The 288,358-nt window shown below is 29.7% G+C and overlaps 29 protein-coding genes across 63 annotated transcripts; 15 read left to right on the top strand and 14 right to left on the bottom strand.

Annotated features, from left to right (window-relative positions):
* Positions 1 to 20,910: 20,910 nt before the first annotated feature.
* GASA4 (GAST1 protein homolog 4) lies at positions 20,911 to 22,469 on the top strand. Its single transcript, XM_068629486.2, has 4 exons — positions 20,911 to 21,160; positions 21,280 to 21,324; positions 21,447 to 21,480; positions 22,011 to 22,469. Exons 1-4 carry the CDS (start codon positions 21,092 to 21,094, stop codon positions 22,190 to 22,192), a joined length of 330 nt encoding a protein of 109 aa, XP_068485587.1. The 5' UTR covers positions 20,911 to 21,091; the 3' UTR covers positions 22,193 to 22,469.
* A 16,972-nt stretch (positions 22,470 to 39,441) lies between these two features.
* LOC137823554 (aquaporin NIP2-1) lies at positions 39,442 to 43,538 on the bottom strand. Its single transcript, XM_068628740.2, has 5 exons — positions 43,138 to 43,538; positions 42,729 to 42,953; positions 40,469 to 40,663; positions 40,150 to 40,211; positions 39,442 to 39,954 (listed from the first exon to the last, which is right to left on the bottom strand). Exons 1-5 carry the CDS (start codon positions 43,372 to 43,374, stop codon positions 39,699 to 39,701), a joined length of 975 nt encoding a protein of 324 aa, XP_068484841.1. The 5' UTR covers positions 43,375 to 43,538; the 3' UTR covers positions 39,442 to 39,698.
* Positions 43,539 to 64,597: 21,059 nt separating this feature from the next.
* On the top strand, positions 64,598 to 74,700 carry LOC137825991 (amino acid transporter AVT1I). Of its 2 annotated transcripts, XM_068631819.2 has the most exons (4): positions 64,598 to 64,843; positions 73,096 to 73,261; positions 73,399 to 74,009; positions 74,123 to 74,700. In XM_068631819.2, exons 1-4 carry the CDS (start codon positions 64,748 to 64,750, stop codon positions 74,636 to 74,638), a joined length of 1,389 nt encoding a protein of 462 aa, XP_068487920.1. In that variant the 5' UTR covers positions 64,598 to 64,747; the 3' UTR covers positions 74,639 to 74,700. The 2 variants fall into 2 exon arrangements, with proteins under 2 accessions (XP_068487920.1, XP_068487921.1); XM_068631820.2 differs by lacking the exon at positions 73,096 to 73,261 and having other exon boundaries at positions 64,605 to 64,843.
* A 3,247-nt stretch (positions 74,701 to 77,947) lies between these two features.
* On the bottom strand, positions 77,948 to 81,511 carry FTSH6 (FTSH protease 6). The gene is made up of 5 exons (XM_068633044.2): positions 80,396 to 81,511; positions 79,324 to 79,864; positions 78,880 to 79,193; positions 78,504 to 78,744; positions 77,948 to 78,420 (listed from the first exon to the last, which is right to left on the bottom strand). Exons 1-5 carry the CDS (start codon positions 80,980 to 80,982, stop codon positions 78,079 to 78,081), a joined length of 2,025 nt encoding a protein of 674 aa, XP_068489145.2. The 5' UTR covers positions 80,983 to 81,511; the 3' UTR covers positions 77,948 to 78,078.
* A 2,709-nt stretch (positions 81,512 to 84,220) lies between these two features.
* On the top strand, positions 84,221 to 85,755 carry LOC137825944 (amino acid transporter AVT1I). The gene is given in 3 exon segments (XM_068631762.2): positions 84,221 to 84,394; positions 84,497 to 85,104; positions 85,192 to 85,755. Coding segments are annotated over 3 exon segments (1,284 nt in total). The 5' UTR covers positions 84,221 to 84,234; the 3' UTR covers positions 85,708 to 85,755.
* A 12,078-nt stretch (positions 85,756 to 97,833) lies between these two features.
* On the top strand, positions 97,834 to 103,081 carry LOC137825841 (protein NRT1/ PTR FAMILY 7.3). The gene is made up of 5 exons (XM_068631626.2): positions 97,834 to 97,979; positions 98,496 to 98,622; positions 99,673 to 99,890; positions 101,047 to 101,600; positions 102,035 to 103,081. The coding sequence occupies exons 1-5, from the start codon at positions 97,953 to 97,955 to the stop codon at positions 102,903 to 102,905; spliced, it is 1,797 nt and encodes a 598-aa protein (XP_068487727.1). The 5' UTR covers positions 97,834 to 97,952; the 3' UTR covers positions 102,906 to 103,081.
* Positions 103,082 to 111,495: 8,414 nt separating this feature from the next.
* Positions 111,496 to 115,614, top strand: LOC137825840 (protein NRT1/ PTR FAMILY 7.3). Its single transcript, XM_068631625.2, has 5 exons — positions 111,496 to 111,603; positions 112,862 to 112,988; positions 113,166 to 113,383; positions 113,692 to 114,248; positions 114,613 to 115,614. Exons 1-5 carry the CDS (start codon positions 111,577 to 111,579, stop codon positions 115,481 to 115,483), a joined length of 1,800 nt encoding a protein of 599 aa, XP_068487726.2. The 5' UTR covers positions 111,496 to 111,576; the 3' UTR covers positions 115,484 to 115,614.
* Positions 115,615 to 118,229: 2,615 nt separating this feature from the next.
* Positions 118,230 to 118,902, bottom strand: LOC137826670 (protein DMP9). Its single transcript, XM_068632737.2, is given in 2 exon segments — positions 118,230 to 118,558; positions 118,561 to 118,902. Coding segments are annotated over 2 exon segments (630 nt in total). The 5' UTR covers positions 118,862 to 118,902.
* A 1,489-nt stretch (positions 118,903 to 120,391) lies between these two features.
* On the bottom strand, positions 120,392 to 123,657 carry LOC137823893 (tRNA/rRNA methyltransferase (SpoU) family protein). 4 transcript variants are annotated; one of them, XM_068629209.2, is made up of 5 exons: positions 122,892 to 123,657; positions 122,031 to 122,169; positions 121,828 to 121,889; positions 121,426 to 121,564; positions 120,392 to 120,864 (listed from the first exon to the last, which is right to left on the bottom strand). In XM_068629209.2, exons 1-5 carry the CDS (start codon positions 123,401 to 123,403, stop codon positions 120,736 to 120,738), a joined length of 981 nt encoding a protein of 326 aa, XP_068485310.1. In that variant the 5' UTR covers positions 123,404 to 123,657; the 3' UTR covers positions 120,392 to 120,735. The 4 variants fall into 4 exon arrangements, with proteins under 4 accessions (XP_068485310.1, XP_068485311.1, XP_090149651.1 ...); XM_068629210.2 differs by having other exon boundaries at positions 120,392 to 120,891; positions 122,892 to 123,493; XM_090293525.1 differs by having other exon boundaries at positions 120,392 to 120,891; positions 122,872 to 123,482.
* LOC137823892 (isoliquiritigenin 2'-O-methyltransferase-like) lies at positions 123,641 to 126,024 on the top strand. 2 transcript variants are annotated; one of them, XR_016514615.1, is made up of 4 exons: positions 123,641 to 124,149; positions 125,016 to 125,316; positions 125,437 to 125,501; positions 125,617 to 126,024. XR_016514615.1 is itself a non-coding variant. In XM_090293524.1 (4 exons), exons 2-4 carry the CDS (start codon positions 125,235 to 125,237, stop codon positions 125,911 to 125,913), a joined length of 444 nt encoding a protein of 147 aa, XP_090149650.1. In that variant the 5' UTR covers positions 123,643 to 124,149; positions 125,016 to 125,234; the 3' UTR covers positions 125,914 to 126,024. The 2 variants fall into 2 exon arrangements, 1 of the variants encoding a protein (XP_090149650.1); XM_090293524.1 differs by having other exon boundaries at positions 123,643 to 124,149.
* Positions 126,025 to 126,125: 101 nt separating this feature from the next.
* LOC137823891 (Saccharopine dehydrogenase) lies at positions 126,126 to 128,781 on the bottom strand. The gene is made up of 2 exons (XM_068629208.1): positions 127,873 to 128,781; positions 126,126 to 126,955 (listed from the first exon to the last, which is right to left on the bottom strand). Exons 1-2 carry the CDS (start codon positions 128,536 to 128,538, stop codon positions 126,263 to 126,265), a joined length of 1,359 nt encoding a protein of 452 aa, XP_068485309.1. The 5' UTR covers positions 128,539 to 128,781; the 3' UTR covers positions 126,126 to 126,262.
* A 284-nt stretch (positions 128,782 to 129,065) lies between these two features.
* LOC137824127 (PPR containing protein (DUF179)) lies at positions 129,066 to 130,472 on the bottom strand. Its single transcript, XM_068629587.2, has 2 exons — positions 130,118 to 130,472; positions 129,066 to 129,878 (listed from the first exon to the last, which is right to left on the bottom strand). Exons 1-2 carry the CDS (start codon positions 130,263 to 130,265, stop codon positions 129,112 to 129,114), a joined length of 915 nt encoding a protein of 304 aa, XP_068485688.1. The 5' UTR covers positions 130,266 to 130,472; the 3' UTR covers positions 129,066 to 129,111.
* A 13,492-nt stretch (positions 130,473 to 143,964) lies between these two features.
* Positions 143,965 to 148,456, top strand: LOC137826695 (putative WRKY transcription factor 4). Its single transcript, XM_068632782.2, has 4 exons — positions 143,965 to 144,513; positions 145,491 to 146,218; positions 146,304 to 146,462; positions 147,901 to 148,456. Exons 1-4 carry the CDS (start codon positions 144,127 to 144,129, stop codon positions 148,181 to 148,183), a joined length of 1,557 nt encoding a protein of 518 aa, XP_068488883.1. The 5' UTR covers positions 143,965 to 144,126; the 3' UTR covers positions 148,184 to 148,456.
* A 2,372-nt stretch (positions 148,457 to 150,828) lies between these two features.
* On the top strand, positions 150,829 to 157,029 carry LOC137826690 (cyclin-dependent kinase C-2 C). 5 transcript variants are annotated; one of them, XM_068632762.2, is made up of 9 exons: positions 150,829 to 151,753; positions 152,601 to 152,885; positions 152,991 to 153,308; positions 153,615 to 153,842; positions 154,059 to 154,156; positions 154,524 to 154,632; positions 154,715 to 155,218; positions 155,804 to 155,936; positions 156,496 to 157,029. In XM_068632762.2, exons 1-9 carry the CDS (start codon positions 151,424 to 151,426, stop codon positions 156,501 to 156,503), a joined length of 2,013 nt encoding a protein of 670 aa, XP_068488863.1. In that variant the 5' UTR covers positions 150,829 to 151,423; the 3' UTR covers positions 156,504 to 157,029. The 5 variants fall into 5 exon arrangements, with proteins under 5 accessions (XP_068488863.1, XP_090149655.1, XP_068488865.1 ...); XM_068632764.2 differs by having other exon boundaries at positions 151,084 to 151,753; positions 155,804 to 155,870; XM_068632763.2 differs by having other exon boundaries at positions 151,084 to 151,753; positions 154,724 to 155,218; positions 156,496 to 156,919.
* A 1,754-nt stretch (positions 157,030 to 158,783) lies between these two features.
* Positions 158,784 to 161,270, bottom strand: LOC137826694 (Tetratricopeptide repeat (TPR)-like superfamily protein). Its single transcript, XM_068632781.2, has one exon. The coding sequence runs from the start codon at positions 161,131 to 161,133 to the stop codon at positions 159,319 to 159,321; it is 1,815 nt and encodes a 604-aa protein (XP_068488882.1). The 5' UTR covers positions 161,134 to 161,270; the 3' UTR covers positions 158,784 to 159,318.
* Positions 161,271 to 164,640: 3,370 nt separating this feature from the next.
* LOC137826691 (DUF1336 family protein (DUF1336)) lies at positions 164,641 to 170,835 on the bottom strand. 14 transcript variants are annotated; one of them, XM_068632779.2, is made up of 11 exons: positions 170,353 to 170,624; positions 168,476 to 168,687; positions 168,343 to 168,382; positions 168,181 to 168,264; positions 167,461 to 167,892; positions 167,059 to 167,194; positions 166,697 to 166,859; positions 166,416 to 166,544; positions 165,665 to 165,859; positions 165,289 to 165,411; positions 164,641 to 165,080 (listed from the first exon to the last, which is right to left on the bottom strand). In XM_068632779.2, the coding sequence occupies exons 2-11, from the start codon at positions 168,644 to 168,646 to the stop codon at positions 164,964 to 164,966; spliced, it is 1,590 nt and encodes a 529-aa protein (XP_068488880.1). In that variant the 5' UTR covers positions 168,647 to 168,687; positions 170,353 to 170,624; the 3' UTR covers positions 164,641 to 164,963. The 14 variants fall into 14 exon arrangements, with proteins under 14 accessions (XP_068488880.1, XP_068488879.1, XP_068488881.1 ...); XM_068632778.2 differs by having other exon boundaries at positions 168,476 to 168,683; positions 170,353 to 170,618; XM_068632780.2 differs by having other exon boundaries at positions 168,181 to 168,261; positions 168,476 to 168,683; positions 170,353 to 170,618.
* A 5,318-nt stretch (positions 170,836 to 176,153) lies between these two features.
* On the top strand, positions 176,154 to 180,592 carry LOC137826367 (SNF1-related protein kinase catalytic subunit alpha KIN10). Of its 4 annotated transcripts, none has more exons than XM_068632308.2 (6): positions 176,154 to 176,283; positions 176,552 to 176,771; positions 179,017 to 179,198; positions 179,328 to 179,510; positions 180,004 to 180,135; positions 180,296 to 180,592. In XM_068632308.2, exons 2-6 carry the CDS (start codon positions 176,561 to 176,563, stop codon positions 180,431 to 180,433), a joined length of 846 nt encoding a protein of 281 aa, XP_068488409.1. In that variant the 5' UTR covers positions 176,154 to 176,283; positions 176,552 to 176,560; the 3' UTR covers positions 180,434 to 180,592. The 4 variants fall into 4 exon arrangements, with proteins under 4 accessions (XP_068488409.1, XP_090150375.1, XP_068488410.1 ...); XM_068632309.2 differs by having other exon boundaries at positions 176,276 to 176,372; XM_090294249.1 differs by lacking the exons at positions 180,004 to 180,135; positions 180,296 to 180,592 and having other exon boundaries at positions 179,328 to 179,770.
* Positions 180,593 to 181,338: 746 nt separating this feature from the next.
* Positions 181,339 to 188,537, top strand: LOC137826660 (SNF1-related protein kinase catalytic subunit alpha KIN10). Of its 2 annotated transcripts, none has more exons than XM_068632729.1 (11): positions 181,339 to 181,797; positions 184,144 to 184,335; positions 184,635 to 184,819; positions 184,902 to 185,084; positions 185,220 to 185,351; positions 185,659 to 185,844; positions 186,122 to 186,211; positions 186,318 to 186,401; positions 187,066 to 187,206; positions 187,481 to 187,723; positions 188,069 to 188,537. In XM_068632729.1, the coding sequence occupies exons 2-11, from the start codon at positions 184,146 to 184,148 to the stop codon at positions 188,180 to 188,182; spliced, it is 1,548 nt and encodes a 515-aa protein (XP_068488830.1). In that variant the 5' UTR covers positions 181,339 to 181,797; positions 184,144 to 184,145; the 3' UTR covers positions 188,183 to 188,537. The 2 variants fall into 2 exon arrangements, with proteins under 2 accessions (XP_068488830.1, XP_068488829.1); XM_068632728.1 differs by having other exon boundaries at positions 181,566 to 181,797; positions 184,139 to 184,335.
* A 1,962-nt stretch (positions 188,538 to 190,499) lies between these two features.
* Positions 190,500 to 191,885, bottom strand: LOC137826662 (uncharacterized). The gene has a single exon (XM_068632730.2). The coding sequence runs from the start codon at positions 191,792 to 191,794 to the stop codon at positions 190,589 to 190,591; it is 1,206 nt and encodes a 401-aa protein (XP_068488831.2). The 5' UTR covers positions 191,795 to 191,885; the 3' UTR covers positions 190,500 to 190,588.
* A 1,512-nt stretch (positions 191,886 to 193,397) lies between these two features.
* LOC137826659 (hyperosmolality-gated Ca2+ permeable channel 2.3) lies at positions 193,398 to 204,461 on the bottom strand. 4 transcript variants are annotated; one of them, XM_090294248.1, is made up of 12 exons: positions 204,201 to 204,340; positions 202,820 to 203,169; positions 202,116 to 202,265; positions 200,857 to 200,920; positions 200,534 to 200,743; positions 199,603 to 199,788; positions 198,382 to 198,680; positions 197,680 to 197,956; positions 197,402 to 197,493; positions 194,480 to 194,684; positions 193,940 to 194,173; positions 193,398 to 193,697 (listed from the first exon to the last, which is right to left on the bottom strand). In XM_090294248.1, exons 2-12 carry the CDS (start codon positions 203,098 to 203,100, stop codon positions 193,533 to 193,535), a joined length of 2,163 nt encoding a protein of 720 aa, XP_090150374.1. In that variant the 5' UTR covers positions 203,101 to 203,169; positions 204,201 to 204,340; the 3' UTR covers positions 193,398 to 193,532. The 4 variants fall into 4 exon arrangements, with proteins under 4 accessions (XP_090150374.1, XP_090150373.1, XP_090150371.1 ...); XM_090294247.1 differs by lacking the exons at positions 194,480 to 194,684; positions 197,402 to 197,493 and having other exon boundaries at positions 204,328 to 204,461; XM_090294245.1 differs by lacking the exons at positions 194,480 to 194,684; positions 197,402 to 197,493.
* A 770-nt stretch (positions 204,462 to 205,231) lies between these two features.
* Positions 205,232 to 208,813, top strand: LOC137824346 (vesicle transport v-SNARE 11). Of its 3 annotated transcripts, none has more exons than XM_068629961.2 (6): positions 205,232 to 205,330; positions 205,480 to 205,586; positions 206,979 to 207,037; positions 207,134 to 207,322; positions 208,089 to 208,259; positions 208,536 to 208,813. In XM_068629961.2, exons 2-6 carry the CDS (start codon positions 205,493 to 205,495, stop codon positions 208,683 to 208,685), a joined length of 663 nt encoding a protein of 220 aa, XP_068486062.1. In that variant the 5' UTR covers positions 205,232 to 205,330; positions 205,480 to 205,492; the 3' UTR covers positions 208,686 to 208,813. The 3 variants fall into 3 exon arrangements, with proteins under 3 accessions (XP_068486062.1, XP_068486064.1, XP_068486063.1); XM_068629963.2 differs by having other exon boundaries at positions 208,488 to 208,613; XM_068629962.2 differs by having other exon boundaries at positions 205,276 to 205,330; positions 205,483 to 205,586.
* Positions 208,814 to 209,185: 372 nt separating this feature from the next.
* On the bottom strand, positions 209,186 to 212,966 carry PME31 (pectin methylesterase 31). Its single transcript, XM_068629959.1, has 6 exons — positions 212,483 to 212,966; positions 212,136 to 212,240; positions 211,657 to 211,734; positions 211,151 to 211,338; positions 209,946 to 210,119; positions 209,186 to 209,661 (listed from the first exon to the last, which is right to left on the bottom strand). The coding sequence occupies exons 1-6, from the start codon at positions 212,723 to 212,725 to the stop codon at positions 209,499 to 209,501; spliced, it is 951 nt and encodes a 316-aa protein (XP_068486060.1). The 5' UTR covers positions 212,726 to 212,966; the 3' UTR covers positions 209,186 to 209,498.
* Positions 212,967 to 213,876: 910 nt separating this feature from the next.
* Positions 213,877 to 218,147, top strand: LOC137825754 (Pentatricopeptide repeat (PPR) superfamily protein). 3 transcript variants are annotated; one of them, XM_068631517.2, is made up of 4 exons: positions 213,877 to 216,532; positions 216,634 to 216,692; positions 216,919 to 217,072; positions 217,552 to 218,147. In XM_068631517.2, exon 1 carries the CDS (start codon positions 214,052 to 214,054, stop codon positions 216,461 to 216,463), a length of 2,412 nt encoding a protein of 803 aa, XP_068487618.1. In that variant the 5' UTR covers positions 213,877 to 214,051; the 3' UTR covers positions 216,464 to 216,532; positions 216,634 to 216,692; positions 216,919 to 217,072; positions 217,552 to 218,147. The 3 variants fall into 3 exon arrangements, with proteins under 3 accessions (XP_068487618.1, XP_068487616.1, XP_068487615.1); XM_068631515.2 differs by having other exon boundaries at positions 213,917 to 216,532; positions 216,634 to 216,688; XM_068631514.2 differs by having other exon boundaries at positions 213,917 to 216,532; positions 216,925 to 217,072.
* Positions 218,148 to 220,912: 2,765 nt separating this feature from the next.
* On the bottom strand, positions 220,913 to 223,557 carry LOC137826836 (pentatricopeptide repeat-containing protein At5g06540). The gene has a single exon (XM_068632983.2). It carries the CDS (start codon positions 223,434 to 223,436, stop codon positions 221,970 to 221,972), a length of 1,467 nt encoding a protein of 488 aa, XP_068489084.1. The 5' UTR covers positions 223,437 to 223,557; the 3' UTR covers positions 220,913 to 221,969.
* An 846-nt stretch (positions 223,558 to 224,403) lies between these two features.
* On the bottom strand, positions 224,404 to 227,834 carry LOC137824503 (transmembrane emp24 domain-containing protein p24delta7). The gene is made up of 4 exons (XM_068630171.2): positions 227,496 to 227,834; positions 227,113 to 227,319; positions 225,125 to 225,201; positions 224,404 to 224,661 (listed from the first exon to the last, which is right to left on the bottom strand). The coding sequence occupies exons 1-4, from the start codon at positions 227,715 to 227,717 to the stop codon at positions 224,517 to 224,519; spliced, it is 651 nt and encodes a 216-aa protein (XP_068486272.1). The 5' UTR covers positions 227,718 to 227,834; the 3' UTR covers positions 224,404 to 224,516.
* Positions 227,835 to 231,273: 3,439 nt separating this feature from the next.
* Positions 231,274 to 232,536, bottom strand: LOC137824502 (transcription repressor MYB6). Its single transcript, XM_068630170.2, is given in 4 exon segments — positions 231,274 to 231,970; positions 232,110 to 232,183; positions 232,185 to 232,240; positions 232,392 to 232,536. Coding segments are annotated over 4 exon segments (780 nt in total). The 3' UTR covers positions 231,274 to 231,465.
* A 17,931-nt stretch (positions 232,537 to 250,467) lies between these two features.
* On the top strand, positions 250,468 to 252,759 carry LOC137823538 (transcription factor MYB1-like). Its single transcript, XM_090293596.1, has 2 exons — positions 250,468 to 250,623; positions 252,330 to 252,759. Exons 1-2 carry the CDS (start codon positions 250,592 to 250,594, stop codon positions 252,757 to 252,759), a joined length of 462 nt encoding a protein of 153 aa, XP_090149722.1. The 5' UTR covers positions 250,468 to 250,591.
* Positions 252,760 to 254,453: 1,694 nt separating this feature from the next.
* On the top strand, positions 254,454 to 259,886 carry LOC137826187 (phosphate transporter PHO1 homolog 9). Its single transcript, XM_068632072.2, has 13 exons — positions 254,454 to 255,221; positions 255,380 to 255,704; positions 255,806 to 255,854; positions 255,940 to 256,011; positions 256,095 to 256,224; positions 256,494 to 256,614; positions 256,796 to 257,054; positions 257,218 to 257,322; positions 257,407 to 257,451; positions 257,882 to 258,031; positions 258,541 to 258,819; positions 258,916 to 259,055; positions 259,561 to 259,886. Exons 1-13 carry the CDS (start codon positions 254,669 to 254,671, stop codon positions 259,655 to 259,657), a joined length of 2,325 nt encoding a protein of 774 aa, XP_068488173.1. The 5' UTR covers positions 254,454 to 254,668; the 3' UTR covers positions 259,658 to 259,886.
* An 8,096-nt stretch (positions 259,887 to 267,982) lies between these two features.
* Positions 267,983 to 269,096, top strand: LOC137826769 (transcription factor MYB114). Of its 2 annotated transcripts, none has more exons than XM_090294300.1 (3): positions 267,983 to 268,293; positions 268,446 to 268,575; positions 268,656 to 269,096. In XM_090294300.1, the coding sequence occupies exons 1-3, from the start codon at positions 268,056 to 268,058 to the stop codon at positions 269,056 to 269,058; spliced, it is 771 nt and encodes a 256-aa protein (XP_090150426.1). In that variant the 5' UTR covers positions 267,983 to 268,055; the 3' UTR covers positions 269,059 to 269,096. The 2 variants fall into 2 exon arrangements, with proteins under 2 accessions (XP_090150426.1, XP_090150427.1); XM_090294301.1 differs by having other exon boundaries at positions 268,032 to 268,293; positions 268,446 to 268,580; positions 268,656 to 269,034.
* The last annotated feature ends 19,262 nt before the right edge of the window (positions 269,097 to 288,358 follow it).

The following is a 288,358-nucleotide window of genomic DNA, read 5'->3' as shown; positions in this document are numbered from 1 at the left end:
TAAATGTTAATGTTTGTATTGGAATTGTATTATTAGAAAATAATTTTATTATGTTTTGTATATTTGTCTTTTCTCATTGTAATGTGTATTTTGATTTTCTATTAAGAGAAAGTTTATTTTTAAAAATTTAGATTGGTAAATGTAAATTTTATATATATGTATATATATATATAATTGAAAATGTTCCAACTTATATACCATTAAAATATATTTTTTTCGAAAATTCTTTCCGCATATACTGCATAAATTTTGTATATATGTAATATAAAATGTAAAGGACTTTTAAAAATGCTTAAAAATTCCTCTTCTTTCGAAAAAAAAAGTGTATGTACAAACTAAACTCAAATAATGTGTGTTTAAATTAATTATTGTGTACATTAAATACATTTCTAAGTATAGTTTTATTAAGAGAGTTTTGAAAGAAAAAAAATAAATAAAAGATGTTTTCTACCAAGACCTGTGCTTAGAAAAAAATTCAATTAAAATTATGTCGACAAAATAGTTAAGTAATTCTTTTTATAAAAAACTAAATCTCTGAAAAAAAAATGTTTTAATAATTTTATATTATAAAAATATTGTCTTAAAGTTTATCCTAATACAATCTAATCTATGTCACTACAAGAAAAAAAGTTTTAATAGAGGTTATTTAGTGGAGGTTAATATAACCTTAGGAATTGATTTAATTAATGGAGGTTTTTTCTAAAACCTCAACAAAATAACGGAGGTTTTTAAACCTTAGCTAAATTTCAAAGGTTTATTCTAAAACCTCAGTAAAATAACAGAGGTTTTTGTAACCTTTATTAATTTCCAAAGGTTTATTTTAAAACCTCCACAAAATAACGAAGGTTTTTTTTAACCTTCGTTAATTTCCAAAGGTTTATTTTAAAACCTCCACAAAATAACGAAGGTTTTTTTTAACCTTTGTTAATTTACAAAGGTTTATTTTAAAACCTCCATAAAATAACAAAGATTTTTTTAACCTTCGTTAATTTCCAAAAATTTATTTTAAAACCTTCGTTAAATTCTAAATATTTATTCTAAAATCTCATCAAAATAATAGAGTTTTTTAATTTTTTTTAAGTGTCAAAAGTTTATTGTAAAACATCAAAAAAATATTTTATATTTTCTCAATTCTTAATAAATAGATATAATTAAATTTTTTAGTGAGTTTAGCCTAAACTGATATACATATTTAAATATGCTTTGAACTTAGGTCTTAGAGGTTGATTCATTAATTGAAGTTAGAAGGCACTTCATTAATTGAAATTATTATTCAATTCTTAAAGAATGTTTTTTTGAATTTCAATAAGTAAAAATAAGTTGTGTGTGAAGTGACATTAACTTATCACATATATACATCATCATAATTTATTTTTTGGTTACATTTGCAGTATCAAATTTTGAAGAATCAGACACTGGAAACTATTCATTATAATAATATTAATAATAATATTTATAATAATATTAATAAAAATATTAATAATAATAATATTAATAATAATATTAATAATAATATTTATAATAATATTTATAATAATATTTATAATAATATTAATAATTATAACATCCCTAACTTTTACTTTTTTTTAAAAAATAAAAAATAAAAAATATGCGTACAATATCTAATTAACGTACAATATCTAATTAACCTATGTTTCTCATATTTGTATCTCAAAATATATCCCTCTTCATAAGGATTTAATATATACATCCAAAAAGATTAAAAACAAAACAAAACAAAGCATTTAATTTAAATCTATCTATCCTGCAATCTCATCTGCTCCCGTGTAAATACACGATCATCACAGTTAGAGAAACAAACACAGGTAAGCTATCTATATAAAATGTTTTGATATAATTTAAATTTCAAATTAATAAGCATAATTCATCAATTCTCATATGATTTCTCAAACCATCTCTATTACATTCATAAAATTCATTTTTCATATGTCAAACTTTTACTGATTCACAACACATAGACACTTGACTCTACTTCCGGAAGACTCGTCTATTGAAATTAGCATCCAGAGACCTGCAGCTGTGATACTACTGCTGTGAAACCCGCACATAATTATCTCAATATCTCATCATCTCATCATCTTCATATGATATGCTCTGATCAGTTCTTTCAAACCTCAGAATCAGCCAAATGGACCTCCTTCGACTCTCACAACTGAATAACTTCATCTATTTGATTCCATTATATCAGTAGAGTCAGGATCGTCTCATTCACAGGACACTCACAAATCAATACACCCTAATAACAATCTCAACATGGTATTTCCTAATACTACGTCTTGATCACACTTTAACCTCATTACATACATCATTTAACATATCAATGCACCACTCAATCACTTCATATATAAACTTTCTAAACAATCCAAATATATCTCAACTTTACTTAAAACACATAATTAATTCCAAATATATGCTCTTTAAATCAATCATCATCTGAAATCACAACTTAAGTAATTCAATCAAAATATTCAAAAAGAATAGCTCAACTCATTTATATTATCATTCAAACACTTTCAATTCTCAATCACAAACAGTTTCAACAAATTATTCATCTTAAAATCAATATAAAAGATTCAAAATCAACCATTCCAGTCAATATATTACTTTACTCAAAATCAGACAATCCTGCAAGCAAAAATAATTGGAATTGGTGACCACGTCACCTCCACATCCAGAATCTTCTAAACTAGGGTTTTATTGAAAATAATAAGACTAGCTTCCCTTACCTGAACTTTAGCTTATGCTCACCTGCACCACAAAGTCCTAATCAAAATCTAACTAACCCGTACAAAATCTAATAAGATCAAAATTAACTCAAAAGAAAAAGGAGCCAAGAAGGAACTTACTCTATCTGAGATTTTGATCTGGCAAACTTATAGGGTTCATTACCACAAGTCCAACGGCAGACTCCGATCGCCAAACTGATAAGCGAGGTAGTCAGAATCTTAAAGAAAAAGAGAGAAAAGGAAAAGAGGATCAACTTATTCTGATCGGGTAGACTTGTAGTCTTCGCTGCCAGGAGTCTAACGGTATATTCTGATAGTCAAACTGATGAGCGAAGAGATCAGAATCTTAGAGAGAAAGAAGAGAAAGGAAAAGGAAACTTTTAGAGAGATGGTGGTTATTTTAAAATGAAACCTGAATAACTGAATTTTCTATTTATATGTCAATTTCATTTTAATAATAAAATATTCAGGTATCATTTAAAATATACCACTTATACTCTAAGGTTATTTTCTAGATCCTTACAATAATAATATTTATAATAATATTAATAATAATATTTATAATAATATTAATAATAATATTTATAATAATATTTATAATAATATTAATAATAATATTTATAATAATATTAATAATAATATTTATAATAATATTTATAATAATATTTATAATAATATTTATAATAATATTAATAATAATATTTATAATAATAATAATAATTATTATAATAATATTAATAATAATATTTATACTAATATTAATAATATTTATAATAATATTAATAATAATAGTAATAATATTAATAATATGAATAATATTAATAAATATTAATAATATGAATAATATTAATAAATATTAATAATATGAATAATATTAATAATATGAATATAATATTAATTATAATAATAATATTAATAATAATGTTAATATAATATTAATATGTATAAATTATGTTAATAATAATAAGTATAATAAAAATGATAATATGACTAAAGAACTTCTGATCTACTGGTTAACCCATCCTTGATTACTGAAAGTTTTAACCTTTGGTAATATAAAAATAAACTCTCGTTACTGATGCAAATTTAGTTCTGACTTTTAATATTAGTCGAGCACATAATTTGGATTAAGGTGACCAACCTCCATCTAACCGCTACGCACTACCCTTTGAGAGCAAGGCTGCGTCTGTTTTAAACGATTTAATCTGAAAATAAAATAAAATCTTCTAATTCTAAAATGTTTCGTAAACTTATGTTCCGACATAATATATTTACGAGATAATATCATGAACAATATTAATTAATTTAGTTAAATATGTTTTTTTTGTTTTTAATCCAAATTTTATATCTTTTACCTAATATCTTTATGAGACCATATTTATTAATTTGATTAAATATATTTTTCGTTGTTAGTGACCTCCTAAATATTTATTTGAGGTGAGAAATAAGTTTTCAATTTACACTCTAGAATGTTAAAATAGTACATGTTGGACACACACAAAAACACACTTGTAAATGATTCAACAATTCTTCTTGTAAATGATGATTGTACTGTTAAATAAACTTGTTTTAGACTCAGGGGTCATTATATGAGTACATAAGGTTTTAAAAGTTGAAAAATGAAGAATTAAAGAAATAAAGAAAAAGTGGAGTTTGGGGAGAGAGAGAGAGAGGGAGAAGTTTTGTGCTGTGGTATGCAAGAATAGAAGATAATGACCCATTGAATTGGACATTGGTTATATTATAACACTTTTGGTCTCCCACAAGAGTAATTGTCAAGCAACAACCAACATATACAATCTTTATATGTACATCAGTTGTGTGATCTTTCCCTCCACGTTGCTATGCCCTACTAGCACCAGTACCACCCTATATCTATCTTGGGCTCTTTATCTTGGACAATCTCAAACTCCATCTCAATGCAATTTCAACTGTGGGTCATCCATCTTTCAACAAACAATGATTTTCAACCTTCTATGGCCCAAACACCACCACTGCAATGCCCTCTCATCAACAAACTCTCTTCTTCTTTCAATCATTTCTTCACTTCCCTTTCCTACAATATCACTTTTAGGCCTTTTCTTTTTTAAACATACAAGGACCATTTCCTTCTCTTTATATTTTCTCTCTTCCATTTTCAACTACAAAATCTTTTCTACATTTTATCTACAAACATCTGCTAAATATCTACCCAATTGTTTTTCTGTGTGCTCCCATAATCCCATGCTGTGATTTATTCGGTTTAATACAATCCAAAGAATGTTTTCCAATGTTGTACTACTAGGAATGTCAAACAAACTTTGAACTTGTTCCTTATCAAGGTTATATGAAATGAAATTCCCCATTTAAGGTGAAGAATTTGAGAAAGGAACTAAACCATTGTATTCGGATCGAAAATGGTTTGTCCTTGCTATATTATTTACACTATATGACAAAATAATAATAATTTTTTTTTCTTTTTTGCGTTCACTCTAAGTGATTTTGGTTGCTTTACTCTTTTGGAAACACTAATTAAGTTGAGGCATGAAGCAAAAAGCCAGCGAATATATATGAATGAATGTCTGTGGAAAATATGCTATGTAGGTGAATTGAAAGGAAAAGAAAAAGGGGTTCGAAAGCGAAGTGTCACGCCAAGTTTCATAAAAGCCAGCTTTGCAACTTAAGAACCAAAAACTATTACCCTTTACAAGATAAGGTTTTATGAGGCCTGTTTTAATTGCTGTACATAGCAAGATGATTCCAATCATCATCATCACTGCATTTTCATAGGATTCAATTACGGAAAAGTTTCTCATAACAAGTGCTTCACACTCATAATGGTGCACGTTTCATGCACATGGGAGAAACCTCTCGATGCCTTTCTCAACCATTTTCTTCCATACCCTTCATTCTTAGCTACTTCAACAACACACAATCTCTTCAAATTTAGCTTTCCAAATACGTTGTGTCAAGTTCACAATTATGTATTTTCAAATATGTTCAATTCATCATGTGCTAAATATGGTAGCGGTTGGAGATCTCACATTGACTAGAGATTGAGATAATTCATTCTTTATAAGTGGGTGCAAACCTTACTTCATAAGTCAGTTGTATGAGGTTGAATTAGGCTTAAAGTCCACTTCATAATATGGTATCAGTCATTTTCGAACATATCCTAACGAGTGTTTGTTGCTCTATTGAACTGTTATCAAACCATTCATAATATGATGTCCCACAACATAAGGGTGAAGGTATGTGTTGGAAATCCCACATCGACTAGAGACATTGGGATAATTCATTCTTTATAAAAATGAAAACCTTACTTTATAAGTTGATTTTATAAGGTTGAATCAAGTTTAAAATCCATTTTTTATAATAACACTAGTTATTCTTTATACTGATTTCTACAGAAATTTTTTATTTTAATTTCAAAATCATCATGCAAACCATACCAAAAAACTTTGAAAACTATTAACATAAAATTGGTGACATTAATTTATAAAAACAATTTTTTTAATGTGTTGAATGATTGTGAATTTGCTACAAGGTGATTGGGCACATGTGGTAAACTGATATGCAAGGAATGGGTTGATTTTGCAGAGGGAAGCTTTAAATGGTTGACTAAGAGAAAGAGAGAAGAATTTGAATGATAAGGTTTGATATTGCATGCATAGTGGAAAATAGACAGTACCCAGAAGAAGCCAATTAATTATGGTCAGTGAATGGTCATTCTCTGAGCATATTAATAGATTAGGAGAGTGTTGATGAACCAAAATAGAGAACAGTATTGGTAAAAAGAATCCAAAGTGAGGGGTAATTTATTCTTCCCATTAGAGGTGGAATGCTCAATAAATTATTAACAGAAAGTGGTTGTCACACTTTACTGAAAATAATAGGGTTAAAAAAAATGTTGATGTTATCCTTTTGCAAGTTGAATCGAAATTGGATTGGAATGGATTAGAATAGAAGTTTAGTTTAGGTTGGACATTATGATCATGTGCAATGTCCCACGCTCTTACAAGGTCATTAAGGAGCACCCCATATGCCTACCCCACTACTCCATTTCGGTGTAGGCATTTTCTAGTTCTTAGAACCATATGCCTACCATCTAACCTTTGCTAACGTTAACCCAACCAACACCAACATTCTAATTTCTGTTCATAATTAATGTCCTTACACTCTAACGTTAGCTTTTGGGCCCTCCCACAATCATCCAAATATTCGGTAACTTCATACAAAATTCAAACAAGTTTTCACAATTATTCTCTTCACTTTTCTTTTTATCAACTATTATACTTTTTTTTATCATTTTTTCTCCTATTCTGCTGTCATATTTATTCTTCTAAAAAACACAATCCAATAAAAAAATAATAGACAAAAGGCACAGTTAGTATTACCAGAGAAACAATTCATAAAAAAATAACAACCTCTTTTCCTCACTTAGAATATTGTTAGATAAATTTTTCAATAAGAAATTTACACTACAATATATTGATTAAATTAGAAATTAATTTAAAGATTAAAAAATATTTATATTTAAAATAGTTTTTATTATTAATAAAAAAATTAAAATAATTTTTAAATTGGTATCTAAATTACCCAAATTTTAATTATCAATATTTTAAATTTTAAACTAATCTCTTAAAAAGTTAATAAAGACTAATTTAAAATATAAAGTAGTAAGTTAGCTACAATTTTGGTAGCTAATAGTTGGATATTAATTTAAAGACCATTTTACTACTTTAAATATTAATAATATTTTTTTAGTTTATAAAATGATATTTAATTTAATCAAATAATAATTAATTATTTTAAAATTTAAAATTAATTTTTTTAATATTATCTAAAGATTAGCATATATAGAATGTTGTGAAAAGATATAAAACGATTATAAAGAAAACAAACAAATAAAAACATACCCACTGTCTAATTTTTTTGGATGAACAAAGACATTTGTTGATGACTAATGTTATTAGATAGTGAGATTTACTAAAGGAGTTGACAGATCTTAGAAGATATGTTTTCAGGCATTGGAAGGCTGAACTATAAAACAAAAATGATCTACCAACCAGTGAAATCACAGAGATTACCCAATTTAATTAGGTGAAGTGTAATTTGTGATGCAACAGTGATGAAATTAGTGGTAAAAGTGATGAGGTAAATTGGGGTGTAGCAGCTTGTAACACTTAACCAATAGCCTTATTATGGTCTCTGACATTTCTACCTAATTGTCACTTTCAACTGCACAAGTTTCAGAAAGTTGGAGTAAAAACCAGCTGAATATGAAAGTTGTGCTTTGGAGATCACAGCTATTTGTGACAAACAATTGCATTAACAACTCCCCTTCTGGTCCTACATGCCTCTTTCTCCCACTGCACACCATAGTGAAACACAAAACAAATGCCACATGATCAAAGGTTAGAGAGCTTTTCAAACAACAAAGCAAGTACACAACTTAATCAATATTAGCAAATTAGCATAATATTCACAATGTTATGTCACTTCACAACTGGCAATTTTGTTCTCCTGCTTCCAATCAATAATACAAAGCACTGGAATGGTTGCTTATTAAAAGATGCTACACTTATGATTGTTGTGCCTTAACCACCTGAATTATTTTCCCCCTTGCAAAATTATCAATCAAGATCCTGCTGAAAGAGAATATACAATGGAGAAAAAAACATTTCATCTTCAAATTGTACCATGAACCAAATCTTTTCACTTGTACTCCCTCTTTATCCCCTCCACATAATGCGTGTCCCTTTATGGATCATACTTACACCACTAACAATTTTCAACTTCTTTTTTTTAATCAAAAAACATCTTATCTATTAGTAAGCTTCATAATTATACATGGATATCTTATCTCCATTCATAAATCTAATACCTATGATTCCGTATTCATAAATTGTTCGACCTTTATTTCTCAAAAAACACAATCATCAACCCGATTCACAATTTTTGGCTTAAGGTTATCATTTCCAAGGATTAACTTTTATCTTCTACAATAAAAATTCATCATATAAAAGTATCAAAACAAGTTAAATAACTCTTTTATAAGCTTCGCCTACAAATTTATCAAAATAAGCTAATACTAACTCACACTAATAATGTCATAATTAAATAGCCTGTATTTATCGACTTAAATATTTTTAACAAATTTCACCAAATTACGTTTATTTATAACGATGATATGATAAAATAATTCATTAAATATATAAGGTGTGAGTGCAAAAAGTTATTGAGCATTACGTTGTCAAAACCAAACTGGTTTTACCTTCGACCTTTCTAAGTGAGAAAATATAAGTCCTAAACATGATAATACTACCATAGAGGAATTTTTTATGCTATTGGATTTTTGGATGGTTTTAGTGAAACTAAGGATTCTATAAATCTTTCTTATTACTTTTGATTTGGTTTGTGTTTAAGGAAGTGATTTTAGTAATTTATTATATTTATAACCAATGTAATATTATATATATATATATATATATATATATATTATGCTATTAATAAAATAACATATTATATTCATATTTAAATAAGGGAGAAAAGTATGATTTTTTTAAAATATAAGAAATGTGAATATATTTCATTAAAAATATAAAAAAATAAGAATTCTAATTTAAAAACTAGAAAAAATGAATGTTTATTATTAAAAATATAAAGAGATAATTTTTTTTTTAAAAATTAGAGGAAGTATAAGTATAATTTAGGCATATCCGGAGAAATAAGTATAATTTTACCTAAAATGATTACTAAATAAATTGAATCAAACCAAAATTAATTTTTAGCAATGTTTTTTATATTCTGGTTGAACTCAAATATATTTAGTGGCCGAAAGATTAAATTTTCTTGTCTTCTATAGTTGGTTAATCCTTCCTAATACACACCAGGCTTCTACTTTTGTTATTTTAAGGCCCATTCCCTTCTACTTATAATTGGACTTCAAATTTGAACCCACATTTTGAGTAGCCTTGTTCCTAGCCCATGTACAGGCCCGGGTTTTAGAACTCTCAAGTTACTATTTAAACCTCCCATCAAAAGTGTATTTATTTAGTATAAAATACATCCAAAGAACACAGGTTTGATGTATTTTGCTACGTTATTTTATCTAAAAAATTAAAACATCAAAAAGTTGTTTCTATTGCATATACGTTTAAAAAAAAAATACAACAAAAGATATTTTCACTGTATTATTATTTTTATATAAATTTACACGCACAAATTTATTTACATCAAAACATGGGCAACACCTGTTTTTCTCCAAAATACCTCTACTTTTTTAAGTAGTGATTTTATGGACATGATATCCTGAATTTATTTTCACACAATTTCAATTAGTTTAATTAAAATTTATTTGATTAATATAAAAATATAAAAGATGAATAAATAGTTTTATTTTTAAAATTTATAACAAAATATACAAGGTTAACGATTTCTTTATAAGAAACAAATTCTCACTAAACTACTACAAGAAAATCATTAAATAAAAATCAATTTTAGACACAAAAAATAATTAGTTGCTATAATGACTAAATTAGATACCCCAAACAAAATTTTGGTTTCTAAATTAGTTTCTATTATTGTTAAATAATTTTTAAATTGATATCTAATTAGCTACTAATGTTTTTGCTACCAAATTTAGAATCTAATAATTGGTAGTTAAAACTTTGGTAGTTAATTAAATACCAATTTAAAAATTATTTAACAATAATAGAAACTAATTTAAAAATCATAAATTATTTTAGTCTCTAAAATTATCTCTAATTTAATCACTTTAGCAACTAATTGATTTTTGTTTCTATTTAATGATTTTTTTTATATTGTTATTGTAAAATAATTTCACTGATATCTGCTAAAACGATAATAAAAAGAAGTGGTATTCCAGCTCTCAAGTCATTAAGGTACATTTGAAAAAGTTTCTTTATGAACTTCTTTAAGAGGGAAAAAGAAATGAAATTAAAATTATATTTTTCATAAGCTAAGTTTAACTTAATCATAGGTACTAATATTCTGGATACAGTATCTGAGTTTTGTTCCTTGAATATGTAAGTAGTTGAATAATTATGATATGAGATCCAAAATGGGTGATATTTTGGAGCAATGAGTGATCATTAGAGAGTGTGTAGTTCAAATAAATTGGGTAGCATGTGGATATTTAGGCAACCCACATGTAAGAACATGAGTACATTTCACTACAATCTTATACTTTAAACATTCAAGTTTATACAACTATACTTACTTTTCATGCTTAGAATAACTGCTTTCAAAATTACTGCAACACTGCATGAAACCTGTTCTGATGTGAACTTGCTCTAATTCGTGGAGACATTTGCGACCACAGTTCTATCTTCTATGATTAGTTGCATGTGCACTGCACATGTCTTTGCTAATTATTGCTTCTCATGTTCATCCTCATTCATATTCATGTGTTGGAATCATGCAAAAAAATCAACTTGGAACCTCTTCTACTCTTTTTTTTCTTCATCCATGGCCCACACCTTTGGTGGAACACACACCATGTCACAAAGTTTAAAGCCACACCCCAATTATAGCTCATCTCTCTCACTTTCTACGCGTAAGAAATTTGCTAGTTTTTGTTTACATTTTATATTTCTATTGCACTTTCTTATGGAATTTTTCATATTTGATATCACAAAAATATTAATTTCATAACTGTATAGTTAAAAATACTTGTTTATAATTTTTTAAAGGTTCTTATTTTCGTTAAAAAATTATTTTTATTTTGATAATAGTAATCCATATCATATGTTGGCAGGACATAGAATGTTTTTATTTTATGTCTTTATAAGAGAATTTATCTAATTGGATCACCGACACTAAATTCAGTTAGGCCAATGAGATTTAAACGAATCAAGGACGAAGCTAAGACATCATAAACTCACATGATAACCAAAATTCAAAAGGATACACTTTAAAAATATTAAGATATTCACTTTTAGTTTTTCTTTTTTTTTCTTATTATTTATTTCTTTTCTTGGTATCTCAATATTTAGATCCAAACCCAAATTTAACAAAGGACGACCAGCCAATTAGCGTAAAGGAAGAAAAAGTCAATGACAGGATTCAAATTGTTAGAAAAATGGTTCATTCATAGGGAATTTGTGCAGGAATCTAGGTGACGTGAATGAAATTAATTTTAATTTTGAGATATAGATACTTGATATGTAAATTATGAGATAAACACATATTCCAAAATAACTTTTTTTTTAAATATAATTACTATTTTCAACAGACAGTACCAAATAAAATAATGAAGGTCAAAATTTATTAACATGTATATTATATTTTAGATTTATGGTATACAAATTATGTTTCGATAGATCTTTTTCTTTGACATTCCTTCAAAACTATCGGAGGAAGAGACCAAAATTCAAATGGAGTAGAGTGATACATCATAGACTAGTGTGGAAATTATGTTTGGAATACAAATTATATTGAGTGTTTATCAAATAAAAGAAAAAGAGTTTCATATCGAGAAAAAATGAAAAAGTTAAATTCGTTTAAAATTTTAGATTGAATGCAATGTCAATCTCTTATATGAGTTCTGAGTCAATATTTTCTAACGGAATATGAGTCCAAGTTTCACATGAGTAGAAAAGAAAAAGTCCTATATCATATAAGTTGTTTGAGTTATTATTAGGAAACATCTTATTTTAAAGTATATTTTCTAATATTATAATTTATAATCGAGCTTATTTTAAATAATCCTACTAGGAGTAATTTAGTTTTTTAAAATTAAATTAATACAGTAATTTGGTATATTTTTTTCAAAAGATAATTTAGTTTTTATGCAATTCTACTAAGTTCACTTCAAATATTTTAAGCAAACTCTAGTGTTGATATTTGTTAGCTTACCACTACAAGAAAATCATAAAATAGAAATCAAATTTTAGAGACCAAAATAATTAGTTACAATAGGAACTAAAATAGAAAAACCATTTTAAAAACAAAAAAAAAATCTTTCTAAATTAATTTATATTATTGTTAAATAGTTTTTAAATTGGTATCTAATTAACAACTAAGGTTTTAACTACCAATTTGTTTTTAAATTTGGTAGTTAAAACCTTTAGCTAATTAGATACCAATTTAGAAATTATCTAACAATAATAAAAATTAATTTAAAAACCAAAATTTAGTTTATAAAATATCTCTAATTTAGTCACTGTAGCGACTAATTATTTTTTATGTCTAAAATTAATTTCTATCCAATAATTTTTATTTTTCTTTTTCTCCGTTTGACATAAGATTATGTGTACATTAAAAATAATTAAAAATTTATCGTTTTATAGTGAAAATAGTTAGTCTCTTTAAACCTTTCTGCACACTAATTATTCTTCGACCAAAACATAGAATCAAGCTCAAATAACTTCTTCTTTAGATATATTACATCCATTTTAATTAGTTATTATTAAGTAGTAAGTTCAACATCAATAGATACCCCAAATTCATTAAATATTTTTTACAATGTTTCAATTCCATTATGTCACCCTCGCGTATAACTTGTAGTTGTTAAAAAAACACACAAATCACAATTAAAAATATTATTAAATGATTGTCAAACAATAATACAACCAAATTAAATAATAAGTGAAAAATTATTTTACCTCACTACATAGAGATATTAAAAGTTAGAATCATTTTATTTGTACAAAGGAAAGGATATGATGTAAATAACCGTTTATGTGTTCTAATGAAAAGTGTGAGATATATTGAAATAAATTAATTGATTTTTTTTCTGTTGAAGCTTTCATTTATTTGATGGTATATATGTTCTATTTGAAGATACGCGTGGAGGAGTTATCTTAATATATATTGAATACCACATAAATCAAATTAGGACCAGAAAAAAAAATCCTGTGAATAATTAAAAGATCATTTATAGATAAAAAGGAAAAAAAAAGAAGAAATTAGACCACCTTCAATTATTTTATATATGACTTTATTTTCTACATAGTTTCCTATGCACTTTATAATTTTAATGATTATATGCACTAGAGATTTGTAGTAGATTCCTATATTACAGGAACAGATGTATGAATGTGTTTGAGTTTGGGAAAAAAATCACTTCTTAAAATAAAACAGACACACACATAGTTACATTTTGGATGTTACACCAAATGATGCTTTCTATTAGCTGCAATTACTTCTCTTATGCTAGCCAAATCATTTTTCCATTATGAAACTTCACCACTTTATAGCCTTGTCGGGTGAATTATATGCACACTCTTTTTCTCCATCAAAGTATCTAGTAAAGCAGGGCAACATGAAAAGTTGAACAATAGCACTTGTGATAAAAGTTCACACTATTTCTAAAAAATCTCAATGCTTTTGTTTATTGTTATTCAACTAAATGCATTTGTTTGCTTACTTTTGTCTATTAAATAAAAACTTTACAATTAACATAAAGTTATTTTGTTAAATGTAAATTGTAACAAGATAATGTGGACTATAGTACTAATGTACAATACAAGAATATGTGAACACAAGTTAATATTTATGGAGATGTTTAGTCAGATATTGACTGAAATTATTCTTTATTGTAGTTATACAAATTATAGGAAGAAGAAATCATACAAATCATAAGGATCTCTGTTTACACAAGCTGAGAAAAGTCAGTTTTGTATTTAATGTATTTCAAATAAGTAAAAAGTAAAATAAAATTAAGGAACGTGTTCAGGTTTTTTTTTTTCTCCTATTCGAAAAAATAAATAAATCAGGGGATATAAAGTATTATCATATGTTTTTTTATTCTTATGTTTGATATATAAAAGTAAAATTATGATAATTATAAAAGTAAACCAAACTTAGAGTAAATGAACTCAAACAAAAACAATGCTGGTGCACTGAGGATGGAAAAGGTTATCCTTAAATTGCTATTTTAAGAGCACTATTTATCATTGTTAATAGTTTCTTATCATTCTTAACCTTCAGGGAATTCATTTTTAATATATTTTTCATCTGATTCATTCTTACTTATGCTGAATAAGATTATTATAAAGAATTTTTTTTAGCAACATATATATATATATATAATATTTTAATATAACATTTCTTAAAAAAACTAGAACATTCCTCTCTTAATTTTTAATAATTTATACGGAATAATTATAAAAAAGTGTGCAAGAAGAAGGTTATTGTTTTTATTCGTGATAAAATTACAGATTACTGACTGAAAATAAAATAAAAAAGTATTTGTTTAAAAATAAAGAAAAATGAGAAAGAAAAGACACTAAAATAAGTAAAAAAAAGTACAATAAATGCATTGAGCGCACAATAGTGAATTGGGCGCAGGTGGTATCACGTGGGCACATGCAAAACTGTCAGACTGGGAAGGGAAAGAGCAGATTTCATTTATTGGGAAAAGAATGATTTTATTTTATTTTTTCAGAATAAAAAAATAAAAGAAAAATGAATTTGAAACACTTTATGAAGCTTGACTTTCACAGTCTATGTGGGCCCCTTTATCCATTCCATTCGTAACTTTCCCATTCTCACCATTTCCTTCTTCAATGCTCCTTATCTCTCTATAATAACTCTCATCAACATTTTTCCATTTCAGTTACAATTTATAAATATTTTTTCAACTACCTTTTCAATATTTAACTGCAAATTCACCTTTGAACCAGAAGAAAAAAGACAACATCAATCAGTTCTATTCAAATGTTAGGTTTGTTGTTAGACCAAAAAAAATCCTTTTCTTCACTTTTTATTTGAATTTAGACATTTTAAATTAATATGAAATAAAACTACATAGCACATGCTATCTACTTTTTTAACACTTGCTTCCACAATTAAGATAAAGTATGGCCATATTGGGGGATATATTTCTATTTCTTTTTCCCAACTAATCATCTTAAGGATTTTTTTTTAAGGATTTTTTTTTAAGGGTGTGTTTAGATCGGGGAGAGAATTTGAAGAAGTGGATTTGTAGTGATTTGAGAGAAAAATGTGAAGAAAGAGATGTTCTTTGGATTAAGGTATGTTAAAGTGGATTTCTGAAAAAATTTTATTGAAGTTGGTGAATGATATGATAGTTACAAGGATATTTTTAATTTTTTAAAAATGTGTAAAGTGTAAATTTACAAATTTACCCATATCTTTAGAAATATTTAAATAATAAAATATGAGATATTTTTTTTATAAATTTAAATTAATTTTTGGTAATATATTAGAATTAATTTAGAAAAAAATACAAAATAAATTTAATTTGATAAAAATAATATTTAAATAAATATTTAATAAAAAATTATTTTTATATTAAATAACATTATTATCTTTAACTTTATTTTTTATAATTAGTATAATTATTATATAAATTTATTTCTTTATTATTATAAAATATATTTATTTATATTTATAATTTATTGTATATATATAATATGATTAATTATTTTATTTATATTTGTAATTCTATTTTAAATGAAAATAAAAATATTTTGAGTTTAAAATAAAAAGGATAACAAAGTAATTTTCAAGTAATTAATTATGTAAATATTTATATAGTAACTTTTTTTAGATAATCTTCTCTAAACTGCGAAGAAATTTAGAAACTATATATATCTTCGTTTTTAACATTTTTAACTTTCAGTGCCTTGATTATCGTGTTTTATCCGTGTGCTTTGCATTTCTTTTCCTAGAAACAAACACAACACAAATATCACAATTTTCAAAAAAAATATTTCTAAATTTTAAGATTATATTATCTCTGCTATAAAATAACTGTCATTTTCAAAATCACTTATATTTTCACTTTCTAATAACATATATATATATATATATATATATATATATATACTCAAGTTATTTTTTTAATGAAAGCAAGTATCTATGAAAAATAATAAGATTATTTGTTAGAAAGAAACCATATCAACGTTTTTATTAAATATTAAATTTTAAGTTACTAAATTAACAAGATTTATATAATTAAAATAATAATTAATTTAATTTATAAATAATAGAAAAGGAAGTATGTTATTCTCATAACCAGTAAAGTCATAACCAGTAAAGTTAAGGGGACAAAGACTTCAACTACAATCTGAAAAGAAAAACAAATAAAATAATATTTTTTACAAATTCTAGCAACACAATTCAAGAGAATTTTTAGTATTTTTCTTTCTTCCAATAATATATATATATATATTATTTTTCTTAAAATCTAAACTTATTATATCATAAATGGACTTTGATTTATCATCTAAAAATTAAAATGGGAGAAACTGAGCCCAAACTTCTGTAGCCAATGTACATTTGTTTACGAATTTATATCAGTTTTGAAAATAAAACCATGTCTGATTAAAAAAATAGTATGAATTTGTTATATATAAATTGTAAAATTTTGCTCAAACAGTTTGTGGTGTAGACCAATTTAAAAGTTTAAGCTATCAAAAGCCATTATTTTATTAAAATTGTGTTTCATCTGAGGAATACTTATTCCTAATTTAACTCACATTACACACAATCTTCTTTGTATCCCGCGTAAAGAGAAAATAGGTGTTACGAGACCTATTAAAATGATAAATTTATTCATTAACTTTTTTATTCTTAATACACTACAATAAAATTATAAAATAAAAATTAATTTTAAAAATAAAATATAATTAATTGTTAAACTAAATTAAAAACTATTTTAAAAACTAAAAAAATTTTGATTTTTAAATTAATTTATATTATTACATAATTTTTAAATTGATATTTAACTAGCTATCAATATTTTTACTACCAATTACCAATTATTTAGTTTCTAAATTTGGTAACAAAAACTTTGGTAGCTAATTAGATACCAATTTAAAAATTATGTAATAATAAAAAATAATTAATTGTTAGTTAATATAATAATTAATTTTTTTTAAAATTGATTTCTACTTTATATTTTTTTAGTGGTTCTAAAAGTATTTTTTAAAAATAATTTAAACACTCAATTGAAACATGATCCATCCCAATTAACATTAAATTAAAAAAAAAAACTTAACTTATATTGATGGGAAAGTAGTTTCATTAACATTAGTAAAGCAATAAAGATAGCATCAATCAATCCAAAGAAAAAACTTTGATAACATCAATAAAAAAAACTTAACGCTAATTGAAAAATAATCCATGCTATATAGTAAATAATAAGTATGCCTAATGTGAAATGAAAAGTAATTATATCTAATATCAGTTAAAAATAGTTCTAATTGATGTAAATTAAAACAAAAAATAACAATGCTCTAAAAAATCATCAGTAATAAAAAGTTATTGACTTATATTTGTAAAAAAAACAATACTAAAAATGTTGACAAAAATAATAATCATGACTTAATTGTGAGAATTTGTTTATCTAGATTAAATTAATAATTAGGATAAACTCATTCTTTTGGATATTATTAGAACTCATTTCAATTTTTATGAAAAATCTTCATATTAACTAGGTGTGGTACAATTATAAATAATATTTAGTTTTTTAAATTAAGTGTGAGAACATGTTCCTCATGTCCATGTTTTTTTTCTCATGCCCATCATAATACTTATTTATGTTCTCATATTCGTTTCTACTTTAAATCATTAAAACATTCATAATTTATTATATAATCTAAAAAAAAAATATTTTTGTTAGAACAAAGTTCAATATACTCTTTTTTTGGCTTTGATTATGTGTTTAATAACAAACTATAAAACAATATTTTATTAGCATAAGATCTTGATAAAGTGTTACAAACACACAACATTTTGCTTATATACTTTCTCATAAGTTTTTTCTCCATGAGATAATAAGCACACATTGTTTGAAGTATTTAATGCATTACAAGAAAATCTTGAAATAGAAACTCATTTTTAGATACCAAAATAATTAGTTGCAATAGTAACTAAATTAGAGACCATTTTAAAAACTAAAAAAAAATAGTTTATAGATTAGTTTATATTATTGTTAAATAGTTTCTAAAATTGTATCTAATTAGCAACCAAGATTTTAACTACCAATTATTTAGTTTCTAAATTTGGTCTCTAAAACCTTGGTTGTTAATTAGATACCAATTTAGAAACTATTTAACAATAATAGAAACTAATTTAAAAATCAAAATTTTGTTTAGTTTCTAAAATGGTCTCTAATTTAGTTACTATTGTAAATAATTATTTTGGTCTCTAAAAATTGGTTTCTATTTCATGATTTTCTTGTAGTGATGATATACATTTTATAGTTATAAATTCTCATTTTATGTATGCTGAGAATATTTGTTTCTTCATTTAATACAAGAGAATCTTACAATCAAGTGTCTACATCAAAGAACATGTGTAAAGTTGTTCCACGTGAATAATTTTTTTCAAAAGAAAAAAAGACAATTATACAAAGACATTTAATCTTGTTTGGTTTTATGTTTGGCTCTAGTTTGGGGAAAAACTATCTAACCTAAGCTTGATAAGTCATGTTGTTTATCGAAGGTTTATGTTAAGAGAATATACACATTTATTGTTGCATGAAGAACATTTAATGCATCTTTAAGTTTGAATGTGGATAGACACAGGATGAAGAATAAGAACTTCACAAGATCTCACAACAGCACAAACAAGATTTACAACAACATTTTTTTTCTCAACATCTATATATAGAAGACCTATTGAAGAAGAAATATTGTCGATGATATAAAAGAAAAAAAAAAGAATATTGAAGCTCTACTTATTTTTACCAAATATCAAGTCTTGTTTGTTAACAATCTAAATTAGTTTTCTCAATATTGTATTTGTCTTAGGATGCTAACATCTTTTAGCTAACAAACCTAAGATCGTATAGATTAGACCCTTTGTGTGAACAAAGTATTTAGTTAGGATTGAATGGGACAAAAAATACTCAACTTTTAGTTAGGGAGTGATTGTATGTTCAAATAATACTCCATGTTTCATCACGAGTTGATAGATTTCGAAAAATACTCATCTTGTATCTTGTAATGTTAGTTCGATTGTGAAACTTGTTTGCATTGATCAAGAACTAAATGTGATTTGAGATTTTGGATGAACCATTATAAAAAGACCTTTTATAAATCTATATGCACTCTTATCTTTTCAAATTGCATGTTATTAATTTGAAACTAACCAAAGAATAAAAGCTTGATAAAAAAGAGTTTTTAAAGATTTTTTTAAATATTATATTTTATCATCTTGATGTTGCGTCTAATCTAATAATCTTTATTAGACACTACTCTTATAAAAACTTATTGACAATGCATCTCTTAAGTTAAAATTTAAGTTTAGGGTTTAAGTTAAAATTTAAGTTGATCACTTTTATCAAACTTTGATTTGTGATTTTTTTTAATGTTTTAAATAAATAATTTATCAAATCAAATTGTTTCTAAAACACACACTTTATCATTTTTACTTTTTATATATAATTATTTGACTTTTCTTAGATTATTGTTATTTCATACTCAAATTTAATGTTTATGTAATTATAACTTTTTTATATTTTATATTAAAAATATTTAATTTTGATAATATCATATTTACTTTGTTGTGATTTTTATTTTTATAAAAAATATTTAATTAATATTTAAAATGGGAAAAGTATAAATATAAATATTATTCAATAGTATTGAGACACAAAACATAAAAATGAAGAAGAAGACAAAGTTTGACTTAAATATGAAAAACCCACACCACAACACCCTATCACATAATGTTTAGCTAGAGGTGAAACTAATTAATAACGAGATTGAGAGGTATAAAGATTACATATATAAGTAAGAGAGAAAAATAGTATATTTTTAAATTGTTAATTTTGTCTATAAAATTTAAAATTTTATATTAAATAATTGAATAATTTTCATAAATTTTAAAATATATCTGTTATTAATACACTTTATTTATTATAAAATATTTGAAGTTCTGCATAAAAAAAACTTATCATCTAAAAGTTCACATTAGGTATTATTTTGTTTTCTTGTTTTTCCAATCCCTCCATATGAATTATTGATTGAGCGTGCATGTTTTTTAAGACAGGTAGTTTTTAGGAGCAGCAAACATGCGGCTATGTTCCAACTTGCTTAGCTTTTCCTAATTAAATTAATGTATTTTGTAGACCGTACGATCCGATCTAATGTAATTTGCATCACCGTCATGATATTGTGCTGACACACGTGTCAGACGTTGGTTCTCCAAATTAAGGACAACTTTCTACTTCTAAATGCACCCAATAAATGTTCCATCCAATCCCCACCCTTCAATGTTTCTATAAATACCCCACCATGATTTACTTCAGGATCCCAGCATCTCCTCAAACATCCCTCTTGTTTCTTGGTCTTGATTTGTGAATCAGACAGAAGGGTCTGCCAAATCAAGAGGGGCTTTGTGATCATATTGTGTGTGCAACAATGGCTATGGCTAAGTTCTTTGCAGCTATGATCTTGGCACTCATTGCCATTTCCATGCTTCAGACAGTGGTTGGTCTTTAACAATGTCCAAGAACTACACACATAATGTTTTCATTTTTTGGTACCACTAGTGTGCTAGTGTTGAGAATCTGAAGGGTTCTAACATTTTCAATGGCTTGATTTTTCAGGTTATGGCTGCAAATGGGCATGGAGACCACCTGAATGATAACAAGGTATGCATCTCTTCTTCACTCTCTCTTTCTTTGTGGGTTTGTGAAGAATGAAAAATGGGGTCTTGGGATTTTGCTTTCTAAGGAGGTGAATCAGTGCTGATTTATGCTGTTTGTATTCCCAGAGCAAATATGGAAGTGGGAGTGTCAAGAGTTACCGTAAGTAAAGTTCTTCTCTTCTTCAACTTGTCTTTTTATGGCATGAAGCAATGTTTGTCAAGAGATTTCTCCAAACTTTGGACATTAAAAATGGTGGCAACACTGAGAATGGAAGAAGGAAATTTTTTTAGAACATTCCCCAAAAGCTTGCAGAGCAGATCTTGGATTGTTGTTTTGCTATTATTTTCTTAGTTAAGACAAACTATGCTCACATTACTCTGTACTCTCTTTTCAAAGGTGATAACTAACCAAACCACGACATGTAATATCATTTGCACTTTTTTATAAATTATTGAAAAAAAAGTTCTAAATTTTTATTAATGGTTACATTACATCTCTCTTCACTGTCAATTTTAGTTTGACTGTGGTCAATTTTTTCCCATAAAAGCTATTTTTTTAGTGTTTTTGACTGATGTGTGAAAAGAGGCGAGTCAAATGACTATTGATTATTGTACTGACCATAATGCTTGCTTGTTTTGTTTGTTACCAATGCTCACAATATGTCTCTTGTGGGAATGTGATATGACCAGAATGCCCATCACAATGCTCGAGGAGATGTAGCAGGACCCAATACCACAAACCCTGCATGTTTTTCTGTCAGAAGTGCTGCAGGAAATGCCTGTGTGTGCCACCGGGGTATTATGGTAATAAGGCTGTGTGCCCTTGCTACAACAACTGGAAGACCAAGGAAGGAGGACCCAAGTGCCCTTGAGCTTCAACTTCAACATCACTTGTTGTTCTCTTAATACTTATCATTTCCTTCATTGTTCCATTTAAGACACTAGCTTACTTCCCTACTATTTTACATGTCCTAACTAAATGGTATAGCCCCTGGTGGTGGCACTATGATATATGTTTTCTTATGCATTTTGGGATGTCCTCCCTTTAAGGACCACATATGTACTATCACTCCTTAGGACTTGGTTTCCTTCAATGTGAGTGGCTTACTTATATCAATATATCATCTGTGGAACTTCTTGCTAGCTTAATATCTTGTCTTGCCCAGTTAACTATCATACACTTCTAATTTGGAATAAATGAGGCTTCAATGATGCATTGAATCTGAATAGCAAATTGGGTTACTTTACCGTTATTACAAGGGCATTTTTTCTTTCTGTTAGTGTAGTTTCCTCTTTATAAGGTCCCTATTTATTATCAGATAGGCTTTGCATGTGATAAGGCAAAGTGATGCTCTTGCTCTGTCATGCACCCTTCTCTCAAAGTTTGTTGGCCCATTTTAGTCAAGCCGTGTACTTTTGTTTTACTTTTCTTTTTACAAAGTAAAGATGCCACAAAAGTAAAAGGTAGTGACGGTGACCATGTACCATGCATAGTTGGAAAGAGCTGAAGGGATCATTAACATGTAGATTAAAATATTAAAGATTGATCCAGCTGTTTCATCACACAAGGAAGAAAAAATCAATACCAAAACCAAGGAAAGCATGTACATTTTGCTAGTGTCAATTGGAAATGCTCAGTGGGATGTGGCCTTTGTCATGAAGGTTTAGAATTGCATATCAGTTTCTTAAGATTTTGGATGTGTTGAATTTTGATTATAAGGGCAAGAAACATTGTATTCATTATTAAAATTTGAACTAATCAAAGTAAAAATAACAGAAATGATCATAACCGAGAAGACTTTGAAACTTAATTTTATATCTACAAATTACACAGAATAAAGATTCAACTAACGCACTAAAATAAATAAACCAGAATATCAGATAATATCCACTCAAATTGGGCTCTGAAGATCATAGACTCTGGACTTGGCATAAAAGAAGTAAAGTGACTCAAATTGGGTTGTAAAGATTATAAATTCTCAACTTGGTTTGAAAGAGTAAAAGAAGTAGAATGAATGAAGAGGCTTAGTGAACACATTTCTCAGTTATTGAGAAGAATAATGAAAATCTTCTCTTTTATGACGTAAAAATCGATTAATGTATTTGTTGATAAAGTATTTTCCCAGTAAACAGAAACAGAAGCTGGATTATATATGCGTATAAGAAAATCTTGCAGTAAATATTAAGCCATGTTTCACATTTGAGACTAGGCATTGTCCTGTATTCAACTTCTGAAGAAGTCCTAAAGATTGTATTTTGCTTCTTGGATTTCTTTGAAATGAGGAAAGAAATAAGAAACACACAATAACATATACTAGATCTGTGGCTATCAAGGCAGGTCCAGTCTGAGTCGGCAAAACCATATCTGAACAAGCGGGGAAGAAAAGTTCCTTCAAATATTTTAAAACTCTGGTTTGCTGCATTAACTGAGTACAGAGCCTTATAATTATATAATATTCCATAATATATATATATATATATATATATATATAATTATAAAATTTATATTATAAATTGTAATATGATTTATACTTAGAGTTCATTCCTTAAAATATTATTAAATTTATTTTAAAATAATTTGTTAATTTTATTAGATATCTACTATCTACTATTAGCTGCTGTGGAACCATGATATATAACCACAAACACAATGAATTATACTTCTTGAAAGAATAAGAAATATTAGAATTTGTTGATTTGATCAAATTATATACTCAGAAAGAGAGTTACTCTTCTTGAAAGAATAAGAAATATTAGGTCTACATGTACTAGTGATGCTGTATCAGAAAAAGGGAAAGGAGTAACTTGATCATCTTGCAATTTAGTGGAAGGATCAAAAGTTGTAGTGACAGGTATAAGCAATGATCACACTGTCTTCATATTTCCTTTGATTAAGGACTATACTACCTTTAAACAGAGAAATCTCAAAACCCAAGAAAAATCTAAAAGGACAAAAATATCTTGAAGCTATATTATGCAGAAACTGTTTGACATGATTAATTTATGTGAAACAATTTGGATGATTGTGAGTTGGCCTAAGAAGCTGGGTGAAAAGAATGAAAAAGGGAAAAGGAGAAATGTTGTAGCCTTATGAAGTCAATGAAACATTTATAAAGATAGTATGGTGAAAAGCTAACATGATGTGAAGTTAAAGAAACACGATTCAAACTTGCTTTTTCCCGAAATCCTTCTCTGTTTAGTGACAAAACAAAAGGATGCTAAATTTCTTCACCAAAATTAAATGTAGAAATGAGTTTGTGTTTTTGGTTCGTGAGTTAATATTTATTTAAAATAAGCTTCACAATTTTTTTTTATCTAAGTATGTAAAATATGAGCCAAATATTTTTATCTTATCTTATCTTATCTAAGTATGTAAAATATGAGCCAAATATTTTTATCATTAAAAATGTATAGTTAGAAATCATAGTTATTATAAACATAAAACCTTTTTTGTTTTGCATATATAATTTTTTTTGGGTTTTTGGTGTCCATCTATGTGTTATAGGTTACGTTTATATTTATTGGGCCTTTTTAGAAATGTTTTCGTCCAAAAGCATAACATAGGTCTTAGATGAAAAACTATAGTCCTTTTTGGTAGTTGGCTTGACTTTGGCATATTTTTCTTTGGGCTGCTTCTTCCTGCCCTTTCATATATTCTCATCCTCATACTAAATAATTTTTTTCTTCTATAAAAAATAAATTAACTTTTAAAATCTCACATTTTTTATATTTCGGATTACATACCAGAGAAGATATTTTCAGATATGAAAATCTAAATTTATAAAATCTAGAAACAATTTCAACAAAAAAAAAAAATTCTGAATTATATAATATGAAAGTTAATCTTAGATCTGAAAATAACTTCCAAATTTGAAAGTAGTTTATTGATTATGTAATCTAGATATATTCCTGATTACCTAATCCAGAAGCTAATCTCATATCCAATAAAGATTTTCAGACTATGTAATCCAAGAACTAATCACGAATCTAGAAAAAGGTTTTTGAATTACATAATCCAGAAGATAATTACAAATATGAAAAAAAACTTCCGAATTATGTAATTCAAAAAAACTACACTAACTTTTTTACAAAAGCATATTTTTAAAATACAAAAATTTATAGGAGTGATACAAGAACGTGTGGAGGTGCAGGAAGAAGTAGTCTTTTCTTTGTCCTCTTAATTTCAAGGCCCAAGTTTCACAATTTCAAGGCCAAGTTTCTGTACTGACGAAAATAAAGGGCGAAAGACATACTATTTGTTTATCGTTCCTTCCTGTACCTATCATTTTCTCTATTTTTTGTTCTTGTTTATTTTAAAAAAATAAAAAAATATTTTCACTTAAAAAAAATATTTATAACATTTCCTATTTTATCTTTCTCATCTTTACATTATAATTATATATGTAAATTAATTAAAAATTAAGTGAAAGATAAATATATTAATAATAAAAGAGTAATTAATATTGTCTTGAACAATGAAAATGTGTGTTTCAAGTATTTAATTGAAATTATACAAAAGAATACTTCATAATTCACTATTAAAAATTATTAAATAAAAATTAATTTTAAAGAGAAAAAATTAGTTTCTATATTAACTAAATTAGATATTATTTTAGAGATCAAAACAATTATTGGTATCTAAATTAGTTTCTATTATTAATAAATAATTTTTAAATTAGTATCTAATTAGCTACCTATGTTTTGGCTACCAATATTTAGATTCTAAAGTTGGTAGCTAAAATCTTGATAGCTAATTAGATATCAATTTAGAAACTATTTATCAATAATATAAACTAATTTAGATACCAATTTTTTAGTCTCTAAAATAGTATATAATTTAGTCAATATAATAACTAATTATATTTTATCTTTAAAATTGATTTCTATCTAATATTTTTTTTAGTGATTAGTCCTAAAAAAACTTGTTTAGATGTCAGAACAAAATTTATTTGGTGAAAGATTGTAGATCTAAGAGGGGAGTCACCTTTTTTGTTAATGTGTAGTAGACCACAATGAACTCTAAGCAAAGACTTAAAGTAGTTAGTAGAGTGTTTATCATAAGGGAAATAAAACTTTACATTCTAATAGTGTTTCAAAGTATGTTTTCTCTTCAAGATTCAAAATTGAAAGTATTGTATGATAATGAAACATTACACTCTTTTGTGTCCGACATGTGTTGAAAGATTGCAATTACCTTTATAAAAGTTGAACTTTTGATTTGCTATCGTAATCACTTATTTTGTTGTTTGAAGTGACAAATGGTGCAATAATTTTCACTGATAGAGTCAATTATTTTGTATCTCCAAAATGTTATATGATTATCGATGGACATAAGTTCAGAGTTAATTTGATTTGTATGACCTTGAAGGATTTAAATGTGATAATAAGAATGAATGGTCAATCAATTTAAGATAGTTTATGATATAAGAAATTGATGTTCCTTAATTCCAAGAGAATGAAACTAGTTAGGTTAGCAATTCTTAGAGCAGATGCATGAAGGATCATGGTATTTTGTGTTGCTTGCCCGTGCATAGATCAATGATGATGAGAAGACAAGAAGTATGCACGTGGTTAAATATTATATGAATTGTTTTGGTGATGAAATTCCAAGATTACCACCATAGAGAAAGAAGTTTTCATTGATTTGGTTCCAGGTGTAGGTTTTTATGTCAATTACTCCTTATAGAATGACACCAATTGAGTTAATGGTGTTAAATAAACAAGTTAAAGATACATTATGAAAAAAAAATTGTATTTGACCAAGTGTTTCTCCTTAGGTGAGGAAGAATGGGGGTTAATTTCATCTATTTATTAATTATAGTCAATTGAACAATTTGATTATTAAAAATAAATATGTTTTGCCTGAGATTAGAGATTTTTTAATTCAACATCATGATGCAATGCTATTTTTAAATATTGACTTGAAGTGGGGTTATAGTCAGATTTGTGTAAAAACTAAAGATGTGCATAAGACAACTTTTTTATCTAGGTAATTATTATGAATACATGGTTATGTTGTTTGAAGTGACAAATGTTGCAATAATGTTCATCAATTATATGAATATGATCTTTTGTGCTTTCTTATACCAATTTTTTTTTTTGGTATTCACAAATGACAAACTAATTTACTTTTTCACTCATGAGAAGCGTGCAAAACATTTAAGGAGTATAGGGTGTTCTAAGGAGAAGCAATTATATGCCAAACTATTTAAATGTGAGTTTTGAATGTTAGAGGTTAAGTTCTTTGGATAATTTATCTTATCTCAAAGGATTTAAGTTGATACTTCTAAAGTTAAGGTAAGTCTCTAATAGGTAAGCTGCATATTACTAAATATTCTTTGAGGATTTTCTAAGATAGTAGCTCATTTAGCACAATTGAACCAAAAAGGTCAATCTTTTGCTTGGAGAGATAGATGTGAGTAGAGTTTTATAAAGATAAAGTGAAGGTTGATTGGTGCCTTCATGTTGATGATTTCTTATCCATGTAAGTCCTTTAAGGTTTATTGGGATACATCACATCAGGGTATTGAGTGTGTTTTGATGTAGATCTTTATAATGTCAAATTTGATGTATTTAGTGAGTATAAGTGTTTGAAGCATATGTTTTATGAAAATAAATTGAATGAGTTATAAATAATAGTTAAAGTTCTTAAAATATTATGATTTTTAGTTGATTTATCATCTTGAAAAGAAAAATGTAGTTGCTAAGACATTGAGTAGAGAGACAATTCATCTATATATTATGATCATTATAGAGTTAAAGTTGATTGAAGAATTCATAAATTTGAATAAATATGTGACGATATCATTTAATAACATTAGTTGTAATGTGCTTGTTGTAAGTAATGATTTTCTTAGCATGATAGGGACACATAATTAGGTGATCCTAGCTTGACATGTACAATAGAATTATTAAGAATCAATCAAACTTAAAACTTCTCTTTAGGATATGATGGTGTTTTAAGATTTATAGAAAGAGTATACGTGTCTTATGACGATGAGTTGAAAAAGATGACTATTAAAATGGACCATAAAAGCAAGTTGAGTATTCCCCTTGATATGAATAAAATGCATTAGTTTATAACAATATTTATGGTGGTTAAGTTTGAAGGTAGATGTAGCTAGGTATGTATTGACCTTTTTTAATTGTTTGAACATCATAGATTAGGTGATATGTCATAACACTTGAATATACTAGTGTGGAAATGTGGTAACATTTTCATAAAATGTTTTTACCCATTTGTCACATAAAGGGAGGAGACAAGAGTTGTGTGGATTATTATGATGAAAAGTACTCATTTCTTACTAGTAGGTTTGGGGATATCCATGTAGAAGTAGCCATAATTTTATATGAGAGAGATTTTCAGATTATGTATAGTTCTTGCTAAAACAGTTTCTGATAGAGATCCTAGGTTCAATTCTAAGTTTTAATAAACTCTACAAGAGACTTTGAGAACTAAATTAAGACTCAAATTAGCTTATAACGAAAATGGTCAGTTAGAGAGGATAATTTAGTTCTTTGAGGATTTACTAAGAACTTGAGTTTTAGATCATTAAGGTAATTGGGATGAAATGTGACCTTTAGTGAAGTTTACTTATAATAGTTATTAAGCTAGCATCAAGATGACACCATATGAGACATTATATGGAGGAAAATGTAGGACTCCTCTTTATTGGCACGGAGACGAGGATAATATCCTAGTAGGATATGGGTTGTTCCAGGAAACCATTTAGAAGATTATGTAGATATAGAAAAAGGATGAAGACTTCTTTAAGAAAACAAAACCTCTACTAATTAGAAAAGAAGACGTCTACATTTTTCTAGAGTCACGCTATTTACAATTGTTGGAAGAGCTATTAAGTCAAGAAAATTAACAAGAAATTCTAAAAGCATAGCTCTAGCAGTTATGAGATTGCCTTACTTCCTCCTTTTGTGAATCTGTATAAAAAAATTCATTAATCTTAGTTGAGAAAATATATTTTTGACTTTGATGATGAAGTCCAAGTTAGGAAAAATGTTGCAACAATTCTCTTTTCTTTGAAACTCTCACTGCTTAAGAAACATGTGATTACTCAAGGAATGAAGAGTCCACATTTTAGGTAGTTTTCTAAACTTGGTGTCATGTGGAACAAGTCATGCTCTCAAGTAATGATGTAACCTTTGAGTGATGAGAGAGAGTGTTGATTCTCTCAATTTTAGGATTTTGGTTACTTTGACAATGAGTGAAAGCTCAAGTGAGAAAAGTATCATTCAAGTAATATGAGTTCACTTAAGTGGTAAGTTCACACCTTTAGTGATGAATTTTCTTCTCTCAACAGTGAAGGAAAGTTGTTCAAGAAACATATTTTGTGAATATTATTTTTGTGATATATATTTTATCTTTATGTATGTATGAATAGTTAGATAAGCCGATGAAATTGAGGAGTGTTGAGAGAAGAAAAGAGAGAGGATATATATATATATATATATATATATATATATTCAGTGTTCTAAATTTAGTTTCCTTCATTATTTGTTATATATGAATTAATAACACTGGATATGGATATGATTAATAAAGAAGGCACATTAAAGTTGTAGCACAAGATGCATATACAAGATAGAAGAGCAAAAAGTGGCACGATAGATATTGGTTTAAGAATTGGAGACACCTTCTTTATATCTGTCTCATGCTTTCTAATCAATGATCTCTTACTCTTTTTAGAAGTTTTACTAATCTGTCGCTATCCCTACTTAATTACTTCTTCTCAATTATTGAAATAAATTAATTGCTAGACGAGTGCAGTTATATTCACACTGTACATTTGTTTATGGCATCTTAATTAATAAATAGTTGGATTGTTATCAATTATACCTTTTGGTTAGGTTTATAGTTAATGGTGTGATCAATTATGGTTAACAAGAGGAGAAATAAAAGACACGTTTAAGTGTTTTGTTTTGTTTTCTTATTCTCAGCCATATATTCTGGAAATCAAAACTAAATTATCATGGTGCAGTGCACATTTTGAAATTATAGGCTTAGCAACCCAGAAAGTCTTGTACAACCTTAATCATCATTGTTAATTTTCAAATGAAGTGGATAATGGTCTTAATCTATGAATATAATTTTGGAAAGTGTATGATATGAAAATAGAAAGATAGTAGTAAGAATTTCAACAGCTAACCGAAAGGTAAAGTTTTAAGTTCATCCACAAATTTATGAATTCAATGAAATGAAATGAAAATTATTTGCTGGGGCAAACCATAATGAATGAAAGGAAGTGAAATTTCACCTAACAAAAATCAATGTGTAAACATATCATTTCCAAATAATGGTAGTGGCTACTGACAAAACTCAGCAATGGCTGAACCATAGTTATGACTTGAAATAAATAACAGTGTCGGTGATTCAAACAAACAAAAAAAACATTATTGTTGACTCAACAAGCAGAAGTTGAAATCAGCATGACATCAATCAACTGCTAGGAATATGTTTCAATATTTTTATGTTTTATGTTTTATGTTTTAGAAACCGAAAAAGGAAACAGTATACATAAAAAGCTGAGAAACAAAAATTGATGGAAAATAACAGAAATTGAACCAAGTTGAACCCCATTTTAGAACATTGTGGGTAATGAGGTTCATACACTCCTCGGATATCGATACTGACACCTGTAGAATATGTATCTGTGAAGTGTCAAATTCAAAAAAATATTTATTAAATTTTTAACAATTTTAATACAATTCTAACATAATTTTAAAAAAAAATATATTAATTTTTTAAAAATTCAAATTTTATTGTATAAATTATTATTATAATTATAAAAATAAAAAATAAATTCTTACAAAATGATAATGAAAAACATTTTTTTTTAAAAAAAATAATTTAAAACATACTTGTGCACATAAATTTTTATTATCAATTTATATAATTTATAATTACATAATATATAAATCATGTATTCGTTAAAGATTTTATGTATTTCCATTTTCTAGTCATATGGTGTATCTATCCCACATAGATTGTGAGTGTTGTATTTAATAAAAAAGTTTAACACATTAAAGAGAAAAAAAGACTTGAGTTTGAAAATGTATGGAAAGCTTGTGCCTTAGTCAAATGCAGTTGACAAAGCTAACTAGTTTGACACGTGTGCCAGATCTTTCATGATTACTAATACCATTGAAATAAAAATATGTAAATGGAGAATTATTTTACTGTATATATATGTGTATTTTTACATAAAATTTAATTAATTTTCATATAAATTTCAAATTATAAGATAACATTAGAATTATCATAGTTATTTCAATTAAATAATTGCGTAATTTTTTTTATCAGCAATAATTGCGTAAATTTCATGTTCCAATATTAAATATTTTTTTTATATAGATGAGTAATATAACCAAATTAAATACATTAATGTTTCAAAAAGTGTAGTTAAGGAATCAAATTATAAGAAAAAAAAAAAATAAATTATCAACGTAATTTTTATCCCATAAAACCGGTTCATGAAGTTGGTATTTGCACCCACTTATATATAATGAAATGTCCTCATCTATAGTCCCATGTGGGATCTCCAACATAAAGTGAACATCAAAAATTCAACGAGATTGATCTTCGTTTTACATTCAACAATGATAATAAAATCATACGATATTGATGCAGACCATTACTATTACCTTTTCTTGGTTTGACCTGTTTTTAAGATCATCTTATTGGTTTTTGCTTGAACTTAAGGAAGATATTCCTGACTCTTAAAGTTTGAACTTGTTCATCATCTTTACTTAATGATCTTTCCTTATCTATCTTTTTAGTCCAAAACTTAGAGGCCAAATTAACTTCTTCTAAGAAAATATCAGCCGAGGTATATTTAACTGTATTTGTTGTCAACATGGTCGGACATGACTCTTGAGCTTCTTGTTTATCATTTGAAAGAGATTCAAAATAATTTTGCAAGATTAAATCTTGAGAAACAAATTTAGAAGTAACTTGTTTGTCATCAACTAATTTAAAACTTATTGCATTATTTCTTCAGCATATTTCTTAAACTTTTAACCAACAAGACATTTAGCCTCCACTTGGTCAACAACAACTTCAACAAGGATATCAAGATCAATAGCAACTCCCTCAACTTTCACCACCATTGCATTACAAACATGTAGATCATGTATTTATACTTCTATCGCAAAATTATGTTTTTCTGTGACACCACTTACTTCCTTGTGAGGGACATTGTTAGCTTTTTTTTGTAAATAGTAACATGTTTATATTGTACATCAATATGTCTGGACAAAATAATAGATGATTTGATTATGTTATTGAAATCATCAAGATGTCGTCTATATTTAGAAATATCATACCTTATTATTTTGCATGAAGAGCAAAATGAAGACAACTTCTCAAATTCAATATCTGCAATAAAAATAAAATCATATATTTTCACCAAAATTTGATTAGACAAAACGAATAACATATCAATATCAACTAACATTCAAGAAACAAAGTCTCTTGAATTTATTTATAATGTCATCATCAAAAGAAAAAAAGAAGGAAGAGTAGCAAAGGAACAGTAATAAATGTGGGATGTGGATAGATATGATTATGTTTATAATTAAGAAAGAAGGCCACAATAATTGATGATCAGTGGTTCTAACATAGCTGTTAATTGGTTAGTTAAATGGTGGAGGGTGAAAGAAAATGTTGGTAGCATTGATGGCAAAAGCATCTTGGTTTTCCTCCTTTTATAACTTTGGTATAACATATGGTGAAATTTAGGCGTGGTGAGAGTGGAAGGTGCATTATTTGGAAGATGTGGAGCAAAGCATGGTGGACGGTACTTAGGGGTGGCACCATCGTGGGGCAAGATGAGGACTCATTGACTTGAAAAAACCAGCTCTGTCACTATAAGCGTTGCTCCGTTACCATACTAACGTGTATTAAACGTATGCTCTTTTAATGTCATTCACATAAAACCACTTTCTCTGTTTTTGCTTTGAAAACGCAGCTACATCAGAAAGCATTTTAGTGGTTCTCAGTTATGAAATGTATTCAAATTTGATTTGATTTAACCCGAATTCATTGATTTAGTTTAAACTCTTTTTCATAATGGTCCCATTAAAATCAACTTCTACAATTTCATTCACAGTACTCAAATCTCACTACTAAATATATAGGAGATCCCACATCGACTAGAGATTAAGACATTTTATTGTATATAAGTAGAGTCAAACCTCACCTTATGAGTTTATGAGATTGAATTAGGTTTAAAGTTCACTTTCTAATACGATATTAGAGTCATTTTGAGTTTATCCTAGTGAATGTTGGATAACCTTATCCGACTACCCGCTATCTGGTCGTTACCGGACTTTGTAATAAAATGGTTTTAATGAATTGCTAATTAAGATTTTGAAATGAATTTTAAAAATCATAATAATATTTTTTTAGATTTTCTAAAATATGAGATCCAAAGTTTGAATGTTAACGAGTCATGAACAAATGTTAACAAATCATGAATTGATGTAATATTTTCAATTCAAAATCTTGAAACAGTATGTTTATCAGTATTTACTTAATTTGAATATTTATATTGAAACTTTTAATTTATCTTAAATTTCTACACAGTTATTTTTCAAAATAGTTTTTAGTTAACCTGATTTCTTTTATTTTAATTTTTAGTTTATCAAATTTAGTTTATTTCCAGATTTTTAAGAGAGTTGTGAAAGGGATTCAGTGGGAGATTCAACAATATCAAATCTTTATGAAACTTATATAAGAGATGGAGATCATTTCCATATCAAAACCAGATAATAAGTTTATATGTTTTATTAGTTATGTGTCGCTTTGCTCGACTTATATTTAGAATTAAATTCCTATCACAATCATACTATTACCAACTATAATTTAAAAGCGAAAATAATCACAATAATTTGAGAACAACAAAAATAATGAAAATAATAAATACTATATTAATAGTTTAGGTAATAATTAGATAAAAAAAATGGATTTATTGGAAATTTATTTTGATTCTGCAAAGGGTCAACAAGTTATTTGCAATTGATATTTTCATGGACAAATAATTTGACTGGCAACGTCATGTGATTTTTTTTTTATCGGAAAAAAGTAAATTACATAGATAAAGTTATTTAAAGGATATTTTAATCTTTATAAAAAAAACTCCATAATTTTTGTAAGCTCTATAAAATTATAATTTAAACAGAGTTTTATTCCCTTACTAAATTCTCACAATTTGATTCGTGATAATTTATGATTTTTTAACCTTATTAACTATATGCATTCGTGATTCATAAATAGGAATAAATATATTTGTAAAGAGGAGTATTCATCATATTAAAATTTTCTCTTTAGTTCAATTAAGAGTATAACTTTAGGTTATTTTTAAAGTTTTTTCTATTTGTTTTTTTTAGTGTTTTATTAATTGATTTGTATGTTTTCGATTAAAAATAAGTTATAAATGATAAGTTAGGTTGATATTCTTTTTTCTGTTTGTGAGAGACGGTTCTTGTTTAAACTGTTATGAACTTTCAGTTTAAGATATATATAAAGGTTGAATCACTTCTAAAATGATTCACATTTATTTATTTTTTCTTACCTATTTTACTTGTTAAGTTATTTTTTTTTCATGATGGTATAGTTCAATTCCGATTCAAATATTTATTATGTAAATAAAGATGAAAAAATATGTTACGTATATTAATCTCATCTGTATTCGAAAATTTTGTTGGGAGAAAAGTGAAATTTGGAGCACAAAAAGAAGCAGTATGAATTCATTGGGCTGATCGAAAATGAAGTAAAAGGTGAAAAATGAAGAATAAGCAAATTCAGTGACCAAATAAGAATTGTGAAAATGGATTGATGAAAAGTATAGTGCTGTAAGAATTTTGGTCACCAAATCTCAATCTATTAAGTGAAGTGGAAGAAATCATTATTTTATAAGGATTCTTCTAACAAATTATAATTTGCTAAGCCAACGTGTCGAATACTAACATTAATATAAATAGATTTTGGAGAGGAAAAGAAATTGTTGACTTTACTTTAAAATTTTGGAAGAAAAACTAAACGACAAAAAAGAAAAGGGAGTAACTTGTTCAAGCTACAAAAGGAATTTGTGAATTATGTTAGTTTGGTTTTTTATTGTTATGTATAACTATACTTTATTTTATTGAAATTAAAAGTAATTATCCAACTTGCATGTATATTTTTAATATTTGAAGAAATAACGGTGCATGAATATAAATATTATATAAATGTATAAAAGACACTAAATCTTGAATAAATATATAATTATGATTACATAATATCACATAAGTTATGTGGATTGGCAACCCTATTACTTTGTAATCTATTTCCAGCCTTTTCTATTTATAGAAATTGTAGGATATAATAAATATTTCTAAACTAAAATTAGAATGTATATCACCTTAATTTAACATTTGATGAATAGAATATTTATTTATTTATTTATTATATGTTGGTAATGCGAAAAAAGTGATATTTTTTAAAACATAAGATGGGAAGTAATAAATATTTATAATTTTAAAAATTGTACAAATAAAAAAAATATTTTAATACTATAGATTTACTTCATTTTGATTAAATTATACTTTTATTTATTGAGAAATGTACATATTACATATTTTTATGTTGAAAATATGTATTTCTCTTCTATAAAATATTTAACCATGTGATGACTTTTTTTAATTGTCCATTAAATCTAATTAACCTTTTTAAAAAATATTATCACAATACTTCTACATAATTATCTCCTGAGATATGTAAGTGTTGAATTATATTTAAAAAATATTTAAAAATAAAAATTATAGTATATATTTTATTTAAAATATATTCTTAATTTTTAACAAAATTTATTTAACAGCCTTACATTAAATGAATCTAATTATATTTTTTAACATGAAGGAAGGAAACAATGCCAATGGTGTATTTTAACCTTTTCAGAGAGAAAAGTGTAATTTATTTTATCATCATAAGAAAAAAATAAAAAATAATACTTGCATTAATTAAATAACAACTTTTTTTAGAAAAGTTTTATTGATCTAATGAACAATAAAAACATACATTTGATATTGTTTAAAATAATATAATAATATTTTTTAATTAAAAAATAAAAATAAAATATTAATTTATTAAGATGTGAAGTATATGTGTTTACTTTTAATAATTTTAATCTATGAGCACTTTTTTTGCGTGTCCTTTCAGTTCAGATAGTAAAGGGTGTTTGGCTGTTTTTCTGTAAAGTAAAAGCTATTGTAGTTTATTTCTAAAGTTTCACCTTTTTAGGAATTACACTTTTGCTTTTTTTTAAAGAGTTACCAATATTTTTTCGAAGCTATGTTTAGAGAACCTATGTTATTTATTTATCGTATAAAATGTGACATATAGATTAAAAATCTATATAACAAGTAGTGTATATTTTTTTAAAATTATTTTTAATCTTCTTATTAAATATCTTTCAATGTTTGGAAACTAGTGGATCAGTGGTATATAGATAAATCAACTCTTAAATTTTGATATTTTTTAATGCAGACTATTTAGGATTATTAAGTGACATAAGAATATAACTGAATTTTTTTAACCAATATTATCTTAAATTTATATTTCTAAAGTGGCTAGATAATCTAAATCGCTTTCTAAATCAACATATCAACATCAATACATATGAGCTAAATTTATAAAGTTTCTATTATATAATATTTTTTACAATCATTCATTTATCATATGGATCATCTTATTATCTTACCTTTTCATCTCCTTTTTCTCCATACTCGCTTTGCAAGAAGAAATTATAAAAAATTGTACAGCTATAATTTTTTTATTTATTTAGGATGGTTCTTGTGTTGGAGTTATTGGTACATGGGAGTCAAGTTGACCGTTTGAAATTCAGAAAGTGGGTTTGTTGGCACTCGTTGTTTGGCTTTTAAAGTTGGGTTCTATTCTTGTGTTTTTTACTAAGTTACACGATCTTGGGTCGTTGGGTATTAGTGGTACCTACTTTTAGGTAATTTTTGAAGTTGATCTTGATAAAAGAAAAAAAAAAGTTATTTAGTTTTATAATAGGTTTAAGAGCTTGTGTTGTGCCAGACTGTATAAGATCTTACCTATCGTCATGAAAGACAGGAAGAAGGATGGTCAATTCGTCATAATCTGAAAGTAGGTTGTGGTGCTTCTTTTCATCATTGCATGCCTACCCTGCTTTAAATAATGGATCAAATCAACTCTCTATACGTTAGTGCATGTACCTTACTCGTGTTAAGTTTTCATACCATCAAAATTCTATTTTTCAACCTCATTTCAGAATTTAAACTACATACATTTTAAAGGATAAACATCAAATTTTCATATATGTCAAGATAATATTAATATCCATTATATTAGTATTAACTTCACCCAAACTACATCAAAATCATTAAAAATAAATCAATTTTAGACACTAAAAATAATTAGTTTCTATACTAAATAAATTAAAAATTATTTTAAAGATAAAAAAAATTTATTTATAAATTAGTTTCTATTATTGATAAATAGTTTCTAAATTAGTATCTAATTAGCTACCAAAGTTTTAACTATCAATTATTTAAATTCTAAATTTAGTAACAAAAAAACTTGGTAGCTAATTAGATATCAGTTTAGAAACTATTTATAGAAATTAATTTAGAAATCAATAATTTTTTTTGTCTCTACAATGGTCTCTAATTTAATCACTATATCAACTAATTATTTTTTGTCTCTAAAATTAGTTTTTATTTAATGATTTTCTTCTAGTGTTTTAATAGTGTATTGATTTCATTACTAGTTCTATTAAATTTTTGAATAGATAAAATATAAATATTATAAAATGGATGATTTGTAAGTAAGAGTGTATTGTAATTTGACATTTATCTAGATGTGAGATTTCAACATATCTTTATACTAAAGATTTGATAAATTTAAAATAATTTATCTGTGAATATTTTGATAGTAACTTATCAACGGATGGAATTTTTTATTAAAATAAATTTTATATTATAATAGAAAAAAAATTAAAATTAATTAAAAAATAAATATATAGTCATTTATATAATATAATCTCTTTTAATTTATTGATGTGTAATTGATTGATGTGAGATGAGAAACATGTAAAAAGAAAAAAATCTTGAAAGTTTGGAGTGATAATTTCCTACCTTGTCTTTGCTTGATTTTGTCTTAGTTGAAGGTGACCTACAACTAAATGCCTGTATATTACATTAATTCTTTTATTAGACATGCAAAGAAATGCTTATAAAAAGAATAAAAATACATGGACGGAAACAATTTTAGTTAGTTGGCCAAAACCAAGTTTAAGTGCATAGTATTAAAAAAAAAAGTAAATGAGTTTCAAAGGCTACGATTCTTTCTTGAGCAGTTTTCTAACATCTATTATACATTCACACGCCTTCGAATGTAGCTAATATTTTGTGAAAGTGTTCACCACACAAGGTTCTCTGTCTTGAACGTGAACTTAGAAGTTGAATTATATTGCAAGTTTCTGAAACAGCACTATGTTTTGTCGACCATTTTTCCATTATAATTTGTGCTGTTTGCTTTCTTAAAACGGTTGTTGTCACTTAAAAACATATCACTAACATAATCTTTTAAACATATCTGTATTATATATTTGTTAAAAATTATAATTTTTTAATAAAATTTAATCATAAATAAAAATACCTGTTAATCAGAATGCATTTAATTTTAGCAGAAAATATGCAATTCCATCAATTATTATTATATTAATAATAAGATTAAGACTTTGATATTTTTGATCTGTAAGCAAATAGAAAAATTTGGAGAGTACTTAATACTCTTAAAAATGTGAGTGGTGCTTAGTTAGTGTGGTTGGTTACCGTATGTGGTGGCATGAGTGTTTATTCTCCGGCGGCCTGGGGAATAACACGTTTATGAATTGACGGATAGATGTGTTAATATGTACGAATCCACTTGAAGTGTTTTGGTATGTGGCAAACCAGTTGATGGATATGGATTTGTGTAGGTGTACTATTGATGTTAAATTTGAGAATAATGTGTGATTATTAATCTCTTACACACACTACCTGTTTGGGCGTGCATTCAATTATCATTAATAGCATCCAATTTGTTGTCTGTATATGAAACTGACATTTCATTAATGAAGGATAAACACACTACACATTTTTGCATTATACATGGCTCATCACAACCCTCAAAGTTCATACATGGACAAGCTAATAATACCATGGTGGTGTAGTATGGCATTATCGATCAATATACATGATGATGATACTACTACATGTGGAACTTGAGATCCTCCAAGACAAGACATTCAAGATGACGTTGATTTGGGCGGTGTGGAAAACTTTACATAGTTGTTTTCAAACCAAGCATTGGTGGTCGGTTTTACCAACTTGTTGGGTTCCACTAGTTCTATTGCGTGCCTTGAATGAAAGGGAGGATAGTGAAAATGGAAAACCAGGGTGTTCCGTGTCCCTAATCACATTGTAAGACCATGCTGCTAAAATTGCCCCAGTAATTGGTCCAACAAAATATAACCAAAGTCCCTTGTACGATGAAGTTGCAATTGCAGGACCTAATGTCCTTGCTGGGTTCATTGATCCCCCTGATATTGGTCTGTATACATGGACATCACAACAACAACAATTTTCAAAACATTTTCTTCTGTCATGCATGTATGTGCATATAGCCTTTGTCAAATTTTGAGTCTCCCTTTTTAACTTTATTTTCCCTGTGCTCAAGTAATTCCTGTAATATAAAATTGTGTTTGTGTGTGTTTGTGTGAGGAACACTTTTTTTTTCTTAACTTACCCGGCAACAATGCTTGATATGGAAACGGAACAACCTACTGCTACTCCTGATAGTTGTCCTGTCTGCGATATTACAACATGTTAAGGTTAGGGGCATGTCTCATGTTTGGATAATATAATTGAAATTTGTACAAAATTTAGGGTATGTTTATCCATCTTTTCATTTTAGAATGACACAATTCTCACCTTGTTTTCAAAATGGTTTTGTAAATTGAAATCAGAAAACCTTTTCTTAAAGTAAACATATATGTCTTTGAAAACTCCAATTAATTTTTTTTATATAAATATAAAATGTTCAACTAAATTACAGTGATTCTTACAGCGTTTGTGTCAGTGGCGACGGCCATGGAAATGAACACCATGGTGTAAGTTGTCACCATTTCCATGATTAGTGCTTGAATATGTGATCCAGCAGGTGATGTTCCTCCAATTTCATTTGATGGCTGGAAAAGCTCTCGCAATGTGTATGAAGCAGAAATGGATCCAGTGAGTTGAGCTGCCACGTAAAACGGGAGCTGCAACAAAACCATTGTGTTATTTCTTATGTGTCTGGGTACAAAGTGTCTATAACCACAACTTGTCCACGAAATAAGCTGGTCGAAATTTCCAAATATTAGAAAAGGATCAGAATTTTATAATTCTTTTCTTTTACCCCCGTAGACCTATATCTGCAAAGAACTTATTCTAAGTTCAAGTTGTACTTGGTGACTGTTTCTATTGCTATTCTTGTCATCTTGTGTCGGCTCCAAATTGAGTTAAGCCTATTAATTTACTTCTCACAAATACAAATAGGCAGAGCTTACAGAATTTTAAATTGTTGCAGACTACAAGGGGAGATATCTGTTCTTTTAATATAAATTATTTTATCACGTTTTACTAACAAATATCTTAAGAACATTAGTTGAAGAACATATAATATATGTTAGTAAATGTTCTGCATTAAAAATAAATAATAAGATTCTCTTTCACTATATTTTTGTTAGATATTTAAACAATAAGTATCGGATCATTTATTCAGCATTATTTTGGGGGCAGGAGAGTGGTTCAAATCCTCATCACATATATAGATTCATAAGGGATTTATGGACCACATATTTAATGAAACATTTCAGATTGTTTCTGGCTGCAAATGCACACACATTACCCCTGGGTCCACGGTGAGGCTGAACATGACCAGTACCTCTTTTTTTTCTCTTGGCTGAACCCTTTTGATCATGACTTGAACCATACAAACTGAGTCAGCTTGGTTTCAAGATCATTTCAATGAGATATTCCCCCTTTTACTGTTACAATTATTTTTATAATTCCACATTAAGTTCATTGAACCTTTTTAAATCAAAATTATATGGCTTGACAAATATTTGTCTTGCACCCCAGCATACAAAACAAGTTTGGAAGATGTTGTGAAGAGTTTTTTTTTTGTACAGTCTCATCATTTAATAAAATACTCAGGGAGATAAAGAGATAGGATTAAATATATAATAAATTATATGACATGATAAGAAGAAGAAAAAAACAGATAAAAATACTGAATATAAATGAGGTGTTTAGACTAATGAAATGTTTGAGCTTATCAATTTCTGGTTATTTATACGCCAATCATAAGAAATAATGGAATATTATTTATGTAGACCACCCAACTAAATTATACCAGGTATACATTATTATGTTCTCTGGCTATTTTTAATCATTGTATTCTGCTTTGTGTTAACTAGTACTGGTTTATAATTAATGAAGCACTCCTATTGGAGAGCATTTTAATATAAAAGGTGTGGTGAGGGACCTGAAGCTCTTGGTCAATCTAACTGATTAATGTGCACTGTTCATTGGAAGGTTTAATGTACTATTAACCTTCAATTATTATTGACAATGGTGACATATTTGGATCAACTGCACAAGTTACACATGTTACGTGTTAGATACAGAGACCAACAAATCAAATTAAACTGTCTGAATTATATGGGAAAATCAATGGACGAGTCAAGTGTAAACTCCATTCAAGTTTAAAAACAGAGTTTACAATTGGTGAAAACTGTATGGGAAGTAGCGATGAAGATAAGTTTGAAGGAATTATTTTTCATTTTATAGTATCACAGAAGATATATTAGGTTTTCAAAACATTATTATTAGTAAGGATAACACTTTCATGGAATAAATAATAATTTTTGAAAATATTCTCCAAAAAATCAGAGATACATATAGTTTTTAGATTAATCATTTTTTACATACGATAATGACAACAAAATTTAAATACTGAAACCCTTAGCTTTTTGTCAACTCTAAGAACTGTTTTTAATTAATTAAACTAAACTCAACATGCTCTTAATCAAGCATTATTTTCCAACTGTAGTTACCAATCTCCGCCGAGATAGTAAAAAACAAGGAAAACGAAGTCCCTCGTAACACATGATTGTGTTCATCGAGACATGTGGAAAGCAGTATCCTGTGTCTAATCTCCCCACCATGGTTAAGAATAATATTATATTACAGAAAGAACATAGTACTATGATTTTTTTTTATAATCATATCGTATATGGACAGGGTTTTGAGAAAAACAAAAATATCTTTATACGGACGCACCTGTGGCCACGGAAAATGCCTCACCGCAGCAAAAGCAAGGGAAACCGCAGGGTTCATGTGTGCCCCAGAAATGTGTCCAATTGAGTAAATCAACACTGTGACTATGAGCCCCGCTGCCAGTGAAGCTGCAAGCTTCGACACTCTGCTCTCATCAATAACACTAAGACCAGCAGAACCACTTCCCACGAACACCAAAAGATAAGTTCCTATAACCTCCGCAAACACCTGCCACATCCAATCACTCAAAATTAATCATCATCGTACATACATTTGCAGCAATCAAAACATAAGTTTGTGTGTCTTATGTTTCTGAATCGGTGTGAGTGTGTGGTTTTGGCAGAATGTGTTGGTATTGACGAAAGTACGAGATAATAAAGAGAAAGGAATAAGATAAGATATGTGTGGGTACCTTTCTGGAAAAGCCAGGAGGGTAAGTCTGTGCTAGTAGTGAAAGATAACCACGGGAGGGTGATATCGCGGGGGTGCTTGGACTTGGAACGTCGATGGTGTTGGTGACGAAGGTAAACGTGTTTTGGGTGTTACCTTCCATTGTTGTGGAGCTGGGTAGAATTAATATGAGAGAGCTATGTAGAAGTGGATGATGAAGGGTCCTTTTATAGTGTGACAAATGTGAGTATCTCTTCATTCATCTAGTGCACATGGTGAGGAAGTAGGTTTGCCAAATAAAAATTCCTAAAGAGTAGACCGTGAAATTGGGTGACATTTCGATTACGTCATTCACACCTTCTCAGGGCTTTCCCACGCTCATTTATTTCATCTCTCTGCTTCAATGTCGCCCTTATGGTTAACCAATAACCACTTTTCTTCATTTTTAATTTCACTTAATTTAACTTTATTTATTTTTAAAAATGTTTATTATTATTATTATTATCCTTGCCCTGAGCCCCGCTAATAAATTAATTTGAATTTTTGGTATGAAGAAGAGGAAGTGGTGGACGGGAGATACGACGTATGAGGGGAACTAAACCACGGGTTAGTGATATTATTTAATAGAATAGTAGGGAAGTCGTGGACAATAGTATCCTTTTCGAACAACTTTGGACAGAAGAAACAAGAAGAAGAAGGAACATGCATATGGACAAAACTCTTTTCGCGTTTTTTGTTTCTTTTCAGTTAAACTCTAATTTATTACTACAACTAACACTTAAAATGACATTCCTGGTTAAAGTCAATTTTTCAGTTAAAAATAATAAATCTTTACATCACTATTCTTAAATTTTCTTTTTTATATAAGAGATTAAGTTACGCAAAAAGAATATATATAATTAGTATAGTAGATGATTTGATAATTTTAACAAACTCTTATGATAGATTATAAATTATATTAATATTATATTATAAAGTGAAATTTTGAGTTTAATTTAATATTACAAACTTGGTTTATAAAATGAAGTTTTCATTTATTTATATATTTTAAAATGTCTTTGTATCTAGTCGATCTGAGATCTTAAAAAAAAAATATTATATATATATATTTCTTTTTTTTTTCAGTATGCAAAATAATCTTCATATGTTTGAACTTCATGATAATGGTTAAAGTAATTGAGTTTGTGTTTAATCTTTAGTAATTGTCATTTGTCTTTATTAAAGAGAAATTAATGTTAATATACCTTTAACCTTGAAGAAAAGCATTAAAGGTTTTAAATTTACAAAACACAAACAAAGGGTAAAAGGATCCCTTCAAGGTTAAGTGCACATTAACCCTAATTCTCTTTTTAATAAACATATATGTCGCAATTATTAAAGATAAAATGCGTGCTCAATTATCTCAATCATTAACAAAGTTCAAACAAAATCCACATAATTAAATTTTTATATTAAAATTATTCTTTATTTTAAAGGTAAGAATATCAAATTATGGAGGACACGACCTCTTATTGGAAGGATCTTTCACATAAAATACTTGTTTTATTGTAAGCCATGATAAAATAATGTTCTTTATAAGATAACAATTTTAGGAGTACATTTTTTCTTTCATATGTTTTTTAGAAACCTTCTTTTTGTCATCCTAATATCCATTAAAAATTATTTTTAACCTACAATATGAGTGATAGCATTTTAAAAATATCTTCTAACCAATGTAAGATGTCTTTTACTCATGTTTTAGTTTATGGTAATTTGTATTTTTTTCACATATCAAGAAAGTGTGATGTCCTTTGACACTATAATCATTCAAATGATCATATATTGAAAAGTAGTTAACGGTGTCAAATAATAATGCATGCAAGTTGAAATTGTTGTTTCATTATGCATTAAAGACATTTTTTTTATGAGCAATAAAAAATTATTAAATATGAACCACTTTAGGAGTAATTTAACCCTTATACAAATTGTGCTTTCTCCACCTCCTTCCTCCCAAGAAACACCTACCTGACAAACAGAATCAAAGATACAAACAAAACAAAATGGCAACAAGAGCATCAACAAACCAACCTCATGCAAGTTGACCGAGGTAGCAATCTTATTCTCCAACACCCTCCAAGAAAACATCACCCCTTGCAAAACTTGAAGAAGAAAACACTCCAAAGGTTTCTCCCATTCAAAGAAAGACCTTCTTCGATCTAAACGCCAAACCCAAACACCATTAATCCAATCACCAAGTTGTGTCACCTTTGCATCTTTGGCCGAACCCAAAGAAAACAACATCAGGAAAACCCTCTTCAACGCACCACAAATCAACCAACTATCCTCCCAAAACGAGATTTATCTTCCATCGCCAACTTTCCATTTGAAAGCGGTTCAAAATTCCTTCCCGAACCCTCCGAAGCCCACACCTCCTTCAAATATTTCCACCAAAGCGAGCCCCTACACAATTTTCGGTCCTCTCCCAAACTTCTCCAACCACCATATTTAGAATCAAGAATCTCCTTCCACAAACCACCATTATCCGACCCCAATCTCCAAATCCACTTCCCCAACAAAGTTAAGTTAAAGATTCTTAAATCGATAATTCCAAGACCCCTAGACTCGCGAGGCTCACAAACCTTTTTCCAAGAGGCCCAAACTATCTTACTTCCTTCTGAACCCCACCCCCAAAGAAAAATCCCCTGAATGCCTACTATCTTCTCTGCCACAACTAAGGGCATTTTGAACAAAGACATAAAAAATAGCGAAACAAAAGAAAGAACAGACTTGATCAAGCAAATCCTCCCAGCTAACGATGGACACCTGCCCTTCCACCTACTCAGCCTAGCCTTAGCTCTCTTTACCAGCCCACTCCAAAAAACACCTCGCTTATGGCACCCCCCATCGGCAATCCCAATTAGGTAAAAGAAGTTACCATCATGCCACAATTCAAAATTTCCGCAAATCGTTATAGCGAAAACTGGTCTTTCCCTGTCCCACCAATTTTACCCTCCAAAAATTAACCCTCACCTAGATGCAAACTTGAAACAAAGCAGAATCGCCTTAATATTGAACACACTTTTATTGTTGGCTTCACAAAAAAAATGTATCATCAGCATATTGTAACATGTTTACCCTCACTTTGGCCCTTCCAATCTCCACACTATCTATCAGATTTTTCTCTTTTGCCAATCTTGAGACCCCTGCCAATCCCTCTGCCACTATAAGAAACAAAAACAGAGCTAACAGATCACATTGACGTAGCCCCCTCTTAGGAAAAAATTATTTAATAGGACTTCCATTCACGAGCACTGACACATAAGTAGGTTTTAAGCAACCCTTTATCCATAGAATCCATTTACCATAAAAACCTAACCTTTCTAGCATATTATAAATAAACTCCCAACTATCCTTCATCCCACAACAATATTAAGTCTTCTACCAATAGAGTTAGATAAACATTTGTCATTTTTTAGTTTTGTCTTGATCTTCATATAATCATAGATAACATAATATATTTTCTCTTTATACATAACAAATAGTGCAAGTTATAAATGGTAAGCAAAATGGGCCATGCATTATGCCTTTCACTAAGTTACAGTAAATATTCATTCCATAAGTTTCAAGACTAAGCCTAAATTCATTAGATCATTCCAAAATTGTGGATACAAAGAAACAATTTTCTTCCATTAAAGTGAATCAATTGCATGGTGTAACATTTAATCACATTTTCTTCCACAATCATGCCACATAAGATTTTCTACACCATTAACAATATCAAATATACACTTAAGTCTTAGAATGATTGGAAAATTCCACAATACTTTCACAAAAGGATCATTTTTGTATTGTCTTAATTACAATGAGTATCCTTCACTTTGTACCATGATACCCTACACCTGAGACACTTATGCAATGCTTCAAAGTTTCTTATGTGTAATATGAAATCATTAGGAAAAACATGTATTTTATTGTACTCTATCAACCTCAGACACAATATGTTCTCCGTCTCATCATGATAGATGAGTAATGTATTACTTTTTAGAAACATTTCATTTAACAAATAAAGCAATTCAATGAAACTTTTATCAATTCACCTATTTCTTACTTTAACATTAACTAATCTTAATATTACTAGAAAATATGTGGAACTTGTACAACAGATTCAATGACTTTCTCTAAACCATTTTTCATTGTATCATAGAAAATGTATTTGTTGAAAATATTACTTTCCAACCTAACAAAATATTTTATCCTATCGATCTAATTAATGAAATTAAAATGTTGATATTGGGAAACACTTGGAATGATCAACAATTTACCATTTCAAAACTATGTTTAAGAATTTTTTAAGAAAATATCAGAGAGAAAATATTCTTATTTCAAGTCAACTTGTAGTCGTCTTTCATTCAAACATTTAAAACATGGACATGGACAACAATATCTCCATGAATATTTAATACATTTCGTTGAACAAATAGTAAAAAATATTCAGCATCATTCTCATACTCCATACCAATTCAATTTGAATTGATCCAACTTCAATCCATTACTACTTAATAGAAGAACTTGACTTACACATGAATATGTCACTTTTTTTAGAAATTGTGATTTTGTCCCTTTTAGGAATATTCACTTTTTTTTTAGTTTATTAGTATGTAAATTTTAACCAAACTTTATTATGTTTCACAATATTTTGACATTGATGTTGAGTGGAATGAAATGAAAATAGTAGCAATCAATAATAAAATATGAACTCGAAGATCACCATAATATGCAGTCAACTAAAATTTCATAATTAATTTTTTCAAAATGTCATACTTAGCAATTCGAAATTTATTTGTATGTGTTATTTATTTATAAAAGGATGTTTATTATTATTAGGGGGTAAATGATAGATAAATGTGTTGGTTAATATAAGCTTATATATCTGAATTTAAGCTTTGATCTGGGCTTTGAGTTGGTTCAAGAAAAAAATAGTGAGAACAATATTTCATTGGTGCTTTTAAAAAATAGAAGAGTCGTCTCTCTTTTGACTAAAACCATCGAAAAACACTTTAATAATCTACTATTCATGAAATGGTGGTTTTAGTTATCTTATATGTAATATTGAACTGCAGATTTTTTTGCATAAATTGCTTAGAATTTAAAATTGTCCAACGAATTTGAGATAATGTTGTGAAAGGAAAAAATTATAGAAAAATTTGCTCAATGAACTTAGAGTGATACTAAAATACTTCAATAATGTATTTGATTTATTTTTGTATATATCTTGTTTTGAGAATACGAACTCATCCTTCATATATAGGTCATGTGACTTTGATGACAGTGTGTTGATGATGCATGAGCAGAAGAAGATGAAGCAGATACGTAAATGTCACACGAATCAGTTTATGATGTTTGATAGAATTGTTGAATCACTATCAAATAATTACTAAATTATCTAAAATTTGCATTAGAGGAATGACCTAGATTGTTATTCACAAAGACATAAATTGAAAATTATCATAACTATTAACAAAATAATTTTGAAACATATTCAATTAAAAGTGTAGAATTAAATTCAAGATAAGATTGAAATAGATTTAATTAAAATTGTAGAATTAAATTCGAAATAAAATTTCAATAAAGAAAAGGTACTGATACGATATTCCAATTCGTAGGGTAAAATTTTCACAATTCAAAATATATATACCCTACTTATTTACTAAGAATAATACTCGTAACTTTCTAAAGAAAACGAGTGCAAGGTACAACTTTGTGACCCCTTTTTAAGCTTTTTAAACATACAAATTGGAATTAAAAGAAAAATTGTAGATCTCACTCAAATTCCAAGGACACAAAAAATGTTCAAATTCGAATTAGGCAACTCAAAATATAGCCCATCTAAGAAATATTGTTAAAGTGAAAAAATAAAACACAAAAGTTAACTAGAATTAACAATAAAAACGAAATAACACTGCAAAAAATCATAGTTAATTTATCAATATATAACACTATTAAAGATAAAAAGAAAATATAAAACAATACATAAAAGGATATATCATAAATATTCTACATGAATACATAAATACAAAATAATCCATAAAAGGATGTAGCATAAATATTCTATTAATGCTATTTTTAAAACGCATCAACTTGAGATATATTATATTATACTTAGTTGGTAATGTTAAATAGATTATATATATTAATTATGGAGACATTATAAAAGTTAAGATAATATATTTTATAAGAAATTATACTTACTAAAAAATATTGAAGTCAACAAAATAAAAAAAAATATTATCTTTTTCCAATATAAAATTATTTTCTACTATGTTATCAAAAAAATTGGGAAATTTAAAGAATATATATATAAAAACATAAAAGAACAATTTTCAATTTCTTTTCATAGTCAATTATTAAAAATTTAACTTATCTCTGTTTCACGATTATTTTTTTACAATATATGCTGGGAGAACAATAAATATAATTTGATTATTTGTGTCTCGTGACAACGACTTTCCATTAAGATTGGGTTATTCTATTGGTTGGACGGTTAATATTTAGCTTATGCATGTGATAGTATTAATTTTTATAATAATACAATATATGAATATTAAGATAGGGACCTAATGTTTAATTGCTACATAGTTGCAGAACATACTTTTATATATTATCTTAAAACATTTTTTTATTAAACTTCATCTTATTAATTTTTAAAATAATACGAGACATGTTGAATACCAGTATTTTAAAAATCAATCACAAGAACCCAACGTTTCCACAGAAAAACGTTTTTGATTAAATTTATTATTAAAAAATTTACATAAACGGAAGGGAATCTAAGGGATTTTTTAATATATATATATATAATGCCCCTAAAATTCAAGAAACATCTTAGATATATTAAATATATTTATGATTTAAAAAACACATAATTCCCAAAAAATATATTATTTTCAGAAAACAGTATTTCTGTGTACGCAAAAAGATTTTTTCTATTAAACATTCTCTTAAAGCTTTATTACACTAATTTAATGTGTAAATTAGTACTCAATTATATGTTTATGTTCACATATAATAATCTATTAATAAAAAAAATGATCAACAAAAATAAAAAGAAAAAGATAAACAAATATTTTAGAAATGTTACAATCTTATTAAAATAACTTAGATATTGATGATACTATAAAATATAGTAAGCGTATTTACAAAAGATAGCATCAATCTAAGCACATAGATAACTAAAATTAATATTTCAAATTCATTAACAAAGTGTTATTAAACATAAAAAAGGTTAAATATGTTTTATCTTTATATAATTAATATATTTTAATATTTGAAGGTCCAAAAAAAATTATATTTGAATCCATATCATTAATGAGGTTTTAATTTTAGGGTTTTGGAAAGGTAGAAATGTTGGAAACCTCATCTAATGTGGATCTAAGAACCCTAGCTATGGTAACACATAGTCAAGGAATGGTTATTAATGAAAAGCAAAATGTGGTGAAGTAAAAGAAGTCTTTGTAAGTTGCATAGTGATATAAAATTTAAAAAGTGACATAGTTAAGACACAAGAGAGTTGAGTTATTTTTTTTCTTACAAATGGTGGCCCTCCCTACATCACCCTAGTGGTCTAGATGTGGTTCATAACTACTGTTATTATATTTAGCCAACATTTTGGAAACTATGCAAACTTTATTAGTTTATTCAGGTATTTACCGTTTGTTTGACTATTTTTGTGTTTTTTCGTTTTTGGGCCTTTTGGGCCTCTTGGGCTGGTTTTAGATTTTGTTTTCATTTTCTTCTTCTGAGCCCAATGTTCTGCATGCATGCATGCAGAAATAGGCTCAGTGAAATGAACAAACAACTAGCTTTTCAGTGTAAACGATACTCTGTTTTCTTGTTCCGTTACTTCTCTCATCGTTCTTCGACTCAAGGAAAAAGAAATAGATAACCTACTTTGAAGAATCAAAAGCCTAACTAGCATGTTCCATAAGCTTTAATTAAAGAGATCAAATTGTGAGGAATTAAAATCCTGTGAAATGACTGGTCTCAATCAATGTGTCTTATGCAGAAGGGGGTAAGGACAAAATGTTTGTTTAGAAACTTCAATGTATAGAAATTAAAAGTTATTTCAATTGTTCAACTAAATTACGTAAAACAAAAGGTAAAACATACTTTTGACTGCGATTATTTTGTACGATAAGAATGACACATGCTGTAATTCTGAGACTCTAGATATATTCAATAGTATGCTCTAAAGATGTGTTGCATTTCATGTCATGTTAATGTTTCATGTAGGTGTGCAGGCATGTTGTGTTAATTAAGATTGGTTCTTCTAGTATTTCCTTAATTTTGTCGCTTTGAACTTGTTACCTTTTTGGAGTGTTGTGAAGACAAAGATGTTATGAGTGTTTGATGAATTAGAAATACTTCATTATATATGCTATATAGACATATTTGTGAGTTGGGGTTTATTGAATTTAATTTAATTAATTTATGTGTTATTTGGTCTGAAGTAGGTGATATAGAAGTTCAAGAAATTAAGCATCCCAAAAATGAAGATATAAATTGCTAAAGATTTATCATGAATATGAAAAATAATTATTATATCATAAATTACTTAGCATATAATCAAACTGAGATTAGATACTTATAAAATTTGTATACAGACAATTCAATAATAAGTTATTTTAAGAGAGATATAATTAGGTCTAGTTCACATTTTTATTTTATTTTTTTGTTTCTTTGGAGTTATGTGTGTTGATGTAGTAGGTGTAATGTCATTGATATCGCTATAGGAAATGTGTTTATTGGTTGAACCGTTATGCCCAATGTTATCTAATGTAATGTAAGTTATGTTTTATGGAAGATTAAACAAAAAAATATAATTATAATGATCAATAAGATGTTTTTTTAGAAAATATAATTTAAGAATTTAGTTTTTGTGTATATATTTATGTCTTTGTTACATGGACTTTAAGTTATACTCAATCCTATAAAATCGACTCATAGGATTAAGATTTGCATCCACTTATATACAATAAAAGGCTTTAATCTCTAGTCGATGTGGGATCTCCAACGATCTTCAAATTTTATTTATAGAATATTTTGTATACAGGTTGTTGGAATATCTTTTAAATATATTAATTTATTTAATTATTTTTTTATAAAAAAATATAATACATAAGTACATGATTGTATAAGTAGTAGATATTTGTTTATAGTTGACTATTTTTGTAATCTATATTTTAATTTTGTCTTTTAAGGCTAAATGTGAATTAGATTGCATCTTTCATATATTCGCAAGGAAATACCTACAAGAAGAATCCTTTAATATGATAATGATATAGTGTTGATAACTACTTTAATTTAAAATAAATGGATGCCATTAGGTTTTTAGCGCTGGCCTACTTTAATAATATTTATAGAAATGTTAAATTATTGGTTAGGTGATTTTTGAACTTGGATTATAAGTTCAACTATATTTTATCTTTTTGTAATTTTGCACACACGTATATAATTAAAACCTTCTTTATGTTAAACTCGGTTTTTTTATTTAGCCGTCGTTTTAATTAACTACAAACTATACGTAGTGTTACTATCTTCTTTTAGGGTTTAGGATTTTAGTTAATTTTTTTACTAATGAAGAATAAATAAATTTATAAAAAAAAAGTGTTTCAAAAATATAAAAAAAATCTCATTATCGAACTTACAATCAAAAACCATTAAAAAAAAAACTTAAATAAATTTAGGCTTCTTCAGCACTCCCCACCAATGCACTTTCATTGCAAATTTATACAACAAATTCTGCATAATCTATTCTCCAACACTAACGAGTATTATATCACTATGTCCTTACAACCCCAAATACCTTCCATTTCCGTACACGTGCAATCTCAAATCCCAACTCAAAAGATCTCTATTGGTTCTAAGAAAATCTAACTACTGTGCTGTTTTAATTAACTTATTATTTTACATATAGTGTTACTGTTTTTCTGCATGAAAATTTGCAGAAAATTCCAATAGATTTTTTCTATAAATTATAACCAATATAAAGATGCACAAGAATTTTCTGGGGATTATTGTTTTTTCAGAAAAATAACACTTATCTACTGGTTCACAGTGTTACTTGTAATTATAACTTATTTTACTTTGTCAATAATGTTTAGGCTGTGAGAAGCTAGAAGGAAGAAACAACTTAAAGGTGTAGTTGCATGAGGTTCCTGTGGAACAGAACTATAGCAGGAATGTGAACACAGTGAATGAAGCAGTGCAGAGTTCATCAAAGGGGTGGTTCTTTATAAGGGTGATATTGTAATTCTAAGTAAAGGGAAGTTGGATAATTTTTTTTAGAAAACAATATCTGGCAGTGATATCATTCTTCAAAAGTCAAGCTTTGTGTTGCATGTGCTGTCCGTATTTGTGTGATTAAACTCGTTGAAATTTACATTTATATATATAGATAGTTATTTCATTATCTTTCTGTCTTCTGGTAAGACTTTCGTAGTTGAATTAAAGTCTTAATCAAGTTTTAGTACAATTAAGTACAAGCATATCATGATAAATAATATTATTCTTTATGCTTTTTTTTTGCACAATAATAGATTATGAAACGAAAGAAAAATCTCAATTTTTTTAGTTGATAGAGACAAAGGAGGGAAGAATTTTAATAGGTGGGTTCGATGACAGAATGGAAAAGAAATAAAGAGATATTTTTTAAAAGAAAACAAAATATCTTCAATTATATATATTTTTTAATCTGACCTCGTATTACGAAGTGAATTTTAAGTCTCACTCAACCTCATAAAATCGGCTCATGGGATTGAATTAGGCTTAAAAGTCCAGTTTGTAATATGATATTAGAGTTATTTAAAGTCTATCCTACCGAATGTTTGTTGGGCTTATCAGGCCACCCACTATCAGGCTGTTATCGGACCACCCATAATATGTTATCTCACGCATGAGTTGTCACTCTCGGCGTGAAACTTGGCGTGATGGGTGTGTTAGAGATTAAAGCATTTCATTGTATATAAGTAGGTGCAAACCTCACCTTATAAGCCGGTTTTATGAGGTTGAATGTGACTTAAAGTTCACTTCGTAGTATGGTATCAGAGCCATTTTGAACTTATCCTAACGAGTGATTGTTGGACTTATCAAGCCACCCACTATCGGGCAGTTATCGAACCACCCATAATATGTTATCCTACGCACGGGCTGTCACTCTCACTATGAGGGTGTGTTCGAATCGACATATATTTTTATTAAAGTTTACCTTTTAAAACATTATTTATTTAAAAATATTTTGCATATATAATTAGAATTAAAATAATAACTGTTATTTTCTTCCACTTTAAATAACTTTAAAACATGTTTTACTTTTAAACTTTTTTTTTCTTTTCTTTCACTTTATTTACTTCACTTTTCCTCCAAAACTTTAATGTAACATTAATGATATTTATATTGAAAAGACAACTTCATAGAACAATTTTCTCCATATGACATTAATTTTACCCGATATCGCTTTTAACCATCTCACTTTTGTATATACTTTTTTTTTTAATTTATCTGGTTTAAATTAATTAGAAAACCTTTAAATAAACTAGAGGAAACATCAAATGAACTATATAATTAATACATCATATTGAAAATACTTAATTTTTGAAACATTTTATTGTTGAATGAAGATATATAAATTATTTTGTATTTTCCAATATCATATTTTTTTATGGGTTAGATTAAGTAGGATTTGCCATACTCATTATCCAACCAACTAAATAAATATCCGATTGGATTATGTTGGATTTCTACATGTTAAATATTTTTTAAGGAATAAGATTGATTTAGTAAAAAAATTAATAAATAATTACTTTGAAATTTTATGCAGTAATGTATAACTTAAGGGTTACTTTCAACATTTCTTTAAATACTATAAATCAGTTATTGATTATTGACCAATTCAGCCTTAAAATAAATTTATAATAGAGATGCCTAATTCAACTCTACCATCACTATGCATGCCATAAGTGTACTTCAATAATAATAAAAATTATCTTCAAAAAAATAATAATAAACAAATTCCAACTTAAAATATAGGTTTGGAATTATCATTAAAAAAACTCGTAGATTTGACTATTTGAAAGTGTCAAGTGTCCTATATTAATTATTATTCTAAAGTTTTAAAAAATAAAGTGTATATATACTCAATGAGAACTGTTAACTAAAAAATTAATGGCTGATTTTCCACTTCATTTAAGAATTTGGGCTAGTCAAATTCATGAAAAATCTTCATATCTAAAAGAGTGTTGAGAACCTATTTGACCAAGACACTAAAAATAATAAAAATTTAAAGAATGGGAGAGATAGCTGCTATTAAACTGGAGTGGTAAGCCTCAAACGTTGACATTGTTATAGAATAGGAATGAAATAACGCTTGTATACAATTCAAAGATGAAAATAATATTTTTAAAATTTAAAGATGATTTTTTAAAGAAATTATTCATTCTCCTTTGTTAGATAACAAGAAAAAAAAAGAAAAGATAAGCAAATAATTTTAAAACAGTTAATGAAAATTAATTTAGTATAATAACTAGATATTAACATTATGTTATATTGTTTTAAAATACGGTATTAAGTTTAGATTCAAATATTATTACTCATTATATTTATATTTTTTTATATGTGTGACAATTATATCATTTCTACTATATATTTCATGTGAGAACCTGTATAACAAAATAATCTTCTACATACCTCATTGAGGACTATTGACTTTTCATTTAAAAAATATGAATTAAATATGTTTTTTTTCATCTACTATATCGTGAAATTGATTTATATTTTTATTATAAACTTTAGACTTCCTAAATACTTGTAGTAAGAAATTATTGGAATGGATCTTTCTTAGTTTTGTTTTTTTTTACGTGGCAAAATGGTTTTCCAGTTTATTTGTTTTCTTCTTTTTTTTATCAACAAAATGCAAAAGGATTCCTCGTGTGACTAGATGTTAGAATATTTCAAGTTGACTCATCATTCACATGAATGTTATAATATTATAATACAATTTATGCTAGAAATTTGTTTGTTACGTAGAAAAATACGGTTAAGGATCCATTCTAATGATTTTTTACTATAAGTATATCCAGGAAGTCTAAAGTTTGACTAAGGAGAAAAAATAATTTCACTTTATAATATAAAAATGAAAAATATATTTAACCCCAAAAATATTTATTAGCTTTTAACATTTTATACATTTGTTAATAATAATAATATTTAATTAATATTAATAAAAAATAATAATATGTAATAAGTTAATTTACCTACGGATAGTGTATCCGTGAAAAATGAAAATAATAGTTACCTACCAACTTCAGTCCGTGAGAAATGGAAACAGTAGTTATTTACCAACTTCAATCCGTAAATAACAAAAATAGTAGTTACCTACTAACTTCATTCTATGAGTAAGTCTAACATATTTTTATTTTATTTTTATTTTTATATTTTTTATTATTTCTAATTATTATTTACCAATATTACGTATTGTTATGGTTATTATTTATAATTACTATTATTCATTTTATCAAATTATTAATATTGTTAATACCATTAATATTATTAATAATAATATTGTTATTATTAATATTATGATATTAATATTATTAATTTTAATAGTATTTATATCTATTAGTTATGATTATTATTTATTTATTATTATTTTTTATGAATATTATTTATGTTTTTATAATTATTCATATTATAATAATATTTTTAAAATTATGTGTATAATTATTATGATTAATATTATTTATATTATTAAAACTTTTGAAATTATTAAGATTATTTATATTTTTAATATTGTTAATAAATATATTTTTAATATTGTTAATAAAAATATTTATATTATTAATTAATAATAATATTGGATTTATTTTAGATATAAATTCGTGGGTAAAATTTGTAGATAATGTAAAATTTACCTACAAATAGAGATCTTTATATAATAATTTGCAGTTAAAATTGAATTTACCTACGAATTCATATTTGTGAATAATATCCGTAGATAATGTTAAATTTACTTACAAATTCAAATCAGTGAATAATATTTGTAGATAATGTTAACTTTATCTACGGATTCAGATTCATGCGTAAAAATTCGTAGATAAATCTGTTTTTTTTTACTATATAGTCTTAGTTAGCACTATTAAGTCTAACACATGTTACAACTTATTTTTCATCTAATTTTATCTTTAGGTTTCTACTATAGATCTTGTTAGATCTTATGAAAATTTTGTTGTTGAACCACTTTGTGTAATTTTTTTTATAAGAATTAAAATATACTTAAATCTTTAAAGAAGTTAAACTTAATAAATAATTATATCATTATAAACTTAGACTAACATGAATTCATCTTTTTTTTTTAAAAAGAGAAAAAACCTGTAAGCTAAAAAAAACATAAAATTTACCATGATAAAAAATAGATTTGATTAAGATAGGTCTACTAAATTGTCTCTAACCATTTGGCTTAAAAAGAAACAAAAATGATCGCAATAAGAAATTTTAAGTTTTAGAGAAAGAATATTTTTAAAAAAAAAATTATATATAACCTTTTTTTTACTAATGTACTTATAATTTTTTCCTAATTTTAAACATATCTTCTAATAGTCAATTAAAATCACAGAAAAAATTGTTGATTAATATAAAACCTTGTATTCCTTTTGCTGATAAAAAAAAAGGCTTGTATGCAATAATTCATCCTTATTAAAATTTAAAAATAAATGGATAATCAAAATTAAAAGGATTACGAAGATTTTAGTTTTTCTTTATCATGTCGTATTTGTAAAATAATATCTTTGAGTTTAAGGTCTGTATTGTTGGAGATCGCACATCGACTAGAGATAAGGACATAATATATAAGTGGGTGCAGACCTCAACCTTATGAGTCGGTTTTATGGGGTTGAGTTAGGCTTAAAGTCCACTTCGTAATATGGTATCAGAGTCATTTCGAGCCTATCCTAGCGAGTGTTTGTATTGGGCTTATCATGCCACCCGCTATCGGACCGCTATCGGGCCGCTATCGAACCACCCAAAATATATAGTCCCACGCACAATCTTGATAAAAAAATAATGTTAGAATACTGCGAATCTTTTATTCAAACAAAATTATCCACTTATATAAAAGATATTAAATTTTATAGAAAATAAAACATTAATTATTATAGTTTCCATATTTTATGTAAAAATGCGTATGTTCAGTCTCTGATAAAAGACTAAAGCTACACTGTTATTATATAAAGACTAAAAATGTATTAAACTTCTATGGAGGGTCAAATAACATCTAAAAGCATTTTAAGATAACAATTTTTTTTTATCTTTCTGTATAACTAAGAATATCAATAGAAGCATGAGTAGATTGTTCTTAACTTATAGTAAGATTTTTTTTACCATTCTTTATCTATAAAACAATTGAATAATTATTCATATTAAAAATTTAAATTTAAATTTAACTCACTTTTAAACTGATTTATAAAATAAAGTTATATTCATTTATATATTACGAATTATCTTAATATTCAATCCTAGAATTAATTTAACAAGATATTTTTATCTTTTATAACTAAAAAATTGTTGGTGGCATTTTTTTTTTCCTTTTTAGATTTAGTTGTCGGCCTAATGATGATTCGAACAGTGACAAATAAGTGTAGAAATTTGTTGAAGAGAGTTTAAGGAATGACCTAAACTAACATTAGGGTTGGTGACAATAATAATATCTACCTGCTCTATTTAAAACTAATATTATTTCACTGAAGCCAAATTGAGTGAACTTGATGAACATTTTTGTATTTCATGATTGTTAGATGATTACGTTCTAACATTTTGATTAATAAACAACTTGTCAAAACCAGTCAACGACCACAAATATATCAATGCACATTTGTTATATTAAATTTCATATTCTTACGTTGGATTCGATTAAATTAACCTGGTCATTTTTTTGTCATTAATTAAAAAAGTTTGAGATGACCCATTAAGACACGTATCTTTACAACTCTACCAATTACGAATGTATGATATGGAATTTAAAGTAAAAAAATTAGACAATTTTTTTTATCACCAACAAGAATGTAATAAATTAAATTGATCTATTGGTGATCCAACTCTTTAATATCTTGTTGAAGGATTGAAAGGTTTGTTTTGTTTTAGCTTATGAATTAGTGACATATGAGTTGAAGGATGATTCCAAGTTTCTCCAATTCCCTCGCACAGCAGAAACACCTTTTGCTATGTTAGCATAGTGCACCCTTTGTACCAAATTCAGTAACTTCGTTCTTGCAATGACCTTAGGCAAAAATCTTTACTATTTAACACTATTAAGTTATCTCATTACATTATGTACTAAAAAAATATATTAAAATAAAAAAGAATTTGATAAAATAATTAGTTACTAGTATTAGTTTGAGATTTTTTGCTAATGAGTTTATTTTTTAAGGATGTAATATAATTTGTATTAACGTCTATCATTTTTTCTTTCGGTTTAAGGATGTAATATAATTCTTATAAAGGAGATGTTTTGAGTGTTGTACAAAATTTTTACAAAGGGTGGGAATTGGCCAAAAGATACTAATGTTTCTTTTATTATTTTTGTTCCAAAGGTTGTAAATTCACAATTTTTGAATGACTATAGACCGATTTCTTTGATGAGTTATATGTATAAAATTGTATCTAAAATTCTTTCTTCAAGATTGTAAAGGGTGTTGCCTAAGATCATTGTTCTTAGAAGGAAGGAGATTGTTAAATAGTGTGCTAGTAGTTAATGAGACTTTGAGAAAATAAAGAGAAAAATAAAAGAATGTGTGGTGTTCAAAATGGATTATGAAAAAACTTATAACTCAATAAATAGGGAGTTGTTAATGAACTTATTTCTCATTCCAATATTTTTCTAACATGTTACTTTTCTCTCAAATAATAAATTAACCGATAAGTTATAAATAAAAAAGAAACCAGGCAAGTTGATCACTGAATTAAAAACGAAAAAACAAACATCATCCCGTTAATAGAAAATTAAAAAAAAAAGGATATTTTGACAAAAATAAAAATAGTTTGAATATTTAATAGATTTTTCTTTAATAATAATTCAAACACAAATACTCAAATTTTATTTTTATATAAAAAATTAACTTAAAACTTAGTTCAATTTTTTATTTTTATTTGCTTAAATTTTTTTTACATTTAATTTTATTTTAATACATCTAAATTGGATAGTGATTTCCGAATGGTTTGTTATCGGGCCTATAGTATTTTCGTCTTTTTAGGTAACTACTGGATCCATTAACTTGAAATTGGGCAACAATTCAGCAAGTTATTTTGTACAAGGCTATTTCTTCCTGCACGCTAACAAATTTCTTCCTGCACCTAACAAAATTCTTCCTGCACACCATTATTTTCAAAAAGACTGTTTTACCCTTTAAAAATGATTTCCAGAACGCATTTTATTAATTCTGGATTTACCAATCTGAAAATCAAAAAAATATATTCCAAAAAGATTTTTTTATCTTCGGATTTCCTATTTTGAAAACACTCTTTACTTATGAATCTCTTTTCCAAAAATACTTTTTGCTTACGGAACCCCTGTTCCAGAATCACATAAAACTGTAGATACTTTTGGTATTTTAAAAAATGTAGGGGTGCAGGAAGAAAAATGTAGAGGTGCAGGAAGGAACTCCCTAAGTACAGTTGGTTCACGTGGGCCTTGAGCAGAAATGTAATATTTATTTTGGTGCATTTTACAAGTGTTTTTTTCATAATAAGATTACTATGGGCACACCTGATCTTCTACCAAAATCACTCCCATTTCAAAATTCTCTCATTAAAACACTACTTACGTTTGACACTCCAACAATAAAACAAAAACAAAATTCTTATGTCTAGTTTTGTCGAGATAGATAACGAAACGACGTTTGTACTATATATCTAGAAAAGATCTTGTCGTGAAATATAATGAACATGTAAATCTTGACAACATTTTACTAAGATATACAAAAGAAATTAAAACATCATCATTAGTGGAAATAATTTTCAAAATATACAATAAAATTATAAAATTATTTACAGTGACTAATTTAGAATATAATAATAATTAATAGTTAAAATTTTATAATTTTTTTATTAATTTTTTATTAATAATAGAAACTATTTAGTGTATAATAATTATTTTTTTAAAATTATTTGTTGTTTAATAATTTTCTTAAAATAAAATTTGTACAACTTAATAAAAAATTCTGATTTTTTATATTTAAAATTTTTGTTTCATTCAATATCAATATTAAAAATGAAAGTCAAATGAATATTGTTTAAGTAAGGATATTATCTCAAGCATGTATATTGATCTCGTTAAGGCGTTATCTCCTCATTTAATTAAAGATATTATCTTGATAAAAATTAATTATATATTTTTTAAGAAGTTTTGTCAAGATATACTTAAGCAAAGAGTACCAGTGATATAAAGTAACATTTTAATATTTTAAACAAAAATCTCAACTTAACTTTTAAAGGTTATTTTAATGTTTAGTGTATTATTTTACTCTTAATTTAACTTTGACGTGATTGTAAATGAAAGTGTATTTTTGTGAAATATTGATTTATGTATGTTTGGCATTTGAATGTAATGAAATTATTAATATAATTGTGAGAAATATGGTTATTAAGGAGGTAATCTAATTTTGTATGAATATATGTATGTATTGATATATAACATATTTTACTAACAAACTCAAATCATATGTAAAGATATAAAGCCATAAATATAGTAAGTTGTCTCTTATATGTTTTATATATTATAGAATATTATTTTTATTTTTATTTTTTTATTTTTATTTTTTTCTCCTAAATTAAATGTTTTATACATCTTTATCAATAAACTAAAAATTCATTTAACATGTATTTATATTTTTAAATATAGCATCCAAATAAAAACAAATTATCAGCATAATACTCTCTATTTTTTTATTAACTTTAAATCTAAAATCTGATTAAATAGAATAAATTTTGATGTGCTTATATATTATAATTTGGTAATATATTTATTTTCATAACAAATTCTTTTCAAACGAAAAACACATCCCACTTTATTTCAACTTTCTTTCTTTATTAAGCATGGACCTTAATATGAGAAAGATTATTTTTTTTAAATGTTCTCTCATTTGTCTGTTTATATTTTTTAATAAAATGAAATTCACTCAATCCATAAAAAAATAAATAAAAAGACTCCTAAAATTAGTAAAGTAGTAAAGGTTATCTTAATAGAGAATGATATAAACCTCCATTAACAATAAACCTTCCAAGGAAAATATAAAAATCTCAATAGTCTAGATGTCTAAGATACTGACACCATAACCATATTTTCTCAATTTAGGGGATGTCAGACTTCTACTTCAAAGGACGTTGTTTGGGATACAATTTGGGTCGGTGTAGTGAGCGAAATTTGGAAACATAGGAACTCTGTCATCTTGAATAGGGGAGTGACAAATGCGGTAAAAGTGTTTTGCTTTGGCGCAAGTAAAGGTTTGATCTTGGATTTATACAAAGTCTAGTTGTGATCCCTTTTCTTACTCATATTGAGTTCTGAATCCTTTGGACCATATGAGTATGAGGATGATCCATTAATGTTTTTTTTTTTTGCATTCTGGTAGGCAGCTCTAGCTAGGAGAATGGTAATGTTAATTATGTATAAGGATTGGATCACTCCTAAAGTAATTCTCATTTATTGATTCTTTATTGCTGATAAAATAAAAAATAACCACATCCTCCTTTACCCTTTAGAGAGAGAAAAAAAAATAGTGCTCTAACAAAAAGAGAGGTCTCTGCAAATGAAAATTTAGATTTGAAGGGTCATCCTACCAAAGATATGCATGTGATAGGGCTAATGCATCACTTAGGATAAGAAATTCATGTCTTGAAAAAATTGGATATTGTCCATGTCCATATTTTAATATGAATCATAATAAAAATTTATTTCCAATCTAGTATATAATTGTTAAAAATGATATTGATTCTTAAATTAAAAAAATCCATATCATTGCTATCCTGTTCAAAACAACCTGTTTTTTTAATACATATTTTAACTCTATGGATTTTAAATATTTATCTATGAATGTTTAGGTCATACTTAAAAAAAAAAACAAATTTAGAACAATGTTAGTAAACTCATAAAATTCATTGCATGACAATAAATAAATAGGCAGTGATATTTACTTTCAATCCATTACAAGAAAATAATTAAATAGAAATCAATTTTAGAGATAAAAAATAATAATTAGTTGTTAAAGTGACTAAAGTAGAGACATTTAAAAATTAAAAAAATTATTTGTTTCTAAATTAGTTTCTATTATTGATAAATAGTTTCTAAATTGGTAGTTAAAACATTGATAGTTAATTAGATACCAATTTAGAAATTATTTATCAATAATAGAAACTAATTTAGAAACTATTTATCAATAATAGAAACTAATTTAGAAATTATTTATCAATAATAGAAACTAATTTAAAAACTATTTATCAATAATAAAAACTAGTTAAAATTCATTGTCCGACAGTAAATAGGGCAGTGAGGTTTACCTTCAATCCACTACAAGAATAATTATTTGCTATAATGACTAAATTAGATATCATTTTAGAGACTAAAAATATTATTGATTTTTAAATTAATTTCTATTATTAATAAATAGTTTCTAAATTAGTATTAATTAGAAACTATTTATCAACAATAGACAATAGTTTAGAAATCAATAATTTTTTAGTCTCTAAAATAATCTATAATTTAATCATTATAGTAACTAATTAATTTTTTTATCTCTGAATTAATTTTTATTATTTAATAATTTTTTATTAATAATTATTATTTAATTAACAATTTATTAGCGTAGCCATTGAATGATACCGAGTTTTTTTTGTCTTTTAACACTTGATGATAGTCGTGTATGCCTACTATTTTCTTTTGACAAATCTTTTCCGACACACATTACTCCATTTTTCATTCTTTTTCTTTGTCCAACGAAAGACATCCACCTATATTTCTGAGGCTGATAATAGTTTAAACTTGTACAGATCTCACCTTCAAATGTTTTATTATAGAAAAAATATTAAATAAAAATTAATTTTAAAGATAAAAGATAATTAATTATTATATTTATTACATTCTATATTATTTTAGAAATTAAAAAATTATTAATATTCAAATTAATTTTATTATTAATAAAATTTATAAATTATTAATTATAATTTAAGAAAATATTTATATATATAATTTGTCTAGAAAACTTTCATTTAAAATATTTCTTAAAGAAGAAATATAAAAAAAGTTTCTTAATTTGAAGTCTAAAAGTTATAATGTTAGTAAAATTATGAGTATGAAACCATTAATCTATATATAAATTAATATTCATTTATTGAAAAGGGATAGTTTATTCCTTTGTGTTTTATTTTGTCGTGTATATGGCGAATTTTATTATAACAGTAATGAGAAGAAGTGAATAAGTGGGCAAAAGACAGGGCAGGCTGCAAACCTAATACTCATACTCTTTCACCACAACTGTTCGAAATGGATGGTGGCGACAGCAACCTAAGCCATAACCTTAATATTCCCCTAATCCAAGACCAAACCCAACGCTGCCATGAACGGAACAAAAATCCTCAAACAGATTCTTCAAATGGTTATGCCACCACATCTTTCCTCAACACTTGTTTCAATGGACTCAATGCTTTGTCAGGTACTTACTATCCTAAATTTCATAACCTCATTCAATTTTTTTCTGCCCTTCTCGCTGTTTCGCATACGTGCAGATTTGGTTTTTTATAATCTTTTTTTAGTTTGCCGTTCTCTCTCTATATATCATATGAGTCCTCATTTACCAGAATATTGTGGGGATGGTGGTGAATGAATAGCAGCATGACCTCCTATTGCTTTATCGGTTTTTAAGTAATTGTGCCCGAAGTAACTCTTTCGGTTTTTAAGTAATTGTGCCCAAAGATAAAGTAACTCTTTCATAGCGATCTCAGATCTAGAATATTTTATGTACTTAAGAATATGTGAACTCTTAACTAGTGTGTGATATGTCTTTTTTTTTTTTGATATATACTAAAATCTTCGTCCTATCTCTTTTGTTTCTAACCTTGTTATTGATATAATTCAATAATAAATGTTGTCTCCTATTTAAGGTTAATTATTCGAAATCCCTTAATTTGTGCTAATACAACATTAATGTCTTTAAATATGAATATCGGTAGATGGACGAACTGCTTATATGCAATATCGAGCTCAGCCTATGACGCTAGAACCCTATAGCCTTAGGCATGAACCCACTCACGTATCTCTCAACCATGTCTTACCATACTTATTACTCCTACAGTCACGTCATTGACAATTTTCCTTAATTACTTCACGCTTCCTCTTCTTCACTTTCATTACTCTAACCTTTTGCGTGTCTATTCCCAACCTCGCATCTCCTCTTCTTTCAATCAGCTGATTCGTGTAGTATAAATATAACATATTTTCATGTTAGAAACATATAATTAGGAATCATCGTCCATCTGCATTTGACCAAGTTCATGCTCGACACCACGCAGGGTTTTCACACACTATCATGGTTTTCCTGAGTGGATCGAGTTCATTCTCGGCACCATGTAAGGTTTTCTTGCGGTCATGGTTTTCTTGAGTGGACCGAGTTCATTCTCGACACCATGCAGGGTTTTCAAGTTGTCATGGTTTTCTTAAGTGGACTGAATTCATGCTCGACAACATGCAGGGTCTTTACGCTGTCATGGTTTTTTCAATGGACCGAGTTCATGCTCGACACCATGTAGGGTCTTCACGTTGTCATGGTTTTTTTGAATGGATCGAATTCATGTTCGGCACCATGCAGGGTCTTCACCTTAACATGGTTTTTATTGGATTGAGGTCATGCTCGACACCATGAAGGGTTAAGACCCTAACATGATTTTTTCTTTTGATGAATGGACCGAGACGATCCCCTATAAATTGCAAATTGTCGTAATCACTTCACCCAAATGATAAGGCACGTTCAAAACGGGATTTCAATTAGAATTGGCTCGGTGGTGGCGAACTGTTCAAGTGTCGCAACATAGTTCTTTTATGGATGACGTCTGTGTTGCCTTTTGGAATAAGTAAAATTTTACATATATATTGTGGAGGTAGGAAAAGTTTTACCTGCCTAACAGTGGGTGCCAGATTGTTACAGACAAAAGTCTTGCCGATCTTAGACCTAGAACATTCAGCGGAGCCAAGAATATGTGAACTCTTAAATAGTGTGTAATTTGTCTTTCTTTCTTCTCTGATATATATTAAAATCCCTATCATATTTTTTGTGTATCTAGTCTTATTATTGACTTAATTCAATAATAAATATTACATTCTTTTTAAGAATAATTATTTAAAATTCTTTAATTTACATTATTATAATATTAATATATTTAAATATGAATATCAATAAACAATGTCTTTATACACAACATTAGACTCGACGAGTAGACGGAATATTTTAGCTTCCTAACTATTTTAGCTTATCAATTATTGATTAGTCCTTAATTAAATGGTTTAGAAGGAAAAGAAAACAAGTGACAGGTTGTCCATTGGATTATTTGTCAACCTTTTCTTCTTCCTGTCATCACGAGAAGATTCAAATTCAAATCTCTTTTTACAAAAGTGGAAGATAAAGTGCGGCGCAGCCGGAGACTCTCTTAGTTTGAACAATGTTCGCATGGAGAACTTATTACAATGTTTGGTAGGTTGAAATAAAAGTTGTTTTTGATGAAGAAATAAAATAAAAATATTTAATTTCAAAATGATATTTATTATTATTATTATTATTATATAACAAAATGGGAATCAAGTGATGAGAGGGGAGAGTTGCTTAGATTAACTACTTGCTTTTTCAATAAATTTCTTTGTACTTAGATTTTCTTGTTTTTACCTTTTATTTTCTATCGTCCTTTATTTTTGTAATAACGAACATATATTGTAGGTACGAAAAAAAAAAGATAGAGTAAAAAATAAAAATATTTTATTTCAGAAAAATAAGGAACTGAGAAAATGAAAAGGAAAAATTATAATGGATTTGAAAGAAAAAGGTAGATTATATCAATAACATTACTCTCAATAATAAATACATTTTTTTCATTTGTTTTTTCTTCGTACATTTTTTTAGAGACCATTTGACCTTTTAATGTCTTAATTTTTTCTTTTATATGAGTATATGATCAATTATGTCTAAGGCACTATAAATTGTACGTCTTGATAAATAAGAAATTTTTTCTTATTATAGACACATAATCGATAATATTTAAGTATAATAGAATATTCGTTTTTCGGAGAATAATTTTTTTAATCAATCATATCACTACATACCATCTATTTTTTGTTGGTTCTTCTTTAATTAGTGAGTTCTCATATACCTAGGAAATCTAATAGCTTTTTTTTTAAGTTTTTCCACCACCTAAATGTGTACTCTTTTTTTTTTTTTTTCTATTTTTCCAGCAAGTTCATTCCTTACAAAATCCCAACTTTTCTATCATAGAAACTCCCATCTTACAAAATCAAATGTGTTTTCATAGTTTAACCTGATTACCAACCCACTTCTCTTTTTTCTTTTTAACTATTTTAATACCTTGTTGTATACTTTTCAACTCCTTCATAAATGTTTTAGATAATGGCATAGAGTGACCTCTAATATATGATTTCAAAACAGGTAGTGTTAGTTGATTAATTTCAATTTCTTTCTCGGATTAGATAATTGTAATAGGTTACTATTTTATTGGCATATGGACAAAAAATCCTTCAATTAAAAATTGCTTTAGAATTGATGGAGAACCTGATCAAAATAAGAGCAAGTAATTTCTTTGATCATTTATACAAAACATAATTGGTGCAATTACACAATTAAATTTTTATTTGATTTCAAATTAGAGTAACTAATTTAAAGTTTTTAAATGAGCGCAAGTTGTTTTAATAATATGTAAAATCAATTTGTGTGTAATTTTTCATTTTTATTTTTTTATGATAATTGTATGAAGTTATGTTGACGTGTCACAATTTCATTTTAATCACATGTGAAGTTATCTTCATGTGGTATGACTTCACAAGTGAAGTTGTGATCTTGTATTATTTAAAAATACGTCTTCACCTCTTTTTTTATGTGTTTCGGTCCACATTCATGTGTATGTCAATTTATGTATGTTAGGTAGAGAACTATGCTACAAAGTGGCTGGATATATGATTAGATTTGTAGTGAATTGTGTGCCTAAAACTCTTGCCTTGCACATGGGTTCTCCTTAATTAGATCCTTAACTACGGGAGGTTATGGATTTGAATTTTTCAAAATCTATCCAGATCCATATTTATTTTAACTATATCAAATTTATTTGAATTTTTTAAAATTAACTTTAGATTAAATTCATTTTGTCAATTATATTAAATCTATTTTGATATGGACATGGGCCTAGGTTGACTCGACTTGGATCTAGACCTGGATCTGGACTGACTCGGCTTGACCTAGACTTAGATCGACTACACTCGACTTGGTACTATGCAACTCAGCTTAACATGAGCCTGAGCCGACTTGACTTAGGCCTGGGTCGAATAAGCTCAACACGAGCCCGGACCCACTTGACTCGACATGGACCCAGGTCGAATGAGCTCAACATGTGCCGAGCCAATTCGGTTTGACATGGGTCCAGGTCAACTCGGCTCGACATGATCCCGGGTCGACTCAGCTCAATATGGGCCCAAACTGACTCGACATAGACTAGGCACACTCAGATCGACAGGGTCCCAGATCGAATCGACTCAAAATGAGCTCGAGTCGACTAGGCTCAATATGGGCTCAGGTCTACTCGGTTTGACATGGGCCTGGATCGGCTGGACTTGACATGGGCCTGCATCGACTCAACTCGACATGGACTGGATTGATTCTGCTCAAAATGAACCCAGACCAACTTGACTTGACATGGATTAGGTCGACTCGACTTGACGTAGACCCAGGCCGACTCGACTTGACGTGGACACTGATGGAAACCAAGTAGAGGATGCCCAAGCCCAAGAAGGGGCCCAAGCCCAAAGAATCACTAGGAGCATGGCAAGAGCTTTGGGACAAGAGTGTCAAAAGATGACTCTTCTTATTTCTATTGTATAGTGTAGGGGTGCGATATTAAATAAATAGGTGTGAATGTATTAGAGAGAGTCACATTGTCCATGTGACTTAGGAGAGTAAGTGTAGGTGTAGTTTTTAGGAGGTGTCATAGTAGAAAAAGGTCACACCTCCCATGTGACTTGTTTTTTGTGGGAATTTCAAATGAGTTTCATTTGAATTTTCCCACCTATTTTTCAGCACCCTCACACTATAAATAGAGGTGTGGGCTCTTGTAAAATTCAGAATTGGAAATTGGATATAGAGAAACTCTACTCAAATTGAGAGAGAATTATGAGTTTTGGTTTCTCCTTCTTCCATAGCCTTATCTTGTGTGCCATTGGAGAGCTTCAAGTGGCGGCTTCCTTTCACTTATCTTCGAACAAGACTCCAAATGGCGTGATGCAGTTCCAAATTCTCAATCCAGCCGAGCTTCATTCCATAAGTGTTCATTCCTTTCTTCTCCAATTTCAATTTCATTCGGTAGTTTAGTTTTCCTTTATTGTTCTTCATCTTTCCATCGATTGGTTTGGTGTTCTTATGCTATTCAACACTTTTCTGTTCGATTCCTTGTTGTTATGGTTCATTTGTGTTTAGTAATCTTGTTCCATGGATGTTTACAAGGAGTTAGCTCTCTTATTGAGTTTGGATCATCATTTTGGAAAGCTATGTCTCCATTGATGACTCCTTAAGCTTCCTTGATTTCGTTTCTGTTTTCAGCTTGTTGTTTTGATTTCGTTTTTTTCATTGTTTAAGCACTATTAGATCCTTGAATTATTGTTTTCATTCTCATATAATGTTGAGTTCAAGAGTTTAAAAGGTTCTATGTTCAATCCAACTCATATCAGACACGGGTCCACTCGGCTCGACGTGAGTCTAGACTAACTCAATCTAACCTAAAATCTATTTTAAATAATTCAAAAATATATTTAATTTATATCCAATTAAATTAATTACACTTAAAATCTAAAAATACGAATTTAAATTTAAAATAATTTTATTTAAATAGATTAAAAATAATATGAATTAAAGTAATTATGAATTGAATTTTATAATTTGGATTTTTGTGTATCCTTATCCTTAAGACACTATTTTTTCTTCACGCGTGAGGTGAATGAAAACATGTAATAGTTGCACATATGTTAAAGGTCTCATGTAAGGCTATCAAGGTGATGTGGGCCGATACACAGTCCGCTAATAAAAATGCAATAAATTATTACGTTATACATATATAATATGGCAATTGCTTCCTGTACGATATGTGTGGCTGCATCCAATTAAAAGTGAAAGGACGAAAATACCCTTAAAAAAGGTACACATAAAAATATTTTGTTGATTTTTTTTTCAGAACACAATAATTTTTTTTAAATAAATTTTTCCATAATGTATTATTTTTAATTTTGGATTTTTTTTATCTAGAATGGGATTTTAATTTTTGTTTCCAGATTTTTAAAACTCTTCTAAATCTACTTTTCCAAAATGCATTATTTTCAATTTTGGATTTTCATTTCCAGAATAAAGGGTATTTTCGGAATTTTCAATTTGTGTTGGGTGCAGGATAAAAAATGTTGGATGCAGGGAGCAATTGCCATATAATATTAATAATTTATGTGTATAATATGCAAGTTGGAATTATTTCATGAGTATTGGAAATGATTTTTTGCTTTTATCCTTAATATTTGAGGAGTTATATTTTTTTTAACAGAGTTTATGTTTCAGAGTTTACGTGAACTAATTGTTAACACTCTTTTTTTCAAATACTTAACTTCTTTGTAAATAGATGAATGTCTAAAAGAGTAATTTTTTATGGAATTAACTTTTAGCTCCTTAATATTTTATTGTGATTTTTTTTGACAATTTTTCATTTCAAGTTATAAAATAAGTGTTTTCTTTATAAATGTGTATTTTGATAAAGTATATGTAATATATTCGTACTTATTTTAAGTTCATGTTTTAAAAAAAATTCTTGTGAACTGGAAAATATTAAAAAAAAAATTATTACTTATTTTAACTTATTTAATTATACACAACTACTAAATTAATTCATAAAACTATTTATTTTAACTTATCAAATTATTCACAACCATAAAATTCACACGAAATTAAAGTTGTACAAAAATAACACATTGTAATGTTAAATAAAATATATACGATTTTAGTCATTTTTATTCAACATTAAAATCATATTATTCATCCATAACTTCAATTAAACATAATATAAATTCTAATCAAAGTTATACATACCATGCAGAGACATTAATTTTATAAATCTTTTTTATCAACAATAAAATAAATAAATAAATAGGGTCCAACCCTTATACATAAATACCTGACAATAACTCTTAGAACGACTGCCTACCAGTTTGTCAAATGGACTACCTGACCAACACTACCCAACATTACATAATTAATCTCATACAATCCAAAGGATTTAAAACCCAACTAGAATACGGGCAATAAGAAAAATGAGATTTTGGATGAATCCAAGACCATACCTTAACTTGCACCAAAGCGAACACCTCAGACACATCTGCCACTCCACTATTAAAGATTACCGAGTTTCTAATATTCCAAATTTCGCTCACAATGCCAACCTAAATTGAACCCCAAACGTTGTTAATCGAAACAGAAACCTGACTCATCTGAATTGTGCAAATTTTATAATTTTTTAACCAAAATTATTCTATAATGACATGAGCTTTATCTAACCTGAAATCGTCGTCCCAACGAGTCATTAGTTAATAAAAATAAATTTGTGCATATCTAATAATAAAGCAAAAGTGCAGAGGAAAAAACTTGTTTGATAGCGCATAAAGTAATCTACTTTCATTTCACAACTTTTCTTAATAATATAATAATATTTTGATAAAGTATGAGTGGTCCAGTGCAAATACCCTCAAAGACGTCACTTTCAAACATCCTAAAGTAAGATACACATGCTCATGCTTACTAGTTAGTGCTTAATCAAGTGGGACCTATATTTTACTAAAAAGCTCTTACACGTTATAGAATAGTCAAGGTATATATCTGATCTTTTCCCACTTGAGTCAGACAAGGAAAATGATAATTTCAACTTTAAAGTTGTATTATTTTCATATGAATTTAGAAATAAATAAATATATATAAAAATGGTATCTAATTAGCTATCAAGTTTTAACTATCAATTATTTAATTTTTAAATTTGGTACTAAAATTTTAGTTGCTAATTAGATACCAATTTAAAAATCATCTAACAATAATAAAAACTAATTTAGAAACCAAAATTTTTTTAGTCTCTAAAATAATCTCTAATTTAGTAAATAAAATAATTAATTTTTCTTTTCAAGTGTCTCGAATTAAAAAAAGATATATTTTAAGTAGGAATTTTGTTGTATCCATCAATACATGTTGAATACTACTAAATATATCTTATTAATTATTTTTAGTATTTTAAAAATAAGTATAAAATATATTTTTTTTGTTTATAGTAAATGTTTTTTTGTGTTTGAGTCCTAGGTAGATTAGATTGCTGATTTCACTAGCTAGACTGGGAAGTTAAGTTGAAAAACCCGTTTAAAATAAGCTAAATACTCTTAAACGAGTTAGAAAACAAACTCATATTGGGTAGGGGAAAAAGACGAGGGTATTTACGCGTGGCCCATGTTTTGCATTAGGTCTTTCTGAATTCGGAAATATAATAAACGTTTTTGTGACCTTTGGAAGTGGAAAACAACTTCAAATTTGTATGTATTTATTAGACCAGTTCTGAGAGCAAATTCAATCCACTCCAATATCAATCATTCTTACATAAAAAAAAAATTCAACTTCTCTCTGATCAACAGCTATATCAGATCTTGCACAAAATGTCAAAAAAGCTCTCGTACAATTCTTCCTTGATCGCACCTTTGCTTCACAATGATGAGGAGAAAGCCATAGCCTCCCATCCTTCTGCCAAAAATACTGTATCCTTCTTTCGTACCTGCCTTAATGGACTCAATACAATAGCAGGTTTCACTCCCTACAACTTATTGAAATAACATGTTTCTTTTCTACTTGCTTCAACCTAGACATTCTGTTATATGTAGAAACATAATCTAATATATATAAGGCTAATGTTTTGTGTGCGACTTTGGTTTAATTTCCAGGTGTTGGCATTCTCTCAGTTCCATATGCTCTTGCAACAGGAGGCTGGTTAAGCTTGGCTCTTCTGTTTTCTATTGCCGCTGCTGCATTTTACACGGGCCTTCTCATTAAACGATGCATGGACAAGAACTCAAACATTAGAACCTACCCTGATATAGGTGAACTTGCATTTGGAAAGACAGGAAGGCTAATAGTGTCAGTATCCATGTACACCGAACTCTATTTAGTTTCAATAGGATTCTTGATTCTTGAAGGTGATAACTTGAGCAACATGTTCCCCATTGGGGAGGTTCAGATAGCTGGCTTAGCAATTAGTGGGAAGCAATTCTTTGTGATAATGGTTGCCCTTATCATCTTGCCCACAGTTTGGTTGGATAACTTGAGTCTACTCTCTTACTTATCTGCAAGTGGAGTCTTTGCTTCTGCTGTCATCATCCTTTCAATAACATGGACTGCAACAGTTGATGGAGTTGGTTTTCATCATAAAGGAAGTACTCTGGTGAATTGGAATGGTCTCCCCACAGCTGTTAGCTTGTATGCCTTTTGTTACTGTGCACATCCTGTGTTTCCCACATTGTACAATTCTATGACAAACAAACATCAGTTCTCTAACGTAAGTACTCATGTTTGATTTGAATTAAAGTGGTCCATATTATCCTATCTTCAAGTAAAGAGTGTATGTGTCTTTTATGTAATTAATGAATTTAGTTTTTGTGAACATTGCAGGTCCTGCTTGTATGTTTTATCATAACCACTGTGGGTTATGCATCCATGGCTGTAATTGGTTATTTAATGTTTGGTGATGAGGTTGAATCACAGATAACATTAAACCTGCCTCTGGACAAAGTTAGCTCAAAATTAGCAATATACACTACCTTGGTGAATCCCATATCCAAGTTTGCTTTGATGGCAACACCTATTACAAATGCTTTGAAAGATTTGCTTCCAAGGACGCACAAGAATAGGTTGACCAGCATCTTAGTAAGCACAGTCTTGGTAATGAGCACTACCATTGTTGCCCTTGCTGTTCCTTTCTTTGGGTCTCTCATGTCCCTGGTTGGAGCCTTTCTAAGTGTCACAGCTTCTATTCTGCTTCCATGCTTGTGCTACTTGAAGATTTCAGGCACTTACAGGAAATTTGGGGGTGAGACGGTAGCCATTATCATGATAATAATGGCTGCTATAGTAATGGCAATTTCTGGGACCTACGTCTCTCTCATGGAAATAGTCCAACATTTGTAAAGGACAATGCATGGTCCACTCTCTTAACTATCAATTCAAGAAAAAAAAATATTTTTGTAACATCACTAGAGTGTATAGAGTGTATATAGCTTAAAAGTTAAAAGTGTCACTAAAAAACAAAATCATTAAATAATAATTAAATTTAAAAATAAAAGATAATGAATCACTATATTAATTAAATTAGATATTAATTTAAAAATTAAAAAAATTATTAATATCTAATATAATTTTTATTATTAAGAAAATATTATAAAATAGTTTCTAAATTAATATCTAAATTAACTACAAAGTTTTAACTACTAATATTTTAGATTTTAAATGAATAGTTCACTACAAGAAAATTATAAAATAAAAACCAATTTTAGAGACCAAAATTAGTTGTTATAGTAACTAAATTAGAGACCATTTTATAAACTAAAAAAAAATTAATTTGCAAATTAGTTTATATTATTGTTAAATAGTTTTTAAATTGGTATCTAATTAGGTACTAAAGTTTTAACTACCAATTATTTAAATTTTAAATTTGGTAGCAAAAACTTTAGTTGCTAATTAGATACCAATTTACAAACTATTTAACAATAATAGAAACTAATTTAGAAACTAAACATATTTTTAGTCTCTAAAATGGTCTCTAATTTAATCGCTATAACAACTAATTATTTTTGTCTCTAAAATTGGTTTCTATTTCATTGGTTAAAAGACTAGTAGAAACTAATTTAGATCACAAGTAAATAGTAGTTAAAATTCCTTTGTAGCTAATAGGTAGATACCAATTTAGAAACTATTTTTTAAATTTTTATTAATAACAAAAATTATTTTAAATATCAATAATTTTTTAATTTATAAAATGATATTTAATTTAGTTATATTAATTAATTATTTTACTTTTAAAATTAATTTTTATTTAATGGTTTTTTTTAGTTTGATTAGAAAGTAAGTATTAGATAGGTTTGTGAATATTTATTTTTTACAAACAAAATAATGTTTTTTATCGGCCAAGACAAACCAAATATAATTAATTATTTAAATATGGAAAGTGCAAAAATTTGGAGAGAAAAGGCTCATACGTGTAACAAATATGTATTTTCAGTATAGTCCCTCCATAAGTTAAGTGTGCCGTTAGTGGAATACATGAAAAAGAAATGGTAAAGTTAGATAGAAGAAAGAGGTGTAAAATAGGATTTACTTGAATAACAAACTGAACATATTTAAAATAGAATAACTAATTATATCTAATTCTTCGTTACAGTAAATTTTTGTTCTTGGTAAAAAAAGTCTATCAGCAAAGTGAACAATGAGCGTGTTTTCATGTCAGGTTCACATCAACTTTCTCTTTCAACATGAATCATTCAAAATGTTAAAATAATTTTTAAAATTAAAAAAATTAAAAATGATTAAAATATTATTATTTAATAGGATGTAAAAATCATTTTCCTTACTCTAATTTTCAACGGTTCTTACAAAAATGGATACTTTTAAAAAAAAGTCATACTCATAAAAACGACGTTTAAGAAGTAATATTTGCGCACGACTCTAGTTTTCATGATTCAATTTTCTTAACTAAGAAGTTGCACATGCAAGCAGTGCTTTCCTTTTTTGTACATTTTCATTGAAGTTGTGTTAGGGAACATTTTTAGAATTTGTTATTTTTTTAATTACGTAATTTTTGTCATACATATATTGAAGTCGTGCTTCAAAGGATATTTTTTAAATTTTTTTTGGATGAAGTAGTTTCTACTGGTTAAATTCCCTATCTAACACTATTTACACTTTTATTTTCCTAATTAGCACCCTTTTGTTTTTATTTCTCTATCTAGCATCCTTTTATTTTTTATTTTCCTATCTAGCACTATTTTTAAAAATAAAAAATAATTTATTTATTTTTTGATAATTTTAATTTTGAATGTATTAAAAAATAAATATTTTTAATTTTTAAAATAGTTAGAAATATAATTAATAAATAAAAAAGTAATAAATTTAAAATGTTTAGTTTAAATTTTTTTTTTAAGAATAAAGAAAATAAAAAATTAAAACCTACAACAACATAAAAGTTGAATTTATAAACATAAATTAGTATTTATTTTTATTATTATTGATGATGTAATCATGTTAATTTCAAGTAAAAAATACATGACATAATTATAAAAAAGCCAAAGTCAATTAGTATTAATTAATAGTGAACACACAAATAATATTGAAGTGTGTACCTTAAATGCAAAATCCTAAAAAAAAAACTAAAACAAATATTACACTTAATACTTACAAATGAGAAGAAAAAAATGCAAAAATAAATAAGTCTAGAAAATAAAAACAACAACAATAAAATAAAAACAAAAAACAGAAATGAAAAAAGAATGACAGAAAAAAATAATAACTAAAAACATAAAATATATAAAATAAAGGTAAAACAAAATAAGATAACGATAAAAGATATAAAAAAATCCAAATAAGATAAATATAACAGATATAAGACGATACTAAATAAGTATATGCAAGGAATCCCCTCTTAGCAAGAACAAGAGATGGCACTTACTTCCTTAATAGCAACTGCACTAGGAAAATAAATGAAAGATGATCATTCATTTAATATTTTCTTCAATGGTATAATTAATGACGAGAATTGCACAATCCAGTAATGTTGGGACAAGTTCTTTAGGTGTGTCTTGGTGTTTGACAATATGAACATTTTTTTTTCGATCATGTTGTTCTCTTATGTCCATATCAGTTCTTATTCAACTTGATTTTTTTATATTTATGTCTTGTATTTTTTACTTGAAATTAACATGATTACATCATCAATAATAATAAAAATAAATATTAATTTATTTTTATAAATTCAACTTTTGTGTTGTTGTAGAGTTTAATTTTTTATTTTCTTCATTCTTAAAAAAATAAATTTTAAACTAAATATTTTAAATTTATTATTTATTATTTTTATTTTGTAAAAACTCATTTTTTATTCATTAATTATATTTCTAACTATTTTAAACATTAAAAATATTTATTTTTTAATGCATTCAAAATTAAAATTATAAAAAAAAATTATTTATTTATTTATTTTTAAAATGTTGTTAGATAGGAAAATAAAAATAAAAGAGTGTTAGATAGAAAAATAAAAACAAAAGAGTGTTAAATGGAGAAATAAAAGTATAAATAATGCTAGATAGGGAATTTATTCGGTGTCTACCAGCATTTTTATTTTTATTTTTTAATTGAAGGAACTTCTGTTTTTTTTTTTTCATTTGTTTTATGTTTTTTATTTGAATAGATAATCTAATTAATTATTTAGGGTTTAGGGTAAGTAATTATTTATATGAATTTGTCTTATCCCAACTTTTATTGATACATATTTATCAACAAATAGCATCAAAACTATAACTTCTATACTCATAGTTATGTTACAAAGCTATCGATATTCTTCTCTGTTACTTGAACTGTGCTTATGCTTCGATCATTTCCCTCACAGGAGTTCTGTCTATATTAATAGAAGAAATATCAGTGAATTCTGATAATAGAGCTCTAAATTCATCTCCATTAAGGGTTTCCTTTTCAAGTAGCACATCTACTAACTTGTCAATTGCATCACGGTTACACCTTATGTGATTCTTCGCAATTTCATATGCTCTCTCTATTATCTCCCTCACTGAGTTATCAATGTCTTCAGCTAGTTTCTCTGACATTGAGTTCCTAGCCAGGATCCTAAGCACCACATCACTACTTTGCACTCCAGGATCAATCAATGCCCATGGCCCTATCTCTGACATGCCAAACACTGTTACCATCTGTTGCAAAAATCATAACAACTTTTCAGCACAATGGCATTTCTAAATCTCCCATTTTCATATATTTTGTTCACAATACTAACCTGTCTTGCTATTTGTGTAATTTGTTGCAAGTCCCCAGCAGCTCCAGTGGTTATCTCAGTTTCACCAAATATGACTTCCTCTGCTGCTCTGCCTCCTAAGCCTCCAACTATTCTAGCAAAAAGTTTGTTCTTAGAGATTAGAGAAGAATCTTCATCTGGTATGAACCATGTTAAACCCCGGGCTTGACCTCTGGGAACTAGAGTGACTTTCTGTACTGGATCATGTCCTGCGGTCAGTGTCCTACACAGAGTAAACCGTATTGACCTTCAATTTTTCTATCAACAATCGTATTTTATGTAAGCATGTGCAATTTCATGGTAAGCCACAAGAGTTTTGTTTAAGTTTTCTATTAACATACGTATTTGATGTACTTACGCACAAACAGCATGTCCAATTTCATGGTAAGCCACCAGAATTTTGCTCCTGCCATCAGTCATCTTGGTTCCTTCCATGCCTGCCACAATGCGATCTATGGAGTCATCAATTTCTTTGATTGTGATCTTATCTTTTCCTCTTCGACCAGCAAGAATGGAAGCTTCATTCATGAGGTTTGCCAGGTCTGCACCACTGAATCCTGGAGTTCTCATGGCAATGAGACTAAGAGAAACATCCTTGTCAAGCTTCTTGTTGTTACTATGAACTTTCAATATGTCTTCCCTCCCTCTTATATTTGGTAATTCAACAGTGACCTATAGGAACAAGAACAATTGTAAAACTAATCATTTATAAAAGTCACCCTGTGATTTCTGATAAGTTGAATATATAGAAAGTAAACTCATTGTCAAATATGAAAAATTTGATGAGATTTTATTATTATACCTGCCTATCAAACCTGCCAGGTCTAAGCAATGCTGAATCAAGAATTTCAGGTCTGTTAGTGGCAGCAATGACTATAACGCCAGTGTTTCCAGTAAAACCATCCATTTCAGTGAGCAACTGATTCAGTGTTTGTTCTCTTTCATCATTTCCTCCACCTATACCTGTTCCTCTCTTCCTTCCTACAGCATCTATCTCATCAATGAATACCAAACAAGGTGAATTTTGCTTGGCCCTGTTGAACAAATCCCTCACCCTTGAGGCCCCTACACCCACAAACATCTCAATGAACTCTGATCCAGATAGGGAGAAGAAAGGAACCCCAGCCTCTCCTGCAATTGCCTTGGCCAGCAATGTCTTTCCAGTCCCCGGAGGCCCTACCAAAAGAACCCCTTTGGGAATTTTGGCTCCAACGGCAGAAAATTTCTCTGGGGTCTTCAAGAACTCAACAATCTCTTGGAAATCTTGCTTGGCTTCATCAACTCCTGCTACATCCTCAAATGTAACTCCAGTATTTGGTTCCATCTCTAACTTTGCCTTACTCCTGAAGTTAATATGATCAAAGGAAATAATGTTAAGTTGCACAGTATACTAGTTTATGCCTATGTGGAAGTGAAAAACAGTTATGCAAGAGTATGTACTCCTTTTAAAATCATCATACTAGCATAAATGTTAACATTGCGAAGTAGACTTTAAGCTAACTCAACCCTTTGACTTTAAGTCTAACTCAATACCTTAACCCTTTAACTTTAAGTCTAACTCAATCCCATAAAACCGACTCATTGAAATTGAGATTTGCAGTCACTTATATACAATGAAAGATTCTAATCTCTAATCGATGTGGGATCTCTAACCCCGGTTGAATGAATTGAGTTCTTGAATTATAACAAGTTTGATTCAGTTCTATGTTTAACTGAACCATCAATAGCTTTACTTAGCATATATGTTTTCTTGTTTCCTATGTTAATTTTTTAGTCAAAAAATAAGAAGGAAAATTAGAATTAAGAATACTGAAAGCCTCTGCATGCATGCCCAATATTTGCTGGTTGCTACACATACTTATTGCTAGTCATACCTTCCTGGTCCAAAGGGCAAGTTGGGGCCACCAGCAAGATTATTAGTTGATGTCATCATGAGTAGAGAACCAAGCAAAATCAAGGGAAAGGCCAAGTTTCCCAACAAGTCAAGTAGAGCAGGCCACCAACTAACTTCCAAGGGATAAGCAGCAAAATCAACATTTTTATCCTTCATTTTCCTGATCAAGTCCTGAGGCAAACCAGGTAACTGAATTTTGACCCTTTGGATTTTTTCCAATGTTGGATTATATATCTCTGCAATAGCAACTGTTCCATTCTCAAAAAGGTCCACCTTCTTGACAGCACCTTCATCCAAGTATTGCAGGAACCTTGAGTAAGAGATTCTGCTTGATGTGGAAGCAGCTGGGCTCTCAGGCTCAGCTCTTGTGGGTTGAGCAACAGAAAGTCCCAACCCAGTAACAGCAGAGGATAAAAGCTTCCTCTTGCTGATGACTTTGTTATCTAACAAAGATTGTTGCAATGATTTCTGTCTGTGGTTGGCTTTTGAGAGGTGGGGGTCCTTGGAAGGGTTTTGAGGCTTGTGGAACAAAGTGGTGGAAACTGACAAACATAGAACAGGAGACATTTTTTAACTCTAAGTGCTCACTAATTTGTTGATTGTGTATTTGCTATTTAGTGGTGAAGTGTTACTGCAAGGGAGTGATGGTAATGCACCTTTCTTCAGTGGCTTGATTAGTATGCAAGAATTTATTTGGAGGGAAGGAGTAGAGTGTGCTTAAAAAGTATAGCGAACCTTCGGGTACCTTAATTTGTAACTTTGTTTGACTAAGGTTTTTGTTCAATTGTCCAGTTTTTGGTTCAGGAAGGGTCTACTATGTTCTTGTATCTCTGGCTACTTCGTTGACCTTTCTTGAAAAAGCGAAGGGAGAAGATGGTTGTAGAAGATATCATAAATAACAACACAACCACACACTTGGAAGAACCGGAATTGGTACCGTTGATTGATTGGACTTGTTATACACCAAAATTATTCTATGTGAATTCCTGCTTAAATGTTCCCACCAAATAAATTGATATACTTTTGTTGAAATCATGGGTATGGTTTGAAATATGGTTCGAAATGAAATCAAAATATTATAGATTAAATGAAAATCGAATGAATGTGAATGGAAATAGATATATATGATCTATAAGTTTGTACAAGACTCTATAGAATTTTATTGTAATAGACAGTAGTAACTGAGATATTACAATTATAAATTTAAATTTTTTTATTATAGTTTAGACTCCTTCAGATTTTTCACATTTATTAATTTTTTTAGTAAATTTTTTTATTAGTTATTTGTTATTTGTTATGTAATATTTTATTTATTTATTTTTATTAGGTGTTATTTTTTTTATAGATAAGTTTGTATTATAGATAGATAGATGAGAGAAACCCTTACATTTTATTCGTCTTATTATGAAATCAAGGTATTGTTGCCAGTTTTCTCCATAGGTGTAACTTCACTAGATTTTTTTTAATAAAAACTCAACTAAAAATACCAAATTCATAATAAAAAACTTAAAAACTCAATTAAACCTTATCTCACTTAAATATATTCGTTCTAATTTCTCAATACACTCTTCATTATTGGATAAATGTTATGTTTGTCCTTTTAAAAAAGCAACAATCAACTTTATTTTGTAAAACTCACCTAAAGTTTTTCAATAATAAAAAGTTCATCGCTAAGATTTTTCTTATTTTTATTTAGAACACATATTCCCGAAAAAATACGTGTTTAATATAATTATACGTTTAAACGAATCTAAAAAATATTTAGATAGATCGGTTTATGCTTTAAATTATTAAAACATTTATTATTTGATCTTTTACAATTTATGTAATTATAACATCTTTGTTATTCGTCATTAAATGTTATTTTAATGTTGAATTCTTCAATAATATTATTATTTTTAATTCATAAATATTTAAAAGAGTACATGTAGAAGTATTAAAATATTTTAGTTTAAAGATAGAGAGATTATAGTCCAATGTCTTTTGCCATCAAAAGAGGAAGAAACATAAAAACCATTAATGAGAAATAAAGAGAAGCAAAAAGAGTGAGCGATGAGAGATGAGAAGTTAAACATCGTAACAACTTTCATAAAAAAAAATTCAAACTAGTATAAGTGAGATTGGAATGAAGAACTCATGTGAATAGAACATGTCTTTTAATTGTGCTTTGTTTATCCAGTGATGAAGTTACTTACAAAAGATAACATAACAACTAACTTTTCTCTGTTGAAATGTGTTATGGGAGTTAAAAAGATAAGGACAAAATTAGGAAGATTATTAGCACATGGAATTCTATTATGGAAGCAGACCACGTGGCAAAGGATGTGGGAAAAGGAAAAAACATGCAAGAAAGAGATAACCAATTTTCTGTAAGGCATTAAGTTTGGGATTGGAAGTGTTAGGAAAATGTTATTTTTTGACAATTGCAAATTAAAATGACACATTTTATGATTTGATGAATATAATTTTAAAAATATTCTATTTTATTATAAAGTTTTTTTTTCCAATTATAATCTGTTACATGATTGAAATAATATAAGATATGATAAATGAGTTGTTGTAATTTCTTCTATCTTAACTCTCTTGAAGGATCTATCATTTTATCTCTACCATTATACTTAGTCAGTTTCTCTCACTGTAAGAAAGTTCATATGTAAATAATACAAATATTAGTTATTTATTAAAAATCTAAATGTAAATCTAAGTTTTTACTAAAAATAAAGATTCATAAGTATAGTCTTAAAACTTGGATAATATATAAACTCATTTTTCATATTAAAAATATGTCAATCTTTATACCAGTTTAACTCAAGTATAATTATGGTTAAGTCTACCAGAATCTTTCTCTAAAGACCTAACAAAGTTGCTACTAAGTTTCTTATTTCGGTGGTTAAATATTGTTGCATTAATTACATAATCATTCACTGAATGTAGTCACTCATTTTACAGTTTTGAAAATTTTTAAAAATGGTGTAATTTAAAATTACATGAATGAATAATTAGAGAAAAAATATATATGGATAGGAGTACACGACTACATTTTTTGATCGTGAATGCTAAATAATTTGTGTTAACTTCAAAAAAAAAAATCATTATCTATTAGAGTTACCAAAAGTTCTCTAATTAAAGTCGATCAAATAGACTTTTAATTCTAACTTTTGAGAACATGATAAAATCATATGACACAAAAACTTTTGAGCACGTGATAAAATCCCATGACACGATAACTTTTCAGCGTCACTTGTTTTAAAGCACCTTGAGAATCACGCGCCCATGCGTGATTAGTTTTATCTTACTCAAATCGGACCCATGACTAGCTTAAAAGTTTGTATTTTATGTTGTTAAAACTTTTTTTGTTCATGATAAGAGCCAAATTGTAAACTACAAAAAGCATAACGAAACTTAATGGATATTAAAGGCGAGTTTTTATAGGTGGGTTAACAAATAAAAACAACTTTAAAATCTAACAAAGAGACGTGATTCCATGCACTGTTTTTTTTTTTTCCTTGTACTAAAATGTTTCCGAATTCGTTGTGAAAAATCCGTCTAATAAATGTTAAACATATGCAAGCTTTTCTATCGAGAAAGAACAAGTTTTGTTTCTTGTTACGTGGGTAAATCACAATTCAAAAGGTTATTTATGTGGCCCATATTATTGACAGCAAAAGTTAGTTCCTACAAGAAAGTGAAGAATTCCGGTGCAAATTTAATGTATAATTAGAGCTGTTCCATCACCAACTTCAATCAATCCTCAGAGATTTTTCCAACTTTCTGTTAAACTTTTTTTCCATACCAATCTCCCTATGCAGTTTTGCTCAAATGTCAGAAAAACATTCCAACAATGTGCCTTTACTAGCCGAGCATGGTGAGTTGGCGCATGCTATCCAAGACCATAAAACCATAGCCTCTCATTCTTCTGCCCAAGATAGTACTGTATCCTTCTTTTACACCTATCTTAATGGAATCAATGCAATAGCAGGTTTCATTATTTACAACACATGCTCTTTATCTATGTTTATTTCAGCTTTTTCTAAAGAAATATACTAAACCTTTTTTTGTTGCCTCAATGTTTGGTTTGAAGGTGTTGGTATACTCTCAGTTCCATACGCTCTTGCATCAGGAGGGTGGTTAAGCTTGGTTCTTCTGTTTGGTATGGCCACTGCAGCATTTTACACCAGCACGTTGATGAAAAGATGCATGGATATGAATTCGAATATCAGAACCTATCCTGATATAGGTGAACTTGCATTTGGAAAGATAGGAAGGCTAATAGTGTCACTATCCATGTACACGGAGCTATATTTAGTTTCAACATGATTCTTGATTCTTGAAGGTGATAACTTGAGTAACTTGTTTCCCAATGCGGAGGTTCAGGTAGCTGGCTTAGCAATTGAAGGGAAGAAATTCTTTGTGATATTGGTTTCCATTATCATTTTGCCCACAGTTTGGTTGGATAACATGAGACTACTCTCTTATGTATCTGCAAGTGGAGTATTTGCTTCTGCTTTCATCATCCTTGCAATAACATGGACTGCAACATTTGATGGAGTTGGTTTTCATCATAAAGGAACTCTTGTGAATTGGAATCGTCTCCCCACAGCTGTTACCTTGTATGCCTTTTGTTATTGTGCACATCCCATCTTTCCCACCTTGTACAATTCCATGACAAACAAACATCCCTTCTCGAATGTAAGTATTTTTGTGTGTGTTTGATTTGAATAACACTGCTCAATTTAATCCTACATATGTAATGAATTTTACTTTTGATAACACTAGGTGTTACTTGGATGCTTTCTCTTAACCACTGCGGGTTATGCATACATGGCTATAATCGGTTATCTAATGTTTGGTGATGAGGTTAAATCACAAGTAACATTGAACCTGCCTCTGAACAAAGTTAGCTCAAAATTAGCAATATACACTACCTTGGTCAATCCCATATCCAAGCTTGCTTTGGTGGCTACACCTATTACGAATGCTTTGAAAGACTTGCTTCCAAGGAGGTACAAGAATAGGGTGACCAGCATCTTTGTAAGCACAGTCTTGGTAATGAGCACTACCATTGTTGCCCTTGCTTTTCCTTTCTTTGGGTCTCTCATGTCCCTGGTTGGAGCCTTTCTAAGTGTCACAGCTTCTATTCTGCTTCCATGTTTGTGCTACTTGAAGATTTCAGGCACTTACAGGAACTTTGGGTATGAGACTACATCCATAGTGATAATAATAATGGCAGCTATAGCAATGGAAATATCTGGGACCTACACCTCTTTCATGGAAATAGTACACCAACTGTAGTATGAGAGGACTACCACCTCAGTTCAACTATGGTCATCAAATACAAAATTGTGCATGAAGAATCCCTCAGTTCATTAAATTGAAATAATAACTCACATGAATAAAAAAGAGTTCAGTATGTAACAAATAAAAGAGCAACTGTTATTGTTTCTATTTTCTATTCTAAATTTCATTTAAAAAGTAAATAACAATATTAGGAAAATTAATTTTTTCCCTTTAACAGATAAAAGGAATAATCTATGATTTTGGATTTCAAAATAAAAGAAGTTAGAGTTCTAACATTTGAATCTATGTTAAAGAGTAAGTGATAGAGACCCAAATAAAGTGTGCTAGTTTCTTTTTATCTGTCGGGAAAAAAATTGTTTTTTTAGAATCTAAATAACATTTTTATTATATATTTTCTATTACACCCTATATTTGTGTTTGGGGGAAAGAGGTAACGAAAAAATGGAAATTATATAGTTATTTTATTAAAAGTAGAAAATTACTATATTTTTTCTGCAAAATAACCTTAAAAAGACATATACAAAAGAACTAAAAGAATAATTTTTGAACAATTCTTACGTACACACATACTTAATACCTCATGTGCGCATATTTACTGAAATCGCATGTCATTCTCGATACTCATATTGTTTATTCTCATTTTTTAGTAATTAGCACCTAATTAGTCTATTTTTTTAATGAGTGTGTGCAAACATAAAATTTTAGGTTTGCAGGAATATCAGAAAAATTGATATTTTTTCGTAAAATGGGAATTTTCAAAGCGATAAACACACATGAAAAACTCCTAAGTCACAATTCAGTTTATTCTGATAGATCTTATTCACTAATGCAAAAAAATAAATAAATTATGTGTGTGATGCATGACTGAATCATTAAAATGTGTCTGAATTCAAATCTTGAGAGACAAATGTTCTAATGTCGCAAAAGGTGTTTTTGAGTGAGAAAGAAATGTTCTTTTCTTGATCAAATTAATGGCTTCGAATTGGACTTGTCGAACGAACATAAACTCATGCACGTGAGTTTTTCACATCTACATAATTTAATAGATTTTAATGTTTCCTTTTTAATATTTCACAATCTTTCCATCTTAGGGTCCCATGATTTTGCTTCCTGTAACATTTATATAAAAAAAAATTACTAAAATTTGTATTGTAACATTTAAGTAAATGTAATTGTGAAAATGTTACTAAAGATAAATAATGCTGTAGTGTGCTCCCATCACTATTAACATATTAAAATATATCACACCATTATCATCGTTGTTCTACCATCATCAGTGTAGAAGAGAGAGAGGAAGAAAGAGATAGAGAGAACTCACTGTGAAAAAAAATCTTTTAGTAAAGTTTGTTACAGAAAACTCATTTCAAAAAAACGTATTCTAGAATATATATATATATATATATATATATATATATATATATATATATATATATATATGTTTAAGAAAACTTTCTATTTAAAAAAGTTTATTTCAGAATGTATTGTATTCTGAAAATTTCATTAGAAAAATACATTCCACAAATCTTGTTCTAGAAATTTCTTTTTAAAAATTCTGTTTCAGAAATTTTATTATGGAAATTATGTTCCAGAAGTTTCATTATGGAAATGAAAATCCCGTTCCAAAAATTCTGGAAAATGTCTGGAATTTTGAGGGTGTATTGAGAAATTGTGGTGGTGCAGAAAGCGAAAGCCTATATCTTTTAGATAAATTTCCTACACCAATCCAAACCCATTTAAAATATTGTTTGTAGCAAATATTGTAGCTAATGGGGGGTGGGGAATTAGAAACTTTGTGTTACGAAGGTACTTTAGTCCTTGAATTAAGATGCAAACGTATTTAGGAATAATTTCAAATAAATGATAATTTTAGCGTATAAAACTAGTTTGATGAACTAGTATTTTAATATATATAAATAAATAAACACTGAAAGATGAGTGTTTATTTATTTACTCTTGATGGGTGTTGAGCATACCTTGCATCGTTTACATTTTTTACCCTAAATCTTTTTACATACAAATAAAGTGTTATACTTTTTAAAATGATATCATACACATACATGATACTTATATATATGTATATTATACACTCTACATCTAACAATATAAAAAATATATAATTATCTAATTTTTAAAGATCTCATAAATTTATAGATCTATTGAAATTATTTTGACTCAATTTTATGACAAGCTGGTATTTATTAAAGGAAAGGTTTTATATAGTTAAAAATATACAGTCATGCGCAAGTCAAAATAATGATTATTGTATAGATGATATAAAAATAATTAAAAATTATGAATAGAATTCATAATGTAAAGAAGAAATATCTACTTAAAGGAATATAAGAAAGAAGTCAATTTTGTTCGCATGTAGATTCTTGTCATAATATCTATTAATAAATAATTTAATTTTGACTTAATTTTATAAAATTAAGTTTGAATTTATTTATCTATACCTATATATAAATATATAAATGAGATTTCACTATAACTATTTTTTTTACATAAATTTATTTTTATTCAATCTTTATTAATATTTTATTTTATTAATTTATTTTGATTATATTGTCATTTTGAAATTTTAATATAATTAACAAAACAGATTTTTAATTTTAAAAATTTATTTTATTTATTTTATTTATTGACACTGAATGGGTAGAGAAATTGGTACGCTACTATTTTAGAATATTTTTTTTAATTGCTATTATACAATTTTAAATTTCCTATTTTATCTTTATTAATATTTTATTTTATTAATTTATTTTAAATATTTTGTAATTTCATTAGTTTTAAAAATTGATTTTTTACTGTCACTTAATGATATGATTGCTAGGTGTGGATCACGTTATTTAAAGAGGGTGAAGGGATCCTGTTTTTATGTTTTAAATGAATTTTTTTTACCAGATTTTATTTTAATATTAAATACATAAACATGTGTAAATGATAAAAATAAAAAATACATATACACATGTATTTGTGTTTTCGCCAATATATTATAAAATATTTTTATATTTAGTAGATATAAAATCTTCGACATTCGGTCAGTATATTATAAAATATTTTTATATTTTAATGTGTAAAATCTTAAAACAATGCAGGTTATACATAATATATATTTATGAGATTTTTTTTTTGTTCTTGACATATATAAAAACTAATAGTATCTATAGAAACATTTGGAATCTATTATTTAGAAAATCTAAATGGCTTAAACGAAGCTAATTGTAACTAGTTTCAACAAACCTACACCCAATTCCTTGATAAAAGTTTAGAGTAATATTAACATGAGTTATGAGAATTGTGACCATGAAGATGGGTCCATGACGCCACAATGGACCTTGACAAGGCAATGACGATAGAACTACTTGCTACAAAATTTACACTTGCATCATTCTTCTTGCTTCTAACAACTGCATCCATAATAATAACATCACCATCGCCCACACCTTGCTTCTAACAACTCCTCCAACATTTTTTTATCACTAGACATTTCAACTTTATCATCCTAAAAGCAACAAATTTAACTAGTAGCTTCCATTCAAACCACAAATAGTGGTCACATATTTATGTTTCTAAAATTAACTCGTAATAAACTACCGTGTTAAATGTCATAATACTTTCATATATACAATGAATCTATTTCATAAAAATTAGCGGGAAGACTTGCCTGTGTATCCGTATTTTTTATTTTTATAATTTATAGTTAATTGTTATTAAAAAATAAAAACATAGTATCAACTAGTAATAACAAATAAGAAATTATAAGTAACTATTTAGTAAATGAAAAAATAATAATATATTTTATTTAAATTGTTTCGTAAATAAATTAATCGTTCTGTTTATTCAAATTATTTTGTAAATAAAATGAAAAATCGTTCTGCTGATTCAAAAAAAAAAATAGAAAATTAAATTCAAAACTGTCTACGAAATAACAAAAAACGGTTATTTAGGAGAATTATCTTTATATTTAATTGTTCTTTTAAAAAAATATAAATAAAAAAAACAGTTACAAAATAATAAAAATAAGAATAAAATAGAAATAAAATAAAATACTAATATATAAAATATTAATAAAATGTAACTGATATCTACCTCCACATTTCTTTCAATTCATGACTGTTCTCCCACATATCTTTCAATTCAAAACCACAAAAACCACTTTTTCACCTCTATTTCAAAACCGCCCCACTACGTATACCAAATATTGTAGAAAAAATAAGAAATGACAGACCATAATACAATAATACAATAATAAAATTAAATATTAATATAAGAATAAAATGAGAAAAATAAATAAAGAGCAGTTAAGAGGGGAATCCCTTTATATATACTAGGCACTAACGTTCCTGTGTATCCGCATTTTTTTATTTCTTTAGTATTTTTTTTTATTTTTAAAAAACAATTTCTCTTAATAACATTAAAATGAGAAGTTAAAGAGTAGTGGAGAGAAAAAGTAGGAAGTAGGTACCTATATAGGAGAGAGAAAGTGAAAAGTAGAATATGTGAGTTATGTCTAGTGGAGAATCCTAAAATCTGTTTCATAAATCAATTTTAATAAAAAAAATATCAGTTTAAATCAGAAAAGTAACTTACCAAATCTCCACTCCCTGCTAACCTCCGCATTTTTTATTTCTATAGTATTTTTTTATTTTTCAAAAACAATTTTTCTTAATAACATTAAAATGAGAAGTTAAAGAGTAGTGGAGAGAGAAAGTGGAAAGTAGGAGAGAGTAAGTGGAAAGTATGATATGTGGGTTATGTGTAGTGGACAATCATAAAATCTGTTTTCGCCACTCTCTCCACTATCCAGTTAAATAATAACAAATAAAATAAATTTTAAAATTAAAAAATTATTTTATTAATTTTTGAAATTATAAAATGTCCAAATAACCAAAATAAATTAATACAATAAATTATTAAGTAAGGATAAAATGGAAAAAAAACTAAGAGCAGTTAAGAGGGGAATAAGAAATGACACAATGACCATAATACAATAATAAAATTAAATATTAATATAAGGATAAAATAGGAAAAAAAATTAATAGCAGTTAAGAAGAGAATCCCCTTTATATATAGATATAGATATAGATATATATATATAGGTATAGATTACTCTTAACAAATTTTTATTTTATTCCATTCAAAAGCTTTTGTTGTTGTAAAAAACGCCTTCAAGATTAAGTTTTGAGGTTCCTTAAAAATATAAAAAATAATTCATTAATCTTGTATTTAAATTTATTATGTTTATAATCTTTTTAATAATTTTTTATGTGAAGGGTTTTTATTCCGCGTTCCAATTGTGTTTTCATATAATTTGTTAATAAATAAAAAAAGTAACTAGTCTAATTGCCAAACACTAAACATTATCTTGGTTTGTTAAAGTATTTTCTTGAAGTTATACACAAAATTATAAGTTTAAGATTAGGGTCTTATAAAATCTTTCTATATTGAAATATGTTAACATTGAAATAAAATTTAAGAATTGAAGTCTTGTTTAAGACCTTCAGTCATAATAATAAAAAAAAAATTCATCTACAAATAAATGAAATATTAGTTAGAGTGTGAGTCTAAGGAACTTATATAATAACACTTGAAATGAAAATAATCTTAATATGTCGATATAGTATTAATAATTAGTAACTTTTAAAACGTAACGTGGCTTGGTACGTTACTTAAAAGAGGTAAAAAAAAAGGATAATCTAAGAGTATTATACATAATTGAAGAAAAAATGAATGCATTTTTTTTTCAACTAAAAGTATTGTAATATAATCGCTTCTACTTTATCATTTTTTAAATGACACATTTATAATTTATTTTCGAAACGAAATAACATCAAAAGCTCCTTGATATATGTAAAAAAAAAATCCTTGACTGAGACAGCAAATGTCATGTCCTAATAAAGGGTTGTGACTGGCACCAAATTTTTGTGACATAATCCAATTGATTAAGCTTTGTCCAAACTACAATTAATTAATAGGGAAGAGTATAATAAGAGTATAATAAATATTATTAGTAAGAAACCAAATTTTTTTTTACTAATATCTGAAATCTGATTATGTTTTCGTTTGTATTGTGTTGAATGCTTCATAATAAATGAAATACGATTTTAATTATTGTGAAAAATTAAATTTGAAGTTACTCATATCTTTTCTGTTTTGAGTATCAGCGTAGTTAAAATCTCAAATAACATAATTATGTTTAATATAAAAGTTTTTATTTTTTTTTAATAAAAACTTTGTAACTAATTAGGGGAGGTAGATACATCAGCCATCGACAGACAACATTAGATATGTTGACACATAAATTAACATTTGCATACCATTCATCATGGGAATAAAACAAAATATGTGTGTTTTATTTTGACTTATTCTAATCTATTTATCAAACGAAACTTTATTATTAATCGTCCTATTGCAGGAAAATAAAGCTACTATTTCCTAATTTTTGGGAAACACTATCCATATATCCTAAAAAATAATTAAACACTAATGTGTCACATATTACCTACTTATTTATAGTTTGGAAAAGTATTAACTAGTGTTACTATAATTATTTTTTTAAAATGTGTTACTAACTATTCTAGTACTATAGTTAGAATAATAATCGTGGTTTTAAATAACCTTTAATAAAAATATTATGTTCTTTTTATGGTTAGTGAAACAACTAATAAAATATTTTTTTAAAGAAAACAAGCCTTTTCCAACATTTAGTCGAAATAGTTAATTAAACTCATATAACTTTAATAACAACCAATCACTTTAGCACATAAAAGGTCTAAAGTCGATCGGGTTACATCATTCTTTCAAAAAATTAAAATTAATCTCCAGATACTAAATAAGTCTTCTACACTTAATTAAATATTGACTGTAATCCTTATATATATATATATATATAATTTTCTTATTTTTAGGTACTGAAACCATAACGATAATTTATAGACCGAATGATGTTTTATTACTCTTTAATAAATTTAGGTGGATTAATTTCTATAAATAAACTAGAGTCAAAATAAATCTTGAAACTTAATTAATTTCTTTTAAAATATTTATAAATTATCAACAGGCAATTTAAATTTTATAATATACATATGTACATAGGGGTGGCAAAGCAGGTCAGCCCGTCCCGCATTGGCCCGTCCTGCGCTTGACCCACAAAAATGCGGGACGGGCCAACCTGCCCCGCAAAGTTATTGCAGATTAGAAGTTTCGACCCGTCCCGCATAAGAGCTGACCAGCGGGTTTGCGGGACAGTTCACGTTCTTTTTTCTTTTTTTTTTACATTTTGTTCTTAAAAAGTTGTCAAATTAAACTTATATATTTGTTACTATCAAACCTAAAAATAATTTCTTCCTTTTCAAACATCAACACATTAAACATTAAGATAAATATCACTATTCTTCCACTTCCAAAACATTAAACATAAACATAAACATTAATTCAAAAACATTAAACATAAACATCATTGATATTCTTCCATTTCAATAACATTGAATGTCGTCTTAAAAAAACTTTCATCCATTTTTTTTTCTTGCGGGTTAGCAGGCCATCTCGCCCCGCCCTGTCCCGCTGCTGGCCCGCGCAGACCGCGGGTTAATGCGGTTAGCGGGTTGAAAAGGTCAGCCCATCCCGCATTTTTACCAGTGGACCGCGGATCGGCCCACACGGCCCACCCCGCTTTGCCATCCGTATATATACATGAATTATCCATGCTTTTAGTTAGGTTTTAGTATTTGATGTTTCATCGTAAGGTTGTGACTTTGTTTTGATATAATATTTAATATTCTATTTTATTGATAATATTTAAGGTTTAAGGTTTATTAAAAAAAATTAAAAAATGAAGAAAAGAAAAGAAAAGTAAAGGATATAATAATGAATAATTTTTTTTTCTTCTTTAAATCAAAGTTGATTTAAGAAGAAAGTCACTAATTTTAGTTATAGCTTAAAATACAACATATAAAACAAATAACTGCTCAAATATATATAAAAATAGACAGAAGAATAAAAGTTATTATATATAAAAAAAACTAAAAATTATAAAAGAATTAAATTAATATTAACTTTAAAAGTATTATATCCATGATAATATTTATATATTCAATTATATATATATATATATGAGATTTTCCCTTATATCTGCAAAATCATTTTTCACTTTACTTGTTTTATCAGAAGTAAGATGGTTAAAGACTGACCCTGCATTAGCTCCATCACGAAAATTAATGTTCAATTTATTCATAGGTTTTTTACGAGTTTCGACTGCGGATTTTTCGTATATAATTTTTTATTTGTAGAAAAAAAGTTATTTAACATTGAAATATTAATTTGTTTGCATTGAATAAGCCTTGTGTACGTTTGATTTGAAAAATAATAATATTACTTTTTTTCATTCTATGATTAAAAGTAGTATTTCTTTTTCAAAATAGACAAACTTCTATGGCTTATAAACAAAATGACGTGAATAATTTGTTGAGGAAGAAATGTTCTATCCAATGTGAGTGAAGTAAAGGTTGACTAACATAAGCAATGGTGATTTGATGAGTGGACTAATAAAAGCAAGTTAGAAGAAACAAAACTTTGGACCAGTTAAGGGGAAATAAAGCTTGCAATTTGAATTTGAAATACTTATGGATAATGATATATTAATGGTCAAAGGACCACAACTTATCTAGATGCTTCAAAAGGTAATCACTTAACATGTCCACATAATAAATGATAATTTTATAAATATTTAATATCTAAAATGGCTAATAAGTAAAATTTTGTTAATTAACATTAAATATCAATTTTATAAATTTTTATTAATAATAAAAACTGCTTTAAATATGAATTATATTTTAATTTATAAAATAATATTTAACTTAATTACTATAATAATTAATATTTTTTTCTAAATTTATTTTTTATTCAATAGTGCTTTTTTAATTGAGTATATGAAAGTTCACATGAAATAATACAAATGTTTTTGTGTTGTATATGAAAAAATAGTTACAGTTAAATGTCACTACAATAAAATAATTAGTTGGTATAGTAATTAAATTAAATACCATTTTAGATTTTTAAATTAATTTTTAATATTAATAAATAGTTTATAAATTTGTATTTAATTAACTACCAATGTTTTAACAACCAATCATTTAGATTCTAAATTTGGTAGCAAAAACTTTAATAGCTAATTAGATACAAATTTAGAAACTATTCAGCAATAATAGAAACTAATTTAGAAACCGATAATTTTTTTTGTTTTTAAAATAATCTATAATTTAGTCACTATAACAACTAATTATTTTTTTTCTATAAAATTGGTTTCTATTTGATGATTATCTTGTAGTGTTGTATTTTCCTTATTATAAAATTACCTATACACTTTTACTTGAATATATAATAATATTTCTATTGTTTTTTTTTACTTATTATTGGAGCAACTGGATGAGTATGTCATTTTAAGTTCGTATCGGAATATATAACCATATTACAAAAAATAAATTTGTATAATCTAAATTTTAAACTGTTTTTATTTTTTTAAAATTGTATAGTTCAAATTTTAAAGAAGACTTTAATTTTTGTAAACTACTTTCGTTTTGCAAAATTTAGGGATTAAACGGGTCAGCTTGCACCGCAAAACTATACCGATTTTTTTTAATATTCATTTACTTAATTCATCAAACAACACACAATCAAATAAGAACAACTCAATTCACTAAATAATGCACAATCAATAGAAGTCAATAGAAGTACAAATAAATAAATTTTAGGTTGAATTGAGCTGTAATAACCAATTGAAAAAAAAAAGTATTGAATTTTTTTGATTGAATTGAGTACGATTATATGAGTTATGATGAAATTTGCGAGTAAAACTTTTTTAACTTATAGAATATACAAACTAAATACAAAAAACTCACATTGAAATTAAAAGAAATCTACACTTATATATTCAAATCATAAATTAGGTTCGCTGTCCAAAGAGTTTCTTAAAATAAATAACTCTACTTATTATTAAATAACGGAAATATATTTTATATATTTTCTTTTAACTTTTTTAACTATTTTTAAAAAAATTAGAGAATAAGTTAAAAGTATGATTAAGATATTCTTAAAATCATTTAAATTATATTTAGTTAGAGTGTTTATGCGTTGACAATTTTACACCAAATTATCACTTCAAAGAGAAATAAAATAATCTTTTAATGAGATTATATAATTTTGAAATTACATTATTCAAATCATAATTATAAACTAATAAATTTTAAATATTTAATTATCAAAGTAAAATTTTTTTTATTAAATATAATCAATCTTAGTATAAGTAATAAAAGGTAGATGAAACATTTTGTATGTAATGAAAGTAATTCTATTGATCTATATCTTGTGTGTATCATGTTTCATTGTCATACAACTGTTATATATTCAAATTATAGACCATTAACTGGAATTTTTTATATATGAATATATTTTTTATACAACTATATTAGGACTCTTAATACTATTATATTAATATTTTTTATATTATTTACTTTTAAATTTATTTATATTTATATTTATTTATTTTTAAATTAATCATATCAAGAATTATATTATCAAACTATCATTTTCCTTTACACATCTTACACACTTAATATTATATATCTTTTATTTTATTTTTTCTTCTTTGCTATCTTTTATATTATATAGAACTAAACATTTATTGTTTGACTTATTATAATCTATTTAATTGGCTAACGTACCTGAATGATTACGCTATGGACTATTGAGAACACCAAATACGATTAGATGATGCAATGCAACAACTAAAATAGTACTATATATTGAAAGGAAATAAATAATGATGTAAGAAATTAAAACCCACATTTACTTGGAAATAGGACCAACCCATAAAGTTACTTAGCTGCTTAGTTTAAATCAAGGTTAACAATTGAGCTATAGACTTCATTTCTGAAAAAAAAATAAAAAAATTCATTAGGTGGTTGAGTTAAGGATTTAACACATTTTTTTTAAAATAAAAATGTTAAATATCACTATACAACTTGACATCTTAGTTATGCTGACATCTCAAGTAACAACAATCATTGGTCATCACATAAAAAAAATATTATTAAAAAAAAAGATAATACAAAAATATAAGGGGCTATACCAAAACTCATATGTTAACAAAAACGATACATAGGTAAACTATGTTTATTCATAAAGAATTCTAAGAACATACTAGATGGTAGCCTATTATACCAATAAAAAGATTCTCTATGAATAAATCATAAATTAGCCAACTTATCAGCACACATTTTCTTCACGAAAAATATGAGTAACCCTAAACCTGATTTTCCCATTCAAAGAACATCAGTCCTAGCAGTAAATGCAACACAAACCAAAGCAGAATTACGTTCCAGCCGGACATTAGTAAGCCCCGTCTTTTTAGCTTCCTCCATAACATGTATACCCCATAAAACTCAGCAACCAGAGCAGTCCGAACTTCAAGAAACACAGGGAAAACTCCAATAAATTTTTCTATACTCCCACGAAAAATACCGTCACAAGTAGCAAGACCAAGATATTCCTAGCAGCCCCATCCGTGTTATTTTAACCCAACCTGATGAAGGAAACTCCCATCAAACAGAAAGAAAAATAACCAACTAGATATTGATTTAGAAATTAATTTTATAAATTTAAAAATTATTAACAATAATTTTATAATCTTTAAAATAATATTTAATTTTATCAATGTATTACCTGGAACGAGTGATTCAATATATCAGCAATCACATAATTTTAAGTTAGATTAATAGTTCATAAAATAATTGAAGTGGCTACTACATTCCAATTAACAATAAGGACTAAAATTTTGAAAGGTAAAATGTTTAAAATCAGTTTTGAAGAGTATAAAAATTTAGAAAACGGTTCCATTTTAAATTTTCCCTGTTTAATTTGAAGAATCAAGTTGGGCACACAATTATATAAAGTTTCAACTATGCACTAATTATGACTGACAGCATGCCTAAGGTATACCTAAAAGATAAACTTTATCACTTTCTTCCAAAAGAAAAAACATTGTATCATGCTTTTTCCATTTTTCTTTCCCTAAGCTTCTCTTAATTTGTTGGTCGTATACAGATCCTAAGCTTAAATCTCCTCCAACTGCTATATATACATCTTCAACATTCTTCAGCTTCTCATCCATCTTTTTGCAATTTTCCCTTCCTAATAATAAACACATCAACTTTTCACATTAACCTCCAAGACTAACCACAGTAATGGGTTGTTTGTATTTTAATAAAAAGGTAAGTTCCAGTTTATGTTCAGTTTTTTCAAAATTTTCATTTCGTGATTCTCGTTGCTTTGCCAATGTTTTTTTTATTCAATTAGTTGAAATGTTCCTCTCACTTGACCTAATGCATGCATGCATTTGCTGAATTGTTCTTCTGTATTTGTAACACTACAGATACTAATCATGCATCATTATTATGCTTGCCTAACTATTTCCTAGTTTATCAAAATTAATTAAGAGGTAATAATATATGTTATCTTGGATGAATGTTTATATTCCTTTTGTTTAAGGATTTATATTTCAAGAGTTCTATTCACGAAATCTTTCATGCACTCTTTCTTTCCAGAGTATGCTGGAACATTCAATTTGTTACGCATAAAAAAGTTGAAATTAAGTTCACTTTATCTCAATTTTATACTTATAAGTAGCAAGCATATTCAACATAAATTTTATTGCATATGCTTTTTAATTAAACAATAGCTATGATTCTGGGCAAACTAACATGTAATTATTTGATGATAATATTTAGGACAAAATGAAGGGAAAGATGAATAGAGACAACGAGGTTTGCACGTCAGATGGAGCTATTGATAGCCATGGTAATCCTGCAGTTCGAACAAGAACTGGTACTTGGGTTACTGGAATTTTGATTTTAGGTACTTAACTAAACTCACATATTTTTAAGTATTTATTTCAACTTTTAGAGAAATTATACACTATATACAGCATGCCAGATAATTATAAAACTGAGTGTTATTCTAGTTTTTTATATTTTATTTGAGCAATTTCATAGGAAAAATATCTTTTTTGTACAGCCATTCACTCAACAAAGAAAAAGAAAAAAATACATGTACTAAATAATCTAATGAAAACTTTATAAAAAAAAATAATCTAATGAAAAGAGATTAACAAAGTTATTATTGTATAAATTGTTGTAAGAACTAGAGAACATTCCATGCTTTGCCAAAAATACAGTGATAGAAGTAAAGTAAAAAAAAAAATGAAATCATACGATACTCTTCAACTTGGCTGTTGTCTAATGAATTGATGAAGGCACGAAGGGCAGGGGATTAAAAAGCTGTCAAACAACTGATTAATAGCAAGGAACAATTTGTGGTGTTGTATATTTAGGAAAATTACAGAACTGATTGTAAGAAATACATGAATTCTGTAGGAAGAGATGGAGAACTGTAAAATGTTTTTTTAATAAAGATTGTGGTATTTTTGAAATACTTTATATTATATTATTTTTTTAATAAAATAAACGATATTTTTTAACTAGTAAGTCATGATATTAAAAAAAATTATTAAATAAAATTATTTTTAGAAAAAAAATAATTAATTACTATATTAACTAAATTAGACATATTTTTTATAAACTGAAATATTATTAGTATATAAAATAGTAGACTTTAAGTTTAACTCAACCTCATAAAACCGACTCATAGGGTAAAGTTTGCTCCTCCTCATGTACAATGAAATGGTCTAATTTCTAGTCGATGTGAAATCTCCAACAAATATAGTAATTAATTATTTTTTATATTTATTATTTATTTAATAAATTTTTAGTGTGGCAACCGGATAATTTTTATAATAATATTGATGATGCAACTAAATATGTATATATATATAAGTAGGTAATATTTTTTTAAAAAAAGTGACTGAATAATATTTATTTATGGACTTGTGTGTGGGTGGTGTAACAGTGAACCAAGGGCTTGCAACATTGGCATTCTTTGGAGTGGGAGTGAATCTGGTGTTGTTTTTGACGAGAGTGATGGGTCAAGAGAATGCCGAAGCAGCGAACAACGTGAGCAAGTGGACAGGCACAGTTTACATATTTTCTCTTCTTGGAGCTTTCCTCAGTGACTCTTACTGGGGAAGGTACATCACCTGTGCCATCTTCCAGCTCATCTTTGTCATTGTAAGTTCTTTTCCATTCAACCAAAACCAAACACATTCACATGTATATTTTCTAACTATCTAACTTAAGCAAAAATCTGTTCTTCTTCAACATCATGGATTTCTCATTTAATGTTGTACTAACCTAGTTCATTATGGCTAACTAGTGTGCCTGGCTTTGATTTTGGAAGTCATAAAGCTTAAGCAAAAGTCAAAAAAGATATCATTTTACACCAAATTGTGGCTTGGAACATCTCACAACTCAAAACCAAACTTTCCAAAACTATCTAGTAACAATAACTTTCATATTAATTCCATACATTATTATCACCCATTCATATCCGCTGACCAAATCCTAATTCAATACATACGAAATTAACATCAATTTGATTAAGTTCGTTCATTTGGTCTAAATTAGTAAATTCTGGTTATGATTTTGGAAACTAAACATCTTTTATTTGTTATGGGGTAGGCTGCTTCTAGAAGTTTTTTATTTGTCAATGCGTTTTAGGTTGAGAAAAAGCTTCTATTTGTAGTATGAGAAGTACTCTTTGGTGATGATGTGCACTACGAATATCTAGGCATAGATCCAGTGTTGGAATAGTTCTAGTACTCACATTTATTAGTTTTTGAAAAAAAAAATCTTTTATAATACTTTTGAAGGAGTAGAAAACAGGTTATATACACTTTTAAAATGAGGATTTTCTTTTAGAGAGGAAAATGAGAAATTGTTTATTGAAATAATAATTATATAGTTTATCATATATGTACTTTATATAATCCTAATTTCCATTATTAATTGTTTTTCCAATTTATTATTAAAAATATTGATTCATCTAAAGTAAATACTTCATTTGATGGTAAACAAATTCAAAAATTGAAAATAAAAATGGTCTTAGCATTTATACCATTATTAAATACTATTTCCTGGTCGCTTGAATTTATATTCAAGGGGAAAGAGTTGTGTAAAAAAAAGAGATGAGGTTTTGACTTCTTTTCCTATTATAAAATCAGAGAAATATTAAACTAAAAATGGAACATCAAGTCAATTAGGTTAACATAACATAAAATTTAAGGTACACACTTGTTCTGGAATTGCACCAAATTAGGTTTGGATCAAGTTAAAGATGAGCAAGAGTTTGGTGTGGCAGGGTTTAATTTCATTATCATTATGGCAGGGTTTAATTGCATTATCATTGTCATCTCACATATTCCTACTGAATCCGAGTGGTTGTGGTGACAAAGAATTACAATGTGGATCACACTCATCATATCAAATGGCTTTCTTCTATATTTCCATATACCTAATTGCGTTGGGAAACGGAGGATATCAGCCTAACATAGCCACATTTGGGGCAGACCAATTTGATGAAGGGGATCCTAAAGAACAGCTTTCAAAAGTAGCATTTTTTAGCTACTTCTATTTGGCTTTGAACCTTGGCTCCCTCTTCTCAAACACTGTATTGGATTATTTTGAGGATAAGGGACAATGGACTTTGGGATTCTGGGCATCAACTGCCTCTGCTGCTATTGCATTGGTTTTGTTCCTATGTGGCACACGAAGGTATAGATACTTCAAGTCTGTTGGAAACCCTCTACCCAGAGTTGGCCAAGTTTTTGTTGCTGCCGCAAAAAAATGGAAGTTCAAGGTATCAGCTGAAGATAAACTTTATGAGGTTCAAGAATCCTCACATAATGGAAGGAGAAAAATGCTCCAGACAGAAGGATTTAGGTGTGTTCATCATCATTTTCCCCACCCTCTCACACACATTACATTTTGAATTATTTTTACTCTTTTACGAATAAGTGAATGAGTTAGACAAAACTTAGATATATAATAAATGTACTCAATTCGTATTCGTTCTTACTTTCATTAAACTCGTAATTCACTTTCATTAAACTCGTAATTCTTTGATTGGTGTAAAACTCCTGATATATATATATATTTAATTAATAGTTGTTGATAGGATGCCGGAGTTGATCTTTAAATTTTAAGTTGTTTTTTAACTAAGAAGTTAAAATTTTCTTGGACTAAATGTTTTTTTTTACAAAGGTTGGAAGACGTAATATCGTTTATTATATCTTTTCTGTGCTTATGATAAAAAAATATAATAAATATACTGCTGTTAGCAAGTCATTGATGAAATTTGCACTGATTTTTGTCAGGTTCTTAGATAAAGCAGCATTGATCACATCAAAAGATTTGGAGCAGATAGAAGAGAATAAACGCAATCCGTGGCGTCTATCCACTGTGACACAAGTAGAAGAAGTGAAATGCGTACTAAGACTACTCCCAATTTGGCTGTGCACCATAATGTACTCAGTTGTTTTTGCTCAAATGGCATCACTCTTTGTGGTGCAAGGAGATGCCATGGACACTAGAGTTTCAAGTTTCAATATTCCTCCAGCAAGCATGTCCAGCTTCGACATATTAGGAGTGGCATTTTTCATCTTCATTTATAGGCACGCTCTTGACCCTCTTGTGGCCAAAACAATGAAATCCAAACTCACAGAGCTTCAAAGGATGGGAGTTGGCCTAGTCCTTGCAATCATGGCCATGGTTTCAGCAGGAACGGTGGAGAAATTCAGGCTGAGGTATGCAATAAAAGATTGTGATAAATGCGATGGGTCTAGTTCACTGTCTATATTTTGGCAAGTGCCACAATATGTACTCACAGGAGCATCAGAGGTTTTCATGTACGTGCCTCAATTGGAGTTCTTCAACGGACAGGCACCTGAAGGATTGAAAAGCTTTGGCAGTGCACTTTGCATGACATCAATATCACTAGGAAACTACGTAAGTAGTTTGCTTGTTGCTATTGTAATGAAAATCTCTACCAAACATGACATACCTGGATGGATACCAGGAAACCTAAACCTCGGACATTTGGACAGGTTCTTCTTCCTCTTAGCAGCACTAACACTTGCTGATCTTGTAGTATATATTGCATTGGCCAAGTGGTATAAATATGTCAAATTCGAAGGAAACCAGGAATTAGAACACATCAAGAAGGAAAATCGTGAGATTATAGTGTAGACATGATATTTTAGATGATAATTTAAATATGTTCTTGTTGCAATAATGGAGAAATCTGTATACATTTCTCTTATTGAAGCAGAAGTAGTTGTGATTCTATTCGATGATGTATTTCATGTACAATTTATATGTATTACACCTATATTCATGGTAAAACATACATTTTGTTTTGTTCATACACTTCAAGATTATTCGTATATATATACTAACACAAAAAATGTTAGATGTTAAGATTATGTCTTTTGATATCCCTTTATGATAAAAGTTAAATTGTTAATATAAATATCCTTTAATAATAGGTAAATTTTATAGATAGAAACTTGTGATACATCTTCATTTATATATTCAGAAAAATACACTCTTCAAAAAACTGAACTCCTAATACTAACAAATAGACATATCACCCAGTGTGCAACAAAAAATTACAAAAATATGCTCTGTCATTGGTTGTTTTGGCTTTTTGGTGAAAGACTTGATATAACTTCATGTTTGCACAGAATTTCTTCACCTTTAATAGAAAAAACTTTTCCAATTTTATTGCACCAAATTCATGAGTTATGTCTAAGATTCATGAATTGTCTTCCTTTTTCAATGTATTACTATCAAGCCAACCTAGATGTTTCAGATGTTTTTATGAAAGAAATGACTTGATTTGTGCTTGTTACAGATAAAATCTAAATTCCTAAATAAATAAATAGTTTTTTCACTACAGAGCAATTTAAGAATTTTGTATATATATCTAGTTGATCATCACTAACTCTAATCCCACTAAATTTATTTCTTCAAATATCATCTCATTATTGCTTTCAATGTTATCCTATTTTCCATGTTGTATTTAACATATGAAAAATATGTCATTAACATATTATAACATTGTTATTTATAACTTTTTTTTTAATTTTTAAACGAGTATATGATTAAAAAGCTTATTATACTCTAGTTTGTTGGTGTTACTAGTAAAATTTGCTAAGTGATGCTTATACTAAAAAAATTATTAAATAAAACTTAATTTATAAAAAAGACAATTAAATACTATATGGATTAAATTTGATACTAGTTTAAAGATTAAAAAATTATTAATATTTATTATTTTTTATAATTAGTAAATAGTTTAAAATCTAAATAATTAATAATTAAAATTTTGATAATTAATTAGATATCAATTTAAAAACTATTTATTAATGATAGAAATTAATTTAAATATTAAATTTTTTTAATATTTAAAATAATATTTAATTTAATAAATATATGATAATTAATTATTTTTTCTGTAAAATTAATTTTTATTTAATAATTTTATAGTAAAAAAAAGCTATTTGGTTTTTCTAATCTGATTTATCCATAGATGTTATTTCCATTTTGAAATTGAAATTAAAATAAAGATTTTGTGAACGTGTTGGAGTATGTACCATTTATACTTATATATAAAAGAGATTTTTCTCTTTTGTTAAAATTTTTTCTATTTTATTCTTATATTAATATTTAATTTTATTGTTGTATTATGAATATTATGTCATTTTTTATTTTATTCTAAAACATATTAAAATAGTTATGAGAAGCCGTTTTGAATGTAGAGTGTTTTTTTTAATTTAATTTCTAAAAGATATCTCCATTTCTTCAATATTTTCACGCATGGTTTTCAATTTCAATTTTTGAATTTTTATCATTGTTTTTTTCTCTTCCTTCATTCTCACTTTATCTCTCTTTTTTCTCATTTATTAACACAGTTTTCGTGTTCTTTCTGAGTTTCTAATACTTACAAATATGAATAGACATAAATCTATATTTCATTTAAATAAATTTAAATATATATAATAATAAAAATAATAATAAAAATAAAAAACCACTCCCGTTAGTTAGAATAATGCTGGTGAATTTTTAAATAAAATTTTAACACCTTAGTGTATGAATGACAATTGCAGAAAAGAAAAAGTGGGAAGTACTATGTGAAACAGCTAGTTCCACCGACTCTTCTGGCCTAATTTCTTTTGGCCAATTTGCCTTTTTAACTGTAATAAACACACTTGTGTTGCACAATCATAAGGGACTCTTTAGCCAATTAACACAACTTTTTTCCTAATTCAACTTAATGGCGTAATCTAGCTGTGCTTATCGGAAGTTTTCACAATGATGAGTCAGATATCTCAAAAAGATAAATGGAAAAAACACCAACATTGCAATTAATGATGGGAACCCCTTTTCCTCTGACTAGCAATAAAATGTTATGTGATTAGCACCAAAAGTAAAAATATGTGATGTAGGCCAAATAAATATCGTGGTAAGTGCCTTTCATCTTTCACCTTTCACCGTCATATTGAAGCCAATTTGGACTTGAAGGAAACTAACCTAACAAATTGGACCAAGTGAAAAGGACTTTCACCAATTGAACTCTCTTTTTCAAAGCTCAGGATTATGACACTGACCTCGTGTCCCCTGTCTCCTCAAAGCCAAGTTGAAACCTACTTATTTCATTTTTCATCCACTTTTTCTTTTACGTGTCTAGATATTTTCGAATCAAAATTATAAAACATTTTTCTTTTTTAAATATAATCCTCCAAATTTTTCTCAAAATAATTCTTTTTTACATATAAATAGTATAGCCAATCGTTTTTTTTGCTAATTAAAGTTCTGAGGAGTGACCAAATATAGAAGTTATATTTGACTCTTGGTGGGCAGCATGATATCAAGATCAGTCGATTCTAAATATTAAAAATAATGTTACATAGTATCTCGAATTTTAAAAAAAATGTTTCAAAATAGTTTTTCAATATTAATAAAATACTTATTCAGACACTAAATTGATAGATATTCAATATTTTGATTTGTATAAATTTATTACTTTAACGATTACTTAAAAGATAGGGTTATACTAGACGAACCAAATTAGTAGTTTATTAACCGAACATACCTTTGTGTTAATTATTATTTATTTATCTTCAAGTTCTTTTTACCAAATTTTTGTAAATATTTTTTATTAATAATAGAATTATAAAATATTTTGATGAAATCAAAGTATAAAATCACTATTATTTTTCGTGGTTTACTTCACTATATAATTAGGGAAAAGTTTTAGCAGGGCATGCTGATTTGAAATATGTCATTTTCATTGACGGCTTTTCTAACAAGACATGCACGTAAAACATGATTTTTTTTGCCAACTGTGTTCCATATGTTATTTGATTATCGATTGTTGTGTCATGTGATTTTATTAATTGCAAGTGTCCAACTCTATCACGCTTCTTCCAAATTCAAATTTATCCCAACTTCACATTTGAAATGGAAATAAACCTTCTTTTTTTCATTTCCTACTTCTACATCCCAAATATTGGGAGTTTGATCCTTTTATATATGCCAAGTTGTTCTTATGGCTAGCTTATGATTAGGAATCACAAGTGTATGTTTGGTAATTAGTATCACCAAGTGGACACTATCTTGAAGTGATTTTTTTTTTTCAATTTTGTTATGTTTACTTACTTAACCAATGCTATATTGATTTCTTATTCTTTAAAAGCTAATTACTAATTTCAAAAATATTTTTATTATGACTATTGACTTAGACATATGCAACTTTTTTAAGTTGTGTATGAAATTTAAAATTAATTTCACCTTATTTTTTTCGTGGTTTAAAAGTCTTACATTTAAAATGTGAAATTGTTTTGAAGTTAATCCTTTTTTTCCTTTTCCTTTTATCAACATTTTGGTTTTCATTTTTTATTTTACAAACTTGAAAAAAAAATATTAAGGCATCTTAATAATGTTTTTTCATCAACAACAAAATATATATTAAATTTGAAAATATTAGAATTGTTACAGCCTATTTACAAAACTAAAAATAAAATAAGATGGAGGAATATGAAATTTCAACTAGACAGAAAATGAGTTAAAACATGTCATAATAAACACAAAATATGCCATATATAGCACCAAAAAATTAATTCTAATTACTTTTCTCCTCCCAACCAAAAATGTCACTAGTAAGCTATGTCCAATAAACTTGATATTGATAACATATTTACATGAGATCTAAAAAAAATTACCTGTTGGTTAAAAAGAGTCCTATCAAAGAATGATTTACATCACATAAAAGCAATGAATCATTAATTTTGCTCAAGATGCACCTTAATAATGTATAATGGTAAATAAAGAAGATAAATGTAAGATGAAATTTCAGTGTAACCGAAAAATCACTAAATAACCAAAATCGGTCACTTTTTTAAACATAAAATCATGATTGATTTAGGGTATGCTTGTTTCTAGAAAGAGAAAGACAAATAAAGGAGTGAATGAAAGTATTGAAGGGAAAGTTAGAAACACAAGAAAAAATGATAGAAAATCACGAAAAACGATGCATTTTTATTCTTTCAAATTTTCTTTGATGATGAAGAGATTTGTAAAGAAAGTTGGTTTTTAAAAATTAATTATATATGAATTGATTATATATAAAAGTTATGTTTTAATATAAATATAAGTATAATGCTTAATATATATTTTTATATTATAATAAAATGAATAATTAAAATAAAAAATAAAAAGTAATTTAAAATTTAATTATTAATATGTATTTTTATTATTTATTAATTTTAAATATATCACTCACAAATTTCAATAAACTTTCTTTACAAATCTACATTAATATACCTCAATCTAAACAACTTCACTTTCCTTTTAAATCACTTCAAATCCACTCTATCAAATCTACTCCTCAATCCAAACACATCCTTACTAATCCAACAACATCGATTACTAATTTCTTTATTATTGGTGCATAATAACTGATTTACCGATTGAATTTTTGACAAACAATAATTGAATTTGGAACCAAAATTTGGAACCGAATATATACTTTCGTGTATATTCATAGAAACCAAATATTATGTATTTGACGATATCTTTGACAAATGTCTTCTTCCGAAGTAGTATAAAGCTTCTGAATCTTTTGAATAAAAAAAATGAAGAAAGAAAAAGAGATTGAGATTCAAACAACGAGATCTACAAACACATTCAAAGCTTATGAACCTTCAATACAACAAGAAAAAAAAAAGGTTGATATCCGTTTGTCTATTTTAGTCACAGAAGATCGGTGTTCAAAATACAATAAGAACTTACAAATTTCATCACTTTAAAAGAAATCATTGCCCTTTATATGCTTCCTTCACTTAAAACCCTGTTTTAGAAAATAGAAACTGATTAAAATGTACTACACATGATCGTATTAAGATATTATTCTGCTGTCCCAATTAAGATTTTCTAAAATTTACTTGCAAAAAGAACGTTGATATTTTATGCCTTAACTAAATAATTCGACAATAGACAAATTTTATTTATATATATATATATATATATTTGGCGGTAGAGTTATAAAGTTATTTGTATTAAATAATATGTATAAATTTGAATATAGAGAAATTAAAAAAAATAGAAAGTATTTTAATACCATTTCTGAAATCAGACAAGTTATTCAAACTGGATCACACTGGCAAAATTGGTCTTAGTGATGGAAGAAAGCGAAACCAACAAAATCTGCTTTAAAGTAGGGCCTCCAAAAGCTACCAAACAAATCATACTCATTAGATTCCAGCTTGTTTTGGGCTTCATACATTTTTTCTTTTTTTAATGGAGTTACACTCCTGTCTCATCTGCTTAAATTTTATGCCTTTTCAAATTTGGTATCTTTAAATTTTATTTTTATTATTTAAATATGTATTTACTCTTACAATATTATTAATCTTATAAGAAGTATATTTTAATTCAAAAAACAGACAGCATTTTTCTTCAACTTCAAAATATGATTTTTTTTTATACGAGATCACAGGTCTAGAGCCTACTAATTTCAAATTAGGAATAGTGATTTGGATATTACACCAGATTATTAGTTCTTATGTGGTTATAATAGACAATCATGTCTGAGTCTAGTAAGACAATTTACAAAAGTCTGCTAAATTATAATATCTTTGAATCAATTAATCTATTAGAGAGAATATGATTTTTATTTGCTACTTTTTTCATTGAAATTAAGTCTATAATTAAATAAATCCTACATATTATATTTAATGAAGTGTTATTTACAAAAGAAACATTATCGTTAAAATATTAATATGAATTTCAATTTTTTTTAGATTAATAAAATAAAGGTTAAATATGTTTTTCATGTTCATATATCTTCATTCAAAATTGGTTTTTTCTATAGTTCAAAATTTAAAATTCATATTAACCCATAAAATAGTTTTATGTTGAAGTTAAAAACTATTTAATTAAAAATTAAAGAGATTTTACTGTAAACTTTAAAAAAAAACACATGTGGCAATTTGTTTCTTAATTGTTAAAACATAAAATAACTTGAGCCGCCGTGGTTGAAAACTTTGAAAAAGTTTATATGAATGTCCATAAAATGATAAGCAGAATAAGTTATCGCGGATATTTAATAATTCATTTCAACAGCTTTATCGTATATGAAGAAGCGCTTTTCGCTTTTGATAACCAAATTGCACAATGAAGTAAGATAAGACGTACGCTAATTGAATAGGGCGCGTGCGGTTCACACCCCATGCTAAAAACCCAGTTTTAACAGAAAATGAACCAAAAAATTGATTTAAATTATAAGTTTGAAACAAAAACATTGGCCTATGGAATTAGATAAATCCTAAGGAAGTTTAGCATAAAACTGGGATCCAGCTCATAGTGTGTTTGATGGAATATATGTTGGTGATAGTCATGCAATGGTGTGCTCATATATCCACATTCATCACTAAAGGTGCAAGCTGCACCCCAACAATTACTTACCTTCAACAACTTGTGCACATCAACAATTCCAAAATGGATTTTTCTTAACAATTTTCTCCCAACACTGCTTTTTCTATGTTTTGTCCATTACTCTCATTTTTTAATTATAAAACACATTCATAACCCTTATTAATTCATACGTAACTTCAACCATATTTCCTTCCTCTAATTAGGGCCATTTTTTAGAAATACAACTCAGGAACTTGTTTTATACACACATAAATAACCAAAACCAGTTTTTGTTAAATCATATTATATACAAAGAGTCCTAAACTCAAAATCAATGTCACATTCAATAATATTTTGGCTAAGTATATATAAATCACATTTAATAAATATAGCTTTAAGCTAGTATGACCAAATGAACACAAATTTGGAAAATACAGGCTAAGGGCTGCTGTCCACCCCAAAAATCTAATCTTCCAAATTTTCATTCAAATCTGTTTCTACTCTCAGTGCATTGTATATAGACCAACTTTTGCATTACCATACATGTAGTGTATTCTGTTTCTTATTGCACTTTAATGGATTTATCTATTCTAGAAGCTTTATAAATCTATAACAATAGTGCAATATGATGAAACTAATTCATATGTATCATCTTGTGAATGATGAACACTTTTGTAGAAAGTAGTCGTTAAAAAGTAAAGCCTTTTTCTAATGAGTTCAACTATTTTAATTAGTATAATAAAATAAATAAGGGAAAAGAGAGAAATTATACATTTTTATCCGGTTTGTCGCGTAAGAATCTTGGACAACAACTCTAGAGATTTTGTTTTAACAAAACATTTACCAAAACCAAGTTCCGAACTATCATAAGTATCATTTCTACTTCCATAAATAATTTGCCAATAAGTATTATTTCCCTAACTTCTTTGCACTTCAATGTTTTTCTTTACGCTTACTCAAACTATGTAAGTTTGAAGATTATTTAAAACTGTATACCAGTAACTCACGACCAATGCTTGTTAAGTTTAGAAAAATGCTAGTGTAGCATTTAATATTTGAAAACCAGTTACCATATTAATGTAACTTTATTGAACTCCTGAATCTGTGTAACTTGATAACTTTTAAAGTTTGCATTTAATGTGAGAGCATGTGTTGAAGTTTATTAAATGTTTTTCCCCATTCTAAATAAAGATATTAACAAATTATGTTTGATGGTGGAAATCAAGTATAAATTTCTTGATTTATTCACAAACTCTCCATTTTGTTTATTGTAGAGCTATATTGTCTATTTCTGTTTTTTATGTTCTCACTTTTGAAGATTAAAAATCTCCATTTTGTATATGGTGATTGATTGGATATACCAAGTTACTTATCTTTTCCAATGCCTTGAAGCTACGAGAGTGTTCTTATATGAAAATTTATATAGAATATAGACGAAGTTTAAAGTTAAGTGACAGACGAAAGTAGTTAGACGCATATGATGGTGTCTTAATTTTGCAGAAAACAATGAGAAGATGCAAAGAATAATGCTGTAATATTTTGTGAAGATAAACACTAGTAAAGGTGAATACTATATAAGAAGATTTGAATGGTTGGACACGTATGTATAAAAAATGTAGTTATGAGTGACAGCTAACCTAATTAGAGTACACCTAAAACGTGATACTCTATCGAGTTCATGCTGATTGTGATATGTTATCAGTAAGTGATATGTATCCAACTGTATCACGCTTCTTCTATGTTTTCCTGTCAAACTCCAACACACACCGTCTTTAATTTTTCTGTCACTTTCTACGTCACCATTCAATCTCCACCCAATTCACTTCTATATATAACCTTCATACTCATACTACATGCACATCCATCACATCTCTTCCTATCACAATTCTCTCTTTCAACTCTTCCAATCCTTCACTTTTTCCTCTTCCAACCTTCTGTAGTCATGGCTTGCTTCTTCTTTCTAAAAAAGGTTAGTTGCTCTTACTTTTCATTTTATTTCATCGCTTCTTCTTCTTCTTCTTCTAGTTGAGTTCATCCTCACAGTGTTTATATGTATCTCCCTTTTCTGCTTTTATATGCACACATGAATGAGAGCTGTGAAAACTCTAAAACAACGATGCTTAGATGTGATTGTTTGAGTGTTTTTGCTTTTATTCTTACGGTCACTTTTTTGTGCGGATTACTGGATTAGATTATGAAGTGATATAAAAAAATCTGAAGAACAGTTTCTAAATTGTATCCCTTCATGAATCTTGATCAGTATGATTCACTCTGAGTGCGTAGTTAGTTATCTTGAAAAATATCCTCATAACATGCAAGTTATGTCATGTGTTGAATTTTGCTTTAAATGTATTTTGACACTTAGTTACACGATCGGTGCACCATGCAGTGCAGATAAAAAAAAGTGACAAATAAATATTAAAATATGAAATATATATATATATATATATATTCATACTATATAGTTATATGTAATAATTCATGCAATTTTTTTCCTTTCTATTTTTCTCTATTAGATCATTCACCATATTTTTGTTCCTATATATATCTCTTATTTTATATAAATTACAACATATATTTTTTTATATAATATATATATATATATAGTTTCTCTTAAAATATAAAACTAACCAATATTTATCAGTGGACTGTGATCTTTGCCGACTCTTATTTTACATAAATCACAGTATATATTTGTTGTATAATATATAATTTAATTTCTCTTATAAAATTTAGAACCACACGTGTAAAGAGACAATATATGAAGTATTTAATTAGTTTATTTTTCCCTGAAAAATAGATTGATCTTTTAACCTTACTGCCTAACACGTGGAGCTGATCTTTAGTACATGTTTTTGCTTGCAATATTGCGATCACGGATTGCTCATGACTTCATCATTTATGTTTTGTGGAAAATCTTATTTACTTCCCTACTTTAATGAACATATCTCAATATGCACAAAAGATGAACCAAAAATGTCTTCTGCAAAATTTCACGTGCCAACAATGCACTTCCTATATTGTTATTCATCCCAAAAGGTTATATATAAGAAATTTATTATTTTTATACTGATTATTTTACTAATCATACTTCGAAATTGTTTTATACTTGATAGTATAAAATTTTTTACACTTGATACAAAAGTAAAGTCATGCTAAGTTGGTTGGAAGAATTTGAGATGAAACACTGATAATATTTGATTTTCTTTTGCGACTGAATATTTTAGAACACAGTGGAAGAAAAGGTGAAAAAGGAGCACCAGGATTACACGTCAGATGGAGCCATCGATCGCCATGGTCATCGAGCAGTTCGAGAGAAAACTGGCGACTGGGTTGCTGCAATTTTGATTTTAGGTATCACTCAACTTCAACCAATTAACTTAATAGTATATAAATAAGTAGGTAATATTTAAATATATATATATATAACTGAAAAAAAAAATCACTGATCAATTTTAAAATTGTATTAACTAAATCACGATTATACAATTGTGAAACTAACATTTTTCCACTTATGTGGTGGTGTAACAGTGAACCAAGGGCTTGCAACATTGGCATTCTTTGGAGTGGGAGTGAATCTGGTGTTGTTTTTGACGAGAGTGATGGGTCAAGAGAATGCCGAAGCAGCGAACAACGTGAGCAAGTGGACAGGCACAGTTTACATATTTTCTCTTCTTGGAGCTTTCCTCAGTGACTCTTACTGGGGAAGGTACATCACCTGTGCCATCTTCCAGCTCATCTTTGTCATTGTAAGTTCTTTTCCATTCAACCAAAACCAAACACATTCACATACCATACCAACTATAATATGATAACATGTTAATTAGCATCATACATATCTTTATTTCTCTACTTTTTTTCTTATCTGATTTTATAGAAGGCTTTAATTGACAAAATAGGTTCTTTTATAAGAAAATTTGAAAACAAATTTTCAATCAATTAGTTGTTGATCTAAACTCGGGAAAAAAAACAATTTAAAGCATTTGGAGACTAATACTCTGTTTATAGTTGGAGTATGAGTTATTGTTTATGAGAGTTAACATTTTGTACGTAACAGGGCTTGGTGTCATTATCAGTGTCATCTTACATATTCCTACTGAAACCGAGTGGTTGTGGAGATAAAGAGCTACCGTGTGGATCTCGCCCATCATACCAAACGGTTTTATTCTATGTTTCCATATACCTAATTGCACTTGGAAATGGTGGATACCAGCCTAACATTGCTACATTTGGGGCTGATCAATTCGATGAAGGTGATCCCAGGGAACAACATTCAAAAATAGTGTTTTTTAGCTATTTTTATTTGGCTTTGAACCTTGGCTCACTCTTCTCCAACACCATACTCAATTATTTTGAGGATGATGGATTATGGACTTTGGGATTCTGGGCATCAGCTGGCTCTGCTGCTTTGGCTCTGGCTTTGTTTCTCTGTGGCACACCAAGGTACAGATACTTTAAGCCTAGTGGAAACCCTCTCCCTAGGTTTTGCCAAGTTTTTGTGGCTTCTGCAAGAAAATGGAATGTCAAGGTGTTGGAAGATGATAAACTTTACCAGGCTGATCAACAATTCTCGATCAATGAAGGCAGAAAAATGCTCCACACCCAAGGATTTAGGTAGGCTTATAATCCTCTCTCTCACCAGAAATTATGAAATGTTCTTTAAGAAAAATAATTAGGTGATCTTCAACTATCACATAATCAAATTTCACAATTATGTAACCATTTTTCTTAATCTCGGTATAGCACTTTCGTGCAGTTCTCTAATCAACCAAAATTTATACATCATCTCATAACAACAAAAGTTCATGTTGTAGTAATTTTGAATGGAAGAAGTAGATGTATATATCAGATCTAAATGTTGTTTTCTACGTTTACCTGCACGAACAAACTTAAATTATAATTTGTAATGGTTCGATCTGTTTTCAAAGAATCGGTATATGTCAGCAACTCAGGGATGGAATTTACATTGATTTTGCAGGTTCTTAGATAAAGCAGCAGTTATCACATCAAAAAATTTCAAAGAAATGGAAGAGAGTAAATGCAGTCCATGGAGTCTATCCACTGTGACGCAAGTAGAAGAAGTGAAATGCATACTGAGACTACTCCCAATTTGGCTATGCACCATACTGTACTCAGTTGTTTTTGCTCAAATGGCATCACTTTTTGTGGAGCAAGGTGATGCCATGGACACTAGAATTTCAAGGTTCCACATTCCTCCAGCAAGCATGTCCACCTTTGACATTCTAAGTGTAGCAGTTTTCATCTTCATTTATAGGCGAGTTCTTGACCCTCTAGTGGCGAGAACAATGAAATCAAAAGGACTTACTGAGCTGCAAAGGATGGGAATTGGTCTAGTCCTAGCAATCATGGCCATGGTTTCAGCAGGGTTGGTGGAGCACTTCAGGCTAAAGCATGCAATAGAAGATTGCAATGAATGTGAAGGGTCTAGTTCACTTTCCATATTTTGGCAAGTACCACAATATGTACTTGTGGGGGCATCAGAGGTTTTCATGTATGTGGGTCAACTAGAGTTCTTCAATGGACAAACACCTGATGGATTGAAGAGCTTTGGCAGTGCACTTTGTATGACTTCAATATCATTGGGAAACTATGTTAGTAGCTTGCTTGTTGCAATTGTGATGAAAATCTCAGCCAGAGATGAGATGCCAGGATGGATCCCAGGAAACTTGAATAAGGGACACTTGGACAGGTTTTACTTCCTCTTAGCAGCACTCACCATAGCTGATCTTGCAGTTTATATAGCAATGGCTAAGTGGTATAAGTATGTCAAATTTCAAGGGAACAATGAGAATCACATCAACAAGCAAGACCCTGAATTGGGAGTGTAGACAAATTTTAGGGTGTATTCAACTCTTTGCTGTGACACTTTTGCATTTCGCCTAGTGGAGCAAAGGATGTGTTGGTGTATTATAAATAAAATTGTATTCTTTATTACAAAATATATTTCATTTTTCTCGGATCTCTGTGCATTTCAAAAGGTTTACCCGTAAAGCAGTTTTCTTCTGATGAGCAAATGAAAATGTTATATAAGAAAAGGATGTGGTATATATAAGACATACCTCAAGCAAATTCAACCACATTCCAAACAGAAACAAATCACTAACTGCTGCACACTACCTCAGAATCTCAAACAATTGCAGCAAGGCGCCTAAGTAGCAGCTAAACATACATATACACTAGAAAAAAGACTCCGGAACAGATCCCCAACTCCATTCCTTTGATTCTCTTTAAATCCATGCCTCCAAGAACAGTTGCCAAAACAAATGTCTTCTCAATGCTTAACTCTACACAAAGGCAACTCTTGTTGCACAGAGGAATAACATACTTTTCAAGCCATTCATCTTTTATGATCTTTTGTACAGAGTTACATACGAGTAGATAGAACAAAATACATTTCCCTCCATTTCTTGGAGATATTACATAACATTTTATATACATTGTTCAAAAAAAAATATATAACGACTATTTATTAATAAAAGACACAGCTTTCTCCTAAAAAAGAATAAAAATAAAAGTGATTCCAACTAAAAGAATCAAATACACTATTTTTCTCTTACACCAACTTGTAATAATTATTTTCTGAGAAGAGGACCTGTTGCTTTTCTCACATAGACACCTAAATTTCAAGCTTGCACATTGTTCAGCCCACTCAATACTAATCACTTCTAGAGAATCTCATCCTCCTAAATCATCTTCCAAAAACACATGAATTGAACACAAAGATCAAATTATTCTAAAAAGCAGTCAAACTATATCCAAAAATAATAATATAAAGATTTTTATGTTGTCAATCGAAAAAATAATCTCAAGGTAATAATAATATGTAATAGATTATCATAAACACATAATTACTTTTTTTCCATCTTATTTACAACCTATTATTCGTATCTCTTTTTATAATTTTTTTTTTATCTTATTGCATTCATCGCTTTTCTTCCTTACATTTAATTTTTTTTTCTCTCTAAACTCTATTCACCCCACGATGCAGTGAAAGTATTTTGGGCCTTGATCCTTGGGTCTAGAAAATGTTATAATATATTTAAGGCAATTTCTACCACATCAATTTTAACCTACATCCTATCATTTTTTCAAATTTTCAAAATTATCTTTATTCTAGATTTTTAAATCTGGAATAATAAATATAATTCAAAACTGAAAAAAATACATTCTGAAAAGAAAATCCAAAACACAAAATTAAAAATGTATTCCAAATAAAAATTTCCAAAATTTAAAAATGTGTTCTCGAAATATAAATCCAGAATATTTTCGAAAAAATATTATGGAAGTAATTTTTATCCACACCCTCCTTTTATCCTTTTATTTAATGTTATTTTCATTATTTTGGAGAAGATTTTTATCATTTCAATAGCAGATTGTGCTGATGTTGAAATTGATATGTTGCAGGAAGAATTTGCCTATATTTAATGGATAAGTATACATATATTAAAATTGAACCATTTTTTTTTGCACCTGATAGTTTTGATGTGCACCTCCGTAAAGGTGGTTAATAGATAAAACTGCTCCATTGCTACCGTCACCATCTTTGTCTCTTTACTTTCGCCTCCCTCTCGTCATCTTCATTCTACTAAGTGTTATAGATTGTATAATGTTTTAGAAAAAATTATAAAAAGATGCTTTTAGATTATGAATTAAAAAAATATTCATGAAAAAAATAACTTTCTGAATAAAACAATTTAAAAGTAAAAAATATATTTCTACCGAATACATATGAGAACACTACAATATGCAGTCAGATGCCGATAAAAAAAACAATATGCAGTCAGACAACAAACCTTTGCAAAGTGGGATGGTTTCAGTTTCTAATCACAGTGATGTTATATATAGAACCAACAATAACCAAATAATATATACCCTAAAAGCTAATATATAACTTATAAAAAAACACTTTCTTTTTATAAATAGTGTCTGCTTTTAGAAAAACAATGGTACTTATATAAAAATGAATAAAAAAACTGAAAAACTAAATCAGTATAGTAATTATACAATGAACTTAGAAATATATATATAGAGCCAGAAAACTTCTTTTATATTCTGACCAGTTCAACATGTCTCTGATGCATCCTTGTCATTATTATTACTTTATTTTCGCATAAAAAAGATGAACAATGTAAAGGAACACACACAAAAACAGAGCTTGTCTAATTTATGCAAGTTATATGTATAATAATCTATCATAATGGTTGATGCAATTCTTTATGGTATTGACTTTATCTTTTTCAATATTTTTATCTGATTCTCCTTTTGAAACAATATATCATTTTTCAAGAACACTTCATGACTTTTGCAACTTTCTTTTAATAAAATGGATGACACTAAGTATTATACTACATGCATCCCAATTTTGTTTATGCACAGAAAAAAAGCAAAAACATTTTCAATATGATTGAGAAGAACATACACTGTTGAGCAAGTTATATTAATGTCATTACTAAGAGGATCGTACATCAGATATTATGAAGAGAATCATACATCGTACATTAAAACCCTAATATTTCTTCAAGAAACATAACAGACAATAAATCTTAAAAGAAACAAATAAACATAGAGAAGGAACTAGCCAGACATGCAACCAATCCCATGTCTAGAAGTGGGAAAGACGAGGAACAAGCCACTGCAAACGAGTCCCACCATGAGAGGAAAACTCTCCCTAACCTGCTCCAAGTCCTTCTCGCGCCCTGGGAACAAACAGTTGGTGACCCTGTGATCGGAAACAGCAATGGCAACGAAGATCATGACGGACATGACGGCGTGGACGAAGTCGGTGAACCCCACCTTGAACTTGTCGTCGCGCGGCACAGGCACGGCGGGGAGCGAAGGCTTGAAGACGGAGAGGCCGCGCGTGGTGACGAAGCCGTAGTAGAGGGTCCCGTCGGGGCCGTGGCTGTGAAGTGGAAGAAGAAGCAGGAGAGGGCGCAGACAAGAAGGAGGAAGTTGATCATGAGGGTGTGCATGTGGGTGCACTGTCCGTTCTTGTAGATGGAGGGTAGCACCATTTCGAAGGAAAGGAGAGTGCCGGTGGGAAGGAAGTTGCCAAGGAGAGAGGTTTTGGATAGGGTTTTCTGGACACCCTTTGCCACCATCGCACGACGCTTGTTCTGCTGAGGGTTCTTGCTTGTTCCTCCTTCCTGGGGTGGTGCCGCTGCATTGTACACTTTGATGCCCATTTCTTGTTCACTTTCATCCATTGCAACCCAAAGAGAATCAAAACATGAAAATGAAAACAAAATGCTGAATTTGGAGATAGAGCTTTATATGTTGTGCCATGCAATTCTCACAGTTTTAACAGTTTTGAATTTTGAGACGGTTTTAACGGTTATGGTCTTTAAACTGTTTTCTTTTTTCCTAGGATCTGTTTGTTTAAACCTTTTCTTTGAATTACGCTATCTCATGCATGCTAAGTAACTTATTAATAACTTTTTTTTTAAATTACATATTTCACATTTATTGTTGTGTCAAAAAGAAAACAAATAGCTCTATATAATCATTAAAATATAAGTCCACTCTTATACTACATAATCCTAAGTTATTCATATTCGTCTAATTAATATGAAGGTCAAACATATTTATTCCATTTCCTAATTTTTTATGTTTTAACATAAAAAAAAAAAGAGTATGATCGAACATTTATTTTTTATGCACTATCTTAGTTCGTCGCGTACTTGGTTTGTAAAAAAATAAAGAAAAAATAATAATAATTTTGTAAATTGGTTTATAAAAAAATATAGAAAATAAAATTCAAATTTTTATTTTTTTCTTATTTATAGAAGAGTAAAATTTAGCATCCTAGACGATCTCAATACTAGAATTGAAAATTCTTTTAATTTGATCTTAAAACGAAGTTATCATGATTTTAACTACATGGTATTGTTTTAGAAATACAATTGTAAATTAAGTAGAAAATCAAATGTTAGTAACTATTATTCTGTAGTTTACAATACAAAAGTTGAACAGAGTTGGGAAGAAGGGAAGTTCAATATATGGCCTAGAATTATTGTTTGGTCAAACTGCTGTAACGTATCCCTGCAAAATGATCCCAACAATGAGTCCCTTGCAGTGTTATGTAGCAAGTGCACTCATTCCTCCAACTGTCTTGCCGTCCAATTTTTCATTGGCGAAAGGAACTGGGAGTTCGTGTGAAAATACACCAAGAGTTTGACTGATGACGACACTTTAAAAAATAGCATTCTTATAACGGTTTAGCAACCTTTTAGTGATAGTGTAAAGCTCTTTTTATTGAGTGGACCAAAATATTTTTCAGTGCAATTCAATAAGTTGTAGAGACGTCATTCAAAAAATTAGCAGTTTAAGTGATTCTCTGGTACATTTTTTTCTTCCTCGTGTGGTGATTCTCATATAGTAAAACAAATATCCAGTGAAACCCGCAAGAATTTTACCTAATGAGAGAACGTATTGAAAAAAGAATGCATGATTAACAAGAAAGCAGCTATCCCAATTCAAGGTAAATTCAAATTCTTTTCAATGAACCTTTCAAATTGGTTATCCTAGAGAATCAAACAATATGGATAGTGTTGGCATAGTTAAACATAAAAAAGTTATATTGTTATAGGTGAAAAAAGTTTGAAAAAGAAGAGTGAGAAGTGATTAAGAGAAGTAACTAGAACCATAAGTAATTATTGGGATGTCTAAGATGGAGTTGAAAAGACATAAAAACGGGTGAGAAGAATGCATAGATTTTACTTAAAGCCAAAACTAAGAGGTAAAAAAATTAACTTTTCATTTTCTACTTTCTCGTCCAAATAATCCATTAGACATGGTAATGCCCGATAAAATTGACATAAAGAAAATACAATCACAATTAGGATGCATCATTCACCTTATCTATGTAAATTGGTTGAGGAAATAATCAATACTCTTAAATAGAAGCTAGGCAGTTGGTAAGGTCTCCATTGTTATCTGCGAGACTTCAACACCATGTTTCAGCTTAAGCTACTTTGTCGGACTCAATCAGAACAATCTAGTCTCTGGTTGCTCTCCTTATCGAGGACAAGCAAGCAGCCAAGCACACATTCAGAAGAAGTTCTTCTTCCTGTTGTTGCGGTTATGTCAATGTTGCTGCTTTACGCGTTGCATAATCCTCAACAATACTAATCGAACTCTTGCTATGGCGCAGTGAAAACTCTGCAAGTAGAATCTGACATTCTTCTACGGTCAGATCACCATGATTGCCCTGCTTAAGTTGTGGAAAATTCAGCCCCTAAGATGTCGCAAGGCATGCAGCAAACTTTGATATGACATAAAAACTTGTTTGAACAATAGATCTTGATAGTTCTTTATTTGCAGGCAAAACCAATTGTGTTTATGTGCTATGCTAAGCAGTTTTTTTTCATGTATTTTATGAACCTTTTTGGCTCACTATTTTCTTTTAGTTTAGGATACCCGGTTGCCCCTCAACCCCATTTTTACAATTGTACTTTCACTCTCTTTTATCAATTTCTTTAAAACAAAAAAAATCCAGGATAAACTTAAATAAATTCATCTATCGGTCTTTAAGATTAATCATATTTAGTAGAAGTACAAAACTGAGTAGCAGTTTTTTCAATTCATTGAATTTAGACAAAATCAAAATCAAGTGTGCTCTTCAATTCTTCAGATGGAGAGAATAAAGAATAAAGATTTGCCATAAGTATTCACCGCAAAATCAACATTAAAATGACAAAATCCAGATATAAGATTCAAATATACGAGTCTTTATTGATCACAACAAAAAGTACATAACTAAAAACATTACCATGCGAGATATTCTATCACAAACAGCGTGATGCATGAGGATTCCTGCAGCAACTGAAACATTGAAAGAGTCCACCATTCCTGCCATTGGAATACTACAGTGCAAATCTGACAACTCCAATGCCTCATCACTAATACCCCTGCAACAAGAACATAATCATTGTTAAATACATATAAAACCTGAGCCAGAAGGTAGAACCTATTTAACAACTATTTAACATTTTCTTTCAAAGTCAAGACTGTTGGTGATCCCCTGACTACTCCCTGACAATATTCAGTAAACAAGAACAAATGACAGTACATTGGGCTCACATTTGCATTGTCTAAAGTATTACACGGAATTTTCTATATCCAATGGTTTATAAAATTAAGTATAGCACATCAAGAAAAGGCAGGAATTAACCTATTTTCATTTCCAACCACGATTGCAGTTGGGTGTGACCAGTCTAAGTCATGAATAGAAACCTGTACACAACAAGAAAAATGTTAGTAACACAAACAAAGAAAAGGAAATACTCGTCAACAAATGAATGCAAGGCCCCAATATATACTATGATTACAGGCTGCACAATATAGGCAATAAAATATAGTATAAACAAATCATACCGCATCCATTCCCACATGAGTTGTGGCAATTCGATAACCACGTGATTTTAACATTTTAAAGCATTCCTTCGTAGAGTCCCAAAGTTCAATGTCCAACCATTTCTCTGCACCCATGCTTACATGTCGATTATCCTTATACCTGCAACAAGGAAGCCAGACAAAGCATTTCAACCAAAAGAGTCTCCTAACTTCAGTTATACTTGACAATAACGAAATCATAACCTAAGACCCATCCCATAATCAACAGGAATAACACCAGCAATTTCAATAATGAATAAACAACACAATTCAGAATTAATAATTATGATAATACCAATGCCTTAATTTATTTCCTAAACTTGATGCATTGACATCACTTTCATAATATCTAACAAGACCATGGACCAAAAAATAATCTAAGAAATAACTATCGTTTTAGTCCCAACAAGGACATAGTGCCATCACATTAGTCCCTAAATCTAAGAAAACTCCAATGAAGTCTGAAACTTCAAGTTGTTTCGTGTGAGTCCCTAAAATCCTAAACTACTTACTGTCACAGTAATCCCCTAAACATACGTTGAATTATTATATAATCACTTTAATTTTTAATTTTGGATTGATGTTATTGACAGATTGCACTTATTGATAGATTAATGTTATCTAAACTAATGTAACAGTACTATATCCTTTGACGAACTTAAATGATGGTTTACTCTCTATAAACTTGATGCTAACATACCCGCATTACTGATTTAAATCAAGGCTACTTACTATGAATTATTATTACTTTTCCATAAATCAAATCTGAAGAGAAAAACTAAACCTATCTGAGAGTCAAACGAGAGTGCTCCTAAAATTTCACCTCTACAATGTCAACAACACCTTTTGTTGCTGTCACACGTCACGACGTGGACAGACTGAACGCCAAGCGCGTCGGCGGACCGGAACGCGGCAGAGACGTTGCCGAAGTCGCAGAGCCCTTCGACGACAAGGCAGACGGAGTAGCTCCGGTTCCGAACCACGCTCCCGAACCTCCGCCACCGGTCCTCGGAGATGCATGGCGCGAGCACCTCGACGACCTCGGCGCTGGTCAAAACGGAGCCGTTTTGAGAGCGGAAGGCGTCGAGGTAGGGGAACCAGCGAGGCGCATGAGATTGGTGAGGGAGAAGAGGCTTGCGGTCCATCTTCATGAGCGTGGAGACACCGTCGGGGCTGGTGAGGAGCTGGTGGATGGTCGGAGATTGGAGCTCGGATTCTTCGGCGGTTAGGGCTGACGTGGAACATCTCCGAGTGAGAGTTAGGCGTTGATGTGGGAGGATAAAGGTTCGTTTGAAGAAGGAGGAAGAGGAAGAAGAAGAAAGTGAAAAACACGTGAGGGTTTTGCAAGCACTCATTTGCAGTTGCAGAGTTCAACCAAAGGATTTTCGTTTTCCGGTAGGAGAGAGAGGCAACAAATTCAAAATTAGGGCTAAATATGACTTTTGGTTTTGTCGATAAGGTAAAAGCGTGATTATAATTTAAAAAATATTATTTTATTTAATTAACACCGTTTAGAAATATTAGAGTTTGCGAAGAGCTGAAAGCAAAAACTATACGTTACCCCCACAAGTGGCTATAAAAACAGCACGTAAAATAAGGAAACCGAAACAGAGAGAAAAAACAACAAAACTAAGTTAACCGAAATTAACATGGGATCCTGTTTCTCAGAGAAGGAGAATCATGTTGTGGTGGAAAGAGAGGACACTGAAACCACCCTCAGTGCCATGGTGCTGGGTTCCAACGTGGTGTTTCCCGCGGCTCTAAACGCTGCAATTGAGCTCAACGTGTTTGACATAATTGCTAAGGAAGGTTCAGCAGAGAGTGGTGGGTTCATGTCACCCTCTGAAATCGCTTCCAAGTTATTAATACCAACACAGCAACAACACCGCTGTGAGTTGGCCAATAGGCTGGAGCGTTTGTTGCGATTGCTTGCTAGCTACTCTCTTCTCGCTGTTTCTTCTCGCAGCGATGGAGATGGTGGCAGCGTGAGAGTTTATGGGGTGTCACCGTCGGGTAAATACTTCGTGCGTGATGTAAGTGGTGAGGGTTACCTCGCTTCTTTCACCTCGTTTCTGTGTCACCCTGCATTATCCGGGGTGTGGTAAGTGTTTCTATTGCGCGTAGTATCATCATTTGCAAGATATATTTGTATAAATTGAATTATCAGTATAAATTAACCCATATTTCTTTGAATTTTTAAGTTAATAGCCATGATTCACTTAAAACAAAACTCTTATAAACCAGAGTTGTTTGGAAATAAGAATTACCTCTTATAGTAATTTGGTTCAAGTTGGTTAAGTGCGTTATTTAAATTAAATTAAGAGACTACTCTGCTTTTTCATTGGAACTGACATAGGTGAAAGAGCGAGTTGATAACTTAAGTGAGTTTGTTTTAGAGGTTTTTAAATTAAGAAATTGTTTTCATTACAGGGTACTTAACTCATTTTTTAATGAATTTTAATAATGTTAAGTAGATCTAAGAACATAAAAAAACTTTTCTCTCAAATAGTGTAATCTTTAAAAACTAAAAATTAATCTTCTATTTATCCCAATTCTTAGAAACAATTGCGTATATAAGCGTTACCACATTGATTGTTCTAATGACACAATTATAAAAAAATGTGTTCTTAGTCTTAAGAATCCTACAGGCAACTCTTGGAGATGATTTTAAGAGTGAAAAAATAACTTCTTGTTTAAAAGATTAATATTTTAAGGCAAAACCAGATTATTTACAGATAAAAAATATAAAAAAGTTATGTTGCTTAGACATTACATTACGAGACTGAACTGTGCAAAGAGGGGGTTACTAAAATGCGTACTATGGGAAATGCTCTGGTTTAAAAAAATCATTGTAATGAATTGATTTAACACTCATAATGTAAGCATGAATCTTATAATGGGAGTAACCTAAAAGCTTTTGCAACATTTTCTTATTGATTTAGAAATGCTGACTTTGTCGTAATATAGGGTGAATTTTAAGGAAGCGATTATTGATCCTGAGATTGACCTTTTCAAGAAGGTTCATGGAATGTCCAAGTTCGAATACTTTGGGAAATATCCTGAAATAAACCACGTATTTAACAGCGCAATGGATGATATTTGCACCACCCATATGAAAAGAATACTTGAAATGAGGGAATATCAACTTTGGTTGATGTAGGAGGTGGAACTGGACAGTGTCTCAAAATGATCATCTCCAAACACCCTTCAATTAAGGGAATTAATTTTGACCTCCCACATGTAATTGAAAACTCACCACCCGTTCCAGGTAACCAAACAATCCATTTCCCTACCAAAACTACTTATTTCTGGAGGACTAAGAACGGCTAGTTCTGCTTTCTTAACTTTCATAAGATTATTAATAAAAATTTATCAAGCTTCACATTAGGGGTTGAGCATGTTGGAGGGAATATGTTTGAAGGTGTGCCACAGGGTGATGCCATCATGCTTAAGGTTAGTAAACATATTACCTAAACTTATAAATGATATTTTTCTATCAACTGTCTAATAAAGAGCTAACCAAATTTTATTTTGTGCGGGTGGTTGTACTTGGCTGACATTGTTCCAGGCTATATGCCATAATTGGTCCGATGAAAAAGCTGTAGAACTTCTGAGCAATTGTCACAAAGCTTTGCCACCAAAGGGGAAGGTCATTGTTGGGGATTTCATACTGCCAGAAGACCCAGAACCTACAAATGAACATAAAATGATTTCAATACTTGATAACATTATGTTCATTACTCCTGGTGGAAGGGAAAGAACTGAGAAAGAATTTGAGAGTCTGGGCAAGAGTTCTGGATTTTCTAGGTTTCAAGTTGTCTGTCGTGCTTTCTCTACTATGGCACTGATGGAATTTTACAAATAAGTAAATCATGTTAGTAATAATTTCGCATTCCATATTCAATGAAGGCAACATTAATCTGGCCAATGTCACTATTGCACCATTTAAAAAGTAAAATGAAAATATTTTGATACATATGTTTTTATATTCTGCTTCCCGTAATTAGGCCATTATTTGAACTATCACAATACAAAAAGTAAAAAAGCAGGTATAGCAGATAAAATACGATTCAACGATTGAAAGCATATCAAGCCAAATCTTAGTATATAAGTATAGTATCTTCATACAACTCTGACAACAAAAGAAATAGTCTCTCCTCGGTCAGTTATAACAGTTCAGTTTTAAGGAGTACATTTCTATGAAAGATCAACAATCAAGAAGAAATATTCCTTTTTGAGATGACATCAAAGGATATTCCATTTTGTTGAAGTCTTTCCTGGAGATCAGTTGGACCAAAGATAATCCCAGGAGGGTAAACTCCTCCTTTTGGAAGGTTGTTGCGTTGGGTGAGAAGAATAAGAGCACACTGAATAAGAATTATTGGTGTGGTCAGATATCCAACTTCAGGTCCCATTACCCTTGTTACAATCTCCATGTCAGGTTTTGTGTTTCCCTGAGCAGCAATACTTGCATCACTAAAACCATGTCCCACAAACCACATCTTGAAGGAAGCACTTTCCACCTCCTCTTCAGAGGGGCCCTTCTTCCTGAACCAACCAAGGCTGAATATTTCAGGAAATTTCAAAAGAAGACACCTTCCAAAACTAGTGCTTCCTAAAAGACCAATGAAAACTCCAACCATGATGATTCGGAGAATTGCCAACAAGGATTTTGTGCCTATTTTCACACCAAAATGAGCTGGCTTAACAGTTGACCAGAAGGCTTCTCTTTTCTCAGCCATTTCAGAACTCTCATTCAGCCCAGGGAGACCATGGGAGTTTTCAGTTAGAATTGATAGGGTTCTTCGAACTACAATTGAATCTGCTGAAGGTAGCTTCACTGCCCAAAGGCCAATTTTCTTCTGGTTCTCTATAGTTTCTCCTTTTGAAGGAGGAGGTCCAGGGATCTACAACCATACAAATATAGTTATTAAATGACACAATTTTAAAATTATAAATAAGAGCAAGACTGGAACGTAGTTAATGTGTTAGTTGATACAATGAACATTAGTTTAAGTTAATCTCAGTCAAGGACGTAGATTGAATTAAACAACAAAAGTAAGAAAGAAGAAGGGACAAAGGGTGAGAGTGTGCTCAAGTAATTATAATGTATGTATGATCCTAGAAAAAAAATGACAGTATATCATCCACTATGAATGTAAGAACTAAGAAGCATACTTTCAGATGACAGCATATTTCCCGTTAACAAGTATTTGCACAGGTAACAATAATCGTAAACAACATTTACAAATAATAACTGTCCAATGCTCATTCATATATACCTTGTACAACTCTAGGGGAAAATTCAGATTTATATAATAACTAAATGCACTTCTATTTTTCTGACAATCTATTCCTATAATCACTATTTCCATAGAACATCATTTACAGATAGCGGTATGCAGCAGGTCAATCAAAAACACTGTAGTGAGATAGCATCCAGCAAGATGGCTACTATTTTAAATTTGTTTACATATTCAATAATTGTTACCATGATCTTATAGATGCTGAAATTTTTTTTAAAAAGATTAAGATACATAACATATTCATAATTAACAATAAAAAGTTAAACATCTCAAGCAAATTATACAAGTATACCAACAAAATCAAGGAAATAAACTAGTTTAAGTCTTGGAGTAACCAAACATTAAAATTCAAATAAAAGTTGTTTAATATCACTTTCATTACTGCTAAAGTTCAATAGATCTTTTCCTATCCCTCGTTTTCAGATTCAGTTTCATCACATCCATTACCTTCTGTGGTTTTTGAATCCAAGAAAACAAAAAATAAGCAAAAAAAAATGAGCAAGATGTGTTAGTGTTACCTGAGGCCTAGGTTTTCTAGGCCGCGACCTTCTGAGTTGCTGCAACTTGTGCGCATTGGCGACGCCGAGAACCGCGGATTCGTAAGTGGCAAAGTTTCCCACAATCCTCTTCTCCGATTCGAGCGCCACGTAAGCCTCCACGCGGTTCGGCGCCGCGGGCTCCACCCACTGCCTCGAGTTGAACATCACGCCAAGCTCCGCGGGCACGGAGTCGAAGCCGCAAGCCGAGACAACGAGTGCGCCACTCTCCATCGCGCGGTCGTGGTGCTCAGCCTCGACACGCTCCATAAACTCGGGCTCGCCGGAGATGTCGAGGTAGTCGCAGCCGGCGGCCGCGCAAGCAGCAACGACGGGCTCTCCATGGAGGCGGAATGGGCCGACACAGTTGAGGAGGAGGCGCGTGCGGGAGCAGAGGGCGCGGAGAGAGGAAGGGTCGGCGGTGTCGGCAGGAAGGATGGGGAGAGAGAGTGGAGGGTTGGGCCGGGAGGCCCACTCCAGGGCCTGGGAAAGCTTTTGCGGGCTTCGGCCCGCGATAGCAATGGACTTGAGCGGCGAGGATGTGGTGTTGAGAAATTTGAGGGCTTCTCGGAGAACGTATTTGCCTGTGAAGCCGGAAGCCCCAAGTATTACAACATCGAAACGACCACGGTTTTGTTCTTCCTCCATTTCTTCAACACAGAGCGCAGAGAAAACTAACAACCGCTACAATACAAGGGCAACCAACTCTGTAACCCAACCATACCAGACTCTTCTATTGTCACGTTTCGGGTGGTGTCCCCAATAAATATGTATTCGTATTTATGTATGTAAGCTACCCGTACACTAACCGGGCATGTAAAACAATATACGATTATGTATTTGTAAGTGTATTATTCTTTGACAATGGTTTTATAATATGTAATAGCTATGAGGTTCGGATACAGCTAATCTGCGTGAGTATTATTATTTTTAATCAACAATGAAAAAACATCTTTTTTAAAAAATATATATATTTATGTAATTTATAAATTCGTATCTTATATTTACGAGTATATTAGTTTAGGTGATGATAATTTGATTCGCAAGTTCTTTTCGAATGTCTGTAAATGGAGTGAATGTTTGCTAGCGGAATTAGATTAGGTTCAATTGAAATCCATTAATACATATTCATTGTGTTTCAGAACACTTATTTCCCCTTTCAACAAAGCAACTTATTTGACAATTTCAACAAAATATAACTTTGATATTTGAATTTAACCTTTACATGACCTTTCTTTTGGACATAAGCCCAAGAACTTCATCCCAAAGCCCAACACTACCCACATTCCCAAGCCCAATAACAGTTGGGCTACAGGCAGCAACAGTCCAATAGCCAGCCCTTATCTCGTCTCTGAGTTGCTCTCTCTCCCACCCACAGTACCCATCAAAGAACCTAAACTCCCCAAGCCCAACCACACTCCTCTTGACCATCTCCGCAGCACAACCCACACTCTCTTTTGTCCCATAATACAACCCCTTCATCACTTCCTCAAACACCCCACTCTTCCCCACCCCGTCATCACCACCCTCACCCTTTTTTGGACTCAATAGAAACAGCCCTTCCTCCAAGGGTCCCCCAAAGAACAAGGGACTGTTGGAAAACGTCCCCTTCACATCCAACGCCGTTGATCTCGTCTCCTTGATGGACATCAGGGACGGTCTATTCAGGATGATCCCAGACGGCCCAATGGGCCCAGTTGCCAGCATAAGGATCACCGTCCGCTCGAAGATATGGACCCCATCCAGCTTCTCAGTCGCAATTAGCAAGCACCCCTTTTCGGGCTCGTGGATTACGTGAGCCCATTTATCAGCAATGCTGATCACTGGAGGATGATCCACTACACTGTCCAGATCATTCACCTTACAAATCTCTTCAGGCCTTTGCAATTGCTCTCCCGCCACCAGTTTTGCACGGAAAGATCGCCAATCTCCACTCAGCCTAAGTTTCTCATCATCATCAAACGGTGATGCCGATGACATGTGGCAACCTGTCATCAGATTACAAGCTCTCAAGATCAAAAACACTGCATCTTAAGACCATGACCAGTTCAATTTTTATGAACTCAAATCGATCACGTATTCAGTTTAATAATCAAACATTTGGTTGAAAAAGTATAATCTCAAACAGAAATCATTGAAGTAACTATTGTATAACTTGTGATTAGATAGGCATATTCACACTCATGCTTGAAATGGATGAAAATTGATGTTAGGGTGAGGAACTTACATGATATGGGAAATGGGGTTCTAACTTTTCTACAGAGAAAAGGTTGAGAAGATCGCTTGGGGTGTGATAGAGAGGCGTTTCTGACAGTGGGAATGAGTTGATCTGTGTGTATGGTGAAGGAATTGTGGGAGAGAAAACATGCTTCCATCTTTGTTGAGTTCTTTGTTTTTCAGCAGATAAGAGTGAAGTGATGAGAGTTTGGTTGAACGTGTATAAATGTAGAATGAGGTTTAATTTGCACCACAAAGTTATTTGTACGACATCTACATCTTTTTTATTTTTTTGTTGTGACAAGGGCATCTAATCCAAGTTGGGTGTCTCAGAAGTATGGGCCATTGGATAAACTTTGAGAATGCTACATAGAATGACAAACACGTAGGGTTCATCTGAACTTTATTTGGGAGTGTTGGATGGATCAAACTCTTTTTTTGCCCATGTGTCAACTTCTATGCCACTTACTTGTTTCTACCCACCTACTGCTCCAACATGAAACTAAAATAAAGAACTAGGTTGCTTATTTTTATTTTTATTAATGATTATTTAAACCAGATTAGTATTTAATAAATTTATAGTATTTAACTCTTTTTATTAACATTTTTTTAATAAATTAAGCTGACACTTTCTGAGGATTCCTCAAAACAATCCTGAAACTCTGTATATCTAACTCTAGAGAGTAATTATATAGGAAATTACTTAATAAATATCTATACCTTTATATTCTCCATTTATAAAGGAGATTTAACTGTTTTTGTTACACACAATTTAAATTTAAAACTAAAAATAATAGAGTTAATAATATTAAACTTGAAAGAAATCGTTTGAAAAATATACACTACATTTATTTATTTGAAAATAATGAGTTAAATAAAACTTTAAAATTTAAACGTGGATGGAAGTTCCTTTAACTAAAATATATATTTCATTATTGTTATCCTTATATTTTAAAAAAAATATTTCGGTTATATATCGTTTGTAACTAGAATAGATATAATTAATTATTGATCTTACTTTTAATAATGTATTTTTTTAAAATTAGTAAAAAATTTAAAATTTAGTTTTATTAATATTAGTGATTAAATTACATAATTTTTTAAAAAAAAATTAGAGAATTTCGATCCAATATTATACTTAGGATGTTTGTCAATAATCTGATTAAAAGACAAAGTTCTATGTAAATTAATATTTAAAATCAAATAACTTATTACTATTCACATATTTATATTAAAAATATAAATTTACAGTTTATTTTAATAAATACAAATATAGTATATATATATATATATGTGTTTGAATAATAACATTATTTATTTGAATTTTAATATTAAACATAAATATATAAATAAAAAATAAAAAAATACAGATACACATGCTGTTTAAAAATAATTATAATTATAAGATGGTTATATGGGATAAAAAAATTGTCAAAATATGATAACTCTAGTTATATTACTTGTTTATACAAAATAAGGTACTTAATATTTCTTTATGTAAGGAATATTTAGCATAATTTTTTCTTCTTATGCATGGTTTTGTCTTACTAGTCGTGAAAAGTTAGTTTTAACATTTTTAAATCGTTGCACTCCTGTATTTTTATACATTTTTTTCAGCCTTATATTTCAATTTCAATCATATTACTTTCATTTTTCTTCAATCGCAATGTTCGAGAGCAGTTTCATCATTTGAGCATGTGTAAAAAAGTTGACGAGAATATTCATTGTATTTGAGATTTTCCAATGCGAAGGTAATTCTTTTACTTTTGTACTCCACTTTTGCATCTTGTTGGTTTTTTTTCATGTTTTGTACTTTTGCACCTCGCTGATTTTCTTCTAGGTTGTTTAATATGAATTTAAACATGAATTTTTGTTTAGTTAGTATAGTTGCATTTTTTTAACTTTGTTATGATATAATTTTCAATAGAATACAACACACGTATTTGGGAGTGGCAAAATCAAAATTAATTTCAGTTACATTATCAATCAATACAATACACGTCAAAACAATTATTCATGTTAGTTATTGCAAAAGAGATTATTAACATTATGATATATCTCAAAAAATAAATAACATCCTCATAATTTGAACATGTATATTATTTGATACAAAATTTAGTTCATAAATAATATAAAATTACACAAAGAAGAAATAGGAGGGAAGTAGGTTTTGGTCAGTTCCCAATGGGGGTAAGAATGAACATTAATCTTTTATCTCCACATGGATAAGGATATGTTAATGGATAATTTTGGAATGTGGGATTGAGTGTTGTGATACTTTTGAACCAGTAACATCATCACACAACTTTGAAATACAATAATTCTAAAGCAATTTGCATCCATCTTTTATGTTGCATGTTAGAAAACGACTTTTAAAAAATAAACAATTTTGTTTTATTTCTTTAGAAGTCCTAAAAGAAAAGGGAAAAACAACTTGAAAATGACTTAGAAGGATATTGTTGAAATTAAAATAGAGTATGGAAATGCAGAAGAAAGATGTGGAGGTGGTGCAGGAAGAATTTGCCGTTTATAAATTGTGAAATAATTCAGATTGGCCCATTTGTGTTGATAAAGCCCACTTGGTAGCTAACATTTTCATTCATTCACCCAAATGTTATTGGTAGGAGGCGCAACAGAAGAAAAAATAATACTCTTTTACAAAAATGAGATATAAATATTGTTTATTCGACATTATTATTATTATATATATCATCGAAACTGTTAAGTGATTATGTGATTTTAAAAAACTTTTAGTTCTTTCAACCATTATTTTATAGTAGCAGGATCTAAATTATTTTTCAGCTGGAATATAAAAAATACTTTCTTTTTATAGACATAACACAAAATATCATTTCATTACAATAATTTATTTATCTAATAATTATCTTACAAGATATATACTATCTTAAACAATCAAATATTGCTTGAGAGAAACAACTAAATTTCGTACCACGTCAATTCTTATAAGTCACTTTCATGTACAAAGAAAGAAAGACGTTAATTATTTAACTTTATATACACATAATAGATTAATACTATTGATGACGATTACTCGATATAATAACATGTCATTAGAGGAATAATTTACACAACACAATTTTCATTGTGTATGGATTTGAATAACCAACAATCAAATCCTATGAAACATTTGTTTTTAAAAACAAAGATTATGAAAGCCAAAATATAATTTCATTCACTTTATTTTATCTTTATCCTAATTTTTTATTCTCTTTGTAAGAAAACAGTGAGTTTTAGTTTTAATGAAGTTTCGACCATGATTTTTAGAAGTTAATAGTTGTAACTTTCGCATCTTAAACGCATTTTTTTTTTTAAACAAGTTTGTAAACATACTATAGAACTTAAATTTTTTCCGTATAAGACCTACTTAAAAAACTGAAATGAAATAGATTTTTATGATTAATGGTGTCTTTAGTTATGAGAGTAACGATGAAATAAATATAACTTACTTGATAGAAAAATAGATAAATAATTTAAAAAAGAGAGAAACACTTTTTTTTATATATATATATATATATATATATATACTTCTTTAATTAAACATATTTAAATTTTATTTTATCTCTTATTTATTTTATTTCCATCAATTTTTTTATTTTTACATTTCCTTTGGACATTAAGGGTGGCCCTTGGACGCAAGCAAGACGCGACGCGATGACGAAAAACGCACCTTTGAATCGTTAATGACTTTTTTTTCATAACTCGTTGACTCGGCTAGTCCGATTTTATATCGAATTTGTCAAAACTAAATTTATTTCCGAGTTGACTCGCCAGACAGATACAGACTCGTAAATTCGAACGGGTTCAAGGATGAACCCGCGAGTTGAAATACACGTAAAAAAGGAAATGGAAGACCGATCTCGACTTCTCGCGGTGGTAGTTATAGCAACCTGAACTAGTGACGTGGTGAGAGTGGCAGCGGCAAGGCGTGAGTGGGAGGAGTAGTGGCGGCCTCGTGGTGACCGCGTGACTGTGGTTGTGGTCCGCGGCAGCAATCACTATATATGAGAAAACACTTTTCCTGAAATTTCATTGAAGATATGATTAATCACATATTTATTAGAAAAAACAGAATCACGTTTAGGGAGTGTTTGTTCTTGGGTGACACTTCAACTCTTTTATATTTTGAGCAATGATATATGAATAATTATATTTTTTTATACAACTATATTACAACTCTCAATATTATTATTTTAATAATTTTTTATATCATTTAATTACAAATTTATCATTTATTATATATATTTATTTCTAAACCTATTATATCTTGTCATTTTCCTTATAATTTATTTGCCATGCACAGGAGACCCAGCATTCACGTTCCACTGCATTCACGTTTGTGTTTTTGTTTTTAGATTATTCCTATATTTTTTAATTCTTTTGTTTACAAAATTCTTTTTTGAACATTTAATTTTCTATAAAAAAAGAAATTTTATATTTAAAATTAATATTTTGACAGAATGGAAATATAAAAGTTTTAATCTTATATTTTATTTCTCACATTTTACATAGACATAGCATAATCTTATAAATTATATACAGTTAATTTCTCACATTTTACATAAAATATTACTCTTATAATTAAAAATATTATAAATAATATTTTAGTAATTAAAAAAAAACAAAAAATGAAGAGAATAAATTAGAAGATTTAATACCGTTAGATGAATATTGGAAATTTGATGAAATATAAGTTTTTATTTTATTTGACATGAATTTAAATTACATATGTGAATATGTTTTTTTTAAATATTATTATTTATACAAATTTTTTTTGGGTTTTTTTTTATGAAAATTAATTATATACATTATTTTAAAATAGAAATATTAAGATAGTAATAAAAATATATTATATTATTTAAAATTAATTTAATAAATTAAATATATTTATTATTGTGAATGAGTTTCGAGAGTGTTAATTAAAATTTATTTTAAATATAGAGTAAATTAATGTAATTATTTATATATATACAAGAATAAATTTGTAATTTTATAATTTATACCATTAAAAATAATTTTAAATATTCTTACAACCATCACATCCCTCATCAATTTCAAAAATATTTCCTCACACATTCATTCTAACATACCCTACTCCAAACAATCTTAATTTTCTTCACACTTCCACTCCCCCACACCCCTAATCCAAACAAAGCGTTACACCCCTAATCCAAACAAAGCGTTAGGAAGCTTATTAGGGGAACGTGGATAACTTTGTCATGTTTTGAATCGCAATGTGAAAATGGTAAAGCCATGAGCCCAAAAAAGAAGAAGCCACTTCATTAATGTAGAACTCAAAGCCTCATTTGTCAAAGTCCAGCTCAAACAACTATCAGCAAAAGAGAATCAACTCAAAGTTCTTTATTTCCGTAAGACATTGGGATACTTAATGGGGACGGAGAAACAAATACGAATCAACGTTTGTGCCCTCTTCTTCTTCGACTCACCACGACTTCATGAAACCATGATGGAGTTATTCACCAACTCGCCATGGGTTCACGACACGACGACGGTAGGCGATGCACTAGTTGCATCACATTTTGAAACAAATGGTTGGGTTTGAGATTCAGGATTGTAGGTGGGAAATGGAGATTGGAGATTTGGGCACTGTTAGGTTTTCTTCACATTTGGAAAACGATAACAATGTTCTGAGAAACACGAAATATGATTTTGGGAATTAATGTGTTATTAAGGTTTTTATTTAATTTTTAATATTTTTTTAATTTTACCCATAGATTAAAACTTTTTATTATGTTTTTTATTTTCCCACCACCCCTTATCAGTAGGTAAGTGCTTAGGACCCATTTAATTTTTTGGAACAACATTTTAATGTTAGTGGGTATAGCAAATTTATCTACTACCAAAAGTCAATGGGTAATTATCCATAAATAATTGGGCTTTTTCTTATAGTGTTTGGGAAGGGGAGTTTTTTTTATCTTAGAATTTTGTGACAGGAGTAGTCGTGGGTGAAAGGGAGATTGTTTCCTTTGAAGGCATTCTTGTTGTAACAGTGAAATGAAAGAGCAATAACAATTGCTACAATTCATAAGCTATTTTTCATAACTAAAAGTATGCATGATTATTCACACCAAATTTGTCAAACCGTGTTGTTGAGGTATCGGGAGGATATGCCAGTTAAGGCTTCATCCTGGCCGAACCATGTTGTTGAGATATCAGGAGGGTATGCCGATTAAAGCTTCATCCTGGCCGAACCGTGTTGTTGAGGTATCGGGAGGGTATGCCGATTAATGCTTCATCCTAGCTGACACTTGTCTTCTAAGGTGTCGGTCGTCAAGATTCATCATCCATCTCTAGGGCGTGAATGTCAGTCGGCCCATTGATGGGACCATGGAGTCAGTCGTCCCGTTGATGGGGACCGTGACATGTGTTGGGATTCATCATCCATCTCCAGGGCATGAATGTCAGTCGGCCCATTGACGGGACCATGGTGTCGATCAACCCATTGATGGGGACCGTGACATGTGTTGGGATTTGTCATCCGTCTCTAGGGTGTGAATGTCAGTCGGTCCATTGATGGGACCATGGTGTCAATCAGCCCATTGATGGGACCATGGTGTCGGTCGGCCTGTTGACGGGGACCGTGACATGTGTTGGGATTCATCATCATCCGTCTCCAAGTTCACGATAATTCTCTCGGTCCCATGGTGGGCGCCAATTGTTCTCGTATAGGGTTGGGACCCAGAGAACTCTTGAGGCTCCTACTCAACTTCCTTGGTCGGTTGGTTGGACTGTGCTTCAACTTCCTTCCTCGCAAGCTCCTTCCTTTCTTCTGCTTGTTGTACCTCTCGGCCTTTTCGTAATCCAGACTCGGATGGTACCTGCAGAAGACACTCCGACGCTCAAGTCAGTAAAGGTATTCGACACTCGGCTGTCAGAGCACTGTACCTGATGGTCCCCCTGATTCTTGGAATTTGTGCTATTTATATTACCTAAGTGGGCCTTGGTTATTGGGCCGAATTAAGGGATTGGACTGCGTTTAGGACTGCATTACTTAATCCTTAGTCGCGGGTTAGCTTTGCTGACTTTGTTTAAGCGTATGTCGGTCGATCCGATAAAAAATGATAATATACTGACAGTAAAATGTTTTTGTTATAGGGAACTTGAGGTTGGTCGGAATCTGGATGAGCTCTTAGTGGTTTTCCTTCAAACTCTAATGATTTAACCTTCAGGAAATGAAAGGGCTCCTCCTACGATGACATTCCAGCGCTCAAGTGAGAAAGAGCACAAAATATAATGAGTATAAGATAAAATATGAGTTGAGAATACTTCATATGTTGTGTACTAGATAATTTGATATATATATATATATATAGAGAGAGAGAGAGAGAGAGACCGAGTTGTAACCTAGTCCTAGAATCTCTCCAAGCGGTTTACGATAAGTGTACCCTGTAACCGTGTATAAAAGATAGATCTCCTTGTTGATGTTCCCTGTAATATATATTGGTCATATCCTACGTAACATAGTCCGAGTTTGCCTTTATTGAGCCGTTAAGGGTGACTAAGTCTAATTAACACAAGATACTTAACATATGAACGTCCTCTACCATTAAAGATCAATCACGATTCATATAACATACGTTGGGTCCAAGCCCATCACTGTACATTGCCCTCCTCGCCCTCCACCCTCTAGCGTATGCTACTAAGGCTGTCATCATCATGTCCAGTCAAAGTTCGGGTAATGATCAACCATCCATTAGTCATGATTATATCTTAATTGAGTGATTAAGACTAATTGATTGAGATCACTTGACTTGTGCTAATTCATAACGTTAGATACATAGGTCGAGAAACGACTCATAAATGACCAACCATCGGATCATGTCCATGATCTAACAATTTCAAATTATAATTATTAAAAATAAAAGAAGAAATAATCTTTTGTTAAAATATAAGTCATATGAAAAGATGAATTTAAAAAAGAATTATAAATTAATATTTTTTACTATGGAGTTGTGAAAGTAACTTTTTTATATAAATTAAATGTCCTGAAAAAAATGACTTAATATTTTGACATTCAAAGTCTCTTAAATGGATTGGGCCATTTGGCAACTTGGTTGGAAGCACGTTGTTATATATAGGGTTTGCTGCCAAATGCCATTCTACATCAATTAGCAAGTGGCAGTGTCATGCCATCTCACCAACTCACCACACTCAACTTGCTTTATACCAAACTCTCTCACATACTCATATTCAAATTCCCCCAACAAAATAAAACATTCTTAATTCCACACACTTCTCTACTTTCTATCAAACTCATTCAATAAACTTTCATACGGTGCACATTGTTTAATATATATAAAAAAAAAACTATCAACTCTACTCTGTTATTTTATTTTTGTAATGCATCTAAGGATAAATAAAGTATGTGTGGATTAAGATTGGAGTGATTTTGTTATTTTAAAGGTAACACCACACTTGACTACAACCCATGAGCTAAGTTTATATTAAAGAAACATTCACATTAAGATTAAGTAACTGTAATCTAATCATGGAACCATTTGAAACTCATGTTTCCACCGGTAAAAGTAGATTGAAGGACTTAACAAACAAAACCACATTAACATTGTTATAGAACTTTACATGACGGATATGTGTGAAATTACTATTAATAGATTATTGGGATCTAGATCTAACTCAATCTTATAAAATTAGTTTATAAAGTGAGATTTGTATTCTTTTATATATATATATATATATATATATATGTCTTCTAGATGATGTAAAATTTTCAAACATTCACTTTATGTCGAAATTGTCAACTCGTGTAAGACTATATAATGAGTGATTTAATAGTAACATGATCAATGGAAGAAACTTTTGTCATGATAGGTTCTAAATGACTCTTATACTATATTAGAGAGTGAACTTTAAATTTAATTAAATTTTACAAGATCGACTCATAAATTGAGATTTGTACTCGTTTATATACTATGAAATATATTTGTTTCTAGTCGATTTGAGATCTCCAACAATAATATGAGAATTCTAATTTTTTTCTTAAATTAATTTAAATTCTAATTAGAAAAATCTAAACCTCTAATGCATCTATTAATAATAGATTAAAAATGTGAAGTCAAAAAAGTGTGAAATGAGACTTCCTAATAAGTACTTTGTCATCCTAGTCACAGTGCATGATAGGGAACTAAAATTAAATGTGACTTTAAAATTTAGGCCACTTGCCCTTTTATTCAGGACCCCACACTCCTTCTTCCCTCTAGCTGCCCTTGCTATTTATTGCCACTTTAGTTAGATCACTTCTTTATTCCTACCTGTCTACTGTGCTTTATATTTTATATTTTATACTATTTTTGACAAATTATATATAAGTTCCAACACATAATTGGTTACAGTAAAATTAGAGCAGTATATTATGTTGAATGGATCATTACATAAGTATTGTAGAACATATTCACGTGAACTATAGAAGTATGTAACTTTAATTTTACTGCATCAAAGAGTGATTACCATAAATAGCACATTTCTTTTTCAGATAAAACACTTCCTTTTTTAGCACATGAACTCTGTCTTTGTTCATCAACTTGGTTTGAATTATTTATTTGATTTTGTGAATTTGAAGGAGACAATAACTTTGCAGAGCGTTGAATTCATGAATGGTTTAACTTGCTCCACGTACACCTATCAAATACTAAACTACCTTCCACCTCTTTAGAACATTCCTTCTTCTGCAAATTAATTTAATTTTCTTTTATACAAAATTAACATATTTTTTTAATCTGCTTTGCTTCAAACAAATCAATTCAATCGTTTTAGGTGCACAAACTTTTCTAAAATATCTTTCCCTCACTCATCAACCCAAAATTGTTCACTCACAGTGCAGAAAACATTAAATTATTGTTCATTTATCATTTCATTTTCGCAATCTTAAAAAATTTATCATCTGAATTTCTTTTTTAATATTTTCTTCAAACTTTTATTCTTCCCTCATTTTAGTCTGTTCCTGCATCTTATCCTTTTCACATTTTATGTTGATTTCAAAACATCGTAGTTTCGCGATAATTAGTTTTTTTTTGTTTTTTGTTTATCTTATCAGCACTTGCGATAATTAGTAATAACTAGTTATTTTCTTTTTTCAAATATAATGAAAATGGATGTATATGGAAAATTATCTTTTTGATGTTAATTTTTGACATAAAAAATATATATGTAATCATTGATATTAATCAGGAATCATTTTTTTAGCTAAAGAGCATATATATATTTCTCCAGTTTTTTTTATATTATATTATGAAAAAAATTGAATTTTTTTATTTTATTTTCAGATTCTACTATTACAAGGGCTACCAATACCAAATATATAAATATTATAAATAAAATAACTTGTCATTTTCTTCACTGTTATATATTGTGTCTCTAAAGAGTGGCAATAAGTAGGATGCCTTATTATATATATATATATATATATATATATATATATATATATATATATATCGTTTTCTTACTACATTGGATGAATTATATGTTACTTTATTATGTGTGTTAAATTTTGTGAAAAGTAAAAATATTGAGATGATAATAATAAAATAATTTATGTTGTATATATTTCACACATACACTGTATATATTGTGTATATATTATATTATACATGGTTAAAATACGAATTGCTCTTTTTTTTGTATGACCTTCGCCAACTAAAATCAAAATTGAACCAAATGGTTGAATCCATGGCAGTAAATAATGTTATAATAGAATGATCTTGAAATCGTGTAAAAGATAATGAATTTGTTTTAATTATCTATAAATATAGTTGAGTATTTGGTAATAGAAAAAAATCGTTTGTATAATTATTAATTTAGAAAATGATAATTCTTATAATTAACTAAGTTTTGTTTAGTTTGGTTGTGCAGGGATATTTATGAAAACGTTTATATAATGATTTATTGAGATATCTAGACAAAAATGCGTTATCTTTGTTGTCATGTTATTAAATGATTTAATAAGAGTCATTTGATTTTTTTTTCTGTCAAATTTTTGTTTTAACTCCAGAAAATTAGATTTACCTCTCCCACATAATGTTTTTCCGTAAGTTTAACCAAAATTCATTTTCGGAAAACATTATTTCCTGATAATATTATTTTCTGAAAGGCAAACCAAACTAGAAAAATATATTTTCTATTTTCAAATTTTCAGGAAATTTAAAAAAATAACTTTTATCATTTTTTTCATAATAATAACTTTAAAAGAAAGTCTTTATTATTTATATGGATCTTCACCAAACAAGAATTTGTCATTCAAACAGCATTTTTCACTGTTAATTGGAATAAAGTGATATTATGAATTTGAAGATGGTGTATTGATTTTAAATGTCATTAAAATGTGTATGAATTTAGTTGATGTATGGTATTGTTCCAATAACATATGTATATATATTATAAGTAAAAAACATAATAAAAAATATTTTATTGTTTTTTTATAATCTAAATAATGTAGATTAAAACATAAAGTAATTATTACCAATTTAAAAAAATTAAGTAATAAGAAGTTGAGGAAAATTTATTACACCTGAAATGTTTATATATGGTTATCAGTTGCAACAAACTTACTTTGACCAATGAAACTAATGTTTGTGGACTTGAAGTAATTAAATAGGTTAAATAAATTATCATTATTAATATTAGTTGAATTATAATAAAACTAATAAAATGAATTGTGCTTATAAAGTTAAAATCTGTTTACTAATTTTTTTTTGTTTGTTAATAGTTTTAGGTATTATCTTATAATTTTAAAACATGTTGAAACATTTCCCTCGTCTTTAAATTTATATGGTTTTTGGTAAGTTAATAAAACTAAACTACAAGAAGTGATATAGTACACTCCTAAAAAAAAATCACATAATCATCTCGAAGTTATTAATTGTTTTTATTGGGATAACATATTATGGGGGTGACCTGATAATCCCAACAAATACTTGCTAAGATAGGATTTACTCTAATACCATATTACGAAGTAAACTTTAAGCCTAACTCAACCCCATAAAACCAACTCGTGTGATTGAGGTTAACACTCACTTATATACAATGAATTGTCCTCATCTCTAGTCGATGTGGGATCTCCAACCGTTTTCGATTGTGATTTTTATTAGTAAATTTAAATCAAAGTTGTAAAATTTTAAGTACAAATTATTTTAATATTAAGAATGTAGTCCCAATAAATTCAACCTAAAATATATTTTATTTTAAAAAAATTAAGCCAAATTGCTTATACAAAGTTTCTAACAATTTATTAATTTTATATTTAAAGAGATATTACCATAATTCAAGCTCTCAACTACTTAATTAAAAGTAACAATGCATATAGTTGTGATTTACAAGAACCAAGTTACTAAATCCACTTTAATTACTTATAAAATTGAACTAATATTTGAATAGATAATATCATAAGGGTAGAATATTCTTTTTGTATGTGAAAAACGTGTGGAAAAACCAAATTACTTTAAAGATTTTAACAACATCTTTATGTAGAAGTGAAAGAATATATTTAGAAAGGGTTAAACAATGGTGACATTTTGTCTGAGTTTAAATGGGGCCCTTCAATGGAGTTATGAAGTTTATAGTTGAAAATGTTGAAGGAAGGGTAACACCATAAGCAAGATCTGTTCGTAAAATTAAGCATGGTGCCCCACTCTCACCATCATGCTCACACGTTAGATACAACACAAATTATAACAAAAATAAAGGATTAAATATATCAATATTGTTTTTCATCCTAGTACAAATTTTAGATTTATTTATAATAAAAAATATTAAAATGAGTTTTTATGTGATAAATAAATTTTCAGTATAAATTCTATTATAATATCTCAGTGATGAAGATTAATCTCTTGAATGAATGTAATCTTCATTTAAAAACCTTGTTCTTTCAATAGTTTCTTTTACTATTGAACATCTTAAAAATTTATGTACAATAAATACATTTTTTTTTCAAGGTTTAAAATATGAATAACTAAGAGAAAAGAAAATCATTATTCATGGATACTCTGCCCTTAGATAGAAACAAAAGACATAAATATAATAAAAGTCATGATATTTATATATTAAAATTCCATAAACTGTTTACTATATTTTGAATGATTAAATATTTATTAAAACATTATACCACCTCCATTCCTATCTATGGAGTTTCTCTTTTATAGTTAAATATTTACTAAATTATTCATCTCTTTTATAGAATTTCTTTTCAATTGTCTTTTATATCAATAGTAACTGCTTTTTTACTCTCTTTTTTTATTGTCAATAAACAATAAATTTTAATTAACAAGATAAACTCAATTTCTCTTAGAATTAAAAAGGAAAAACTAGAATATTAATTAATTGAATGGAAAATAATTATTCAAACTGTCTCTTATATTAATTACATTTACCAAAATATTTTATAATTTGTATAGGCAACACCGACAAAATGAATAAAATGAATAAGATAAACTCATTCCTTTTAAGAAAAAAATTACCAGCATACATTAATCAATTGAAAGAGAAAATTATATTGATTATTAATAAATTTAATATTACTGACCATATTAATCAATTTGTTAATTTTATAAATCGCATAACACCGTAATAAGAGCTGGAAGAAGGGTAACAAATTGTGAATGTAGTAAAACAAAGAAAAAGAAAAGAAACCAAACACAAAAAAAACACAGGATATTAAGGTAAAAGAGATAAGTATTGAATAAAACATACTTAACGTTATTTGTTATAGTTTTGTCTTTTAATAAAAAGAGAAATATATTTGTTATAAATAATTTTTTATTTAATAAAACAAAATAGTTTTTTCCCGACAATATTAATAATATTATTATTGTTGTTATTATTGAGTTTTGCACGACACCGATTGGACTTTGCGCTGAGAGTGTTGAAGATAACACAACACAAAACGAAAATAAACGAAACCATAGTTTCGTGCTTCTCTGGCGCTATCTTTCCATCTTATTTTCTCTTCCATAATTTTTCCACCCACCATCCATGTCCACTCCCAACGCCCACTCCGACACGGCGCCGCATCCGCGCCCCACCATCACACTCCCTCCGCGTCCCTCCGCGGAAGCCTTTTTCTCCGCCGCCGGCGGCGCTAGCCCCGGTCCCATGACCCTCGTGTCTAGCTTCTTCGGTTCCGATGCCGCCGCCGACTGCCGCTCCTTCTCCCAGCTTCTTGCCGGTGCCATGGCCTCCCCGATGGCCTTCTCCGCCGCCGTGGCCGACAACTCCGGTAAGGACGACGATGGACCCCACAAGGGCTTCAAACAGAGCAGACCCATGAATTTGGTCATTGCTCGTTCCCCTGTATTCACTGTCCCACCCGGGTTGAGCCCTTCTGGGTTTCTTAACTCCCCTGGCTTCTTTTCCCCTCAGGTGATTAATTTCATTTGTAATAGCGATTCCTGAAGGTGTGCTGTGAGGATGAATTTCAAAAGGGGTGTGGTGTTTTTGTGAAGATGTGGTCTTTTTGAAAGAAGGGTGTGGGATCGGTTGATGGGCATGGGGGATTGGAGTTTTGTGATTTTGGGGTTATCAGTGTTTATTTAGGTGGGCTCTGATTGTAGTATAGTACTCTCAACAATTCAGATTTGATCTGGATTTTATTACGATTGTATTGTGTCGTGTGTTATGTTTTCAGTGAACTACTTCACTAGTGTCGAATGATTTCTGGGTTGTGGAGTTGTATGAGCGGATTTTCAGACAAGGGGTTGCTTTTTAGCGCATTTAACTGGGTGAAGAACATTAATTTGGAGTAAAACAAGTATGAATTTGGTGTTGTTGGAGGGGTTGCTCTAGTGATGGTAGAGGGATTTAGATCAGACTTTTTCAAAATGTCAAAACTTTTAGAGGTATTATGTGTCAAAGTGAAATGGTTTTTGGTTGCAATACCCTGATTCTTTAATGTTAGTTTTGATATGGTGTTTTGGCAATAACAAATGAACACAAAATTCGTGGCTGAAAAATGCGATCTCCGTAAGTCACTCGATAGTGAAAATAATCGAGATATTTTCCTTGTCCATGTCTATGTTGACTAAGGAACTCAATAATTGGATTTATTTGTCTTCTATTAACGCTTGTTAGCTTTGCATTCTACTTGTTCATAATTACATGGTAAATGTCATAAAGGTTATTCAAGATTCGTTTTGCCCTTAAAAATTTGTGTCTTTTTTATTTCTGAATGACTGTGCATGGTTATGTATGCATTACATATTTTGCTGGTCCTGCTGTTGGGGTGTTTACTCATTATTATTATTATTATTATTATTATTATTTAATGTGATATTTTCTCCTTGGAACGGTGGATATACTTGTTTGAGGTTCTCACCATCTCTTCAATTTGATGTATACAGAGCCCCTTTGGGATGTCTCACCAACAGGCTTTAGCACAGGTTACAGCTCAAGCTGTCCTAGCACAATCTCATATGCACATGCAAGCTGATTACCAGATGCATGCAGTAACAGCTCCTACTGAACCACCTCTACAGCAGCCATCTTTTGCTGTAAATGAAGCTTCGGAGCAGCAAATAGTTTCATCTGTACCAGAAACTAAAAATTCTCAAATGGAAACATCGGATATCTCACAGGTTGATAAGAAATATCAGCTGGTTTCCCAGGCCATTGACAAACCTGCAGATGATGGCTTTAACTGGCGCAAGTATGGGCAGAAACAGGTTAAGGGCAGCGAGTATCCACGAAGCTACTACAAATGTACACATCTGAATTGCGTAGTGAAGAAAAAAGTTGAGCGTGCCCCTGATGGTCACATAACTGAAATTATCTATAAAGGTCAGCATAACCATGAAAAGCCTCAGGCAAATAGACGTGTCAAGGATAATAGTGATTCAAATGGAAGTGCAATTGTTCAGCCTAAGTCTGAGTCAAACTCACAAGGTTGGGTTGGACAACAAGTAAACAAGTTTAGTGAAAACATTCCTGATTGTTCAGTTCCTGAAAGTGACCAGACTTCCAATCAAGGGGCACCTAGGCAACTACTACCTGGGTCAACTGAGAGCGAGGAAGTGGGTGATGTAGATAATAGGGAAGAGGCAGATGACATTGAGCCAAACCCTAAGAGAAGGCAAGTTTATCCATGTTGATCCTTTATCATACAACTATGCACTTCATTAATTCTTCACAATATAGGCTAAATTTATGCTTTTCAGGAATACTGATCTTGCGGTTTCCGAAGTACCTCTTTCTCAGAAGACTGTAACAGAACCCAAAATTATTGTGCAAACAAGAAGCGAAGTTGATCTTTTGGATGATGGTTACAGGTGGAGAAAGTATGGTCAGAAAGTGGTGAAGGGGAACCCTCATCCGAGGTGATTCTTTAACTCTTTGCCACAATATTTCTTCTAAAAGATTTGTATGTTCATATTTCTCAAAATTCAGAATGCATTTAGTTCTTAAACAGTATATCGCTTTGGAATCATATAACTAATTGCATAGAGTTTGATTACCTTAATAGACATGATATTAATCGAAGATACAAGAATCCTTCATTATGTTTTCTGAATCTTTCATTGAGGTCTACTATAAAATATCGAGGACAAATTAATTCACAAGCAGCGGTTTTTTATGTTACAAGGTGAATCAGTGCTACCAGGCTATAAGAAGTTTATGTTTGATTTTTCTTACATGAAATCCAGTCTGTGTTAATTGTGTATAATGTGAACTCACTTTCTCTATTTGTATATTGTGCTTTCACGTTAGTTGATTTTAAATGGGTACTATGTTCCTGAACAAATGTACACAGTAGGTATGTCTTTGAAAAACTTCTAAATTTTGTGCTAGGGCTATTTGTCTAATATAACAATTTTATTGTCAGTGTAATTTCTGAAGCTAAAAAGGGAGTTTGCACGTGTTTCTTAAACCTCAAGGAGGTCAATGTAATATACTCACATTCAAATCTGTGTCGATTGATACTGCCTCTTCCAAAAATATCATTTTGTTTTGGATTATGAATATCTTAAAAAAGTGTATTTGGCAATATTTCCCTTGTACTTCTTGATGCTTTGCTATCATTTCATTCAGTGGGAGATATCAAGAGACGAGGATAAAGTTAGAGAAATTAATAGACATCTTTAAAGTTTCTTAAAGTAACAGATAAAATGAAACAAAAATTTCTTCTTTAAGACTACTGCTAAATTAACCTCACGTGCTTTAAGTTTTCTTCGTATTGTGCACTAAAAGTATTGGCTTAGAAATTTGCTTTCACCCATCCCTGATTTCTGGCTTTTGATTTCTCTGTACAAATGATTGTCTGTGTCTGCTTCTGCTCCCAGACTCTATTATAGAATTTTTGTTGCTATAAGCAATGGGATTGGGGACTATAACCCCAAATGTTACGCTTGACAAATTTTACTGGAAAATTGGGAGAAACTTGACATTTCATCTCGACAGAGGCCACTAATAACCACCAGGAATAAGGATGTGATGTTTGTCACTTTTTATATTATTTTCAAGTCTTTCTTTAAATAAATCTAGGTAGTTGGAAATTTGGAATCCAATATGCTCACTGAAATGGTGATGTTCGATTGTAAATGTTTCTTTCTTTTGTTCCCTTGAAGCTAGTGTATTCTCATCTTTTGAAGCATAATTGTTTCCCTTAGATATATACACTTTAGTCAATGTGTATGAGGACACAGCCACTCATTCTTTCAATCTATCAACAATTCGGTAACCTGTGTTGTTTATAGGTTGAAAGTATTTTGTTCTGGAATTCTTTTAAATTGTCTGCTATTGAATTTCTATGGACAGGAGTTATTACAAATGCACAAGCGCAGGATGCAACGTGCGTAAGCATGTTGAGAGAGCTTCAACCGACCCCAAAGCTGTCATAACCACGTATGAGGGTAAGCATAATCATGATGTGCCTGCTGCTAGAAATAGCAGCCACAACACAGCTAATACCAATTCAGTGCCATTAAAACCGAGTGTCGTACCACCAGAGAAGCACCCTTTGCTTAAAGATATGGACTTTGGAAATAATGACCGAAGACCTGTACATTTGCGCTTAAAAGAAGAGCAAATCATAGTATAAAAGTGTGGTTTCATGATTACTGATTCCACCTAAAGTACAGAATGAAGTTGTCTAGAAGATGAAATGGATAATATGAAGGTGCAGTCACTACTCAGAGTTGGCAATGGTTAGTGCATGTTTATTGTTTTCTAGTTTCACTGTATGTAACACCTTCTTTTGTACATCTAAATTATGGAATTGGTTGTATAAGATATCGTTTACAGGTATGAAGATCATTTAAACTAATGTACGAACATTATTATATAATTTATAAATACTCCTTGTAAGCTGTAAGTGCAGTTCTAGAGTACAAATAATTGAAAAGCTTGTATTGAATTCCTTTTGTATGATATGGAATGGAAGTTTAAAGAATGACTTTGCTAACTTCAATCATCTTCAATGGATTTATCTTATGTAAGTGGGACAGTGCTTAGGTTTGTTTATTATAACCTTGTAAACTTGTATTGTTTAGATTGTAGTAAGGTGGAGTTGTTGAATGAGGTTTACCTCATTATTGTTCACATGAGATAGGTGAAGTTAAATTTAACCAAAATTTTGTCACTCTTTCAGACTTAAAGTAGAAATTAATGCATATTTGGTAGGGAAGAAATAGAGATAGATGAAAAGAAGTTTGTGTGCTTGTAAGAAAAGAAATAATATGGAAATAACTTTTAAAATAATGGAGTATGTTGTATTATTTTCCATGAACATATTTCTTTCTTCTTGTGTATATACTTGTATTAAATTTCTCTTTCATCAAAACTTTTCCCTTTTCCTTCCATCAAACATTTTTAACTTTTATTTTATTTTATTCTCTTTTTTTTAACTTTTATTTTTCTAAATATTAGAATGAAAAATTGTTTGATTTAAAAATGTGTGGCAAGTGTCTCTCAATTTTCATTTCAGAGCTAACTTTCTCAAATTCATTATAGAGTAGGTGAATATGGTTTGAAGACCACTGTCAACTAACACGAGATACAAATGTTATGATAATATAACAAAATCTTAAAGTGGTTGACAACTCTCCACTTTATAATTGAAAAAAAAAATTATGAAACAATATTAAAATTGTGCTGGTTTATCATAATTGTGAATTGATGTATTTCAATATATAATTATTAAAATAATATTTTTTTTTCTTTTTAAGAATTAAAAGAAAATAAATTCTAGTTGAAAAAGTTTTAGTTATGTTTTATTTACAAATAATATGTAATTTTGATATTTCAATAATCTTTTACCCAAATTCAGTCTTTCTCTTTTTTGTTACAATAAGCTATTCAATCTTTCAATTCATTCATTCTTATCCAAAAAATTCTCATTTACTTTCAAAAACATTCATTAATTGAATTCATTAAACCATTTCAATCTTTCTTCAACTTAAGAAACCACCCCTCAACTAAAACACCACCTTTCATCCAACATTTTAGAAAAGGAAAATCCAAATTCCACTTTCTTTAAAACCTTAAAGTCACACTTCATAATTTTTTAAAAACTTTTTTTTTTACTTTCGAACATTTTAAAAAAATCCTTAAAAATCCATTTTAAATATCTAATTATTTTAAAAGTTATACATAAAGAAGAAAAATGGTATATAGACTATAATGATTAAAGAATTAAAAAACACTAAATTGGAAAAAAAAGTTTAAAAGATTAAAATTATATGTTAATCGTAATAAAGGAATGCAAAATATAATTTAAAACATGAAAAAGAAACAATTTCTTTAGTTATTTGTTTAATTATATGTACTATTGATATGGCCTCTACATGTTCTTGATAATCTGACAAGAAAGTATAGAAAGGAAGCACCCATCTGCTACTGCCTTTATTATTTTCTAAAGATGGTCAACACATTAAAGTTTAGACTTATTTAATTTAACTCATCTTTTATTTTCTTTTCCTGTTTTTCTGTTCACTTTACCCGTGTCAAGGAATCTTAGCAGCAGGATTTTGGCTCACAACATAGTTCTGCACATTATCTTCATTTTCTGAATAAACCCTGTTGAAACTATTTTAACCAGAGTAACTTAGTAGTTTTTCAATCTGGCAGCATCATACAAAAATCATTATGTGTCAACATCATACAAATTTTTTTTACAAAAAGTGGGAGAGTTTAATTGATTTGAGCATGGCATTAGATCATTTTCCGAGTACAAGATGTGAGCATTACACAACAATTATTCAGTGATGCTTAAGTCAACAAAGTTTCTCTCAAAACAAATTTCAGATACTATTTCCTTTGAAAGAGAATCTTCTTTTAAAAAACTCAACCTCTAATAGAATTTATTATTATTATTATTAATACTGTATAACTGATACATGCACAACTATGTGAAACTTTTTGCATTAGCTTTGATAATTAAACATGTATCATTGCTTTCTTTTAACCGAGAAAAAAATATACAAGGGAGTGATGCACCAAAAGCTCCAAAAACATGCACTATATCACTTGAGTCACATAATCAAAATACAATGAAAACCAGAAGCAATCATGACCCACGTAGTGATGGATAGATTGAAAGGAAAGAAGATGATAACCACAATCATTGACTGAACATGTAAATTATCCAATAAAGTCCAAGAGAGGTGTCGGGTCAGAATTGGACAGCAACTCAAAACTAAAAGAACTGTCAGATTACAAAGACATGATGAAAGAAGAAGAATGAGTGTGGATGCATGATTGGTGATGAAATTATTATTCCAACCCAAATGAACTAACTCCATCATGCGTTTGAATGGTGCTGTTAGGAGTTGGCATGTAGCCATTGTGAACCATGCCATTACAACACACACTCTCTTTATCTTTCTATTTTGTACTTCTCTGTGTATCCAACCAAAGCGACAAACAAACAGAAAACAAACAACACATCATTCGAACCGTTACATTACACCTTTCTCTCTCCCTCTTTTCTTTCTTTCTCTTACATTAGAACACCAAAAAGAGATATGCACCCATTGGGACCCGCGAATGTCTCACGACCGTTCGCGACATCCTCGAAAATCCTCCGCAGATCTCGCGACATACAGAGAGAGAGACAGAGAGAGAGAAGAGGGTTGGATATTGGTTACTGGATTGTGTTATTTTTGGAAGAGAGAAAAAACCGAATCGAAGGAGCGAGGGGGGGAGCAACAAAGCCACCGTTTTCCCTCCTCTCCCAATGCTTCTCTTTATGGGTTTCTCTCCGTTTTCTCTCTGAGTGTTTCATTTTTCTTCGGAGGCGTTTTCTCGACCCGTTTCCTAGCCGGGTCGGACCCTCCGGAAAATGGGCTGTGCGAGTTCGAAGAATGTTCTTGCCGGAGGCGATTCCACGTCCCCGGGGCTGCCCGTGTTGGCTTCGAGCTCACGGAAACGGTGCAATGGGAAGAGGCGAAACGGCGTCGTGGAGGCGCGTGAGGGGGACGACAGATTAGAGGAGACAAAGGAGTGGAAGAAGGGGAGCTTGAGAGGTCCAGTGTCGTTGAGGTTGTCGTGTAGGTTTGTGGAGGCTGAACAGAATGCTGCTGGGTGGCCACCTTGGCTTACCTCTGTTGCTGGGGAAGCCATTCAAGGGTGGGTCCCTCTCAAAGCCGATTCTTTTGAGAGATTGGATAAGGTACTCAACACCCCATTCCCATCTTATATTAGTAATCAATGCATTGATATTCATGTTGATAAGTGATTGATGACATCTCAAATACCAAATTATACACCTTGTCGGAGAAAAAAAAATACATGTATCATACAATATGATGTGATAGGAAGAAAAAATAGAAAGAAATGATAATATTTAATAAACATTTAACAAACATATTGCTGAGATGAATCTATTAGAAATAATATCAGAAGTATGCGAGGAATTAAATCTATGTTTTTCAATTAGAATTTGAGTTTTAACTTGGTAGTTTGCATAATTAATGGAGTAATGTGTTGAAAGTTAACCAATATTATTGGGGTGAAACTCCAATTTGGATGAGAACAATCTTACAGAAGTTTTGTTCTTGAAAAATGAATGCTTTGTTGGAATCACGTCTAAATGATGGTTGGGGCAAGTTCATGTAGGCTTTAACTTTTGCAATGATGATTTTGTTTAAAGATGGTAACTTCAGTTGTGTTCAAGAGTCCTCCTATGTAGAACAAGGCTAACTAACCATTCTTCTAACCAAACATAATAATATTAAATGTTGAATTTTTTGCATTTAACTATTAGAAAAAAAATTAAATCATGTAGCTAATCTCTGTCATAAAGATTCCATGAAAATTTCACCAGTGACGACTCAACACAACAGTTTTTGTTAATCCAGACTTGGTAAAACCGTAGCATCTGCATAAAATTTTGACTAGTACTTATGAAAATATTTGATCTTAGATTCTCATGAACTAGCAACTGGCTTGTAAAGAACAGAGACAAGACAATCTATGAGGTCAACATTTATCTATTTAGGACATTTTCTTTTGTGTAGATTGGACAAGGTACATATAGCAGTGTATTCCAAGCACGTGAAGTTGAAACTGGGAGGATGGTTGCCCTGAAGAAGGTTCGTTTTGACAAATATCAAGCGGATAGCATTAGGTTCATGGCGAGAGAAATAATAATTCTTCGCACACTTGACCACCCAAACATCATGAAATTGGATGGTATAATTACTTCACAACATTCAAACAGCATATACCTTGTATTTGAATACATGGAGCATGACCTTGCTGGCCTAGTAGCTTCTCCAGATATAAAGTTCACTGACGCACAGGTTTGTCTGCATTTTATCACATAATTTTATGACTCATTAGGATGGTTACTTTAGCTTAGTGCATTAGATGTTACCTTAATTGTTGTTTCATATTTTACTCAACAGATTAAGTGTTACATGAGACAGTTATTAAGTGGAATTGAGCATTGTCATCTTCGAGGTATTATGCATCGAGACATTAAAGTATCTAATATACTAGTAAGCAATGAAGGTGTTCTCAAGATAGCAGATTTTGGATTAGCAAATACCCTTAGTCCAAATAACAAGCGACCCTTAACAAGTCGAGTGGTGACTCTATGGTATCGTCCTCCTGAACTCTTGATGGGATCAACAACTTATGGAGTTTCGGTGGATCTATGGAGTGTGGGTTGTGTATTTGCTGAACTTTTTCTGGGGAGGCCCATCCTTAAGGGGAGAACTGAGGTAATTCTCATTATCAAACAACACACTATAACACTGTTCCAACGAGAATTTACCTTATCACCACGTCAAGTTAATGAATAGGATATTGAAATTGCCATGTGGTTTTGACTTCATGGAGATAAAATTCAAGACTTTATTCATCCTTCTAAGGATAATCAAACAAAATAAAATTAAAGAGAAAATAAGGACAAAGGAATTTACGAAACAAGGCATGAGAACAAGGCTATCAATGCATCATTTCATTTGTGAGGCTAACACTAAATCTTTGGTGGCTTAATTTATTGTATGTTCTTATTTAATCTACAGGTTGAACAATTACACAAAATTTTCAAGCTTTGTGGATCTCCACCACAGGAGTACTGGAAAAAGAATAAGCTTCCTCTGGCCACAATGTTTAAGCCTCAGACTAATTACGAAACCTCTCTTCAAGAGAGGTGTAAAGGTTTTCCTGCACCTGCTGTAAAACTACTCGAGACTTTACTTTCCATTGATCCCTCCAAGCGTGGGACTGCCTCCTCTGCACTCACGTCAGAGGTGAATTCTTTATGCATTTTGATCTTCCTTTTTCAATAAGCTTTATCTTTATGATAAAGAATGATTCTTCACGAGTTAACCATGAGGATGGTGTTCCATGTGTATTTTTCATAGTTGTTATTCTGAAACTGCTGTTTTACTAAGATCTATGCTCGGTTTTGGCTATTGCACATAATTATGTGTCTGATTCTATGTTTCATGTTGGACATTTTGCAGTATTTCAGAACCAAGCCATATGCCTGTGATCCATTACTCCTGCCAAAGTATCCACCAAGCAAAGAAATGGATGCCAGAGATCGGGAAGATGCGAGCAGGTATATATCATTTCAGTTTTTTCTTCTATACTTATGCCAAAGCTATATTACACTTGAATTTTTCTCCTGCTTTGAATCTTATTTATGAATTTAGTAATTATTAGTACTACTATAGGGAATGAAAATTAAAGGTTGCATCATATTCGAAAAGGCCAAGGCCTAATATTCGCGTATGTTATATCAAAACCTTATGCTGGAGAATTAGACCTCAGGTGAAAAAAGTTAGTATTTAATATTCATTTAAATCATTCACCAGGTCCAAACTTGAGTATCTTAAGCACCGAATTATTTAAAATGGATAGTCTACTTAATCATCATGGTTTCTATTGAAACTACTTGCTTAATTTATTTTCTGTCTTGTGCACAGGAAAAAGGCTGCAGGTAAAGTGAGAGAGGCTGTAACATCAAAAAGGCACAGACGAGTCCACAAAGTTTCCCATGACCATATAAATTTCAACATGCCAGCTTTGAAAGAGGTGCTCTTGCTTTCAGTAACAATGCAACACTGCTTGAAGAAAATAACTATTTTTTATTCACTTCTCTTTCTTGTTTGTGAAGGAAATGCAGAATAATTCTCAAAATGCTGGTACAGATGATGGTGGGGCACATGTTGCAAAAGTTAATATAGGAGCTTTGCATATAGAGCAACCAAAGCCTTCATGTGATGGAAAGTCTGAGGCTGCCCAAGTGGGGGATGGTTGCAATGAAAACAGTGTATACTCTGGACCAGCACCAGTCTCAGCATCCAGTGGCTTTACATGGGCTAAAAGGAGAAAACCAGAAGCTTCATCCATATTGTCTGATTGTTCAAGAAGCAAAATCAGTGCTTTGGATCCAACCTTTGAAAAAGGCGCATATGATTTAACAAAACATAGGATAGAAGTTTCAGAAAGGAAACATAGTTTCAACACAAGGCATAAGGACAAGACTTCCACCTACGTATTGCCAATATACCATCCTCCTCGGATTCAACAAAAATCATTCGATGCAGCTGATACATACAACTCAAATTATTACATGGAATTCGATTTCACAGATAAATCGGATGCTCAGTTAGATCAGGTAAGTTTGAAATCCTCAGGCTAATTTGAACACGTTTTTTGATCAAACAAAACCATGGGTTGTCATTATTGACCATGGACTATATATGCCACATTTGATAACATAAACTGATCTGTCAGATTTGGCAACTAACACTTCATATGTGTTTTTTATTAATAGCTGAACATAGTTATTTCTAATGGATTTAATTTTCTTACTCATTAGTGGTTGTAAAACTTCCCTTGCTATAGTATAACTTAATCCTCCAAATATCAGTTACATCACAATGATTTCCGAATGACAATTTTAGTCCTCAATGACTAATTTGGTCCTAGTGTGTAGCAGCCTTGGACTATTTTGATGTCTACAAATTAACACCAGAGAACCAATCTGGTGTAATACTCTTTAGTAAACTAAATTATTCTTCTTAGAGTCTTCCGATGACGAAATTAAGGTTTTTTATTTACTATTGATGGAAATTCTTATTTAGTAGTGTTGTTTTCAGAGTGTGGATTATATATGAAATCTTGATATGCATCAAAATACCTATGTACTACTCTATTTTAGTCAGAATGCTTCTTACTTTATGTACCAAAACTTTTACAGGGCCACAGAAAACATGGTGAGCCTGTGAAGCAATCAGCGCCAAAAATGATTTCATCAAATAAAAATGGTGAGTTGTTGCAGCGGAATGAAAATAATATGCGGCAATCTCTTCGTATATCAACCTTAGGAAGAGGTAAAAAGACTACTTTTATCTAGGGTGATGTTACACAAGAAACAAACATATTACACCTCCATGCATGCTATTAGATCCACTGGAAAAAAATATTGTTCTCATCACTTTTGTTTACATACTTCCACTCTTGAAAAAGGCCCTATCACCAAATACATAAAAAGATGAGAGAAAAAGATGCAATTTTTTTGAGAGAAATTCTCTTCATACAATTTGTACATTGAAGAGAAATAAGAAGACAAGCAAGAAAGAGTGAAATAAGATGATGTGAGAGAGAGAAAATGAACTATTAAAATAAGTTGCATGAATATGATATTTGGTCGAAACATATGCACATCTCACATAGTATGGACTTTTTTTTGCCTATTGTTCTCAGTCTATCATTTTCCTTAATTGCTTAATTGCATTCATTGAATAGTTGAATGAGAAACTCAACCTAATGTTGCAGCATACATTTTTCTTTGATCTCTAACTTCAGTTTTAAGGGTAAATCAGAAGTAGTTTAAACAAAATTACAATATAACTGGTTATGAATACTAGCATATCAATTTGTGTGTTACAGACCAATGACACAGGGATCGAGGGACAGGATTAATCCCACATCTTCAAGGGCTGCAGGACTAAGAAAACATAGTGGGCATTGATGGAATCCTTATGGATATCTGAACCATTCTAACTTGTACTTCAGCTCTCTTGATTTGGCAACAGTACCCTTCCTTTTGTTTACTACAGAGTTAAGTGTACATAAAGGACTAACACTGAATTATATGTAGGATTACAGTAACAAATGGCAACCCCCAAGTGTTAGGTGATATGCTTAAAGAAAAGTTAACTTTTCTCATAGAAAATTCTTTTACCTTGGTAGCCTACTACTACATGTGTTCATTTATTTATTTCATCATGTTCCCTCAACCCTTGTATATGCTGCATTGCAGATATTAAAAACTTGAGAAAGAGAGACAAAGATAAAAGTATTGTTCTAAAAATTCTCTTGTTCTGGCAAAAAAAAAGTACTCTTGCTAAACCTCAAAAGGCTATTTAGGCAATCCAAAGTACTACAATGAAGTTAGACCAAGGAAGCTAACTATATTCTATATTTCTGCTTTGTTGTTTTAAACGTACTTAAGGATAAGATAAACAACAATTTCCTTTTTTATTTATACATTTTTTGTGGTCTTTGTGATTCTAACACTTACATAGATTGTAGGAATTACTTCGTGCATGTTTATAAAATAAAAAATGTATTAAAAGATTTATGGATTACACTTTTCAGAAATATTCTAAAAGAAAACATTTTAACTATTCAGGATTATTCATTCTATAACAATTTCATTCACCATGTTGCCCCTCTGGGCTACAACAAACACATTGGTGTGGCCATGCTTGTCTGAATTTGGCCCTCACTGACGACATCATTGTTTGCATGAAGCACGTTGGAGTCGGCGTAGGTACCAAGGTTACGTAGGAAATTGCTTTGGCCACCATTGTAGTTTTGATGTAACTTAACCACTCAAAACCTCAAACTTAACCACCATTGTTCTCTCAATTGCAATGCCAAAAAAACTCATTCAGGAAACTAAAATTGAATGTTTTTGACATCCGTCATCCGAAATATCTTTTGCAGAACGTGTAATCCATATACTTGTTTGAAATATTCTAGATTTATATCTAGAACATGTAAGAATTTTACAAGGTTATTTTTATAATGAGAGGTGCATGAAAATGCTATGAAATTGCAAGCCTAAATTGTAATGTTATCGGTTTATGGTAATCTAAATAAGCTTGGAAATGGGTCTACGAACATGTGGTTAAAAGATAAAGTATTTTTATTGCAAAAGAAAACATTTATCATATAAAAGGCATAGAAGTTATTGAATGTTAATTTATTTTTAGTAATTTAAAACATTTGATGGTATACATTTACTGCGTGCACCCTACGTTTATGATTACAGTCTTTAAAAAAATTATGAATTCCTTAAATAATAATACTGTACCATAATAATAAGAAAATCACTTATTCTTATATAATCACAATTGATGGGAAAAAAATGTGTCAAATTTTAGAAGGCAAACTGTTCTTATCCACTAGGTGTTATTTTTTTAAACTGACTCATTTATCAACAATATGTTTGATTAAATTTGTTGACAAAAAAAAAGGAAAAAGGGATAATGTGTTAGTCTAAGATAGTTCAAAGAACATTACTTAAAGGATTAATATTTACCTTAAAAAATTGGTCGAAATTTTAATACTGATAACAGTAAGTTATGATATTTGATAAACACTCTACTTGACGAGTTATGTTATGTATATCAACATTTTTCTTTTTATTTTAGAAAGCCAATCAAACACTATGAAACGTCGTGTGTAGTAGTAAATGAAAAATTTGTTAGCCTTTCAGATTTTTCAGTTATCATACTAAAATATTTGTCTATGTAGTTTTATGTTTTACATGTAAGACAAGATAGAGAGAAGAATATTTCACTTAACTTCATACACTTGATGGTGTATTATTAGGTATGTTTGGGCGAACTTTTTTCTAGCTTTTTCTTCTCCTTTAAAAGGAAGAAGCTGTAGAAGAATTAAGTAGCTTATTTTGTAAAAGCAAATAATATTATAGCATCAACTAGGTTCCAAGTCAAGTTCTTGAGGTTGCTTGCAGCAGTGAGATATTCACAATCAAGTATTGGAAAGAAAATAATAATAATAATCACCCTCACTTTTCTAGTTAAACCAGTGCAAGCATTCAAACAGGAAGGTCATGCTAATTCTCAACTTGCTTCAAGAACACCCATATTACCTCCATGAACACTATTGAAGTCTTCATCTGAATCAGATTCCAGAAGGATGACTGAATCAAAATATGTTTCTTCTTGACTCACTACTGCAAGCAGTGGCACAACAAATTCATTACAACTCCGAAAAGATAGAAATTGAAAATAGTAAAGTCAAAAGAATATACTCTAGTCATCGTTGAAGTCTGAGGTGTCAACCAGTAATTCCTAACATGACTTTTATAAAAAAATAAAAAAATGGTCAAAAGAATATACAGTTTGCATCATTGTCATATTGACTGAGTTGCTATTGAAGCTGAGTAAGATGGAATATTGAATTAGAAACTTCTGAGCGCCTGCAAGTAGTAGTTGCACCATTTCCAAAGTCCATATGAACAACTTCACTTACAGAATAATCTGTCACACGCCCCCCTGCGCTGCTATTCCTTTTCAGGATGATATCATCTGGTATAGGAATGGAACTTGAGATCTTTTGACACCGTCTTGTTATCCGTTCAGAGGAGATTCCTTGGTGCTTTTATTGCATTAGAACGCAACAAAATCCATTTCAGCTGTTATGTATGCTAATGCAACCAAATGATTTCATTCGCCTCTATTGGGGTATCATTGGAACAAATTCAACCTCCTGGAGGTCCTGTACCAATCTGTCAATCATCCGATATATATCATCTGATTTAGGGTGTGATTGATCAAATACAGTAAATTCATGCACTTCTTCTTCTACCTCTATGGAACTAGCTCCAGAAGGCTTTTGGCGTACTGTATTCTTCATCTGTAACCTTATATTGGCCACATTCATCCAATCTCCTGCTTGAGCATAAATATTTGACAGAAGTGAGTAATTCCCAGCATCTGATGGCTCCAACTTAAACAGTTGTTCACACACGGCTCTTCCAAGATCTACATCATTATGCATCCGACAAGCATTCAAAAGAGTACCCAATATAATGGCATTTGGTTCCATAGGCATCCTGCGCAGAAGCATGAAAGCTTCTTCTAGGTGTCCCCCACGTCCAAGAAGGTCCACCATGCAACCGTAATGATCAATTTCAGGAACGATCCCAAACACTTTCTCCATTGAATAAAAGCATTTGCGCCCTTCATTAACAAGTCCTGCGTGGGTGCAAGCACACAAGAGGCCAACGAATGTACATCTATCTGGCTCAAAACCTTCGTCTACCATCCTAGAGAAAAGCTCAAGCGCTTTCTTGCCATGTCCATGCATGGCGAAAGCCTGGATCATGGAATTCCAAGACACCACATCTTTCTTCGCCATCATTCCACTAAAGACATCAGACGCAGCATCCAAACAACCACACTTCGCATACATATCAATAAACGCATTCAACACCTTAGTGCCACATCTAAACCTCAACTTCTTCACAGACGCGTGAACTCTCCTCCCCAACTCAAGCATTCCAGACTTAGCACAGGCCGCCAAAATACTAAACAAAAACCCATCATCAGGCCTCAACCCAGCCTCCTCCATTTTCCCATATAACTCTGTCGCCTCCCTCGCATTCCCCTTCTCTGCATACCCCGCTATTATTGTCGTCCAAAGCACCACATTCTTCCCCGGACACTTATCAAACAGCATCCTCGCCATATCTATGTCACCAGCCTTACTATACCCACAAACCATAGTCGACCATGAAACAATATTCCTCTCAGGGATTTTCTCAAACAGATCAAATGCCTTGTCCATCTCCCCCGCCTTGGTGTACCCATCCAACATTGTGTTCCAACTAACCATATCCCTTTCGGGCATTTCATCAAACAGCTTGCGCGCACGCTCCAATTCACCACATCGGACCAACCCACCAATCATGGAGTTCCAAGTGACCACATCCCTTTCCTCCATGGCCAAAAACAAGCTCATGGCCCCATCAAGCCCGGAACTCCCGCACCTGGAGTATGAATCAATGAGCGAATTGGGCACGAAGATATCCGCGTAAAGACCGAATTTTTCAACATGGGCATGAATCATTCGGACCAAGGGAAGCGATGAAGAGTCGGTACAAGCCTTAAGGAGAGAAGGGTAGGTGAAGTTATCAGGAAAGAGACCGCTTTTCAGCATTTGGAGGAAAGTGTTGAAGGGGAGAGAGGGGTGTGAGTGGTTGTGGGCGTGGGCTCTGATGATGGAGTTGTAGAGGTGGACGTTGGGGTGGGGGAGCTGGTTGAAAACGTTGACGGCGGAGGCGAGGTGGCGGCAGAGGGAGAAAGCGGCGATGAGTTTTGGAGCGACGAAGAGGTCGTGGTGGAGATTGGCTTTGAGAATTTGAGCGTGGATTTGGTTGACATGGTTGAGGTTGGTGCACTTGTGGAGTTGGGAGAGCTTCTCTTCCAAGAGTCTCCGACGAGAGAACCATGTGGGCACTCTTCCTCCCACCGGAACTTGCATTTGCATTGCCACTCACGGATTTTTTTCAAAAATGAACCGGAAACTGAATTAAAATACTCAAATAGACATGTTGGAACTTTATTTACAAAATTAAACCTTTTTACTGTGCATGTAGTGAAGTCCAGTTCCGGTTCTTAAGGAAAGTGAGAAGGAGAACGAAAGTTTTGAAAGTAAAGAAATTGAGTAGAAATGAAGACTTAAGACTTCAATTCTTAAACTTCACTCATAAAAAAATAATGTTTGAAATTAAAGTCTTAAAAAAATTAAAATAATTTATAACTTAGTTAATTTATTTTATGAAAAATTCCATTTCTATTTTATTTTATGAATACTACGTCTGAAAGTTATTTTAATACTAATCTGATAATAAGAAATATAGATAAACTTTTTTAGAAAAATAATTAATATATTAGAATATGAGTTAGTATTTACATGTAATTGAATATTTGTTAAGATAAAATAATTTTTTTAGAAATGTGCTTTATATTTCAATAAAACACCAATTACATATCTTTTATGCCAAATTTATATATATAAATTAGATTAATTAAATAAATTTTATTTTAAATTAAACAAATAAAATGAAAATTATCAATTTATTTCGATTCATTAAAATTCAATTAATATATATTTAATCGTTTTTTTAGTAGAATAATAATTTTGAAAATGCAAAATAAATTGTTTATTTCTTTTATTTTATTTATTTACTTAAAATAATAGTTATATTTAAAAATATATATTATATATCAGTTTAGTATAATTTATAGTAATATTTATATAAGAAAATGGTATTATAATAGTTGAAATTTATATATTGTGAGATTTAAAAAAGTGGTAAATGGTATAGTGAGGCATTGTGGATTGAAGGCATTGGGTTTTGAGAGACCGAAAAATCAAAGATGGAATGAACATCAGCTTCAAAGCCAAAACTTTGTGTAGTTTTTTTATTCCTATAAACAAAGCTCAAATACCTTTCTCTTTCTACTTAGCAAATACCTCATAATATTACACCTTCTCCCCATTCTTCATCATCCAATAGAATTAACAAAGATTTTTAAAATGACACTCACCCCAAAATTTTCAAAAATAAATTGTAGGATAAAAGCTTGGTGGAGAAAACCTTTCCCTCATACTACTTACAATAATTTACCATAAGAAAATAATTAATGAAGTTTTTAAGTCATTTATAATTTGGGTATCTTTAAAAAATATCGATTGAGTAATCAAATTTTAATATTTTTTAATTATTTATTTTTGTTTATTTATTTGTCAGAAATATAAAGTATTGAGATTAATATAAATGATATATATTTTTATTTATACACTAATTTTATTGCTTTTATAAAGTGTGTTGTATAATTAGGTTGTAATGATTTTTTATTAGTTTCATGTTATTACTCACAAAAGCTAAAAGATGGTCGTTGTCACCATCATTCATGTAAGAAGAAATAATGATACTTCTTTATTATCTAACAAATTTTCAATAAAAATAATAAAAATAATTTATTGTTATGTGTTAATTATGGTATATTATATTATATTAAATACAAATTGTTTCTAAAGACGTGATGATATAATGTAATATAATTAATAAAATAACATTCATATCACTTAATTAATTAAAAATTAATGGTAAAAACATATTTTTTTAGTAAATAATAAAGATTCAATTAAAAATATCTAAATTTAATTTAGAAGAAAACTGAAACTTAATTAAAACACAATAAAATAACGTTTCTTATAACCCATGCATGTGCCATAACTTATCACTATGCATAATACAATTAGATTAGGGGTGTAGGTTTAAAAATGGAGATGCAGGAAAATATTCTTAAATAAAATGAAGGTATATAAAAGAATGCATTTCAGATTTTTTTTTTAAATATGTTTCTGGATATTTTTTTCAAAAACGAATTTTTTTATTCAGAATGAGATTTTTATTTTTGTTTTCAGACTTTTATTTCCGAAAGACAATAATCTTTTCCATTCTACTTTTCTAGAATGTATTATTTTTATTTTTAGATTTTTATTTGCAGAATGAAATACATTTTTTGAAATTTGAATCTACGTAGGGTGCAGGTTGAAAAAGATTGAGCTAGGAGGAATTTGTCTAAAAAACTGCATTCTGACTGTACAGTTTCAAATGGGTCAAACTTAATGGCCTCATATTTCTTAATCTCATAAGACTGTTTCTTCCTACACCCCTCATATGTTTTTCTTCTATCTCTATAAATTTTTATATTTTCAAAAATGTTTTTATGTAATATTTCGAATTACATAATCTAAAATTCATTTTTCAAATTCGTAATTAGCTTTGAGATTACATATTCAGAAGTCTTTTTTTTTCAGATGCATGATTAGTTTTCATATTACATAATCTGAAAGTCATTTTTAACTTTCTAATTATGTAATCTGGAAGCCTTTTTTTCAAATGTGTGTCCGAATTATATAATCCGGAAGCTACTATCAAATCCAGATTATATTCGGAATACCATTTTAAATTATGTAATCTAAAATATGGAGGTGGCACAAGGATAAAAAATATTTGTATGTTTTCTATGGAGTGTCAGAAGAACAACGTATGGAGGTGCAAAAAGAAACAGTCATCTCATAGATCATATTCACACTGTTCAAGTGCCCTTCACAGGATTCGTGAGCTTATATTTCTTAACATTTCAAAACAGCTTTAAACCTCTCAAAATATTATTTCTTAATAATAAATTTATGGTCCCAAATAAATAACTTTAAAAAAAAAATTGTGATGGAGTTACGAATAACATAACAGAATCTTATCAGTATTCTGTTATCAGAGTGGATTTAAGACCGGAATAATCTGAAATACAAATCTTCATTGGGACGTCACAGTGGGAAGAATCAAGTGACATAAAGTCAAACTACATATTTATTAATAACCGTTAAAATAAAATATTTGTTTTTAGTGATCACTCAAAATAATTTAATTAATAAAATAAATAATTTTAATCTGTGTGCTGTCAGAATTTGGTTGTGCTATCCAAAATCCTAGTTGATGGCTTACAATTGTTCTTAGTGTCTAAATTTGGAGGAATTCTGCTAAAAAGTTTTGATCCTAAAATACAAGTTTTCACTTTAGAATGGCAAGGCTATTAGAACTGACACGTTGCGTGATTGCTTTATAATACTATGCAAAAACGATTCTATTTTACTAGGTGTAAACACTATATAATTTGATGTTATAAGAGTATCCAAATGTACCTTATTATGTGCATTGCTGTCAACTCAGTGAAACTGAAAGAAGAACAGTGTTTGAGAAAAGAGATTAAACTATTACTAATATTCTGTTCACACCTATTGTTAGACTGCATGTATCTAACATTTTCAATTTCTTTTTGTCAAATCACTGTTATATTTATTTCCGTATACATTTTATTTTAAATCTATGTCAACACAAAAACCAATGGTAGAGCTCTGTTCACCATCCTCGTACTATAGATATTGTAGAATATAGGAGGAGAATATTGCTGAACTAACTCATGCACCCACATGGGAGAAACATCTATTGACAACATTTGTTGTTTCAATAATGCAAAATGTGTTTCACTTGTTTACAGGGTTACATTACAATGGTTAATGAAGAAACACTTCTACCTTTAACTCATTTGGCAAAACATGTTAATCATGCTCTAAATTTCTTTTCCTTGAATGTACATATGAACAGAAAACATAACTGCAGGAGTTGCATATCCAACTTAAACACTCCCACTTTTCCTAGACCGAGGAATTATACAAAGTAACTAATACATACATATGTTTATTTATACTGTTGAATGCTATTCCCTCCAATCAACTGAAAACCCTTAGCATTCACCATCAAGAGTCATTAGCATGGGTATTTGACCATTGTCATTAAGATCAATCTTGTTCAATCTCAGGCAGCACAATACTTTCTCTGGAAGTTCTTCTTGTTTCTGTGCCTGTATTACAAATTTATAGATTGTCAATCTTAGTAGAAAGCTAACAATACTGGAAAAAGGGTTGCAAGAGTCATATTCAAATTCATTTAAGACTTGATCTTCATGCATTTTGTGTTATTAAATGCCTGATTTGGTTATTGAAATTATTCTGCTGAGAATGGATGAGAAACAACATATATGGTAAGCATAGGAAAACATGATACAATACCTGAATGGTTAAGCCTAAATCAAGAATGCCCTCTTTCAAACGATCCCGAAATGCATCGAGTCCTTTCCTTGATATGTAGCTAAATCGATGAATGTCCAGATCAATCTCAAAGTAATTAGAACCCTGTTAGGAGTGGAATAAACATAATTCAATTCCATGTAAGGTGCAACAACAAATGTTTGGATAACCTATAGAGGATAAATGTTGCAATACAAAGAGAAAAAAATTGAGTAAAGGGTACTCAAACAGCCTAAGTCATGACAAAAAAAGAACAAAAACTTTGGAAAAAGGAATCACATTAGTTAAAGTTATATGTTTTGATATATTGTTTTGTATAATATGGTAGAAATATGATTATTTTTAAACTTCTATGTACCTTGTAAAAGTTGTGCTGTGGGCGTGAGAGTACAGGTTTTCCATTATAAGCATTTACTAGTTTCATTTCAGCAGCACTCACGTTCATATCCTCTGGATTGACGAGTCCTACCATGATCTTTAGCCTTTCTCTAAAAGCAACAGTAGATTCTTTTGCAAATCCTTTGACCTTTTCTGTTTCATCCTCAACTAATTTCTGTAGCATAAACAAGAAACATGAACCATGTTAATAATATTGATTGTTACGTATTAAAATATAATATGTTGTGTCTGACTCAGTTTAAATATGTTACCCTAAATGAACAGAGAGAGAAAAAATATTCTAACAGCACTTCCTAACAGAGCCATGAAGAACTGCTGGCACAAAGTATGTGCAGCAATTAGCATGAATGCTTCAAACTGGGTTAAAAATGGAACAACTGCAGAGAAGCCTTAAAAAAACTGGTGTAATCGCATCACAATGACTCAAGCAGTTCAATGTTGACCTATAGGAGTTAAAATAAACACTCAAATTCTAGAATCTACATTCTCCAAGACTTTCTTATTTGATCAATTAAATGACTTAAATATAGAGATCTTAGAACAATAACCTACAATGTGAACACAATATTGTAAATCCAACTGCGACTAAAGACGTGAAATGGAGAACACTAAACTATTTACTTAATATAGACTAAGGTAACTTGGTGACATAAGTTGACTAAAATGAAAATAGTTTACAATGGGATAATAGCAATGGACAATATATTTACCATAATGCTTTCCTGAAACTGGGAAGAAATTTGTTCATCAAGAGTCTCAGAAACTTTGAAATACAGTACAAGACTCATCCCTTCTCCATCACTATCACCAAGGAACATTGCAGCTGGATATATGGGCAGCTGCCACAAAGCACATAAATAATATGATGTATGTGAAACCAATCAACAGTACACAGTCTAATAATTTGACAATGAATTAATGATACATATGCCAACACTAGTACTGAATTTTTTTAATGAATGTTGTTGAATTAAATACCAAAAAGCTATACCTGGATATTCACAATAAGAAGTTGGGGAATTTTTCCATCGGTCTTCACATTGGGAAGCTCTAGATGTCTAGCAATATGATGTATTTTTCTTCGACAGAAAAATAGATCAACACCAATGGGAGTGTAAGGACTGTGATTCGGTGCAGGGCACTTGCGCTTATCCCTACAAAGAGAATGGTTAGACAATTATATTTTCATATAACTTATTAAGAAATCTATTTCAAGGTAACTCAACCTTTAAAAAGTTTATAACAGTTTATAAGATGAGAGTTGCATTAATTATATATTATTAAACGTTTTTATCTCTTGTCGATGAGATCTTATATAATGAAAACATCAAGCAAGGAAGGTCAACAGCATACTTGAAATAGTGTTCACTTCGAAGTTGAAATGTTGAGGGTGGAATTTCAGACCAACATCCACGAAATGGCTTTTCTCCATTCTGGCATGGAATTGTATACCCTGCTCTGGGTCGCAACAAATATCTTTTTGAACGACCTTACATACGAATACAATATTAAGGAGCTTAATTAGCATAATAGTATATATTAATGTAGCATACTTACATGCAACAGATTCAAGCAACACGAGGCATTACTTAGAATATTTGAAAAAGTACTCGAGTTAAACACTTACCAGTATTCAACTTTATAGTTGGAAGTTTAAAGTGCAGCCCCAAAGGAACCAATGCAGTGTTAGAAAATGACCATTATTCTGTTAAAATTATTTTCATGCAATGAAAATTTGAGTATTTCATCACTTACTAAGTTCATTTGCATCCTCTACATCACTGGACCTTCGTTTGAAAGAAAGCTTGAAGATCTGTGACAGCCGTTTGCTTTGCCGATTCAATGTTTTGTCATTGAAACTAACAGAGGGTGCCAACCGATGAAGGCCTGATTTCCGTGCACTCTCTGGAGTTTTCTCTTCCAGACCATGTTTATATTCCTTTATACCTTTGAAGCTTCCCTGAGTCTTGCTTAAGCGAGACACTCCACAACCTGGTGTACTGACAAGGCCAAAACTACTTTCATCTCTTCCCTTTAAGTTGTCTTGATTTCCTCCATCAACTTTAAGATAGCTTTTATGATATTCTTCATACTGACATTTGCTTTCTGAAAAACATGATGATCTTCCATACTGGAGCACTTGACCACATGGGATGTTTCCAAGTGGAAAACCATCTGCATATAAATCTGCAACCCAAGAAAGAAACAACAATCTATATGGTGCAGAACAACAACAATAATAATGAATACAAAGACAAATTAATCTATAATCCACACACTAAGGCTAATCTTTATCACAACACTGGTAGGTCATTGGCATAACTACACACTCTAGTCTCAGTGAATATACAATGATATAAAGTGTAAAAATCATCAGTGGCCTAGTGCCCCAACATAATAGCCATTCTTAGAGGCTAGAATTTGTGTGCACATGGTTCAATAATTGTTTATATATGTTAACAGGTAACACATTACCTCCATGAACACTATTGAAGTCTTCATCTGAATCAGATTCCAGAATGCTGAGGGAATCAAAATATGTTTCTTCTTGACTCACTACTGCAAGCAGTGACATAACAAATTCATTACAATTCCAAAAAGATAAAAATTGAAAATAGTAAAGTCAAAAGAATATACAGTTTGCATCATTGTCATATTGACTGAGTTGCCATTGAAGCTGAGTAAGATGGAATACTGAATTAGAAACTTCTGAGCGCCTGCAAGTAGTAGTTGCACCATTTTCAAAGTCCATATGAACAAATTCACTTACAGAATAATCTGTCACACGCCCCCCTGCGCTGCTACTCCTATTCAGGATGATATCATCTGGAATAGGAATAGGAATAGAACTTGAGATCTTTTGACGCCGTCTTGTTATCCGTCTACGGAGATTCCTTGGTGCTTTTATTGCATTAGAAGGTACTGACACGCAACCCCCCATTGTATTTGTTAGGAATACCAGTTTCAAAGCCTCAGCACTGTCTTTCAAAGAATGACAAACCTCAAAAGCTGCCGAATATATGAAAGGAAATTCTATAGAAAGCAATGTTGGAAAACAACATGTGGACAAATAAGATCATCTATATCTATAATCTTTCACGTATATGAAGGCAATTTGGTGTATACATTTTACCCTTAAACTGCACAAAATAACTCATCCTTTTTTTCCCATTTTCTATTCAGCCTCCTCTCTCTTCCTCTTCTTTTAATTTCCCCACTCATGGCTGCCTCAATGACTTCTTCTTTTGTGTCACACCCCAAGAAATGCAGACAAACAGATACTACCCTCTATCTTTCACTAGTACCATATAATTAATACCAACAATGAACGAATGAAGATCAACTAAAATTACAGCTTTCACGAAAACAGTATTGAACAAGGGAACCATTAAAAAAGGTACATAACATTTTGAAATGTAGTGATATTCTAAAACTAATTTTCCCCTGAAAACATTTTAAGTAAGAATTTTCATGAGATAGTATATACGGTAATATCACACAATACATTACAAGCTTTCATCACAAGGAAAGAAATGAAGGTTGCTTTTTTACCTTGGGCTAGGTGTGGAGGAAATGAAGGAAAAGATGGAATTCAACACTTTGAAAAAGGAAGGTTGATAAATGAAGATAGCCACAACCAAAACAAACTTATAGTACATATACAGTCATGGATGCAGAGAGGTTTTCCTTTTGAGGATGTTTCAAGGAAGCTACTGTCTCCTTAAAGGGAGAGCAAAATACACATACATAGATATATGGAAAAGGCTGAAGAAAAGCAAAAAGATCTTCATGTGAGACCTCAGACAAACAAAAAGCATGCAAAGAATGGTAAAGAGAAATGACATAATAACAACCTTCAAAAGAGTTATAATTATTTTTGTGTACAATGCATCTATACAGAAAAAAATAATAATATGATATGGTATAGATTTAAAAAATAAACGTTTATTGTTGTACACATAAAAGGTTGTTCGTATAACGTGAAATATTATGTGAAAAGAAAAAAGGTATGATAAAAAAGTGGAACACAAGATAATGGCTCAGGCAAAAGAACACGCAGATTTCACAAACAACAAAGAAGAAGACAACAACGCATGGAAATCTAAAGCATACTGAAATTCCTTCCTTCAAATGTTATCTGATTAAAAAATACACACACCAAAAGATTTCTGGAATTCCTTTTTTAATCACTTGTGAAGGAAGAAATATAAAAAAAAGAGAGTCTATAAAGCCAAAAGAAATGTCATCATGGCTGACGCTCATAGCAGAAAAGTTATATAAACTGTAGCAGACAAGATAAGTGACCGGCCAATTCAACATAAGAAACGAAAAATTTAAAAAAAACAACATGAATGGTGCCAACAAACTTGTAAGTCGACTGACACCGGCCTATGTAAGAATTGGGGTGAGTCGTTGATGTTCTTTTGCTTCGTGTTATATGAATAAAGTATTCATCTTTGCTTATAACTACTCTATGTCAAAAAATCTGGTTAATAATTTTTAGTGACGTATTTCCTTTCTCCATTATGTTTTCCATCAGGCTTGAACTTAAAACTTTGATTAACAGATCTATACCTAATTTTATTCAGACCAACCTAAAAGTTGATGTTGAATATTCATAGTTCGATAATAACAACAAAGAATTACCTGTTCTATGAGAGATATGTTGGGTGGGATATGATCTTCCTCTCCATGCAACAAGGAAAAAAATATGAAGAACTCAAAAGAGAGGGAGAGGGAAGAACATGTGGAGGTGGGTCCGACAAAGGCTATGTCGGATCCAGAACGTTGCAAAAAGACAACACCTTCTATGTGTCTTCCTGTGCAATAATTGCTGTGTTACAAACCACCTAATTATCAATCATTGATAATGTTGAAGAAAGAATTAAAAGCACAGATGAAGGGGTTTGAACAAACTTTAGTGCGGATGATAATAGCTATATATATATATATTCACAAAAGTGGAAGGTTCCGTGAGATGATAATAATAATGAGAAGTGGGAATGGTGTTGATGTTTGTTCGGTCGTGGTATTCCCCTTGAGTTTAGCTCTTCATGCACGAGATTTAGCTGGATATTTATCCAATGAAACATAAACAACAACAAAAGTTCCTATGTTAGCAGCCATGTTGTACTACGCACGATCTCTTCTCATCTTAATTATTCTATTTTCCCTCTCTCAAATTTGGATATTATCCTTTTACTTATTAAGTAAAACTTCGATGTTTTATTTCAGGTGACCACTTTTTCCTTTTAAGATGAAGTTGACCAAATTTAGAAACTGAGACAAACTAAATTAACATGCATAATGTGGACAAAATTGACACTAAGTTAAGTGAAAACTATTTTAATTCACCATAAATTTGATAATCTCAGAAATTAATGTATATTATTCTTTTTCCTGTTATATATATGTTCTCCTAGTTCATTGATTGGATGAGATTTCACAGTTAAGCTTTTAGAGATGAAACAAAGACATTAATTAGAAACTGTCATCATTTTGCATATTGAATCAGGTAACACTACTTGTTTAATTTGAAGCTTTCTGAAAACTTGTGTGTTGCATTATTTTATGGTTCTGCATTACCAATGGCAGCTATACCGAAAAGAATGCATATACCCGTTGAAGATGAAAGCAAAGAACGAGGCAAAGGCACAGGAGATAATAAATTAGTGCATAGAATAGGGTAGCTTTGTTATACTTTCAAGGGCATCATAAATATGTGATGGAAGAAGGATCTGTCTTCACATGCAAGTGCAGTTATGCACGTGCACCACCACGTACGTACATGAAAGAGAATTTATTTGGATCAATGCAACAGCCCTAGCCACCGTGCACACGCTCTCTGCATCACATCACCACTGCACATGTCAACAATTAATAGAGAGAAAAGTAGAAAATTCTCAGGTAACAATTCACCTTGAACACCCTCAATTATTGTACTTGTCGTCTTATTTCTATTCAGAGATTCTCTGTATCTTTTGACTACAGGTAATAACTTCTGTGTGGACTTTTCAATCAGTGCTCCGATACCAATCTTTTGGATGCATTTATTTATTATTTAAGATCCATCAATGATGTTTCTTCCAATAATATCATCATATTCTATTATTCTCCTTATTCTTATTTTATTATAAATAAAAGAAGAAGATGCTCTCAGAGGTTTCATAATAGACAAAACTATGGGAATAAGGCTTGGCTGAAGATTTGAGTAGCATATAGATTATAATAATTCTTGTACGATTATTGTAAAAAATGAAGGGAAAATTTCTAGTTAGTTAACGTTGTATTCCAGTTTATATCATTGAATAATATAGATCACGTCATCCACATACACACTTTTAATTAAGTAATTTTGCTTTTAGTTGTAAGAAAATAGGATAGTATTATAAGAATATGGTATCAGTTATAAGAATATGGTATTAGTTCTGTTCTCACCAAAAACTTGGGTTAGATGCTTGGAGATGATTTTTGAGGTGATTCTTTGTCATTGTAGTTATGAGTTGTAAGGGAATTTTTATCGATGATCAAGTTAATGATGAAGTATAATATGTATTAAATAAAATAATATTTATATTTGTATAAGACTCGTGATTCTCATATAACATTCTTAGATTTTTTTAGAAAATCATAACAACTTTATTAATTGTAATCAATTAACTTTATTAATTGTAATCAATTGCTAAAAAAAAATATACTTTTTATATGATGTTTTTTTTTACTAAACATGTGCTCCTTTTACCGTGTAATAAACAGAAAAAATAAAATAATTTAATCTCATTAGCGATCAAATCCGACCAACTTATAACTATTGGATCCGATCTATTCAGCCATAAAATCTGATCACACGATCGGGTCGAACGGTATAAGTTCTAAATTAAGTGAAAGACATAAACAGAAAGGAAAAAAATTAGATGACAATAATGAAAGATAATAAAATGGTAAAATATGGAGAGGTTATATAACGAGGGGAAAAAGAAAAATGGTAAAAGAAAAGATGAAAAAGAAGAAAGAAATGAAAGATTACAAGTATGTTTTATATTTATTGTTATCCTTTTTCATAAGTTTTCCTATTCCAATATCTCTTCATTTTTTACATATATTAAGTGGCTATCATCATTTCCCGTCATTTATACTTTTTAAACATGCAATCCATTATCAAAATATAATAATCACAGTCTCTTACATTTTATCAGCATTAATTACTATAAACTATTTTAAAGAAAATGAATAAGGACCTCGTGGTGAAGGAGATTCTTCGTCTTTTTCATCATTTTGGTAAGATAAGTAATTTCCATTTTTGGTGCAAGTCACTCTAATCATCCTTGTTCATTTAATTTTTAAAACATAGTAATTCCTAATAACGAAATCAAAGAATAAGAATATTAAATTTAATTAAAATATAAAGAAAATGTATATCTAATTAGCAAATTAAAAAAGGAGAAAAAGTAAATTTACAAATTAAAAATTAAAAAAGGTTGATAATCCACTGTAAACCCTTAGATTAAGTAAATCTAGTCACATTTACTAGTTTATACAAAAGTGACTCAACTAAGAAAATGATATATACTGGTTTATACAAGAGTGAGTCAACTAAGAAAATGATATATAAGAAGATGGTAAGAAAAATGGTAATTACTTCATGTATAGGAGATATATACATGTGTATGAAGACTTTCTCTGCATCCACTAATCATGAAATTTTATCATTATCAAATTAAATTTGCATATAATTTGAAGATCATGAACCCTAACTTGCGTCGGCAACGTCAAAAAATCTTCCTTACCAGTGCATTAGTAAGAATATCTGTGAGTTGTAATGTGTGATACATACGAATGACTGATTATCCCGGTTTGTAATTTTCTCGCACAATGTGACAGTCTATCTCAGCGTGTTCATGAAATTTTGGTTTGCTACTATATGCAAGGCCTCTTGATTGTCACAGAAAAGTCGAGCTGACAAGTTACATGACACCATATCGTAACCAAACTATCTCCAAACAAGTATTGACCATAGTGCAGTATTCTGCTTCCGCAAATGATCTTGATGTTTTTTTGACTTTCATGAGATAATAAAAGAACTAAGAAAAATGCAATAGCCAGATACTGATCTTTGAGTTGTCTGGCAACTAGGGATGACAAAGTGGGGCGGGTCGTGCGGGCCGACCCGCGGCCTGTTGGTAAAAAACGTGGGGCGGACGACCTTTTCAACCGCATTAGCCCGCGCGGGCTAGCAGCGGGGCGAGGAGGGCTGACCCGCTAACCCGCAAGAGAAAAAAATTGGCACTTAGTAGCAACAGGGCAACTTAATTAGGTTTATGTTTGAAAAAATGTATGAAAGTTCTTCTAAGGCGACATCCAATGTTATTGAAATGAAAGAATGTCAATAATGTTTAAATAATGTTTTTGAAATTAGGTATTTTTAATGTTTTAGAAGTGGAAGAATAATGATATTTGATATTTATCTTAATGTTTTGATGTTTGACTATGTTTGAAAGGAAAGAAAAAAAATATTTAGGTTTGATAGTAACAAATATATATGTTTAATTTGACAATTTTTTAAGAACAAAATGTAAAAAATATATATTTAATTTTTTTAAAAAAAGAACACGAGTTGGCTCGCAAACTCGCGGGCTAACTCTTATGCGAGACAGGTTGGGAATTCTAGCCCGCAATAACTTTGCGGGCAAAGGGCGGGGCAGGCTAGCCCGCTTTGCCACCCCTACTGGCAACCTCCTCAGTCGCAATAAGTCGTCAATGTTTTCGGATGACAATAATAATCTTGTCCTGATGATCTTTGATGTACTTTAGGACTCTAAGTGTAACATCTAGTTTCCGTGCAGCCGTTATATATTGACTTTGGGAAGCGTGAGATATATCAATTTTCTCGCAATGTGACCTTTAATAACTCTTCATTTATACATTTGTGTAGTATAAATATTAGTCTTTATTTGTGTAGTGTAAATATCATACTGCAATAAATTAAATAGATAATAAGATTGTATTGTGTTAAAGAAAATGATAGCCTTATTGATTTAATTTTAGAATAAATACTAAAATTATTATAAATGGAAATGAGATTTTTATAGGGTTCATTATTTATAACCCTTCACCTCTTTTTGAATATTTTTTTTTTTAATATGTTTCTAGATTACAAATCAGCCTTGCCATATTTATCTCAACCTTTTGATAATTATGTTTTTATCAAACTTAACACTAAAAAAAATATTATATTACTAACAAAAATTTACGGACGAGTTTATGTTTTTTAGTAATTTTTTATTATCAAGTTATTATCAACTGATATTGATTTATATTTAATTTTTATTTTTATTTTGCAAATTTTTGCATAATTGTTATTTGTCCGTAAAAAAATTACCGACAAACAATAATTCAATAATATTTTAGCTTGCAACATCATACATAATATGCATTATAGGTAACTTATTAAAAGTTTGTATGTAACTTTAGTATAATGTTATTGATAATTAAAATCTCCATAGTTAATTAGATACTAATTTATAAATTTTATTAATAATAAAAAATATTTTATACATTAATATTTTGTAATTTTTAAAATAATATATAATTTAATTAATATATCATTTATTTATTTATTATCTTTAAAATTGATTTTTGTGTAATAATTTTTTAGTGTATTGTCAATTATAAAATTTTAGACAGCTAAAAAAACTCATAAATCAATACTTCACATATATACATACATATATATTGATCCAAATTTTATTTCTCACCACATTCTAATTTTTTTCTCAGAGTTGGCTACCTTGTTACTAGTAAAAATTGCAAATCCCTTGCTTTCATGGTTCCATCACCACCCTACATTTCCATTGTTTTATAGGGTTTAAGATCAGCAAGAGTGGAATTTGATCTCCTGAACATCACTTCGTTCTTCTCCTAGTTTTCAATTAGACCTAGTAAAACATGTTTTTAAGCATAAATATAACGGAAGCTAAATTTTGTCTTAATTATATAATGTTACATGTTACTTATAATTTTAATTTTTTTATAAGAAATTTAAAATCATTTTCCTGTATTTTTCTATATTTTATTTTATTTACTTAATTATTAATCAGAAAAAAATATGAGTTATTATTTTAAGTTGAAAAATAAATAAATATAAGAAATGCGAAGCGAGATACGTGAAACTTGTTTTAAACTTTTAAATCATTATATAACCCAAACAATACTTAAATTCTTAAATCTTATGCTAATTAAAATTAAGTCAAACAATTAAGTAAACAATTTCACCTTAATTACACCGTTGGAACTGTTGTTAGTATATTGTAATGTTAGATAAACATTGTAGGAAAGTGTCATGATGTGTTTGGATTGGTTTAAACAATCGTTTACACATTAATTCAAAACCAAAAATAAATTATTAAATAGTTGATAAAAAAAATACGTAACTTTCAAACGAAGATTTGTTTGAACACGTTATTTTTCAATAATTATTTTCAGTCCTAATCCGTATAACTATAACGATAGACCTTAATCTTATCTTCGTCACTTCCGAAGTTCCAAACTCCATTGACTCTACCAACACCCCCATAACTGGTGAGAGTTTCTTTTCCATTTTCAATTCCAAACACAATTCTCTTTCACCTTTCTCTTTTTATGATTGTTATTAGTAACCACCAAACTAGGTACTTTAAGCCATCTTTTTTTATTTTTTTCAGTATAGATTACAAATAAAGCATTTTTTTTCAAATTTTTTTTTTTTTTTTCAGGGGATGTTTAAAGACTTTCTAATTTATGCATGTGAAAATATATTATGTCTAGGTACCTAATTTTTGCTTTGTTTCATCAATATTTGTGCTTCTAGATTTAAAAAATGGATGGTGGAGCAGGAGAAGGTAGTGGTGCAGGAGAAGGTAGTGGTGCAGGCATGTTCTTGTTTTTAACAAATTATAAATTGGGGAAAACAGTTAGCATATCCATGTTGGGCAAGAAGAAAGTTGCAAAACATGTATTGACTGGGCAGAAGGTTATCATCGAGATCTTTAATCGTCGCAAGATAAAGAGCATGGAAATGGAAGAACAAGGTTTATACTGTTTTTCGTCTTAGTTTTTTTTTTTTTTACTTTTCTTTTTTTTCTTGCAATTTTGTTTTATAAATATTTTTATAAAAAAATTATTTAATAACAACTAATTTTAGAGATAAAAAATAAGTATAGTGAATAAATTAGATATTATTTTATAAACTCAAAATTTATTGGTATTTATACTAGTTTGTATCTTATTACAAATTTATAAATAGTTTTTATTTCAGTAACTAACATTGGTTATCAAAATTTTAGTTATTAACTATTTTATATTTTAAATTAGTCTTTAATTTAAAATTAAAAATTAATTTATAAAGTAAAGTAATTAGCAGCTAAAACATTGATACTTATTATTTTGACATATCAGTTAGCTTGACACCTTAAGTAACAACAATCACTGGTACTAATCAGCTCATTAATAACGGTTACAAAGACTATAATGACACTAGTTTGTAAAATGGTATTCAACTTAGTCATTACAATGACTAATTATTTTTGTCTCTACATTAGTTATTGTTAAATGATTTTCTCATAGTATAGTGTATATTGGTGAATAACTATATGTACAATATAACACACTTTAGAATATAAAATAATTGGTAATTAATTAGATATCAAATTAAAAATTAGTTTATAATTTTTTATTAATAATATAAACGGTTTTAGATAGTGATAATTATGTAGTTTATAAAATATAATATAATTTAGTTAATATAGTAACTAATTATTATTTTTTTTTATAAAAAAATTTATTTAATGATTTTCTTGTAGTAAAAATTTGGAAGAAAAAAAGTGCATACTTACTTTATATATCTAAATATATTAAAAGTTGTAGTTTTTATATATGAAAAAAAGTCTAAGTTGATTATGTGGTGCTACTTTAACATTTTAGCTTATATTTGATAATAATGGTATTGATTATAAGATAAGCATTCCACTTTATATTTGATAATATTGGTATTGATTATAAGCTAAGGAGATAGGACTTATTAGTGTTTGTAGCTCAAAATTTTGCTAAATGGTATGACAAACATAATGAATAATATTGTGAAAGGGAGATAGTAGAATTGAATATGTAAATTTTGAAGTGAAAGCTCGTTTATAGATAATAGAATTGAATTAATGTGTAAATTTTGAAAGCTAAAATGTTTAACTATACTCTTTGAATGAATTATTTCTAACAAAATTTTCATTCTCCAATACATTAGTTGGAAATGATTCTTTAGGCTTCCTTATGAATTTGAGTAGTTTTTGCTACAATGTTGAGATTCACATGACTTATCAAGGTTTTTCATTTTTTTTCCATCTTTTAAAAAATTCTACTAACATGACATTCCATGTTTCTTTGCAACTTTACTATGGTTATGATGTTTATGTTATGAGACTCAATTATTGTACTGACCGCACATGATTAAATTTCATAAGCATTGCCCAAATCATTTTCTCGAGGACTTCAATGTCATTCTTATACAACTCTATTTTATTTACTAAATTTGTAATACTTGAAAAATATTGTTCCACTACAACTAGAAATTTTGTACCTTTTATATTCTTTTTTTCATAGATAACAACTTTGATTTGTTGGACATTTTCTACTCCCTTATAAGATGGTACGTCACATGATTCTTTTGGTTTAACATTTGCAATTAAAATTATTGAGTAACTACCCACTAGTAAATTTTCAATAATACTGATTGATTTCTCACTGTGAACCAATATCTAACAAAGCTTCAAATATTGCGAGTACTCACATAGCTATATATCAAAGTCTTCCAATAATTAAAATCTAATTTGCTATATCTACTTTGAGATCAAACCATATAATGTTCTTTTAAAAATATATCAACTCTCTATATTTCTTTTAAAAACAAAATGAAAATTCTCTGGATGCTTCTAACTCATGTTTAGTAAATTTCAATCTTTTTTGTTGCACCTATTTACTTAATAACTAAAACTTAATTATCATAAGCAATTTTTAACCAGGCTTGATTTAATTTTGCGACAGTTAAGATGAATTTCTTGTGAGATGTTACAGAATAAACCTATCTAATATGTTGATCAAACCTTTCTTCTCTTAACAAGTTTAAGCATAGCATGAACTAATTTAAATGTACTTGGGGGAGAATATTACTGATTTTCTTATGATTTTGTTTATAAAACCTGCATGTTTGATATGGTTTAGCTTCTTATTAAGTACACTTACCATATTTTTCCCTTCCTTTCCTTTCTTCAAATTGTGTTGCAGTGAAATTAGAACTTGAAATTTTAAGATTGCTCAAGCATCCTCGCATTATAGAACTTTATGAGGTCATAGAAACTCCAAGTCACATATGTGTTGTTATGGAGTATACTTCTAAAGAGCTTTTTGATTACGTAATAGAAAAGGGTAGGTTAGAAGAAGATGAAGCTCGTAATATTTTTCAACAGGTAAGAGATTCTGAATCTTTATGTCAAACTTCTATGTTAAACTAATTTTAAGTCTTCTTTATTCTTTGAACTTGAGAAATTTGTCCTTAAAATTATTTATTATTCACTATATACATGTTTTGTAAGTAGATAATCTCTGGAGTGGAGTATTGTCACAATAATATGGTGGTTCATAGAGATTTGAGACCTGAAAACATACATTTGGACTTCAATGGTGATGTCAAGATAACTGGATTTGGCTGGAGCAACATCATGAATGGTGGTCACTTTCTTAAGACAAGTTGTGGAAGCCCTAACTATGTAGCTCCTGAGGTTTGAAATCTTGTGATCTAAATCATATTGTTAATAAGACTTGTAAATTAAGTAAGAAGTAAGATAGTCGTGTGGATTAAGAGGTTGGTCTTCTATTCCTTTTGCTCGGCCAGATAGGTGTGTGAGTGTCCTGTTTTTTGCTTTTGCTTTAGCCTTTCTTGTTTGAGAGGCACAATTCTTCTTTGATGTGTAGTTGTTTAACCTTTTTGTTTTGCATGACGCTATTTTGTGATGTAAAAGATTTTTGTGTTTTGCTTTAACAGATTTGCTTTTACCAAATGATACTTAGAAATATAGTTTAAATTCCTTTACGCATAAGGGTTGAAACATCCATTTTTATATTTATATTTATTTATTGTTTGTTGATTAAAAAAAAAAAAAAAGTAAGAAGTAAGATAAATTTAGTAAATAATAGAAAATGTGTAGTTTAAAAATGGGATGCTGGTAACATATATACGTTATTTATTGGTTACTTTTTGTTGCTTTTTTAAAGGTTATATGTGGAAAATTAGATTCTGGACCTGAAGTTGATGTATGGAGTTGTGGTGTAGTTCTATATTTTATTCTTTGTGGAGCTCTACCTTTTGACGATGAAACCATTCCAAATCTCTTCGACAAAATAAAGGTATTTTTATTCTAATTTTATGGCATGAGTTATTGATTGATATAACCTTTCAAATATGAAAAAAAAACTTATTTGCTGAGTTAATATTTTATGAAAAAAAACATTATTCTTTGAATGATTATAGATTAAAGAAGATTTAATTGCCTTTTTTTTTCTACAGGGAGGGGTTTTCAGTCTTCCATGTTACCTATCTGCTGAAGCTAGAGATTTGATAGCAAAGATGCTTAATGTGGAACCTATGAAAAGGATGACAATATCTGAGATCCAAGAACACCCATGGTTGCAAGTTCATCTTTAACCTAATTAACACAAGATACAATGTAATAATGAGCCAAGCCAAATTGTAGCCCTTCTCTACAAATGGTAGATTATGTTATAGTAAATAGTCTTAACTTAAAGTAAGATCTTTTATACAAATAAATCATAATACCATATTTGAATTGGATGTGGACAAAAATCATGCATTTATTTATTGTTATTATTAACATTAAAGAACAAAAAGTTATACACCATTATTAATTACAACTGTACATACCCTCTTTGTCCTATGTTTAAAGTTTTTAGACGAATTAAAAAATGTAATTATAATATTCTAGATTTCATATAAAATACTATATGTTATTATTTTTATTGACTACATTTTTTTTTATTTTTTTATTTCAATAAATAGTTCCTACCGACCTTATCCTAAAAAATTTGAGTATTTATGGTTTTCCAATACTCAAAGAAAAACAATAAAACATAAGGAAAACAATAGTTTAACAACAACGATTTCACAACAATAGTTTCACAACAATTTATTGACTACATTTTCTTTTATTTTCTTATTCCACAATAAATAGTTCCTACCGACCTTATCCTAAAAAAATTGAGTATTTATGGTTTTTCAATACTCAAAGAAAAACAATAAAACATAAGGAAAACAATAGTTTCACAACAATAGTTTGACAACTTTAGAGTTGTATACAACTCTTGATGTGATGTGATGCGTTTAGAAATAATAAAACTTAAGTTTGAAATTAAATAATACAAAAAAATATTAAAATAATAGTATTAGAAATTGTAATGTAGTTGTATAAAAAACATGGATTATCAATGTATCATTATCCAAAACATAAAGAACTTGCTATAACATCATTATTTGAATAGGAACAATCTTGTGTAAGTGCCTATTTTTGGAGCTTCCAAATACTTTTGTAGTGTATCACAAAACACTAATACAAAAATACAATTTTAATCACTAAAACTTTTCATGTTTATATATGTCCAAGTACTTATATCTTGAATCAATTTATAGCAACACTTTGATAAGATGTAACTTTAATTGGGAAAGATTCTCTTGTAGGAAAAAAAATCAAGGAAGAGGTAATATTGTAATTATGATGCTCACTTATTTCTTAGTTAGCATGGGTAATATGGTAATAACGCATTAAAAATAGATGGTTTAGAATTAGAATCCAACGATTAGCCAAAGCATCTGAGATTGAAACGCACCGTCTTTTGTCGCGTAATAGCATCGCTGACGCAGAAGCAAACATCGAAGGAGAACGCGATGCTTTGTTCCTCTTTTGTTCTTCCTCTTTCTAAATTTCAACTTTAGGGTTCTTTTAATCTCAACGTTCCTCCTCAATCTCAAGCTCCGTTCACTCCAACAACACTCCGGTGAGCCTTCTCCCTTCTCAATCCTCAAACAATTCTCTCTCTCTCTTGCTCTATCCGTTAATTTCGCTTCTCTTTTTGTGCTAAGATTATTCTTCTCTTTACTTTTGGGAACATAAGCAAGCGCTTTCGATCGGAAGTTTGTCAATTTCCAGATTTGAGATTCTGGATTGCGTTGCGTGTGGATAACAAATGGCTACCATTGCTTAGATTTTTCTTCCTGTTGAATTGTTCTAGGATTATTATTATTATTATTTTTATTTAAATTTTGGTTTTAATTTTATGTTGCTTGCCTTATTTTTTTTTATATTTGCATGGATTTGTATATTATTGTTTTCTTTATGTTGTATTATTATTATTGTTGTACGTCTATCAATTTTTACCTTCTATTTTCTGTGATTACTATTACTATTATGATATGTACATCCATTACTTTTGGTGCAGTAGATGCCTTGTATACTTCCAATAAAGTGGAACATTAGCTGGTAATGGTAGATGTCAATGTTTTGAAAAAAATCTTTTGTTCTTAAGCTTGTAGTAGCTTATTCATGGTTGCAAAGATTGAAAAACAGTCTAGTCAAAGGTTCACCTAAGATAAGGCAGCAGAATGGATCAATGAGGCACAAAGGGTGCCTTTTATGCTGTGTCTCTGATGCTAGTTTGGGTAATTGTAGAATACCGTAGGAGGCCGCTGATACAAGTTGCTAACTTAAAGAAATACTTAAGCAGGATAAAATAGTATGAATGTATAAAATAATTCCTCAGTTTCAAAATAATTGTCAGTTCAGAAGTTTAGTTTGTCTCAAATTGTTTAGCGTTATTTTTTGTTACTCTGGATTTTATTACTATCTCTTTGTATCTCCAATAAGTGGAACGAGAGTTTTATTAAAGCAAATGTTAGTTTAGAGAAATTTAGGTATATTCCCTAAATTAAGGATATTTAGTGACGCTATTACTTGTGTAGTACGATCCCCATGAAGTACTATCTTGATTGCCTATTTAAATCATTCATAATGATGTTCAATATATATATATATATATATATTCCGTGTTGTCGTGTCTTACATTTTTCGAGATTTTAAGTGTCGCAGTTTCCATGTCTATGTTTGTGCTTCATAGTACGATCTACAATACAATAATGATACGATATGATTCAACACCTTGGCTATATTAATTGTGTTGATTTTTTGTTCTTGAAATGTTGATGAATCATACGAATCCTACATGAATCACATTTCACACATGTCCCTATTGTGTAAAACCTTTGATGCCAATTATTTGAAATGGTGGAGTGACTAGTTGTCCATCTTTGGACTACCAATGAAAGTATTTGACAGGTTTTAGAAATTATTGGGCAGCTCATTCTTTTCCTATATAAGAATAAAATTGATTTTATAATTAATGGTTATTAATACTGCACAACAGTGCTTTCGTTGCCTTCTTAAATATTGCAGCTATTGTGCTGCTTTTGTGGCAGAAACAGTGTGGATTGTGAGGGCTTGTGTTTTGACTATTGGTTATTAGTATGTCCTCAAGTTCTGATACTTTTTTGGGCATTTATGTGTGGATATAAGGGATTCACCTCTCCTCGTGGATGAGGCTTTTGTTGTTGTTTTTTTGTTTATATATACATGAAAGATAAATTTTTTAACATTGTATTTATAATCTTCAAAATATCAGTCATCCTGCTTTCTGCTATCCTGCCACAGCAGTTTTGGGGATAGTTGCTCCATGCTGCTATATGGGATCAGTAACTATGTTATAAAAGAAAGCTGTCAAATCTTTTCATATAATAATAAGATTAATCAGGATCTTATATTCTGATTGCAACAATTATTGAAGTTGTTCTCAATTACTATGATCCGGATCCTTTTTTGCCAAGCCATGTTGCTTTCATGTGAAGTATATCAGTCTTGGTGTACCCAATTGCTGGTATTTTAGTTAATAGTACTTAAAAGTTTTAATTGCTGAGACTTTATATTGCGGAGTTGTTGATTTTTCTTCAGTCTCCTAGTTGATTTTATTCAGTCTCCTAGTGTAGCTTGCACAATGGGAGTTATCCCTGTTTATTCTCTGAATCCTTCCTTCATTTTAAAGTTTGGTTTGGATTGGATTATCAATCCTTGTCCTCAAAGAAAAGTGCAGTTGGGGTGACAATTGGATTTGTACTGGTGCTGTAAACCCTTGTGATTGCTCATGGATGATTTTTCTTATTCCTCCATTCATTCTAGTATTCTTCTTTTGATGTCTTTCATCTGAAGTAGATTTCAATATACTTTGCATTTTATGCTTGGATATACTTTTACAGGCCTGATTTTTGTGTTGTTTTCAAATTTACCTCTAGATTAGAAATGGACGGACCAGCTGGCCGAGGTGGTGCTGGCCTGGACATGTTTCTACCAAATTATAAATTGGGAAAAACTCTTGGGATTGGATCTTTTGGCAAGGTGAAAATTGCAGAACATGTATTGACTGGTCATAAGGTTGCAATCAAGATCCTTAATCGGCGCAAGATAAAGAGCATGGAAATGGAAGAAAAAGGTTTGTGTTATTTCTTATCAATAAATTTCAATAATCATCTAATTGTGGTTTTGGTATTAGATTTCCAATATTTGCAGCATTTTGCTTTGTTTTGTGAATATTGATCTGTAAGGTTCAAGAACTTTTGTATTTTCTAACCCTGTTATCCTTATATTCTAGTGGTGTGGAGTTTGAGGACAAATATTACTGTTTTCCTGATATAGAGTATACGAAATTTATGTTTTCTCCTTCTCAATCAATTATTAATTAAATATACTTATCATTTCTTTTCCCCCTTTATTTTTCAAAAACTGTTGCAGTGAGAAGAGAAATCAAAATCTTAAGATTATTCATGCATCCTCACATTATACGACTTTATGAAGTCATAGAAACTCCATCTGACATATATGTTGTTATGGAGTATGTGAAATCTGGAGAGCTCTTTGATTACATAGTAGAGAAGGGTAGGTTGCAGGAAGATGAAGCCCGTAATTTTTTTCAACAGGTAGGATTGTTTACTATTTTGTTTAGCTGAGAAGAAAACTTTGTCACGCATTATTCAAGCTAATTTCTGATTTTGGAAGCAGATAATCTCTGGTGTGGAGTACTGTCACAGAAATATGGTGGTTCATAGAGATTTGAAGCCTGAGAATTTACTTTTGGACTCCAAATGTAATGTCAAGATTGCTGATTTTGGCTTGAGCAACATCATGCGTGATGGTCACTTTCTCAAAACCAGTTGTGGAAGCCCTAATTATGCAGCTCCCGAGGTTTGAAATTCTTTGGTTTGTAATGAAATACACAATGGTGACTATTGTTTTATTATTGTCGAGGACATGTGTCTGTGTGTTTATATTGTCTCTTGTGATTTGTATTTCTTGGCTATACTTTGTGATTTTTCACAGGTTATCTCCGGGAAATTGTATGCTGGACCTGAAGTGGATGTCTGGAGCTGTGGTGTAATTTTATATGCTCTTCTTTGTGGTACTCTTCCCTTTGATGATGAAAACATTCCCAATCTCTTCAAGAAGATAAAGGTATTATTGATGTTAATTTTATTATTTAATTAATATTACATAAATAGGTGTTTCCTGCTTCTTTATATTTTGAGTGTCAAAACTGCTCAGGCCTTGGATATGTGGCTAATTTTCCACGCGTTCAGTTCCTGCTTTTTATGTTTATTTCTGCTTTGTGCATTTTCTTTTTCCTTTGCCCATTTTTTAATCATTTTAATCTTCTGAAACTTTGCAAATGCACAGGTTGCAGTTTTGAGTTCTTTATATTAATGCCATAGGATTGTTTAAATTAAACATCGGTTGATTCATATTAATATAATTCATGTAGGGTGGGATATACACCCTTCCCAGTCATCTATCACCTGGTGCTAGGGATTTGATACCAGGGATGCTTGTGGTTGATCCTATGAGGAGAATGACCATACCTGAGATCCGTCAACACCCATGGTTCCAAGCTCGTCTTCCACGTTATTTAGCTGTGCCCCCACCAGATACATTGCAACAGGCCAAAAAGGTTTATTTTTATATCTTTATTTTTCATTCTCTTTTCCCCTCCATTTTCCCTCTTCTGTATATTATCAATGGTTCAAGAGAAATATAGTTGAAAACACTATTTTGAAAAGCCTGGTTGCAAACCTTGATTGACTTCACAAGTCTTAAGGGTTCTGGTATCTTTTCAGCTACTTTCTGTTTTCAAACTTTTGCACTTCACATTCATACACATTGGAAATTCTTATGTATATATTACTTGATATATTATAATCAGTTCAAATGATATCATGATTTGGTAGATTGATGAGGAGATCCTTCAGGAAGTGGTGAAGATGGGATTTGACAGGAATCAATTGGTTGAATCTCTTCGGAACAGGATACAAAATGAGGTTTGTGCCAATGGCTTTCTCCTTCTACATCTGCCAGATTATCTCTTCCATGCTTTCTCCTTCTACATCTGCCGGATTATCTCTTACTACCATTCATATATTTCAGGGTACTGTAGCATACTATTTGTTATTGGACAATCGATTCCGTGTTTCCAGTGGTTATCTTGGGGCTGAGTTTCAGGAGTCCATGGTGGGTTTCTTTAAGCGCTCCACCTCCTTCTATTTTAATATTTCCTTAGTAGTCTGTCTCTATTTTCTAATTAAGTCATTTAGCTCCGCTAATGATTCAGAAATAAGACATTTTTCTGATATTTGTGTATATTGTATGCCTATGCAAACTGGGCTGTATAAATGCTTGTGATATGAATGAGTATATGTTTGGCACCTCTGTGTTATGTTGGTGCAAGCGAGGATTATGGGAAGGGACAGCGGAAATTTGGGTAATGGATACTCCAACTGAAGGTCGCTGAAATGTGAGAAAAGGGGTGGAGGGATAGAGCTTTGTAAGAACTTTTTAACAAAGTGGGAAAGGGGGAGGGAAGAGTAGGGGAAGGGGAGGGGCAGGGTCAACTTGGGGTGGGAAACTAGCTCCTCAATGAGCTACTGGGGTCCTGGGTTTGGTTCCTGTAATATGAGTTTCATCACACTAATCTCAGTATTTTCTGTAATTTAAGTGAGGTTTCTATCATTTAACCATGACATTAAATACGCCTTTCTAGCCTGAATTTGGTTATTTGTGGATTTATAACAATGGAACCGTAGGTTACTTGATATTATATTTCTTCAGTTGTTTTCTTTTAAAACTGAATCCTATGCAAAACTCATTAATTTTTGGTTTATATTGTGATTGCTAGGATTCCAGTTTTAACCAAATGCACTCCAGTGAAGTTGCTTCTTCAGTTGTTGGACAACGCTTTCCAGGCTATATGGATTATCCAGGAGTAGGATCGAGGCCACAGTTCCCTGTTGAAAGGAAATGGGCCCTTGGTCTTCAGGTACGACAGTATCACTCATGCTGATGTTGCTGTTTGAGAGGAATTTGTTGGATGTCACTGTTTAATTTGTTATGTGTTGTATCCGGGCTATTGAATTTTATACAATTTATTTCCTCTCTGGATATGTGTACGCAAGATATTGAAGTTGTGAATAACTAACAAGTGTTTATAATTTATATCTAACGGCTGTCTGATTTTTTGTAGTAGTTATCATCTTAAAAAGTGTCGTTTGATGTCGTGTTGGTAGTTACTTTTGTTCATTATCTTGTGACAGTCTCGAGCCCATCCTAGAGAAATAATGACAGAGGTCCTTAAAGCTTTGCAAGAGTTAAATGTTTGTTGGAAGAAAATAGGACACTACAACATGAAGTGCAGGTGGGTTGCTGCCATTCCCGGTCATCACGAAGGAATGGTTAACAATAATGTGCATAGTAACCATTACTTTGCAGATGATTCCAACATTATTGAGAACGAAGCTGTTTCTACTACTTCAAACGTGGTCAAATTTGAAGTGCAGGTAATTTACCTTTAGAACCATAATGTTTTACATCATGTGATATAAAAAAAAAGAAAATTTCTATTATGGCATTAATAGTAACGGTTTTGCTCTGATGGTCGGATTAGTCTCACTTGCTAAATTAAAGCCACAGCTGAATCGCAAAAATAGAAAAACTGTAGCTAAAGAGTCTTACTATTTTCCTTTCCTCACGCTATGTTTAAATCATTGCTGTTTTTTGGCAGTGTTATATCCATCCATTGGGGGACGGAGATTGTCTTCTTAATAAACTAATTCTTCTGTTGTTATTGGGTTTCTGTATTTATTTTTCAGAATATTCTCTAATTCTCACATTCACTTTCTCAGCTTTACAAAACTCGGGAAGAAAAGTATCTGCTTGATCTTCAAAGGGTGCAGGGCCCACAGTTTCTTTTCTTGGATCTGTGTGCTGCTTTCCTTGCACAGCTTCGTGTCCTCTAGAGCAAAGAGCTTAGGATCACAAGAGACTTGAATATGCCTTGTGTTTTATGTGAATAAGCTTTCATTGTACATACAAGTATATTTTCTGTCCGAGCGAATCCTCCGGTACCCGTTTTTCTTTGGGTAAACATTATAATGAGCCAATCCTAAATATGGGATTTGCTTCATTAACAATGGTGTTCAACTAGTTGTTCCTATCTCTTGGTCATTTAAAAAAATTAGTCCCAACTGACAGTGATATGTATGATTTTCAACCAAGTGCTGTAAATGACTGTTCCTATTTGGAAGGATGCCTAGGCTGCCTCTAACTTTTGCAGATTATCTCTTGTTATCCTATAAATCTAATTTCACATAACTCATGTATGAATACTGTGACGATTGTGTTCATCTGTCGCGCCATTGCAGACTGCATACTAAGAATTTCAATTTTCCAGGATCACTTTGCGCTAGCATTTTAAAGGACTTTACTACTTGCACGCTAGCATTTTGAAGGACTTTAGTACTTGCACCCATGCGGAAAGCTTTACATTGTCTATGGGGTCCGAGATATTATGGATTTACTGATTCATAATATTTAGATTTTATAATTTAGAATAATATTGTAGATCATTAGATCTGAGAGTGAAATAATTTAATTCAGAATATTTTTTAACCAGGTAACTAAGCAAAGACTTCTTAGTTATGTAATTCATAATTATTTATTTTCATTAAAGTTAAGCAATTTAGATTTGTTAATAATTCAAAAATGGATTCTGGATCTTGGAACTTTAGCTATATTTAATTTCATAAACTTGCCTGGTAAGATGAATATATCCATCCAAATATCAAATCAAACTCTAATTTATCTTCATTAGGACACATAAAATATCTTCCCATATCGTTATAATTAACCAACAAATAAAAAAAAGTGAAAGGATATTATAAAATAAGGTTAAATTAAAGATATAAAAAGCAACGAAAAAAGTACTATTGTGAGGAGGCTAAACGCTTTTATGACAAAAATAATGTTTTAGACAAAATAATTATTTTTTAATTCTTATCATTCAGATTTTATGGTTTATATGTTAGGAAAGTTAAATATGTTTTTAGTCCTTACTTAATTAATTTTTATTTTATTTTAAACTTTAATTAATTTTTATTTTATTTTAAACTTTAAATCATTCAAATATATGTAATATGAAAATTATTAGAATATATCATTCTTTTATATGTGAAATTGATTCAATTTGAAAATATTTCACAATAAAAACAACAATAAATCTTGAAAAAAAAATTAATAATCTTTGAGAAAAATTAACAATCATTTAGAAAAACTATATTTAACTTTTATAAAGAAAGTGTAAGTAATATTTCTTTTTAGACATATATTTAAAATAGTATACTACTCTCCTCTTTTGTGGCAATGATTTTGTGATTACCATGTATACCTTTTTCTTCTTTTTATTTTCAATAAATAGTTTAATTTGATTATCCTATATATGATTTTTAAAGTGATTAATGTAAAAGTCATAAATCATAATCTACGCTTAACCTTAATTAGAGAATGACTATGTTTATGAATCAACTGCACAAAATGTTTTTTTTGTTAATAAATGATTTTTATACTATTAAGTTTTTTTTTTTAATAAATGATCTTTGTATCACCAAGAGCGAGAACAATTTTAAAATATGATAAACAATATCAGAACATCCTGAACATGTCGGTCTTGTTGCTAAACCCTAAACCCAAGTAATTCATCCTCCTTTTCAAAATCTAGCTTCTCAATGTCATCGTTGTCACTACAGAAGTCAGGTTTTGAAAAGGAGGATGAATTACTTGGGTTGCAACATAACATAACTTGCCCCTACACACCTCAACACAACGGAGTTGCTGAGAGAAAGAATAGAACAATCATGGACATGAAGTGGATTCAAACCCAATATGCAACAGGTCTATGATATTGATCGAACAACATAGTTTTAAACCTATTAATTAAGATGTATATTCAAATAACAAATACTTACAGTTAGTTTAAAAAAAAAGTACGAAGACAATGAATCAATTATTCAATTAGTAGTAATTAGTAATTACTCTTTTAATAGTAGACAATGAAACAATTACTAATTACTCTTTCAATCGTCTAAGAATTTTCTTGAAATATAGTTTTGGAGCTTATATAAACTGAACAAACAAGGAAGAAAAGATGATAAGTGATGATGATTATATTAAAAATTAAAAAAATTAAAGATGCAGCTTCATTAGCAGGACATTTTTTTATACATAGTGAATGGCTAATGAAATAAATAACATATGAACTTAGGAAATAACTACACAGTATTTACTATAAAATATTTTTGATTTCATAAATCTGATGTACATAACATACATCAAAGTTACATATATGAATGAAAGCAATTGAATGGTAGCTAGTTAACACAAAAAATAGTAGGAAGATCAAGTGAATTCCATAGTAACAGTTCATCATCAATACTGGATGAAAAAGAGGGGAAAGAGCAATCCATGCCAACTGATGTTTGTGGCTCTTTCATATCCATTGCTTCTATGTATTCTTCATTCTTCTCAATACCCTCAATTTTGTTCTTGCTACAAGCCATCTTGAGGTTGGTTAGTTGATTAGAAATACAAACTCCACCTCTATTTTTGTTTCCTGATTCAAGTTTCAACTTCAAACATTCAGGTATTCCATTGAAGGCATAGAGGGAAGCTGAAGACTTCCTCTCATATTTCATTCTCTTCATGACTTCTCTAAGGATTGAAGGCTCATCACCATAGTTCTCAGGCTCCAACTGCTCCTCAATCTCTTCAGTAATCTCAAAAAGTGAATAATGGTAACTGGATGGAACAACATTGTCCAGGAACTGAAAATCCTGAGTACTCAAATCAGTTCCTTCTTCATTGTCTTCCTTTATATCAGCACTTGATGTTTGTGTCACACTGTTGAAGTCAAATTCCATTTCCATTTCTTTTTCTTTTTCCCTGCAATCATCATTTTCATTCAAACATGATTCAAGACTACTTGTGATGCAATCAATCTGTGCACTATCATTACTAAACTCATTGTTGTTTGTGCTGTAATCTTCAGAGTCATTAAGGAAATCTGAGAATTGATCCAATGTGAAATATGTTGACTCAGCTCCACGTACATCTTCTTGTTGGCTTTGTTGCTGGTTGATTGAAAGAGATGTGGAGGAGGAAGATGAAGAAAGAGTGCAAGGGTTTGTTCTAGTGTTATTATTCCTTGCTTTGAGCCTTTGAAGGAGGAGATTGGTAATCTTTGAGGGAAGAGCAGGAGTTGAGGAAGATTGAGAAGTAGGCCAGAAGTTTGTTCTAGTGTTGGCACCTCGAAGAAGGCAAGCAGCCTCATCATAGGCTCTTGCAGCTTCCTCAGCTGTATCAAAGGTGCCTAACCACACTCTTATCTTCTGAATCGTATCCTTTATCTCAGCTACCCATCTTCCTGAAGGCCTTTGTCTCACCCCAACAAATCTCTTCCTCAATCTCCTGCCACTTCCTAGTGCAGCAGCTTCCTTCATCACCTCATCCCAGGCCATGGTTTCCTCTGATGGATTTCTCTCTTCAACTTCTTCAGAAACCTTTCTCTTCCTTGCCATTTTCCTCTCACAAGTTACACTCCTTGGTTTTCTTACGGTTCTAAGTTGTTCTTTCAAGGTAAACGAGCTTGGTTTTGCTGTGATTTTTTAGTGCTTGTTTAGGCTTTTATAAGGAGGGGAAGTGTAGTGAGTGAAACCTTGGAATAGTTCAGTTTCTAGAGGGGAACAGGTCACACTGATATTGGCTCCATTTGTTTGTTTCTGTAAAATTTAGGCATTATACTGAACATTTGGCAGGTGCTCAGACTTTGTAATTGGTGCAAGCTGGTTGGATCTGGATAAAGGGTATTTGGATTTCACTTTCTGTGAACATATCTAAGAATTTAAATATGTTTTGTGCTACAGTGCTAGCTTGAATTGGTCAGTGCTACATATTAAAACAATACTTGATTTAGTATTTGTTTTAAGATTATGATTTTCACTCTGTCCATGATTTGCTCTTTCTTGCAAATTTTTCTAGGGATCAAGGAGATTTGAGACACAACTATATAAACTAATAGTAAGTAAGTCTATTCAAATGATTTTACAATGTTGTGTCATCAAACTTTGATTGATCAATAGAAAGTATTCATGGTTTGTTTACCTTAAACACTTGTAAGGAACAGAGTAAAACTTTTTCAGGATAAATTTTGGTCCATTTGGACTTATTTTATTTGTCTTGACTCAGCAAAAATAAAAATGGTCTTAACTTAATATAAACTGAAACAAATATGAAAGTTGACAATAAAACAAACACACAAAATGAATGCAAATGATAAAGTTTGAAGCACATTTGGAGGGTATTGTTCTACCCACATAACAAAGAAAGTTGTCATTGTCATATTTTTATAAAAATAAAAAATCACGATATTTGTGCTGATATATTTATATCATTCTTCTCATGTTTTAAAGCGAACTTTTCACAATAAGATATGAGATGGTGTCAATAACACTAAAATAGTATCTAATAATTAACGTAAAAAGTCTAATTTTAGCAAATAAAGAAACGAATTTTATTTCATCTTCCTATGATGCATAAGTTATAATAGATTGAAAAAATATTTCATAAACGCTTTTCAAATAGAAAAAAAAAATTAAAAAAAAACTCTCTTATATTATTCAAATTTTAATTTTTGAATAAACAAATTTAACTTGTTAGGAGTATCTTTTCAATTTTTTTTTCTAAATTTTTTTCAGAGATTACACCTTTGATATTTCTATTATCCATTGTTTTTCGAATTCAATCTATTTAATTATTTGCTTGCGATTTGGTCTGTGGCGTGTAACTTTAATTAATCTATTAATTTGACATCTAATAGTTTTTTTAAATGTTGATGTGACATTTGAGAATCAATGTGAATGTATAATAGTATCGTTTTAGCATTTTTTGTCAAATATTGGATCTATATTTATTTTATGCATAAATTAATTTTCAAAAAACTCTTAGTTTTTACAAAAGTTAATATTTAACTATACAATAAAAAAGGTATGAAAAAAATTATGCAAAAAATTAATTTTAGTTAATGAACAACTTTTTTGTTTCATTAGTATTGTGTATAGACAAGTTTTTCCCAAATGAGTGGCAACAATATTTCATGCAAATATGAAGAGGACATGCAATTACTTACACAGGATAATGAAATATAAACTGAAAGAAAGTCAGAAGTTGAAGGTACATTGTCTTATACCAGCATCACAAACCATCTGTTAAACTCTACATTGTTACTTAAAGTGAAGCCATAGGAAGCTAATTATGAACTTAAACTTCTGAGTTATTAAGTAGAGGAAGCCTGTGGCTATTACCACCCCTTCCTGAATATTTGATTGGCATCAAAGCTGGATCATTATATGCAATGGCTAACTTATCATAAAATTCAGACATGTTAGGCTCATTTTGGTCTTCTCTGTCCTTCTTGATCAAACACTGCATGCAGGAGACTTAGCTTCATCAGATTGTAAAAAAGGGAACACAACTCACAATTAAAAAAGAATAATCATCTGTAACAATGTTAAGAATGGAAAATTAAATCCTTAGCAGGGCATGCAAAAAATGCATTAGTAATAATCATAACTTCACAACTAAAGGAAATGAACAACATACAGAGATAGTAATCAACAAAAGAAAAAGTAAAATGAAATAGAATGAGTTGTCAACAACCACCATACTTCGGTAGGAAAAGCCTTGAAAATAGGAAAGAACCGTTTCCTGCAATACTCATTGAATAGAAGTGTGAGAATAGGAAGAGGCAGAATCAAGGCAGATGCCAGTGGAAGCTTCTTCTGCCCGAATATCCCAATTACTATAATGTGCATCAGTATCAATGAAAAAATTGTGCAGTTGTGCACTGTAGGCCAAAACTCTCCTCCAGTGTGGTACTTTGCCACATAAACATTTAAGAGCTGTCACAGAAACAAAAATTTAAGATATTATAAGAGCTTTAGTAATCACATGGGAAACAAATGATTGACATTTTTTCAAAGTCACAGAAACCCTCTAACAATTACAAGTTCAAAAAATGGTGTTCAGAGTTGCCATAGAGTTAGACCATATGTGACAAAAAAATTGTGATAATTTGATAACACTTATATTTGCATCTCAAATCGTCTTAAGTTTGCAAAGTGCTCACTTTTAAATATATATTATACGAGAAATCAGGAAGATAAAAGTGTATATGGAAAGAGGAAAACAAAAAACAATTTGCAAACCTGGTTTCGATAAATGATGTATCCCAAGCAAAAGTAGACTAAGAGAAATGGAAGTATTAGAGGAGCAAGGACGAAGTATGTAACACCAAGAAGATCAAAGAAAAGAATCCTGGGAATTTCCCTGTGGTAAGGAATTGATGGTGCCTCAAAATCATCAGTGTCACTATCTCCAACAAAAATTATATTAATATAGTGTTGATTTTGGCTTAATCCCAAGTCCCACATCGGTGGGTTCATTGTTTGGGAAGGAGGTTTGAGGGTTATAAATTAAACTCTTCTCCTTCACTGTTATATATCCCAATTTGTAATATCTTCTCTCATAGTAATAAAAGGGAGTTGTTTTTGCTGTGCTCGGAGATTAGGCTAAACAGGCCGAACTCCGTTAACAATTTTCGGGTGTGTTTTTCCTCTTTATCTCTTTTATTATTCCGCTTTATTTATTCAATATTATTTGTCGGGTAGCTCTGTTAGGGTTTTGTTTTAGTGGGAAAATTACCCGTTTTTCCCAACAAGTGGTATCAAGAGCCGAAGGTTCGCCTTGGGTTGTTTGAAATTATTTGTAATATTGAATATTATATTGTGAGTCTGTAATGGCAAATTCGGATCAAGAAGGGAAGGCTCTGCAAGATGCAAATGTTGCAGAAAGCAAAAGTGATGTGTTGATTGTCTCGCTTTCAGCATCATTGCATCCAGATGAGTGGATATTGGATTCAGGTTGTACCTATCATATGTGTCCCATTCGGGAATGGTTCTTTGATTTTCAAGAACTCGATGGCGGGGTTGTTTACATGGGTAATGATAATCCATGTAAGACAGTCGGGATAGGTTCAATCAAGTTGCGGAATCACGATGGATCCACCAGAATTTTGCGGGATGTACGGTACGTGCCAAAGTTGAAGAAGAATCTCATCTCATTGGGGGCTTTAGAATCTAAAGGCCTAGTTGTGACGATGCGAGATGGAATTCTTAAAGCAACTTCAGGAGCACTGGTGATGTTGAAAGGCGTGAGGAAGAACAATTTGTATTACTACCAAGGTAGTACAGTGGTGGGGACAGTAGCGGCAACAACTTCTAGCACTAAGAAGGATGCTGAGGCAACGAAGTTGTGGCATATGAGGTTGGGACATGCTGGAGAGAAATCCTTGCAAATTCTTACCAAGCAAGGATTGTTGAAAGGTACGAAGGCTTGCAAACTTGAATTTTGTGAGCATTGTGTTCTGGGAAAACAACGAAGAGTGAAGTTTGGCACTGCAATTCACAATACCAAGGGTATTCTGGATTATGTGCATTCAGATGTGTGGGGACCTGCCAAGACTCCGTCAATCGGAGGTAGGCATTATTTTGTCACTTTTGTTGATGATTTTTCCAGGAGAGTTTGGGTGTTTACTATGAAGAACAAAAATGATGTGCTTGGAATTTTCCTTAAGTGGAAAGCTCAAGTTGAAAACCAGACAGGAAGGAAGATTAAGGTTCTCCGAACAGATAATGGAGGAGAATACAAGAGTGATCCGTTCCTGAAGGTATGCCAAGATTGTGGCATAGTTCGGCACTTCACTGTTAGAAAAACACCACAGCAGAATGGGGTTTCGGAGCGTATGAACAAGACACTTGTGGAGAAAGTTCGTTGTATGTTGTCTAATGCTGAGTTAGGCAGAGAGTTTTGGGCTGAGGCTGTGACATACGCTCAACATCTCGTCAATCGTTTGCCATCATCTGCTATAGATGGCAAAACCCCGTTAGAGGTATGGTCTGGAAAACCTGCAACTGATTATGATTCTTTGCATGTTTTTGGTTCTATTGCATATTATCATGTGATTGAATCAAAGTTGGATCCACGGGCAAAGAAGGCTCTTTTCATGGGCTTTAGTCCTGGAGTGAAGGGATACCGTTTGTGGTGTCTAGAGGCAAAGAAGACGATTATCAGCAGGGATGTTACCTTTGATGAATCTGCCATGTTAAAGAAGGTAAATCCAGAAGGAGCTGATAGTACTCCACAACAGGTGGAGTGTGTTCGGAAGCAGGTGGAGTTTGAGCCGACAGTGGTGATCCCAACACGAAATACCACAAGTGACTCTCCTATGGCAGAAGAAGAGTCAGATGAGGAAGAGGTTCCTACCCAAGAATCTCAACAACAATCAGCGCCAATTGCAGTTAGAAGACAAAGACGAGATATTCAGAAGCCTGCTCGTTTCATGGATATGGTTGCCTATGCACTTCCAGTTGTTGATGACATTCCATCCACTTACCCAAAAGCCATTCTGAGTTCAGAAAGTGGTAATTGGGCGGGTGCGATGGAAGAGGAGATGCAGTCTTTGAAGAAGAACAAGACGTGGAAGTTGGCACAATTACCAAAAGGTAAGAAGGCAATTGGGTGCAAATGGGTATTTGCAAAGAAAGAAGAATTTTCTAATAAAGAAGATGTTTGCTACAAGGCAAGGTGGTTACAAGGGCCAAGTTTGAATATTGTTTAGACTTGGTTAATATTTTGCACATTTGAAGTTGGCGCCCGGAGGCGCAAATTTGAAGCACTGTAAAGTTTGTTTTTTGTTATGTTGTGAGAAGATTTGTTTTAGGTGGGACTTGAAATTAAGCCAAGGTGGAGATTTGTTGATTTTGGCTTAATCCCAAGTCCCACATCGGTGGGTTCATTGTTTGGGAAGGAGGTTTGAGGGTTATAAATTAAACTCTTCTCCTTCACTGTTATATATCCCAATTTGTAATATCTTCTCTCATAGTAATAAAAGGGAGTTGTTTTTGCTGTGCTCGGAGATTAGGCTAAACAGGCCGAACTCCGTTAACAATTTTCGGGTGTGTTTTTCCTCTTTATCTCTTTTATTATTCCGCTTTATTTATTCAATATTATTTGTCGGGTAGCTCTGTTAGGGTTTTGTTTTAGTGGGAAAATTACCCGTTTTTCCCAACATATAGTTGTAAAGAAGGGGAATCAATTGAAAGAGTTCTGATGCTATGTTAGTCCATCCGAATGTCACAACATATGCTATGAAGAATGATGCCTGCACCAGATATGTAGTACAAAATTATGAACATCTTAAAGCACAACATATGAAGCATTTTCCTCACAGCATCAACAAATAAGCCTAAATTTTCATTTCAAGGAAAAGTATTCCCTCAATATGGTGAGATCTATAGAAAATATTGCAGAAGTTTGTTTAGTTTGTGAAACAAGTAATTGTTCTCACCTGTGCTGGTACAGCTTCAGCTAGTACTCTGGGAAACTCTTTGGGCTCGAGAAAGACAGTCAATCGATAGAAAACTGACCCTGATAATACATTTGTAAAGAAAATGTTCCATATAGTGAACCATAATACTTTAGTGCATGCACTTTTTTGTATCTGACTCCATGATATGCATCCTTGCAAGGATGAAAGCATAATCATAATAGGTGGCACAAAGGACAGAAACATCTGAAGAATCAGAATAGGAAGGTATCCTGTTATAACTTGGGTGACAATTGCCCTGCAACAAGCAGACAGAGGAAGCTCTACTTTAGTTGCCATTCCAAACAGTTACTGTTTCTCATAAAAAAAGACAAACCATTCTTGCAACTTACAAGCCGTCAAAGTGGAATCAAAATCCTTAAAATTTCATTATACATCCAATTGTGCAACTAGGTACGCGCACTGATACTAGTTCACAAAATCCACCTATCTAATCCAATAAACCTTTTACACCGTCCTCTCAGATAAGTTTATTTCTTCCTCACCTTTATACTTTCTTTTACTACTCTTATAATGTAAAAAATATCATCATAATATATTTAGAATATATTTTCGATTATATAATTTAGAATATTCAGATTACATGGTCCTTTATAGATTACATAGTCTAAAACAAGATTAGATTGTATAATTCTAAATTGTAAGATTACATTTCCTACTTACGTTCTCAATATGCATTTCAGAGCAGGGAACATGGTTTCCAACTGCTCAAGATGGCTAAGACCTTGTACTAGAGCAACTGGGATTAAAAATAGAATTGTAAGAACATTGCAGGCAACATAAGCCACCAGCTTGCTGATCCATCTTCTAATGAATGTGACAGAAAAGAAAGGCCAATAAACATCTTGAGGCTCTGGAGCTTGCTCAGTAATCCAGTGTGTAGGGTTGACACTTCCTTGAATGTTTAGAGCTATTGCAGCACCAAATCGTGACTTAAATGAGACAAAGGCAGCAGGAACTTCCTTTTAAATTGAAAGAGTTGTTAAAAAGTGCATATATATTAGATATTCAATTTAACCATGAAAATTTATATCTACTGCAGGATAGAATATTTAGATACAAAAGCTTTTTATAACGGATATCTACTATTCAACCGATAGGTTAAGGAGAAAACAAAGGTTGATCAAAACCAAGCCTGATTACATGAGTCACAAGACTGATTTATTTTTATTGGTCTGAGTTTGACATTGAGTAATAAATGGGTACATCAAGTCTTATTTCCAATAAAACAAAGAAAATTTCAGTTTGGCATGTGGTTGACAGTATTGGAATTCATTGTTCCACGCTCAAACCAAATGCATCTTTAATGCTTCTTTTTGTTTTTATTTTCTTCTAGACAAATTTGTGCCAAATGATTTATTTATACAGTTGACTCTACTTCTCCCTATATGATGCAAGTTTTTTCCACTCCTTTGATTTTCTTTCTGTCCACATTGAGGTTTTACTATTTAAGAGAGACTAAATCTTAAGGTAGAATCATAATTCCTGTGGTGTAAGCATACAATAAATCAAGTGTCTATTTATTGGTCAACAAGACCAAGCAAAATGTGTAACATCAATCCATAGAAAAGTCGGTTTAGACACCTTCATTCTTGTATTTCCTTTTTTCCTTATTCATATTTTATTTCTCCAATCTAATTTAATATAGATCTTCAATTGGAGTTGTACAGATGTTGTGTTGGTGTTAAAAAGATATGTAAGAATGAACAGAATCAATTATGAACAACACAATTTGGGTAATATTTTCACTTACTGATGATTTTATGTAAATTGATTATTTAATGAAAATTATCACCAATTATTTGCTTTATTCTCATATAGGGTGTAAACCACACTACATATTAAACAACCCTAAAAAATTAATAGATATGATAGATAAATTACCTTTCCTGCCACTGAACACTGTTCTATTCTCACATTGTCTGCAATGTCTCCCAATGTCTTTTCATAATGATCTAACATATCAACTTTATGCCCAAAAAGTCCCAAACATCCATCACGCCTTTGCCGTTGAGGAGTATTGTCTTTATTCAGTTGGGTAAGCCTTTTGTACAGTCTCTCTGCATCTGTCTGTGAGGAATATAGTTTAATAAGAAACGAGTATAATATAGACCTACAGGCAATATTGAAAAAAATAACTGAAGTTAGATACAATACAACTATACATTTCTAAGAGCATCCACACTTTGGTTTCTTATTCCCATTGGAGATCTCTAAGAAGTTCAAAACTTTACAGTAAAAAATATTTAAATCCAGACCCACCATCATCCCTCTGCCTCCAAAAAGAGAGAATTCTTGGCCTCTCTGGCTTTCAGCTCATTGGTGTTCACAGGAAGTTTAGAATGGTATGAACTCACTAGCTGTTATTTTATTCGGTTTTTCTGTTCTCGTGTTTGCTTTTAATTTTAGGAATGTTCCTGATTTCCGACCATATTTCTTTTTCTCTTAATGGATTGTAGATATTGAGAAGACATATATACTTTAAGTATTTAAGTATTAAGAAGTGGACTTTAAGTCTAATTGAAACTCATAAAATCGGTGGCATGATAAGTCCAACAAACAATTCATAGGATCAAATCGAAATGGCTCTGATACTATATTAAGAAGTGAACTTTAAACCTAACTCGACCTCATAAAACCAGCTTATAAGGTGAGGTTTGCACCTACTTATATACTATGAAATATTCTAATTTCTAGTCCATATAAGATTTCCAGATCAAGAATTTGAGTTAACAATAGACAACTTAAAAAACAAAATTAAGCAAATGTCAAGAGAAACTATTTAAACCAATTAAAGCTCCATGAAACTGCTTACAACTAGAATTTGAAGTTTACTGCTTCGACGAACAACCGCATGTGAATGATAAGTAGAAGGGTGATACTCCTGGAAGAAGTGCTCAACAATATCGCTACAATTGCTTCCAACTGGAACAGGAATACCTCTTACTAATATACTAAAGTGATGAGGCTCAGGCTTGGATGAATAGAAACAAGCAATTCTTTTTGATGAAATATACTCATACTCCTGCATATGGCAATAAACATCAAGCATGAAATTCAATCACTGTATTTTTGTCATTTAGCAAAGCTGGAAAAATCATGTGCATGTAGAAAGCAATTTGAACAAAAACTACTTACATAATAAAGAAGAATGCAGACAACTCCAGTGAAGACATATGCGGCACAAAAGTGAATCCATAACCTTGCGAAAGGCCAAATCTAGCGATCAGAGTTACCATGTTATGATATAGATAAAAATCATTAGCACTCATGAGGAAATCTTTTCATTCTCACAAATGGTGTAATTACAACAAACAAATATATTTTTGTCACAAGTGCTGGGATGAACTTGCATATTTTGGGGAAGAAAAATAGTAACTAAAAACAAGGACTACCCAATATAAATGCATGACAGTGGTAAATCAGAACTTCCTCTTCCATTCATACAGGGAACAGAGTGATCAGATGAAGAGTTGAAACCACAATGGTATACCTTTAATGGAGAAATGAAAAAGGGAATGAGAGGCTAACTATTGAATGCAGCCAGCAACCTGATGGAGAGGTGAACCATCTAGTAATATGTTATAATACTACATGATAAAATCAACACATAATGGTATGAGATTACATAAACCGAATTCTCTTGACATACCTAGAAGTTTTCCCCTTCCAGCGTTTAGTGATAAGATGAATGGATCAATCCTATTTTCTCATAAAGATTTCTTTCTAACACTTTAGCTAAAACAAATTTTTAAAATATTTTGTAGTGGACTTTCATGGTGCTGGAACTCTAAAACATCAAGTAGGTTTCTTTCTGGACCAGTCTTCACCCTATTGGACAGTCTTCCATAAAGTTAGCAGACTGTACACAATAGATGTGACGAGTCTTTGAAATAGTTAAAATGTTGATATCCTTCAATTCATAACTAGGTAACTAAAAGCAAGATTATCTATTTATGCCGAGTGAGAAGGATTTTTCTAAGTCTCAAACATAGATCGAAGCATTGTATACAACCAGCAGCAAGTTAAAAGAACATAATCCATAAGATTGTCTTCATAACACATCCATAGCTGGTTTTATACCTTTTAAGCACTTCAATCCCACCATGCAAGTGAAAAAGTAAAAGAAGAGTATACTTTGGTCTAATTCACGTAAGCACGATGAAAAAAATAGCATATGTTGTTGCTTCAATTCTACTCATCACAAAACACATCCCAATATTTCATATAAACGTAGAATAAACTTTACATATATGAGATTCATCAATCAAAGAAACGAGACTTCTTAAATTTGATGTTGAAACAAAAATATTAAGTTAATAATTCATATAGGGCTGATATTTATAAGAAATAATAATACCTAAAGAGTTAAGACCATCTTGATCAATAATATTCACCTGTTTGAACCATTGTTGACATTTGAAATACTGAAGGAATCCAAAGATTTGTTTTGAAAATCAGATTCATCACGAAGCTGACTCCCCATACAATTAATTGGAAGAAGAATGAGTAGCCCCACAATTCCACCAAAAGTAAATATTTTTAAACTGCACAATGTACAAAGAGGAAAAACATTAGTAAGCAAAAGAAGTGATCATGTTTTGACAGCAGGACGTTTTATACTCTTTTGGACTGTGTTCATGTTTCTTAGCACAATTATTTTTTTTAACAGGGTTGGAACATCTTTAAATGTTTCAATTAATTCTTTCATTTCTTACCAATAAAAAAACGAAAGAAGTATCCCTTCAAAAACATACAACATGGTGACAGAAAATTGAAAGACCAGTATATATTTTGAAGAAATGTTGATATAAAAGTAGTCAGAGAGACAGTGATCACTGATAAAATTTAGTCTGAGTTAACTAATGAATACACATTTGAATTAAATTTACTACAACAAAGGGAATCCAGTTCTGATGCAGAAACCACATATACATGTTTACCTTTATGTATGAACTTGCATAAACATAGATAAGTTCCACTCATGATGTTGGAATGTCCATCAAAATTAGTAAAAGAGGCTTGGTTAGCCAATGCAATGAGTTTTAAAAAAATGACATGAAAGTTCTTTAAATCTAGCCATTTGAATAATTTAAAACACCTGAAGACAAATATGCGCATAAAGACAAAAGCGTCTAAGCCAGCAGTTGATAAAAATTCTTCTTCAGTGGTCTCCCATGCTTCTCTGGCCCAATCAGTAGTAGCTAATAAACGTTCCAAGTTAGATTGACCACCCTCTTGACGTTTTCTTTCAAAAACTAAGCGTGGAGCATAGACACTAAGATTACAAGGTTGTTTCCTCAATATAGAGTAGAGGGTGAAAAATATAAAACATAGCCCAAGGTTAATTCCAACTGAAGTTAGAAGAGCAGCAAGAATCATTATTGAAATCTGCTTCAAAACCAGCAGATCAACTCTGTGTAACTCACAACACAACAGCAGTCGTGACTCCTGAAATCAAATAAATGGAACTGTCAATAGTTGAATCGTAACAAGATTGTCTCTTTGAACAAAATCACCTCAAAAAATAAGGACGAAAAAAACTGTGACTTAGAAAAAATTTAAGAAAATTGGCCATTGAAATGCACTATGAGCTAAAGGATATTGAGCTTTCCACACAATAAACGAAGTGCATAACATGCATACGAGGACTACAAACCCCATTGTCCTTCTGCTGTTAAAACTTAGATAGTAGAGAACATTATGATGGTATAGATGAAGTTTTGGACTTTCAAAAGTTATAAGTATTATATAGCCTTAACGTTTATACTAATGTCTGATGCTAATTATACAAGTTCAAAATCGAGTTTATAAGTGGAGGGTAGCCTCCACCTATAGTCAAATTCAAATTCCAATAATGTTCTTATATTGCATCAGCCATCACCAACATTTTTGAGTCTATACACATGTATACAGCCAATGCAATGGACTGATTAATTATTAAACTTTACTGGTATCTTGCAAACAATCGTTCAATTATTAAATTGAAAATCTAGAAACAAAAACTTTGAGACATTCTAAGTCTATAGGAAAACACTATATAATTGTGACTCAGTGAGCATTACAGGTTACCTTACACCCAGAAGAAAGTTTATCATTTCACAAACCCCAAGAACTCCATTAAGGGTACAAATCTTCGTCAAAAGCAATCTTAAAAACTTTCCATTAATTTACATCCATTAATTCAACATGAAGATAGAACTGTACAAGGTCGATACAAGATAGCGGCTCCAGATTTCAAAAGGTCTGCCAGATATATTCACATATCACAAAACAGATCTACATCAAAAGATTTCTTTATACAATTTCTAACAAAACTTCCTGTAACCATACATCATGCAAGGATATGTTGCTTTGCAAACTTTTGTTAGTTATGTTATGATAACAACCAATTGGGTAGATTTCATATTAAAACAAAATGATATATGTATGAAGTATGGACCAAATGATAGAAATTGAAGAGTTTGTGGAAAGAGAGAAACCTGGCTATGAAAGCATCACTGAGTACAGTTGCGGGAAAGATTCATGATACAAATGCAAGGAAGGAATTTGTGTATATGTGAATATGAACAACATGGTACCCGACAAAAAAAAAACAAAATAAACTACCGATCAAGTTTGCTCTCCCGCCTTTTTTGGTGGCGATGATGAAACCCCACAGAAACATCCACTTGTCAATGCCTGGTTTGTTTTGCGTTGGAATCTTATATTTTTCTTGAACCCAAATGAACATTGCTTCAAGGCTTTTGAGACTACGTGTTCCAGAGGACATGCGAAAGTTCCTTAAAGCCATATTCGTTCGTGGACAATAGTGTTTTTGGGATAAGTTTAATATTCATGCAACAGTGGGAGTCTAAAGATGGTTAAATTATATTTATTTTATTTTAAGATTTATTTTGATTTTGTATCTTAAAAAATAACTTACTTTGATTATTTATCTTTTGAATTCAGGTCAATGATTATTATAAAATAGTAATTAATTTCAACTCTAAAACACTATTTGAATTTAACTTGTTCGAAATTATTTATTCTATAATGTGAGGGATTTATATATCAAAATTAATACACAAAACAAATTATGATGTCCAAGTAAAATAGAATCATATTAAATATAAATAAAATCTTAAATTTTTTTTATTAAAATGTTAAAAATAATATTTAAAATTATCTTATTTATATTAAATAGTCAATATAATACTTAATTAATTAAATATAAAGAATTAATCATTTTAATTTTGAATTTTTTTCTGAAATATGTTATTTAATAATGTTCATTTTAAATTAACCATACATAATATTAAATACTAAAAAAATGTAAAAAATAGACAATGGTTCCAATATTCCTTTAATAGTACTTAAAAATTAAACAATATAATAATAATAATAATAATAATACTAAAAAATATAGTGGAGCCACAAATATTATTCCATAACAGGTGTTATCTACGCAAGTGTCCACGTACACAATCCACGTCAGTCCCATAAAAAAAACATGCAAAGCTGCCACATCATCATCGTTCTCCTTCTCTTCATATCCTTCTCCTTTCCTCAGAAACCAATAAACCAACACACTCTGCTCCTAACTTTCTCACGTTTTCCACTCAAATTTCAGGTAACCTCTGCATCAATCCTTAATTTCATCAATCTGTCTTTCAGTCTAGTTAAGTAAATCTTCTTGTTCCTATCAGAAGGTTCTGGATTCTCTTCTTGTTTTCTAAATTGGGTAATTTTTTAATGACATTGAAATTTTATTGTTCAAAGGAGGTTGAAGAGAATGAGTAACGAGTTGGAGGGGTATGAGCGTAAATACTGTCAGCTTTCAGCAAAACTATCAAAAGCATGCATTGAAGCTGCTGCTACTCATGGAGGTACTTAAGATTCATTTTCATCTTTGCTATTTTGATTACATATATTGTTATATACATTGGTTTTTGTTTTTTTTGTGTGAAAATATTTATAGTTATAATTAGTAAGTATTGCAATGTTTTAATTAAATAGTTCATAGAGATAATTGAATTAAATCAAAGCACAATCTTTGTGTCTATAGGCATGGTGTTTTCAAATTCAACTCAAATTTAAGTAATTGAATTTAGAGAAAATATATTTACTTTATGGATCTTATTTTGGTAAAGATTTCTATTAGTTTATGTTTAACTATTATGAAATTTAGGAGTGTTTTTTTAGATATTTTTTTCGGAGAAGTTTGACCTGGTCTTTTTCAATTATCATAATTGGATGAACTCACGATTTTCTAATTTGCTTAATCTAAGTATAATGAAGAGGATTGTGTTCTCATAATATCAAAGTTTATTTTTTATAAAAACAATTATGACATTGTGGAAGGGTGAATTTACAAATAATTAACATATTTTAAAGAAAAAAACACTTTTTGTTCAGAAGGATATCAATTCATATCTTTTGTTTTAGATAAGGAAATAACATAGATTATGTCATGGAATTATAGTTTCGTGCGACTTACAAATGAATTAGATATTTATTTGGCTAAATCAATGTGTTAAATAATGAACAAGGTTTGGTGTCTCTTTGAATAAAAATAAATAAATAAACATGTCCTTACTAAGATATTTTGTAAAAAAAATAAAATAGTAAGGATCTTTATTCCTAGAAAAATGGCAACATGAGCTTTTAAAAGTTTGAAAGCCACTAATTCAACAAAGTTTTAATTTGTCTTACTTAAATAACCATTTTTTTCGACTTAAGTTATACTTGAAATAAGATAATTACCACTTTTAACTTCAATTTAGCTTCTATTTAATTAAAATACTGTTTTTGTTTAAATTCTAACGGGTAATACAATTTTAATATTAATGTTACATACTTTAAAATTAAGTTTAAATGACCCAATCTAAACAGCTAATTAATCTTCTTCTTGCTAATAAGTATTATAGTTCTTTCAAACTAATCTTTCTTTATCCTTGATTTATCTTACTGCTCTCTTAACTTCAAAATGACAACAAAATTTATCAAGAAGAAACAAATAATTGAAACTTATGATTTCATTGTATAGCAATGTGTGCGTGTTATATACATATATACACACACACATATATATATATACACACACACATATATATACACACACATATATATACACACATATATATACACATACATATATACATACATACATATATATATATATATATATATGCACACACATATACCTTTTTATATATGTGTATATGCACTATATATGCATATATATTTTTTAAATTTGTATATTCCTGTTCAATCTGCAGAGCTAAAGAAACAAAAAGTTTCAGAAATAAAGGAGGGAATTGAGGAGGCAGAAGCTTTGGTATCCTCATCACTTTGTATTATTTTGGTTAGAAAAGCTTCCTTTATTTCCTCTCTATTCTGGCTTTCTGATATGTTGGTGCTTGTGAATTTGTAGATTCGAAAAATGGACCTTGTGGCAAGAAGTTTCCAGTCAGATTTTAAGGCTGTGCTTCTTGCTAAGGTGAGGGAGTACAAAGCAGATCTGAACCACATTAAAGGAGAAGTGAAGAAAATTGTATCTGGTGTGTTAAACCCTTCTGCACGGGATGAGTTGTTAGAATCGAACATGACAAATGTTATGCAGGTATATTTTTGAGTTAACATCTGTTACAGATGTTAAAGGTTAATCCACTGTCTTGTTTAACCACAATGAGGCAACAATTTGGTCCTCCTTTTCCTTAATGGTTATGTTTATGCACTAATTGGTTAAGTAGTGGCTACTGTTGCTAATGTGTTTCCTGTGAAAAGAACAAGTTGTGTTTTCCCCATCTTCTAGTGAAGCATATTCAAGTAAAACAACAACAAAAAAATACAAACTTATTTTAAGGGCAAGTATAAAATTTACTGTCCGGAAAGATTATTAAACATTTAAGAACAGTTGTCACGGATTGATTTTGCTAATTTTGTGGATTGTATTGAAAATTTTAAGTAAAGAATAAAACTTTGGATGCATATTGATGTATGTTAAATTAAATTAGATTAGCACAGAGATGTATCAGATATTCTATTATGATTGGTAAAACTTAATTAGAAAACATTAAGGATTATGAAGTTATCATATGATGACTGATGGTAAATATACCATTTTGCTACCAAGCATAATTAAATCACAGAGATAACTTCATCCACTATGGTAGTTATGGATGGAAAGGGAGATTTAGGTTAAATTAAAATTGTCATCTTTACAAAAAAATGGTGATAATTTCAGTCCTAGAGTGGAAAATAACATTTTAACTGGTTGATAAGTGATAGTAGATTTTGAGATTGATTAGGGGGATTCAATCTGAACACTCATGTTTCTTGGAACGACACCACCAATCTGATACTTATTGCTACTATGAATGCAATAGGCATCAACTGATCACAGAGAAAGATTAATGACATCAACAGAAAGGTTGAACAGGTCTAGTGACGGAATTAAGGACAGTAGAAGAACAATGTTGGAAACAGAAGATGTGGGCGTCATGATTCTTCAAGATCTGCATTCCCAGAGACAATCTCTGCTGCATGCACATCACACGGTAACTCTCCCTCTTGCTTTAACCCTTTTTGTGTTTTCTTTTAGCAACAAGATGCTTTTCAAAATTTACTTTCATATAGTGGTAAATTACAAACTTTGATATGCAGCATTTATCTGGATTGTACCCTTTAGACTTTTTAGTATTGCGAGAAATCGCTTGTCAGAATTTATGTTCTTGCCAACTCTAATATGTGATTGTGTTTGTCTTTTATTAACTTTCTGCACATAGGTTTTATATTCGCACTTCAACCACTGATGGCTGTATACCCTCATGCAGCTTCATGGAGTGGATGATAACATAGGCAAGAGCAAGAAAATTTTGTCTAACATATCAACAAGGATGAACAAGAACAAGTGTATTATCAGCACCGTTGTTGTGGTCCTGATAGTTGTTATCACCTTGATTCTGTACTTCAAGCTTTCTTAATAGCCAATACCAGACCATTACTCTTTTAATCATAGACAGTCCATTCTCAAATTTCTACTATTACAAGTTTATTGACAGCGGTAACATAATCAACCTAACATTAGTGGTAGAATGACACATTTAGGAAATGAGAAACTCCAAGAAAGGTGTTTCCCTTTGTTTCCTAAATTAATAAATCTGTTCTACTCTAGCTATTTGTTTGTTACCAACAGAATTGTGAAAAATTATGAAGTTATTTCCACCAATTGTCCTATTTTACAGCTTAATAATACACCTAGATATTAATACTTTGTGCTGTTTAATTTGAGCCGAATAAGTAAAATAAGATCGAATAAATTAAAAAAACTATCATGTATGAACTGATTAAAACTAACTGCAAACCAAGTTAAACCATGCTAACTCAAATAGTACTTGGTTCACCCAAAGTACTGACCAGATAATCATCCGAACTCAAATAACCGATGTGTGCTTATGTTGAATTGGTTCTGATCTGATGCCCATTTTCTGGCCTGAATCGATTTTGGAAAATATTTTAAAACAACTCAATCTGAGTCTGAAACTAGAGTCTCAAGAACGAATTCCTACAATGGCAACCACTAAAGCACATCTATATTTTGCATGTGAAAGACTTTTCTATTTATTACACATTCACACAACTTTTTAATGAAGGAAATATAACCTCTTGGGAGAAACGCATCACGTCAGACGGATGCAAACAAGGCATATTTTCTTAAGCAAACAAACAAAATATTTTATGCGTGCAAACTGTGTATGGCTGTTTGGAACATTCTCATCAAGGGTCCTTACTAATTTTCATGCAGAGTATGGAATTCTGAGGGCCATCTTTTGAGCAAGCCAAGGTTTCTCTGGTTCTGGATCGATGAAAGGATGTGTGAGGAACTGCAAAGCTTCTTCATCCAACAATTCTCTACACCATGTTACTCGCTTCGGTGGAGAGCAACCAGGTCCAAAACACCTATAGTTATGATAAAATTACTTCAAACTTATTTAACTCAGCAAACAAATTTTGCATTTAAGGCAAGTAAAAAGTGTTTCCATCAGCATATTCATGGTGTCAGCACAACACATTACATTCTTTATTCAAATCAAACTCCTTAATTTTGAATCTTCGGCCAACATGAAGCAGTTCACTATCTCAATATGATCTACATTTATACATTATAATTGTTGCAGTATTCTACAACTGTTTGATACCCTGCAAAGCATAAACAATGTAAAACGGAATGTGACATGAACTACCTGTATTCATAAAAGCAAGCACTTCTCTCATTCTCCATTTTCCCCCAGTTATCCCAGCCAACATGTTTTATACACTGATCCATGTAAGTGTATGCAAAGACCACCCTTCCGAAAGGGCCCCACGGTCGCCCAAGATATGCATAAGAATTTCCTCCATTACCTGTGATAACGCATCTGCAATGGCACCAAAGACCACTCGGGTAAAATACTTATGAGGAACCAAATGGTCCAGAATATTTATATATTTAAAGATTTCTTGAATAGGGAGATCTGCAGCCAATGAATTACAGAAAGTACTGGCCATACATGATTTTACTTGTAAACCAATTGAAAAAGAAATATGGGAACATAAAATATATTAATATCATAGTTCATAACAAGTATTCATAGAGTAAGTTCCAAGTCTCAAAGGACTTCCAAGCCTGGAACAGTAAAATGCAGTTATGTAGATTTATAGAAACAACAAGGCAGAAATGATACTGATTCATGAATTAAATTGCTTAAAAAGACAACTTCACCCTTATGAGTTAAACCATTCCTATTAATCAATCATAAGCCTAGGGAGATAGACCCTTGTGAAAGACAGGGTATCTTGTTAATCACCTGTGCCTTTCGGTCACGATCGGGTCGAAACCGATCGTGTGGATCGGGTCTTTTCGGTCCAATGAGTCGGGACCAATAGACACAATAAGGTTGGGTTTGGCAGATAATGGGTACTTTGAATGTTACGCGGATTTAATAACGAAAAAACATAAACTACGAATATAACTGCACTGTTCGGTTTAAACAGGCTTTTGGACCAGTTGGATTGGGTATGGTAAGTCGGGTCGAGTTCCCAAAAGTCCAAAGGAAGTCTTAATATTTGATACGTCTATATCAGTTAATTATGGTTTTTTTTCAGCACAAAATTAGCAAAAACATAACCAGAGGTACATCATCACTCCTGAATATTGGGGATATACCGACAGTTTAAAATGTTCTTACAATTTCATGCAGAAGGATCTACGGCGAGTGCCATAAAAGGAGCCATGAGACTCCGAACAAATGTAAGTATTATTTTATGTGATAGATACTACACTGATATTTTGTACTCTTTCACTGACTTTATAGTCGAAAAACAAATCACGAAGAAATAATTTAAATTAAATTTACAAAAGGCTCTAACTCCTAAAAGCCTTAACACTGGAAAGTGATCAGTTACACACCTTAAGAATACATAACCAGTTGTTTCCTGTGATGATTTTCTGCTCTGTGCAGTTATGAAGCCCTCAGACTTGCAATGGATATGACAATTCTCCAAAAGTGCAGTGCTATTACCAAAGATGAAGTCCACACTTCCTTCAATGTAACAATCTTTCAAATATTGTTTACCGTAATGCAAGTACAATGTGTCCTGCACCGCAGTCATTGAAGAAATTTATCCATTGTAGCTTTGATAAAATATCCTTAATGAAACAGAATAGGGGGATTGAACGTAAAACCAGATAGTCTACTGATCATGGTCCCAAGTTAATTTAATATACCACTCTTTTCAAGAGAATGAGCCAGAAAAGTAACAATCATAACTTGCACAGGAACACATCCATCAAACAAATCATCACTAACGCACTTCAAATTATTTTCAGCAATTCAACATACGTATATCACCGACACACAATCATGCCATGAAGACCCAAAGCTATATAAAATGACATCGAGACATTGGAGCTACCTGCCATCCAAGGAACCTACAATTGTAGAAGGCACATCGATCTGCTGTTACTCTAATTGCAACTGCTTGCCCCGAACCCTGTCAAAAGAGAAGGAAAAGGAAGGATCACTATATAAGGTCTAACATAGTTCCTACCTGTAAAAATATGTTTTGTCTCCATTAAACTTAATGCAGAAACAAATTGGGTTATTGGTGTTTAAAGCAGCAATACCAAATCATCTAAAGAATTTACAACCGGATAATTGCCAATCAAAAGAATAAATGCCAAAGGATCTGAATGCTCTATCTACAACAATAAGTAGATCCAAAAATGAAAAGCGTCTAATTACCGGTATTCTTTCTATTAAATAAACTAATTGTAAGTAAGACAATGACAGGCCATTTACATGTATCAACATGTCAACCACTGACAAAGGGGAGGGTAGTACAAAGAAAAACCTTGAAAACAGTGAAATTTTACAACACAAGCAATGCATTACCTGAGGGGCAGAATTCTCAAAAGTAATATTCTCAGCAATAAAGTCCTCCCCTTCCACAATGGTACTTCCACAACCGAAGGTCCCAGTCCCTATCATCCTCGCAGGCTGAAAAAAAAGCCAACAAACAAAAATGTTTGTTTTTTCACACATACCCACTAATTCAAATGAACAATTTCGACACACACCCATTAACCCTCTATTCAAATGAAGAAATGATCAAAACAAATTAACAATTTTGACAAACAACCAGTAACCCAAACGACGATAGCATAAAAAAAATGAACAGTTTTGACACATGCCCACAGACCCATCTGAGGAAAAAGTCGAAGAGAAGAACTGGTGCGTACTTGATGGTGATTGATTCCGGCGGCAGTGTTGTTCCAGGTAAGCACAGTTTCCTCAGGGGACAGAGCAGCGAGAGTGATGAAATTCTTGGTTTTGGGGATGTACACCGGCTGTGGGTAGATTCCCGGCGAGACCCGAATCACCGTCCGGCGAATGTTGCCAAGTGGCACGGCGTCGATCGCCTCCTGCACCGTTAGGAAATCAGCGGTTCCGTCCAGTGAAACCCTGATTACGAACGCTGCCATTCTGTAAAGCGAGAGAGAGAAGAGAGATTTTGGTGACAAAGAAAACGCACGGAAGGTATCGTCACAACATCTCTTTGTATTATGTCAAACCATAATGAGAAACCACTGCATGAAGTAATCTATTTCATCTGGCGGCTAATTCAAGATGACTAATATATTCACAACTTGCATCAACCTATCACCTCATTTTTCACTCTAAAATTTCAGTTTTTTTTTCTGATGAAATGACAAAAATGTTTTTCTGATGGAATTATTTTAGTACACTTCATAAAGAGAATGGTTCTAATTCTACATTTGACAAACTATTTCATATTTAAAATTTAAAATATTTAGTATTAAAAATAAAATAAAATAAAAAGATTTCAATTAATTATAAAAATAATTAGTTATTTAGTAAATACTTAAAAAATAGAAAATGATTAAAATATCCAAAATAAAAAAATAAAATATTATTAAGAATAAAATAGAAACAAATTTGTATATAAAAAAATAGTTATAATGAAAAATCACTTTTATATAAGTATAGATGATAATAAGAGATAAAAAACCATAATTTTTAAAAGAAACGAAGATATGAAAAAAAAAAAAATTTGTTTCAACTGATTCACATATTTAACAAACTATTTCATATTTCATATTTAAAATTTAAAATCTACTTTTTACGGAATGATAATATATTAACATTAAAAATAAAATAAAATAAAATTTTCAATTAATGATAAGAATAATGAATTATTTAATACATATTTAAAGAATAAAAAATACTGAAATATCTAAAATAAAATATTAATAAAGATAAAAAAAATTACTGAAATATCCAAAATAAAATAATAACATAAAATATTAAAAAAATATATATATAAATAAATTTGTCAAAAAAATAGTTATAATGATAAACTCTTCTTTGTGTATAGGTATATATATATTTCCATTAAATATGAAAAAGAAAAGTTTACTTCTACATTGATTTTACTCTTACCCAACTCGAATAATATTATTGAATTATCATTTAATCTATTAATCAAATTATATTATTTTAGATTAATGCGTACAAGTTAAATAGATGGAAAATATTGATGTATTTTTTAGACAAAAAAAAATTGGTTTTGATTTGAAAATAGGTAAAACATTTTGAAAAGAAAAAGAAAAATGCGGCGGCGAACAGAGTGTTTGGGTTGAGTGGGATGAAACTGAAGTTTTAATGTTTTCAAACTGCAAATATAAAATAACCTGGTTGAAAGCAAAATCAAAGGTTGTTGGTAGGGTGAAGTCGCCGCCACCACCATCATCACCACCACCACCACCGCCGCATGTGTTCTCCTTTCCATGTCCATGCGGCTTCGTGCTTTCAACCTTTTTTTCAAGACCATTCACAAACCCAACCTAACACCCTTTTCACACCCATTTGCATCCACTGCACTCGCCCACTCCACCCCGCCCTCTTTCTCCGACGCCACCCCTTCCACGCCCCTTTCACACCCGTCCACCCTCCACGTTCTCCAAACCCTCCACCGTCTCCACCACCTCCCCGTGCTCGCCCTCTCCTTTCTCAACCACCTCCACCGCACCGGCTTCCCGCACACTCTCTCAACCTATGCCGCCATCACCAAAATACTCGCTTTCTGGAACCTCCCCAGAAAACTAGACTCCCTCTTCCACGACCTCATTACGCTCTCAAAACACCACCGTCTTCCCTTTCACCCCCTTCAACTCTTCGAAACACTCTTCCAGGACATGGACCACCACAACCTTTACTTGCTCAGAGCTTTTGATGGCTTTGTCAAAACCTGTGTCGGCCTCAACATGTTTGATGAGGCCATTGATTTCCTGTTCCAAACTCGGCGCCGCGGAATTGTCCCGGATGTTCTCACTTGCAACTTCCTCTTCAACAGGTTGGTGGAACATGGCGAGGTGGATAAAGCACTGGCTATTTATGAGCAACTCAAGAGGTTTGGTTTCAGACCCAATTGTTATACTTATACAATTGTCATCAAGGCGTTGTGTAAAAAGGGTGACTTGATGCAACCTGTTTGTGTGTTTGAGGAAATGGAGAGAGTTGGGATTACCCCTAATTCGTATTGCTATGCTGCTTACATTGAAGGGCTTTGTAATAACCATAGGTCTGATTTGGGGTATGAGGTGCTGCAGGCATTTAGAAAGGGGAATGCCCCTTTGGAGGTTTATGCATACGTTGCGGTTGTTCGCGGATTTTGTAATGAGATGAAGTTGGATGAGGCTCGGGGTGTTTTTGATGACATGGAGAGGCAGGGGGTGGTTCCTGATGTGTTTGTTTATTCTGCGTTGATTCATGGGTATTGTAAGGGTCATAATCTTCTCAAGGCATTGGATTTGCACGATGAGATGATTTCGAGGGGTTTGAAGTCGAATTGTGTTATTGTTAGCTACATTCTGCGTTGTTTGGGGAAGATAGGCATGCCTTTGGAAGTGGTGGATCAGTTTAAGGAACTAAAGGAGTCCGGGATGTTTCTTGATGGGGTTGTTTACAACATTGTTTTTGATGCTTTGTGTAAGTTGGGGAAGGTGGAGGATGCGATAGTGATGTCGGAAGACATGAAGAGCAAGGGTGTGGCTTTAGATGTTAAGCACTATACAACGCTTATCAATGGATACTGCCTTCAGGGTGATCTCGTTAATGGGTTTAGGGTGTTTAAGGAAATGAGTGATAAGGGTTTCAAACCTGATATTGTAACATATAATGTACTGGCGACTGGGTTGTCTAGAAATGGTCATGCTTGTGAGGCATTAAAGCTTTTGGATTATATGGAGAGTCAAGGTGTGAAGCCAAACACTACTACACATAAGTTAATCATTGAAGGTTTGTGTTCAGCGGGAAAGGTTTTGGAAGCCCGGGCGCATTTTAACAGTCTGGAAGATAAGAGTGTTGAAATCTATTCTGCCATGGTTAATGGCTATTGTGAAGCGAACCTTGTAAAAAAATCCTACGAAATTTTCCTTAAGCTGTCAAACCAAGGAAATTTGGCTAACGATGCTTCCTGTTTTAAGCTACTTACTAAACTCTGTTTGACAGGTGACACTGAGAAAGCTGTTATGTTGCTGGAGAGAATGTTGTTGTCAAATGTCAAACCTAGCATAAAAATGTTTTCAAAAGTTTTGTCTGCACTGTGCCAGGCTGGGGATATGGAGAGTGCTCTCTCTTTGTTTAATAGTTTTGTACTTAGAGGATTCACTCCTGATGTTATAATGTACACAATTATGATAAATGGTTATTGTAGGATGAATTGCTTGCAAGTGGCTTATGACCTCTTGCAGGATATGAAAAGAAGAGGGATCAAACCTGATGTCATTACCTACACAGTTTTACTTGATGGGAACTTGAAAGCAAATTTAAGAAGGTGTGTCTCTCCTCGTGGGAAAGGAAAGAGAACATCGAGTGTTTCCTCCACCTTGAGAGATATGGAGCAAATGGAAATAAATCCGGATGTTGTTTGTTACACTGTGTTGATTGATGGACACATGAAGACAAATGACTTTCAAGAAGCAATAAGCCTATTTGATAAAATGATTGACAGTGGACTAGAACCAAATACTGTAACATACACTGCTCTGGTCTCTGGCTTATGCAATAAAGGGCACGTGGAAAAAGCCGTTATATTGCTTAATGAAATGTCTTCCAAGGGAATGACACCAGATGTTCATATCATCTCAGCTTTAAAACGTGGTATTATAAAAGCTAGAAGGGTGAAATTTCATAATTAGTCAGTCAGTTATACGGTTTGCAGTTGGATTTATTCTGATTTCTAAAGTTTATCCAGTCAAAACCTAAAGGTAGAGCAAACTGACATATGCTATTGGCTTGTTTGCTAAGACTTATGACTGAAACATAGTTCTTTAATTACTGAGCTGAAGGATTGTGTTTCTTTCTACAGGTTGAAAAGAGAAGAACTATGCTGAAATTGCATATTGGTTACCATGTCATTGCATGTAGGTACGTATGGCTGTAATTTATACAAAATTAAAATGATACTTAATTATGACACTATAAGGAGTGTAGTTAAGTAGAGTTTAAGAAAGTTTTTCTTGTTTCTACTTATTTAGCTTAATATAACGTGCATATTGTGTTTGAAATGGAGTAATTTGAGTTTGTTGCAATTTAAATTTGGATTGAGGTCTTTCTTCTATATCTAATGAGGAATTTCTTCTGCATTGTAAAGAAACAGAAAAGTATATTCTACACACAGTAGTGAGGCTCGACATTCCTTACTGTACCGATGGCATCTTCCTGAATTGGCTTTTTTGTCCTGGAGTGACCCAGTCTTTACCATGTGATCTAAACATCGATTTCCCTTCTTTCAGAGTATGCCAAAGGTTTGTAACCCAACCCATATCAACTATCCTGTGAATATCAAGTAACTGTGCTCTATTATGATAACCCTCCCTACACTGAATGAAATAAAGATTTGTTGAATCTGATTTATATTGCCCTTGATCACAGTTTGTTTTCCAGTAAAAGTAACAAATTGTAGTTTAGTGAATGTGATTAATATTACTCTACGGTGATGAAAATAAACCTTGACAAACCGACAATCCAATGATGGTCCACACATCTTAAACCTCCACTACATCTCTTGCATTAATTAAAGCATTGCCATTAACATTGAGTTTAATAAAGTGACAAGTGTCACAATTCAGTGAAATATCATGTAAAAAAAGTTAGGCACTTATGAATCTTAATTGTTGATTAATCTATGACTCAATCCTAATTTGAGAAGTTTAGACTTGAATTATATATTTTTGAATCATAAGATTAATGAAGCCATTTGATCCCAAATTTGTAGTAATCTCAGGAAATTAAGGAAAGATGGAGCAGAGGGCTAAAGGACGAATAGAAAGGTATTAGAAGATAGAAAACAAGGAGTTGGACACCCAGGATTCTTGCTCAGGCGAACATGTCTCGCTTAGGCGAGAATGGTCCAAAGGCAAACCTAGTTCCAGTACTAATGCTCGCCCAAGCGCTAAGAAATCACCCATAACTCGCTCAAGGCTCGCCCAAGCAAGAATGCTCCAGAGACCAAGTGCCAAGCTCACTCGGGATCGCTATGGTCTCGCCTAAGTCTTGCCCGGGGCTCACTTGAGCGAGAGTGTTCTAGAGAATGGGGGTTTTTGATAAAAGATTTCGCTCAAGCGAAATATGGTCCGTTTGAACAAGATATCACAAATCCAAGCCCAAATTGTTTAAATATGAATGTAGGGCAGAGATGGGGGGATTGGAAGAAACCCTAGAAGACAACCATTAAGGAGAAAAACCCTCGATCTTCATCTCTTGTTTTCCATCATCTTTTGGTGCATATAATGGCTACTATGAGTAGCTAATCTTCTTTTCTTTTGAGATTGAATGTAAAATTATGATAATATTTATATATGATATTTTGTTCTTATTGGATATTGTTATTTTCATTTAATGCATAAAAGCTTGATTTTTTATTATTGAATTAAATCCTTGGATTTGATTGGGAAGTATTTTTGATGATCTGACCTAAATGAAGATACTTTATATTTTTTATGCTAGGAATAAATTTTAATATATCAAATGCTTTATCTTTTCTTAATGATAATAAATTTGTTTAATAGCTGATGAATCAATGATTAGGAGATGTTTGAGGAATCAATGTGAATAACTCTTTTTGTTGCATTAATATCAATTATGTTAAAATATTGTATGTTTTTATTTATTTAAAATACATGTGAGTAAGAAAGATTAACTTTAATCTCAATTTTATTAATTAAATTTTTATAATATATTCTACTCTATTTTTATTTAATTTACATATAAACTTTATTCAAACAATAACAATATATTTTGAATTAAACTATTGTAAATATTTCAATATTTAGTGAATGTTACACATTAAAATTTTGATAATTTTTTTTTATTGTAGGTTCGATATCCTTGTAGTATTCTCTGCATTGTATCTACATACTTGGTTGGTTGCAGTCAATAGACACAATTATTTGGTGATTTCCAATAAAATGAGATGATTTGCCTTTGGATGCTTTTGTTATTTTGTAACTGAAAGAGGAGAGTTAAAGAAAATTGGAAGATAAAAAAAGAGGGAGGAAGCCCTTCTCCTACAAAATTGAATAAATAAGCCTTCCGCCAAAAAGAAACAGAAGCTAACCACTGACGAAATTTAATTATAAATCTACAATGAGGACTATTTTTTTTATAAAATTGTCAAAATGCCTAGTAAATAAGCTGAATAGAAGATCATCTTTTCATGAACCTGTTAGGGTCCTGAAGAACCTCTGACCTTTAGGAGCACAGTCCTGCAGACTCAACCATGTGACAGTTCTAGCAAGTGGACAGCTAAACATAAAATGTTTGTTTTCCCATCTATGATATTCACACTTCCATTTATTAATTGCAATGGTCTATTACTTTAGTTATCTAAAACTATGCAATCAATTAATCCTCATGAAAACAATACAAGAGTATTTCCAGAGAGAATTCGAATTGTACGGTTTATATCCTGTCTCACTATACTTACTATCATGCTTTGACCCTTTCCAACTATAGATTTTTGTTTGGAGATAGTCCTAACAGGTTTTTTAGGAATACTCGGATTTATTAAGGAGGGAAATAATTGTAATGTGACACTGAAATCTGGATGGAACTATCAGATCCTTTATGATGCCTTTCATGTTCCCCTAATTGTTAGCAGTGTCTGCTTTCTTTAGGTTTATTCTATATTGATTATAGAAGCTGCTGACATATTATCCAAATTTATGTTAAACTTTAAGCTTACATTTCTGGCAAATTTCCCCTTGCATTTCCTCTCTTGTACCCTAACGTTCCTTGGTCCCTCATAGCAAGCTTTTAAGAGTAATCAATCTGTTGTGTAATTTTGGACACTCACATTGCATCGTCATGTCATGTTTTATAGAATATAGAAAGATGTTTTGCTATTTTTGCTAGTTAAGTTTATTGACCTTAATAGTTGGGTAATGCTTAGTTTAATTATTCTCATGAGAAGTTATTCTGATTTCATGTGATTTTCAAATGCCTTTTAACTTTATATATGGTATGTGGCATTTCTTTCTAAAACACTGTTGGCCTCGTTATATACCTCTTTACCAGACTCATGTTCAAGTTCGGTACTGATATGAAAACATATAATCCTTCTCGTCTTTTTGTTTAGTTGAGATTCAATATTGATCTCCAGTTTCCACCTCTTTGCAGCTTCTTTTGGGCATTATTATTTTTGCGATGCCTCTATCCATGTATTTTCCCTCAACGAATATACTAGAAGATCTGCTGTTAACAGTGAAATCAGATAAAGACTAACTCTGTAAAGTATCCGTTGGTGGAAGAACACAACCATGATATTATACTGCTATCCGAATACAATTCTTTGGTAAGCCAACTTTTATTTCAATTATAGTTTTCCTTATGTCTCTTTTAAGCACATGAAAACAAGGTACTGGTGTAGGTCTAGCAATTTAGCTACCTCATCTGTGGTGTTGTAAGTATTTAGTTCATTAATTTTGATGAAATTAGTCCTCTTGTGACATCTAACTAACCGCATGAATATGATCTTGTGTCCCGTGATTGATTTTTCTTACAAAATGATAAATATATACGTGCAGGTTTATATGGACTTTTTCGTGTTCCATGTCTAGCTAAATCCCGTGAGTACAATTTTGGATGTGATGAAAGAGGGAAGTGGAGATGAAAAGAAACAACACACTCAAATATTGATCCACTATAAACCTATCCTGTGTGCCTAGCTTTGGCTGTCACATGAAAGTGGGAATTAATGATGTTATAATAATTGCTTGCCAATTACTCGGTTAGATTACGGTTTACTAAATCATTGTTTCCATTGGCCTGACGAAGCCTCATTTCTACAACATTGTATGATTTCAAGATTGAATAAAAATAATATTTGTTGACTTGCAATATTAATGTTGATCGGTGTGTTTGGATGCGAGTATATATTATTAAGAAATAAATTTTAAATCGATTTTATAGGATTGAGTTAGATTTAAAATTTATTTATAAATTAGTTTTATAAGATTGAATTAAAAAAAAAAAAAAAACAAGTATGATACCTGTCGTTCTCTAGTTTTATTAAGATTCGAGTAATCTCCTTTTGTTAGTCACTTTATAACAGCTATAGTTAAAATTACTTAGGAACGGCTCATCCATGCCTCTAAATATTTTAAAAGATCTCTTGTACGTCGAAGTGTACAATCAGATATAAAAAACAATAATTATACAACAGAAATTTAAAAACCATAAACAAAACTAGACAAAATCTATAATACAGAACCATTAAGGAGGTCCATAAAAGGGTTTCCCCAAAAAAAGTTGTGATTGCTGGAATACAAGGTAAAAAATTATTTAATATTTACCGGAATCAAACGGGACAACAGAACTACCACTCCCGGCCACTCCCGGCGGTTTCAATGTTCTTGGAATTACGGAGCCTTGGGCCTCAACTTCTCTGCCAGATCATATAGGTTGTAGTAAAGGTAGTTTACAAAGTAATAGATTAAAGAAGTGTTACTATAGTGTATCATCTGGTGAGCCTTAGATCATAATTCCCTCAGTAGAAAATCTTCAAGTTAAATAACAAATCTGATCAATCATATACATGCCTGTATGCTATAAGATTAGAACCTTTTATTGATAGCTCTTCTGCACTAGGGTTGACAATCCTTCAACAATCAGCCGCACGATACTGTCATTTGATCATTATTTCAACTAGTTATAGTATGGTTAGCCCTGTTCCACGAAAGAAAATACATCCACACTGTAATGACCCAAACTTTCAAGCAAACATCGAGTGATTGTAGATGAGCATTATTTTAGAGTCAGATCCAGCTTCTGCTTGTTTAATCCATCATAGAACAAAATCATCAACTTTTATTTGCAAGAATAACACCAAACTTGCTGCTTCATGAGATATATACAGAAACAGTAGGTTCCTGAAAATCTTCATCAGTACCAATGCCTCAACTGAAAATTGAAGCGAGACTTCAAGAAATCATCGGGTGATCCAAATTTGAAGTAGAACAGTGCAGGGAAACCGTTATTAGGTCATCTAACAATACTTTCAACCATTCTACTTGCCGATTTGCTGTCTTGTATCAACAGCGTACTGGCTTATGGAGATTCCGTGCAAACAGCTCTACGCCTGCGCTGCACAGAGGGTATCACCATTGCCTTGCATGATGATTGCTTTGCATGCACACCTAACCTTCATCCTTCCACCCAACTACAACCAGGGTTTTTCCTTGCTCCACTAGATAACAAGGCTTGTCTCATCTCATTGGCTTCAACAGGCCGGCCTGCTGCAACATAGATATCACGCAGGAGAATATAGTATCCTCCTTCATCTGGTTTCAACTCCAACAACTTCTTTATAATCTTTTCCCCCATGTCAACATCACCATGAATCCTGCAAGCTCCAAGCAGAGCTCCCCAAACAACGTCATTGCATGGAATCGAAATATTTGTAAGTAGATCATAAGCCTCCTGTAATCGCCCTGCACGCCCCAACATATCTACCACGGCTCCATAATGCTCGATCCTAGGTTCAATTCCATAGTCCCTTTCCATTCTCTCAAACAATCTAATTCCATCATCCACCAACCCCTTATGAGCAAAGGCAACCAGAAGCGCCAGAAGTGTCACTGAATCAGGGACAACCCCGGAACAAACCATCCATTCAAACAACCTGAAAGCATCATCAGCATTCCCATGGTTCGCACATACGGTGATCATCGAGTTCCATGTGATCAAGCTCCTTCTCGTCATCCCATGAAACACGTACCACGCCTCATCCAAGCATCCACACTTCCCATACATATCAATGAGCGCATTGCAAAGCGCAACCATCCACCCAAACCCATTCTCGTTCACGAAATGGTGAACCATTCTCCCTGTCTCTACATCTCCCAAAGTAGCACAAGCTGAGATCACGCTCACCATGGTAACCTCGTCTGGCCACACCCCGGCATGCCTCATCTCCCTGAACAACTCCAGAGCATCCCTGGGTCGACTCGCCCGAGAATACCCCGACAACATGGCAGTCCACGTGACCACATCCCTGTGGGGCATTTCATCAAACACCCTCCTCGCAACGTCCAACTCACCAGCCTTTACGTGCGCCACAAGCAACCCTGACCAGGACACAACATCAACCTCCAAACCCAGGTGCAAAACATCCTCAAATACCCTTCTTGCCAAAAGGGTCATCCCCCTATGGGCATACAAGTGTATCAGCCCGTTCTGGACGTGCAAGTGGCAGCAAAACCCGAACTTCAAAACGGCGCCATGTATGTCGTTGTGGTGGGTCAAAGGGGTGGTTCTTGAGCGGGACTTGAGCAAGAAGGTGAAGGAGAACTGATCCGGGGCGATGTCGTTTTGCCTCATGACGTTGAAGAAGAGGGAAGAGACAGAAGGGGAGGCGGAATGGGAGTGGGCGCGTATGAGGGTGTTGTAGAAGAAGGTGGTTCGGTGGGGCATTATGTCGAACATGTGGTGAGCGTAGCGCAAGTCGCCCATCGGAGACACCGCAGCGAAGCGAAAGAGCTTGCCGAGGACCACCACGTGGTCATGGAGGTGCATGCGGAACGCGTGCGCGTGGAGGATCTTGAGGTCGGGCATGCACGTGCACCTCTGGGCCATGTGGGCAAGGGTTGTAGCAACAGTGGCGCTTCCCATTGTTGCTGCAATGCAAAACGCACGTTCCGCAGATACCAAACGTTGGGAACGAAACGAGGATATTACAGTTACCTTTGTTTTCTGTTCCCTTAGAAGGAAGAGAGTCTCATGGTAGCAGCACAACGCTTAAACGAACATGCATGTATGTGATGTGATAATTATGTAATTTAAAAATAAAATTAAAAACTTTCTGTTCAATATTTTGGACCATTTTTTTTTTCAATTATAACGAGAGATAAAGCAATCTGAAATTATATATATGCAACCATATACTTGTGTTTTTTTATACATCAACACGAGATTAACTGTCATATCTTTTATGAAAAAGATATATTACAAATTAAATAAAAATGAGTATTTATATAATTATCAAATAGTTACTTGTTTATAGATAGGTGTTAATTACCTTACCTTGTATTAACAGGATAGTGGCAAAAATCAGGAGTAAGAAAGATTTCGCACATTTTTTTAAATTACAACAGATAAAACAATATATAACATCATTGTTTTAAGGTTTAATGTGATTAAACTATGGTTAAATCTGTGTTGGTAAAATAATTAAATAATATTAAAAACATGATATAATGGTTATTTAACACTAAAAAATTTATGTATTCTCAAAATTTAAGATACACATAAAAATCTAAATTAAATATATTGCAATATTACGTCTCAATTTCAAAATAATAATTTATATTAACAATCACAAGATTTTATCTAAAATTAAAAAAAAAATTCTATTTATTAAATAAAACTATCAAAATAACATCGATTGAATATTTTTCATTCACACATATATATAGTAGTTTTTTACCATTATTTTCAGTTTTTTATTATTTTTTCGATTTTTCTTATTCAAACCGAAAGATTAGAAATAGAGATTACGAAAATATAACATAAGCTAGTATAAAAATTCTATTTATATGATTTAATTATCACATGAAGTGTTATTAACATGATCGCAGGTAGATAAAATTATTAAAAGGAAAAACGCAATCTAAATACTGTATATATCAAACAATCAGTCAAGACTGTCAAGTGCCAAAAAGAACCAAGCTAAGTTTTTGAATAAAAGCCATCCTAGAGGAGCTTCTTCCTCTCAAAGAATGTCTTCAAATGCCACAGTTGCAAACCAGCCACAGACAAGCAAACTAAAATTGAAATGAAACTGTAGTTGAACATCTTGGTGTTAGTCTCGTCGGTAAGCTCTTGCATCTCTATCTCCCTGTATCAAATAAATGCCATCAAAATTCACCAAAAACTCTATAAGAAAATGGTAGGTAAGAAGTAAGAAGATGTTTTTATTCTCTTATGTATGTATTTACATCACTTATAAGAGATATATATATTAGTGTATAGAGATTTTCTTTCTCCAAATTACAATGTAAGGATCTACTAATCATAAGATTTTATTATTATTAAATTAATTATATATAATTGGTACAATATTGCATACAATAATTACGTAATACTTAGAATTTTAAATTTAGAGTGTGTGATTGTGATCATATTGAAACACCAGATTGGATATCATTTATCAGTTTCATCACACCCTTCCTTCCTTGGTTTGTTGTCACATTTATACTCTTGAATAGTATAAACACTTGGTAATATATAGTTAATACAAGGCATACATACAGAGAGAGATCCATCTCTGAAACTTGATGGCAGAAACTATGAATTTGTACCTTTCACGAAGATAAAACATCTCGTCGTGGATAGATGTGACGGCCTCATTCAACTTCCTTAACTCCAATTCCATTTCCTAAGATGTCAAGAAAACACACAAGATCATAAATCCCACATCCCTTTACCCGACAAAGATAGGTTGAGGTTTAGAATTAGCTTATTCATGTTTATTAACTTCATTCATGAAAAACCCTTCAGGTGTTAGACAGGAAATATAACAATGATAGACTGAAATGAATAATCACACTAAAATACATGTTAACTGTTCGTAAATCCCTATACTCTTACAGGTTCTGCTTGCTGTATGTTTCCGTTATTCGTTCAACCTAACTTATTTCAGAATTTCCATGGACTTGGCCCTTTACACAAATATAAATATGCAATTTTATCATAGAAAAAGTAAACAACATTAAATTTCAAAGAAGAACAAGTTAAATGAAGAACACTGATATTAGCCTATCTGCTACTGATTGATTGAACACAATCTACACTTACAAGTTGCCAATCCCATTTGGTAGAGAAAAATTTAGTAGCAGATTAATGAGCACTGCAAAATATAGCTGACGGGTTCTAAAAGAAATTAGAGCTGATAATTATAGTGCAGGTGGTGGCTCAATAGAATCTACCTATGTTCAAGCTCAAACAATGCATAATATGCTTTGACTTTGGCTTAATTAAATGAACAGAAATACATGACATGTATCTGAGAAGTAAACATTTGATTATTTAATATTGAGATGCACAAACATTCAATACACAAATATAAAGTAAAGCTAACACTAAAAAAAACGGAAAGCTATTTGAAAAATAAACAAATAAAAGGTGCTCTATTGAAACAAGAAATAAAAATTCAAAAGCTACCTAAAGCCAATTTAAATAAACTTCTCAACAATCACTTCAAAAAGGTGAAACAAAATCAAACTTCTATAAGGCTCCAATTGGAAGGTGTGAGATTCAAGGACTTGTGAGTCCTATGTTGAAGTATGGGGTTCAAGTGTGAGACTTATATGGTCTTGAATTCCCCTACTACAATAACTAATTTATGTGATGTGATTCTCTCAATATTATTATCAATTGATATTAATTGAACCATGAGTTTAATTATATATTTATTTTATATTGTTTTGACATATCTTAATTTGTAAATCTATATTTAATTTTTTATTTAATTATAATCAATTTATATTATTTTTTTTATAATTATTCAATTTTTAAGTAGTAATAAAAAATAGTAAATATTTTGATTGAATTCCTTTAATTTTAATTTTTTATAAATAAATATTTTTATTAAATTTCTTAAAAAAAAAATTATACACGGGCTAACTCAGATACCCATGGACTAACCAAAAAGAGAAATTAGTCCATGTTCAATGTGGGAACGAGCTTATGAATTAATCCATATTGTCATCCTTATAACCAATCCACTTGAGCAACTAGGTTACAAAGTATGATGGAATTTCTGACACAATTGCAAGTTGCGAGAGATTCATAAAGCCTTGCCTCTCCATCTATAATAGCTAGTTTATTGGTGTGGTTCTCCCATAGCTTTTATCAACTTTTGTCTCAAAAAAAGCTATAAAGTGCAATTTTAGCTCATTGATTATGAGTTTATTTCTTCTGTAAGTGTTCGTGAATAAGTTTATCCAAATTAACGCTAGTAAGATATTATATATATCCCTTCACACTTACAATGCAAAATGTTAATTCAAAATTCTTGCCAACTCCATGCTTAGGAAATATTAGTTTATTAATAGTTCATAATAAGTCTCTCCACATCTTCAAACTAAGATGAAGCAATTATTTGTATATGCATTTCTGATAGAAGAATCTAATAGATAGAAAAGTTCAGTATAAAATGTGTTTAGCATAATGAATCATAAATATGACAGACAACAAGGCATGACGAATTGATAAGACTCCAAACTAGTCTTCCAACAGTACCAATCATACCCACGAATTCTATGAGAAGGAAGATGGTAAGACTTACATCAATCTGGCCTTTCTTGGCAACATTGTTCCAGTCCTTGGCAGCAACCCCAGTTTTCCAAACAAAATCAATGGTAACAGGATCCATGGTCTGCGCTTGCACCGAAAAACAAGCGGTGTAATCACCAGACTCAGCTGCAGTAAATGCAAAATCACCAAAAAGCACATTATCCCCATAGTGATAACCGTGTCCATGAGGCGAACGCACCTGGCAACAAACCACGTTATGCAAAGCCAATATGTGCCCAAAAAATGCAAGATATTTTAAATTCAAAAAACTCAATGCGAGTCATTTTTCTCAAACGTTTTCTTTATGACTAAAATCAAAATTCATGAATTATAATAAAACCGAAAGAGTAGATTGAATCGCGATGAGGGGCGTACCCTAACAGAGATCTTGTGATCATCAGGAACGGTGCCGACATTGTTGTGATTAACGACGTGGTAATTGCCGGCGGAGATGACGTTGGCCTTCATATCCTCGGAAATGCACTTGGGATGAGAGGATCTCACCTCGAACAGCATTGAATCCACAATGCTACACATCAATGCAGGGGCCAGAAGAAAAACAATAAGAACATGATGAAGATTGGACATTATGGCCATCGAATCTTCTCAATTTCAGATTTGAGGATAATGAAAATACGATTTGTTTTTCTATGGGAATGAAGAAGCAATCAAAGAGATAATCCACGAGAGCGCCCAACTCAAAACTGGGAAATGCACAACTAACTTAACTACCACCAATATCAGAATTCTCCTTTTTTTTTTTGTAAAAGAACATTTTGGTCCTCAAATTAATTCAATTATTACATACAATGTCCGATTATGTAATAATATTAATGTGTTTACAGATTAAAATAAGAATAAATTTAATAATTTAAATAAAGCAATGGAAAAATTCAAAATATCATTCCATATTTTTTAGTTTCAATTTTAAATATATGACAGTGCCCCTAACTTTTTTTGTGTTAAAATTACATTTATAACAACTAGTCTCGCATAGCTGTATTTACATTTTTTAAATCTCTATATTTTTTATTTTATTCTTTTATCATTTATATATTTATATTTAATATTGAAAAATTTAATTAAATAATTATGAATACAGGAATGAGAAAGTACATAAATTATCTAGGTGCATCTACTAATATATTATGAAAAATATAGTCAACATAATAATTATAAAGGTAAATTTACAAAATATCATGCAATTTACCTAGCCAACATAATACTTACCATGAATTTGGTGTTTTAAAAAATTTAGTAATAAAATATAAACTTAATATATATATATATATATATATATATATATATATATATTCTAAAGAAGAAAGCACTAATTTAATTTACAATGTCATGGTTTTGCGTAATAAATTCTAAGACACTTAAGGATGGTAATACAAGGTGAGCCATGCAGGCCGACCTGAAGCCCGCTAGTAAAAAATGCGGGACGGACTCAGTAATTCAACCCGTTTCGTTTAAGTCCATCTAACATAATCCATAACTCGCAGTCCGCGCGGGCCAACAACCGGGTAGGCTGACCCACTAACTCACACAAGAGAAAAAGGCAAAGTTGTGTGCGGCTCACAACCAATTAAAATAGAAACGGATTGAAATCATAAGATTTGTTGTAGTACATATTAAATGGTTAATAATAAGATTATATTTTATTTTGTACCTACCACTTATTTGGTTAGATAACTATTTATTTTATGGTACATATGGAATAAATTAATTGTGGAGAAACATACCAATAATATTTTTCATAATTTCTTTCCTCATATTGGGAGAATAGGATGATATCTTATTTTGTACCGTTAATTTTAATTTACATAGTTGAACAAGTGAAGAACGAAACATTTAACTTCATTAATCTATTTACATCCTATCTTATTGATTATTAAATATTATTATTATTATTATTTCTTCTTCTGATATAACAAATTATAAGTAACTTTTCCGTAAAATAAAATGTGAAAAAATAACAATATCTTTTATTTTAATTCAAAACTGGTTCAATGCAGATATCCACCACTATAATCAAGTACTGGTTCAATAACATCATTACTAAGTAATTCAAGATCTATTATGTCAACTAAGTTTTTTTGCTTATTTAATTATTTGTAACTAGTAAGACATTAAACAATATGACAATTCCTCTTGTATGTTGTCAGCTTGATCAAGGTTTTGTTTGTAATTATCACACACCAGCCATAAAAGTTCTAATATATATTTACATAAGAGATATATTAAAAATGTCTTATTTTTATAAGGATTAATGATCCTAGGGAAGTATATTTTCCACTCATCTTGATTCTATGATGTTATATTGTGAGATGAACTATCGTGCCAACTTGCATTTGATTACATTATATAAGTCATGCAGAAACTCACTTTATATTAACAATTAATTGATATGGAAACATTCTCTCATTTTCGACATTCGTAACAAATACAATGATTCATTCACTACAAATAAATATTTAATTTATCCAAAATAAAAGTTACTAAAAAGAGTAGAGCGTGAAAGACTCAGTCCAATTAATATTTTTTCAGTGATTAAATTTCATTAATGAACCGATTTTAGAATTTCCATTACATAACTTAAATAAAAAAGTTTCATATAAACTAAAATTTATTTGATATTTCATCCACAACTTTTATTTTAATATATGGTCTCCTTAGTTTAATATTTCTTCCACATTGTAATCCAAACATTTTGAAAAAAAGTTCATAATTTTAGTTAAATTTCAATTTATATATATATATATATATATATATATTTATTTTAATCAATTAAACTATTTCTTAATAGTATTTTAAATTTATATGTTAATTGTAAGTTCAATTGAAACAAAATAAAACAAAATTAAGATAGGTAAACATAAGTATTTAATCAAAATTGTAAATTTTCTAAAATCTAAAGACTAACACCATGGAGTAAAATCTTAAACTAAAATCACATAAAAGAAATCAATGGGATAATAAAGTTACAATTTAGGCTATTATATATTTTCTTTAAATATAAATAAATGTTCAATAAAGATGACATACTTATGGATGTTCAATTTATGTAAAATATCAGGTTCACATATAACGTCATCGTCCTCCAACTCCACACCTTTATTGTTTCTTTAAAAAGGTAGTCTTCACTAAAGGTTTTTTTTTTTCATTGAATAAAAAAATTGTTCAATATTGGATTTGTAATTTTCACATTTTATAAAAAGTTATTAAATGTTATCTTTTTAATTATTAAATATTTGTGCAGAAAGTATAGAAAACATTAATTCTTGTATTTCCTACGTAAGTATTTAAAAACACAAGAAACACCCTGAAAAATAGTTAAGTTTTGTAAAAGAAAAATGTATTTATATCGATATATAATTCTATATATAAACGAGATTCTTCATTTTAATCGTTTAGTATATAAATTTTTTTATTCTACCCTTATTTAATATATCTCATTTTGTTAGTACAATGAAATATTTTGTTATTTCATATAAATTATTTAAAAAATAAATTATTTTTAATTTAATATTAGTGTATTATTTTTATAACTACTCTCATCATCACACTCTCCTATCTCAAAATTACAAATGGAAGAAGAAAAAAAGAAGTAAAGAAGAAGAGAGACTCAAACCGGAGAAGAAAAAATATTATTTAATCAATTCATCATTTTTCTTTTTCGATCTATCCAAAATTATTTGTGTATGTATATTAAATTTCTATCATCATAAAAATTAAGTAAAAGTGGAAAATACAGAGAAAAAAAACCCCTTAATAAAAGTTTTAGAGCTACCAAAAGTGACAGAAATATTTAAAGAAATATATATATATATATATATATAGAAAAAGACATCAATTTATCTATCTATATTCACATATTATTTTTAATAAAAAATTATTTTTTATTTTACTTTTAACTTATAATTTGAAATAATTTACTCTTGGTTATCAACTTAAGAGGACTCAAATTTAAAATAAAGAAAAGATTTCTTTTGACATCATCATATAAGTAAAATATACAATTAACATCATATTATAATATTTAAAAATAAAAAATAAATTAAATATAATATAATAAAAATATTATTTTAATAGTTTATAAAAGGTATGTTTTTTACTGTTTGTTTACGGTGTTAACATATCATCCTTAAAATAAATAAACATTCCATCTACATTCAATATCCACTGCAAATGGGCACTGGTTAAAGAAATAAAATTAAAATTCTGTATGTATGCATAAAAATGCATTTATGCATCATTTTTGAAGAAGTTCTTTTTTAATTTCTTAACCAGTGCCTTTAGCAGGAACTTATTTTCTAAAGTAAATAAAATCTTAAGTTTGAACTTATGATAAGTTGAAGTCCCTTCCCATGGAATCAAAGGCAACAGAGATGACAAATGTAGAAGGTTGACTAAGAAGAAAATCGGTCAATGTTTGAGCTTCTGCAAGAAAGTCAGAAGCAATAGAACCAAGTTCTTCATCCCAAACTTCAAAGGCTCCATCTTTGGCACCAGGGAACCAGATCATGTTGTCAACTGCAGTGTTCTCTTCCTTCTCATCTAACAGAGTTTCCCACCAATTCTCACACCCTAATGAAACTCCTTCACTAACACCAACTTTCGAACTACTCATCACTTTTCCCTGCACCAAGGGCGATGCTTTTCGCAAAGCTCGAGGTACAGGCTTTATCACTTGGTGGGGTTTCCAACATGTTTCGGATTCTTTTACGTTGTTCTTGTTCTTGTCATCTTTGTTGTGAGAGTGTACCTTGCGGCGCATGTTGGTGTTCCAGTAATTCTTCACATCGTTTGAAGTTCTCCCCGGAAGTCTTCCAGCAATGAGAGACCATCTGCATCCACAAAGTTTTTCTTTCATCATTGCTATTATTTTGTAATGATTAATCGTCATGCATGGCATAATTCAGTTGACTGATATATAATATAAAACTATTTTCTTATTTTGGTGTCTCTAAATAAATCTTACAGAACCTGTTCCCCAAAAGCTTATGCAATCTGATCATCAAATCAATTTCATCTTCACTAAAATCTCCTCGCTTGATATTTTGGTTTCAAATAGTTCAACCATCTCAATCTGCAACTCTTCCGGCATCTGTTCAACCCTACGTGTACAAAACACAACATGTGACTCATAAATATGTTTATTATTTATTATATTATACATCACAACACAACGTTTGAGGATGTCTAAGTTATTATATAGAGAAATGAAGAAAAGGAAAAGGATAATATAAAGAAAGAGGTGAATGAAACCTGCTCTTCCAGGAACAAGGTGCCATTTTCCTTCCCCGTAGAGTTGAACGCACTCTCTCAGAAGGTCATCTTCAGTTTGACTCCATGCTCCTTTCCTCACACCTGATAATGTTCCTTCCATGATAATGTTCCTTTCCTTATTCATTTGTAGATGCAAATTTATACAAAAAGAACAACTAATAAATTAATATTTTAATAATATATATTTTATTTTTTTAATTAAAAATATTATTATAAATAGTTGTCAAAATGAAAGTGTGTTACTGTTTGCAATGTCAAAGAAGACTTTTTCTATATAAAACATATCTTTATCCACGGTTAAATAAAAATCAATTTTAGGGATAAAAAAAATAGTTGATAGATAAAAAGTAGTTGATGGTTATATTTCTTAAATTTGATATTATTATTATAAAAATTAAAAAATTATTGGTATCTAAATTAATTTTTATTATTGATAAATAGTTTTTACATTTATATTTAATTAGTTACAGAGGTTTTAGCTATCAATTATTTAAATTCTAATTGATATATAAATATATGGTAACTAATTAGATATTAATTTAAAAATTGTTTATTAATAATAAAAATTAATTTAGATACCAAAAATTTTTCTAATCTCTATAATTTTATTTAATTTGGTTTATATAACAATAAATTATTTTTATTTTTAAAATTAATTTCTATTTAATAATTTTATTATAGTGATAGGTTTTTACAATAGGAAATGAGTAAGATGAAGTAAAATTATGGGTTATTTTTTCTAGAGATAGTTTATAAATTGGTATCTAATTAGCTATCAAAATTTTAACTACCAATTATTTAGATTCTAAATTCGGTAACAAAAACCTTGAAATTTAGTTTCTGGTTAAAATTTTTAATTTATTTTTAGCTTTTCAAATTTAGAATTTTACCAACTTAATTTTTATCATGAATTAAATTTACTTTAATCATTTTATAAAAATAATTAACTTATATTATTTTAGATTATTAAAGTATTACATCATTAATTTTATTAAGAATTTAAAAAAAGTTTAATGTATTTAATTTTTTACTTATATATAATAAAAAAGATTTTATAAAAACTTATTTAGTTAAAAAATATGTTATAAAAAACTAAATTTCTTTAATTATATATATAAAAAATTATAAATAATAAATTAAATTTATCTAATTTTTTTATTTTTTTTTTAAATTTAAATATTAGAAAAACGTATATTAAAATATTATAAACGCATAAAAATAGTATAATATTAGTTAGAAATCGTATATCACATGCAATTTTTTTTTTAAATCTCCAACATGAAAATGGTAAAATCGTATTATCCGTTGGCGATCTATCTATTTCTGAAAAAAAAGAAAAAAATTTCTTATTTTAGAAAATTCAAAAAAAAATTATACCATTTTTAGAAAAAAAACGAAAAAAACCGAAATCATGACTAATTATGGTATTCCACCGACATTAAATTAGATGTGGAGAGTCAATGATTTTTTTAAATGATTTGGTCGTTGTACTCTCCCAGTATTTCACATAAACGAAACTTTATGTTATATTACCATATATATTTAGAGACAAAACTATTAATATATTTAAGTCAAGTCAGTTGAGTGACTTTGTTAGTACCAATGTGTTGGAACGTGTGATATTGTGAGTGTGTAACTCTACCATAGTATTCTAATATATGTTCATGACTGCAATATAATCTTTTTACACGTTATTTTGGATATTATAAGTTAATTAATTACATATAAAAATTAATTTTAAAAATAAAAAATAATTAATTATTGATTAAATTATATATTATTTTATAGATTAAAAAATTATTAATATTTAAATTAGTTTTTCTATTAATAATAAATTTTTATAAATAAATTTTTAAATTGGTATATAATTAAAATATTAATAATTTCACCTCACACACAATAAACTCTTTTTTTACTTATCAAAATTTCACTAACTTTCATATATATATATATATATATATATAATTTTAAATTCTTTCATATTCTAAGAATATATGACAAACCTCAAATATTTTCAACAAAAATAACAATTTAAAGTGTTAAACAGAATGAAAAAAAGTAGTAAGCTAAAAAGAATTGGAAGACAAAATTTGTGGGGGTCCTTCAATAATTGTTGTTATAAAAAAGACTTGGTAGGTATTGATTCTAACAAATGTTGGCTCCCTTCAAGAGTGAATGTACAGTCTCTGTACAGCACTACTAATTAAGAATTGAAAAATAAATTCGTATTTATGTATATATGTATACATAAAATCTCCGACGAATATTAAATACATACTTTTAGTAGATATCAATAGGTATAAATGATAATATTTCATTTACATATAAAATCACCGACTAATATTAGATACGTACTTTTAATAGATAACATATGCTAATATTTTAATTACACAAGGAAAAGCTTTTATTTTTTATATTAAAAAGTAAAATAAAATAATTAGTGATTAAATTATTAGTAAATAAATAATTTTTTATAGTTTGATTTTATAATTTTCTATTTTTTATTTAAAATTTTAAAGTGTTTTAAAGAGATTATTTTTTAAGTTTATTATGGAGAAAACTCAAAAGTTGGGTTTTACTAATATCTGAGCCTTGGTTTGTGCTGCATTATGACAAATGTTCCTTGGATGTTTCGTAATCGATGAAATACTTGTCTTAATTACTGTAGAAAAATCAGGTTTAGGGTTACTCATATTTTTCGTGAAGGGAATACGTGTGCTGATAAGTTGGCTAATTTATGATTTATTCATAGAGAATCCTTTCCTTGGTATAATAAACTTCCATCTAGTCTGTTCTTAGACTTCTTTATTAATAGGTATAGTCTACCTATGTATCGTTTTTGTTAACATATGGTTTTGGTCTAGTTCCCCATATTTTTGTTTTTTCTTTTCTTTTTCTTTTTTTTAATAGTAATTTTTCATGTGATGACAAATGATTGTTGTTACTTGAAGTGTTAGTCTAGCTGAGATGTCAAGTAGTACAGTGATGCATAACATAAAAACTTTTTATATAAAAAAAAATTATACTTTATAGGTATACAAAATAAGAAACCAAAAACAACAAATACCCACGTTAAGAAAGAATCATAAAATAAATAATACAATAAAAAATTTGTAATTTTTTTAACCATAATTCTTTAAATAGTCATCATTATACGTTAGATGAAAGAAAAAGATAATTACCATTTTATATTAGAGCTATAAGTTATAAAAACGAGAGGGTTGCTGAAAATCATCGTTATCGTTATAAGCTATGTAGCACTAACACTAATATACTGATAGGATACAAATGCAAACACGGAGATATGTATAATCTATAAAATGTAGGATACAGGAACACGAATCTATATATTATATAATTATGAATTATATAAATTGACAATAAAGATTTATGTGCATTAAGTATGTTTCATATTTTTAGCAGAAAGATGTTTTGTATAGATGATTTGAAAGAATTTGTTCTTTATTTTTATAATCATAATAAAAGTTTATACAATAAGTTTTAGTTTTTAGAAAACTAATGTATTTTTTCTTTTTAAAATTGTGTTAGAATTGTTAGAAATCCAACAAATATTTTTTGAATTTGACACTTAACTGATAAGTGGTCTACGAGTGTCGTACAAGTGTCATATCTGATACTTGTATTTGACACGAACATACCATTTAAGAGGAGTTTCCGAACTTATAAATGAATTGGGAGACATTTAATAATCTATTTAAATTTATCTTTTAAAAAAATAAATTTAGGAGTACTATAGTATGTTATTATACAACTTTTTTATATTATATTTTAAAATCACATTTTTGTTTGAATTTAGATTTTAAGAAGTTTGTTTAATTTTTTGTTAAAAATATATGGTATCCATAAATGCAAATAAATAGTTTTATGCAGTTACCCAATAAATGATACGAGTTATGAATAAATTCGTATAAAAGTTTATTATCGCACCATTTAAATTCAAAATGTATGGATATTTCTTTTTTATTATTTTCATTTAAAAGTTGAGTTATTTGTTACGTGTAAAACTCAAATTCATATTTGAATTTATAAGAATTAAATGCAATGACCACTCTAGATACCGAAACAAATGCTATGTTCTTTCTAAGAATTAAATGCTATGTGGATGACCGATGAGGCTATGACAATGAAAAAAAAAACAAAACAAATTGATGGCGAAGAATGAGAAAAACAAGATTGATAAAATATAAATCACGAGTAAAACAATTTTCATGTTATATGAGAAAGGCCTAAAACTATATTTATGTAGCTAAATTAGTTATGGTATGTAATGTCATTTCAATATCAAGATAGTCTAACTCAAATACTAATTAATAATTATATATGTCTAAATTATTTTTTTATTAAGAATTAAAGTTCTCTTTTCCAATAAAATAAATAATGGATTTTTTACTACTTTGTACTAAAAGATATTAAATAAATAATAAGCATTTACAATAGTACACATTAATCAGTTACAAATCACACAACTTGAAAATATCTTAACAACTGACTTCGATTAATTATAAATATATATTGACTTGATATCTAATAATAAATATTAATTAATAAAAAAATTGATTCACTTATCTTTAAGTTTTTACTGACTTTAACATAAAAGAATTCTTTTACAGTTAAATTACTAATCGATATCATCATCAAAGTTTAGTAATCCTTTAAAAAAAATTAATCACTTAGTACATCTGGAACATTTTTTTAATAATTCCAATTCATGTCTAATGAGTAGAAGTTTCGACAATTCTAAATAGGCAATAATTTAATTTTTAAAATCTTATATATTATGACATAGAATATAAAAATAAGGAAAATTATATTGGGAAGGGAAGTAACAATTATGAGAAATAAACAAAAAAAAGTATAATGAATTGATTGATAGAGGTATATATAGTATAATTGAATCCAAAATATAATAAAAAGGAAGGGTCAAATCAGTATATACATGGCCAATGAGGAGTATATTCGAAAGAACTTTATTTTTATTTATTTTCTTTATAGAAAAGAAGAGAAGACATAAAATTAGTGTGTGACGTAATCTGACAGGAAAAGGTTTTCTTCTGTACTTTCATTTTCATTTTTGTTAAAACTAAGTTATCCACCTGCATAGCACATGGCATGTTCTAGTTTCATATGTGTGAAGTTGATTACTATAATAAGAAATACATTACATTTTTTATTCCCTTTCAGTTATAAAATATATTATTCTTTAGTTTTTTTTTTCCACTTCAATAGTTTCTGCAGCTGTATCAACTATGAAACTACTGTAAATGCTCTCTCTCTATATATTTTATTTCTAAATTAATTTGTCTTTTATAAATTTTCTTAAGATGATATTTAGAGTAAATTATTCTCACATTAAACTCTTTTTATATATATATATTTTTTTTTTCCTTCTTTCATGATAAATTTGAATATCAAATCTTTTTACATTTTAATAGTGAAAGACTTAATTATTTAAATTAGCTTGATTATAAAATAATAAATCAAATACTTAATGAAATTGCATAAGATTAAGAGGTTCATTATTAATTTATGGATCTATCCTTTGAGTCTTACTAAGACTAATAATGTGAGAAATTCATGATCAAATGTTAACAATGTCTTACAAATCCTACATAATATTTATTCCTCCAATAATGTTTAATGTTTATGGTGTTTAGAATATTCATTTTTATGGTCATCTACTCTTTTACAAACTAACTCTAGCACTTTATCCACTTCAGAATTTTATGTAAGTTGAAATATTATTCCTCAAAAATGTTTTATAATCATCGCATGCAAATTGGTAAATTGGGTCAAAATTTTGATTTAACAATCTTATACTTCACCATTCTCTCTTCTCTATTCTTAGACTTGTAATGAACCTAAAGGTGTTATAAATATGCTAGTTCATCTAGATTGGATTTCTATTATTTAATAAGAATATACTTCCTTAATATAACATAATACACATATTCAATTTCTTTCCCTACAAAAAAAAACAATAGAGTGTAAACAGTTTGAGGTTAAAGTAAGTGACACTCTTAGCATTAAACTCAAAGTTGTCATCAATTTTACTTGAAAATTTGAATGGTCAATAATTATTAGCTTTAATTATAGTTTTGAATGTCATTTATACTATGATTTTAAATGTAATTTATAGTATAGTTTTTATGAAAAAAGAATGTAGATTGAGAAGTATATTTTGAGACTATTTAGAGAGATTTTATTCTTATTTGAAAAGTATTGGGTCTATTAGTGTCTAAGTTAAAGAGGGGGAGTGAGTTGAGCTTATAAAAAATTTTCTCAAATAGAACGGTTTTCAGTAATCATGAGAAAAAAATAACAAAACCTTAATCAGATTAGCTTGAGATTAAAAGATAGTTTTTACATAACAGTGTAGGCTCTTTTACTGCAACAAGATTTACACCCAGAAAATAAACTTTGAATCTTTAACAATCAATCTTGAAGAGAATATGAATCTTGAATTGAGTTGGTTTAAAGTTTTATTACTCTTTTTAAACAGCCAACACACAAATTCATATATACACAAACACCAAAGAACTTATTCAGAAATTTTGAAGAACATTATGAACAAGCTCAGAAAAAACAGATTCAATTTTGATTCAGCAGATTTATTTTCTGGCAGATTAACAAACTTTGCAAAAATAAGTGAAGGGATAGAGAAGAAAGATGAACACACAATTTATACTGGTTCACTCATCAAGAGCTACATCCAATCCCGTCTCACCTTACACCAAGGTGAAATCCACTAAACAATTCAAACCAAATTACAAAACCTTGTGGTTCTTGAACCCTTTAAGAACAAGACACACATAATGCTAAAAAACTCTATTTCAGTAGCAAGAACACTCCAAGAAACCATATCAAGAAGTGTCTATACAACCACCTTTACACAAGAATTAATGAGAAAAGAAAACACCTGAAAAGACTGTACAAGAAACTGAAAAACAACAACCACTCTTTGCAGCACAACAGTGATAACACCTCAACCTTGACCAATGCACACGATGAACAAGCACACTTAAATTCCTTTAAGAGAACCTTTTAAGAAAACATTCAAAGTTTTTATCTCTCAAAGAAAACTCTTACATCTGTCTTAAAAAATGTGATCACTCAGTCTTCTTCATATGAGATGTGTCTCTCTTATATAGAAAATAGTTTATAACAATTTTGCAAAAAACCGTTGAAAGTTGTTATAAAAAGAACATATTGAAGTTAAAATAAATGGATTGTTTTTCTGAAATGCACAAGATGATTTTAAAACCACTTTTAGCTAATCTTAACAGAAATAAAGGTTGCAACAAACTGTTTTGTGCCCTAACAGAATTTTGGAAAACATTAACCAGTTCAGAAATAAATCTATTGTTTTACAAATCAACAAATTTATTTTTGTGCAGTAACCTGATTTTGAGAAAACTTAAGGTAGTTGATAGAAGAGTTTTGAAAAACTTTTTGTGCTTGATCTTACCACCTTGGTTAAGGATATGAAGTAGGTCACGAAGCAAAAGGCCACCTTAAACTCACTCTAACCTACTATGACCACTAATAACATCATCACTAAGCACTTCAAAGCAAAAAAATACAATTTTCTACATCAAACACACACGCTAAGACTTGTTGAGAAGAAGCTTCATCCATCTTTAACAATCTCTTCCTGTTTGATGGAGACAAATCTCCATTGCTAAGCATTGTTTTGAAGGAAGGTTATAAACCAAAGAATGTTACATGCACTAAAAATCTAGAATATACAGAAAAAAGTTCAAGTAGTGAATCATAACAGACTGGAAGATTTGTACCTTCCTGCAACTAAAACCTGCATCGTGATCCTATTAATTGTAATAATAAGTATGATAATTCATTAAGGAAATGAGATATCATTGCTTCGCTGGTAGCCTAAACTGGTGAGAAGTTGGTGGAGATTTCTTATTATAATGATAGAGTTTGTGCAAAAAACCTATAATGTCGTCATGAAGTTGAGGTTTATAAAATAAAAATGTTTGATATGGGTTAGTTGTTAGTTTTTTTTGGAACATCTTCGATACGAGTCATGTTCGGATGATGTCTAATGTGACAAATTTCTCTACATCATTAAGATTCTTGTAATGTTGGATAAAAATAGTTTAAGTGAATTGGATATATATATATATATATATATTTATTGTGTTATGGATGTATGCATACACATTAATGTACATGATGCATATACATTAATGCATATGTACTAATTAAATGAATTATAAAAATAAATAGTTATCATATTATATTATATGTCTATGTATACACGCACGAATATCACTAAATATATAATTATATATAAATATATACATGTATCTAAACACATTTGTAATACTTACCATACATAAATAATTAATATATATATATATATAATAAGAAACAAATTTATTATGATGCCAAACCTGTAAGCCTTGAATGCATATAATAAAAGGGTATGGGTTTATTGTAAAATATGTAAAGAAAATATTAGTGTAAAATGGTTTTTTTTTATAAGAGTTGAGATATTTTCACATATTATATTATATTATATTTATTATTTATTAATTAAAAAAACAATACATAAATGTATACTTTTCTAAAATATATTAAATATTAAATGTGTGTTATTTATTTAAATTGTTAGATAGATGTGTCTCAGTAATATATCACTTATAAACAAAATTATGGGCAAGATACCACTTATCAACATGACTATATAATATAAGATTATTTTGTAATTTATTTTTAGTTTTAAAAATATATACCAATAGATATCTAATTTTAATATAAAAATATATAATAGGATCTAGATTGTTGTGATACCAAACGATCTATTATTTTTTTTTTGTTAAATATTTAGATATTAGTGTCTTAATATATATGTTAAATATCATATGAACATCATTCATTTTGTTTATGATGTAACCCTTTTATAAGTGTGTAGTAAGGGGTATTTAAGATGCTATCGTGATCCTATTAGTTGTAATAATAAGTATAAAAATTTATTAAGAAAATAAGATATTATTGTTTCGCTGGTAGCCTAAAGTGGTAAGAAGTTGGTGGAGATTCTTATTTTAATGATAAAGTTTGTGCAAAAAACTATAATGTCGTCATGAAGTTGAGGTTTATAAACTAAAAATGTTTGAAATAAGTTAGTTGTTAGTTTTTTTTTGGAACATCTTCGAGTCTTTCGGATGATGTCTAATGTGATAAATTACTCTGCATCGTTAAGATTCTTGTTATATAGGATAAAAATAGTTTAAGTTTATTGGATGTATATATGTACATCTCTACATTCTTGTGTTATGGGTGTATGCATACACATTAATATACATAATGCACATAATGCATATGTACTAATTAAATGAATTATAAAAATAAATAGTTATCAAATTATATATTTATATATACACACGCAAATATCATTAAATATATACACGCACCAACATGCACACATATAATTATATATATATATATATATATATATATATATATATATTTAACACATTTGTAATACTTACACACATGCATTAATACTTACAAAATATATATATATATATATATATATATATATATATATATATATATACCAAAGTACATAAATGCACATATTTCTCTACATATTTCCAAAGGTACATAATTACTATTGTTATACATGGTTAGTGGTTTTAAGAAGAAGTATTAAATGTGTGATGTTTGTTTTATTATTAAATTGTTAGATAGATGTGTCTCAATAATAGGTTAAGGATGAAAAATCTGTGACTTATAACATGACTATATAATATACAATTTTTATAACTTTTTGTTTTTTAATTTATTTTTACTTCTATACAAAATAGTTGTAAACAGATATACGATTTTAATAGAGAAATATTTAATGGAATTTAGATGTTGTTTTCGCACTAAACATGACCTATTATGAGTTTTTTTTTTTCAAATTGGTAAATACTAGTGTCTTCCTATATATGCTAAATATTATATGATATTAATTTATGTATAACCATAGTAATTACTAGCCGCCCCACTGTGGCCCGCACGAGCCACGAATATCACTCATCCCACGAATATCACTCATTCCGCTTTATCACTTCTAATTTATTGTATATATGCTAACCAATGAAAATCTATCATACACAAAATGTTAATATATTGTTTTTTTTACTATTATATTGTTAATATAATTATTTTAATTTAAAAATATATGTTGTATATACGTTTATATTTTATTAGAGAAATTTGAGTTCTAAATTGTTGATTTTGATAATAAGAAAGACAAGAAATGACTTTTTTTTCAATTAAAATGGTGTGTTAAATAGTGTAATATTCTTTACATGGATATTAGTTTATGAAAGTCAATTTTTTAAACGTATTAATTATTACAGTAATGATTTATTAGAAAAGACACACTATAATTATTAGATAAATGTGTAATATATATAATGTGGAGGTCTTTTATTGATATTAGTTAATGTATTGTATAATTTGTTTAACTTAATAATGATATCTTTATTAGAGAGAAATATTCCAGTGGGTGTAGATGGATATTTTTAATAATAAGTATAATAACTAAAATTTTAGATAAATGGTATAAATTTATTAAATAATTTATTTATATATATATTATTTTATTTTATTTGTTAAAAATTTTATTTTCTGTAAATTTTCTTAAAGAGTAAAGTATAATTATGACATTGGTAGACCGAGATAATAAAATATTCATAATGAAGATTTAGTTAAACTAAACTTGATCTAAATAAATAGTTTATTTCATATTTCAGATTCAATTCTTTTTTTATTTACTTTGAGTTATTGTTTAAGAAAAAAATATTGTTGGTGTAAGATTTGATAAGATATTTATTACGAGTAAGAGAAGTTAATTATAATATTTATTTAATAAAACAATATATTGGTTAGATGTATGTAATAAAATAATATCATTTCAAAAAAATTATTAAATAATAATAAAATTAGAGACAAAATATAATTAATCAATATATTAATTAAATTAGATACTATTTTAGAGATTAAAAAATTAGTTATAGTGATTTCTATTATTAATACAAATTTATAAAATGGTTTTCACTACTAATATTTTTTATTCTTAATTAGTTTCTAAAAGATTAATTTGTTCACTTCAATTGTGTATAATAATATTCTTAAAATATGCTAAAAATTCAATTAACAAGATTTTTATAATTATAAGTAGTAATTTTCTATAAATGCATGCAATCCTTTTAAGATTTTGTGCATGGTATCAACAAGGGATGATCTTACACTTTTAGTTAACTAACTTCAAATTACATTTGAAGAGTATTCTTGTGGCATTCACACCATGTAAAAACTAACAAAAGCTTTTCATTCATATTTTTTTTATATAAAGTATGACAAATTATGGGCAAGTAAGTGTGTTTTCCAACAAAATGTGGATGTAACTGAAGACGTACATTTATTTCAACAAAATCTTGACGTGTATTCATTTCATATATTGTTTTTTCTTTTATGTTGAGTAGTGTCTCAATTACACCATTACAAAAAAAAATTCTTCCATGTATCAGACCTACAATGTCAAATTTCTAGTTTGCACCACATCATTTCTTCCAAATGTTCTTCATCTGCTCATATACTTGGTCAACATTGAGGTGTTTATGTAATTTCATCCTCTTGACATCCATTAAATGTTTTCTTTCAATCTACAGGATGGACAATTGTGGACAAAGAACTTTTGATTCCTAGTAAACATGGTATTTTGTCTATGTTTCAACTGGTATAACTAGTGTTTTTTTTTTCACATATAGGACACGAATAATAACCCTTCACACAATAATTGTTCAAGTTACCATATAGTGGAAGATAATTTATTGTGCAAAATAACATTGCATGCAACCTAAAGTTATTTTCACAGTATGCATCAAAGACATTCATTCCCAAATCCCTCAACATCTTCACATCATCAATCAAGAGATTGAGATACGCATTTATGTCATTTCCTGGTTATCAAGGTTCTAAAATCATCATAGATAACATAATATACTTTCTCTCCATGCATAAGCAAGGATTCATATTATGAATGACCAACAAAATTGGACACAAATTGTATCTAGTACTTAATTTTCCATAAAGATTCCTTCCATCCATAGTTAATTTTTGAGTTTCTTGACTCGGTGCCAAATTCTACAAATGTTTCATCAATCATCTTCCATTGTGGAGAATCAACTAGAAGTCGAAGAAGTTAGTCACATTTTCTACCATTTGCATGTCATGTGTAGTTTTTTGTATCCTCTTTAATGGCAAACAATCTTTTAAAAATTAGGTCTTATTGACAAGTACCATAACACGTTAGTATGAGGATCTTTTGTTTCTTTTTCATCACTACTTACATTAGGTTCTTTTTGAACCGTGACAACCCAAATTTTAGACACATCTTCAATGTAGTAAACTCATTTCTATATAATACATCATCATTATGGTATATATGTATCTTTTTATACTTTATATCCATCAGCCACTACGTCTTTTTCACCTTAAAGTTATAATTATGTAATGTGTTACTTTTTGGGACCATCTCCTTCAACAACTCCAATATATTTGTAAAACTTTTGTTTGTCCATTAATTTCGTGCTTTTAATCTAAGTAACTTTAAAGTAGCTAACAATCTTGTAAAACTATTGTGTTCTAGATACAATTCTTGCTCCAAATAAGATTTCATAGAACTTGTACACATGTGCTTTTCCAAAAAAAAAATAAAAATTCAACATCAAGTATCATCTCCTCTAGATGACCATTCATCTCATATTCAAAATTTTCTATTTTTGACATAGTTCGAATGTTTAATAGTTCGAATGTTTAATATTTCTCTGTATCATATCCATATTGTATAGATCTTGACAATACCAATGATAAACATGTGATTGAATATATCGTCAAGCTCCTGGCACATCTAATTCATTTAATATATTCTCATGATAGGTTTTCTATTTTATCAAGCAAATTGCAAGAACTTATCATCTCCTTTTTTATACTCATTATTAACACGACATACATTCATCCAACTTTAATCCATAACTATGTATATTACAAATTCCATTATCAATAATAGAAAAGTCGTCACCATAGTTTATTATAAAAAATTATTGAAAAGAAAGACATGCAAACACCTACGTTCATCCTAAGAGAACACCTTTAATTAAATATGTCAAATGAGATTTTTATAATGTTTATTTTCCAAAAAAAAAAAACACAGATGCATGTGAAAATAAGAAAAATATTTTTGGAATTTTCTATTCAAAATGAAAAATTAGGATCTAAATAGTTATAAATGTCAATAAGATTGATCTGTGCTAATATATTTAACTTTTGAAATTTTAATACTTTTTAGAATTTTATATCTTTTATCATTCTTACGAATGGAGTATAGATTATTGTTGACTATTTATGTAAACTTTATTATAAAAAAGAAATATTAAGTATAAAATAATGTGAACGATTATATTAATACTCGGATGTGGTTATATTTATTAGATATCAAATGACGTGTGTGGTCATAAAGATATCTAAATTTTATTTAAGTGTATAAACGTTGTGCCAAAAATATTATATTTTTACCTTTTATAAAAATACTGTTAGTGAGTGTACATGTGAAAAAACCGTGCAAATAGCGTAAGGGATGGGTTGAACAAACCAGCCCAAACCTGTTTAATTAAAATAAATACTGGTGGGTGTATAAATAAAAGGAGACATGGTAAATAATAAAAATAATAGGCCAGCTGAATGGCTAGGGTTTTGTAAACTGGATAGTGTGAATACAAAAAGGCAAGTGGCAGATAGCAAAACTACTGGACTAACAAAATGGGTTCAGGCTTTTGTGAGAATCCGGTGTGGTATAGAAACTGTGAGGACTCTTTCTTCCTACACCTCCATACCTTCTTGTGCCACCCCATACTAAATGTGAAAATACCATTTTATCCTTTTTTTTCACTCCTTGAATTTGAAATAATAAGCCTATGGATTATGTAATCTAGATATATTCCGGATTACATAATCTGGAAGTCAATTTCATATTTAGAAAAGACTTCTGGATTATGTAATCCGGAAGCTAATAACACATATGAAAAAAAAGCTTTCGGATTACATAATCCAGAAGCTAATCTTATGTATAGAAAATCGGAAGCTAATCACAAAAAGACTTCCGGATTACATAATCCGGAAACTAATTCTGGATCTAGAAAAAGACTTTCGAATTATGTAATCTGAAATATTAAGAAGGGTATTTTTGGAATATGAAAAATTTATGGAGTGGGCACAAAAAGGTATGGAGGTGCAGGAAGAAGCAGCCAACTGTGAGTAGCAAATAGCAAAACTTCTTCGCTAGTAGGTGTTTTTTACAAGGAATTCAAGGATCATATTGTATGGGGAGGGGATTCTAAAGAGATATTTTATGTGAAATCAGCTTCTGCTCTACTGGCTAGTTGAGTCAATGGCTCAAAGAATGGAGTTTTTAGTCTTCTAAGGCAAAAGTTTTACCTAAAGTTTTAATCACTGAATTTTTCTAGATAGACAGAATACCAACTAGTTATAACCATATCAAGGGAGGAGTGGTAGTGAACTCCTCTTTAAGTATATTCTCTAATAAGTCAGAAGAATCCACTCAACACTCTTTTCTTAATTGTGTATATGCATAAAGTGTTTGGTCTCTCTGCTTTGGATAGGCATTGAGAGTCCAAAACAAGGATTTGAGTTCACTTTGAGAACTTTCATTTAGTTTACATCTCTGAAAAGTAGAATTAAGTGTGGAAAGATGTGTGTGGACGGCGAAAATACTTGTATTTGGGAGGACAGGAATAATTTGGTCTTTAAACAAGGGGTACTGTGAAGATATTTTCCAATAAACTCAACATCTCTCTTGGTTATGGTTGAAACATAGAGAGAGTTTTTTTTTTTATTCTTACTCGGATTGGCACTTGAATCCTAATCAGTGCCTTGTCTGTATTCGCTGAGTAAGACTGTTTGGGTGAAGGGGGAGAAGTTTTAGGCCCAGTAGGTACTGGTAATCAGTTATTGGGTTTTCTTCCAATATCAGCTATATTGGCTAGCCTGATTTGAGGGGGATTCTTTGCTGGGTGTGAACTGTTTTCTACTGGATTACGTGGTATGGCTACGGACTAGTGCAAGTTTTGATTTATTGGAAGAATGAGGGATGAAATAGGTGGTAGTCTACAGATAGTATAAGAGGAAATGTGTTTTATGCAAGGATTAGCTATGTTAAAATAGTAGGGAACAGTATAACCTTGGTTTTATGCAGGTGTCTGTGAGTGCTTGGGTCACCAACTTCCATACCACAAAATGGTGTATTCTGCTGGGAAGTTTAGCCCTCTCGGAACTATGAAACTTAACTTGTGGAATAGGCGAGGGAGCAAAAATATCTGTTTACTGGTGCTGATGCAGGGGAGGACCAATGCTGTGATTTGTCTTGTGTTGTGATGTGATTTGTCTTGTGTTGTGATGTGTTTTGTCTGGATGCAGGGAAATTCTGCTTTGATGTATGCTTTTGTAAGCGGGGTTTATACTTGTATGAAATAGATATTTTGTCCAATGGTATTGGCAGTAATGATCAGCTCTGGTGCGTTTTTGTTCTGTTGGAATTGAACTCTTTAGCTGTTTCAAGCACAGGGATGGATGTAGGTTTATGTGGTTACGGGGCAGTTTGGTTTAGGCTTTTTCTGCTACAGTTTTGGGTCTGATAAGGTGCAGATATTGTGTTAGAAGTCTTAGAATGTTTGCCTCTCTTCTAAGTCTAAAAGGTTTTGTAACTTTTGAATTTTTTACAAGGATTGGAATACCTGTAAATATCTCACTTTATTTATTTTATTTATTATTGATAAAAAAAAATTTAAGTGGTCCCTGATTTCCAGAAGACTTCCCAGGAAGAATTACTGGAACACTTATACACAGACGTAAATGTCTTAAAGTCTTAAAACAATCAAATACTAAAACTAAAAGATGTGTGGTTAAGCTGTTTCACGATATTATGTATAATCCTGCTGTTAGTTACACTTGCCACTTGCTTTCCTCTGCCACCATATGTTCTGCTTTAATGTCAGCAACACTGCTAATTCCTTGATTAAGGCTAATGGGTTGCAATCTCTAAAATTTATTTATTTTCTTACAAAAAAAATCTTAAATTATACTCTGATAACACATATAACAACGTAAAACAGCATGAAGAGACCGAATCAACACTGAAACCCCACCAAGTTATAAAGCCTGTACCTCTAGCTTTACCAAAAACATGTCCCAAGTTACAAGGGAAATTTATAAATAGTTCCAAAGTTGGTGTTAGTGAACAAGGTGCAACTTCTTCATCAATGTCTGGAATTGGCGTGAAACTCTTTTAGACGAGAAGGAAGACAATTTTGCAGAGTTTGGTTCAATTGCTTGTGAGACTTTCTTGCAGAAGGTGATGCTAGGAGCGATTTTCTTCTTAATTAACCTACCTGCAGATGATAGCCATTTCTTTACTTTCTATTAATTCTGAATGTATACTAATCTCTTCACTTATATAGATTGTTAAACAATATCTTTAATTATATTTTATTGCACATTTACTGATCAATCAATATTTGCGTATTCGATTAGCATACTTAATTTTAGTATGTGTTTTGCAACATGATGCAAGAGCTATAAAAGAATGATTTTTTTTCAATTCAAACATGTACTCACTATTACTTGCTAACAAAAGTTATTCTTGGAAATGAACTTTTAAAAACGCCAACATGAATATGTTACTGTAAAAGAAAAGAAAATCAAGGTAAAGAGAATATGCAAAATATAAAATTTTGAAACTTTAGTTTTAAAAGTATTTCTTTGAAAAATGTTACTTTTTGATAATTTTAATATATACATATTATTATTTTCCCCTTTCTCTCTATCTAAAGGGAAAAATAGAATTACTATTTTTTATATATTTATTTTCTCTAACATAAAAACAGAAACAAAGAGCTTTCAATTGAAGGGCACAAAAACTGATGCAAAGACTCAGCCAGGAAATTTGCTAGGACATGTGTATGAAAAAGTGAGACAACCATATGCTATGCAAGACTATAGGTATCATAGCACAGTTAGCTATTGGCATTGGCATTTCACACTTCTTGTGATCTACGCCACTACAGTTTGCTGATCATAAAAAAGTATCACAGTTAACTTTATCAAAAAATGAAAAGAAAAGCAAACTGAAGCACATTGTGATGATGTTAAGTAGTGCCAAATATTCATTTTCCTCTTCATACATCAGTTTATATTAAGTACAATATACATATTGAAACAAAGTTTTACACCTACAACATAATACAGACAAAAGAAAACACTCTCTAAAAAAGAAGAGTTAGTTCCCGACAAGACAGTATAACATCTTATATAATTGTAATATGGATGCTTCAGCTACGTCTCTTTGCAGCTATATATATATATATATATATATATACTACATCTAATGGTCCATGACGATTGGTCCATTAATCAGTAATCTAACATTTTTTGAAGACTGGTTAATTGGATAAAAATTGGTCAAAATGAACAGATATTGGTCCCAAAACCTTAATTAATCTGTAGTAACATCTCGATCATTAATTAGCTAAGTAGATTTACCATAGCCGTGGAGCATTAAATGTAATGTACCATTAATTACCATTCTATTAGACAAAGAACTCTCTAAACAGAGTTTGGACAGGGTCTGAATTGGTGGTTTTGACAATAAACTGATATACGTTTTGTCCTTAAATTGTTAGATACGTGTGTCTCAGTTTATAAGTAATCTAATCATACTTTCTTCAAAGGGATGAAGAAATGGAGATATATACAACTGAAAAATCTAGCAAAACTAAGCACCTGATCTCATGGAAGGATCCTCTGGTATGAGAAAAGAGGCATGGAGTAAATTTGAAGATGAGCTTTTCAAAACATGAGTCCAATGTTTTATTATTTCTCGTTCATTGCACAATGATCCAATTACATAACTGAGACATCCTCGTAAAAGTTAATAAACATGAGTCCAATGTTGCTGTGTTTGGTATGTAGGGTTGAACAGATGCAGGAAGAGTTGTAGATTGAGATGGTTGAACTATTTAAAACCAAATATAAAGCGAGGAGATTTTAGTGAAGATGAAATTGATTTGATGATCAGATTGCATAAACTTTTGGGAAACAGGTTTGTATGTGTTATATTCACACTCATTGTAGTATGTAGTGATACCTCATGAGAAATATGACGTATAATTGATATTTGAAATATGCATAACTGTTTATTCCAAAAGGAAGTTTCTTTTGCTGTAAAGGAGTTATTCAGATATTCAGAGACGACCAAATAAACGAATAATTTTTTCGAGATATTCTCAAACACATCTTTCTAAACACACTTGTTTTATAACCATCTCTTATCATTTTTGAGATTTTAAGAAATTTGAATCGAACTATGAAGTGTATTAGATTTGATTATATTCTACTCACTAAACTGTTTATTCGAAAAGCAAGTTTCTATTTCAAGTGTATTAGAAAAGTGAGTTGATTTGCAGACGATGTTGTAAAGGAGTTATTCAGATATTCAGAGACCACCAAATAAACGAATACTTTTTTCCAGATATTCATTCTCAAACACTTTTTTTCTTTCTTTCTAAACACACTTATTTTATAAATATCTCTTATAATTTTTTGAGATTTTAATAAATTTAGAGGTACGTAGGAATTACTTTAAAATATGTATTTTAAACGATAGAGTACGAATAGCATTCTGAATTTTGGGAATGGTTAGGAACTTTCAGGCCTACTGCTATCATGTTAGTGGTAGGCAATTTTTGGGGAAAGGTGTAATGCCTGACAGAACAGTGTATTATTACTCATCTTTTAAATGTTTTTTTTATTTACTTTATTATTTATTGATAAATAAAAATTAAAAAATTAAAATCACAACATTATTTAACCGAAATATAATGTGAAGTAAAAAAATTACTCATTATTTTAATTTTATTAAAAAGATAACTTTAAATCTAACTAAATCTTATAAAAGAATGAGATTTGTACTCACTTATATATTATTAAATATTTTTATTTTTAGTCATTACAAGAAAATTAATAGATAAAAACTAATTTTAGAGTTAAAAAATAATTAGTTGTTATAGTAACTAAATTAGATATTATTTTAGAGACTAAAAAAATGATTGATTTTTAAATTGATTTATATTATTGATAAATAGTTTTTAAATTGATATCTAATTAGCTAACAAGGGTTTACTACCAATTATTTAGATTATATATTTGGTAGCAAAAACCTTAGTAGCTAATTAGATACTAATTTAGAAACTATTTATCAATAATAGAAATTAATTGAAAAATTAATAATTTTTTTAGTTTTTAAAATGATATATGATATCTAATTTAGTAAATATAACAACTAATTATTTTTTTGTCTTTAAGATTGATTTCTATTTAATGATTTTCTTGTAGTGAGTTGATATAAAATTCTAACCCACTCCTTTCACGTTGAGACCTCAACTCTTGCGTGAAACTACATATTTATAATTCGACAGTGATTCAATATTGGGTGACACGATAAGTCCAATAAATTCTAGGATAAACTCTAATAAAGATGTTGTGAAGGATCAACAACTTTATCCATAATAAACATACTTTTGATATCATATTAAAAAGTAAATTTTAAGTCTAACTTAACTTTAAAAACCAGATTATAAAGTGAGGTTTACACTCAGTTATATACTCTTAAATGTTATTATATCTAGTCGGTGTCTCCAACAAGTTTCAAATTAAAAAGTAAAAGAAATATAATTATTTTGTTTTGTGAAAAAGACTAAGTTATTTTATTTATGAATATGAGGAGGCTTACATAATTGGTGAGCGCAGGTGGTCTCTGATTGCAGGAAGACTTCCAGGAAGAACTTCAAATGATGTGAAGAATTACTGGAACACCTACACACGACGCAAATTACACACTCACAACAAAGTAAAGCAATCAACATTGAAACCCCATGAAGTTATAAAGCCTGTACCAAAAGCTTTGTCAAAAACTTGCCCCAAGTTACTGCAAGGCAACGTTATAAATAGTTCGAAAGTTGGTGTTAGTGAACAAGGTGTAACTTCTTCGTCAAATTGGTGGGAAACTCTTTTAGATGAAAAGGGAGAGAATAATATTACAGTGAACAATACATGCTTCTCTGGAGAGAAAGATGGAGTGTTTGAACTATGGAATCAAGAACTTACTTCAATTGATTCTCACTTTCTTACAGAAGCAGAAACTTGGAGCGATATGTTTCTTGACCTAGGAGTTAATTAGTATAAATGTAGATATTGTATATTTATGTACGTGTGTGGTGTTGGCACAAGAAGGAAACCTTGGATTCTTCTTCTCATACTCATTCTTTTGTTTGTTAATGTATACAAATCAGTTTATAAAATGTAAAAAAAATATCTTATTTTAATTATATTTTATAAAAAAAATTATCGATAAGAAAGAATAAATAAATATGATTTTTATCGTAATGCTATCCTTATACAAAATAAATAAAAAATCACTTAAACTCTTCTCTAACTACGCATTAACCTCCTATCAACATCTATGTCAAACACGTGCAAATGCAAAAAAAAAAACTAATGAAACTTTATTAGGTCAATCAAACAATATTTGTCCCCTTCGGATTACTTTCTCCTTTAAAATATTAAAAATTTAATATTTCTAGAAGAGTGATTTTAATTTGTTATAATTTATGAGTGAGATTTTTTTTTCTTATTTTTGTTTATTTTATTCGATTTTTTATTGAAAGATAAAACTTATAAAATATATTTATTTTTTATTCTTAGAACAAAATAAATTGAAAAAATTCCATTCATCTAATTAATAAATTTATAGTTCCTTGTACGTTTAAATAGAAAAATACAAATGAAGAAGTTTGATAGGCTAGGCGGTAAATAAAAAAGAACCCATCAATCAATAATACCTGAATACTTTATTTATTTAATAGAAAATAAAAATTGCATAAACTTTGAATTTTTTTAATATTGAAATTTATAATAACAGTTGGAATTTAATTCTATATAAATACGTTAGTGTGGTGAGGTAGGGTCTTGGATCTATTAATTCTTCACCTTCTGTAATTATTTGGTGTAAATTTGGAATATTTTGTAATGGATGCAATCTTCCAATATCCTTTAAATTGGAGAAACTACATCTGATTCATATCTTCTATATATAAATCAACAGCAGTGTGAACATTACAATGATTATTTTAATATTAAAGTTTCCGAAGCATGTTTGAATAGTAAACACGTTTTCACAACTAGTGTACATGTCTTTATCAAACCCTTCTGAAAAGTAAACGCGGAAGATGATGTTGATGGTGTTGTTGGTCCACAACACACTTTCAGAAACATTTTATGCTTGTGCCAGTACTGAAACAACCACAGCCATTTCCTCTTTAGGTTGTCAACAGCCAAAACTTTGTTTCTTAGTGAACAATCACAACATGCTTTTCTCATAACTCACATAAACAACTTATATTTTATATAGTGTTGTGTAAAACAATTATGGTCACGTAGTAAATTTAAAGATGAATCCAACATCATAGGAAGAGTATAATTAGATTTTCACTTTGACGTATTTTCATGAGGTATATACGTTAAACCAGTACACGCCGTGATTGTAGGACATGCAGATTCTTTTTGTTCACAGTAACCTATATATTCACACCGACAAACCAAATTTTTGTTCAAGATTTGAAATGGAATGATGAATTAGTTAGGAAGGTTGGAAGTATATGGTAATCACGATATTGACAAAAAGATTTAAGTAGGTAAGTGATATAACAAGGCACACAAAAAATTCAATATCTAATTTATTTATTTATTTATGTACAAGAACATAAATACTTTTTATGGGACATAATTATTTTTGAAACAAATAAAATTATTAGAGATGATGAAATTCTACTTCCAAATAACTATATATTTAAGATTTGAATACACTAATTAATTTAAGCGTTACTAGTGGGTATCTCTCTATCACATTTCTTTCCAACTTTGGTTTTTGTTTCATTTCTGAAGCTGTATGAGTATGACCCATTACATGGAAACAATACAAGTTGAATTTTTATCCTACCTTATCTTCATTGCAGCTCTGAATTGATGTTTCTCTGAGCTTCTTTACTTTTTGTTGATTTGGAAGAACGAGAAGTTTCTCAGGAAAAAGGATGAAGTTTGGGAAAGAATTTCTCTCACAGATGGTGGCAGAATGGGAAGAAGCATACATGGATTACAACTCTCTCAAAACCATTCTGAAACACAAATCAAGGTTTATGGAGTTGAACGAGTCGGTAGCAATGGCATCCACTCCAAAAGGATCACTGAAGAGAAGGTTAACCCTCTATAGAGCCTTTAGTGGTCTTACAGGTAGACAAAGAGGGTCTCCAAAGAAGAGTGAGGATGAAGTTATACTTGTTCGTGCTGAGGAGGGTGAAGGTTCAGAAGGTTTGTACCAGACCATGTTCCTCAAGCCTTCTGAAGAAGGGGCAGAGCAAGATCTTGTGTTTTTCAAGAATCTTGATCGCGAGTTTAACAAGGTCAATAATTTCTACAAGAAAATGGTGAAGGAAATGGTTGAGGAGGCAGAGGAGTTAACTAAGCAAATGAATGCTTTGATTGCTTTAAGAATAAAGGTGGATAAGGTGGGGTTCAGAAATGTTGCTAGCAATGACAGATCAATTTCAATTTCCATGAATGATCATATAAATGATGCCAGGCCTGGTAAATCAGAACATGTTCTTTGTTTTGTATTTTCGTTTCTCCACAACACTAGATGAAGAAATAAGATAATGATTAAAATGTTCTTCTGATTTATACAATGAACATACAATTTTTATGTTGAGGAGTCACATTCTAACGGATTTAAAATCATTTTGAAGGTCACTCACGTGCGCACATGGATGTGATTCATGAAATTGAGTTGAGCAATGAAAGTCATTTGGAAAATGAAACTGGAAACTACGACAAACAAACCACTTCTAAGACTTCTGAGGAAGGCTTTAGACCAGCTTCAGTGGAGATCCTTGATCATGTTAAGATGACCATGACCACACTAGAGTCTCATATATCAACCATAAAAGGGCTTCTTTCGAGTTCAAAACCTGACCAAACATTTAGCAGGAAAGAGCTCACGAAAGCGGAGGAACAAATGAGCACAGCCTTAAAGGAATTCTATCGTAGGCTTCGACTTCTAAAAAGCTATAGGTGACATAGTTTTCCCCTTCCTTTGTTAACTTAGTAGTGAACACTGAAGAGAGCTTGATCATGTTTTACAATGCTAAACTTTATGCTTGATTGGTATGCAGTTTCTTAAACTTGTTGGCATTCTCAAAAATCATGAAGAAATATGACAAGGTCTGCTATATTATTTGAGTGAGGATCATTGGTTGTATTGTTTTATATTTGCCATTTATCTGACTACCAATTAAAACCATTGCAGGTCAGTTCAAGGAATGTATCAAAGGATTACTTAAAGATGGTGGACAGTTCATATGTTGGAAGCTCAGATGAGGTTCTATCCTAAAATCATATTCTTTTGTATTCTTTCCATTAATCAAAAGTTGTCTTTTAAACCCAAAATCCTGCTTTGTACAGGTTAATAGGCTCATGGTAAAGGTTGAACACGCCTTCATTAAGCACTTCGCAAATGGGAATCACAGGAAAGGAATGAACACATTGAGACCAACTGCTAAGAAGGAGCGCCATAGAATCACATTCTTACTGGGTAAGGGCAAGTGGTTGAATTTTAAATTATTGTTGCAAATCTTGAGGTGCATTTGTGTTATGGTTAACATTGAAAAATAATCAAGGTGATATTTATTAGTTTTGTTCATGTAACAAGTTTAAACGCAGAGATTCTCATGTACACAACCCTTGATTTAATTATGCTCAACAGAATTTCTATTCGTGCAATATGCCTCGTTACTATGTTTAGAGATAATAAACCGTTTTTCAGTTTAACTTCACACTGACACTTACTTTATCACATGTCAGGGTTATTTACTGGCTGCTCAATTGCCCTCATTGTGGCTCTTGTTATACTCATACATGTAAGAAATATTCTATACAGCGCGGGACGTACTAAATATATGGACAACATATTTCCTCTTTATAGGTAAGTTCATTTGAATTTGAATTATGCAGTTGCATCGTTCTGTGTATGTATATTTCTGTGAGCGTCTGGTATTCCACTAATGATTTCAAGTTCTTAGATGGTGTTCCACTACTTTGTTGTATGCCCCTTTTGGCAGAATGATGTCAAGAAACATGATTAATGAACATCAGTTCTTTTGCAGCCTCTTTGGATACCTAGTCTTGCATATGATCATGTACTCTGCAAATGTATACTTCTGGAGGCGTTATACAATCAACTACCCCTTTATATTTGGCTTCAAGGAAGGAACAGAATTGGGATATAGAGAAGTCTTTCTTCTTAGCTCTGGCCTTGCAGTACTCTCATTGGCTGCAGTCCTCTCAAACTTGGACATGGAGATAGAACAGAGAACAAAAAGTTTCTCAGCATTTACAGAATTAGTCCCTTTAGGCCTTGTCATTGTAAGTTAAAGAAAAGCATTTGTGAACTTAATTATCTTATTGTCTATGTGATTTGAAACACAATACTCTCCCTAAACAGATGATATTCATGTTTGTATTTCATGGTCTTTTTTTGTTGGATCATGGACGCATATGACTATAAGCTAGTGAATTTGTATTACAGGTTCTGCTTCTCATCACATTTTGTCCCTTCAACCTTATATATAAATCCAGTCGCTTCTTCCTTATTCGATGTGCATTTCATTGCGTTTGTGCTCCTCTTTACAAGGTAAAGAAAGAGAATTTCAAGAAAGCACTTTTTCTTGTTGGTCAAAATCTTACTGAGTAATATTGATTTTATCTATGCTTTCAGGTCAATCTCCCAGAAAATTTCTTGGCAGACCAGCTTACCAGTCAGGTCTATAAATATATCTCATACTAAAGCTTAACATTGATCACTTGTTGGATATGAAAGATAAGGTCAATTTATAGTATATAAGTCCGTACAAAGCTCTCTTTACAACATGGTTTTGTGAGGTTGAATTAGACTTAAATTCACTTCTTATTATGGAATCAAAGTTACCCGCTATCGGACCATCCATAAATATCCAATCTCATGTTCAATATGTATATGCCTTGAAACAAGGGGTGTTGGAAATTTCACATCAACTTACTTCTTAATACACTACTTTTACTCTTATGTATAATCTCTTTTGTTTGAGGTGGAATAACCACAAGATCTTTTTGTTGTGCTTCATCATATTTTGATCCTCCACTAATAGATATCAAGTGGTTAATTTGTTATAGATTTTCTATTAAAATAATGCTTCTCTTCTTTTTGGTCTCAGGTGCAAGCCTTTAGAAGTTTGGAATTCTATGTCTGCTACTATTTCTGGGGAAACATCAAGACCAGGTCAAACAAGTGCCTTAAAAGTGATGTCTACAGGGCATTTTATTTAATTGTAGCTATTATTCCGTTCTGGATCCGCTGTCTCCAGGTATGAACTTGATAGACTTAAAAAAGCATCTTTCATGTTTTAGTTTACATACAATTTGATCCCTAAAGTGGCAAGTTATGTTGCTTATACAAATTAGTACCTAGAAGTGTCAACTTGCTAACAAATGTACCCTACCAAGTTTGTCGACTCAAACAATTTCATCCTTGGAAAGACTAATTTGCACAGATAAAAACAGGGACCAAATTATATACACTTTATTTTCATTTTGAGAAAGTTAAAAAATGTTAACTGTGATGAAAATATGGATTATAAAATATGTAATTTGATTATCCTCTACAAAAAAATGTGATACAAAAGTTTCCCCTCATGAAGGATATTTTTACCAGGAGTTTCTTTTCTGCTAAACTCTTCTACCATGTTTTTAAGTTTGTTTTAGATCTCATATCACATTGAGGGGTGTGTGAAATATGTGTTAGAAAGTTTCCATTTTGAATCATTGGGTTGTATTGTAATTGTATTGAATCTAATATTATAGTTATTATTTGAAGTGCTTTCGACGCTTACTTGAAGAAAGAAATACGATGCACGGTCTGAATGGGCTAAAGTACATCTCAACAATAGTAGCACTTGTGATGAGGACTACTAATGAGTTCCATAAAGGAATCGTTTGGAAAATTCTGGCTGCAATTTCTTCAAGCATTGCAACGATTTTTAATACATATTGGGATGTTGTCATAGACTGGGGTTTGCTTAGAAGAAATTCAAAAAATCCATGGTTGAGAGAAAAACTCTCTGTACCAAACAAAAGTGTATATTTTGCTGCTATGGTAAGTTATTATTAAGTTTCAACTATGTATACATCATATACTCTTCTCTGTTGTGTTGGTTATTGTTGACTTTTGCAAATATGAATAACTTTTCAGGTGTTGAATGTTGTATTGCGACTTGTATGGATGCAATCTGTTTTAGGCATTACGGAAGCTCCTTTTCTGCATAAAACAGCTTTGACTGCTCTTGTAGCATGCTTGGAGATCCTTCGCCGTGGTATTTGGAATTTTTTCAGGTATACTCTGTTGTGTTCAATTCAAAAGCATTACTAGCAATGTAGCAGAATGTGAATTTGTATGGAAGTGCATGCTGGTATTGGTCATGATTGCATTTTCACTAACAAAACATGGGATTTATGCATGAAACCTGATATATCTAAGAAGAAGAGATTCAAACTGACTTATAAAATCGACTTATAAATTATAAAGTGAAATTTACCCTCACTAGGTAAATTATAAATTGTTGCTTTGATTTCTTGGTGACCTGAAATTTCCAATATAGTATCTGCAAAAAGCAGAACTTCATAATGCTCAATAGCTGAAATTCATGCATTAGCATATGGAATTTGTTAGCAAAGGAAACAATTTCTCTTGTTAGCAGAGAATTGGCACCTTTTAATTTGGCAGCTTATTGTGAAATTATGAATATGTTTTACAATCCATTGTACTATAAACTCATTAATCATGTAGTTATTGTTACTTAGCTAATAAGATGATTGTTTTAATGTGAACACTGAACAGGTTGGAGAATGAACACTTGAACAATGTTGGGAACTACCGAGCATTCAAATCAGTACCTCTGCCTTTTAATTATGAAGATGAAGAGAGCGAATCATGACAGTGTCAAGATTTGGTTTCACCTTTGTAAAACACAAATCACTTTTATAACTCCCAATTTTGGCTTGGTCCATTCAAAATACGAATGTTGGGTTAATACATTATCAATTTTGACCAGTGTGCACATTTTCTGCAGAGGAAGTTATAAAATATTCATGTATAAACATAATAGTAGACAAAATATAAACATATATTATATAAAATATTCATGTAATTTTATTAACAGAGATGTGTCCTATTATATTAAATGAATAAAACAATTTTAACAAATCTTACAACAACAAAAAAACATCACAGTTTTCCTTCAATTTATTCATTTATCATTTCTATCATAATTGTCAAGAGCATTTTTTATTCCCTTTTATTATCTCTCTACAATATTATATCAAAAAAAATTGAAATCAAGGAGATAGATTCAAGTTCCCTCTAAATAAAAACACATCAAATAAGTGCATATCTCAATCACAATTCATGCTCCTATCTCAATACTGATAAATTTTAAATAATTTCGATAACATCTTACATCTTGCTCTATTATTAGTCATTTTATGAATCTTTGACTATTTTTACACAATCAACATAACATTATTTCCAGCCAATAGAATTATGTCTATAACATCTAATCATGGAGAAAGAAGTCATCAACAAACATTCAAAGATTATATTATGCCCAAACTTTCTCCAACTAAGATATGGATCAAATTATTACATTTAGTTGTAACTTTGATGTTATATTTTATAAAATTTATAGTTTTGATTTTTAAATTTTGTTTCTGTAATTTTAATTTTTTAATTATGTGTAATTTTGAATTCTGATTTTAATTTTGATTCCTTAATTTAAGGTATACGATATTAGGTTAGATAAAATATATTTATTTAGATTCATGGTTTCTGCAATTATATATAAATAAGATTATTCGTTCTGTTCTTAAAAGGATTAGATGCATATGTTTCAAGGATCACATGTGTTAACGTGTTCACAACTAATGTCACACGTTACAAACCCCTCTCTAAATTGTACACGCAGACAAAAACATTTTTTTATAATATATGTATTAAAATATGCATGATTAGAAATAAAATAAAAAATTCCCCTCTCATAATTAGACACTTTCAATATTTTTTTCTCTTATTTGAAGTTATGTTTAATAAATTTTAAATATAACTGTAGCCAAAAAAAAATTCTTTCAAACATGTCAACCTATATATATATATATATATATATATATATATATATATATATATATATATATATATATATATATATATATTTCTACCATTATTTGTATAAGAGAATCTTCTTAATAACTTATCTCTTTCAATTCAATCTCTTTTGTCTCTATCTTTAATTAAATTTTAATTTTAAGAAAAAATTAATAGAGAAAAGTAAATTTATATTATGAATCTAAATTATATTAAAGCTTTATTATTATTATTATTATTATTATTATTATTATTTATTATAAACTTCAATTGCTAGTCTTCTTTTTGACTTACGTTTCACAAGTTACAATCATAGCTAATCAAGTAAGAAAATATTTCGACCGTCAATTAATATTTTTTTTTATTTTTCTTTGTAATTTTCATACACATACATATCTTCACTATAGGTTTGGTGTTAATCTCAAATGAATATCAATACTATTTGATAAGACTCTCGTATAATAATTTTTATACCAAGGTTTTACTATAATTTTCATAAAGGATAAGTGAGAGACTATGGTATCTAAAAAAAAATTATAAAATTATTAATTACTTTTTATTAATTGTAATTTTTTAATTAATAATGTATTTTTTCCGTGATTAATTACAAACAATGTTTCGAAGAAAAAGAAAATATATTAGAACTATAAATATAGATGCATGAGATTGAAAATCACTCATTTTTAATTATTTATAAATTATTTTAAAATATCTTCTAAGAAATATTTTTTAATAAGAAATTTTAATTAATAAAAAAAAGAATATTTATAAAATATTGATTTCTTATATATATATATATATATATATATATTTAACTTTAGAATGAAAGAAAGAGAATATATGACCTATTATGATGGATTCTATTTCATCTCATCTCCAGTTCTTATTTATACTTCCCAAATTTTATTAATTTTTGTGATTAATTATTGTCAATATTCTACTTTTTTACAATACTAATTTTGTAATGTTTTATATGTTTTTTTGGATGTTTTGGGACTGAATTTTGTTATTTAAATGACTGCATGTGTTAGATAAATATATGGACAGGGTGAACATATAAGATAAAATTCATTCTTACGTTGAGAACCCTTTCACCAACATATAAAAGACAACACAATTGGCCATAACTCACATATAGGCACACATATCACTGCAGAACAGTTCTGCTTGAATCTAAAAAATAGCCTATTAGGTGAATATAAATTGCAGTTTCCAGCATTCATAAATAAGGCACACATAGACACTACAACCCGGTTCTGTTTCACATATCAGCAACTGCTCTAACATTAAATATCAAAGTCTATGCTTCTCCGTTGTACCGAATTGAGAAGCTGATCTGCATCATTTATACCACACATGTGCATGAGTTTACGCAGAATTGTTGCTGCATCAAAATCTGAGGTGAAGCTAAATACTGCTTCGTTCCCAGAAATTGGATAGCGAGGACTTACTCCCAAGGATTCACTCACCAATTACTCCAATCCTTCTACCTTCAATTCCATGAATTTATAAAACACTATGAGTAAGAAATCGTGCAGGTTCTTAACAGTCGCATGAACCAACTTATATTTATATAATGGAAGTTGTAGTTTTAATTTTTAAAATATATATATATATATATATAATGATTTTGTAAAGTCATCTATTTGAATATTTTACAATTATATATAGGCATATATTTTTAATTATTTATCTACCATAAAAACAAACAAAGACTTAAACTTGATATGAAACAATCCTCCTTAATTATATGAACTTAATAAGTAAAAAAAAAACATGAATGTAATAAAAAAAAATTATATGCTTTCCAATAATAAAATCGAGTCTCAAGTAGAAATAATGTTCCTAAAATTATTATTTTTTCTTCATTTTCCTATTTCCCATTTTAAACTGAGTTTTAACTGATTTTCACCTTATTTATAAACTCCACATTATTCTATTCAATAAAATCGTCATAAACATTTAATCAAATGAAAAGGAAATAGTGATTGATATAACGCTATATCAGTAACAAATAACTAATAGTGAGAGTACAATTATTGAATTATACTTATCATTGGTTGTTGAAACCTATCAATAATAATTAGAGTTAATAAACCTATCATTTGAAACAAAACTTTAATTAGTAATTTGCACATTAAAATATAACGTCATTGTCGTTCGTGTTATGCATAAGTTGCATGCATTGCATGGCTGAGCCATGTGTCCTTTAAGAAGCCCAAGCTCCGAAACCAGAGAAAAATAAAAAAACCAAACGAAAAATGGAACATCTGTGATGATAATGTTTACAATGTTAGTTTCATCTTCAAATTAGATTTTGCGCTCATTCATCATCCTGAAGTGTCATTTTCAATGCATCTTCTGCAGTTCATTTTCTGGAATTCTGCAGGTCCTTTCAATGCATCTTCAGATTTTGGTTCTGATGTAGATGAGGGGTGAAAACTGCCATCAATGTAACTCAAGCATGTGATTTAATTTTTGTCGTTTGACCTAGTAAGTTATGACCCTACTTGATTAATTGAGCTTTATAAAATCAAAACAAATGGTGTAGTAAAGGTCGCCTAAATCATTCTAAACGGCACGTCTTCCCAACTTTGAGGTTAATGTTTGCATTTCGGATTTCCTTGTTATCTATGGATTGAATCAATAAATGTGAGAAAAATAAGCAATGTTGATAGAAAAGGAACCCAAAAGATAATAACCTACTGAGACTCATGGTGGTACAACTTCAATACCATTATATTAATAATTTAATTTATACACTGAAAACAATGAGTTAACATATGGAAAAAGTTCTCTTGATCACATTCTTCCAAAAAATAACATTAACTTTACAAACCATTTTAATAATATAATAGTACATATTAGAATTTAAAATTAAGAAATAAAACAAATATTATTAAAATATTATTATTTAGAAATTTCATGTGTATGTTTTTTATTTAGTGGGTGATAATATATCATTATTTTTAACATAATAGATCTTTATGTATATATTCATGCAATGTTATATGGCATTATGAATGAGTTTTGTGCATATGAAAACTTGTTAGATTATAGTGTAAAGAGTAATAAAGAATATGTTAAATTATTATCTTAATCATTTAATTTATACATAAGTATATTGAAAACAATGAGTTAACATAATGGATCTTTCCATGTATATGCATGCAATGTTAATTTGTATTATCAATCAGTTTCATCTATATGGAAACTTGTTTGACTATAGTGTAAAGAGTAATAAAGGATATCGGTATAAGTAGTTGAATCATTATATTAATCATTGAATTTATGCATAATCGTGTTGAAAACAATGAGTTAACATAATGAATCTTTCCATATATAGGCATGCAATGTTATTTATATTATTAATGAGTTTCATGTATATGGAAACTTGTTAGATTATAGTGTAAAGAGTAATAAAGAATATCCGTATGAGTAGTTGAAACATGAAAGAAAGATTCCTCTTTTTGGTACAGTAGATTTCTAAATCAATGTCACTCATATCATAAATTAAAAAAAACTTTTAATAAACACAAAAGAACATGACATTTGTCTTATTTCATTAACTATTGACTGAGTAAATCACATATCTGCACATATACAATTATATACACAATTTGTTATTTTAGTTTTAACTTTTTATAAAACCCTATAAAAAAGGGAACAACCACAAGTGCAGAAAAGGTGAAAAACGACGGTTATATTACTAATAAAATGATGAATCTTAAATCGATGTGTTTAAACACATAGTTTACTCTCTTGATGCATAGACGATGGCTATTTGACTGCCATGTTAATGACATACATAAACGGCGGTTATGGTTTTAGACCCTCCCCTACACTGCAAAAATACAATACATGAAAGAGGTATATATAAAACGACAGTTATTACCATAACCGTCATTTTATACACTTTCCAAGGCTCAACACAGATGGAGGTATAAACGGTGATTATCACCATAATTGTCATTTATACCCTTCTCCGAGAGGTATTATGGGAATTTTGTTTAGTTCATTATGTTTTAAACATTTTCCCATCTAAATTAACTTAATAAGAAAATCCAGCCAGTCAAATACACAAATTCAGATAATCAAATTATATATATTGATAAAAATGTATTACAAACACTAATTCATATTCTTATCTATCTATCTAATTCCTATACTAATTATTATCTATCCTAGAGTTATAGAAATTAAGGAAATATGTAGCTCAAACATGTCTCACATAATCTATGTCGACTAATTGCTCATCTATAAAGAACTGCATTACAAAATAAGGTTTACATTAGTGCTAAGATACATATACTTTAAAGAATTACAAAGAATAATTTAATATTATTACCTGCTCCCAATCACTTTTAATGTCTAGTATTACAATGGTAACCATTCATCGCATAGCGTAAGAACCACACTCAGCCTCTCGGTTGTCTATTACACAATAATTCAATAGAAATTATAAATTTTTGTGACACGTGATGTTATTTTTATGAAAATCATTTTCCTTTTTATAAGGACAACATATACCAATTTGAATACACATGATATGTTTAAGCATTTACTTCCTTCTATTTCTGATAATGATATTGTTGTGACTACATCTGTTAGTGATATTGTTCCTTCTATTTTTTGTAATGATATTGTTGTGCCTACATCTGTTAGTGATATTGTTCCTTTAATTTCTGAAACTGTATTACCATCCAGTCTTCCTGCTTCTGATTCTTCTACACCATTACATTTAATTGATATTGATGTCTTGCAACACCAACATTTTGATCCACAACCTTCATCTGTTCGAGTTTCTACTCGTCTCAAACAACCACATGGATACTTGAAGGACTATCACACTACTTTCTTCTCTTCAAAAGATGTTACTAATCATTCTTCAGGTATTAAATATCCTATACAAAAGTATCTCTCTTATCATAATTGTTCTCCTACATATTCTTCTTTTGTCATAATATTTCTTCTATCCAAGAACATAAATCATTTAAAGAGGCGACACAACATGATTTTTGGAAAGAAGCTATGCAACATGAACTTGATGCTCTTGAGTCTAATGAAACATGGTCTTTTATGGATTTGCCTCCTGGAAAGCGTCTTATTGGGTGTAAATGGATTTTCAAAGCCAAGCATAAACCAGACGACACCATTGATAGCTACAAGACTCGTTTGGTTGCCAAAGGATATACTCAAACCAAAGGTATTGAGTATTTTGAGACTTTATCTCTTGTAGTTAAAATTACTATTGTTCAATTTATTTTTTCTTTAGCCAGTGCTAAGAGATGGATTCTTTATCAACTAGATGTGAATAATGTTTTTCTTCATGGTTATCTTAATGAAGAAATTTACATGACTCCTCCCGCAGGTCATACTCTTTCTCATCCCACACAAGTTTGTAAACTTAGAAAATCTTTATATGGACTAAAGTAGGTGAGTCGACAATCATTCTTTCACTGCTCTGTTGTTGACAATAATCTTCAGGAAATCCAGCATGTTAAAACCCATCTTCACAACTCATTTAGTATAAAAGACCTTAGTACTCTTCGCTATTTCTTGGGATTTGAGATAAATCGTTCACCTTTTGGTATTGTTCTTAATCAACAAAAATATTGTTTATTAGATCTTCTTTCTCATAGTGGTTTATTGGCTTGCAAATTCGCCTCTTCTCTCATGGAACCATCTTATCCTCTCTTTGAAAGTGAAGGTTCATTACTTTTGAATCCAGATGAATATAGAAGATTGATTGGGTGTTTGTTATACCTTACTCACACTAGGCCCGATATCAGTTTTGCAGTTCATAAACTCAATCACTTTATTTCAAATCCACGAGAACCTCATATGATAATAGTTCTTTGTGTATTACGATATTTGAAAGGATGTCCTGGTCTTGGTCTATTCTTTTTCAGTAATAATCAAATTATTATCAAAGTTTTTTCTGATTCAGATTGGGGAACTTGCATTGATTCTAGAAGGTTTATCACTAGTTATTATGTGCTTATGGGAAACTCTTTAATTTTATGGAAGTCTAAAAAGCAGTCTACAGTGTCCAGATCTTCTACATTGTCCAAATCTTTTTCAGAGGCAGAATATAGAGCACTAACTCGACTTGTTTATGAACATCAATGGTTATAATATTCATGTCAGGATTTACATACTAATATTTCTGAATATTTTGTTGTCTATTATGACAATAAACCTGCTATATGCATAGCAAAGAATCACAGGTTTCATGAGAGGACGAAACTCAATTAAATTAATTGTCATTTTGTTCATACTAAATTTCAAGAAGGTCTCATTCATTTAATCTCAGTTTCTTCCTCTAATCAAGTGGTTGATATGTTGACCAAACATTTGCATCCTCGACTATTTCATGACAATTTATCTAAGTTGAACATGAAAGATATATATGTTTCAGCTTGTGGGGGTGCTATTAAATGATAAATATGATCTCATATAATATTTTAGATTTTCAGTGGGCCACTTTTATTGATTTATTAAATATCAAGTTAGAAACTATTTTATAAATTTTTATTAATAATAGAAACTATTTTAGATCTAATTTTTTTTAGTTTATAAAATAATTTTTAATTTAGTCAAATAATAAATAATTATTTTAATATTTAAAAATAGTTTTTATTTAAAGATTTGTTAAAGTGAAAATGCATAATTAGTCACAGCGAAAATTTCAAAAATGTTAAGTGTTTATCCAACCAAACTCTCTTCTATTTCCACAAAAGATATGAATAGTAGAAAATTGAGTATCATCAATTTTAATACTACTTGCATGTTTTTTAAAGATATCCAACAGAGATACCAATGTCAATAAAAAAAAATTCTCTAAAATATCAAAATATTATTTTTTAACCAACCTTAAAATAATAAGGTTACGAGATTTTTACTTATATTTTTTCCATCTTGTTTATTTTTATCCCATATTCCACTACATCCAATATCCCATGAAAGTTACTCAAAAAATTGAAGATTGGTTAATTGGCATCAAAATGATCATTAGATGTAACTTTATAATTTGCAAAATAAATTTACTGTACCATTAGATGTAATGTAGCGTTATGATAGAGAAATTGGAATCGGTGGTTTTGATAACAAGCCTGTATCCATTCTCACCACAAATTATTAGATACGTGTGTATACACCACCTACCTCTCTCTCTGTATATATTTTACAGGGTTATGTATTCTGAGAATAACTTTATATTTAAGATTCATCTACTTTTTGAGAAAAACTTCTTCTCTCCACCTATATTACGTTCTCAAGGTATCACTGGTGTGCAAGCACCTTGCCTCACCATGGAAGGAGCATTATCAGGTGTGAGGAAAGGAGCATGGAGTCAAACTGAAGATGACCTTCTGAGAGAGTGCGTTCAACTCTACGGGGAAGGAAAATGGCACCTTGTTCCTGGAAGAGCAGGTTTCATTCACCTCTTTCTTTATATTATCCTTTTCCTTTTCTTCATTTCTCTATATAATAACTTAGACATCCTCAAAAGTTGTGTTGTGATGTATAATATGATAAATAGTAAACATAATTTATGAGTCATGTGTTGTGTTTTGTACACGTAGGGTTGAACAGATGCCGGAAGAGTTGCAGATTGAGATGGTTGAACTATTTGAAACCAAATATCAAGCGAGGAGATTTTGGTGAAGATGAAATTGATTTGATGATCAGATTGCATAAGCTTTTGGGAAACAGGTTTTGTAAGATTTATTTAGAGACACCAAAATAAGAAAATAGTTTTATATTATATATCAGTCAAAACTTTGTGGATGCAGATGGTCTCTCATTGCTGGAAGACTTCCGGGGAGAACTTCAAACGATGTGAAGAATTACTGGAACACCAACATGCGCCGCAAGGTACACTCTCACAACAAAGATGACAAGAACAAGAACAACGTAAAAGAATCCGAAACATGTTGGAAACCCCACCAAGTGATAAAGCCTGTGCCTCGAACTTTGCGAAAAGCATCGCCCTTGGTGCAGGGAAAAGTGATGAGTAGTTCGAAAGTTGGTGTTAGTGAAGGAGTTTCATTAGGGTGTGAGAATTGGTGGGAAACTCTGTTAGATGAGAAGGAAGATAACACTGCAGTTGACAACATGATGTGGTTCCCTGGTGCCAAAGATGGAGAGTTTGAGCTTTGGGATGAAGAACTTGCACTACACCATTTTTTACCTTAGACAACACCTAAAAAGCTTTGCCTAAAGTAGGAAAAGCGTTGTCTTAACTTTAGGCAACGCTTTGACAACGCTTTTCCAATCGTGGAATATGCAGCCGTGGGCTTAGGTTTAGGCAACACTTTTTTGCAGCCGTTGCCTTATATTGGTAGAATAGGCAACGTTTTTTGGGATAACTTTTAGGCAACGTTTTTTCTCATAATGTTTAGGCAACACATTTTCAATGTTGCCTATTGTTTAGGCAACGTTTTGTAAAATGTTGTCATTCGTAAAGACAACACTTATTTAAATGTACTATATGTTTTTTGGAGAGAATATTTAGGCAACGTTTTTCTTGATAATGTTTAGACAACACTTTTTTAAATGTTGCAATTTTGTTTAAACAATATTTATTTGAATGAATATTTATTTGAATGGAACAATTGCGTTTAAATAATTATGGTAAAATTATTTAAAATATTTCTGAATAAACTGTGAATGCATTAACATATAATAAGTAAAAATATAATAAGTCAAACTATAATATAAAGTCACTAATGTATTTATTATTTTAAAGTAAAAATATAATAAGTCAAACTATTTATTTAATTTTTACAAAATAAATTAATTAATCTATTGAAGACAATTGATAACAAATAAAATTTATAATATTTAGAAATATGATTAAATATGCAACTAACATATAATGTATATCTGAAAACATAATTAAATAGATGAAAACATTAAAAAATATGATTTAACGTCGTCTAGTACACTTTTAAAATTAAAAGAAATTACAACTTATATCAAACAAAAGTGTTTGATTTATTTCTACATTTTGTGAATTCTCTTCTCCGTATGATCTTCAACTTCATCCTGAATAAAGAAACAAGAAAAAAATATCAAGTAGACAAAAAAACAAAATAATCACTACATTAAACTTATTAAACTACTGACCAAAGGCCTTTTTCTAAAATATGCCCAAGAAATTACAAGAAGCATTTGCTTCAAATTAAAAATAACTTAGTTGTCAAAGGAAGTGAAACAATGAAGAAGGGAATAAAAAAATGTAAAAAAAAATAGTACAAGTGGAAATCCACTATTGAATTGGTGTGACTACTGCTTATGCTCCATCTTTGCTTTAATTAAGAAAAAATAATCATCTTATATCTCCAATGTACACAATCATACTAAAATAAAAGTTAAAATAAAAAATGGTTTTCCATGCCAAAGATACGAATCAAAAGAAAAAAATGAAAAGAAAAAAAAGAGTAGAACACAGAAAAAGGTAACCCAAATATATATTCTAACTTTAATTATGATCAGCAGTTTCTTGTTTTCTACAAACAATATTATATTTGTCTACAAATGCCTATTATTAATTATAAATATGGTTCAGAAAACTATCCTCCAATTTAGTGGATGTAATAATTAGTTAAAAACCCCAGTTAAGTTTCAAGTTTATTGAGTTTGTTTACAGACAGTAACACGTTATTGGCTTCAGTGTGTTTTCTATATTTGAAAGTTGACGTTTTTCAATTTAGTCCCTAGTTAAATTTAATTAATGATTAGTCCTAAATTTAACAAAAAAGAGTGTGTCTTTAATTCCTCACTTGAGACAAAAAGGCATGTGGTTTTATAATTTTCAACGACTAAAAATGAATAAAAATCAAAAGGTATTAATTTAAAATATTGTCATGTTTACAGATAAAAATATATTAGGGGACACGAACAAATTAAGGGAAACTTACAAGACTAGGTAGGGTTATAAATTTTAACTGAAACACAACTAAAACAAGTGTTCCAGGTTGCTAAATGTTTCACTTTGTTGTATCCATTACCTTGCCCTCTGTAATAACTCCCAATGTAATGGTCCAGTTATCATGTTAAATGCCTTGGGATAGCAGAGTAAGTGAGCACCTGAAGTCAAAAGCTAACTGATACTGTAAGTTTGCCAAATCTTAGAACAAGAAAATAATAACAATAGTTTTGTTCATCTGTTATCAAATCAACACAACTTGACAATTAATCTCAATTGATCCTTGAAAGTGTATAAAAAAAAAGGAAAAATTGACAGATAACATAATAAAGGGAATGAAATTCCATACCAAGAACTATGGATTTGAAATTTCTTTTAGTATATCCTTGAAATAAGAAATACACCTGTAGTGTTGCCTAATGCATGTGAACCAATCTCTCCTATCCATCCCCAAAAATATCAAAATTGGTACTATATGATGCTAATAGCATGACACTTAGGAGGCATAGATAAAAACAATTTGGAGAAATCAAATCATAGGCAACCAATCAAAACTAGAGAGAGATTAATTGTTTCCAAATATATTAAATACGGAAAAGACAAACCTCTAGCAGCATATACCATTGCTAGTTCTGGAAACCGAATGTCATAACAGATGCCTATGCCAATGCGTCCAACCTCTACATGAATAAACTCACATAAATTTGTTTACTCAAACACAGAACTTTTTACTGCAAGAAAAAATATTAAATCACTCCTTGACATGATAGTCAAAATACGCGTTCTGTTCTATAAATAAGGATTGGATGGGAAGACTTTATAGGGTGCTTTCTTCTATCTTCAGTATCATTAGGCTAAAACTACACCACAAACATAACTAGTTAAAAGCACACCTACACATTATCCTCTCCTTCTGAAATAACCTCCAGAATTCTATATAACTGTTTCGTCTTTCACATCTACACATATACTCACATTCGAGAAACCAGAAATACGTAAAAACATTTAGTCTGAACAAGTGATATAATTCACAAAAATTCCTCCATAGAGACATACAATGGTTGATTGTGCATAAGATATGGTAGAGTAGCATGTAATTTATAAAATGACGCAATATGAAACATTTTCAAACTACTTTAAAATGTAATTTCATTGTATACCAAAATATTTCAAATGTGCAAGTTGTATTTTCCATGGTATACCAAAATAGTAGAAGTTGTAATCATTACAACTAATTAGAGTTAGGAAATCTCTCAAAATTTCTACATTTCTTCAATCATCAAAAATCTTTCTCATGTCCAGTATTAGTATTATCTTGACGTTCATCCTGAAACAATTAAACAAAATGTACAAACTTTTTAAAATATTATCAAGTTTATAAATAAAAAAAGATAAATACAAATTGAATGCAAATTATATGTCTATACCTGGTCCAAATAAGGATCATGAGTGGAAGTAGATGAACCTGGAGCAACTACACTATTTTCTTTCCTTAAAACCCGTGACATCATATGTTCTATATCCCCCTCATTCAAATATGGGTTTTGTTGCTTAAGCACAAATTTCACAATTGCTTCTAAACCTTCAACCTTTTGAGTTAGGGAGTTCACTTCAATAGCATACCCTTTATGGATAGCGGCAATTTCTTGATTCCTTTTTAATACTGATGGTGTCACAGTCCTTCCATAGCAACGAACTCGACCAGGCCTTTCTTTTCCAAACATTGATTCAAATGTTTTTTCCATAGTTTCACTTGATGCGTTTTCCATAGAACCCTCAAGCATAGACTGAAATATATGTACATATATCGTAGTTAATGATTAAAAAAAAGAAGCATATAGACACGTTTTGTAAATTAAAATAAACTTACAATGGCATCTAGTGTTTCTTCATCCACTTCTTTTCCTTTCCGAGTAGGACGACCTTGACGTGTTTTTATAAACATTTCAGCTCTAGTGACCTCTTCACCATCCTTTTTTGTAGCACTCTTTAAGAATGAAAAGTTAATAGTCAGTATTTGAAATTTTAAGCTGCAAGAAATAATGATACAACTAGATTTATACGATGAGAGAGAAACAATTAAAATAATACCAATTGAGCTCGAACTCTAGCAAAGTTTATTGGTCCCATTCGGTGCATATACTTTTGTGTTTTCCTATTGCTTGCATTTCTTTCACTAATGCTCTATATTTTGGGACAAAAAAAATTATCAGTATACTAAACAATAGTTCTAAACAGAAACAAAAACAAAAATTGAAAAAAGAAAATAGAAACAAAAACAGAAACAGCTATAGCAACAACAACAAAAACAGCAGCAACAACAACAGCAGCAACAGCAACAACAGCAGCAACAACAACAGCAACAACAGCAACAACAGCAACAACAGCAGCAACAACAGCAACAACAACAGCAACCAGCAACCAGCAACCAGCAAACAGCAAACAGCAAACAGCAAACAGCAACAGCAACAACAACCAGCAACCAACAACCAGCAACCAACAACAACCAGCAACCAAACAGAAACAGTAAACAGCAAACAACAAACAACAAACAAAAACAGAAATAGAAAAAGCAACAGAAATAAAAATAGAAGAAAACAGAAACAGAAACAAACGAAAACATAAATAGAAAACAAAAACAGTACCAAAAACATAAACAAAAACTAAATAAAGAAAATAGAAAACAAAACATTTATGTGATAACAACATTAACACACCTGGATAACAACATTTTTCCAATATGCAATCAAATTCTTGAAATGATGTTCAGGAACGGATTGTGGTCGATGTTTCAGTCGTTCCTTCATGGTGGGATATTTTATAAAATATTGTCTCTTGATATGACATTTGTACCATCTCCATGCATCATTTATGCGACAAAATATTGTTTTCTCTCCATTCTTAGAAATAATAAATTTTTCCTGAATATAAACACATGTCATTAATATCTCATACATATTATATCATTACACACAAAAAAAATGATTCAAATACCATGACGTATTTCCATATGCGATCCTTGTAATCCTTAAGCAAAGCCTTGAAGTTTGTATAAATCAATGGACAAAAGTCTGAATTCCTAGCTATGGTCCCAAGAAAGTAACTTAAATCAGACACCACTTTGTCATTGGGACCAACAGGCTCTCCATGTTCGTCCAAGATAACTTCTGGACGCTCTTCAATATTTCTTGCATATATTTTCAAGCATTGAGTCGATCCTCGAGTTTTTTTCTTGCTAGTGGCTAATTGAACATGAAAATTGTTTAAGTTGTAATTTATATATATAAGTGATGGAATGCAAAAATAACAAGCATTAAACTTGCCAAATAAAGTATTATTACCTTCTTCAACAATTATTTCATGGTCTTCTCCTTCATTCAAGTTTTCTTCTTCATGTCCTTCATCTTCTATTTCTTTTTGAAATTCTGCATCTTGGTGGTCCTTTTCTTCTTGAACCACTTGATTAACTGTTTCTCCATTTTGATCAAGAAACTCACCAATCAACATTGATCCACATACTTTGGTTGGTTGTTTCTTCTTAGGAGCAATTTCCATCTCAATCATTGAGTGATAATCTTCTATTAATACCTTTTTCTTCTTTTGATTTACCCTTGAGCTATCATGTTCCCCTCTTGCCCTCTTTATAGATTTTGATTTGTCCTTGGATTTATCAATTGTATTTGATCCTTCTCCCATAACATTATCAATCCTCTTATAACTAATCTCTCTTTGTATCCTCTCTTTGGATAGTTGTTTGGCATTTGAATTGGCAAGTTCAAGTAAGGCAACTTCAATGTTTTCAAGCCTTGATTTACTTGTTTCTTCTTTTGTTGTCACCTTTTTTTTTCCTTGATTTTTGGCACGAACTTGAATAAAAGATCGTGCAATGGCTTGTATCTTGGCTCTTGAATCATTAATGGCTTGTATTGGGGTCTTATTATTTTGGCATCCCACTTGATAATTGGACAAATTAAATTGTCCATTAGAAACAATCATAGGTTCCCTAGTTGTCTCAACAATGCTTCCTTTTTCACGTTTGACATGGAACCTCCTAAGCAATTCCTTACTTGAATCTACTTCCTTTCCCATTGACTAAAACAAGAACACAAAATTGTGAGTGATGGGTCAATGATAGATACTGAAAGTGACAAATATAACCTTCATTGTAACTTGTGTATCATAAATAACTCATAACTCAAAGATATGTTAAAGCAGAAGTTCACCTCTGAATAGTGAATATGAGATATTCTCCCTTGTTGTTTGAATAACTGAAGCCAACAGATGATTAAGCAAAGAATTGATACAAGCCTGCCAAGAAATAATACTATAAGTTTGTTGCAAATAGAAAAATGGCTAGATAACACTAGATAGCAAGAATTCTAAAATGTATGCAAAAGTGTAATGATGTGTCCACATTTAGTATTGGAAAAACAAATATATAAGACAATAGTAGTAGTAGTAAGTAGTTAAAGGTAACAAAATTATTACCTATTTTAAGTATCTAGTCCATGAAGTCAAATAAAGTTTCATCAATATCATCTTCATTAAAAACATTTCTCTGCCCTACACTAGAAGATTTTTCAAATATTGTGACAGGCATGTCTTCCCTAACCCAATTTAGTTCACCATCATTGTTTGCAACATTTAGTTCAACACCATTTGATTGGTCACCCATGTTAAATAAATCTCTTGGAACCTTTTTCAAAACATAATGCCTATTTGCATCTAAAGGGTCTTCGATATAAAAGCATTGATGGACTTGAGAAGCTAGCACAAAAGGATCATTTTGGTAAAGCTTTTTGTTGAAATATACACAAGTAAGTCCATATTTATCTTCTTCGACCTCAAACCAATCACATTTGAACATCACAAACTTGAAACTACCATAATAATCTAACTCAAATATATCTTTGATTGCACCATAATATGTTATGGGTTCAATTTTTGGATTGTCATCCTTTGTGCTTGCAAAACTTGAAGTCAATGAAACCAATGTTACACCAGAATTTTGAGTTTTGTGTTTGGCATCCCGCTTCATAGTATGAAATCTATATCCATTAATGAGGTAACCTGAAAACCTCTTTGCAACATTATTTGGCCCTCTAGAAAACTCTTTAATTTGAAAAGACACGTCATCTTTCAAGGCTCGAGTTTTGAACCATTCACTAAATTCTCGACTTTGGGTTTTGGCCTTCACCCACTTTCCTCTTTTAGTGCCCCTATTAACACTCTCATCAAATTTGAACCTAAATGCAGGAAATCCACCAGAGAACCTAAAAGCCAGGAAATCCAACAGAGAACCAACAATACAGAAAATATCCAACAGATAACCTAAAATGCAGGAAATCCAACAGAGAACCTAAAATGCAAGAAATTCAACAGAGAAGCAAAACAGAGCACAATGAAGAACGAACAGATGCGAAAATGGAAGGAAGAAAACTTAAACCTGTCTCTTCACATCATTTTGCCTCCGACAACGTCATTGTGGTTGAATTTGAAGAACGAACAGCTTACATTACTACTCGCACAATGCCACTCCTGCTTCGTAGCGAACAGCTTAGGGTTTCTGTTGGCACAAGGTTTCGGCTTCGACTTAGAGTCTTCGTTCGTGATGGCACAAGGTTCACTCACTCAATGCCAGCTCAATGACGACCACTCAATGCCAACTCAATAACAAGGTAAGTTCGTGACGAAGCTGAATCTTAATTATCACAATTTAAAAACTTAATTATCACAATTTAAAAACTTAATTAATCACAATTTAAAAACTTAATTATCACAATTTAAAAACTTAATTAATCACAATTTAATCATTACAATTTAAAAACTTAATTATCACAATTTAAAAACTAAGCCTATATGTTATTTAATCACTTTAAAAATGTTATCTAAAATATTAGTTAAACACCACATTTTAAAAAATGTTGCCTAAAATACTATTTAACATGTCTACAATTTTAAAAGCATTCTTTGAAGTACTCACAATCTGGTCCACATTTTATAAAATGTTGCTTAAAATAAATAGGCAACACTTTTTCTAAATACTTTGAGATAAAGGTAAATAAATCTTACTAAGTGGACAACAATAAAAAAGTGTTGCTTATACTCACTTTAGGCAACACTTTTCTACCCGTTGATATGTCAGCGTTGCCTAAAGTAAAAAATGGTGTAGTGTTGGTTCTATTGCTTCTGACTTTCTTGAAGAAGCTCAAACATGGAGTGATTTTCTTCTTAATTAACCTTCCACAGTTTCAACTTATAATAAGTTCAAACTGAAGATTTTATTTACTTTAGAAAATAAGTTCTTGCTAAACGCACTGGTTAAGAAATTAAAAAAGAACTTCTTGAAAAACGATGCATTTTTATGCATCCAACCAGAATTTCACTTTTAATTCTTTAACCAGTGCCTATTTGTTGTGGATATTCTCTGTAGAGGGAATCTTTATTTATTTTGAATTTTCGTACCAGCAGTTGGTCTCCCAAAAACATAATCTATTCACATTTTATTGATATTTGATGACATATATATGGTTTATAATTCTATTGATATTTAACAATATAATACTAAATGTAATGATACTTTATTCAGGATTATTTTAATGTTTAAGAATACATGCTTTATTTTATGAGCACATGATTATTAAATTAAAATGGTAAATTAGGTTTATAATATATACTATCTATTATATATTATAAAATAAAGTTTTATCACAAACATCGATGTAACATAAAAACATCTTATATACTATTTTCAAGTCAAAATGCTTCTGAATTATTTTTTATTATAATAACGCATATTTACAATAGTTAAAATGATTATTTAGTTAAATTATTTAAGTATATTTTTTATGAAACCACCAAACATGATTTGAACAATTTAATTGATGACACAATTAACTATGTGTTACAATTCAAATTAATGAGAAGAAGTGTATATTTTTAATTACCGTGATTAATTTTTATATTAGTTTTTCATTAAGTATAATCTCTCGATTAATCTTAACTCGTCCAGGATGTCGAGTAGTCAATCATTTGGATCGAGAGTGTCTCGATAACATATAGGACAAAATCTATTTTTAGATATTGCATGTGTATTTATATTAATTTTTATAATTATTTACATGTGTAAAAAAATGTGCAAATTTTAGCTTTAGTTCTTAGAGAAAAAAAATTCTATTACTTTCATTTCTGAAAAAAATTAAATAGTTATTTTTAGTTTTTTATATTTATTTTAAGATAAATAAACAAGATTTATTTTATAGATATTTACAGTTCTTAAGTGACACATACTTATTTAGCATTTTGTTCACAATATAAGTAATTTATTAATATTACATAAGATTAAGAATAAAAATAATCATCTTCAATAAAAAAACATTTTACAGTAACCAAATAAAAACTATTTTTAATAACTAATTAAATATTTCATTTTTTAAAATATCACACAATACTCAAAATAGATAAGGTTACTATAACTTTTCCTCTCTTTTTTCGTACATTGTTTATTTCTGACCTTTGAGGTCCCAAGATACAGAAAAGGCAAGTTCTCAATTTCTATGGAAAAAGTCAGTTATCTCATGGAAATAACCGACAGAAATATGTGGCTAATTTCCATGAGAAAAATAAGAAATATATCTTAGAGACCCACCAAGAAGTTTATTCTCAGGCACAAAAATGCACTGATAAAATTATCTCTATTGTTTTTTTGCCTTTCGAGATTGTACTGTCTCAGCTGATAGAAAGGAACTATATATGTTTGTATTTGATGATTAATAAAAAAAACAAATTTGTTAGAATAAATTTATTTACGCAAACTCAATTATATGAAAAACCAAGATGAAAACTAGTTGAGAAATCATTTACATCTTTTACTCTTATTTTTATTTTATTTCTATATTAATATTAAATTTAAATTCTTAATATATTACATAGTATAATTAATTATATATTATGTCTATAACAGATTATATATTACGCTATAACGTAATAATGGATTATGTTAGATACATTTAATTATGAATAAAATATAATATAAATAATAATAATAATAATAAAATTATATTATAAAAAAATCATTAAATATAAATCAATTTTGAAGATAAAAATATTTAGTCATTATATTAACTAAATTATATATAATTTTAAAGATTACAAAAATTTATCGATATTTAAAGTAGTTTCTATTATTAATAGATAATTTTTAAATTGATATTTAATTTGTTATCAAAATTTTAATTACCAACTTCAAAATCTAAATAATCACTCATTAATTATTTTTTATTTTTAAAATTGATTTTTATTTAATATTATTTTATAATATTATTAAATAATAAATATTATTATTATTATTAAAAAATTAAATTATATTTAATTAAATTTATTTTATAAAAATAAGATAATTTGGTCATTTTATAAATATACTATTTATAAAAAAATTATTATATAAATTAAATCATTCACCATCTTTAAAAATAAAATAAAAAATTTACTTCTCAGTTTTTTTTTCAAAATTTAAATAATATCACTTTAATTTTTTTATCTTAATAAGAAAAGAAATTTAAATTCGTCTTCAAAGAGAAGAAGGTTCCGGTTTATTGCTTATCTCATAGAATGCAAAATATCATAGAATACGGGATATTGGTAACTCTTGTATAGTTTCATGAGAAATATAAATTCGCAAGCAAGTTTTTTTTTTCTAATTTTTAATCAAATCCCGAAGTTTATTTCGCATTTTGCTTCATGCTGATTTAATTTATGAAAAACATCTAAAAAAAAATCGTGCGAATTTTCAAAACATATATAATTTTGGTTTTCAAAACAATTTTATATTTGACAAAATAATGAATAAATTTTTCAATATTTTTAGATAGAAGTTTGAATGCATAATTACTTCCTCTAAAAATAATATATAAAATATATTTTAAAAATAAACTTACTGATTATGATATTTGAATAATCATATTAAATGACATTCGGATGTATCAAACATACACTTATATAAAACATATATGTGTCAACAAATTATTATTTTGTATCATTGTTTTTGTTTTTGTGAATGTACTAAATAGCTTATTGATATTCGTTGTAATAAATGCCACTTAATCATTTTCTAGTTATAAGTTAATACAGATTTTAAACAAAAGTTAAGCTAAGCAATCAAAACAGCCTTTAAATAGAATATTTAATTTGTTCCAGCCACGTAGACTTGTCATTGTCAATTCGGCTCAAGTCATAGCACTTAGAATCTATTTGGATTAGTGAGTTTTGGTCTATTTGGATTAGGAAGTTTAAGGAACAAAAAAAGTATACAGGAACAAAAAAAGTATACAGGAACAAAAAAACTCACATAAAAAAAACTCATAAGATCAAAATACCAAAAATATTATAATAGGAGGGTCATTTTTTAAAGTAAAAAAAAAAGTTATTTAAAAATAAAATAAAAAAGCTTTATACACATGAAAATATCAAACAAAATTCAAACTTAATATAAGTAAAGACAATTGGATTTAAGTCACGTTAGGTTAGGCTAACATCATCTTAAGTTGGTCGACATGAGATCATCGTCAAGTCCAATTCAAGTCAAATCTAGGTTAAATTAAGACAAATCAAGTTTAGGTCAGGTCTTACCCTGATCAGAGTCAATTTGAGTCAAAGTCAGGTTGAATCAATTTAGGATCATATTAGGCCAAGTTAATTCGAGTCCAAATTAAGGCAAGTCAATTTGGACCCACATCAGGTCGAGTCAAGTTGGGTCCACCTTGGATTGAGTCATTTTAAGCCCACCTCAACCTGAGTTATTTTAGGCACACCTCAAGCTCAATCGAGTCATGCCTACCTCCAACTCAATCAAGTAAAGCCTACCTCGAATTCAATCAAGTTGAGTCCACCTCAAACTGAGTTGAGTCAGACCTACCTTTGGTTGAGTTAAGTAAGGTCCACGTTAGGTCGACTCGAGCCTTACCAAGTCAAACCAACGTTAGACTAAGTCATGTGAGTTTCACATCTAGTGGAGTGGAAATCATATTGATAACTGAATAGATTTATGTCCATGTTAGGCCGAGTATAGTTGAGTCCACGTTGGATCAAGTCGAGTCATGTCAAGTTGGGTCAACCTTGAACTGAGTGAAGTCGAGTCAACCTCGGGTCGAGTTGGGTTAGGCCCACCTGAGGTCAAATGAAGTTGGATCAACCTCGGATCGACTAGAGTCGGGTCAACCTCGAGTCGAGTCTGGTTGTACTCACCCCGGTCTGAGTCGATCAAGCCCATCTTAAGTTGAGTTTGAGTAAGACCCACACTAGGTTGAGTCATGTTAGGCCCACATCGAGCCGAGTCAAGATGAGTCAAGTCAAACCCACGTCAGGTTGAATCGAGTAATACTCATTGTGTGCCAAGTCGTGTCAGTTCCACATTAAGTCGAGTCGAGTCGATCTCACTTCTAATAAGTTGAGGGAAACAACATCAAGTTAGATTAAATCAAACAATATCAACCCTAATCTAATCAGATCCACTGTAGACCGAGTTGTGTCAAACCCATCTCCAACAAAATTCAAATAAGAACATACTAATTAATTCAAGCTAAAATAGGATTGGCCAAAGTGAAATTCACGTTGAGTTGAGTATTAATTATGTTTACCTATCTTATTTTATTTTATTTTATTTTAATTGAACTTACACTTTACATATTCATTTAAAATACATTAAGAAATAATTTAATTGATTAAAATACAAAAAGTTAAAAATATAGAAGTTGAAATTTAACTAAAATTATGAACTTTTTTTCACAATGTCGGGACTAAAATTCTGGATGAAATATCAAATAAATTTTAATTTATATGAAATTTGTTTATTTAATTTATATAATGGAAATTAAAAATCGGTTCATTAATGAAATTTAATCCCTGAAAAAAATATTAATTGGACTGAATCTTTCACGCTTACTCTTTTTAATAACTTTTATTTTGGATAAATTAAATATTTATATATATATATATATATATATATATATATTCCTTAAAAAAGGATTATGTATGACATATCAAATTATATTCCTTATATTATTTTTCTTTTTTAGGTTTTCATCTCACACACCTAAACTCTTTCTTTTACTTATCAAATATTTCAACAAAAATAACAATCTAAAGCGTTAAAAAAATGATAAAAAGTATTAAAGCTAAAAAGAATTGTAAGACAAATTTGTGGGGTCCTTCAATAATTGTTATATAAAAAAGACTTTGATTCGTAATTATTCTAACAAAAAGTTGGCTGTCTTCAAAAGTCAATGTACAGTTTCTGTACAGTACTACTCATTAAGGATTGAAAAAGAAATTCCTATTTATATATATATTTATACATAAAATCTCCTACATACTTTTAATAGATATCAATAGGTATAAACGATAATATTTTTTTTTACATATAAAATCTCCGACTAATATTTTTAATATATGCTAATATTTTAATTACACAATGATTAGTTCTTATTTGAATATTATTTTTACATTAAAAAATAAAATAAATAATTGTTTATAATTTGATTTTATAAATTTATATTTTTGATTTTATACAAGATGGATAATGGATAAAATATAAATCACGAGTAAAACAATTTCCAAGTTATATGAGAAAGACCTAAAACTATATTTATGTAGCTAAATTAATTATGGTATGTAATGTCATTTCAATATCAAGAGAGTCTAACTCAAATAATAATTAATAATTATATATGTCTAAATTATTATAAATTCTCTTTTACTAAAAGTTAAGTACTCTCTTCCAACAAAATAAATAATGAATTGTATATTATTATTGAATTGAAAAATACTTTTTTACAATAATTACATATAACATAACTTAAATATATTTTTTAAATTGATATACGTATAAATCGATTTGATATCTAATAATAAATATTATTTAATTAGATATTCATGTCAACTTAATCTTTATTATTCATTTTATTAATGATTATCACTTAAAAAAATTATTGAATAAAAACTAATTTTAAAAATAAAAAATAATTAGTGATTATAGTGATATTTTAGAGATTAAAATATTTATTTTTTAAATTAATTTTTATTATTGTTAAATAGTTTCTAAATTTGTTTTAATATTTTTTTTCTCTAAAATAAAATAATATCTAATTTATAATTTAGTAACTATATTCACTAATTTTTTTTTTTTTTTATCTCTAAAACCTCTGATAATATTTTAAGTTTTTAATGACTTTGAACATAAATAAAAAAAATCTTCTACAATTAAATCAGTATTCGATTTCATCATTAAAATTTAGTAATACTTTTACAAAAAGGTTAATCAATTTCTACATTTTGAATATCCACTTCAAATAATTTCAATTAATTCCAAACAGACACTAATTTTAAATTTTAAATTTTAAATATTATAACATAAAATATGAAAATAAGGAAAATTGTATTGGGATCGGCACTAACAATTATGAGAAATAAACAAAAAAATATAATTAAAAGGAAGGGTCAAATCAGTATATACATATGATCAATATGAGTATATTCCAAAACACTTTATTTTTATTTATTTTCTTTATTAAAAATAAAAGAAGCATAGAATCAGTGTGTGTGGAATTGCATGTCCACGTAATCTGATAAGAAAAGTTCCAGAAAATGAAGTTTGCGACCGCGCGCGATCCACGTCGTAGGATTCATGATGCTACGTGGATGAAATGAGACCGCAAAATACAACTAAATCTGATTTTGGCCTTTTCTTCAGACTTCAACTTCACTTTTATTGTAAAAACTTTGATGTTTCATTTCCATACCTCCCATAGTGACAACTGTCACTGTTTTATCAGTATTTTCTTCCGTACTTTCATTTTCATTTTTTGCATAGCACATGGCCTGTTCTATATATTACATTTTTTATTCCATTATAATTCACTTAGCTATAAAATAGATTATTTTTTAGGGTTTTTTTTTCACTTCAATAGTTTCTTACGCAACTTTCCTGTAAATACTCTTTTTATAAAAAAATTAAAATAAGAAGCTATATTTTATTCCTAATTTAATTTATTTTCTTTAATTTTATTAAGATGATACTTAGAGTAAATTACCCTCACTGGATAAACTCTTATTTTTGTTGGTACTTTTTTGTTTACTTGCATGATAAATTTGAATATAAAATTTTCCACATTTCAATAGTTCACAAATTCTAATGTTAAAAGACTCAATTATGTAAATTATTTTCACTGTAACAATAAATCAAACACCTAATTAATTAATTAATTAATATAAGATTAAAATATTTATTAATAACTCATAATCTCTTCTATATGTTTTACTAATACTCATAATGTCAATAATGCATAATGTCAATTCTTTCAATAATGTTCATGGTGCTCAGAGTATCCATTCCCATCTATCACATATTCTATTACAAATTAACTCTAACACTTTATCCATTTCTAAGTCTCTTATACACACAAATATTATTTCTCAAAATGTTAATAATCGTCCCATGCGAATGGGTCTGAACTTCGATTTCACAATCACATACTTCACCATTCTTTATTCTTGGCTCGTAATGAACTTAAAGGTGTTAAGCAAGCTCTAGTTGATCCAAATTGACTTTCTATTATGCAATAGGAACATACTACCTTAATATAACATAATACATGAGATTCAAATCCTTGACCTATGACAAAAAACAATAGGGTGTAAATAGGTGTTTCAAGTTAACAATCCACATCAAGAAATCCATCAAGATTTGAAGTTGAATTCAAAACTCTTGTTTGTAAAGCTAGAAAAACACTTTATTGCTTAAAACAGATCCTAAGAAAATTGTTAGATAGACTAGAGTTTATCTTTGTTCAGTTTGAATTTGAAACTTGCTTAATCGACATGCACTTAATGCTAAGTGCGTTCGTATACTACCATACATGTGTTTTTTGTATGTGTGTGCGTGGATGTGATGAATGTGATTTTTTGTGTGATTTGATTAAAATAATAAGATGCATGCACTTATAGGATATAGTGGCCTAGTGTGGTTGTGTATAGTGGAAGGGTACCTAAGATGCTATCATGATCTAATGGTTGTAGTAATGAGTATAAGAATTTATTAAGAAAAAGAGACTTCATTGATCCACTGATAGCCTAAAGTGGTAAGAAGTTGATGGAGATTCTTACACTATTATGATTATAGATTTTGTGCAAAAAACTACAATAAACATCATGAACTTGAGGTTTAAAACAAAAGTGTTTGGAATGGTTTAAATTTCAATCATAATATATATAACCTGAGTATATGAACTCAGACACATGTGCATGTATATATGTATATATTTATATATGAATGTATGTATTTATGTGCATGTACGTGCACACACACACATATATATATATATATATATATATAACACGTGTAGATGAATTCAGACACATGTACATGTATATATGTATATATTTATATATGAATGTATGTATTTATGTACATGTACTAATAATTAATATATTTAAAAAATTGACTTTCATAAACTAATAACTCTAAACCCTAAACCCTAAACCCTAAACATACAAGTTTTAATGAGAAAAATGTCTTATGTCTTTCTTATTATCAATATCAACAATTTAGAATTCCAATTTCTCTAATAAAATACAAACAGTACATAGTAACATTATTTTTATAAATTAAAATATTATAAAATAATATAAAAGTAACAATATATTAACATTTATGCGTAACAAAAAAAAAAAAAAATATATATATATATATATATATATTAAAACACTAGTAATTAGATAAGAACTTTTAACAAAATTTAAATATATAAATCCTAAATCCTAAACTCTTAACAAAATCATTAGTTCATACCCCCTTCTAATAACAAGTTGATGAAAAAACACATTAAGTCATGTTTAGTGTCAAAACCACCAATCTATCAGTTTACATACCATTACATATTTCTCTTTTAAAATTGTATACCTGTTGACATCTATTATTATAAATCTGGAAATAAATTATAAAACAAAAAATTATAAAAAGTTAAATATTACATAATTATGTCGATAAGTAACATATTTTTTATCCCCTTAATATATTATTGAGACACATTTATCTAACAATTTAATAATAAAGTAAATATCATATAGTTAATGCTTCTCAAAACCACCAATTCCAACCATGTCTAAAACTAATATGGTTATTTAAATTGTAACAATCTCTAGTAACATTGTTTTATAAAATTTAAAAACATATCAACATTTAGCAATACAAAATTTAGAATATAATAAACTAACATCTATGCAAGACATGGATTATTACATTAGTTAACACATATTATATTATGAGATACACAATTTTAAGTTTAATACAAAAATATTACATTATATGCATATTAACAAAACCACCTATTTAGAATACATTCCGTTAATTATTTCTTCAATAAAAATTACAATAGAATTGATTATTATGTACCTAAAAATTAATTAACCAATTATTTACAATACTAATTATCTACCTTTGGTTAGAAAATATATGTCTAGATAAGTATGTGCATTTATGTACATACACTTTTATAAATATTTAATTAAATAAATTAATAGATATTCTTTTTATTCTTATAAAATATACTTATCTTATACTATACTTACTATTTTATCATTCTTAATATTAGATTTATGTATGTATAATAATAAATTATTAAATATAGAACAATATAAAAAAGATTACTAATTATTAAATATATAATACTGAAATATAAAATTAAAATACTACAAATAAATAATTGTTCAATTATTATAATATGTGTTTGTTTGTGTAAACACATAAATATGTATATAAATAATTAAAACGTGTGTGAGTGTGCATTGACATATATATACACTTTTATATATATATATATATATATATATATATATATATATATATATATTATATTTACAAAAATTTAACAATACATTTTAATAAATAAATAAATATATATATATTCTAATAAATAAGTTATTGTATAATTTAATTTAAAATATACTTATTTTTTGCATTTTATGTTATAGTTACCACTTCATCATTAAAGTTGTTACAAGTAAAAGTATATATAATAATAATAATAAATTATTAAATATAAAATAATATTAAAAAGACTTACTAACTATTAAACATATAATACTAAAATATAAAATTAAAATATTAAAAATAAATAATTGTTCAATTATTATGGACATACGTGTGTTTGGTTACACTCACGTTCATTATATAAATATTTACACATATGTGTTTGCACACGTAATCATGTCTATAATAATTGAATAATTATTTATTTTTAATATTTTAATTTTATATTTTATTATTCTATATTTATTAGTTAGTAAGTTTTTTTATATTATTTTATATTTAATAATTTATTATTATTATTATTATTATTATATATACCTTTATATGTAACAATTTTAATAATGAAGTAGTAAGTATAACTTAAAATACTAAAAATAAGTATAAATAAATTAAATATTATGCAAGAACTTATTTATAAAAATATTTATTTATTTATTTATTTATGAAAATATATTGTTAAATTTTTATAAATAATATATATAAGTGTATATACAATGCACATTCACGTACGTTTTAATTATTTATATACATAAATTTATGTGTTTACATAAATACATGTTTATATATTTGAACAATTATTTATTCTTAATATTTTAATATTATATGTTTAATAGTTAGTAATCTTTCTTTATATTTTCTATATTTAATAAAAAAATTATTAATTTTAATATTATATGTTTAATAGTTAGTAATCCTTCTTTATATTTTCTATATTTAATAAAAAAATTATTATTATATATATACATAAATCTCATATTAAAAATGATAAAATAATAAGTATAGCATAAGATAAATATATTTTATAAAAAAATATATCTATTAAATTACTTAATTAAATATTTATAAAAATGTATAATTACCATGTACATAAATGCACATACTTTCACAAAAACATATATTTTCTAATGAAAGGTAGATAATTAGTATTGCTAATAATTGGTTAATTAATTTCAGGTACATAATAATCTATAATATTCTATAATATTGTAATTTTTATTGAAGAAATAACAAACGGATGCACTGTAAGAAAAAATTGAATTATTTATGGATAATTACCCACCAACTTTTTTGCGTATGGAAATTTAATTTATCGTCCGCTATGTCTGTAGGTAAAATCATTTTAGATGAAAAAAATAGGTTTGCCAAAATTAATGAAGAAATGTACTTACCTACCACTAAGACTCTGTTTGGATTGAGGAGAGGATTTGTGACAAAGAGAGAAAGTGGATTTGTGAGAATTTGAGAGGATGTGTGAAGATATATGAGGTTGTTTGAATTGAGTGAAGATAAAGTGAATTTGTGATAATGATTTATTATAAGTTTACAAATTTATCCTTATTATTAAAATATATCTTAATAATGAATTATAATTTTTTTTGTAGATTTAAATTAATTAAATATTTTTAATATATTATATCTATAATTATTTATATTTTTTAATAAAAATTAAAATATATTATAAAATATTTTTGTGTTAAATTGAA

Source organism: Phaseolus vulgaris, chromosome 8, assembly GCF_051622355.1.
Source record: "Phaseolus vulgaris cultivar YP4 chromosome 8, ASM5162235v1, whole genome shotgun sequence".
NCBI classification, from domain to species: Eukaryota; Viridiplantae; Streptophyta; class Magnoliopsida; order Fabales; family Fabaceae; genus Phaseolus; species Phaseolus vulgaris.
This window is presented reverse-complemented; position numbering and strand designations above follow the sequence as displayed.

Bases quoted from the DNA above. Each gene is read 5' to 3' on its own strand.
- GASA4 (XM_068629486.2), top strand. From the start codon at position 21,092: ATGGCTATGGCTAAGTTCTTTGCAGCTATGATCTTGGCACTCATTGCC. The intron at 21,161-21,279 runs GTTGGTCTTTAA...TTGATTTTTCAG, and splicing joins TTTCCATGCTTCAGACAGTG to GTTATGGCTGCAAATGGGCA. The intron at 21,481-22,010 runs GTAAGTAAAGTT...TGATATGACCAG, and splicing joins TGGGAGTGTCAAGAGTTACC to AATGCCCATCACAATGCTCG.
- LOC137823554 (XM_068628740.2), bottom strand. From the start codon at position 43,374: ATGAAGAGATACTCACATTTGTCACACTATAAAAGGACCCTTCATCAT. The intron at 42,954-43,137 runs GTACCCACACAT...TGGATGTGGCAG, and splicing joins CTCCTGGCTTTTCCAGAAAG to GTGTTTGCGGAGGTTATAGG. The intron at 40,212-40,468 runs GTAAGAATCACT...GTAATATCGCAG, and splicing joins TCGCCACTGACACAAACGCT to ACAGGACAACTATCAGGAGT.
- LOC137825991 (XM_068631819.2), top strand. From the start codon at position 64,748: ATGAACGGAACAAAAATCCTCAAACAGATTCTTCAAATGGTTATGCCA. The intron at 64,844-73,095 runs GTACTTACTATC...TCTGATCAACAG, and splicing joins TGGACTCAATGCTTTGTCAG to CTATATCAGATCTTGCACAA. The intron at 73,262-73,398 runs GTTTCACTCCCT...TTTAATTTCCAG, and splicing joins TGGACTCAATACAATAGCAG to GTGTTGGCATTCTCTCAGTT.
- FTSH6 (XM_068633044.2), bottom strand. From the start codon at position 80,982: ATGTCTCCTGTTCTATGTTTGTCAGTTTCCACCACTTTGTTCCACAAG. The intron at 79,865-80,395 runs GTATGACTAGCA...TATTAACTTCAG, and splicing joins TTGCCCTTTGGACCAGGAAG to GAGTAAGGCAAAGTTAGAGA. The intron at 79,194-79,323 runs GTATAATAATAA...TTGTTCCTATAG, and splicing joins CTGGCAGGTTTGATAGGCAG to GTCACTGTTGAATTACCAAA.
- LOC137825841 (XM_068631626.2), top strand. From the start codon at position 97,953: ATGGGTTGTTTGTATTTTAATAAAAAG. The intron at 98,623-99,672 runs GTACTTAACTAA...GTGGTGTAACAG, and splicing joins TACTGGAATTTTGATTTTAG to TGAACCAAGGGCTTGCAACA. The intron at 99,891-101,046 runs GTAAGTTCTTTT...TCATTATGGCAG, and splicing joins TCCAGCTCATCTTTGTCATT to GGTTTAATTGCATTATCATT.
- LOC137825840 (XM_068631625.2), top strand. From the start codon at position 111,577: ATGGCTTGCTTCTTCTTTCTAAAAAAG. The intron at 113,384-113,691 runs GTAAGTTCTTTT...TGTACGTAACAG, and splicing joins TCCAGCTCATCTTTGTCATT to GGCTTGGTGTCATTATCAGT. The intron at 114,249-114,612 runs GTAGGCTTATAA...TTGATTTTGCAG, and splicing joins CTCCACACCCAAGGATTTAG to GTTCTTAGATAAAGCAGCAG.
- LOC137823893 (XM_068629210.2), bottom strand. From the start codon at position 123,403: ATGAGTGCTTGCAAAACCCTCACGTGTTTTTCACTTTCTTCTTCTTCC. The intron at 122,170-122,891 runs GTGTTGTTGACA...TCCTTGTTGCAG, and splicing joins ACGTGTGACAGCAACAAAAG to GTATAAGGATAATCGACATG. The intron at 121,890-122,030 runs GTATGATTTGTT...TGTTGTGTACAG, and splicing joins CTCATGTGGGAATGGATGCG to GTTTCTATTCATGACTTAGA.
- LOC137823892 (XM_090293524.1), top strand. From the start codon at position 125,235: ATGATCATCTCCAAACACCCTTCAATTAAGGGAATTAATTTTGACCTC. The intron at 125,317-125,436 runs GTAACCAAACAA...GCTTCACATTAG, and splicing joins AAACTCACCACCCGTTCCAG to GGGTTGAGCATGTTGGAGGG. The intron at 125,502-125,616 runs GTTAGTAAACAT...ACATTGTTCCAG, and splicing joins GTGATGCCATCATGCTTAAG to GCTATATGCCATAATTGGTC.
- LOC137823891 (XM_068629208.1), bottom strand. From the start codon at position 128,538: ATGGAGGAAGAACAAAACCGTGGTCGTTTCGATGTTGTAATACTTGGG. The intron at 126,956-127,872 runs GTAACACTAACA...GTATGGTTGTAG, and splicing joins CTAGAAAACCTAGGCCTCAG to ATCCCTGGACCTCCTCCTTC.
- LOC137824127 (XM_068629587.2), bottom strand. From the start codon at position 130,265: ATGGAAGCATGTTTTCTCTCCCACAATTCCTTCACCATACACACAGAT. The intron at 129,879-130,117 runs GTAAGTTCCTCA...ATCTGATGACAG, and splicing joins AACCCCATTTCCCATATCAT to GTTGCCACATGTCATCGGCA.
- LOC137826695 (XM_068632782.2), top strand. From the start codon at position 144,127: ATGTCCACTCCCAACGCCCACTCCGACACGGCGCCGCATCCGCGCCCC. The intron at 144,514-145,490 runs GTGATTAATTTC...TGATGTATACAG, and splicing joins CTGGCTTCTTTTCCCCTCAG to AGCCCCTTTGGGATGTCTCA. The intron at 146,219-146,303 runs GCAAGTTTATCC...TATGCTTTTCAG, and splicing joins GAGCCAAACCCTAAGAGAAG to GAATACTGATCTTGCGGTTT.
- LOC137826690 (XM_090293529.1), top strand. From the start codon at position 151,424: ATGGGCTGTGCGAGTTCGAAGAATGTTCTTGCCGGAGGCGATTCCACG. The intron at 154,633-154,714 runs GTGCTCTTGCTT...TTGTTTGTGAAG, and splicing joins ACATGCCAGCTTTGAAAGAG to GAAATGCAGAATAATTCTCA. The intron at 155,219-155,803 runs GTAAGTTTGAAA...AAACTTTTACAG, and splicing joins CGGATGCTCAGTTAGATCAG to GGCCACAGAAAACATGGTGA.
- LOC137826694 (XM_068632781.2), bottom strand. From the start codon at position 161,133: ATGCAAATGCAAGTTCCGGTGGGAGGAAGAGTGCCCACATGGTTCTCT.
- LOC137826691 (XM_068632766.2), bottom strand. From the start codon at position 169,364: ATGTACTATAAGTTTGTTTTGGTTGTGGCTATCTTCATTTATCAACCT. The intron at 167,893-168,180 runs GTAATGTGTTAC...CTTGGGTTGCAG, and splicing joins CTTCAATAGTGTTCATGGAG to ATTTATATGCAGATGGTTTT. The intron at 167,195-167,460 runs GTAAGTGATGAA...TTCGTATGTAAG, and splicing joins AGAGGATGCAAATGAACTTA to GTCGTTCAAAAAGATATTTG.
- LOC137826367 (XM_068632308.2), top strand. From the start codon at position 176,561: ATGGATGGTGGAGCAGGAGAAGGTAGTGGTGCAGGAGAAGGTAGTGGT. The intron at 176,772-179,016 runs GTTTATACTGTT...ATTGTGTTGCAG, and splicing joins CATGGAAATGGAAGAACAAG to TGAAATTAGAACTTGAAATT. The intron at 179,199-179,327 runs GTAAGAGATTCT...TTTTGTAAGTAG, and splicing joins CTCGTAATATTTTTCAACAG to ATAATCTCTGGAGTGGAGTA.
- LOC137826660 (XM_068632729.1), top strand. From the start codon at position 184,146: ATGGACGGACCAGCTGGCCGAGGTGGTGCTGGCCTGGACATGTTTCTA. The intron at 184,820-184,901 runs GTAGGATTGTTT...TTTTGGAAGCAG, and splicing joins CCCGTAATTTTTTTCAACAG to ATAATCTCTGGTGTGGAGTA. The intron at 185,085-185,219 runs GTTTGAAATTCT...GATTTTTCACAG, and splicing joins CTAATTATGCAGCTCCCGAG to GTTATCTCCGGGAAATTGTA.
- LOC137826662 (XM_068632730.2), bottom strand. From the start codon at position 191,794: ATGGCAAGGAAGAGAAAGGTTTCTGAAGAAGTTGAAGAGAGAAATCCA.
- LOC137826659 (XM_090294248.1), bottom strand. From the start codon at position 203,100: ATGATTCTTGCTGCTCTTCTAACTTCAGTTGGAATTAACCTTGGGCTA. The intron at 199,789-200,533 runs GTAAGCAGTTTC...TATTCCTCACAG, and splicing joins GTAAACTTCAAATTCTAGTT to ACAGATGCAGAGAGACTGTA. The intron at 197,957-198,381 runs GTAAGTAGGAAA...TGCTTGTTGCAG, and splicing joins CTGAAATGCATATTGAGAAC to GGCAATTGTCACCCAAGTTA.
- LOC137824346 (XM_068629961.2), top strand. From the start codon at position 205,493: ATGAGTAACGAGTTGGAGGGGTATGAGCGTAAATACTGTCAGCTTTCA. The intron at 207,038-207,133 runs GTATCCTCATCA...GTGAATTTGTAG, and splicing joins TTGAGGAGGCAGAAGCTTTG to ATTCGAAAAATGGACCTTGT. The intron at 208,260-208,535 runs GTAACTCTCCCT...ACCCTCATGCAG, and splicing joins TGCTGCATGCACATCACACG to CTTCATGGAGTGGATGATAA.
- PME31 (XM_068629959.1), bottom strand. From the start codon at position 212,725: ATGGCAGCGTTCGTAATCAGGGTTTCACTGGACGGAACCGCTGATTTC. The intron at 212,241-212,482 runs GTACGCACCAGT...CTTTTTTTTCAG, and splicing joins CCGGAATCAATCACCATCAA to CCTGCGAGGATGATAGGGAC. The intron at 211,735-212,135 runs GTAATGCATTGC...CTCTTTTGACAG, and splicing joins TTGAGAATTCTGCCCCTCAG to GGTTCGGGGCAAGCAGTTGC.
- LOC137825754 (XM_068631517.2), top strand. From the start codon at position 214,052: ATGTCCATGCGGCTTCGTGCTTTCAACCTTTTTTTCAAGACCATTCAC.
- LOC137826836 (XM_068632983.2), bottom strand. From the start codon at position 223,436: ATGGGAAGCGCCACTGTTGCTACAACCCTTGCCCACATGGCCCAGAGG.
- LOC137824503 (XM_068630171.2), bottom strand. From the start codon at position 227,717: ATGGCCATAATGTCCAATCTTCATCATGTTCTTATTGTTTTTCTTCTG. The intron at 225,202-227,112 runs GTAAGTCTTACC...TTGACATCTTAG, and splicing joins CCAAGAAAGGCCAGATTGAT to GAAATGGAATTGGAGTTAAG. The intron at 224,662-225,124 runs GTACAAATTCAT...TATTTGATACAG, and splicing joins ATGTTTTATCTTCGTGAAAG to GGAGATAGAGATGCAAGAGC.
- LOC137823538 (XM_090293596.1), top strand. From the start codon at position 250,592: ATGATCAGATTGCATAAACTTTTGGGAAACAG. The intron at 250,624-252,329 runs GTTTGTATGTGT...TGGTGAGCGCAG, and splicing joins CATAAACTTTTGGGAAACAG to GTGGTCTCTGATTGCAGGAA.
- LOC137826187 (XM_068632072.2), top strand. From the start codon at position 254,669: ATGAAGTTTGGGAAAGAATTTCTCTCACAGATGGTGGCAGAATGGGAA. The intron at 256,225-256,493 runs GTAAGGGCAAGT...ATCACATGTCAG, and splicing joins TAGAATCACATTCTTACTGG to GGTTATTTACTGGCTGCTCA. The intron at 256,615-256,795 runs GTAAGTTCATTT...GTTCTTTTGCAG, and splicing joins AACATATTTCCTCTTTATAG to CCTCTTTGGATACCTAGTCT.
- LOC137826769 (XM_090294300.1), top strand. From the start codon at position 268,056: ATGTATTCTGAGAATAACTTTATATTTAAGATTCATCTACTTTTTGAG. The intron at 268,294-268,445 runs GTTTCATTCACC...TTGTACACGTAG, and splicing joins CCTTGTTCCTGGAAGAGCAG to GGTTGAACAGATGCCGGAAG. The intron at 268,576-268,655 runs GTTTTGTAAGAT...TTGTGGATGCAG, and splicing joins CATAAGCTTTTGGGAAACAG to ATGGTCTCTCATTGCTGGAA.